At 44.8% G+C, this 287565-nt stretch overlaps 11 protein-coding genes and 1 long non-coding RNA gene across 18 annotated transcripts in view; 7 read left to right on the forward strand and 5 right to left on the reverse strand.

The window, feature by feature from the left end:
• The first annotated feature begins 996 nt into the window (after positions 1 to 996).
• Positions 997 to 13812, forward strand: LOC115532558 (NACHT, LRR and PYD domains-containing protein 3). Of its 2 annotated transcripts, XM_030342414.1 has the most exons (10): positions 998 to 1783; positions 1859 to 1903; positions 4968 to 5040; positions 5724 to 7183; positions 7779 to 7952; positions 8359 to 8532; positions 9654 to 9827; positions 9914 to 10087; positions 10271 to 10317; positions 11335 to 13812. In XM_030342414.1, the coding sequence occupies exons 1-10, from the start codon at positions 1716 to 1718 to the stop codon at positions 11862 to 11864; spliced, it is 2919 nt and encodes a 972-aa protein (XP_030198274.1). In that variant the 5' UTR covers positions 998 to 1715; the 3' UTR covers positions 11865 to 13812. The 2 variants fall into 2 exon arrangements, with proteins under 2 accessions (XP_030198275.1, XP_030198274.1); XM_030342415.1 differs by lacking the exons at positions 8359 to 8532; positions 9654 to 9827 and having other exon boundaries at positions 997 to 1783.
• A 35618-nt stretch (positions 13813 to 49430) lies between these two features.
• On the forward strand, positions 49431 to 66300 carry LOC115532556 (NACHT, LRR and PYD domains-containing protein 3). Its single transcript, XM_030342413.1, has 9 exons — positions 49431 to 49838; positions 53821 to 53893; positions 58992 to 60778; positions 61058 to 61231; positions 63441 to 63614; positions 64360 to 64533; positions 64620 to 64793; positions 64950 to 64996; positions 65504 to 66300. Exons 1-9 carry the CDS (start codon positions 49771 to 49773, stop codon positions 66043 to 66045), a joined length of 3213 nt encoding a protein of 1070 aa, XP_030198273.1. The 5' UTR covers positions 49431 to 49770; the 3' UTR covers positions 66046 to 66300.
• LOC115532560 (uncharacterized) lies at positions 51322 to 51969 on the forward strand. Its single transcript, XR_003974069.1, has 2 exons — positions 51322 to 51562; positions 51749 to 51969. It is a non-coding gene; the product is annotated as an uncharacterized LOC115532560 (long non-coding RNA).
• A 7517-nt stretch (positions 66301 to 73817) lies between the features above and the next one.
• Positions 73818 to 95272, reverse strand: LOC115532231 (NACHT, LRR and PYD domains-containing protein 3). 2 transcript variants are annotated; one of them, XM_030341865.1, is made up of 13 exons: positions 95091 to 95269; positions 90613 to 90709; positions 82193 to 82309; positions 81335 to 81451; positions 81070 to 81186; positions 80805 to 80921; positions 80573 to 80642; positions 80257 to 80485; positions 77144 to 78908; positions 76827 to 77000; positions 76049 to 76222; positions 75720 to 75766; positions 73818 to 75589 (listed from the first exon to the last, which is right to left on the reverse strand). In XM_030341865.1, exons 2-13 carry the CDS (start codon positions 90693 to 90695, stop codon positions 75042 to 75044), a joined length of 3558 nt encoding a protein of 1185 aa, XP_030197725.1. In that variant the 5' UTR covers positions 90696 to 90709; positions 95091 to 95269; the 3' UTR covers positions 73818 to 75041. The 2 variants fall into 2 exon arrangements, with proteins under 2 accessions (XP_030197725.1, XP_030197726.1); XM_030341866.1 differs by lacking the exons at positions 73818 to 75589; positions 75720 to 75766; positions 76049 to 76222 and having other exon boundaries at positions 76940 to 77000; positions 77118 to 78908; positions 95091 to 95272.
• A 658-nt stretch (positions 95273 to 95930) lies between these two features.
• Positions 95931 to 106714, forward strand: stbd1 (starch binding domain 1). The gene is made up of 3 exons (XM_030341793.1): positions 95931 to 96281; positions 96472 to 96572; positions 97363 to 106714. The coding sequence occupies exons 1-3, from the start codon at positions 96047 to 96049 to the stop codon at positions 103960 to 103962; spliced, it is 6936 nt and encodes a 2311-aa protein (XP_030197653.1). The 5' UTR covers positions 95931 to 96046; the 3' UTR covers positions 103963 to 106714.
• Positions 106715 to 108442: 1728 nt separating this feature from the next.
• On the reverse strand, positions 108443 to 132211 carry atp8b5b (ATPase phospholipid transporting 8B5b). Its single transcript, XM_030341794.1, has 28 exons — positions 131871 to 132211; positions 129535 to 129616; positions 129226 to 129284; positions 128615 to 128728; positions 128345 to 128443; positions 127966 to 128027; positions 127660 to 127732; positions 127230 to 127300; positions 126246 to 126328; positions 125907 to 126065; positions 125156 to 125244; positions 124516 to 124709; positions 121408 to 121616; positions 120873 to 120916; positions 120563 to 120728; positions 119698 to 119886; positions 116594 to 116709; positions 115720 to 115884; positions 115263 to 115374; positions 114957 to 115062; positions 113650 to 113800; positions 112896 to 113079; positions 112152 to 112375; positions 111708 to 111791; positions 111341 to 111586; positions 110219 to 110357; positions 109800 to 109930; positions 108443 to 108840 (listed from the first exon to the last, which is right to left on the reverse strand). Exons 2-28 carry the CDS (start codon positions 129587 to 129589, stop codon positions 108553 to 108555), a joined length of 3612 nt encoding a protein of 1203 aa, XP_030197654.1. The 5' UTR covers positions 129590 to 129616; positions 131871 to 132211; the 3' UTR covers positions 108443 to 108552.
• Positions 132212 to 133466: 1255 nt separating this feature from the next.
• unc13bb (unc-13 homolog Bb (C. elegans)) lies at positions 133467 to 216134 on the reverse strand. Of its 4 annotated transcripts, XM_030341796.1 has the most exons (41): positions 215883 to 216134; positions 208314 to 208343; positions 198359 to 198458; positions 192923 to 193040; positions 190028 to 190151; positions 187275 to 187348; positions 186764 to 186821; positions 183460 to 183763; positions 170946 to 171254; positions 170360 to 170450; positions 161940 to 161986; positions 161782 to 161860; positions 161551 to 161556; positions 160796 to 160870; positions 160044 to 160263; positions 159245 to 159472; positions 158379 to 158520; positions 157485 to 157654; positions 154228 to 154343; positions 153259 to 153422; positions 152442 to 152592; positions 152110 to 152178; positions 151724 to 151813; positions 151254 to 151391; positions 150590 to 150720; positions 149321 to 149406; positions 148806 to 148935; positions 148321 to 148417; positions 147589 to 147732; positions 146955 to 147032; positions 146475 to 146552; positions 142673 to 142761; positions 141769 to 141909; positions 141540 to 141663; positions 140701 to 140754; positions 139621 to 139698; positions 138978 to 139125; positions 138509 to 138565; positions 137899 to 137991; positions 137478 to 137637; positions 133467 to 136521 (listed from the first exon to the last, which is right to left on the reverse strand). In XM_030341796.1, exons 1-41 carry the CDS (start codon positions 215902 to 215904, stop codon positions 136236 to 136238), a joined length of 4899 nt encoding a protein of 1632 aa, XP_030197656.1. In that variant the 5' UTR covers positions 215905 to 216134; the 3' UTR covers positions 133467 to 136235. The 4 variants fall into 4 exon arrangements, with proteins under 4 accessions (XP_030197656.1, XP_030197657.1, XP_030197658.1 ...); XM_030341797.1 differs by lacking the exon at positions 161551 to 161556; XM_030341798.1 differs by lacking the exon at positions 138509 to 138565.
• Positions 163483 to 166149, reverse strand: LOC115532198 (uncharacterized). The gene has a single exon (XM_030341800.1). The coding sequence runs from the start codon at positions 166003 to 166005 to the stop codon at positions 163504 to 163506; it is 2502 nt and encodes an 833-aa protein (XP_030197660.1). The 5' UTR covers positions 166006 to 166149; the 3' UTR covers positions 163483 to 163503.
• Positions 171465 to 181907, reverse strand: LOC115532195 (uncharacterized). Its single transcript, XM_030341795.1, has one exon. The coding sequence runs from the start codon at positions 181662 to 181664 to the stop codon at positions 172011 to 172013; it is 9654 nt and encodes a 3217-aa protein (XP_030197655.1). The 5' UTR covers positions 181665 to 181907; the 3' UTR covers positions 171465 to 172010.
• A 1071-nt stretch (positions 216135 to 217205) lies between the features above and the next one.
• On the forward strand, positions 217206 to 224102 carry stoml2 (stomatin (EPB72)-like 2). The gene is made up of 10 exons (XM_030342056.1): positions 217206 to 217375; positions 218610 to 218762; positions 219274 to 219373; positions 219468 to 219526; positions 219680 to 219781; positions 220500 to 220634; positions 221632 to 221776; positions 222179 to 222258; positions 222616 to 222744; positions 223334 to 224102. Exons 1-10 carry the CDS (start codon positions 217334 to 217336, stop codon positions 223448 to 223450), a joined length of 1062 nt encoding a protein of 353 aa, XP_030197916.1. The 5' UTR covers positions 217206 to 217333; the 3' UTR covers positions 223451 to 224102.
• A 456-nt stretch (positions 224103 to 224558) lies between these two features.
• pigo (phosphatidylinositol glycan anchor biosynthesis, class O) lies at positions 224559 to 240344 on the forward strand. Its single transcript, XM_030342050.1, has 13 exons — positions 224559 to 224772; positions 225632 to 226110; positions 226561 to 226704; positions 227247 to 227370; positions 228697 to 228856; positions 229331 to 229510; positions 230183 to 230344; positions 230892 to 231212; positions 232313 to 233432; positions 233906 to 234109; positions 234592 to 234782; positions 235644 to 235714; positions 237978 to 240344. Exons 2-13 carry the CDS (start codon positions 225633 to 225635, stop codon positions 238108 to 238110), a joined length of 3288 nt encoding a protein of 1095 aa, XP_030197910.1. The 5' UTR covers positions 224559 to 224772; position 225632; the 3' UTR covers positions 238111 to 240344.
• A 34275-nt stretch (positions 240345 to 274619) lies between these two features.
• Positions 274620 to 287565, forward strand: part of phf24 (PHD finger protein 24) — a 34026-nt gene continuing 21080 nt past the window's right edge. For both annotated transcript variants that reach the window (XM_030342425.1, XM_030342426.1), the window contains exon 1: positions 274620 to 275239. The gene's annotated coding sequence lies outside the window, so the exon portion shown is untranslated. The remainder of the gene's footprint in view (positions 275240 to 287565) is intronic.

Raw genomic sequence — 287565 nt, forward strand, 5'->3', positions numbered from 1 at the left:
AGGCTTTGGTTCTCCGGATTCCAGAGGTTTTAGCGTTCCCCTTTCTTGTGATAATGTCCTTCTCCTCGTCATAGCTCTCCAGGAGAACCTGGAGTTCCATTTCATTGAAATAAGCGGCCCGTTTCGCCATATCGATCAGGGTTTCCATGATCTATACATCACGTCTTTTTAAGTTTGGCGTGGACGCGCACAACCCTGTGTTAACCAACCCCGAGTTGATTGAACTAATGCATAACCGCTGCTGTGGAACAGAAAACTCTGGGTTGGTCGGCACAGGGTCAATCAACCTAGAGTTCAGCGTTAACTCAGTGTTTGTTAAACCTCCGTTCGTGGATCACCCCTCTGACCTATGTATGTTGATGTGTAGCCTCTGACAACTATCTTGACTTGTCTGTGAGTTTTACAAGTATTTTAAGTAGGGATGTCCGATATTGGCTTTTTTGCCGATATCCGATATGCGATATTGTCCAACTCTAAATTTTCGATTCCGATATCAGCCGATACCGATGTCGATATTTGGGTTATTTATTTTTCCTCAAACCTAATTTAGGTAACATTACATATCTCCTGTTGTGGAATTAACACAACATGCTTAATGTTATTGTGATGCCCCACTGGATGCATTCTTGAATGCAACAAGGCTTTCCAAATGTTAACATTGTCTGTGCAAAATAAGAAAAATACTTCAACTTAATATAAGGGAAAAGTGCCATGTTTATTTTTACTTTTTTAATGGTCTCAGACAACAGTTTGGATTACATTCTCCCTGAGATAATCTTGACAATGCCCACAACAAATAGGGCAAACTTGACTTCACAAATGATAAAACATTGTACCTGAACAACTATGTGCAACATAGCAGTATGTTTCTTTAACTAAAACTCAATAACCTTAATTGAATAAATGCACAAATATGAGTCAATTACAATGTGCATTGTACTGCACAATTTTGAAAACATTTATTTGAGCTACAAAAAAAAAAGAAAATCGGTTTTAAGGCAAAAAAAAATCCGATACCGATATTGACCGATATTACATTTTATGCTAATATCGGGCCGATAATATCGGTGGGCCGATAATATCGGACATCTCTAATTTTAAGTTGTGTGTTAGGACTGGGTAAGCTGCATATGAATTACCCTTCTTGGGATCAATAAAGTAGACAGAATCTGAATCTTGGTTTCAAACAGACAATGAAAAGATACATAGTTGGTTATTATCAGATCCCACTGATACTGATGTTCAATAGTCTGTGTGTGTGTGCACATACAGGTGAGTGTGTGTGTTTGTGTGTGTGTGTGTGTGTGTGTGTGTGTGTGTGTGTGTGTGTGTGTGTGTGTGTGTGTGTGTGTGTGTGTTTGTGTGTGTACAGTATGTGTGTGATTTCTCCACGGACAACACCAGTAGTGTTCACGATGGAGTTAATGCCTTTAAGTTTTATCTATGTTACCTTTAGTCACGTTTAGTCACGTGACTAAAAGGTATATAAATTAAATTGCTTAACTTGCTAACTTGCCAATTAGATGAGCCGATTACCCAAACAGCTATAGATAATGTTATGTGGGTTAGCCCAGCGCTCGTATCCATGGTCAAAACAATCATGCTTCAAATAACTTTAATAAAGAGAATTACAAACGTCCATAAATCCTGGTTCTTGTTTTTCTAGAAGAGTCCAGCAGGAGAGAGCAGACTCCCCTGGACCAAGCTGTGTCTCCATGAAGAGTGACTCGTCTATGGCTAAACCTCTTAACTTTAAAGATGGAAATCAGTCTATTGAGAAGGGGTAAGGGTTTTACCAGATATTATAAAGATACAGCTTCTATCAAACATCCATTTATCCTGGTTCTTGTTTTTCCAGAAGTGTCCAGCAGGAGAGAGCAGACAGCCCTGGACCCAGGACTGGGTAAGCTGCAAATGAATTGCCCTTCTTGGGATCAATAATGTTTTCTGAATCTGAATCTTAGTTTCAAACAGATAATGAAAAGATACCAGCTGACTATGATCAGATCCTACTGATGCTGATGTTCAATAGTCTTGAAAAAGTGTTTGTGTGCACAGTGGCAACCCCGACCGTCGGCGGCTGAGATTCAGGAAGGAGATGCACCAAACAGGGTGTGGGTTAACGGGTTTTTATTACGTTTTCCCACTCGTGCAAAAAAGGGTAACTTAAAAGTTAAATGAGGTTCTTCCTGGTCTGGGGAAAAAAGGGAACCGCCCCGAGTCTGGTCCTCCTGCGGGGTCGGCGTCTTGCTCCCTTGGGTCTCCTTCTGCTTAGTCCTGGGGAGAGGCAAAATGTCAGTAGCGTGGGCCTCGGAAGTCTCCCCCTACCGCGTCTCTCCAGCTCGGACGCACTCCCCTGACTGGTGCGCGCTTGGTCCTTAAGAACGCTCCGCCGTGTCCTTCCGCCGGGTGCTCCACATCTCCGTGTTTGCGCAGGTGTGCTCGATGCGCGCTCCCGCGTCGCCGCGCCGAACGGCACATATCTCCCGCGGACTACCTGCCCGCGGAGAGGGCGCTGGCGGGGCTCGAACTCCTCCGTCGGATCGGGGTTGCCACACACCCCCACCCTCAGCTGCAAGTCGGGGACCCCCCGGGACAGGCCTAGGCAGGCGTCCCTCCGGGACAGTGCGTCTGCGTTGGCAGTGCGCGTCCGGGCCGGTGGACCACCTGGAAGTGGTAATCCTGCAGAGCCAGGAACCAGCGCGTCACCCGGGCGTTGGTATCCTTGGCCGTGGCCATCCACTTCAGGGGGTGTGGTCTGTGACCAGGGTGAAGGTGCGTCCGAGGAGGTAGTAGCGAAGCTTCTCCAGTGTCACTTTATCGCCAGCGCCTCCTTCTCCACGTTCGAGTAGGCTTTCTCGCTGGCCAGGAGTTTCCGGCTGATATAGGTCACCGGGTGCTCCTCGCCCGACCAGACCTGGGATAAGAACGCTCCCAGCCCCACCTTGGACGCGTCGGTGTGGACGACAAAGGGGAGGTTGAAGTCCGGGGTGATCAGGAGGGGCTCGGTGCAGAGGGCCCGTCGGAGGCACGAGAACGCCTCCTCGACTTCCTCCGTCCACTCGACCCGGTCAGGCAGAGCCCTCCGCGTCAACTCGTGGAGGGGGCTGGCCAGTGTTGCGAACGCCGGGATGAAGCGTTGGTAGTACCCCACGAGTCCAAGGAATGACTTCACCTGCTTCTTCGTCCTCGGCCGGGGCCAGGTCCGGATGGTCTTCACCTTCTCCTCTTGCGGCTTCACGCTGCCCTTCCCCACTTGGTAGCCCAGGTAAGACGCCTCTTCGAGGCCCAGGCGGCATTTCTTAGGGTTGGCCGTGAGGCCGGCGGCTCGGAGCGCACCCAGGACGGCACGGAGGTGATGTAGGTGCAGGTCCCAGGTGCTGCTGTGGACGACGATGTCGTCGATGTAGGCGGCGGCGTAATCTCTGTGGGCCCATAGGACCCGGTCCATCATCCGCTGGAAGGTCGCAGGCGCCCCGTACACCCCGAACGGGAGGACTGTGTACTGGTACAGCCCGTTGGGGGTGGCGAACGCTGTCTGCTCCCGGGCCCGCTGGGTGAAAGGGACCTGCCAGTATCCTTTTGTCAGGTCCAGGGTGGTAATGAACCGGGCCGGGCCCAGCCGCTCTATCAGTTCTTCTATGCGGGGCATGGGATAGGCGTCGAAGGCCGACACTTCATTCAATTTCCGGAAGTCGTTGTTGAAGCGGTACGTTCCATCCGGTTTGGGGACCAGGACCACCGGGCTGGACCATGCGCTGTGGGACTCATCGATGACCCCCATCTGTAGCATGCTGATGACTTCCGCTCGGATGGCGGCCCGCCGTGCCTCCGGAATGCGGTAGGGCCGGAGTCGGACTCAGACTCCCGGTTCCGTCCTGATGTCGTGGCTGCCGATCGCGGTCCTCCCGGGCCGCTCCGAGAAGACGTTGAGGTGCTGGAGGACCACTTCCTTCATGTCCTGGGTCTGGCTTGGGCTCAGCTGTTCCCCCACTGGTACCTCGGGCAGGGGTAGTCGTGCGGACAGGGACAGGAGGGCTGGTTCTCGCTGGGCTGTCGGTTGATGCCACTGCTTCAGCAGGTTGATGTGGTAGACCTGGACGTCCTTGCGTCTCCCCGGTTGCCTCACCCGGTAGTTGACGTCGCCGACCCGCTCGATGACGTCGTAGGGACCCTGCCATTTGGCCAGGAACTTACAAGAATTTGATTCTACTTGTGGTGGAAGCTGACGGTGGGGGGTTGAACGTTTTTCAATACTACAATATTGGACTTTCAATAGAGATTCACAATCTGAATTACAGCGATGTTAGGCGGGGTAATAACCACGCGATCAATGGTATCTGTCATGTGTGTCTAGCTGTGTTTACCTGCTCGGGAGGCGCTCGGGCAGCAGCACTCCTCTCTATAGAGCCATTCCTTGGTCAATATCCTTCCCTAAACAACAGCCTAACTGAAACGCAATTAACCCAGAGATGTCTCTGAGTATTTGGTATTTCTTTAGTTTTTTTCCACATCCCGAATACTGAGTCATGAAAATATCCTTAAGAAATAGTTAATGTATGGGAAATGTATGTGTGGAAAACACTGCATTATCTTTGAGACTGGCATGAGCCATTTGGCAAAGTAACACATAATTATAAGCTAGACTGATATTGAAATATCATATTAATAAATGAAGTCTCTGGTATGTTACTGTTTTTGCGTGTTTCCCCGGAAGTAAGGGGGTAAACGGCATATGAAGGCATGGGCATACTGCCAAATGTAGCGGGCCCTTACCATGATAAAAGTAGGGATTTCTCTGGCTTGGACATTGTTGCAAACAATTGGGGATAATGTAAGGAAAGTACTCAAAATATAATATAACGAACAGTGGGTCTCGTCGTTTTTTTTGCCTCCTCATCTCATAAGTGTGTATGTGCACATACGGACATGTATGTGTGATTCTCTGTGTGTTTTTTTCTCAACAGACAACACCAGAAGAGGTCAAAGGTTACCAGTGGTCAGTCTGAGCAGCATCATCAAACAGAGCAGACCTCCAAGGTGTTTAAATGTACAACAATACCTTTAACTGAGCTGTAAATAAACAAACCACTTAATTTCTGGGCCCATGAAATGAAGTGGGCGCAATTCAGAATTAGTCCTGGAATTGCGCTGACCAATAGACCAACCACGACCCTTGATGCATGACTATGTAACTTGTGTATTTCAGTGTAACAGGGATAATGTGATAATCAATTTCTGACTTTAACAGCCTAAAAATATATAATTGCTATGGGGATCTATTAAATGGATATTTCAACTGAACACCACGTTTAGTCATGTAAGGAAAGTCACTCAGATGTCAATCCAATGCAATGGTAATCGAAACATTTAGAAATAAATGCAGAACTACGGTTAACCTCTACACTTGGTTTACAGCTAGAAATATAGAATAGTTACAGGGAGTTGGCTATCGGCATTAATACTTATTCACACGTTAATCTGATGCAACTAATTCAACTGAAATCCATAATATACATATACATACCAAACAGTTTGGTAACCTTATCAGCAGTTACATTGTTGATTCTGGTTGGAACACGTGTGCCGAATCTATAGAAATCCCGTGACACTGTATTGAGGTCGTAATCAGGCAAGATGTCTGTTCTGGCTGTAGGACAGATGGATCTGATGTCCTCGGTTAGTTCAGAGTGATGTTCTCATCAATGTTTGTTCTTTTCCAGAGCGTTCTTCCTGAAGAACCTGAAAGTCCTGCTGTGGCTAGATTCAAGACTTGGTCTAGGGAAAAGACCCAGCGTGTGTTTGAGGGATTAGTTCAAGCAGGAAAGCATACACCTCTGAATGATATCTACACAGAGATCTATATCACAGGGGGAGGCAGTGGAGAGGTCAACAAGGAGCATGAGATCAGACTGATTGAAAAAATTTACAGGAAACAAGCAAAGGAGGAAATAACAATCAAATGTGAAGACCTATTTAAACTCCTACCTGGACGAAAACAACCAATCAGAACAATATTGACAATTGGAGTTGCAGGCATTGGTAAAACCATCTTGGCACAAAAGTTCACTCTGGACTGGGCTGAAGGCACATCCAACCAAGACATACACTTCACATTTCCCTTACTATTCAGAGAGCTGAATTCATTGAAAAATGAAAAATTAAGCTTGGTGGAACTTCTTCATCACTTCTTTATTAAGACCAAAGAAGCAGGAATCTGCAGATACGACCAGCACCAAGTTGTCTTCATCTTTCAGGCTCTGGATGAGTGTCGACTTCCTCTGGACTTCAAGAACAACAAGATCTTGACTGATGTCACAGAGTCCACCTCGGTGGACAGGCTGCTGACCAACCTCATCAGGGGAGACCTGCTTCCCTCTGCTCGTATCTGGATAACCACACGCCCTGCTGCAGCCAATCAGATCCCTGCTGAGTGTGTTGACATGGTGACAGAGGTGAGAGGGTTCACTGACCCACAGAAGGAGGAGTACTTCAGGAAGAGATTCAGAGACGAGAAGCAGGCCATGACAATCATCTCCCACGTCAAGAAATCACGAAGCCTCCACATCATGTGTCACATCCCACTCTTCTGTTGGATCACTGCTACAGTTGTGGAGAACTTCTTTGAAATGTCCTGGAGAGGAGAAAGGATACCCAATACCCTGACTCAAATGTACATCCACTTCCTGAGGGTTCAGTCGATCAAAGGGGACAGAAAGTATCATAGGAGAGCTGAACCATATCAGCACTGGAGTAAAGAGAGTAGAGAGATCATTGTTATTCTGGGAAAACTGGCTTTTAACCAGCTGAAGAAAGGCAACCTGATCTTCCACAAGGCAGAACTGGCCGAGTGTGACATCAATGCCAACGAAGCCTCAGTGTGCTCAGGAGTGTTCACCCAGATCTTCAAGGAGAAGATCAGTGGAGATCTTTCTCCAGAGAGAAGCATTAATCTGTTCCACTGTCTGAATGAGCTGGGCGACCATTCTCTAGTGAAGGAGATCCAGCAGTGCCTGATATCAGGAATTCTCTCCAGAGAATCTCTCTCCCCTTCTCAGTGGTCAGCTCTGGTCTTCATCCTACTGTCATCAGAAGTGGACGTGTTTGACCTGAAGAACTACTCTGCTTCAGAGGAGGGTCTTCTCAGGCTGCTGCCAGTGATCAAAGCCTCCAAAACATCTCTGTAGGTGCACTGACCACATACATATATTAACTATCATCGGTTTGACATTTCAAAGTCATAAAGACAGACTTGAGTGGTCAATACCAATGACATCATACCAGTAGGAAGCATTTTTGTGTATATTATATGTGCAGTACTTATTCAGTACAGGAAATATATTGTAGTCTACAAAGTAGTACATTTGAAGGACTCAGATGGGACTAAGATCATCGCTACTTACTGGAGCAATAACTCCTACATTCCATACAAATCTCATGTTAACTGATCCTCTCAGGAATTAGTCTGACCCATCCATTTCTGGTCGAATCATTTGTGGTACCAGGAACACAACAAATAGTGTGAGATAAAAGTTTATGTGACAGAATCGCAAGGTGATATTAATCAAGCACTTTATTTTAGAGATTTGAAAATGCACTAATTGGTAACCCTGTAGTTCCATCTTTTTTGATGACAGCACATCTTGTCTTGGATTATCCCTTACCGTTGTAGCACTGTATGCTGGACATTCAAATCAGTATTCAAGTTATAGAACCAGCATTTATTTCATATAAAAGATTGAGGGATCTAACATGTTCGTATCCATTGTTCATTAAAGGCTGAATGGCTGTCATATGTCCGAAAGATGCTGTGAAGCTCTGGCTTCAGCTCTCAGCTCAAGCTCCTCCAGTCTGAGAGAACTGGACCTGAGTTCCAATGATCTGCAGGATTCAGGAGTGAAGCTGCTCTCTGCTGAACTGGAGAGTCCACACTGTAGACTGGAAACTCTCAGGTCAGTTTTATTGTACTTGTTGTGTACAAAATATTATATCTAAAGATTCAACATAGGTATAAAACAGTAGCAATCTAAAATAAGTAAATAAATATATTAATATTTACAAGCCTAAATAATCCTACAATAATACAACGTTTAGTTGTTGCTACATAGTTTGTATAGCAACAACTCAGCACATAAAATGTATTGGTTATAGGCTTCTTTGAGACTTTTATTTTGATTCTCTGTTGTTTGATGAACAGGGAGACATGTGATTGGCAGAGAGGAGAGGTTCGGATGGAGAATGTTTTTGCAGTGTTGATGACGGAGGGATCTGTTGTGTCCTAAAAAAAAGTTTATAGTCGCTGGATTTTTTAGAGTCTGTCATCCTTTTAAATATGAAATATGCATTTATATTCACAAGACTGAAAGGCTGTCATCTGTCCGAGAGATGCTGTGAAGCTCTGGCCTCAGCTCTCAGCTCCAGCCCCTCCAGTCTGATAGAGCTGGACCTGAGTAACAATGATCTGCAGGATTCAGGAGTGAAGATGCTCTCTGCTGGACTGGGCAGTCCACACTGTAGACTGGAAACTCTAAGGTAAGTTATATTTAATGTGCGGTTAAACATGCTAGTTTGATGAAATCAGTAGCATTCAATATTTTTGATATAATAACTAATACTATAAGATGCTTATTTAGATGAGAAACATCCTTGATGTAACCTTTTCTTTAAAAAGAGCAGAATGGGGCCATGATAGTGATTTTCTATCGTATAACAGCATTGGCTCAGGTGGAAGAGAGGGTTACATCATTTGGGCCTTGCGGGTCGGTGTAGGTGGTTAACCCATCCCTGTCTTTCCATCCGTCTGTATAACTTTGTCATGTCTATAACTAAAAATAATTGTAAAAAAGTAACGTTATAGCTATAGACATATACATAGACTCCGCATTGGCCTTACCGTACATTAACGTTGCCGCCATATTGGAGAGGCAGAGACTGGCCCGTAAACAGTAAAGGTGTCTCCAGTCATTCTGGATATAGAGCACTATAACGTTTACATCTCTCAACCAAATTCAATGAGTCGTTTTATTCAAGGTTCATGTGTTTTGTAGTGAGAAAATAAATAAGCACAGCTCCCCCGTTCTCTTGTATTTTTTTACAGGCTAGTCTTGGCCTCTCCAATATGGCGGCGCCGCCAACGTTTCGATGCTGCGGGTTCAGGCAGACAATGGGGCGTCCATGTATACGTGTCCATGGATTGTGTGGACCAAGTTCTACACACATTTGCTAGTGGCGATAGATTGTGTTGTTATAGAGCATTGGGTTTTGGACAACCAAACCAAACACAATCGATCGGCAAGTCCAACCCGTCCTTCCATGGGTCCCTACAGTCCCAAATGCATTACATTCTCAAACAAATTTTTGTATCATCATGTTTTTGCTTGAAACATAGATTTGATGGATTCCAAACAGTTTGTTCCGAATGATATAATGTTCCTTTTGAAGTCAAATCTATTTCGCTTTTTTACAATGACCTGCGTGTTGAATCAGTATCTCAAAGGGACGGATGAATTTGTCCGGCAATATAGATGAGGTTGTGCTGAAAAAAAGAATACAATGCGTTGATATGGTTAATCTTTTTTTACATGGAGTATGAAGTATAGCTAAACGGCCAAAATAGCCATTAAGCGTTGATAGTACCTTCATGTTGATTTTAGGCTGGCTGGCTGTAATCTGTCAGAGAAATGCTGCGAAGCTCTAGCCTCAGTTCTCAGCTCCAAGTCCCCCAGTCTGAGAGAGCTGGACCTGAGTACCAATGATCTGAAGGATTCAGGAGTGAAGCTGCTCTCTGCTGGACTGAGGAGTCCACAGTGTAAACTGGAAACTCTCAGGTCAGTTTTACTCAACCAGGTGATTATGAAATAGTAAATCATTATTCATGAAACAGATTCATGACTGTGTGTTTGTGTGGGTGTAGGTTGTCTGGCTGCTTGGTCACACAGGGAGGCTGTGATTCTCTGGCCACAGCTCTGAGCTCTAACCCCTCCCACCTGAAAGCTCTAGACCTGAGCTACAATCATCCAGGAGACTCAGGATTCACCCTGCTCTCTGCTGGACTGGAGGATCAATCGTGGAAACTTGAAACTCTCAGGTATGGAGAGGGCAGCAAAGTGCCAATGTCTCCTCCTAGGATTAGAATGGACTGCCATGTTCTCCCTATTATGCTGTTAATAATAATGATAATATTGTGTACATTTTGCTTGCAAACCAATGAATACATCAGGTCATAGTGTCAATATTTCAGTTTGCTGCTCTCCATCTGTTTACCCCCCAGAATGATGCACTGTGAAGAGCAAGCACTGAAACCAGCCCTAAAGAAGTGTAAGAGTCGCATTAGTTTGATTATTCTCACCATACACTAACTATTCAGTCCATCCACAAAGCATTAAGTGACATTGATTCAAATACTACTGGGAATCAGGGGCGTTTCTAGGTTTCTGAAATATCCGGGGCTTAGCCCAGAGGGAACGCGCGTGCGGCAAAAAATTGTTTGCTTTATTGCGCATGCACATTTTTTCATAATGCTTTACAGAAATACACAAAATACACAGTTTATTATAGCTTCCTGACTGCTGTGCTGCTTATCCCCAGAAATCTAAAGTTCCATTCAAGTTTTTTCAGAGTCAAATGAATACAAGTGAGACAGACCTTACATATATATATGTATGTATATATTTATATATATATATATGACTGGAGATGGGATAGGTTAATTTACTTGAGGTAAACAGTCTGGTTATGTTTTTAAATCGTTTATTCTCTTGCCAGAAGGATTATCTAGATGGACTAGACTAGACTAAATGAGATTCGGGGCTAAATAAATAATGAAACAGCCTAGTGACGCCACTGATGGGGATGAAGATGATGGTTGACATCATGGATCTTCATTGAACTGTTAATAAAAAACTCTCAAGTATCTGTGGATGTTTCCAGCATCATGCAACCAAACCTGTTGCTGAAGCTAATTTGAATGTTATTAATAATATTAACAATAATATTAATACTATGCAAATTTAATAAAAATAAATATTAATCATCGATTTTTAAGTGATATAATTAATTATTTTGAGTATATTATAATTATTATTGGTAGTAGTAGTGCACAATTATTAGCATTTGGTTATTTGTATCATTATTATTATTATTATTATTATTATTATTAATAATAATATTATATTTATGTAGTGGTTTAGGTCATATTAATAATAATGTTATTCACATTATTTGAATAACTGAATAATTATTTGCTTAAAAAGTCGGACTCCTTGATATGGCTGACACTTGGGTTGGATAGTTGTCTAATTTCAGCCCCCTAATAGTGTCTTGTTCTCTTGTCAGATGCCTGTGATCTCACACTGGACCCAAACACGGCCAACAGAAGACTCTATCTGTCTGGGGACAGAGAGGTGACGCTTGTTGAAGAGTATCCTGATCACACAAAGCAACCCTTTAGAAAGGTGTTGTGTAGAGAGGTTCTGACTGGCCGCAGATACTGGGAGGTAGTTTGCAAAGGAGTGGTTTTGATAGTTGTGACCCAGAGAGTAAGAATCACCAGGAGCCAAGTGGGTTGTGACAACAGGCTTGGATCGAAGTCCTGGAGTCTTGAATGTCATGGTGATCGTTACTGTGCCTGGTACAACGGTAGAAAAACAGACATACGTCTCCCCCCCGCTGGCTCTAAGAGAGTAGGAGTGTATCTGGACCGGCCTGCTGGCACTCTGTCCTTCTACAGAGTTTCCCCAGGTGTAGTTAGGTCTAAAGACACACTGACACACATCCACACCTTCGAGTCCACATTCACCCAGGACCTCTACCCTGGGTTTGATTTATTGTGCACTGGTTCCTCAGCGACCCTATGTAAGCTGTAGTAACACACACAGATCCTCCTAGCTGCGTTGAAGTGACCCTGAGCACTGAACCCTAACTGCTAACTTTGGATAAAAGCTATTACCGTTACAGGCAGGTAGACAGGAAGGCAGGCAGCGTTACAGCTATTCTGTAGGACTTTGTCTTTCTTTCTTAGATTATATTGGCTATCGACAAGGCACAGCTAACAGAGGGTTAGATGTGCGGTTCAGCTGTTCTTTCCAAAACGCGGGGGTACCAGAAACACAGAAGCAGACCATGGGGGGAAGAGGATTAGCCAGGGGTTTATTGTAGGGGAAATGGGGAATGAGGACGGTAGGAAAGCTGAGCTGAGGGAGATGGAAAGGCAGGAAGGCAGGCAGCTTTACAGGCAGGTAGATTAGATTAGAAAAACTTTATTTATCCCAAGATGGGCAATTTCGTTCAAAGTTTCCAGTCTCACATAATAAATTACTTAATAAATACAATAAATAGCAATAGGAGGTAGACGAAAACATATATCAAAGGCAGTCCAACACACACATTTAACTCACAATTCATTTCAGCCTGTCAGTAACAACCACCCTGCCCCCGGAAACACCCAGCAACACTGGTGTGCTCTCCACCTACTCCTGACTTTTGTCATGATTTAGTAACCTGACGGTTGCAGGGATAAAAGAGTGGGAGTACCTCATTGTTCTTGTCCTGATTGAACAGTAGCGCCGCCCCGAAGGCATTAGTTTAAATTCTTTACTGAGGACATAATAGAGACAGGAACGCCGGCAGCATTGCAGGCAGTGTTGGGAAAGTTCACCTTCTACGTGAACTAGTTCAAAGTTCAAAGCTCAGTTCACAAATTTTAAAATGAACTAGTTCAGTTGAACGTTCATAATTCAACATTTTGAACTAAGTTCACAGTTCCAAAAAATTAACTAGTTCATAGTTCTTTCTTTCAATATGTTGCTGTGAGATATTATTTTTTTCCGGTATTTTGAACATTGAGCCCACTTTGTGTTTTGTCTAGGATGAAATAGAGTGGTTGAATCAAGCATCGTAGCGAAATACAGTTTCTATCGCATTTTGTAAACCCCATTGATTTCTGTTGGGAGACTCATTGTTCGTTGGCCGAAAACAGAAAAGGGGGGTCTTCAAATTTGGTTGTAGTCTTTTCGCTCGGTTCTAGCCCCACTGTTGAGTCGGAGAACCGAGCGAAATGACTACAAACAGCCCCCCTTTCCGTTTACGGCCAACAAGCAATGATTCTAGGAGGTATTTTAGTCCGCTGAGCTATGAGCTTGAGAGCTAACGTTATGGATTGTACATAATTATGATTCGAAATTCGTCTCAGCCTTTATACCACAGATAATTGGGTCTACTCTACAGCATATAACCGCGTTGTCTGATTACAGTTTAATTCCTTTTTCACAATTCAACAGCTCTCGTTTTGAAGAATAATCACTGCGTCATTCGTTTCAATGGGAATCGGGACGGTCTATACTTTCAACATAAAGTGTACATATTTATAATTTTAAATTCGTCCCAGCCTTCATACCACAGATACTATAGGTCTATAGCATATAACCCCATTTTCTGATTACAGTTTAATGTAACAGTAAGCTGACAACACCGCAACTGCAAATTAACCACACAGATAACCATGGCAACCGGTCAAACAAATGTTCTCATTCTGCGCACGCATCCGCCCTGTTGATAAACAAATAACCCCCCTATTGAACGAAGTTAAACCGAGTGAGCATTCCGTTCACAGACACCAGAATGAACGAGTTCACAGCAACGGTCATCAGGCAGTAATACAGTACGTTCAGTTCACGTTCGCCGAAAATATGAACGAGTTCATGAACTATCGTTCAATGAACGCGTTCAGGCACAACAATGGTTACAGGCAGGTAGACAGGAAGGCCGGCAGTGTTACAGGCAGGTAGACGGGAACACTGGCAGAATTACAGGCAGATAGACAGGAACCCCGGCAGCGTTACAGGCAGGTAGGCGGGAACGCCGGCAGTGTTACAGGCAGGTAGATGAGAACGCCGGCAGTGTTACAGGCAGGTTAGTCTGGCTGAACGGAAGTGGACAGCGTCTATTGCCTAGCGTCGGATTTGGCCGCGACTCCTCCCCTTCCGGTTGCTGGCGTTACCGTATTGTGCTCCCCCTCAAACTCTGAAACTAGGCAGTATGGCGAGTTTTGAAGAGGACTTTGACGGCGCTGTAAAGTTGGCATATTTGGCTCTTTCCGTCGAAAATTGCAAAGAACTGCAAAAGATTTGCTTACAGCATTTGCTGAGGAAGAAAGATGTTCTATTTTGCATGGACACCGCTGCTGCTTCCCGGGCTTAGCCCCGCCCTAGACGATTGTGATTGGTTTAAAGAAATAAAAACAGGCCCGCCCAGTTACCCCACGGATAGACGGCTCGAGGTAGCGTGGCTCCAGACCATGCTACTTGCTGTAGTTTGGTCTCGCTTTACGAGACTACAGGCAGGTAGACAGGAACGCCGGCAGCGTTACAGGCAGGTAGGCGGGAAGGCCGGCAGTGTTACAGGCAGGTAGACAGGAACGCCGGCAGCGTTACAGGCAGGTAGGCGGGAAGGCCGGCAGTGTTACAGGCAGGTAGACAGGAACGCCGGCAGCGTTACAGGCAGGTAGGCGGGAACGCCGGCAGTGTCACAGGCAGGTAGACAGGAACGCCGGCAGCGTTACAGGCAGGTAGACGGGAACGCTGGCAGTGTTACAGGCAGGTAGACAGGAACGCCGGCAGCGTTACAGGCAGGTAGACAGGAACGCCGGCAGCGTTACAGGCAGGTAGACGGGAACGCCGGCAGTGTTACAGGCAGGTAGACGGGAACGCCGGCAGCGTTACAGGCAGGTAGGCGGGAACGCCGGCAGCGTTACAGGCAGGTAGACGGGCAGATGAACCAGAAGAAGGTAGTCGGGTAGGTAAGTGGTTGGAGATCTTGGGGTGAAAGAAAACCATATTAAACTCACGAAAAATAGGTAACATGACATTATAACTTGAATACCTGATTCCCAAAAAGCCGTGACTGGTAATCTGCTAATCACCTCCATGATCATTTAGACCTCATGATCAATGTTTTCAGTGCACTGCATTACAAGTTACACTGCAGAACAATGTATTTAGTTTAAATGCTGTCTATAAAGTTCTAGACAGCATATAAAGCTATAAAAGCCTTCCCTACCTGTCCCTTCACATCGATATAAATGAGGATATAATGACCAAATAATCCAGTTTAAATGTGCAGGACAACATGTTCAATAAACATGGTTGCTTGTTGATTATTGTATTAATATTTTATGTTTATGTTTATGTTGTTTTTAAGTTCTATCAAAAGCTTGTGTTCAAATATAATGTATCTAATGAGTGTCACAGATTGTTTTCATGCATGCTTTACCTTAGCAGCCTGTTATTACAGGTATAACTTTTTTATATAGGAGGAGGAGCCTTAATAGGTCTTCTGTGAGGAAAGATGTCTTAGCGCTGGCGGTAGAAAAAAAGACCACCAAAAACATTTGACATTTTATTTGAAGTGAGTAATTCTTTTAAAATATATCACACAGATGGATGGTGACATTTGGTGCCAACAAATTAAAAAGTTAGTATAAATGTTAGTCTTGAGCCCTGCTGCCTGGGACAGCGAGTACACATCATCCCAGAGTGAATATTTCCACTGGGTTCCTAGTCCTAGATTATTATATTTAGGTTAGGGAACGCTGGCAGGGTGGTTGAAGACAATGTGAGGTAGATTGGGAAATAATTCCCTTTTCAGTATAATCAGTATAATCATCCTATTACACAGTAGTGTAATAACTACGTAATAAAGGTATTCAGAATGTCTGACGACTGAGTTGCTTACATGGTAACGATTCTCACTATATAACCAGTGTCCCCATTGCTGTTTCTCTTAACCAATATATAGGCCTATCCTCTTTTTAAATACCAATATACGTTGACAGTAAGAAAGAATGCTCCTGAAGACAGTGCAGTGTGCATGTCTCATGAGCCCCAACCCTAACACCTCCCGACGAGCTAGTGGTGGCCTTGCATTGTTGACCCCCTCGTCAGTGCGTGATGATGAATGTGTGATTGAACCACTGAAGGCCACATTGGATGAAAGCATCTTCTAAATGCGCTAAATGTATGGAAAAATGTGGAAAGACAAATTATTGTAGAAGTTCGTTGTGCAAGGTGAGGCTGCTTCAGTCATCCACACTACACCCTTTTTGATTATACTTTTTTAATGAGATGTATTTGTTTCAGTCTAATATTGGGTCTAATATCAGGACTGAATATATTACTGTTTTATCATTGTTTAGAAGCTGTTTTTTCCCGCCTGTGTACTCTGCCTTTGTTCCTCCACCATGTAATGATGCATCATGCACCTTCCTCGACCCTTTCAGGGAATAAAGGCCCTGGTTTAACATGACCAGCTTGAAAACATTTATATATCTGTCTCATATTGTGTATCAATTTTTAATCTAATAAAAGGTTGGCATGGGAAAATGTGTGTGTAGTGTTTAAACAAGCAGTCACAACTTGAAGTGTTTTTTTTCATTTTAAAAGTGTTTCCAGTTTCCTCTTTTCTTTCCGTTGTATAATGAAATGTTGAACTGTTAGATCATTCAAGTTGTATCATTCATATTGTATCCATGAACTTTAATACCAATGCTGTCCTAAGACAACCTTCTAATAACTTTATTTGATTTAATCAAACTATATATATATATATATATATATATATATATATATATATATATATATATATATATATGTAAATATATATACATGCATACATGTAGATATAGAAAGATAGATGGAAAGATAGAAATAAAAGTTGGTAAATACTTTGAATAAAGGATGGAAAAAGTTTGGCTGTCACTCCTGTGTTCATGAGTTCATGATACAAGGATTGGTGCATAGTATTCTACCTGCGGTTGAAACAACTCAATTGAATATTAGACAGAGATAAACAAAATAACTGACTTCAAAATCTAAAAAGTAAAGTGTACTAGGTTACCTTTCTGCCACTGTTTCAGAAATCTCCAGTATTGTAGCCAGTAAACAAAAAAAAGTACAATATGCAGATAATATATTGATATTTCCTAAATATAACTATATTAAATGGAATTTCTGAAAAATATCCAAAACACTTTTTTCATTTTAAGTGTTTTGGGCTTAGCGTTCTAGGAAGAAGGGGGTGAGGGGAGTGATAAGACCCACGGCATGCATCGGTGCCTGTCATAGCATTGACATTTCTGTAGTCAAAACAGCAAGTACCCGCTTCCTTTCTCCACAAAGACAACTGGGGAGCTCCACTCATTTACAGTGGGCTCAATAGCACTGATCTCCACGACACGATACTGAGGAGTCAAACTGTAAGATTGTTGTTTTATTTGGCGCAGTTGTTCCAGTGTCAACGTCGTGTTGTCATGGTATGTCTGTTTCCTTGTTTTGTTTTGGTGTGTTTCCCTGTGTTTCCTGTTTTACTTTGGTATCTCTGTCTTGTTTCTCCCCATGTCCTGTCAAGTTTCCCTGCTGTGGGATTTCTTCTCCCTCCCCTAATGTGTTTCAGCTGTTTCTCGTTGCAGGCCCTGTGTTTTGTATTTAAACCCTTGTCTTTCCTTTGTTCCTCGTCGTATCATTGTGGTGAGTTGTGTCCTATGTGTTCTCGGTGTTCCTTGCCTTTTTGCCTTTTTGGAGCTAATAAATTGTCCTTTACCTGAACTGTCTGCTATTGGGTCCTACCTGCCTGCCTGTCACCCGCTAACTCTTACACATGTACTGGGAACTGTGTCAACCCAGGGGGTGTCTTTAACAGCCCTGGGTAAGACATTAAACAGTCCTAAAACTAGACCCACGACATCCTCAATTTGAGAGGACATCAGAGGTTTGTTCAGAATCTGCGAACATTCGCAGCGACTTTAAGCAATAAAATTTTAACGATTTTTAGACAACGTTCTCAACTTTTGTTTTAAACTGTCATCAAATTAAACAAACAAATGGAGAAAAGAATGGCCATTGTATTAGCTGCAGCCTCCATGATAATTAACGAGTTTAGAGAAGAAGGTCTAGAAGTTGTTGATCTCGTAGAATGTATACTGCAGACAAGGAATTCGGACGATTCAAGAATAGAGGGCTACCTCACCGAAGTTGTGCCCACTTACTGCGCTGTCACGTTCGACCACCCACAGGTTCACGAGGAGAATAACCAGCCTTGACACAACTGTGTCTTCAACCGGCAATCAGGAAGGTAGGGCCCCCTACCACCTAAAATACCCACAGGCATTCCCGGCTTCTTCTCAGGTCTGGCGCCACCGAAAGACTGCCCGACATGTCCTTCATCATGGTACCCCACGTCCAATGCCACCATAATGGAATACCTCCCAGGTATCGGCCAGCTCTGCTGCCTCCTTTGACAGTCTTCACACGCTTGTCAATGCTCCATCAAAGAGCTCCATCAGGTCCTTCAGCGACCAACCTTACACACCGTTAACCAATATGTCAAGCCACCGCCCTGTTTGGCTCTGCCTAAATGTCCCCTGCATTAATCCTGACCTCGAACAATGCCTCGACAAGCTCTGCATTTATTCAGATGAGGACACTGTCAGCGCCATCGCCGAGCTTCAGCTACCAAGCAATCGTATCACCCTGAGAAGAATCCTGGGAATAAAGCACTGCCTAGACAGGTACTGCCCAACCGTGTCAGTGGTCTGCTCAGAAATGATGAAACATGAGCTTGAAGTGTAGTGCTACTCATCTAGCTAGCTCATCACAGAGGCACGTGTAGTAGCATAGTAGAAGCATTCAATGATGTGTGTGGAATGGGCCATCAGACTGTTAGCCCTAACCCTACTACGTAAACTATCAAAACAACTCTAAATTCCCCAAACAAACCCCCCCCTAAAAGCAACATAATGTGACGGAGCGAAGGGGCGGAGTCTGGAGCGTTGGTAACCTTACAGGAAGTGTCCGGCCCTGACCAATTTGGGGCCCTAGGCAAGATTTTTACTAGCGCCCCCTACCCCTTTGGATCGCACAGTAAATTCGACTACCAATGTTCACAAACTCAGAGAAGCTACAAAGCTTTGTCTTTGAGACTCTTTGATTTTAAATTAAACACACAAAACGTATTACAAACCAAGTAACAAGCAATGAATCATAAATACAATATGGTATGCACAAAATACTGCAGACGTTGGAACATTTAATAATCAAACACTTTGCAGTAAAAAAAAGGTCTTGCAAAACAAGTGACAATGAATCCCTCATACAATAAGGTATGCACAAAATGCTGCAAAGAAATGCATGATGTTTACTAAAGGAATTCATAAGCAAAATAATCGATAGAGTTCAGATTGAAATTATTGTAAATACAATTAAATGTAGTATGGTTTATCTAGTTTGGTTGTAACCAGAGATTAAACAAGCACTCAACTGAAGTATAAAAAATATATAATAATGTATTAGGGCTGTGCAGAGGTAGACGGGACAGCAGCACCTGATGCTTTGTCACTGGGGGTGTAACTGAAATGTTTTAAAAGTCTTTCTGAAGAGAGAAGAGAAGTATATGTGACGACTGCATGTTACATTTTAATAAAAAAACAAATGCCTGGTGTGCTATACATGAGACTAATATAGACTAATGATGAAAATGGGATGAGATTCATTAAACTTTATTGTCAATGCAATGCAATTCAATCTAACCACAGTGCAAAAACCAGTAAAGTGCACTGAAATGAATATATATGTATATATAGCCTATGAATGATATGTGAAAGCTAAGGTATGAAATATTAACAGTAATACACTTTAACTGCACTTTAACACTGATGTCAACTTTAACAAACATAAACTGTGACACATAAAACCAAATGCTTACAACCACCCTATTACAAAGGGGATGGACAACTAAAACGATTTTAACTGACATACAAGCAGGAAAGACACCTGTAAAATAACACCTGAGCAGGCCTAACGTTAAGTTTCCAAACGTCCCTGATGAATTTAAGGTGGAGTAACATTAACACACGTCGACTCAGCTATTCATTGATTATTAAACAATGTTGCTATCGTCCGAAGTAAGCTAGCAAGTTAACACTCTGCTCCAACGGTAACGGTAACTACGATGCATTAAACTATTAATTTCATGCACTTTATCACATTGAAATTACTGTGCCTCTATCTTTTTCACGTTTTTCCTCCTCTTCTTTCCTTCTTTTCCTTCCTTGGGCGCCGGATTGCTTCAGTCTTTTGGACATAATTCCGATACAGGGTCATTCATCTTTTTCTGCGTCTCGGGGTCACGGTCCGGTCAGATTCAGGCAGCTGGCCTCTAGACCCCGCCCACCTCAAAGAGGGCAGGTACAGAGCAACGAGCCAGGCAGGCACCCAGAAAAAAGGCTTCTCCATTATTTAATAGTCTTTGCTATGACTTTATGTTGCTGTGGGCTTAAATAATATTTCGAAATAATAGTAGTAACTGGTAAAAAAAAAAGTAGTATATATATTTATATATATATATATATATATATATATATATATATATATATATATATATAGATATAGATATATATATATAGATATTTATAAATCTATATATTCATATATCTATATATATATATCTATATATATATTTATATATATATATATATATTAGTTCATTTTTTTTTTTTTTCTCCCCCCGTTTTCGGCGCCCCCCGCGGATGACGGCGCCCCTAGCATCTGCCTATACTGCCTATGCCCAGGGCCGGCTCTGAGTGGTGGACACAAAGATTTCCAGAAACCTCTTTTGCCTAGACCAGTGTTTTTTTGCCATGCCAGTAGTACATGCTGCAGGATTCCCCCAGAACTGTATGGTTAAGGCGACAGCCTTAACGACAATAGTGTCCTGCCTTAACTACCAATGTATATATATATTTTTTTAAATACCGATTTTTTAATTATTATGCATTAACAAAGTTAAAACTCTCATAGGGAAAGAAAACATACTTCCATCAGGCACAAAAAATAAAGATAAATACTGCATCGGTAATACTGTTAGCAACAATAGTTTTGATTGAAACAGCGGCATCAGGTGTTTGTATATAGAATTGCGAACTGAAACCCTCACCGAAGACTGCAGGGCCACGAGACAACCGCCCCCCCCCCCCCGCCCCCCACAAACCACACACACACACGCTTAAGTTAATGAGACACTGTTGGTCTTTGCAAGATATATTTGAGACATTCGAAAAAAAGGGACAACTATTAGATGACTACGATACAGCAATAAAACTGCTCACAGACTATTTTAACGCCAGAAAAATGTAGAGTGAGACATCCTCATGTTCCGTCAGGCAAAGCAAAACCCAGGAGAGACTGTTGATGAATATCACACGAGGCTGAGAAGGCAAGCCCAGAACTGTGAATTTGAAAAATAAATAAACACTGCACATCAACACTTCGGAGGAAAAGCACTGAGAGTCTCAGGCTTGGCTCTCAAAGATCTTCTTGACACTGGCTGGAGTCTTGAGATACAAGTACAGGCATCAGGCATTTTAAATAAACAGGAAATATAGTAAGTTGCTATACCGAGCTTCATGCACTAGAACTGGACACACAAACGTTTACAGACAAAACAAACGCAACAGACAAAATCCTCATGCACAAACTGTGGGGGTACATTTCCCCATCAAGGTAGTCGGCAACATTTCCAGACGAGTTTCAGACGCGTAAAAACTGTGATAATCTCTATCGCTTTGCACGTTGCTGCCTGTCAAAACAATGAAACAAAACCCAATATATCCAACACATAGGTAAGACCACAATACAAGAGAGAAAATGAAAAGCAAGGAGTGAGAAATATTGAACTGGAGGAATATCAGGCTGCTGCAGTGTGTCAAGCGGCGATGGCTGGCTCCAGCTCAGATCATTATTATGTCTATGTCACACAAACGCCTGATGACTTGAAACCATCAGTGAAAGAGGTTCTTCATGCTGACTGACCCATAGATGTTCTCGTTGACTGAGGAGTAACAGCAAATCTTCTGGACGCAAATGCCTATGACTAGATCAAAATACTACTCTAGCCCCAACATGCTGGCAACCCGGTATCAGGCGATTTCGTGCTTGTGCTCACGAAGGTGAATTTATTGAATCATGTCCCAGATTGTCAGACTTTTTTGTGCTACAACGAACGATGTGTAAACCCATGCATTTTGAATAGGAGCGTTTTCCAGACTTTTTTGTGGTGAACAGAATGACACTTAAACCAACGCATTTCAACCGGGAGAGAATCGCGAAGTATACAGATATGTCAAAACAAGCTTCATATTTTTCAGATTTTTGCAATGTGGAGGGGTGCTCCCGCGCTCAGTGAAGGTTAAAGCCAGAGTGGATTTCCATTACCCGGGGAATCGCCGGCAGTTCATGAGAATTCCGGGGATGTGTTGGTTTTGTCTGAATTTTGTGCCGAATTCTTCTTCACTGACTAACCTTTTGCAGTAAGGGGTCAAATCAGGGGGGCTCCCCTGGGTGCACAAGGTGGCTGTGGTTCTTAACCCCCCCCTGTTATGGTTGTACTGAACGTTGGGACCCAAGTGCAGGCAGAGACGGAGACGGGGTAAAGGGAAACGGGGTTTATTGGAAGGCAGGCAGGTAGTCAGGCAGGCGGGGATCCGGCAACGGGCAGGCAATCAGGTGGACAGGGGCTCGGCGGTAGGCGGGTAGTCAGGCAGGCGGGGATCGGGCAACGGGCAGGCAATCAGGTAGACAGGGGCTCAGCGGTAGGCGGGTAGTCAGGCAGGCAGAAGCTCGGCAACAGGAGGTCAGGGTAACGAACGGAGAACTACAGACGGGGGGCAAAGGGTTACTAGAGGACAGAGGAAAAGGGCTAAGCAAGAGAGAATGCTGGTAGGTCTGATACTAACTGTGTAGTGGTAAACAACGAACTGGCGCCGGCAGACTGGAGATCCCCGGCTTAAATAGAGGAAGTAGATCGAAGATCGCGAACAGGTGTGCAGAGGAGATGAGACCCAGTGGCACCGGGCGGCCACTAGATGGGGGTGTTGGACCGTGTGAAAGGCCGTGGCGTGACAGTATCCCCCCCTCTACGGACGCCTCCTGGCGGACGCCCAACCACGGAAGGATGATCGCGATGGTAGTCCCGAATGAGCGAAGCATCCAGAATGCGATTCCGGGGAACCCAGGAGCGCTCCTCAGGACCGTACCCCTCCCAGTCGATGTCCTCGGCCGCGGCGCCGCACGTCAAGGAGGCGACGAACGGTCCACGCCGGGAAGTTGTCAATGATCCTGGGAGGAGGTGGAGGCGGGGCGGGAGGGGACAACGGGCTGGTGCAGACGGGCTTTAACTGAGAGACATGGAAAGTCGGGTGCACCCGGAGGGACGGGGGGAGTTTGAGGCGAACAGCACAGGGGTTAATCACAGTCTCGATCTCGAAAGGACCAATGAAATGGGGGGAAAGCTTGGGAGGAGCTCCCTTCAAAGGAAGGTCCTTCGCCCGAAGCCAAACCCTCTGCCCGGGAGCGTAGTGGGAGGCAGGTAGGCGACGCTTATTGGCCTGCAGCTGGGAGCGGGAGGATGCGCGGAGCAGCGCAGCGCGAGCGCGCTTCCAAATGCGCCGGCACCTGCGCAGATGGGTCTGGACTGACGGGACCGCTACTTCGCCCTCCAATTCGGGAAAAAGGGGGGGTTGGTATCCCAGAGAGGCCATGAAGGGAGAGTCCCGTGGAAGCGTTCACCAAGGTGTTGTGGGCATATTCGACCCAGGGGAGCTCAGAGTTCCAAGAGGATGGACTGGCGTGGGTGATGCAGCGGAGAGCTGCTTCCATCTCCTGGTTAGCTCGCTCGGACTGTCCATTCGACTGGGGGTGAAAACCGGGGGAGAGACTGGGCGTGGCACCGAGAGACTTACAGAAAGCCCGCCAGACTTGGGAGGAGAACTGGGGACCTCTGTCGGAGACAATGTCAGTGGGGATGCCATGCAGACGGAAGACGTGTCTGACCAGGAGATCAGCGGTCTCCCTTGAAGACGGAAGCTTCGGGAGTGCGATGAAGTGCGCAGCCTTAGAGAAACGGTCGATCACGGTTAGGATGGTGGTGTTTCCTTCGGACGTGGGCAGGCCGGTGACGAAGTCCAGGGCGATGTGTGAGCAGGGACGGCTAGGGATGGGTAGGGGCCGCAGAAGTCCAGAGCGAGGACGGGTCGAGGTTTTATTCCGGGCGCAGACGGTACACGCCGAAATAAACGAACGAACGTCCGCGTCCATGGTTGGCCACCAGAACCGCCGACGGAGGAAGTCCAGGGTCCAGGTGATGCCTGGGTGGCAGGTTAGCCGGGAGGAATGCGCCCAGGCCAATACCCTGGACCGAACCGTGTCAGGGACGAACGGGCGGTCAGGGGGGCCGGTTAAGGGATCTGGCTACTGTCCCTGCGCGAGGCGTACCGCAGACTCCACCTCCCAAGTGAGAGAGGCGATCAGGCGAGCGGGGGGAAGGATGGTCTCAAGGTCAGTACGGGGATCCTCAGGAGAGTACAGGCGGGACAGGGCATCCGGCTTAACGTTCTGGGAGCCGAGACGATAGGTGAGGGTGAAGTTAAACCTCCCAAAGTAAAGAGCCCACCTGGCCTGGCGGGAGTTCAGTCTCCTTGCTGACTGGATGTAAGCTAGGTTACGGTGGTCGGTCCAAACAATAAACGGATGCTCCGCGCCCTCCAACCAATGCCTCCACTCTTCTAGAGCGAGCTTCACGGCTAAGAGTTCACGGTTACCAACGTCATAATTCCGCTCAGGCGGAGAAAGCCTTCGCGAAAAGAAGGCACAGGGGTGAAGCTTGTGGTCGGAGGCTGAACGTTGGGAGAGCACCGCGCCCACTCCGGTGTCCGAGGCGTCGACCTCCACCACAAACTGGAGAGAGGGGTCTGGTTGAATGAGAATGGGGGCGGAAATGAAGCGCCGTTTGAGGCTCTGGAAGGCGGTCTCGGCCTCCGGCGTCCACGCGAAGGTGGTCTTGGTGGACGTCAGAGCCGTGAGGGGTGCCGCAACCTGACTGTAGCCACGAATAAAGCGACGGTAAAAATTAGCGAACCCGAGGAACTGCTGTAGTCTCTTCCGGGTTGAGGGAGAGGGCCACTCGGCCACCGCAGAGACCTTGGAGGGGTCCATCTCTACCCGGTCCTGGCTAATAATATAACCCAAAAAGGAGACGGTTGAGGCGTGAAACTCGCACTTCTCCGCCTTAACATATAATCTGTTTTCCAGCAGTCTCTGCAGAACCTGTCTGACGTGAACTCTGTGCTCCTCCACGGACTTCGGAAAAATGAGTATATCGTCAATGTAAACGAAGACGGTGTGATTCAACATGTCCCGTAGGACGTCATTCACCAGAGACTGGAAGACAGCGGGGGCGTTGGTGAGACCGAAGGGCATGACTAGGTACTCGTAGTGGCCTAGTGATGTGTTGAATGTGGTCTTCCACTCGTCTCCCTCCCGGATACGGACCAAGTGGTAGGTGTTGCGCAGACCTAATTTAGTGAAGACGGAGGCACCGTGGAGGGGGACGAAGGCAGAACTGATGAGGGGCAAGGGGTACCTGTTCTTCACCGTAATGTCATTCAGGCCACAGTAGTCGATACAGGGACGTAGGGAGCCATCCTTCTTGCCGACGAAGAATAAACCCGCCCCAACAGGAGAGGAGGATGGACGGATAATCCCAGCGGCGAGAGATTCCCCGATTTACTTCTCCATAGTCTCGTCCCGTTCGGGACGAGAGAGGTTAAACTTATTTTTATTTTACTTTATTTTATTTATATCACTATTATGTACAGCACTTTGGTCAGTGAAAGCTGTGTGAAATGTGCTTTATAAATAAATTTTACTTACTTACTTACTTACTAAACAAACGGCTGCCAGGGAAGGGAGCTCCGGGAAGAAGGTCTAAAGCGCAATCATAAGGACGGTGGGGGGGGCAAGGACAACGCGTGGAGCTTACTAAACACAGCCCCAAGATCGTGGTATTCCTCCGGGACGGAGGACAGGTCAGGTGGTGCGGCAGCGGGCTCGAGTTCTGGCGCCCGAGGGGACTGAGCGGACAGCAAGCACTGGGAAAGGCAGTGTGTACTCCACGACGTGACTCGACCCGTTCTCCAATCAACCTGAGGGTTGTGCGTTTGGAACCAGGGGCAACCCAGGACTACAGGGGAGAAGGGACTGGTAATCACCAGAAGTGATATTGACTCGTGGTGATTTCCAAAAACGAGCAGGTTAACCGGAACGGTACGGTGCTCCACCCGTGTGAGCGTCCTCCCGTCCAGCGCCTGAGTCTCAATAGGAAAGTCAAGTGGAACGGTCTCGACCCCCCATCGATGAACCAACTCCCGATCAATACAACTCTCATCCGCTCCGGAGTCCAGGAGAATAGAGAGTGGGAGGGTTTGATCCTTCCACAAGAGGACCGCCTCCAGGAGAGGACGAGAGACCGAGGGATTATGGGAGCGGCTCGCCAGGATCCCTCGGGTTACTGGCAAGCCCGTTATTTTCCCGAGAGGGAAGGACATCCAGACCGGAGATGGCCCGATAGCCCACAGTAGAGGCAGGCTCCGGAACGCATACGGCGTTCCCTCTCCTCGGGAGAGAGGTGTGTGCGACCAATCTGCATGGGCTCGGGGGAGCGTGTCCGTTCGTTGCGGAGTGGCACGGGAAACGAAAGAGAACGGGAGGCTGCAGGCGGCTCGACAGAGGAAGTAGAGGCTGAGTGTTGACCCCTCTCTCTACGGCGCTTGCGTAAGCGATTGTCCACCCGCATAGCGAGATAGAAATCCGAGGCCTCCTCCCGAGAGGTCAACTGGTCCTTAATATCTCCGCTCAGAGCGTTCAGGAAAACGCCCTGCAGAGCCTCCTCATTCCACCCGCTCTCAGCCGCGAGGGTCCGGAACTCGACCGCAAAGGAGCGACACTTCGGGAACCCTGGCGGAGATGCAGGAGACGTTGGGAGGCCTCCCTGCCCCGGACCGGGTGATCGAAGACTCTTCGCATCTCCTCGGTGAAGGCGGAGTAGTCGGAGCAGACAGCGGAACCGCATTCCCATACGGCCGCCGCCCAAGGGAGAGCCTCCCCTCGCAAAGACCCGATCAGGTAGGCGATCCGAGATTTCTCCGTTGGGTAGGTCTGGGGCTGCAAATCGAATACCAGGGAACACTGGAGCAGGAATGACCGACAGGATCCAAGATCTCCCTTGTAGCGCTCGGGGGCTGGGATGAACGGTTCCCGAGAAGCCACAGTTCCAATGGGTGGGCACGGGGGCGGCGAGGAGGCGGAGGGTCTGGAGTGGAACGCCTGGGTCAGCTCCCGGAGAGTGGAGGTCACCTCCTGAAGAGCCTGGTCATGTTGACCAAGAAGGGTCCCTTGGCGGGAGATCATTTGTCGGAAAGCCTCTGCGTCTGCTGGGTCCATGCTGGCCAGTTCGTACTGTTATGGTTGTACTGAACGTTGGGACCCAAGCGCAGGCAGAGACAGAGACGGGGTAAAAGGAAACGGGGTTTATTGGAAGGCAGGCGGGTAGTCAGGCAGGCGGGGATCACGGCAACGGGCAGGCAATCAGGTGGACAGGGGCTCGGCGGTAGGCGGGTAGTCAGGTAGGCGGGGATCCGGCAACGGGCAGGCAATCAGGTAGACAGGGGCTCAGCGGTAGGCGGGTAGTCAGGCAGGCAGAAGCTCGGCAACAGGAGGTCAGGGTAACGAACGGAGAACTACAGACGGGGGGCAAAGGGTTACTAGAGGACAGAGGAAAAGGGCAAGAGAGAATGCTGGTAGGTCTGATACTAACGGTAAACAACGAACTGGCGCCGGCAGACTGGAAATCCCCGGCTTAAATAGAGGAAGAAGATCGAAGATCGCGAACAGGTGTGCAGAGGAGATGAGACCCAGTGGCACCGGGCGGCCACTAGATGGGGGTGTTGGACCGTGTGACAGGCCGTGGCGTGACACCCCCCACCCTTATTCCTAGAATGTTCAAATGCTCATGCTGGAGTTATCTGAAACAGGGGTAGAAAGGTAACGGAGAACGCTTTACTTTTTATATTTTGCAATCATATACTGATTTTGTTTATTTCTATGTCAAATATTCAATTTAGTTGTTTCAACCGCAGGTAGAATACTATGCACCAGGGGCGAGTGTAGGTTCTGACTTTTCGGGGGGCTCAACCCCAGGAAGCCACATGGGTATATGCAGTATATAAAGTCCTGTCCAAGATTTTTTTTTTTTTCACAACCTTTATTTTCTCAGTTACTATGCTGTTGTATGTCTAGGCCGATAGCTGGCAGTGTCAGCTAAATAATGCAGTTCTGAACGACTAAAGTGATGAAAGGAAAAAGACTGTTTGGATGAAGGAATAATCAATGGTTGTGAACTCGAATAACAAATTTGAGGTATATCCTTTGTGTTATCTCTCCTGCTAATCTTTTGGAGAGAGAGGTCATGTTTCCCGAAGCTCCGCTGGGCATTGGAAAGAACTACTTAATTCATCGTTCAGATCTACTTTATCTTATTTTATTTACCTAACAGTATATAGTTTGTTTCCGTCGTCCTCAATCGCTCGATTCAACAATACATTTTGGCACTTTTTACTCCCGGATCAGACCGCAGAAAAAGCCTTGGACTTTCCTATCGCCAACATGCCTCTGTATTCGGATATCTCCAAACTGAAACAGACATTGGCTTTAATTGAAACGAGACTAGCAGCAGTAGAAAAATGCAAAGGACTATCACAGGATACAGTGCCGATGGGTGAGTTCGCTGAGCTCACTCAGATACAGCAAGATGATCAAAGCTACACTGTATCCTTCCCGAAGCTGGACATGAGAGAGACTGTTCCAGCTGCGTCTCACTGGAACAGAGTCGGCGCTAAGCCAAAGCAACATACCAAAGTAAATCAACAAGTTCACTCAACACCAAATGCTAAGCTACCCAAAGCTAAAGTTATCAGCCGGATTAGCCCGTTACTCAAATCAACCCTGCCACTGAAGAACCGGTTCCTGCCACTTCAAGAGTCCACGAACGCGCCTGCCACCGATGCACCCCTGAGCCCCGAGATGCGTCCGGACGGACAGTGCGGACAGAAACGGAACAACCAGTCGCCACGGAGGCGGGCTGCGCATGTGTCTGCCACCGTCCAACAAGGGCCCATCTCAGAGAAAGCAGATGAACCAGACACTCTGATTATAGGAGACTCAACTATCAAGGATATAACCGGTAAGAAGATCAAAACATGCATCTTCCCATATGGAATGGTTAGTAATATCAACCATAAACTAGCCAAAATCATATTGGAAAACCCCAAAATCTCACAGATTGTTGTGCATGCAGGATTTAATGATATTCAAAGAGAACAGTCAGAACTTCTGAAGAGGGATTACACTGATCTATTGGATACACTGGACAAAATACACATCAAGTCTTCCATCAGTGGACCCATACCAACTGTTGACAGGGGAATAAACAGATTCAGTCGTCTACTTGCACTGAATACATGGCTTTCCAGAGTCTGCAATGAAAGAGGAAGGGACTTTATTGACAATTTCAACTTATTCTGGGGGCGCAAATATCTTTTCAGAGCAGATGGCCTACACCCAAACAGGTTAGGCTCAAAACTGTTGAGTGACAATCTACTCTTCTCGCTTTACGCACAGGCCACAATCTTGCCATGGTCTGACGCACAGGCCACAATCAGAGCACAGGTTGAGAAGAAGCGAGACTACAGCCTCCCCCACACAACTACTCTGCCACTATCGGACACACAGATAGCAGACAGCCCACAGACCTTGAAGAGAGACAACAGCCCGCCCGACGCCATCAACACTGTGCCCTCCCCCATCGCTGATGCTGGCTTGGCGAGGAACGGCCACCCCCCTCCTCTGCATTCCCCCATCGATGATGACCTCCAGCCTCATCTCTCCCATAGCCACAACAACAACTCCAGCTCCGATGTCTCCCTTTGCGATTTTCCAGCCGAATTTAAGAAACTGGAACATGCTGGCATCAAACTTGCATCTGTGTCAATGATAGCATCGCCACGTCATGGCCGCAGGCTGCTAACACTGCTAACACCCAGGAGGACGGCGCCCCGCCCCCGCCCCGATAGTAGTCCTGAGTATTACTGAGACAAAAAAGGGTTCAGCCGTAGACACAGTATAAAGGAAGTTTCTCATAATCTGCTGAACCCAAGGTTGCCTACGTCAAAGCAGGGCAACTTTCGCATTCATGCTGTCACCACTAAGAGAGTAAACAAAGGGAAACTTAGACACACAGCTAACCTCACAAATCTCATATCTATTGCCTCCAAACAAAAAACAACCTTAAAGCCTATCAACAGCACCATCAGGATGGCTCTACTTAATGTGAGGTCTCTTAATAACAAATCATTTTTAGTTAATGATTTTATTAACACTTCCAAACTGGATTTTATGTTTTTAACTGAAACATGGCTGGAACAAAATAACAGTGCAACTGTTCTGATAGAGACAGCTCCTCCCGACTATAACTTTTTTGATGCATGTAGATCTGGAAAAAGAGGTGGAGGGGTTGCTGCTATATTTAAAAATGTATTTCAGGGGAAACAGATGTTATTTGGGGATTTTCCATCGTTCGAATACCTTAGTGCTGTATTGAAATGCTCCCCCAGAGTTCTCCTATTAATTATTTACAGGCCACCCACATATTCTGCAAATTTTTTCGATGAATTCACAGAATTATTGTCTAGCATCTCCACAGAATTTGACTGTCTAGTTATAACTGGTGACTTCAATTTTCATACTGATGATTTGAATGACAAGTGCGCAAAAAAACTTTTTACCATTTTGGACACATTTGAACTGTCTCAACATGTGAAAGAGGCTACTCATTGCAAGGGGCACACTCTAGACCTGGTTATCACAAAGGGCCTCAATGTTTCTGATCTCTCTGTGACTGATCCTTCCTTGTCTGACCACTTTTGTGTTTTCTTTAACATATCTTTTATTCCCGACATACAGACAAAATCAAACACTGTCAAAAAACGGTATATCAATGAAGATTCTAATATACTTTTTAAAAAGGCCATCTCCTTGCTACCACCTCTAAACCCATGTACTGCTGATGATCTTGTAGAAAACTTTAATTTGAAAATTTTGAAAGTCATAGATGTCATTGCACCTTATAAGGTTAAAACGATTTCTGGAAAGCAAAAGGCACCCTGGAGAAAAGCTGCTTCTGTAACAGCACAGAAAAAGGAATGCAGGAAGGTTGAACGCATCTGGCGTAAAACAAAGCTTCATATTCACCATGATATCTATAAAGAGAGCCTCCGTGCCTACAATTTAGACTTAAAAAATGCTAGAGAAACATTTTTCTCCAATATCATTAAAACCAACACTAATAATGCAAAAACCCTATTTGCAACTGTTGACAGACTGACCAACCCCCCAACAGAAATTCCACCTGATCTCCATTCCACGCAGAAATGCAATGAGTTTGCAGCTTTTTATATTGATAAAATTGAAGGTATCAGACGCGCCATCAATATCTCCACGTCAAACAAAAATGTTGGACTACCACCCTGTTCAGGCAAAAATTACGTGGCAAGGATGGCATGCTTTAATGTTATAGACTCTCAAAATCTTGTGGAAACTGTGACACAACTAAAGCCATCCACCTGTTGCCTTGATACTATACCTACCAACCTCTTTAAGAATGTTTTCGACTGCCTAGCAGTAGACATATTGCAGATAGTTAACAACTCTCTCCAGTCAGGCAAGTTCCCAAAAGCTTTGAAAACTGCAGTTATTAAACCCCTTTTAAAAAAGCGGAGCCTAGATGCCTCTATTATTAACAACTACAGACCAATATCAAATCTACCCTTCATAAGTAAAATCATTGAGAAAGTTGTCCTCCAGCAACTAAATCACTTCCTGGCATCAACTGGTTGCTATGACACCTTCCAATCAGGATTTCGACCCCTGCACAGCACTGAGACCGCCCTTATTAAAGTTGTAAACGACATCCGTCTTAACACAGACTCTGGCAAAACCTCAATACTAATGCTACTTGACCTCAGTGCTGCATTCGACACTGTAGACCATACATTACTTCTGGAAAGGTTAGAAAACTGGGTGGGGCTTTCAGGCACTGTCTTAAATTGGTTCAGGTCCTACCTACAAAATAGGAACTACTTTGTTTCCATTGGCGACTTTGTATCAGAATCAACCAACGTGACATGTGGAGTCCCACAAGGTTCGATCTTAGGACCCTCTTTATTCAACATCTACATGCTCCCACTAGGGCAAATCATGCAAAATAACAATATTGACCATCATTGCTATGCTGATGACACGCAAATCTATGTATCGCTATCACCAAATGACTATCGGCCCATAGATCTGCTGTGCCAGTGCATTGAGCAAGTGAAGGAATGGATGTGCCGAAATTTCCTTCAACTAAATGAGGACAAAACAGAGATAATTGTATTTGGTCCTAAAACGGAAAGGCTTAAAGTAACCCAACACCTTCACTCTCTGTCCCTGAAAACCTCAATCAAAGACAGAAATCTAGGGGTTATCATGGATTCAGATTTACATTTTGACAGTCACATCAAATCAGTTACAAAATCGGCATATTATCACCTTAAAAATGTAGCAAGACTTAGAGGGCTCATGTCCACCGAAGACTTACAAAAACTTGTACATGCCTTTATCACTAGTAAGCTTGATTACTGCAATGGTCTCCTCACAGGTCTTCCAAAACAAACTCTGAGGAAGCTTCAGCTTGTTCAGAATGCTGCTGCTAGAGTTCTAACAAAGACCAAAAGATTTGATCATATTACACCAATTCTGAAATCGTTACATTGGCTTCCTGTAGGTCAGAGAATTGATTTTAAAATCATGTTGCTAACCTATAAATCCCTACATGGTTTAGGCCCAAAATATTTAACTGATATGCTTCCACTACATCAGCCTTCTAGACCACTAAGATCCTCTGAGACCAATCTGTTAATTATCCCCAGAGTAAACACAAAACATGGGAAAGCAGGATTTAGTTACTATGCAACAAATAGCTGGAATAAACTCCCAGAGGATTTAAGACTTGCCCCAACTCTGAGCACCTTTAAAACAAGACTGAAGACTTTTATGTTTGCTATAGCTTTCTGCTAAAATCTTAAATACATTGCACTTTCTAAAAAGCTTTTTTAACTTTGCCTTTATTTTCTTTATTTTTTTTAATACTAAAATGCCTTTTTCTATATTAACCATTTCTTTGCATATGTTTTTCTTTTACTTATCTATTATTTTATTTTATTTTATTGTATGACAATGTTTATATGTGAAGCACTTTGAGTCTGCCTTGTGTATGAAAAGTGCTATATAAATAAAGTTGCCTTGCCTTGCCTTGCCTTGCCTAGTTACACTAAAAAATGACCATATTTTCCTGAATATGTTACTGAAAGATATTGGTACAACATGTACTAGATTAATAATATGAGAAACATACCACTATTTCGGGAGCACTAAACTATTTTGTCTCACCTTCAGGGACCCATACATTTTTATAAATCTTCTGATGCCAAAAAATCTTGTTGTTCTGATGCAAAAAAAAGGGTGCTAATTTTCAGTTTAAAAATAACCGCTGGCATTATTTTATCAGCTGAGGGCGTTTTCATTGCCATAACAACGTGAGCTAATCAACAAGTACAACATGTTCTAGACCAGTGGTTCTCAATTATTTTTCTTTCTCCCCCCCCCCTATCACGCCCTCCCTGAATTGAAAGAGCCTGCTATTGAGAACCTGCTAATATTTATTTATTTAGATTAATAAAATTACCGGAGATCACATCTGCAACAACTTAAACTATATCCAACTTCAGTTTATTAACTCAATTTGTAACATTTAAACAAGACTGCTAAGTCTGTGTGAATCTCAAAACAGAGAAACAAGAGAAAATGATTCACTGGGGTTTGCATTTAATTAAAATATTTTTAAACAGTAAACATTGGTCATTTGTCAGCTTCATCAGCTTATTCCCTTTCAAAAAAAATAATATATGTTCATCTTTCAAGCATGAATAAAGACACCAAGTCCCTTTGTCATGACTTTGTGAGATCAAAATTCTTGTAAAACTTCTGACCCTTGGTATTATGTTTATTTAAAATAAAATAAAATAAGTAACTTATTAAAATAAATAAATAAATACATGGGACACTAAAGTCCACTCTGCCGCTCACGCGCCCCCTGACACCTTTAATCAACTGAGGGCTTTACCTGAGTCTCATAGAATTAGAACATGTTGTACTTGTTGATTAGCTCACGTTGTTATCGCAATGAACACGCCCTCAGCTGATAAACTAATGCCAGCGTTTTTTTTCAACTGAAAATTAGCACCCATGTCAACTTTTTCTGCTCCTTGCACCTTATCATGCTTATCATGCTGCGCAGCATTACAAGGCTCTGCCGACTAAAACATGAAGCAATTCAAGAAGAGTTATGGATAGAATTGTCTTCTGGTCAACTGTCATTTAACAGACATCTGACAGATTATGTCAAGGTTTTAAAATTATTAGTAGTATTATCACCAGGTCATGTTATAACACAGCTGGAAATGGTGGATTTTCTGATAAAGACTAGCAAGCCTCTTTGACAGACAAAACAGCAGAAACTATGTGTGCTCGTGTTGCATTTTTGGTTTTGTCAAACAGGAGACGCCCACCCACTAATCAGAGGTTAGAGATTCCTGCAGGAAGGTTGCGCTCGATTTCTGAGTCCATTTGAGCCTGTTCATTTGTGTACAGCATCCATCCTCTCATTGCTTGTGTAAAAAAAAACGGTAGAATATTAGATTTGAGGACGAAACGATAGGGTGGGCTAAGGCAAGTTTTAGGTGGGCTTGAGCCCACCCAAAAAAGGTCTAGCTTCGCCACTGCTATGCACCACTCCTTGAATTGTGAACTCAAGTCGTATTTTCTTCCTATTTTCGCGAGTTTAATCGTGACACATGAATGTATTTTAACGTGGACAGGATGGTCAGCCCGTTTCAATGCCATGTTTGACATGTTTTCTCTGGATACATTCAGCGATATGGAAAGTCGCCTATAAGAGTGTCCATGATAGCCTGGTGGTGTCAACATCAGTTGCAATTGAAGTGTACTAAACGTTTATGCGAATATTGTCAGGCTACCATTTGAATGTGCAAGAAGCATCAGTTCAGCCACAGGAGTTTCATCACCTGCCAGGCTTTGACCTCCAATTAACCCCTTTTATTCATTCCACTCCCACTGTCGTTGTCTGAGCTTGTCTCCAGCTTTCTGATATCTGCAGATTCCGGTTTCTTTAGTCTCAAATAAAGGATTGTCAACCCAACTTTTTTCATCATTTATTAAAAGTATTTACCTACCTTTATCTCTATCTATCCTTTTATCTGAATGTCAGAGAATTTTTAAATCATGCTGCTCACCTATAAATCCCTACATGGTTTAGGGCCAAAGTATATAACTGATATGCTTCCATTACATAAGCCTTCTAGACCACTTAGATCTTCTAAGACCAATCTGTTAATTATCCCCAGAGTAAAAACAAAACATGGGAAAGCAGGATTTAGCAACAAATATAACTGGAATAAACTCCCTGAGGATTCAAGACTTGACCCAACCCTGACCACTTTTAAAACAAGACTGCATAGTTTCATTATGCTTTCTTTTTTTAAGTTGCCTTGCCTAAAAAATACTAGAAGGTTGTCTTAGGACAGCATGTGTATTAAATTTGATGGATACAATATGAACGATACAACATGATTGATCTAACAGTTTAACATTACGTCATAGAACCACCTCTAGTGGTGACTTCTGGTGTAAACACAACATACAAATTGCACCATGCCAACCTTTAATTTTGTTAAACATTGATACACAATGTGAGACAGATATAAAAATGTATTTACATGTTCAAACCATCCAATTAAGCAACCTGGTCTGGTTAAACCGGGGCCTTTATTCACTGATAGGTTCGAGGAAGGTTTGTGATGAAACATTACATGAGGAAGAGAACAAAGGCAGAGTACACAGGCGGGGAAAAAACAGCTCCTAAAGATTGATAAACTAGTAAGATAATCAGTCCTGATATTAGGCCCAATATTAGACTGAAACTAATACATTTCATAAAAAGAAAAATTAAACAGAGTGTGGTGGATTGCAGCAGCCTCGTCTGACTGAGTCTGACTGACTGGACTCTCCTGCATGGCAACATGGGTCAACATCTCATGTAATATTCTCCATCCACTTCTATTATAAATTGTCTTCCAACATTGTGCGTTTACATTTACTTTATTTAGCGCGTTTATGCTTCTATCCAAACTGGCTTAAAACGGTTCATTCTCACGTTCATCACAAACCGACGAGAGGGTCGACCATGCAAGGCGACAGCCAGCTCTTCCGGAGCTGTCTATCTATCTATTAATCTACTATATATATATATATATATATATATATATATATATATATATATATATATATATATCCATCCATCAATCCACCCATCTATCTCTTTATCTATATGTAATTAGATTGAATCAAAAAAATTAATAGAAGGTTATCTTAGGACAGCATTTGTTTTAAAGTTGATGGATATGATATGAATGATCTAACAGTTTAACATTTTATCATAGAACGGAAAGACAAGAGGAAACTGGAACCACTGACCTCTAGTGGTGACTTCTGGTTTAAACACAACTTGAAACCATCACCCTGCACGCTTCTGTCTGCAGGTAACAGTAACAAAAGCTCCTCCTATTGGTGGAGCTTAAAATATGGAGTGCAACAGTCAGTGAGTTACATGACCCTCAAAAAAATGTAATTATTGGGTTAGTCCAACTATGATTGGATTATTAAGATGCATGTATACACCTTAGTCAAACTATAATCGAATCGAATCGAGTTACCCATAATCGAATTAGCACACCTAGCTTATTCGATCATTAGTCGATTTAAGTGTGCATATATTCAGGTCGGACAGTTTTTGAAGCTGTTTGCTGGAAATAGCTTTTAGGAAAAAAAATCACGCCTACCGCTATTACCCTCTGTTTCAGTCTCTTCAGAATGCACTGTTTCAGGTGTCTGTAGCTTTAATGCAATTGAGCTGCTGCCCATTGACCAATGAGCTATCACACAAAACCACTGCATGGAGGAGAAGGGATTGTTGCCGTTTGCGGACTCCTGGAGCTCTATATCTATAACATATAATATAATAATAATATTTATGGGTATTTATATAACATTATATCTAATATCACGGCCAAAAGCTATGTGCGCCTCGGATGATATTATGAATCATAGAGACTGTGTAAAAAGTGTTAAGGCTCATAGTGGGGGAAATCTCTACCATGGTTGAGAGGAATTGGGGTATAGGAACTTTGGCCTTGTCTCTCTGAAGTCCATGAACCGCGACATGGAGGAGAAAGGGATTGTACTCCGGGAGCTGAGCTGCCAGACTTGCCGCCTTGCTCCCTGCGCTGGAGCTGCCGGACTGCGCCCAGTGTTGGTAATAACGCAGTTTAAATGAACGGCGTTAGGTAACGTCGTTATTTTTTCAGGGACCTTAACTACCGTAATCACTATTTCCGTCGTTAAAACACCATTACCGTTACTGTACGAAAAATGCAGTGCGTTACTATGAATTAATTGAATAAACCTGGCTCCAAATACAGATTTGACGAAGCAGCAGAAATGACGAGTCCGGAGCAATCCGATGAAAAATTTGCATTTTCCGTAGTATTCGGCATATGTTCCACAGCCTTTGCCACCAAGCAAATTGAAACTCAGGCCCCATCCACACTAACCCGGGTAAATGTAAAAATGCACAGCCGCAATGAAAATGATCTCCGTCCAGACTATCGTTTTCATATCGTTTTCGGAATGTTTTGCATCCATGTTCCGCACTGAAATTATTTTGATAAACAGTTGTTGTCATGGTTACGTAACTCTGCCACGCCTCTATGTTTAGATTACAGGTGCACGATCAACTGATATTTACAGTTGATCAGCTGGTTTATCATTTTCGACCCGGTCTTGTCCAGAAACGCCACTCCAAGTACGGTTTGAACTGTCGTCTTTTGGGATTTTTACCATCACTGAAGAACAACAAGTATAGCGCTCGCCTCCGGCATTGGAGCAACGAATATGTTTGAGGCAATATGTCGAGGTGTTTCTGGAGATGAATTAGTACATTGTGCAGAGAGATCATCATTTGCATTTCACCTGCCATGGTCATGGCAGTGTCATGGCAGTGTCATGGCAACCGAAAGTCATCGTTTCTGAAGGCCTCCGTCTACCCTGTCCACGCTACAACGCGAACCTAGCGTTTTCACATTTATATTTATGCGTTTGTAGATTTACCCGGGTTAGTGTGGACGGGGCCTCAGTTGGAAGCATATCAGGGCCTTGAATGGGCAGTTCAACCATTTAACACATTAAGGCCAAGTGAAAACTGCTCAGAAAAATCCAAATTCTTTGACATATAGCAAATTTCTTTTTTTTACAGTAACGCAAATAGTTACCTTCACTGGTAACTTCTTACTTTTATAATAGAGTAATTCAGTTACTTTTTGGAACAAGTATTGAGTAACTATAACTAATTACTTTTTTAAAGTAACGTTCCCAACACTGCTGCCACCGAGACCTACCCCCACCGGACCTGCCAGCTTCGGCTGCCGTTCAGCTCCCGGAGTACACCGCCGGAGCTGCCGGACTGCCGCCGGCGGACGGATGGCTTCGACGGCGGCCAGTCCGGCAGGGGTAGCTCGGCGGCAGTTCGGCAGCTCAGCTCCGGGAGTACAATCCCTTTCTCCTCCATGTCTCCTCCTCCGGACTGCCGCCAAATCTTCGGCGGCAGTCCGGCAGGGAAAGGAATTGTACTCCCGGAGCTTAGCTGCAGGGCTGCTGCCGCCGAGTTCCCCCCGCCGGAGCTGCTCGGAGCTGGTCCATAAAATCGTAGCTATGCTCTGATTGGAGGGGAGTGGGGAAGTGTGAGGTAATATTCAACTTCCCCCTTCCTACGTAGGAGGGGGTGCCGAAACTGCCTCGTTTGGTAACTGTAGGTGGGGTACTTTCAGAAATGCACAAACAGAATATATGATACAACTTGCATTTACAATATAAACAATATAATACTGACAATTAAGTCTTAGACTCATATATTGTAACTTGAATAGATTTCAAGTTGAAATATGCTACCAAACACATAAGGTATACATTTTTTTTTTTTTGATAGCACGATTCGATAGATTCTGACGAGGGAGCATACATTGGCAGGAGACAGTCTTTGAATACCACACGCACATCCTCCTCTGCAATGACCGCTGGCAGTGTCATCTGTTGAGAAGGTTCTCTCTAGTAGGTTGGTGGGGCTCAGCTCAAAGCCGATGTAGAAACTGTTCGCCTCGTCTGGTAAAGCGGGATTCTGAACAATATGTTTTCCACGCACTAATTTCGCTTCAGGGTAATAACTATGAGACTTATTAAACAAGACTTCGGATTACATTTAAATGAAACGGCCTGTTATCATAGACTAGACTAATTCCACTTCAGGGTAATATTAAACGACCCCATAGTGTGACCCAGTAAATTTAAAGACATTATGATGTATAGTTTCAAATTAAAAGCCCACCAAAACTTCACAGGTGGGATATTACTCTGAAGTTAAATCATATGATAACATGACGTTTCCTTTGAAAAGTAACCCCAAATCCTATTTAATGTCTCATATGTAAATTCTTGGTCGGCTTCACGTCGTGAAGGCACCCACGTCATGGGTCACACTATCGGGTTGTGTACTGTAACTCGGATTTGGAATTAGTGTATGATAACAGGGTGTTTCATTTTAAATTGAATCCCAAATCATATTTAATGTCTCATGTGAAGTTTTGGTGGGGTTCTAATTTGAAACTACACACCAGAATGACTTGAAACTTCCTGGGTGGCAATATGAGGCCTTGTATACAGTATTATCCTGAAGAGAAATTAGTGTTTGGAAAACAAGCCATTGTTCAAAATTCCAATAAAAAATGATTGTCTTTAGCTTACATTTATTTTATTTAAGCTTACTTTTACTTTGAAAGTACACATCACAAGTCTTTACATTTCCTTTGACATTTGCTTTCATTGACTGTCTTTTGGTATGGACGCGTCGAATGCTTTTATTTTGAAACCAGAACTGGTTTCAAAAGACACTATTACCGTAATGGATATGCTAGTAGGCCTACATACATTTACAGCAAAACATTGGGTCGGCTGACTTGACTGTTGTTCTCGAAGTGTCGGCTGGCTGGTCAACAGTCTGCCTCTGTCTGTTCTCTGTTTGTCTGATAGTTCTCTGATTGTGACGTTTGTGCCGGCTTGTGGATGATTATGAACAGCTATGAATATGATGGCAGAAAAGTCTCTCGGAAGCCAGTGTGGGCGGCAGAACAGATATTCGAGGTCCATGAGTGCATGCACAGGGCTGTACTTTATCAGTGTGATCTGTATTGGATGAGTTGTAGCACTTTTAGAGTGTGATCTGTATTGGATGAGTTGTAATTAGAGCTGTCAAGCGATTAAAATATTTAATCGTGATTAATCGCATTAATGTCATAGTTAACTCTAATTAATCGCAAATTCTTTTTCTATGCTAAATATCCCTTGATTTTTTTGTCCTATAATTCTTCTCATTTTAATTCTCTTATCAACATGGTGAAGTGCATCGGCTTGCCTTGTGCAAATGATTTTTTATTGATAACAACATTGGCATATACACTGATCAAAACAGGACGATACAAAAAAAGAGCCTATAGTGCAATTAAACGACTGCTTTGAACAAATGGAGACAGTTGTTCAAAGGCAGTTTTGCATTTGAACATGTCATTTGAACATAGCAGTCAGGCTACTGCTTCTTTGTTTTGAGCCAAAGAAAAAAAAAAAAAAAAATTATTTTTTTATTTTTTTATAAAATAATTGCGTTAATCGCGTGATATTTTTTTTAACGCCGTTAAATTTGGTTTGCGTTAACGCCGTTAATAACGCGTTTAACTGACAGCTCTAGTTGTAATACTTTTAGAATGTGATCTATATTGGATGAGTTGTAGGACCTCTGATGTGATCTTTACTTTGCAAAACTGCCATCGAAATTACCCAGCTTCGCCAAGTGGAAGCGCTTCGCTGGATGCAAAGGAGATCAGTCATGATGGCTAGAAAGTGAAACTTAAATGTGTTTTGTCTGTATATATTATGTATCCTCACATAGTATTTAAAAGTAATATGTCTCTAAAATTGGTGATTGAAGATCATCTTATCATCGTGGATATCAGGGGAGTCGCTCTGCAGGAGGGTCCAGGGCAATTCTCATGGATTTATTCATGATATAAATGCTCAATATTGTTTCTTTACGCACTGGCACCATTACAATTGACATTCAAAATACCTGTCTTTATCCTTTACAAATTTTGATTAATTAAATTTGTAATAACTGTGGTATACTTTCGAGATTATTGACGAATTTTAATGTTAGTAGTTGTTAGTTGTAGTATTGAGTTGAAGCAGAATCTTCCCAACTGCTATCGTCAAACATTTATAGAAAAATAGTTCAAAGTATTTATGTTAAAGGTCCCATGACATGAAAATCTCACTTTGTGAGGTTTTCTAACATAAATATGAGTTCCCCTAGCCTGCCTATGGTCCCCCAGTGGCTAAAACTTGCGTTTGGTGTAAAACGAGCACTAGCTGTTCTGCTCGCCTTTGAAAAAACGGAGGCTCAAGCGCGCTGATTTGGAATGTCTGTGCTCATGACGTCATGAGGAATCTCGGCTCCTCCCCTTACTCTGCCTGGCCCGCCCAGAGACGTTGGCCCGCCAATGAGACTCGACCGTGCGAGCGCCACATGTGTGTGTGTGAATACACACTGTAACGCAAGTGTTTCTTGTCGGTTCTTTGACGTGTCTTGTATTTCCACAACGAGACTGTCGTGGGGGTTATCTGAGCCATGTTTGAGAAGGAATTGGGGGAAAGGAACTTTGGTTTGACTCGCTGAAGTACATGAACTGCGACATGCCGCCGGTTGCCGCGAGGCACCATCGCCCGGCAGCGGGCAGCTGGCAGCAGGCAGCGCCCGGTTCAGTCGACTTCAGGTTGATGTGAAAGTGGAAGAACCAGAGACGTCGCAGAACCCGACAAAGTCGTTTGTGATTCATCATATCGTCTGGAGGCGCACACAATATATTATATGATATAGATATCTATGTATTATATGATATTATTTAGATATAGAGCTCCAGGACTGTAACGCAAGTGTTGTACACTTCCTTGTTATTTGGCGCATAACGCGTCGGACTCTCGTCTCTGGTATTTCTACAACGAGACTCGTATTGGGGGTTATCTCAGCCAAGGTTGAGAAGGAATTGGGGGGGAAAGAACTTTGGCTTCGACTCCCTCAAGTCAAGAACATGAACCACGACAAGGAGGAGAAACGGATCTTTGCCGGGCAGCGCTTAGGCACCTCCGCCTCCGGCGGTGGTCCCTCAGCGGGGCTCAAGCGGGAGACATTCGCCGCCAACAATCCCTTTCTCCTCCATGTCATGGTTCATGTTCTTGAGGGAGTCAAAGCCAACGTTCCTTCCCCCCAATTCATTCTCAACTTTGGCTGAGATAACCCCCAATACGAGTCTCGTTGTAGAAATACCAGAGACGAGAGTCCGACGCGTTATGCGCCATCACACCAACAGCAGAACGGTTATCCAAATAACAAGGAAGTGTACAACACTTGCGTTACAGTCCTGGAGCTCTATATCTAAATAATATCATATAATACATAGATATCTATATCATATAACATATTGTGTGCGCCTCCAGACGATATTATGTATCACAAACGACTTTGACGGGTTCTGCGACGTCTCTGGTTCTTCCACTTTCACATCAACCTGAAGTCGACTGAACCGCGCGCTGCCTGCTGCCAGCTGCCCGCTGCCGGGCGATGGTGCCTCGCGGCATGTCGCAGTTCATGTAGCCTACTTCAGCGAGTCAAACCAAAGTTCCTTTCCCCCAATTCCTTCTCAACCATGGCTCAGATAACCCCCACGACAGTCTCGTTGTGGAAATACAAGACACGTCAAAGAACCGACAAGAAACACTTGCGTTACAGTGTGTGTATTCACGTTGATGTGGACGTTGAAGAACCAGGAACGTCGGAATATCGGCTCACACAGCTTTTGGCCGTGATAATATGTATTATATGATATAGATATCTGTGTAGGCTATATGATAATATTTAGATATAGAGCTCCAGGACTCCCGTGTGTTCTAGAATATTTACAGAACACGGCTAAAGGCTGTGTGCGCCTCGCCATTGCGATACATCCACTGTAAACAGAGCGCATGGTACCGTCCCTGGCTGCAAGCTGCTCAGGGCCACACCCCCACCCTCCTCCTTGACACGCCCACCGAAACAGCGCATTTGGGGGAAGCTCAATGTGCGACTGGCTCGGAGTGGCTGTAACTCTGCACCACGGCTGAATTTCAGGAACGTCTTTGAATACTGTGTTAGTTGCCCACTAATACCTATATTAAAGAATACATAAAATAGCATGTCATGGGACCTTTAACATTAGTGTGGGAGTGTGTGGAGAATCCACCAGCCTCACATGGTGGATTCTGATTGGATGACTTTGGAACATGACTTTTTTTCTATAAAAATATATTTCCATTTATTGATTATAATCATATCTGGTGGGCAAAAGCAAACAATTAGTCAGGATGTATAGCAATGAAGGATTACGTCGGAAATGATGGCATAACATGGCATAATTTATACCATTATGGCATAAGCATAATACTGTCTTGAAATAAATGTTTAGCTTCAATCTGTAAATATTAGTACATGGATGGTCTCCGCCTCCAGTACTCTTATCAGTTAAAACATTCTGCCACCAAAAACCACAACAACATATCTACAAAAACTCTCTTTCTCGCTCATTTTACTTTCACTTTCAAATCGAGGCGTGCGCATTATTTTCTTCATATAATGCGCATTATTTTCTTCTTCCTACGAAATTAAGGTAGGTGTGCTATATTCGAGAATCTAAATGTATACACTTTGCTGTTTATTATTCTTCATACAGTATCGCTATCTTGGCACTTAGAGGCTCAGAATTATCCAAAGTACTAAAATATCGATGTGATATAGGCCCTATCTTTCTTAAACCACTAAAAGAACGAAAGAATAGGATCGAGGGACTTCCTCTTAAGCTTACGTGTCCCTTGTGGATCGCGTTAAACAATAATATTTGGCCTGCTTTTAACTATTTAACTATTCTGTTCCGGGTTCTTTTCCGCCATCCCACGTGATACTTCTCAGCGAGAAGAGGCAAGTGACGCAGGAAAAGAAGGCAGAAGGAGAAAAGAAAGATAGCGAGAGATAAAGGTACAGACGAGTGACACAGAGACGAGGATAATAAAAAGTGCTAATGTGATCCGAAATTATGTGTCAAAACATAAAGGTTTGAACAAACAAAGGAAAATAAAACTTTCTATTCGAGTTGAATACCCCCGCTATCATATTTCATTCTGAGTTTCATATGTTTCTCATCTATTTAATATGCTATTAAAATAAGCTTTGTGTATCTGCAGGCTTAAAACAGAAACAGACATGAAACTGTATTTATTTAGAATTCTTGTCCATCTTAAAAGTGGACACAAATGAAAAAGTTGTCAATGTAAATCTAGCTGGGCTTTTTTTAATTATCAAAATGTAGCTGTATGTTGTTTGACCAAAATAGGTACTGGTAAGTTGAGGTGTGTGTACGCCTACAAATGTGAAAAAGAAGAAGCAAAGAGTACTTAATGCCTCCAAAAGATATTTGGCTTCATTGTCTAACTGTCAAAAAGGACAATATTGAGTTTGCCCTGTGGGGCTGGCAGGGTACTTTTCCATCTGTAAAGAAGTAAATGTAAATGAGAATGTAACCAACCACCTTTAAAGAGGAGAATACCATAAACTCTCTCAGTTTGGACACCTTCTCATAATTAACTTGCTTGCGAACACAACAATATTTTATTTTTTCTCCTTTTTAACTCATTGCACTTATTTCCCTTTAAGTAGCATCACAGTCAGATTTCACAAAACGTTTCCACACAGAATGGATATGCTACATATTCTCTTGTATGGAAAGGTTCCATTCTCCTGCTGATTGCTCCAATATGTTCAGCAATATATAGCACATTAAGAGTTGTAGAGGCTACTCAGAAAGAGTTTACATCCACATCAAAACAGGTAATGCTGTGTTATCCTGCAAGTCATTCCGATCAGTATCGTAATGAGCATATACCTACTTTCCCTTTCATTTTTTAATGGCGGGTCTTTCCTGACACAGAGAAATGTTGCGCTACTCTCATTGCTGTTGGGCTTGTGTTCAGGTCGCCAGTCTACTATGAACGAGGAGAGAGAAGAGGGGGGACCTCCTACCTCCGAAACCACTCAGTCTGAGGATCATGACCACCAGAGAACGGCTATGAGGTGAGACGGAGATCTGTAAAACCTAATGCTCTCCTCGAGTTCTTGTGTCAATTAGCATTTTTAACATTCAAGCCCCACTATAAGAGGGCTTGTGGAGGGGCACACGTTTTAATTTAAAAAAGGTGACAATTTTCAAATGCATTAACTTTTCAAATGTAAGAAAATAAGCAATTGTGAAACTAAAGTTCTCATTGATTTTTACAGATATCTAACTCCTTAAAGAGCTACTTCACCGCTGGAATTATGAATTAAAAAATTCAATGTATTATACATTTACAAACATTTCGAAATTGGTTCATCCTAGCCTGAGGAAAGGTAGAAAGGGTGTTTTTATGGTCCCTCTGGCTCAGAAATCCTCCAACTACCACAGTGCATTGCGCTCGCCCTGCCCGCCTGTTTATTGGCCCTATTAGCGCCAGTGGTAGCAGAAGCAAACTTTGTGTAAACATATCCCCGTGATACGTTGATTAGTTTAGACTTTGTTTGTATATTACTGTACAGCATAAAAACATTTGCTAATTACAGTAGCTCAGCATATCAAGTATTTGTAGTCAACCTTTTCTCCCCAGTTGAAATAAGTGTTTATCTTATACAGTAGGCCTACTTTAGTATAACAGCATTTGTGTTAGTAAAGAAATCACAACAACCAACATGCATTCTAAGTTTTATTCATGAAAAAATATGAACTATTTACAAAAATAAAATGTGTTTGCTAGAGTCAAAATAGTCAAATCCTGTATTACCTCGCAACAGTGAAACTGAATTGTGATTGGTTATTTTTTATTCTCAAAGGCGGAAAAAGTGAGTTTTGGCCTCTTTGCCTCCGCTCCCTTCAGTGGCTAGCCATGGACACAACATGCTTAGAGTAACGTCGGGCCAGCACTTCGCAGTTTTTTTTCAACATTTTCATGTAATTATTCAGTAATAACGTTGCCTCCGTTGCCTCCTCTAAGGAACTGCCACTGTTACCAATTAAGTTTAGAAAATTCGATGAACGGTGTAGAATAAAAAAGTTTCCTGCACTGGGAATGGATATTTAAAAGGAGAACATACTGGCAGTAACGTTGTTGTCAGAGAAGCCAGTATTTTCACCTGGCAGGTTTTCCTAACCTCTGATGACATATGATGGTCTTTTTATGATTTGGACAATTTGTGTATGGTTCTTTTAATGCCATGTATGTTATGCTTTTGGTCATGTAGCTGTTTATTTTTGGTAATTTGTTGGTCCTAGTCTATAGGTTTGTTCCTTTAAATATCACTCCTAATTTATACCGTTTGCCTTATGTCAATTTTTCTTATATTGCAACTAGACCTAGGCAATCCTTTTTTAACACCTTGTGTTTACATTTGTGTGCAGAAGAATATAACATCCATAAATCCTGCTTCCTGTTTTCTAGAAGAGTCCTGCGGAAGAGAACAGACTCCCCTGGACCCAGCTGTGTCTCCCTGAAGAGTGAAGGCTGTATGGATAATCCTCCTGATAATACAGATGGACGCCCCTCCAGAAAGAAGAGGTAGGAATGATCAGCCAATCGGACCATGTTCTTTCCAGTGAATTCACTGTAATGCCCTCATGCTGGCGTTACAAGGTGCCCCTAAGCAGGGCAAACCGCTACACTAAGTCCTTCACTGCTTCCACTATCAGGCTATTACAGTTTTCCTCGATTGTATACACACAAAAAATGGAACCATGCACACAATTCTGAAAAACTTGAAGGTCATGTATCAACTACAAGACTCCAGACTGCTAAACTCTAAGCACAATTCCACTCTTTTCACCTTTTTGCTAAACTCTAAGAACAAACCTCATCATTTAGCACACTTGGTTCACCTGGATCACACTGGCCTTCAAAACGCAACAACTTATTGCCAATAAGTCTAACTCACTTCTCACCTGTTCAAACTCAACTGGCTAAACACTTCAATCATGTGTCAGAGCATTACGGTAAAGAGGACTCGGTGAGCTCTACTGTGTTGTAGATATGGTCCTTTGGCCTGATCAGGATTGGAGGTGGGATCAGACATATTTACATGTAGATCTGCTTCACCTCATTTATATTCTTATTTTTATTTTTTGGTAGCCTACGAAAAGCTTTTTATGCAGTCAGTACAGCTGAACATTTGACTGTATTACGGTAAAAAATATATATTTGCTTTGCTACCTTTTTTTACTTTACTGATTTCATCATTACATCCCCGAAAGACAGTCTAAACATTTTCTAACTAGTGATTTTCATTTTACTTATCAGTTCAATTACAGTACTGTACTGTAATTTACCAAAATAGGTAACATGGGTGTATTGTCAGAACAATGTTGCAGCATCAACTATAGGTGTACAGTATGACTCTGGGAAGCTGGGATTGTGAGTTTAGCCCATTGGAGCTTATTGGATGGACAAATATGCATTGTATCCTATTCTGATACGATTGTGTCAATGCAATATTTATATGATATATTCACAGTATTGTATTACAATATGGCAACAGTTTTTATACAATATGTACCACCTGATTGCAACTTTAAAAAAGAAAGCTATTTCTGAACAATTTTGTACATTGGAATATGTAACATGGCCTCATAAAGGCAAAAACATATGTAAATAGCATTTTGATGGAATTGTTTTGAATTGATCACACCATTGTTTAATTGATGCTCTCTAATATATATTCATTTGATAGTTGTGTTTTCTGTTTGGTGGAAAAAAACAGTTTTGAGAAGAATTTGTGTAGCTTTGACAAAATGATTAACTCTTCTCAGGTGAGTGTTTAGAGCTTTGAGAAATTGAGCTATAGTTTCAGAAAACGTGTTTAAACGATTGAGCAAAACTGTAAACACAGACAGAAGTAATTTAAAACAACTCTTACAACTCTTTAAACTTGGTTATTTATATGAACCATAACTTAGTCTCTTTGTCTCCTTGTACTGACCTATGTATGTTGATCTGTAGCCTCTGACATATAACTATCTTGACTTGTCTGTGAGTCTTACAAGTATTTTAAGTTGTGTGTTAGGACTGGGTAAGCTGCATATGAATTGCCATTCTTGGGATCAATAAAGTCGACAGAATCTGAATCTTGGTTTCAAACAGACAATGAAAAGATAACAGTTGGTTATTATCAGATCCCACTGATACTGATGTTCAATAGTCTTTGTGTGTGTACATGCGGGTGACTGTGTGTGTGTGTGTGTGTGTGTGTGTGTGTGTGTGTGTGTGTGTGTGTGTGTGTGTGTGTGTGTGTGTGTGCGTGCGTGCGTGCGTGTGTGTACAGTATGTGTGTGATTTCTCCACGGACAACACCAGTAGTGTTGTCCGTGGAGGTATATAACCGTCAAGGTATATAAATTAAATGGCTTAACTTGCTAACTTGCCATTAGATGAGCCGATTACCCAAACAGCTATAGATAATGTTATGTGGGTTAGCCCAACGCTTGTATCCATGGTCAAAACAATCATTCTTCAAATAACTTTAACAAAGAGAAAAACAAACATCCATAAATCCTGCTTCTTGTTTTTCTAGAAGAGTCCAGCAGGAGAGAGCAGACTCCCCTGGACCAAGCTGTGTCTCCATGAAGAGTGACTGGTCTATGGATCAACCTCTTCACTTTAAAGATGGAAATCGGTCTATTGAGAAGAGGTAAGGCTTTACCAGATATTATAAATATACAGCTTCTATCAAACATCCATAAATCCTGGTTCTTGTTCTTCAAGAAGTGTCCAGCAGGAGAGAGCAGACAGCCCTGAACCCAGGACTGGGTAAGCTGCAAATGAATCGCCCTTCTTGGGATCAATAAAGTTTTCTGAATCTGAATCTGAGTTTCAAACAGATAATGAAAAGATACCAGTTGGTTATTATATGATCCCACTGATACTGATGTTCAATAGTCTGTGTGTGTGCACGTGTGTGTGTGTGTGTGTGTGTGTGTGTGTGTGTGTGTGTGTGTGTGTGTGTGTGTGTGTGTGTGTGTGTGTGTGTGTGTGTGTGTGTGTGTGTGTGTGTGTGTGTTCAGTATGTGTGTGATTTCTCCACGGACCAGTAGTGTTCACGATGGAGTTAATGCCTTTAAGTTTTATCTATGTTACCGTAAGTCACGTTTAGTCACGTAACTAAAAGGTACCGTATATAAATTTAATTGCTTAACTTGCCAATTAGATGAGCCGATTACCCAAACAGCTATAAATAATGTTATGTGGGTTAGCCCAGCGCTTGTATCCATGGTGAAAACAATCATGCTTCAAAAAACTTTAACAAAGAGAATTACAAACGTCCATAAATCCTGGTTCTTGTTTTTCTAGAAGAGTCCAGCAGGAGAGAGCAGACTCCCCTGGACCAAGCTGTGTCTCCATGAAGAGTGACTGGTCTATGGCTAATCCTCTTAACTTTAAAGATGGGAATCCGTCTATTGAGAAGAGGTAAGGCTTTACCAGATATTATAAAGATACAGCTTCTATCAAACATCCATAAATCCTGGTTCTTGTTCATCCAGAAGTGTCCAGCAGGAGAGAGCAGACAGCCCTGAACCCAGGACTGGGTAAGCTGCAAATGAATCGCCCTTCTTGGGATCAATAAAGTAGACTGAATCGGAATCTTGGTTTCAAACAGACAATGAAAAGATACCAGTTGTTCATTATCAGATCCCACTGATACTGATGTTCAATAGTCTGTGTGTGTGTGCACATGCGGGTGAGTGTGTGTGTGTGTGTGTGTGTGTGTGTGTGTGTGTGTGTGTGTGTGTGTGTGTGTGTGTGTGTGTGTTTGTGTGTGTGTACAGTATGTGTGTGAGTGTTATTTCTCCACGGACAACACCACTAGTGTTCACGATGGAGTTAATGCCTTTAAGTTTTATCTATGTTACCGTAAGTCACGTTTAGTCACGTGACTAAAGGTATATAAATTAAATTGCTTAACTCGCTAACTTGCCATTAGTTTTGAAAAAGTGTTTGTGTGCACATGCGGGCGAGGCTGTGTGTTTTTGTGATTCTGTGTGTCTGGCAGTCATGGTCACGATGGAGTTAATGCATTCAGGTTGTATCTACATTACCTTTAGTCACGTTTAGTCACACTATGTAATTTCATGTGAAGGAAGTTCCTTAAATGGCCAACCTACGTGAGTGGACTACCCAAACAGCTGTAGATAATGTTATGCTAACTCATACTACAAATAATCGTTCGAACATTTTGATCGTTTTTGTAGCCTCATGACGTTGTCATGCTCTACTGTACATTAGTATTTCCCAAAGAATTAGATTCTACTTGTGGTGGAAGCTGACGGTGGGGGGTTGAACGTTTTACAATGCTACAATATTGGACTTTCAACAGAGATTCACAATCTGAATTACAGCGATGTTAGGCGGGGTAATAACCAAGTGATCAGCAGTATCTGTCCCGTGTGTCTAGCTGTGTTTACCTGCTCGGGAGGCGCTCCGGCAGCAGCACTCCTCTCTATAGAGCCATTCCTTGGTCAAGACCCTTCCCTAAACAACAGCCTAACTGAAACGCAATTAAACCAGAGATGTCTCTGAGTATTTGGTATTTCTTTTGTTTTTTTTCCACATTCCAAATACTGAGTCATGAATCGATCATTAAAGGTCCCATGACATGAAAATCTCACTTTATGAGGTTTTCTAACATAAATATGAGTTCCCCTAGCCTGCCTATGGTCCCCCGGTGGCTAAAACTTGCGTTTGGTGTAAAACAACCTCTAGCTGTTCTGCTCGCCTTTGAAAAAACTGAGGCTCAAGCGCGCTGATTTGGAATGTCTTTATTGATGTCGTCATAAAGCATCTAAGCTCCTCCCCTTACTCTGCCTGGCCCGCCCAGAGACGTTGGCCCGCCAATGGGACACGACCGTGCGAGCGCCACATGTGTGTGTGTGAATACTAGGGGTGCAACGGATCAAAAAACTCACGGTTCGGATCGTTCCTCGGATCAGAGTCACGGATCGGATCATTTTTCGGATCAGCAAAAAAAAAAAAAAAAAAATAGCGTTTGTGATTGCTTTAGCCCGGTCTGATTGTGGAAGAAGGGGCTGCTTAAATGCCGCGGTGATGAGCAGTTGTTGAGCCGCTTTCGGTTTCACTCCTGTCAGTGAAACACCGGGGTGATGTCGCTGTAAATGCGTGGCCATGCTCGATGTGTTTCCACTGTTGTATGGCTTTCTTGTGCCACAGTGCCTACACACCGTCACGGTTTTATCCACCAACCTCTTTCCTTCTGAATTCAATTTGACAGGGAAGCCAAAATGCTCCCAAACAGGGGATTTAAATGTGGGGCGTTCTAGTTCTTCTGTTCCTCCGCTCGCCATGACCACGCTGTGTTGCAGGTTTTTCTTTATGTTAGCAATCGCTAGGTCAGCTACGTGTTACGTCTGTGTGGTAACCTAGGCGACAGATTTGTGTGGCAGCGCGAGTATATGGAAACAGACGTAGCACTGGAGGCAGCAGTTATCGTTACAGTAGTCACCGAAGTCTAGCCTACTTTTATTTTCCATGCCCACTGTTCTTCATGTTGTACGCTGAGGACAATAAATCACAACGAGCCATAGGACTGTTTGCTTATTGAAGAGGGAACTGTTGCAGACTTTTACCCAGAGCGTGTTAAGTAGCTCTGTCCCTGGAACTAGCAGGAATGGTTACGGCTGTGTGTGGACTGAACATGCGCACAATTTTTTTTTTCATAAATCAATCCGCGGATCATGCGTGTGCCGAACCGAAATAGATGATCCGAACGGATCACGGATCAATGATGATCCGTTGCACCCCTAGTGAATACACACACTGTAACGCAAGTGTTTCTTGTCGGTTCTTTGACGTCTCTTGTATTTCCACAACTAGACAGTGGGGGTTATCTGAGCCATGGCTGAGAAGGAATTGGGGGAAAGGGACTTTGGCTTTGACTCGCTGAAGTTCATGAACTGCGACATGCCGCCGGTTGCCGCGAGGCAACATCGCCCGGCAGCAGGCAGCGAGCGGTGTGTGAAAGTGGAAGAACCAGAGACGTCGCAGAACCCGACAAAGTCGTTTGTGATTCATAATATCGTCTGGAGGCGCACACAGCTTTTGGCCGTGATAATATGTATTATATGATATAGATATCTATGTATTATATGAAATTATTTAGATATAGAGCTCCAGGACTGTAACGCAAGTGTTGTACGTACACTTCCTTGTTATTTGGATAACTGTTCTGCTTTTGGTGTTATGGCGCATAACACATCGGACTCTCGTCTCTGGTATTTCTACAACAAGACTCAGGGGTTATGTGGGGGTTATCTCAGCCAAGGTTGAGAATGAATTGGGGGGAAGGAACTTTGGCTTTGACTCCCTCAAGAACATGAACCACGACATGGAGGAGAAAGGGATTGTTGGCGGCGAATGTCTCCCACTTGAGCCCCGCTGAGGGACCACCGCCGGAGGCGGAGGTGCCTAAGCGCTGCCCGGCAACAATCCCTTCCTCCTCCTTGTCGCGGTTCAGTCTACTTCACATTGATGTGGACGTGGAAGAACCAGGAACGTCGGAGAACCCAACGCGGTCGTTTGAGATTCATAATATCGGCTCACACAGCTTTTGGCCGTGATAATATATCTTATATGATATAGATATCTATGTAGGCTATGTGATAATATTTAGGTATAGAGCTCCAGGACTCCCGTGTGTTCTAGAATATTTACAGAACACGGCTAAAGGCTGTGTGCGCCTCGCCATTTCAATACATCCACTGTAAACAGAGCGCATGGTACCGTGGCTGCAATCTGCTCAGGGCCACACCCCCACCCTCCTCCTTGACCCGCCTCGCTCCTCCTCATTTGCATTATAGCTACAGACACCAAAACAGCGCATTTGGGGGAAGCTCAATGTGCGACTGGCTCGGAGTGGCTGTAACTCTGCACCACGGCTGAATTTCAGGAACGTCTTTGATTAGTTGCCCACTAATACCTATATTAAAGAATACATAAAATAGCATGTCATGGGACCTTTAAGAAATACTCAATGTATGGGAATCGTTTGTGTGGAAAACACTGCGTTATCTTTTTGACGGGCATGAGCCATTTGTCCAAGTAACACATAATATTAAACTAGACTGGCTGTAACTCTGCACCACGGCTGAATTTCAGGAACGTCTTTGATTAGTTGCCCACTAATACCTATATTAAAGAATACATAAAATAGCATGTCATGGGACCTTTAAGAAATACTCAATGTATGGGAATCGTTTGTGTGGAAAACACTGCGTTATCTTTTTGACGGGCATGAGCCATTTGTCAAAGTAACACATAATATTAAACTAGACTGATATTGAAATATCATATTAATAAATGGAAACAAGTTAACAAACAGTTGGAAATGGGTATTGGGTTTGTGTGTGTGTTTCACTGTGTGTTTTTTTGTCAACAGACAATACCAGAAGAGGTCAAAGGTTACCAGTGGTCATTCTGAACAGCATGATCAAACAGAGCAAACCTCCAAGGTGTGTAAATGAACAACAAGACCTTTTAATGAGCTGTAAATTAACAAACCACTTCATTTGTGGGCCCATGAAATGAAGTCGGCGCAATTCAGAATTAGTCCTGGAATTGCGTCCAAAACCCCACTCACTACTCTTAATGCACGACTATGTAACTTGTGTACTTCTGTGTAAAGAGGATGATATGATAATCAATTTCTGATAAAAATGCTAAATTAATTGTTACAGAAAGCAACTTTAACAGCCTTAAAATATTAAATTACTATGGGGAAATATTAATTGGATATGTCAACTCAACATCACGTTGAGTCATGTAAGGAAAGTCACTCAGGTGTCTTTCCAATGCAATGGTAATCAAAACATCTTGAAATAAATGCAGAGCTACGGTTAACGTCTACAATTTGTTTACAGCTAAAAAATAAAGAATAGATACGGGGAGATGGCTATCGGCATGAACAGCTATTCACATGTTAATCTAGTGCAACTAATGCAACTGAAATCCATTATATATATATATACTGTATATATATATAAAGTTTGGTAACCTGTGTGGTTTATCCATAGATATTTTGGTAACCTGTTTCAGAAGTTTTATTCTTGATACTGGTTGGAAAGCTGAATCTATACAGTGTTTCCCCTAGATTTTTTGGTAGCAGTGGTGCTGTGAGTTGGTAACCTAGTAACGCTAGGGGGGTCCGGGGGCATGCTCCCCCGGAAGAAAATTTTGAAAAATAACCCTTTAAATGGTTACTTCTGGTGAGATTTCTGGGGAAAAATTTACAGATTGAGCGTCCATATGACATAACAACTAACAGAGTCAAGGTATCTGCTAAGACCAGGGGTCTCATTTATAAAGCTGTGCGTGGGATCGTTACTAAAAGTGTACGTACGCCCAAAAGCCAAGTTTTGCGTGCGCCAAAAAATATTCAGACTTATAAAACCCTGCGTACACACTAGGGGTGTGACCGGGTACACGTGTACACGTGTAACCGGTTAGTAAATCATAACCGTTTAGGAAAAATCAGTAAACGAAAACCGAAAAAAAGGGGGTTTGTTTACCGGCGTTGCTATGTTTCCGGTCTTGTGTGTTCCAACGGTTTATTAGGTAGGCCTATCTAATAAATCTCTGTCTATTCAATACTTCATTCACCGCCTCTTCCGTGGTCATTACAATATTATGAATATACTGCGTATATTAATATGAACATATCTCAAATTATCCCACAATACATGTCCTCATATTTTCTGCGTGGGCCGATATGAACATACTGCGGGTCCTCCGACGTCTCTCCCTCTTCCACAAAAGTGCGTTGGTGTCCTGTTCGCCCTGTCAGTGCTTATTTTTCCGATAATGACCGGCGTTCTATACATTATCCCTTAGCCTACATATATTTAGCAGAGTAGGCCTAAGTAACAAATGTGTACAAAGTTACACATGTATGAAACCGGGCTCGGGCTCATAATTACAGTTAATGTGTAGGGCCGGGCTCAGACAGAACGTGCACGGGCTCGGGGCTGGTCGGGCTTGATTTTCTGGGCCCGATCTAAACTCTACCCTCCATTGGTCGTATAGCGCGACTGCGGTCCACTTAAAAAAAAAAACGAAAAAAAAGGGCTTGTGTAACCGTTTACAATTTTTTGTGACCGTTCACACCCCTAGTACGCACACCTCTAAGCAATCTTTGATTTATAAATCACATTGTGCCTACAAGTCAGTCCATCCAGAAATACGAGCCAAAAAAAATCAGCCGAAGCCCGCATATTCATGCGGGGGCTGTATTTTTTCAAATATGCCGCACTTTCACCACATAAATTGCCGGTTTCCGCGCAAAATATGCGAGGCTTGCATGATTTCATAATCCCTGCATTTTCGTTGCAAAAAAGTCAGATATATTTTATCAGAAAGTTGAACAATTTTGCGTTTATTTCACACAAGAGCAGCCATTTCCCCCTGTTGCCATGGGTACGTTATGAAGTGACGGAATTACGCGACGTGAACGTCATCAAAAAGCTGAATTTTTTGAAGTTGTTTTGTTCGGCGGTCACGGGATTGGGATCACTAACAACAAAAAGCAGAGTGGCAACATGTTGCTGCAGCAGTGAACTCTGTCAGTGGCACGCAGCGCACAGTCCCAGAATTAAAAAAGTGGTCTGGCATAAAGGTACATATTTTTATGTACCAATAAATCGTTATGGTCCCTGAAGACCCTCTCCCTCCGAATCCTGCCATTTGCATGGTCCTCCAAAAGTGCCAGCAGTGCCATGGTGCAGCATTAAGGATGGGGCTCACCGCTGTATTTATAGGGTTACGGTAATAAGACTGACCGAGAACACCTTGGATAAACAGTTTGTAATCACCCACGTAAAATGTTCTTGAACACAACCCCTTTTTGATGCCTGATTTGTCATGAAAAGCATCAAGAGGAATGGACAATAAAATAACGATTGTGATGAGGAGTATGTGGCTTGGATTTCCACACTACACATTTAATTGACATTTGATTGTGTGTTTACAGTGTCGAATAAAAATATTATGTTATTGACACATGTTGGACAGATGCTTTATTCCATGCAGTCGCACCGTCAGTGGACAGTATGGAGTGACAGGATTAAATATAGACAATTTAGATTTTGAATTTTCATTTCTATTCTAAGGAGATGTTTCTGGAGTTATACCTGAGAAATAACGCAGTTGACTTAAATTATTCTGTTTACATAGATTTAACGCATGATACGGGTTGAAATTAAACTTATGAAGGGCGATGATAAAACATAATCGTTCTTCTCACTCTACATTTCTTCTGTCAGACTTCAGTTCACCACCACTCCGCCTGTGTTTGCCAATTTTCCTTTTCCTCCAAACTATGCGTACGCATGGGTCAGAGTTTGCTTAGGGCTGCGCACATTCTCCCGTCAAGGTAGTTTTTTTATAGATCACAACCGTGGCGTGGAAAGTCACGTACGCCACTTTCAGCCCCGTTTTGTGCGTACGCAACAGTTATAAATGAGACCCCAGATCATTGTGCAAATGTGCCTTGAACTTCAGGGCTCCAGACTAACTTTTTTCACTTTTTGCACAGCAATCTATAGCACCAGGCCAAACGCCAGATGGTGTAATCCCCCGGCGTTCCATCTAATGTGTCTAATTTTCCTTCGAGTGCAGGCCGGGCGTCGATATCAATTTATAGCGGGTGGGGTCGGGTGCGGAATGTAATTCGCGCTACTGTCGGAACACGGGTCGGATGCGGTTTTAAGTATTAGGGGCAGGGCTCTACACTAACTTTTTTTTTCAGGAGCACTCGTGCCCCTAAGTTAAAAAATTAAGGAGCACAGGAAAAAAAAATGGAAGCACAATAGGTTTTTGTTTAGAACATTTATTAGCGTGCAGAAATTGCACACACCAACAGCACCAATTTACTAAAGCAAAATTAAGACAAATAAATAGACATTGATTACATTTAGGCTACACAAAACAGCACCAATTTCGGCTTCCACCGTACCAGTTTTTTTCTGCTGGGACTGGGTGCGATTTATATAGAAATCGGGACAGCGAGAATGCCTAGTGGACTCGATGTGATTCACCACAGCATCGCGTATCAGATTAGGGTTCCCCGTCATAAACAGAGAGGAGCCTGCCATTGCCGATGCCGATGGGGCTTCCTTACAAAATGTACAGACTTCGCATCATAAACTAGCCACCCGAAATCTTTCAACCAGTCGGGGGTTGAATTTGCAAACTTTATCGACTACAGTAACAGCATTAACTTTCTCCACGCAGTCTATTCATAATATTGTAATGACCAGGGAAAGGCAGTGAATGAAGTATTGATTAGACAGCGATTTAGATACCTAATAAACCGTTGGAACACACAAGACTGGTAACCATAGCAACGTAGGTAAACAAACCCTCTAAACCCTCCCGTAGCGCTCCCCACGTTACGGCCATCCGGAGGCGCACAGAGCTTTTGGCCGTGATATTATATGTACAATACAGTTATATTATATTATATACTATTCTATATAGACCTCGGGGAGTCGCAAACGGCAGCAATCACTTTCTCCTCCATGCTCCGGTTAACCCCGGACTGCACTGCAGGGAACGGTTGGCCGGTTGAAAACTGATTGGCTGTTACGTTACGCACGTCACTCAGTGGCCATGCTGTTGAACGCTGATTGGCTGTCATCACGCGAATGTCGCGGCAAAGTTTAATATTTCAACTCGAGCAAAAGTGGCGTGCTGCAAATCCACCTGAAATCCACGTGAACGCGCTCGCCCGTGCCGGGCAAAAGTGTCGCGATGCAAATGAAATTGCTGCTTTGTATGGAATCGTTTCGCCCCTTCGCGATTGGTGTGAACGCACAGTATAGTGCGCTGTGGAGAAGTCACTCGCACGCATGCTCCTGTTTTGTTTTTCTCGTTCGCACGCCAAAATATTCACTCGCAAATGCGAGTGAAATGGGCGCACTGTAGAGCCCTGATTAGGGGTACGGGCGGGTGCGGGTTTTCAAAATAAGAACCGTGCAGGACTCTGCCACTGGTAAACTAGCTGCAGGTTGGAAGAGTCAATATTTTGCGAATTGTTCAAACACACGTAGCAGGTTGTGAACTCTTCCTCCTTCTCACAAAGACGTTTACGGATGCTCGATATTTAATCTCTAGGACCCTCCCCCTCCACACATTAGCCCCAAACAGTGGCCATTCCCTATCCCTCTCACACTCAGTGGTCTGCTACAGATTCCGGATTCGTTGACGCGCCCCTTCCCCGTTTAAAGTGTAAAAATTAATAATTCTGTCGCATACTCTCACATTTTGGTCACAAAATGTGACCATTTGGTCGCAGTCAGGAGCCCTTGGCAGAAATTATTATTTTATTTATTTTTTGGAAATTATTTAGGCAATTATTTATTTCGCTACTTTAATCTAGTAGCGGCGGTGCGCCGCTGCTCAATGCATATAGGGGAAACACTGCTATAGAAAACAAGTGACACTGTAGTAAGGTTGTAATCAGGCAGGATGTCTGTTCTAGCCATAGGACATTAGGGATCTGATGTCCTCAGTTAGTTCAGAGTGATGTTCTCATCAATGTTTGTTCTTTTCCAGAGTGTTCTTCCTGCAGAACCTGCAGAACATCCTTCTCTGGCTAGATTCAAGAATACTTTGAAGATAAAGACCCAGCGTGTGTTTGAGGGATTAGTTCAACCAGGAAATCAAACACCTCTGAACGAGATCTACACAGAGCTCTTTATCATAGAGGGAGGCAGTGGAGAGGTCAACAAGGAGCATGAGGTCAGACTGATTGAAAAAACGTACAGGAAACCAGCCAAAGAGGAAAAAACAATCAAATGTGAAGACCTCTTTAAAATCATACATGGACAAAAAAAACAGAAGATCAGAACAATATTGACAATTGGAGTTGCAGGCATTGGTAAAACCATCTTGACACAAAAGTTCACTCTGGACTGGGCTGAAGGCAAATCCAACCACGACATACACTTCACATTTCCCTTACCATTCAGAGAGCTGAATTTATTAAAAAATAGAAAGTTCAGCTTGGTGGAACTACTTCATTACTTCTTTATTGACACCAAACAAGCAGGAATCTGCCAAAACTACCAGCACCAAGTTGTCTTCATCTTGGGTGGTCTGGATGAGTGTCGACTTCCTCTGGACTTCAAGAACAACGAGATCTTGACTGATGTCACAAAGTCCACCTCGGTGGACGTGCTGCTGACAAACCTCATCAGGGGCGACCTGCTTCCCTCCGCTCGTATCTGGATAACCACACGCCCGGCGGCAGCCAATCAGATCCCTGCTAACTGTGTTGACATGGTGACAGAGGTGAGAGGGTTCACCGACCCACAGAAGGATGAGTACTTCAGGAAGAGATTCAGAGAGGAGAAGCTGGCCAGCACAATCATCTCCCACGTCAATAAATCACGAAGCCTCCACATCATGTGTCACATCCCACTCTTCTGTTGGGTCACTGCTACAGTTGTGGAGGACTTCTTCAGATCATCCAGGAGAGGAGAAAGGATACCTAATACCCTGACTCAGATGTATATCCACCTCCTGAGGGTGCAATCCATAAAAGGGGACAGGAAGTATCATTGGAGAAAAGATCTGCATTTAGAGAGTACTAGAGCGATCATTGTTATTCTGGGAAAACTGGCTTTTTCCCAGCTGAAGAAAGGCAACCTGATCTTCTACGAGGCAGACCTGGCCGAGTGCAACATTCCTGTCAAAGCAGCCTCAGTGTACTCAGGAGTGTTCACCCAGATCTTTAAAGAGGATTATGAGCTGAACCATGACAAGGTGTTCTCCTTTGTCCATCTGAGCATCCAGGAGTTTCTGGCTGCCCTTCATGTCTTTCTGTCCTTCAAAAGTGGTGTCAATCTGCTCTCAGAAAAACCACCAGCCTCTGAGGCAAATGATCTCCTGCTCCTCTGCCAGAGTGCTGTGGACCAGGCCTTACTGAGTGAGAACGGACACTTGGACTTGTTCCTCCGCTTCCTCCTGGGCCTCTCTCTGGAGACCAATCAGATTCTCGTACAAGGCCTGCTTGGACCGACAGGAAGCATCCCAGAGACCAATCAGGGAATTGTCAGTTACATCAAGGAGAAGATAAGTGGAGATCTTTCTCCAGAGAGAAGCATTAATATGTTCTTCTGTCTAAATGAGCTGGGGGACCGTTCTCTAGTGGAGGAGATCCAGCAGTACCTGACATCAGGAAGTCTCTCCAGAAAATCTCTCTCCCCTTCTCAGTGGTCAGCTCTGGCCTTCATCCTACTGTCATCAGAAGTGGACGTGTTTGACCTGAAGAACTACTCTGCTTCAGAGGAGGGTCTTCTCAGGCTGCTGCCAGTGATCAAAGCCTCCAAAACATCTCTGTAGGTGCACTGACCACATACATATATTAACTATCATCTATCATATTAACTATCATTTATTTTAGAGATTTGAAAATGCCTGTGATATTAGCAAGATAATCCACTAATTTATAACCCTGTAGTTCATTCTTTTTTGATGACAGCACACCTTGTCTTGGATTATCCCTTACCAATGTAGCACTGTTTACTGGACATTCAAATCAATATTCAGGTTACAGAACAAGCATTTATTCCATATAAAAGATTGAGGGATCTAACATGTTCTTATCTATTGTTCAGGCTGAATGGCTGTCATATGTCCGAAAGATGCTGTGAAGCTCTGGCTACAGCTCTCAGCACCAGCTCCTCCAGTCTGAGAGAACTGGACCTGAGTTCCAATGATCTGCAGGATTCAGGAGTGAAGCTGCTCTCTGCTGGACTGGGGAGTCCACACTGTAGACTGGAAACTCTCAGGTCAGTTTTATTGTACTTGTTGTGTACAATGTATTATATATGAAGATTTGACATAGGTATAAAACAGTAGCAATCTAAAATATAGTCAAAGTAAAAAAATTAGAGCTGTCAAGCGATTAAAATATTTAATCGTGATTAATCACATTAATGTCATAGTTAACTCACAATTAATCGCAAATTATTTTTCTTTGCTAAATATCTCTTGATTTTTTTGTCCCATAATTCTTCTCATTTTAATTCTCTTATCAACATGGTGAATTGCATCGGCTTGCCTTGTGCAAATGATTTTTTATTGATAACAACATTGGCATATACTGATCAAAACAGGACGATACAAAAAAAGAGCCTATAGTGCAATTAAACGACTGCTTTGAACAAATGTCATTTGAACATAGCAGTCAGGCTACTGCTTCTTTGTTTTGAGCCAAAGAAAAAAAAAAAAAAGATTTTTTTTTTAATATAAAATAATTGCGTTAATCGCGCGCTAATTTTTTTAACGCCGTTAAATTTGGTTTGCATTAACGCCGTTAATAACGCGTTTAACTGACAGCTCTAAAAAAAATATATCAATATTTACAAGCCTAAATAATCCTGCAATAATACTACAACGTTTAGTTGTTGCTACATAGTTTGTATAGCAACAACTCAACACATAAAATGTATTCGTTATAGGCTTCTTTGAGAATTTTATTTTGATTCTCTGTTGTTTGATGAACAGGGAAACATGTGATTGGCAGAGAGGAGAGGTCAGGATGGAGAACGTTTCAGCAGTGTTTATCAGACATGGGGGACTCGAGTCACATGACTTGACTCGAGTCAGACTCGAGTCGCAAATTTGAGGACTTGAGACTTGCTTGACTAACGCTGATAAAAGACTCGACTTGACTTTGACTTGGTCTTCATGACTTGAGACTTGACTTAGACTTGAGACAGATGACTCGAAATGACTTTTCTAAAGTTAGATTATAGGTTGGATATGTGATTTGCGATACGCCAGCAGATTTTGAAAAGACGCAACTCAAATGGTCGTACCCCCTCTCCTTCAACGCGGACTCTGACTCCACCCATTCCAAGTACATGGACGCGCAATCACACAAGAGCGCGAACACAGATGCGCGAGAGTGGGCCAGGGCAAGCTAGCTAGGTTGGAGTTTAGGGTTGTATTCTAGCGCTAGGTCCAAATGTGGGTTAGCTAGTAAACTAGCTCCAGTAGCTACCGCAGGATAACAACAAACAGAAGCTTGCTCTGGCACAAGCTTTGAGTACGTGCACGTGCATGAAGAGGTCACGCGCGGGGGGAGGGGGAGTGCAGTACGACCGTTTGATTGACGTACTTCTAACTCAGTGGTTTTAAGTGCATTTTTGTTCAAGGTGGAGGTACGAGTTATAGCAGTCCCTGCATCAAGTGCACCTCTTGAACGTGTGTTCAGCCATGGTGGGGTGATAATGTGACCGCATCATTCAGAACTCAGTGACAAAGTACTGTCAAATTATTTTTTTTGCAAATGCAATGCATTGTAAGTCGATGTATGTTGCGAGGCAGCAAGATTACTACCAGCTTTCAGGCTTGTGTATTACTATTTCCCCTTCCTACAGTTTGTATATGTGATATTACTTTTGAAATATTCTTTTTTTTCATGTCTGATGCCATGTGTTCCAAATAATATTCTACAACATGTAGGGAGATTGAGTGATTGACTTGAACTGTTGTCGTATACAGCTAACTAGAGGTTATATTTGATTCTGTTCATAGGTTGGAGGTAATGATCATAAAAAACATTTTCAAACTAAGCACATAATGGTTTTGGAATGTTTTGAATAGTTTGAGTTATTGTTATTGTTAAGACATTGTTATTGTTAATGTTGAAATAAAACTCAACTTATGAACCACTCTATTTACCGATTTTTAAATGTGGAAACTGGGTTAGATCATCATATTTTTGTATGACTTGACTTGTGACTTGCTTGACCTGAGCAATGACTTGACTTGTGACTTGCTTGATTCTCACCACAGTGACTTGGGACTTGCTTGAGACTTGAAGGTTATGACTTGAGACTTGCTTGTGACTTGCACATGAATGACTTACCCCCACCTCTGGTGTTTATGATGGAAGGATCTGAGTTGTGTCCTAAAAAAAAGTTAATAGTCGCTGGATTTTTCAGAGTCTGTCATTCTTTTAAATATGAAATATGTATTTATATTCACAAGACTGAAAGGCTGTCATCTGTCCGAGAGATGCTGTAAAGCTCTGGCCTCAGTTCTCAGCTCCAGCTCCTCCAGTCTGATAGAGCTGGACCTGAGTAACAATGATCTGCAGGATTCAGGAGTGAAGCTGCTCTCTGCTGGACTGGGGAGTCCACACTGTAGACTGGAAAGTCTAAGGTCAGTTATATTTAATGTGCGGTTAAACATGCTAGTTTGATGAAATCAGTAGCATTTAATATGTTCAATATAATAACTAATACTATAAGATGCTTATTTAGATGAGAAGCATCCTTGATGTAACCTTTTCTTTAAAAAGAGCAGAATGGGGCCATGATAGTGAATTTTCTATCATATAACAGCAGTGGCTCAGGTGGAAGAGAGGGTTGCATCATTTGGGCCTGGCGTGTTGGTGTAGGTGGTTAACCCATCCCTGTCTTTCCATCCGTCGGTATAACTTTGTCATGTCTATGACTAAAAATAATTGTAAAAAAGTAACGTTATGGATATACGTAGACATATATACATAGACTCTGCATTGGCCTTGCCGTACATCAACGTTGCCGCTATATTGGAGAGGCAGAGACTGGCCCTTAAACAATAAAGGTGTCTCCGGTCATTCTGGATATAAAGCACTATAACGTTTACCTCTGTCAACCCAATTCAATGAGTCGTTTTATTCAAGGTTCATGTGTTTGGGAGTAAGGGCTCATAAGGGCACAGGGCATTTAAAAAAAATGCCCTGTGCATTGAATCGGTATCTCAAAGGGACGGATGAATTGGTCCGGCAATATAGATGAGGTTGTGCTGAATAAAAGAATACATTGCATTGATATGGTTAATCTTTTTTTACGTGGAACATGAATTATGGCTAAACGGCCAAAATAGCCATTAAGGGTTGATAATACCTTCATGTTGATTTTAGGCTGACTGGCTGTAATCTGTCAGAGAAATGCTGCAGAGCTCTAGCCTCAGTTCTCAGATCCAACTCCTCCAGTCTGAGAGAGCTGGACCTGAGTACCAATGATCTAAAGGATTCAGGAGTGAAGCTGCTCTCTGCTGGACTGAGGAGCCCACAGTGTACACTGGAAACTCTCAGGTCAGTTTTACTCAAACAGGTGATTATGAAATAGTAAATCATTATTCATGAAACAGATTCATGACTGTCTGTTTGTGTGTGTGTAGGTTGTCTGGCTGCTTGGTCACACAGGGAGGCTGTGATTCTCTGGCCAGGGCTCTGAGCTCTAACCCCTCCCACCTGAAAGCGCTAGACCTGAGCTACAATTTTCCAGGAGAATCAGGATTCAAGCTGCTCTCTGCTGGCCGGGAGGATCCATCCTGGAAACTTGACATTCTCAGGTATGGAGAGGACAGCTCAGTGCCAATGTCTCCCCCTATTATGCTCTTAATAATAATTATTATAATATTGTGTACATTTTGCTTGCAAACCAATGAATACATCAGGTCATAGTGTCAATGTTTCAGTTTGCTGCTCTCCATCTGTTTACCCCCCAGAAAGATGAACTGTGAAGAGGGAGTACTGAAACCAGCCCTACAGAAGTGTAAGAGTCACATTAGTTTGATTATTCAAGATCCATGATTGAAATCATGGATCTTCATTGAACTGTTGATAAAGAACTCTCAAGTATCTGTTGATGTTTCCACAATCAATCAACCAAACAGTGAATCAAACCTGTTGCTGAATCTAATTTGAATTTTATTAATAATATTAACAATAATATTAATAGCCTACTACTCAAGTAAATTTAATAAAAATAAACATTAATCATTAATCCATTTTTAAGTGATATAATTAATTATTTTGAGCATATTATAATTATTATTGGTAGTTGTAGTAGTGCACAATTATTAGCATTTGGTTATTTGTATTATTATTATTATTATTAATAATACTATTATAATCATTATTAGTGGTTTAGGTCATATTAATAATAATGTTATTCCCATTATTTGAATAACTGAATAATTATTTTCTTAAAAAATCAGACTCCATGAAATGGCTGACAGTCAAATTTCAGCCACCTAATAGTGTCTTGTTCTCTTGTCAGATGCCTGTGATCTCACACTGGACCCAAACACGGCCAACAGCCGACTTTCTCTTTCTGGGGACAGAGAGGCGACGCTTGTTGAAGAGTATCCTGATCACCCAAAGAGATCTGATACCTTGAGACAGGTGTTGTGTAGAGAGGTTCTGACTGGCCGCAGTTACTGGGAGGTAGTTTGCAAAGGAGATGTTTCGATAGTTGTGACCCACAGAGGAAGAATCACCAGGAGCCGAGAGGGCTATGACAACAGGCTTGGATCCAACAACAAGTCCTGGAGTCTTGAATGTCATGGTGATCGTTACTGTGCCTGTTACAACGGTAGAAAAACAGACAAACGTCTCCTGCCCGCTGGCTCTAAGAAAGTAGGAGTGTATCTGAACCGGCTTGCTGGCACTCTGTCCTTCTACAGAGTGTCCCCAGGTGTTGTTGGGTCTAAAGACACACTGACACACATCCACACCTTCGAGTCCACATTCAACCAGGACCTCTACGCCGGGTTTGTTTTATTGTGCACTGGTTCCTCAGCGACCATATGTAAGCTGTAGTAACACACACAGATTCTCCTAGCTGTGTTAAAGTGTCCCTGAGCACTTAACCCTAACTGCTAACTTTGGATAAAAGCTATTACCGTTACAGGGAGGTAGACAGGAAGGCAGGCAGCGTTACAGCTATTCTGGAGGACTTAGGGCCCTATCTTGCATCCGGCGCAAGTGACTTAGTCACTGGCGCATGTGTCGTTGCTAGTTTACAACTGGCGCAGAGCGTTCTTTTCCCACCAGCGCCACTCGCCGGTAAATTAGGGATTGATCATGCGCCGCAAGGGGCGGTTCGGCAGAAGGAGGAGGCGTGTTCTGGCGCAAACGGTATTTTGCCGTCTCTGAATACCATTGCGCTACTGACCAGGAAATACCTGGTTTAAAGTCAGTGGCGCGTTGTTCAGACGCTATTTTAAGGGCGCATGCATACATGCGCATGCGATGCTTACGGATTGCTTGTGCACCTCGCGCATACACTTTGCTTCTCTCATCTACCTAGCCGCACATTCTTGGTAAATTATTTGGGAAAGAACAGCTGATGCAGCGGTAATAAGTTGTACTTTTAAATCAATGCATCTGCAAACACCGTACAGCAAACACATATTTTCTTGACACAGACATCGTGTAGGCCTACATGCCCATAACTTTTAGGATTGATGAGTAGGCCTATTTGATCGTGAAAAACATTGTTTTACCGCGAGTGAGTGTTAAAAAGAATGAATGAATGCGGGCGCGCGTGTGTGCTCTGTAAGGCGCCCAGTTTCCAACCTCGAAATTTCACTTCATTTAAATTTAATTTGCATGGTATTTCTTATCCTTACCAGATGCCCGAACCACCTCAGCTGACTCCTTTCTAAGTAAAGGAGCAGCGGCTCTAATCCGAGTTCCTCACGGATGGCTGAGCTTCTCACCCTATCCCTAAGGGAGACGCCCTTCTGAGAAAACTCATCTCGGCCGCTTGTACCCGCGATCTCGTCCTTTCGGTCATCACCCAACCCTCATGACCATAGGTGAGGATAGGAACGAAGATCGACCGGTAGATCGAGAGCTTTGCCTTGCGGCTCAGCTCTCTTTTCGTAACAACGGTGCGGTAAAGCGAACGCAATACTGCCCCCGCTGCTCCGATTCTCCGGCCAATCTCACGCTCCATAGTTCCCTCACTCGCGAACAAGACCCCGAGGTACTTGAACTCCTTCACTTGGGCAAACTAAACACGTAACGCATAATACAATCAATGGCAATGTCTATTACCGCGGGGACACATGCATATTAGGATAGCATACAATACTGATAAGAAACAATGTTTATAATGTATTGCGTATATCATTAAATAGAACCACAGTTACCGCATATCATATGTTATAGCCTATCATACGTTTTCTTTGCCGAAATTTATTTGAGGACTCTATATTCTATAGTATAGTATATAGTATACTCTATAGTATATTCCATGTGTGAATTAGGCCATATTATTTGGCAATAAACTAAGCCATTTGCAGTTTGAAATTCTCGGAGACTGCAGACGCGCTGTCAAAATATCAACTCGTCCGATTCAAATGCGCTCATGGCTCTTAAAGGGGATGGGAGCTGGCACTCTCATTGGTTTGTTGCACGTTACGCCCAAACCACACCTACGGGTAATTAGGCTGCTTCAGACCAACCCTTTTGACACTTGCGCCGCGGCGCAAGCGTCATTTATCCGCCTGTAAAATAGCGATAGCGCCGTAGAACCGCCCACAAAGCTACTTGCGCTTTGCGCTTCCCACTTGCGTTTCAGACCGTTAAAATAGGGCCCTTAGTCTTTCTTTCTTAGATTATATTGGCTATCGACAAGCCACAGCTAACAGAGGGTTAGATGTGTGGTTCAGCTGTTCTTTCCCAAACGTGGGGGGACCCAAACACAGAAGCAGACCATGGGGGGAAGAGGATTAGCCAGGGGTTTATTGTAGGGGAAATGGGGAATGAGGACGGTAGGAAAGACCGGAGGTGGGAGGACCTGAGATGGACAATCAAGGACGGATGACACAGCTGAGCTGAGTTGAGGGAGATGGAGAGGCAGGAAGGCAGGTGGCGTTACAGGCAGGTAGACAGGAACGCCGGCAGCATTACAGGCAGTGTTGGGAAAGTTCACTTTCTACGTGAACTAGTTCAAAGTTCAAAGTTCAGTTCACAAATTTTAAAATGAACTAGTTCAGTTGAACGTTCATAATTCAACATTTTGAACTAAGTCCACAGTTCCAAAAAATGAAGTAGTTCATAGTTCTTTGTTTCAATATGTTGCTGTGAGATATTATTTTTTCCGGTATTTTGATCATTGAGCACACTTTGTGGTTTGTCTAGGATGAAATAGAGTGGTTGAATCGTAGCGAAATACAGTTTCTATCGTGTTTTATTGCACATTTAGCGCATTTTGTAAACCCCATTGATTTCTGTTGGGAGACTCATTGTTTGTTGGCCGGAAACGGAAAGGGGGGGTGTTCACATTTGGTTGTAGTCTTTTCGCTCGGTTCTAGCCCTACTGTTGAGTCGGAGAACCGAGCGAAAAGACTACAACCAAACGTAAACAGCCCCCCTTTCCGTTTCTGGCCAACAAGCAATGATTCTAGGAGGCATTCTAGTCCACTGAGCTATGAGCCAGAGAGCTAACGTAATGGATTGTACATAATTATAATTCCAAATTCGTCTCAGCCTTTATACCACAGATACTCTAGGGTATATAGCATATAACCGCGTTGTCCTGTCCCTTCACATCGATATAAATGAGGATATAATGACCAAATAATCCAGTTTAAATGTGCAGGACAACATGTTCAATAAACATGGTTGCTTGTTAATTATTGTATTAATATTTTATGTTTATGTTGTTTTTAAGTTCTATCAAATGCTTGTGTTCAAATATAATGTATCTTATGAGTGTCACAGATTGTTTTCATGCATGCTTTACCTTAGCAGCCTGTTATTATAGGTAGACATTTTTGATATAGGAGGAGGAGCCTTAATAGGTCTTCTGTGAGGAAAGATGTCTTAGCGTTGGCGGTAGAAAAAAAAGACCACCTATGCGATAAAAACATTTGACATTTTGTATGAAGTGAGTGATTCTTTTAAAATGTATCACACAGATGGATGGTACGTGACATTTGGTGCCAACAAATTAAAAAGTTAGTATAAATGTTTTAAGCCCTGCTGCCTGGGACAGCGACTACACATCATCCCAGAGTGAGTATTTTCACTGGGTTCCTAGTCCTAGATTATTATATTTAGGTTAGGGAACGCTGGCAGGGTGGTTGAAGACAATGTGAGGTAGATTGGGAAATAATTCCCTTTTCAGTATAATCAGTATAATCATCCTATTACACAGTAGTGTAATAGCTACGTAATAAAGGTATTCAGAATGTCTGACGACTGAGTTGCTTACAAGATAACGATTTTCACTAGATTACCAGTGTCCCCATTGCGGTTTCTCTTAACCAATATATAGGCCTATCCTCTTTTTAAATACCAATATACGTTGACAGTAAGAAAGAATGCTCCTGAAGACACTGCAGTGTGCAGGTCTCATGACCCCCAACCCTAACACCTCCCGACGAGCTAGTGGTCGCCTTGCATTGTTGACCCCCTCGTCAGTGCGTGATGATGAATGTGTGATTGAACCACTGAAGGCCACATTGGATGAAAGCATCTTCTAAATGCACTAAATGTAAAGGAAAAATGTTGAAAGACAATTTATTGTAGAAGTTTGTTGTGCCAGGTGAGGCTGCTTCAGTCATCCACACTGAACACCCTTTTTGATTATACTTTTTTAATGAAATGTATTTGTTTCAGTCTAATATTGGGTCTAATATCAGGACTGATTATCTTACTAGTTTATCATTGTTTAGGAGCTGTTTTTTCCCACCTGTGTCCTCTGCCTTTGTCCCTCCACCATGTTATGCTGCATCATAAACCTTCCTCGACCCTTTCAGGGAATAATGGCCCTGGTTTAACAAGACCAGCTTGAAAACATTTATATATCTGTCTCATATTGTGTATCAATGTTTAATCTAATAAAAGGTTGGCATGGGAAAATGTGTGTGTAGTGTTTATACAAGAAGTCACAACTTGAAGTCAGTGTTTCTAGTTTCCTCTTTTCTTTCCGTTGTATGATGAAATGTTGAACTGTTAGATCATTCAAGTTGTATCATTCATATTGTATCCATGAACTTTAATACCAATGCTTTCCTAAGACAACCTTCTAATAACTTTATTTGATTTAATCAAATTATATATATATATATATATACATGTAGATATAGAAAGATAGATGGAAAGATAGAAATAAAAGTTGGTAAATACTTTGAATAAAGGATGGAAAAAGTTTGGCTGTTACTCCTGTGTTGAGACATAAGAATCTGCAGGCATCAGAAAGCTGGAGCCAAGCGCAGACGACAGTGGAAGTGGGATTAATTAAATGGGTTTAGTGGAGGTGAAACCCTGAAAGGTGATGAAACTCCTGCGGCTGAACTGATGCTTCTGACACGTTCAAAGAGCAGCCTGACAATATCCTCATAAACGTTTAGGACACTTGAACTGCAACTAATGTTGACACAACCAGCATACCATGGACACCCTGCATAATAGGAAAGTTTCCATATCACTGAATGTATCCAGGGAAAAAAAGCCAAACAGGGCGTTTACCGGCTGACCTTCCTGTCCATTAAAATACATCCATGTGTCATGATCAAACTACAATAATAGGAGTAACGACTTGAGTTCAGGATACAAGGATTGGTGCATAGTATTCTACCTGCGGTTGAAACAACACAATTGAATATTAGAAATAAACAAAATAACTGAATCCAAAATCTAAAAAGCAAAGTGTACTAGGTTACCTTTCTAACACTGTTTCAGAAATCTCCAGTATTGTAGCCAGTAAACAAAAAAGGTACAATATCCAGATAATATATTGATATTTCCTAAATATAAATACTATATTAAATAGAATTTCTGAAAAATATCCAAAAGACATCTATGAGATTTTTTAATTTTAAGTGTTTTGGGCTTAGCGTTCTCGGAAGAAGGGGGTGAGGGGGGTGATAAGACCCACGGCATGCATCGGTGCCTGTCATAGCATTGACATTTCTGTAGTCAAAACAGCAAGTACCCGCTTCCTTTCTCCACAAAGACAACTGGGGAGCTCCACTCATTTACAGTGGGCTCAATAGCACCGATCTCCAGCAAATGGTCCAATTATTGCTGTACGACGACACGATACTGAGGAGTCAAACTGTATGATTGTTGTTTTATTTGGGGCAGTTGTTCCAGTGTCAATGTCGTGTTGTCATGGTATGTCTGTTTCCTTGTCTTGTTTTGGTGTGTTTCCCTGTGTTTCCTGTTTTACTTTGGTATTGTTTTTCCCCATGTCCTGTCAAGTTTCCCTCCTGTGGGATGTCTGCTCCCCTAATGTGTTTCAGCTGTTCCTCGTTGAGTGCCCTGTGTTTTGTATTTAAACCCTTGTCTTTCCTTTGTTCCTCGTCGTATCATTGTGGTGAGTTGTGTCCTGTGTGTTCTTGGTGTTCCTTGCCTTTTTGGAGCTAATAAATTGTCCTTTACCTGAACTGTCTGCTATTGGGTCCTACCTGCCTGCCTGTCACCTGCTAACTCTAAAACATGTACTGGGAACTATGTCAACCCAGGGGTGTCTTTAACAGCCCTGGGTAAGACATTAAACAGTCCTAAACTAGACCCACAACATCCTCAATTTGGGAGGAAATCAGAGGTTTGTTCAGTACAAAATTTCAGCGAGCGCGTTGACTTTAAGCAATACAATTATAATGATTTTTAGACAACGTTCTAAACGTTTGTTTTAAACTGTAATCAAATTAAATAAACAAATGGACACAAGAAGGGCCATTGTATTAGCTGCAGCCTCCATGATAATTAACAAGTTTACAGAAGAAGGTCTAGAAGTTGTCGATCTCGTAGAATGTATACTGCAGACAAGGAATTCGGACGATTCAAGAATAGAGGGCTACCTCACCGAAGTTGTGCCCACTTACTGCGATGTCACCTTCGAGCACCCACAGGTTCACAAGGAGAATAATCAGCCTTGACACAACTGTGTTTTCACCCGGCAATCAGGGAGGTAGGGCCCCCTACCACCTAAAATACCCACAGGCATTCCCGGCTTCTTCTCAGGTCTGGAGCCACCGAAAGACTGCCCGACATGTCCTTCATCATGGTACCCCACGTCCAATGCCACCATAATGGATCACCTCCGAGGTATCGGCCAGCTCCACCGCCTCCTTTGACAGTCTTCACACGCTTCTCAATGCTCCATCAAAGAGCTCCATCAGGTCCTTCAGCGATCAACCTTACACGCCGTTAACCAACATGTCATGAGAATCTGTTGCCTACGGTACAGGTCGAGGTGAGACGCACCCACCTTTCGCCCATACGACCTAAACTTCCTACGATATTCGTCAGGAACCCCCCCATATGCTGCTAACACTGCCTCCTTTACAGAATCAAAGCCCAGAGCAAGGGAGATGTCTAGCAAAGCAAATGCATGCTGAGCTTTACCTACCAGTCGGCTTAGCTCAGGAGGTAGATTGTCTTGTAACTGAAAGGTTGCTAGTTCGATTCCCAGCTCCTCCTAGCTAGCGTTAATGTGTCCCTGAGCAAGATACTTAACCCTAACTGCTCCTGACGAGCTGGCTGTTGCCTTGCATGGTTGACTCTGCCGTCGCGTCGGTCTGTCAACGTGTCTATTAACCGATGTAAGACGCTTTGGATAAAAGCGTCTGCAAAATGCTCTAATTACGAGGTCACGCTGCATCATCAGTGCCAAACAGGGACATAGCCAGGATAATTCTATTGCCACCCGTTCGAACACGTCAACGTCCTCTTGATAGAACCGACAACACTTGGCAGAGTTCAGATTAAAGGAGGGTTCAGACTGCAGACTTTTCTCCCTAGCTACCATCTCTACCTCCAATCTCAGCTTCTCCAACTTGAAGTTCTGCCCTCCTCCTTCTCAAGCTCTAATTTCTCTCTTTCGTGTCGCTCCCAACGCTCTCTCTCTCTTCCTTCTCCAACCTAAACTGATCCCATAAACAGAACAGCTCTTTGACCATCATCATAGAGGAGGGCACCTCCATGTCATCCGCCCCAGTCAACCGGACTAGCTTGGGCCTCGTAAAACTGAGCAGCAGTGGGTAGCTGGATTAACTCGCACTCAGACCCCAAGCAGCCACTTTTCTCCATTACTTCATCACTTTCATCCTTAGCTTTTTACCTCAAGAACATGACACACTACAAGTAATGCTTCTACATCACCATTTACAGAGCATTTTACGGGTCTAAATATATAGCACGGGCGTAGGCTATTTCCAAAGCATCAGTGAACAATCACACTTACGTTAGACGAATGCCACAGGTTGTTTTTAGCAAAGTTATGCCTCCCTTTCATCCGCCATGGGTAACCAGGGTTGCTGAACACTATTTACACTCAAGCCTACTAGCTATCTATTCCCCAGAGATAAACGACTCTTAACTGCCGTACAGCACACCAAATTTGCACATCTCTGCTAAACTACCCCGTTGTGACTCCCACAAGCAGCAGTGGCCTTGCCACTGCAAGACGCGCTCGTTTGCATAAAGTTAACTGAAGCCACTTTGCACGCGCCGTGATCACCCGCCTACATGCGAGTCTTACAATAGCGCCCCCTGCGTTCGCAGCAGAGAGGAACGTTCACATAGTGTAGAATGGCTAAAACATTTTGACAAAATGCAGATACTCAGAGCAAGATTAACACCAAACTTTATTAACGTAACAATGTATACAACATTAACCCCATTCCAGTTCCCATGGATCTAAAACAGTGGAGCCACACATTGGCTCAGGGGGCCACATTAGCAGAAACTCAATCCTCAACCCAACACAATGTGTTGTTTTGTTTTACAGCTGTTATGTCATCATTTTGATGTTTAACCACGGTGTGACGGTTGAAGAGTTGAGTACTGGGAATTTAAACAGTTGTTCACAATTCACCTCTATAATCTTTGACTGTAAATCATTACTTGTAAATCAATTACCGATGTTGATGTGCATGCCTTCAGTCAGGGAGCATACAAACATGGTACACAAGCGCATTAACAGAAAACATGATAATGAATGCACTTTTGTTTTAAGAATTTGCAAAGTGTTTTTGATATGGAGTTTGTTCGATCCGTCCCGGCCAATGTATATGCTTACATTTCTGAATTTAACTTTTTGGTTTACAACAACCGATTTTGGGTTTTCCAAATATGTCAACAACATTTTCATGTAAAACGCACACACACACACACAAATTAGTGATTTCACTTGAACACATTTATGACTTAAAAAGTTCCCCATTTGTTAGGTGAATTTATTCTTAGTTTTATTTTATTGAAATTGACCTCCCCCTGCTGGCAGTTTTATGTTGGCTTGAGAGGCCTCCTGGAACTCAATATAGGTAACCAGGATGTGAGGCCCAAGAGGGGAACGCATTAGGAAAACGCCAGCCAGTCGGGAGCGATATAGTTTTCCGACCACGATTACGAACACGAACAACCTATACAAATTATATATAAAGATACACATTTGAATATAACCTTTTCGTTTGCATTTACACTGAAACACGCATAGACCTTCGTCGGATAATATATTTTGTTATAATTAGAAGGACAAGAGATCCTATTTTCATTGTAATCAGATTTAGTCAGATTGAACTGGATCGTGCGTCTGAAATACCCCCTCGCCTGGGCTCGAGCGGCATCTTCAAAGAAGACGCCGCAAATTGCCGAAACACCATTTTATTTTTGGCATGACAAGCTTGAACGGAGCATAGCGTCCCTCGGGAACGAGTGTCAGAGCTCGACCTAGGGCCACTCAACCTACAGCCGCGTCACACCGGGCGCTGGGACACTCCGAGAATCATGGAGATCCATGGTGTGCTTGTGAGTGAATGTGTGTCTGTATTGGTGTGAATGGGTGAGTGTGTCTAAAGCTGACATAGGGTCACTGAGGAACCCAACCAACCAAACCCAAACCCAGGGAAGAGGTCCTGGGGGAATGACGACTGGAAGGTGTGGATGTGTGTCAGTGTGTCCGAGGACCCTCCTACATCTGGGGACACTCTGTAGAAGGACAGAGTGCCGGCAGGCTGGTCAAAATACACACCCACTCTGTAAGAGCCAGAGGGGGGGAGACGTTTGACTGTATTTATACCGTTATGCTTGGCAGAGTAACGATCACCATTACAATCAAGACTCCATGCCTTTTTGTAGTTGCAAATCCTGCTGTCCTCCCTTCCTTCTGCTGTGATTCCTCTGGATGCTACTGCAATAGTAACACCTCCTTCCCTGTCCACCTCCCAGTAACAGCGGCCAGTCAGGCCCTCTCTACACAACACCTGGGGATAGGGGTCAAATCTCTCCGGGTGATCAGGAAACGACTGTTCCTCTCCAACCAGCATCACCTTTCTGTTTTCATCAGACAGAGTGAGATATCTTTGGGCTGTGTTTGGGTCCAGTGTGAATGTAGAGGCATCTGATGGGTAAAAAGAGTTGTAGTGACCGAACTGAAAATATTCTGAAATTATTCAAAAAAACAGAAATAGAAATAACAGTGTTGAAAAGTTAGTGTACGTGTTCAAGAATTATACTATACGGACACTTACACTTCTTAAGGGATGGTTTCAGCCTCCACACTCCACTGTGCTCCACACTGGTGGGTAAACAGAGTGAAGGGACAAACTGAGTATGGACATTATGACCTTGTCAGGGCTGGGGTTTCAGCCACACGTGTATTACTACTATTACTTTTAACATGCATAATGCACATAAACAATCCACCAGTTCAGGTAATGATAACAGTTTTGCACACATCAGTTATTGCATCTTTTGATAAGATTACAATATTATCTAATGATACAATAGTTAACATGGGTGTAGACTCTTATCCTAGCAGGAGACATGGGCAGTGAGTGATGAGCTGTCCTCTTCGTACCTCAGAGTGTCAAGTCTCCAGCGTGGATCCTCCAGTCCAGCAGAGAGCAGGGTGAATCCTGAGTCTCCTGGGTGATTGTAGCTCAGGTCCAGCTCTCTCAGATGAGAGGGGTTGGAGCTGAGAGCTGAGGCAAGAGAATCACAGCCTTCCTGTGTGACCAAGCAGCCAGACAACCTACACACACACACACACACACACACACACACACACACACACACACACACACACACACACACACACACACACACACACACACACACACACACACACACACACACCTTAATATGGAATTCATGTGTTAAATGTAAAACCGTGGATTGCATCGATCGCTTAATATGTTTATAAATACAAATTACAAGTATGTAAATTAAATACATTTGCTCACTTGAATTTGTAATTTATTTGAATGCATAAGTAAGTAAGTAAGGTTGTATTTTAATGTTTTTCTAAATACATCTAAATGCCAGCAAACAGACAGCTGCAGAGCCAGCATGGGGGTAGGTAGACAGACGGTGGGCCATTCGATCATTTTATTCAGTGTGAATGAAATGATTGGATGGGATGTTAAGAGTTGGGATGTAAAGATTATTATATTATTAGGTTTAACATAAATTGCTAAATGAAGGTCAAACTATTTCTGACCTTCATTTAGCATTTTATACAATATCCAATTATCTTCAGAGATAACTGACTCTATTTAAGAATGCTATTCTGTTGTATAACACCAGATTAGCATTGAGCATTGAGATGAGCATTGAAAAAAAACAGTAAAACTGACCTGAGAGTTTCCAGTGTACAGTGAGGACTTTCCAGTCCAGCAGCAAGCAGCTTCACTCCTGAATCCTGCAGATCATTGGTACTCAGGTCCAGCTCTCTCAGACTGGAGGAGTTGGAGCTCAGAATTGAGGCCAGAGCTTCACAGCATCTCTCGGACAGATTACAGCCATTCAGCCTTTAAACATTGTTGAAAACATGTTATTTTTCAAGTCAACATGAGGTTTGTTGATTGTATGTGAATGTAGATCCTTCTCTATATACTTTGCCAGAAACTTTACACATTAACATTTACATTTGTGGTATGTGTTGTGCACCTACAGTGCTGTTTTGGAGGCTTTGATCACTGGCAGCAGCCTCAGAAGACCCTCCTCTGAAGCAGAGTAGTTCTTAAGGTCAAACACGTCCACTTCTGATGACAGTAGGATGAAGACCAGAGCTGACCACTGAGAAGGCGAGAGTGATTCGGTGGAAAGACTTCCTGATGTCAGGTACTGCTGGATCTCCTCCACTAGAGAATGGTCGTCCAGCTCGTTCAGACAGTGGAACAGATTGATGCTTCTCTCTGGAGAGAGATCTCCACTTATCCTTTCCTTGATGTAACTGACGATCCCCTGATTGGTTCGTTGGATGCTTCCTGTCAGTCCAAGCAGGCCATTTACGAGAATCTGATTGGTCTCCAGAGAGAGCCCCAGGAGGAAGCGGAGGAACAAGTCCAGGTGTCCGTTCTCACTCAGTAAGGCCTTGTCCACAGCACTCTGGTAGAGGAGCTGGACACCATACCCTTTATACCGTGGCTGTTTATCAGAGAGCAGATTTACACCACTGGAGATAAAGGACAGAAATACATGAAGGGCGGCCAGAAACTCCTGGACACTCAGATGGACAAAGCAGAACACCTTTTCCTGGTATAGCACACTCTCCTCTGTAAAGATCTGGGTGAACAATCCTGAGTACACTGAGGCTGCTTGGATATCAATGTCACACTCTGCCAGGTCTGCCTCATAGAAGATCAGGTTGCCTTTCTTCAGCTGGTAAAAAGCCAGTTTTCCCAGAACATCAATGATCTCTCTACTCTCTGAACTCAAATCCAGATCAGTTTCAGCTCTCCTATGATACTTCCTGTCCCCTTTTATGGACTGAACCCTCAGGAAGTGGATGAACATCTGAGTCAGGGTATTGGGTATCTCCTCTCCTCTCTGGGAGTCCTCCACAACTGTGGCAGTGATCCAACAGAAGAGTGGGATGTGACACATGATGTGGAGGCTTCGTGATTTCTTGACGTGGGAGATGATTGTCTTGGCCTGCGTCTCGTCTCTGAATCTCTTCCTGAAGTACTCCTCCTTCTGTGGGTCGGTGAACCCTCTCACCTCTGTCACCATGTCAACACACTCAGCAGGAATCTGATTGGCTGCCGCCGGGCGCGTGGTTATCCAGATACGAGCGGAGGGAAGCAGGTCACCCCTGATGAGGTTGGTCAGCAGCACATCCACCGAGGTGGACTTTGTAACATCAGTACAGATCTGGTTGTTCTGGAAGTCCAGAGGAAGTCGACACTCATCCAGACCATCCAAGATGAAGACAACTTGGAGCTGGTCATATCTGCAGATTCCTGCGTCTTTGGTTTCAATAAAGAAGTAATGAAGAAGTTCAACCATGCTAAACTCTTTATCTTTCAGTAAATTCAGCTCTCTAAAAGTAAAGGGAAATGTGAAGTTTATTTTGTGGTTGGCTTTGCCTTCAGCCCAGTCCAGAGTAAACTTTTGTGTTAAGATGGTTTTACCAATGCCTGCCACTCCAGTTGTCATTATTCTTCTCATTGGTTGATCTTGTCCTGGTAAGGTTTTAAAGAGGTCTTCGCATTTGATTGGTGTATTCCCCTTGGCGGCTTTCCTAGAAGCTGTTTCAATCAGTCTGACCTCATGCTCTTTGTTGACTCCACTGCCTCCCTCTGTGATGTAGAGCTCTGTGTAGATCTCATTCAGAGGTGTTGACTCTCCTGCTTCAACTATTCCCTCAAACACACGCTGGGATTTCTTCTTCAAATGCGACTTCATTTTATGTTGGCACTCAACAACTAATTGTCCTGCATGAAGAAACAACAGAAGACATCAGGCAGTGGATGTTAACGTCAGTAGGTAGAGAAGGTCAATAGTTCCAGTTGAATGTGTTCCAACTACATGACATGTACTTAGTCTCATGAGGATGTTAAAGCAGTGAAATAAGAGACTTAGAGCCCTATCTTGCACCCAGCGCAATTGACTTTCTACGCATGTGTCGTTGCTAGTTTTCACCCGGCGTGAAGCTGATTTTCCCCCACAGCAAACTCGCACCACTACACTTGCACCATGAGAGGCGTGTCGGCGAATAGCAGAGGCGTGGTCCGGCGCAAATGATACACCGTGCTATTAAAGTTATCGTAAAAGCAATTGCGCCACTGACCGGCAAATACCTGGTCTAAGTGCACTAGTGGGTAGCGCAGTTGGTGTTGCTATTTAGACGTATCATGGCAAGTCGGAACTGCAACATAAGCTTATACACACATAGGCTATAAACAGCACAAAAATGCAAACGATTAGCCAAAGTGAAATATTATTATGATGATGTGGAAACATTTTTTTTCCCATGAATAAACACTTTATTAATATGCCATGCGTTAAAATAATAATGATAACAATAATAAACTCAAGCAAAGTATATCCCAGCCTTCCAAAACAAAATCTTGTTTTAGGGTTAATTATAACGTTGGTTAAATTATTTGGGAAAGAACAGCTGAAAGCAGCGGTAAATAGTTCTACTTTTAAAACAATGCATCTGCAAACACCGTACAGCAAACACATATTTTCTTGACACAGGCATTGTGAACAAGCCCATAACTTTTAGGATTGATTTGTATTTGATCGTGAGAAAACATAGTTTTACTGCGAGTGAGTGTTTAAAAGAATGAATGAATGCGGTTGATGTTTTGCGCACAGTTCAACTATATGTGTGCACCCATCTGTTTAAAAGCATGCAAAAAAAACACATAACGCATAATACAGTCCATGGCAATGTATATTAACGGGGGGACACATGCATACTATGATCACAAGCCGATAACGCTAATGTATACAATACTGGTAACATACAATGTTTGTTGATGCATTGCCGCATATCATTAAATAGACCCACAGTTGCGGCCAGAGGGACCACATATCATGTATGTGTTAAGTTCTCGTTGCCGAAATTAACATGACGAACATGACGAAGTTGTAGAACAAAACGCTATTGAACAAAACGATATGCGTCGGTCTCAAGCCTCATTTATCCGCCGTTATAATAGCTACTTCGCCAGAGATCCGCCCACAAAGCTACTTGCGTTTCGCATTTCATACTTGCGTTTCAGACTGTTACAATAGGGCCCCTAATGTGTTTTATCAAAAAGAGTCCCGTACCGTTCTGCAGAATGTTGGCCAGCTGTTCCAGCTTCAACTGCTTCAGGCAGAGCAGCGTGATGTCTAAAACGCCCTCTAGGGCATGCTTCCTCTGCTCCTCATCCTCCTCATCCACCACGTCATCCTTCTCCCTCAGACTTTCTGAGCAGTGTGGGTAATCAGGGAAGTGAACCCTCCACAGCTTCTTCAGCTCCTCGTCTAGAAACTTGTGTGCGTTCTCCTTAACCCTCTGGAACAGACCAAACATCAATGACAACTTTAGCCTGAACTGAGGACATTAGAGCCAGCGGTTCTAGATGCACGTCTATTTACACACCATGAACTGCTCTGTTGGAGGCTGCTGTGAAGGCAGATCACTGGTAACCTTTGACCTCACCTCTTGTCGACTGTGGAGAAAACACACACAGCCACACACTAATTGAATATCGCTGTAAATACGACTTAGATAATTGGATGATGTTTATATATGATGCACAGAGTTTGAAGCTCCAGAAATAGAATCACGTCATAATAAATGGTGTGATTCATTGTCTGTAGGAAGCTCCTACTTCTCCTCTCCAGTGGGGCTTCCTTCTGTAAATTGAGGAGGTTGCTCCATAGACCAGTCTCTCTTCAGGGAGGCACAGCTGGGCACAGGGCAGTCTGCTCTCTCCTGTTGGACTCTTCTAGAAATACAAGAAGCAAGATGTATGCACGTTTGACTGTTGCAGATAATTGGATGATGTTTAGATATGATGCACAGAGTTTGAAGCTCCAGAAATAGAATCACGTCATAATAAATGGTGTGATTCATTGTCTGTAGGAAGCTCCTACTTCTCCTCTCCAGTGGGGCTTCCTTCTGTAAATTGAGGAGGTTTCTCCATAGACCAGTCTCTCTTCAGGGAGGCACAGCTGGGCACAGGGCAGTCTGCTCTCTCCTGTTGGACTCTTCTAGAAATACAAGAAGCAAGATGTATGCACGTTTGACTGTTGCAGATAATTGGATGATGTTTAGATATGATGCACAGAGTTTGAAGCTCCAGAAATAGAATCACGTCATAATAAATGGTGTGATTCATTGTCTGTAGGAAGCTCCTACTTCTCCTCTCCAGTGGGGCTTCCTTCTGTAAATTGAGGAGGTTGCTCCATAGACCAGTCTCTCTTCAGGGAGGCACAGCTGGGCACAGGGCAGTCTGCTCTCTCCTGTTGGACTCTTCTAGAAATACAAGAAGCAAGATGTATGCACGTTTGACTGTTGCAGATCTGCACCGTGGTTTTGCTGCATGACCTTGCTGAATACACGCAAGCATCTTAACCTGCTACCCTTATGATGGAACCTTTACCTGACGAGATCCCTTAGCATCTTCTCCTCTTTTGGATCTCTTATGCTTAAAATTATCAATTCATCCTGGTGTGTACTTGAACCGTTCCATCTGACGATGTTATTAAGAACTTTGTTTTAACTGTTGGCCAAACTGACAGCTGTCTTCTGAAAGCCAGCTGATCGTATTTTATTTCTGTAGGCTAATCCACATTTCAGTTGCAAAATCTGCGGATGTCGTTGCAAATTTTCATGAATAAATAATAATAATAACATTTATCGTGGTAGGCCTAACAATGTACGTTTATCGCAATTATAGTGCGTTTCATTACCCTGCACAAATATATACGAAAAATAGCCGTAATATGTATCCCTTCTCTTTAATGCACACTGAATGAAGAATATACATGTTTCTTCTTTCCTAGCCAAAGTTAGCCATACGCACATTGTCTGTCCTACCATCAAGTCCTTTGTTTTACAAATACTTTAGATCATTCGTAATAACTAGAGAGAATGTAAACATGTTTCTTCTCTCATGGCCAACGTTATGGGGGACACATACTTTGACAGGTCAGATGTACAGTCTGACAAAATATGTGCCCCCCTACATCCTCATTGTCTGTAGGAAGCTCCTACTTCTGCTCTCCAGTGGGGCGTCCTTCTTTAAATTGAGGAGGATGCTCCATAGACCAGTCTCTCTTCAGGGAGGCACAGCTGGGCACAGGGCAGTCTGCTCTCTCCTGTTGGAATCTTCTAGAAATACAAGAAGCAAGATTTATGCATGCTTGACTGTTTCAAATTGGCACCGTGGTTTTGCTGCATGACCTTGCTGAGCCAAAGTAAAGCTTGACAATGTTATTAAAGGTCCCATGGCATGCTACTTTATGGATGCTTTCATATAGGTGTTAGTGGGCCCCTGATACAGTATTTGAAGATGTTCAAGAAATTCAGCCTTGGTGCAGAATTATAGCCACTACGATCCAGTCCCATAATGAGCTTTCCACGAACGTGCCGTCTTTTAGAGGCGGGTCAAGGTGGAGGTTGGGGATGTGGCCCTAAGCAGCTTGCGGCCACAGTACCATGTGCTAGTGTTTACAGTGGATGTATCGCAATGGCTCGGATTCATAATATCATCCGGAAGCACACAAAGCTTTTGGCCGTGTTATGTAAATATTCTAGAACACTCTGGGTTCTCCAGCGGGAGTCCTGGAGCTCTATATTTACTACTATAATAGCAGGCCTGTCGCCCAAGTTACTCAAGTTACTCATGTGTGCATGTGCCAAGCAGCCTGCAGCTCACACACACAGCACGCGCGAACGCATACTGTGGCATCCCGCCACGTGGGCCTCGGCCTGGACAAGGGACAGGGACAGTGAGGGACGGGGTGTACCACCCCCGCCCACCAGCCGGCGACGGAGAGCAGCCCTTTCGGCTCTCCAATCAGGGTGATTGGGGGACACCTGGCCGAAAGCCGGGGAGCCATTTTAAAGGAGGTCGGGCACAGCACAGTACGGGACGGAACGGGAGCAGGAAGGAAGTGCTCTTGGCCGCGAGAGAGCCTAGAGGCCCACGGAGGCCCTAGAGACCGCGAGTGCCCTGGTTGATTGAAGTTATATATAATAAATGCCTTTAATGGCCTATCCCTCACCCGAACGTGTCGTTTGTCCGTGGAACCCGGCCCAACCGAGCACCGGGTTACCACACTTGGTGGAGGATGCAGGCATAGGAAGAACCCACTACGGACCCCCCGGTGAAGTACCCCACCTAGTCGGTATGCCGAACCCGGTCGGGACAGACGCCGCCGCGAGAGACGCCGCCGCCGCGAGACACGCCGCCGCCGCGAGGGACGCCGCCGCCGCCGCCAGGGACGCCGCCGCCGCCGCCAGGGACGCCGCCGCCGCCGCCAGGGACGTCGCCGCCGCCGCCAGGGACGTCGCCGCCGCCGCAAGGGACGTCGCCGCCGCCGCAAGGGACGTCGCCGCCGCCGCAAGGGACGCCGCCGCCGCAGCGGGAGAGAAGGCCGCAGCGCGAGGCCGGGACGGGGCAGCGCCGCCGGCCGGCGCGGATGAGGGGACAGGTCGGCCCTGTATGCTGGCGACCTGCTGGGCGCAGGGAACATCTGGTAGTCCGACCATCCCGGCACGGGTGATGAACCGGGACACGCAGGCCCTCTTGGACACCGGCAGTGCGGTTACCCTCCTTCGCCCCGACCTGGCGGGTGGGAAGGCAGGGGAACCGATGGAGGTGGCCTGCGTCCACGGGGACACCCGGACATACCCCACGTGCCACGTGGTTGTCCGCACTACACACGGTGTGTTCACGATCCGGGCGGGGATTGTCCCCCACCTACCGGTCCCCGTGGTAATCGGGAGGGACTGCCCGATTTTCCGCCGGGGTTAGGACCCGGCACCAGATTCCCGGGGCACGAGAGCTGCGGCTGCCGTCGCGGCGAGAGGTGCGGCTGCCGTCGCGGCGAGAGATGCGGCTGCCGTCGCGGCGAGAGATGCGGCTGCCGTCGCGGCGAGGGATGCGGCCAGTGCCGCTGCGATTGGTGCCGCAGGAGACACCCGGCCCCGTCGAGATACCTGCCTGGGCGGGTCCCCCGTCTACCTGAGGCTTGGTCAAAGGGTGGAGGAGTGTGGCATCCCGCCACGTGGGCCTCGGCCTGGACGGGCCCGAGGGACAGTGAGGGACCGGGTTTACCACCCCCGCCCACCAGCCGGCGACCGAGAGCAGCCCTTTCGGCTCTCCAATCAGGGTGATTGGGGGACACCTGGCCGAAAGCCGGGGAGCCATTTTAAAGGAGGTCGGGCACAGCACAGCACGGGAGGGAACGGGAGCAGGAAGGAATGCTCTTGGCCGCGAGAGAGCCTAGAGGCCCACGGAGGCCCTAGAGACCGCGAGTGCCCTGGTTGATTGAAGTTATATATAATAAATGCCTTTAATTGCCTATCCCTCACCCGAACGTGTCGTTTGTCCGTGGAACCCGGCCCAACCGAGCACCGGGTTACCACAATACATACAAGCACACACATACACAATGCATACACACACCGCACACACACGCACATTCACACGGACATACATGGAAATGCGACCACACACAAACACACACACACACACACCGCACGTGAAGCCAAAGCCAGCTGTTAAGGAACAGGATGAGGGGACCAAAACGCGTGACACAGGGAGGCAGAGACGGAGTGGAAGGAAGTGGGATTTATTGGGACAAGGGGTAAACGACAAGCTGGGGCTAGGCAAGAGGTAGTCAGGCAGGCGAGTATTCGGTAACAGGCAGGCAGTCAGAAAGGCAAGGGCTCAGCGACAGGCGGGTAGTCAGGCAGGCAGGGTTATACAAACTCAGTTAGGGTTAGAGTTGTAAACGACGAACTGGCGCCGGCTGGATGGAGATCCCCGGCTAAAGTAGGGCGAGGAGATTGTAGATTGAAGACAGGTGTGTGTCGGGAGAATGAGGGCTAGTCACAGGAGGCGGCGTAACAGCAGCGACACATACACGGAAGAGGAAGCGCACACACAAGCACGCACCCACACACGCACGCGCACCGCACACACCGTACGTCAAGACAAAGGCAGCGAAACACTCGCCAAGCTAAAAAGACATTGGGCCGTATCTTCCATCCAGCGCAATTTACTTTCTACACAGACGATACTTATGTATCGTTGCTAGTTTGCAACTGGCGCAGAGCGTTCTTTCCCTCCACCGCCACGCGTCGGTAAATCAGGGAATGATCTGGCGCAAACGTCCCCTGGTGCTATTTTGCAGTTTCAAAAAACAATTCCGCCACAAACCAGGAAACACCTGGAATAAAGGCAGTGGCGCGTTGTTCAGATGCTATTTTAAGGGGCGCATGCATAATGTTGCTTGTGCACCTCGTGCATACACTTTGCTTCTCTCATCTACCTAGCCACACATTCTGGGTAAATGATTTAGGAAAGAACAGCTGATACAGAGGTAATAAGTTGCAGGCTACTTTTAAATCAATGCATCTGCAAACACTGTACAGAAAACACATATTTTCTTAACACAGTCATCCTGTACAAGCCCATAACTTTTGGATTGATGAGTATTTGATTGTGAGAAAACATTGTTTTACCGAGAGTGTGTTAAAAAGAATGAATGAATGCGGGCACGCGTGTGTGTATGTGTAAAATAATTAATGAATGCGGGCAAGCTTGTGTGCATCCATCTGTTTAAAGGGGAAATTATGAAAACAGCACTTTTCCTGGGATTTGGGGTGTTGTTGTGGGTATGTGGTGCTAACACACGCATCCAAACGAGCGAGTCAGTTTCGGCGCCCCCTTCCACGTAGGAAGGGGGCACATTTGAATATTACATCCCACTTCCCCACTCCCCTCCAATCAGAGCAGCGCTACGATTTTGTGGACAAGCGGACGAGCAGCTCCGGCGGGGTGAACTCGGCGCTAGCCCTGCAGCTAAGCTCTGAGAGTAAAATCCCTCTCTCTGGCGCCGAGCTCACCCCGCCGGAGCTGCCGCCGAAGGGAAGTCGGGAGGAGGAGACATGGAGTAGAAAGGGATTGTACTCCCGGAGCTGAGCTGCCGGACTGCCGCCGAGCTAGCCCAGCCAGAGCTGCTCGTCCGCCGGAGCTGCTAGTCTGCTGGAGCTACCACCTAGCTTCGGCGCCAGTTCAGCTCCCGGAGTACACCGCCGGAGCTGCCGGACTGCGGCCGGACGGCTTCGACGGCGGCCGGCAGTTCCGGAGCGGGGAGCTCGGAGGCAGTCCGGCAGCTCAGCTCCCAGAGTACAATCCTTTTCTTCTCCATGTCGCGGTTCATGGACTTCAGAAAGTCAATGGATGGATGGAAGGCTCTGGATGGAATGCCAAAGTTCCTTCCCCCCAATTCTTCTCAACCATGGCCGAGATATCCCCCACTACTAAGTCTTTACTTGTGGAAGTACCAGGGACCATTCGAAGTTTCAAATTCATGTAGTCATGCATCTGTCTCATCGGAGACCGCAAACGCGCTGTCAAAATATCAACTCGTCAGATTAAAATGCGCTCATGGCTCTTAAAGGGGATGGGAAATGGCACTCTCATTGGTTTATTGCACGTTACGCCCAAACCACTCCTACGGGTAATTGGGCTACTTCAGATCCAGCCTTTTTAGATTTGCGTCGGGTGCAAGGGTCCTCCGGTAAAATAGCAACATCGCCATAGAACCGCCCTCAAAGCTACTCGCGTTTGGCGCTTCTCACTTGCGTTTCAGACCGTTAGAATAGGGCCCGTTATGTTTTTAAACATAACGGCTCAGGCATCGACACACGCGCAGGTAAGAATACACACACGCGCGCACACACCGCAGCGACACTCACCTGGGTAAGGCGTGATGTTTTTAAACATAACTGCTCCGCCATCGACACACGCGCCCAGATAAGAACACACGCACACACCGCAGTGAGACACTCGCCCAGGTAAGACGTCATGTTTTTAAACGTAACGGCTGCGCCTTCGACAAACTCTCCCAGTTAACACGTTCTGTCTATCGACTGTAGAAATTGGGATAAAAGAAGGGAAGAGACAATTTCTCACCTCGACATGCAACGGCGGGTCGTTCATTTTGTCATTTAAAACGATTGAAACGATTCAATGTTCTAACGATTCAGTGCAATTTGATGAAACATGAATCAATCTGATAGATAGTTAATATTCATTTAACGTTAAAACATACATTTTCTATTAATCAAATAAGCCTTCTATAAAAGAGACACTGCCTACATTCCAATATATATATGGTATAGGGACCATGGAATCTTAGGTTTTTATATTTATTTCTTTATGGCATGGGGAAAAAATGGAAGACACATTTATAAATTTAGAACTACATGTCTATTTATTTGTTTGTATTGTTTGATGTGCCAAAGCCCCTCGAATATTGACGCGTTAATTGTTCAGTGGAACCCAGAAGTGGAAATGTTGTTGTCATGGTGGTTTAAAGGGCATGTGGCTGGCCCCTCACATTGCAGCTCTTAGAAGTTGAATACAGCAGTGCATTATGTGTTTAACTTTATACCATGCATTATTGTTCAGAAAACGTCTTACCTCAAGCTCTTTTCCAATTAATGAGCTAAATTGTTTTTATAGAAATTAATAAAATATTGTTTTTGTGGGGAAATATAATTTTTGTCCCACTGCCCACATTCGATTTTGTTTTAATATTGGCTGTGACAGTATGTCACATAATGAATGTATTCAAAATAAAAATACTATGTTCATAGTAAAGGCAAACCATGTCAGTTGTTCAATTATTTAAAATAAACCTTCACAGTGGTATAATGAGCACATACCGCTGACTGAAGTGATCTATTGCTTTTATACAACGGTTACTATTATGGCAAAACGAAAGTCAGACACACTACATTTAAAAAAAACAACAAGAAAGTCAAAGTAGCTGTTTTATTAAAGAATACAAAAAAGTAGTCCCTCCTGGCTGCCTTCAAAATGCGTTGTGTCAAAAATGGTCACATACGCGCAATCCGCGCATACGTCACTCGCCTAGATGAGTCCATGTCCATGCAAGTGAACGGAGCGTTCCCTCTTCGTCATAACTATCAAACCAAACATCCTTCACATTCACCGAGCGAACATTACGAAAGTAAAATGCAAATTTCTCGCTAAAAATGTTTCCATAAACGCATTTAATGGCGTAACTATGTTACTATTTCCACCCAGAATAAAGAAAGTTGTCGGCCGTGGCTGCGCTGGAGTCCGAGGTAGGAAACCCCAACGCCGCCGTGTTTGGGTGATAGAGTTTAGATCGGGTTAGATTAAATAATCTCGGATATAAATAACAATAAACGGGTTAAATAACTTCACATGGTGTGTCTGGTGTGTTTCCCAGCAGAGAAATAGTCCGCCAAGATGTTGAGGTTGCTTAGTAACCAGAGACTCTGTCCATGCAAGTGAACGGAGCGTTCCTTCTTCGTCATAACTATCAAACCAAACATCCTTCACATTCACCGAGTGAACATTATGAAAGTAAAATGCACATTTCTCGCTAGAAATGTTTCCATAAAAGCATTTAATGGCGTAACTATGTTACTATTTCCACACAGAATAAAGAAAGATGTCGGCCGTATGCTTCTGTCCAAGCTCACTTCTCTCTGCCAGTGACGTCGGGTCAAGCTCAACGCTGATTGGGCAATGCGTGTCTCGTCAGACGCGTATCTCGCGTACTTCGCGTAAAAAGTTCAATTTTTTGAACTCTTGAAATGTACGCGATATACGCGCGTATAGCGCGTATTGCGCGTAAATATACGCGCCACATACGCGCTATACGCGCGTAAAATGTTGCATAATACGCGTAATACGTGTAATACGCGCGTAAACCAATGGTTCCCTATGGAAAAAATGGCGATTTCATACACGAAGTACGCGAGATACGCGTCTGGTGTAGCCGCACCTTTACGCGCAATACGCGCTATACGCGCGTATATCGCGTCTATCGCGTACATTTCAAGAGTTCAAAAAATTTAACTTTTTACGCGAAGTACGCGAGATACGCGTCTGACGAGACAGGCATTGCCCAATCAGCGTTGAGCTTGACCCGACGTCACTGGCAGAGAGTAGTGAGCTTGGACAGAAGCATACGGCCGACATCTTTCTTTATTCTGTGTGGAAATAGTAACATAGTTACACCATTAAATGCTTTTATGGAAACATTTCTAGCGAGAAATGTGCATTTTACTTTCATAATGTTCACTCGGTGAATGTGAAGGATGTTTGGTTTGATAGTTATGACGAAGAGGGAACGCTCCGTTCACTTGCAAGGACAGAGTCTCTGGTTACTAAGCAACCTCAACGTCTTGGCGGACTATTTCTCTGCTGGGAAACACACCAGACACACCATGTGAAGTTATTTAACCCGATTATTGTTATTTATATCCGAGATTATTTAATCTAACCCGATCTAAACTCTATCACCCAAACACGGCGGCGTTGGGGTTTCCTACCTCGGACTCCAGCGCAGCCACGGCCGACAACTTTCTTTATTCTGGGTGGAAATAGTAACATATTTACGCCATTAAATGCGTTTATGGAAACATTTTTAGCGAGAAATGTGCATTTTACTTTCGTAATGTTCGCTCGGTGAATGTGAAGGATGTTTGGTTTGATAGTTATGACGAAGAGGGAACGCTCCGTTCACTTGCATGGACATGGACTCATCTAGGCGAGTGACGTATGCGCGTATGGCGCGTATTGCGCGTATGTGACCATTTTTGACACAAAATGGTCAAGCAACATTTTACGCGCGTATCTCGCGTAAAAATTACGCGAGATACGCGTCTGGTGTGGCCGCACCATTAAGTTTCATTTTCCGGATCTATATGGCAACGGAATGAAATGAGTGGACAATGCTGTCTTGATATCAGGCTCAAGCCTCATTCATTCAACCGATTCACAACGTTTAAATCGGTAGAATCTTGGTCATTTTAAATCAATTCAGGGGCCCACGTATCGATGTAGTCGCATTTGTTTTAAATCAACCGTTTCTTAGCAAGAATGAGAGCCAGCTCAATTTCTTCCAATAGGAGACCGTTTTATCGGCTTAGTCCTGCCCCTACGACCCGCCGTTACCCTGCGCCCTCTCAGTGGGCGCTAACGTCTCTCTGCTGTGCCAAATGGTTTTGACATTTAAAAGAGGGCCAAGACTTCGTCTTCTGATCTGCCACGTTGATTAAATCAGTCTTTAATGCATCTTTTGAAGTAAACGGATTGACTGAAAAATATTCTACATGAACAATATCACAGGTCTATGTAGAAATGCAGTAACTGACTGCCCAGTTTCAATAATCAACCCCTGGTCAGAAGATAGTTTGATTAGACCTGTCTGAGGGTCAAGCAGTGGTGTACAATGTTTGGCCTGTGAAGCCTTTGGAGAGTTTATCTTTGATTAAAGAACTTGAACTACAAATTGAATATAACTTTCTCAGATCTTTTACGAATACTCATGCTGATGTCATATCACTGCTGAGCTCTGAGATAGACAACAATCACAGACAGATTCTCTTCTTACCTCTTAGCTTCACTCTGGCAGCCATGTTCCTCAGACAGAGGGGTTTTAGATGCAAGACCCGCCTCGTCTCTCTCCTCGTTCATAGTAGACTGGAGACCTGGACACCAACACAAATATTGGTTCAAGAGAACTTCAGCATTTGAGTATGTTTTAATATTCTCATGCTTGTTTGTACTAATTCACCGATGATGACCACGGATCAGTTTCATTTAGCGAACCCGAGACTACTGTTCCGGTTGAACCTGTCTGAAAGCATGACCATGCAAGGATTTAAAGTGTATTTCCGGCGAAAATTGAACATAGGGTCTTTGTTTCGCGTTGCCCCTAACCAATAACATGGAAGCCAAACATTGCGCTGGGTAAACTCTATACTTGATTTTCAATGAAAATGTCATGGTTAGCGGGTGGCAGGCAGGCAGGTAGGACCCAAAAGCAGACAGTTCGGGTAAAGGATAATTTATTAATCAAAAGGCAAGGAACACCGAGAACACGAGTGACGCGGGTAACACAGTGAACACCGGTAACAAACAGGACACAACTCACCACGAACTACAATGATCCGACAAGGAACAAAGGAAAGACAAGGGCTTAAATACTAAACACAGGGCACGCAATGAGTTACAGCTGAAACACATTAGGGGAGGGAGCAGTTATCACACAGGAGGGAAACTTGACCGGACATGGGGAGAAACAAGACAGAGATAAAGTAAAACAGGAAACACACCAAAACAAGACAAGGAAACAGACGGACCATGACAGAAAAAAGTATCTGGAGGGCTTATTTGATGGGTATACATGCCCATAAAAAGACAGTGGATTCAATTTTCGAATTACACTTTAAGTATATGAATACAGTGAAGATGGTGGTTTAAAAAGGCTTTGCTTAAAGTAAGCAGGGGCGGCTGTCATCGTATGTGTGTGTGTGTGTGTGTGTGTGTGTGTGTGTGTGTGTGTGTGTGTGTGTGTGTGTGTGTGTGTGTGTGTGTGTGTGTGTGTGTGTGTGCAGGGGTGGACTGGGAGAAAAATTCAGCCCTGGCATTTTCTCTCCAGACCAGCCCACTACATTATTAGCACTAGGGGTGGGACGAAACGAACGGGAAGAACCCTGTATATCCGAATAATAGTGCAGTTTTTTGTTTTTCAAGTTTGTGTTTCTTGTGCTGCTGACAAGAAAGTTGTGAAACCCGAACAGGAAGTTAACAGACATCCTGTGGTTGCTGCATCTCCACCCGCCATATCTACTACAAAACCCTTGACAGTGTTTCCCCTACCATTGTTCAGGCCTGGCGGGCCGCCAGGCCAACGAGCGCCCCCGCCAGGCCAACAACCGGCCAAAAAAATGAAAAGAAATGAAAAAGAGAAAAAAAAAAAAAAAGATTTTTTTTTTTATTATTATTATTAGCCATAATATCATAACCATCCAAGCTCACCACCAGCTATCTCAATATGTATTGGTGCTTTATGCTCCTGTACATGAAATTAGTTTACATTAAATCAACTTCGTTTTTAGAAAAACACTGTTTATTCTCCGGCAGAAGAACTATACCATGAACCGATCGCGTAAATGCGACGTCTGATTGGTTCAGCCCGCCGTTACCATGGACATTTTTACCGCCCCCGCGAAACACTAGCCTCGTTCTTTATATGTCCATAACTTAACCAACTTGTGATGGCTAAGCAAGTGTTTTATTTGGAAATAACCAACAAATACTCTAGCATCCCGTGAAAAATGTATAACAAATCACACCATCAGCTCTTACCACCGGGCCTAAAAAAAATTCTAGGGGAAACACTGCTTGTTAAATATCACACATGATCCAACGCAAAATCCTCTCTTGCAGTTATTAGTCTGTGACTGTGAAAATCGTTTGGTGTAAGCCCAGCATTAGTTAAAACCAGACTCGGACAATAATAACAAAATCTCCTGACAAATAATCTAAATAGAAACATATTACAGACAGTAACAGCATTAGAGCTGAAACCAATTTGTTTTAACGGTGACTCAGTCATTATGAAACCATAAATAGAGAATTTAATTTTTTTTCTCATATTCTCATACACGTGTATGTGCACATGTATGTATACATGTGCACACACATGTATATGAGAATGCATATCTATTCAGACCTGTAATTCGGCCTACCTGCATGACTGTTAATTTAACTTAAAAGATATGCAAATGTTTGAAATTAAAATCAATGTGAAAATCTTCAACCAGGAAATAATCATAATCAAACCCCTCTCTCTCTCTCTCTCTCTCTCTCTCTCTCTCTCTCTCTCTCTCTCTCTCTCTCGAATAACTTCTAGCAGGTGAGGAAAACCTGTTTGACAGGAGATGATGGTAGCAGAGAATATAAAGAGACATTTATGAATAACCAATTGTCATTTTATCACACATATAGTTTCTTCACATAAACCTTTCAACATACATATTGCATTCCTCTCGAAATAGTCATCACCTCAGTAAACAATAAATGAATTGAAAGATTACAATAAATTCAATGGCAAATATTGCAAATTAAACTAATTATTTCCAATAGGTTTACTTATTTTGTGCTAAAATTCAAAGTGTCACATCTGTATTTACAATACAGCTTGATTCTGCATCTCTATTTACAGCTCATTAGTCCATGTCAATGTTTACTGTTGCTATGGCAACAAGAGACTGCTAACGTTAGCAGCTGTTAGCTAGCTTAGCCAAATCATCTGAACAATAATAACCCATAATATCACAATTCGGCCTATTTAAACAAAATCAACCACAACTACCAACAATCACAGCCCTTCAACTCTGGGCTAATATGTTGTCGCAAGTATGCAGTTAATTAGGTCACATCACATTCAATGTAAAAACGTTTTCTACTTTGTTTTGGACATGTCTCAAAATGTAGCCTAGCTAGCCCCAGGCTAACGTTACTTAGCATATATGCCTCCACTCGCTCGTCTCCTGGCGCAGCAGCACCTGCTGGGGTGTGGACCCCGGCACCAAATAGGTCCGTCAATTTAGAACATTTAACTTCCATCTCCAGAGGTTTTTCAGCACCACCCGGGCGTTTTCAGCTCCGTACCGGCTCCCGCGACTCCGGCCCATGCCATGAGGTCCCGCCCACCCTGGTTTGTGTTGTGATTGACAGCACTGTCAGGGCTCTCTGAGCCAGTCAGCCCATGATTGATTGACAATGACAAACATAGACCAATAATATGCGTCGATGCTGGCAACACACTGCTAGCTCTCTGTAGCCCATTGGCCAGCCCAATTGGAGGGAATTTAGAGAGAGAGGAAAAAAGAAAACATAGCGGACCGGACCGGCCCACATTGGGTCAACGGCCCACCGGGACGATGCCCGGTATGCCAGATGGCCAGTCCACCCCTGTGTGTGTGTGTGTGTGTGTGTGTGTGTGTGTGTGTGTGTGTGTGTGTGTGTGTGTGTGTGTGTGTGTGTGTGTGTGTGTGTGTGTGTGTGTGTGTGTGTGTGTGTGTGTGTGTGTGTGTGTGTGTGTGTGTGTGTGTGTGTGTGTGTGTGTGTGTGTGTGTGTGTGCCACTAGTTTTGCTTTGAGCTGAGTGTCCGTTTTTCTTGCATGTAAATAATCCTCAATCATCGCAAACTCGATAATTGACAAAAACGGTCAAATCAAATTACGAGGTGTTAAAAAAAAAGAAAAAAAAAAAAGAAGGTACACAGTAAGGAAATCCGGCTGTAAACATTGGCTTTTGCTTAGAGCTTAGAGCTTAGAGTAGACAAGTGTACGTGTTTCTCTGATAATTTGTTTGTTAATAATATATATTATATATATATATTTATTATGATTATAAAAATATAATATATATTATATATTATTATTGTTACAAATATATAATTTATTTTGTTCATAATTAAATTATTTAAACATAATGATTGTGTTTTGTGTCTTTATTGAAAACATTCAAAGTGCAAGAGGGAAAAGTAATTAATCCTTAAGAGTCTAATAGCCTACCATAATGTGTCTTTGCAGTCGTGCCTCAGTTACCAATGTCCAATTGTTGTTTTAGCCAATTGGTTATTCAATAGGCACATTCCTAGACTCCTGTATTTGTTTAGCACTGGCTCTCCAAGAGATCCTTTGTTTGCACTTATTCAGATGAATATAATTTTACAATGACTTTTGTGTGATTATGTTTCAGTGTTGTAGCCTAAAAACATCTCCCGTAAGTCAATATCATGGTATTGTTGTATAGCAGGCCTATATGGAAGGCACATTAGAGGGGTGTCTGGTCTATCAGGTAATCATTTGTCTGACATGGGTATACAAATCTGATCTTCACGATTTGAAAAATAGATACAATTTGACTCCAAATAAGAATGGGTATGTTTTTGATATACCCATCTAAAACAAATCAAAGATGCATTCGCAAGGAGAGCTACGTGTCTTTTCCAATTATCCATCAGCTGGCGTAACCATAAATAATCCTAGGGCGTAACTACTACAACAAACTTACTGTGGGAGAAAGACTTCAGATGGGCCAGATGTCGTCAGATCATCAGCACGCACTGTTAAGGTCACTTGTTATGTCACTTGGTCAGTTGCTGTAAGAAATAAAGTTTTAACCATAAGGAATAAAGTCTTAATTCGATGAGCCAAACAAGTAAAGAATGCGAGGAGGGTTTTCTTTTTCTTTTCTAGCTCTAACCCCTCCTCTGGTGGACAGTGTTGCCAGATTGAGCGAGCTGAAGCGCGCTGCAGCCGTCTCTCCAGCAGGTGTCACTGTGGAGCAGCAACTGGACGCCATCGAGCGTGTCTTCAAAGAGCACATCACCACTAGGAATGCTTAGAGATAAGTTTGAACCTTTTTGAAATTATTAGTAGAAACTGACAATCTGAAATTCAAATATCTTAGATCAACTACATTTTGTACGACATTTTTTTCATGTGCCAATGCAATTATTATACAGTTTATTAGATTCTTCTTCATTGGGGTCCAGATGTTATGGAAATGTGCACATGGCATAGCAAGCTGAAGATGCAATAACTTCCTATTGGTCGATGGTTGTAACTTTAGTGTGGGGGGAGGGGGGGGGCTAATCCTGCACCTGTCTCTGGCCACCGCCAAAGTCACAAATGCACAAATACAAGCACGTACACGCACACACGAGAGAGAGAGAGAGAGAGAGAGAGAGAGAGAGAGAGAGAGAGAGAGAGAGAGAGAGAGAGAGAGAGAGAGAGAGAGAGAGAGAGAGAGAGAGAGAGAGAGAGAGAGAGGAACCAACAGAGAAAGAGAGAGAGAGAGAGAGGGAACCAACAGAGAAAGAGAGAGAGAGAGAGAGGAACCAACAGAGAGAGAGAGAGAGAGAGAGAGAGAGAGAGGAACCAACAGAGAAAGAGAGAGAGTTCCTTGTCTCTTCAGACTCCTGCTTGGTGAAAGTATAGACTGTGTGTTGAAGTATAAAGGCTACCATGATGACATTGCTGCAAAATGGGGAGATTGTTGCGCACGATGGCCGATATGACCTGCCGTTTTTATTCTGCATGTTTGGGAGACATGGCCCCGCCGTGGCCCTTCTCATAGCCCTGCTTCTGTTCATGATGGGATTATTCAGCGTTTCCCAGAAGGTGCTGGCCCTCATCAGATACTTAAGGAGAAAAGCGCATCGTAAACAGGTGAAAAAGGATCCAGTCGTGGAGAAAACAGGTACAGAGTAAACGCTGTAACGTTCATTAATTCATCCTTAATGTCCCTTTCATGCACGTATTTCTAACATCCTTATGGAAGACGAGTCCCTGTGTGGTAAAGAAGCAGCAAGGACAAGCCTGTTACAATGAAGATGTTGGTTAAGAAACAAAAAAGGATTAAGTTACTAATGAAATGTCATGTTCTTTAGAATTACCCAAGAGTGACACGCAGGTCCCACGGGTGTTTTACCCTGTTTGGGACACTGGGCCGGAGAAGAGGGCTGGTTATATTCCTAAAAGCAGCATTGAAGTGAGTAGTAAACAACAATGTCTTGAGAACTATGTTCTCAAAATAAAAAGAGGGTCAAAATGTCAAACATAATATGAACCCCAGGCTTTGAGGCACACGAGATAAAGAAAGGTGCAGCAATGTCTTTTCAGAATTTTTCTGACCTTTAAACAGCCCGAAGTGGGCCTATTCAGTAATGTAACGTATCTGCACCAGTAACAATACATTAACAATACATTAACCACCCAAAGTAGGCCTATTCATCAATGCAGGATTTCTGCCTCAGTAACAATACATTAACAACACCAAGTAGGCCTATTCATCAATGCAGGATTTCTGCCACAGTAACAATACATTAACAACATATTAACAACCTCAAGTAGGCTTCATCATTGAGAGATATATTGTCTCCACATTTATCCCCCACCATGTGCTTATTATACAGTATGAGCACAAAACACAAAAAATTACATTGAATAAAGAAAATAGGAATATATTTCATAACTCCCTGCACATCCCTTGCCATGGGTGTGCAGGGAGTTATGTTGTACGCTTATTTTGTTGGCAGTTTTATTGAAACCATGTACTTCCTAACTACCACAGCATATTTTCTATTGAATATTTTATTATTTATTTATTTTCTGATGCCAGACATGTTGTATACATAAAATGTTACCAGAATATGCTATTGGCTAATTTTGCCCATTTCTAGGGTGTTGGCTGGGACATAACAAAAACACATGCAACCTTTTATTAATGTTTTTACTACTGAGTTAACCCAATAATCTCATATGTATATTTGAACCCACAGGTCTTCAGCCAAAAAACACACAATGAAGATGCTAGGGACCACAGCACTGTGGCCTCACTTGGTTTGGTCGAGTGCCAGACTGATTCCTTGCACGTTCATAGTGCTGTCGCATCTGCCAGGGAAATATATACACTCCATCAACAACCACAGGTCAATGAGATTCACATCACAGACAATAGTAGCTTGGACAGGGATCCAAATGAGGGACCAACTGTGGAACTTACAACGGGACTGTTTGTGGGGAACGTGGAAGAAGTGTGTTTGGACAATGGTGAGGCCATGAGGCCACAGATGGGGGAAGGTTGTGAAAAGAGGGAGATATATAGGGGGTTGGCTATGGAAAACTTTGAGCATAACAAATTTCTTCAATGGACAGACCTTTCTGTTCTGTCATGTTTTCAGAATCAAAGTCCCCCTGAGCAGAACCCATCTCAAGAACATGATCAAGACTGTTTAATCACATCAGATATAACCAGTCCATCTCGGGACGTACCAGAGGGTCCTGAAGATTATCTCTGCAGAAACCAGAACATTGTATCTGCAGATGTTGTCGTATGCAAAACAGATTCCTCTGATGTTTATAGTACTGTAGCTTCTGCCATGGATACAGATACATTCCATCAACCACCCAAGATAAATGAGGAGATTCACATCACAGACAATACTAAGTTTGATGAGGAACCAGATGAGGAATCAACGGTGGAACGTACAACTGGATTGCCTGAGGGGGATGTGGGAAAACAACGTTTTGGCAATGTTGAGATCCAAGCTGAAGAAATGGGAGACGGTGAGAAGAAGATGGAGCTGGATATGGCGACCATGGAAAACCTTTCTGGGCCAGTGTGTGTCGAGAGCCAAAGTCTCCCTGTGACGCTGGCCCCTACAGAACCTGATAACAAATGTTTCATCACTAAAGAGGCAGCAAATCCAGACACCAACACCCTTCCCCACCAACACCATACTGCTGAGGTAACAGTTATAAAAACGAATGAAGATGATTCCATCAATGTCCACAACACTGTAGAGCCTGCTGATGCCGTTGAGAATAAAACAGATTCCTCTGATGTCAGTAGTACTCTGGCAGTTGCCATGGATACAGATTCAACTCCCTTGTTCAGTGGTGATCTACCACAGACTGTCGGCCAAAGAGAAGAAGTTGTGTCTGCATCTGACAACAGCGGGCCAGGCCTGGGTTTAGAAGACAGCTGGGACCCATCCATAAGCAGCATTGGAGAGGGGACTGCTACTCAAAGCCTGCCTGGAAGCCCTGTGCCCCCTGGTCTATCTCAGGAGGATTCTGGTCCTGCAGAATCCAATGTGATTCCTGGTTCTGATTCGGTCCACCAACTTTTAAACACAACAGAAACTCAGAACCAGCTCGGTGACATTTCTGAAGCTATCAGATATGGAACTGGGATTTACACAAGTGATATTGCACCAGTTAAAAAGCAACCCTCAATCAGAGACGAGATTCACATCACTGACAATATTAACGTTGATTCAGAACCACATGAGGATCCAACTGTGGAACTTCAAACTGGATTGGCTGTGGGGAATGTGGAACGCGTGTGTTTGGACGACGTTGAGACCAAGGCTGAGGAGATGGGGGATGGTTTTAAGAAGAGGGAGATAGATAGGGGGGTGACTATGGAAAACATTGAGCATAACCAAGGTTCCCCTGAGCAGCACCTATCTAAAGAACATTATCAAGACAGTTCCATTGATTCAGACACAGCCAGTCCTTCTGAGGATGTACCAGAGGTTCTTGAAAATGATGCCATTATGGACCAGAATACTGTAGAGTCTGCTGATGTTGTCGTATGCAAAACAGATTCCTCTGATGGTAATAGTACTGTAGCTTCTGCAGTTGATACGGACACACTCCAGCAACAACCCAAGATAAATGAGGAGATTCCCATTGCAGAAACGACCATGTTTGATGAGGAGCCAACCGTGGAACGTAGAACTGGATTGTCTGAGGGGCATGTGGAAGAACTGTGTTTGGACAACGTTGAGACCCAAGCTGAGGAGATGCCAAAGTGTGGGATGAAGATGGAGCTGGATACGGCAGAGACCATTGAAAATCTTTCTGGGCCGGTATGTATCGAGAGCCAAAGTCCTCCTGAGACACTGGCCCCTACAGAACCTTATGAAGAATGTTTCATCACTAAAGATGAAGAACATCCAGACACCAACACTCATACTGCTGAGGTAACAAATAAAACACATAATGAAGATGATTCCATCAATGTCCACAACACTGTAGAATCTGCTGATGTCGTTGAGTATAAAACCGATTCGTCTGATGTCGGTAGTACTCTAGCAGTTGCCATGGATACAGATTCACCTCCCTTGTTCAGTGGTGATCTACCACGGACTGTCGGCCAAAGAGAAGAAGTTGTGTCTGCATCTGACAACAGCGGGCCAGGCCTGGGTTTAGAAGACAGCAGGGACCCATCCATAAGCAGCATTGGAGAGGGGTCTGCAACTCAAAGCCTGCCTGGATGCCCTGTGCCCCCTGGTCGATCTCAGGAGGATTCTGGTCCTGCAGAATCCAACGCGATTCCTGGTTCTGATTCGGTCCACCAACTTTTAAACACAACCGAAACTCAGAACCAGCTCGGTGACATTTCTAAGGCTATCGGATATCGAACTGGGATTTACGCAAGTGATATTGCACCAGTTAAACAGCAACCCTCAATCAGAGATGAGATTCAAATCACTGATAATATTAATGTTGATTCAGAACCACATAAGGATCCAACTGTGGAACTTCAAACTGGATTGGCTGTGGGGAATGTGGAAGACCTGTGTTTGGACGACGTTGAGACCAAGGCTGAGGAGATGGCGGAAGGTTTTACGAAGAGGGAGATAGATAGGGGGGTGACTATGGAAAACATTGAGCATAACCAAGGTTCCCCTGAGCAGCACCTATCTAAAGAACATTATCGAGACAGTTCCATTGATTCAGACATAGCCAGTCCTTCTGAAGACGTACCAGAGGTCCTTGAAAACGATGCCATTATGGACCAGAATACTGTAGAGTCTGCTGATGTTGTCGTATGCAAAACTGATTCCTCTGATGGTAATATTACTCTAGCTTCTGCAGTTGATACGGACACACTCCAGCAACAACCCAAGATAAATGAGGAGATTCCCATTACAGAAATGACTATGTTTGATGAGGAGCCAACCGTGGAACGTAGAACTGGATTGCCTGAGGGGCATGTGGAAGAACTGTGTTTGGACAACGTTGAGACCCAAGCTGAGGAGATGCGAAAGTGTGGGATGAAAATGGAGCTGGATACGGCAGAGACCATTGAAAATCTTTCTGGGCCGGTATGTATCGAGAGCCAAAGTCCTCCTGAGACGCTGGCCCCTACAGAACCTTATGACGAATGTTTCATCACTAAAGATGAAGAACATCCAGACACCAACACTCATACTGCTGAGGTAACAAATAAAACACATAATGAAGATGATTACATCAATGTCCACAACACTATAGAGTCTGCTGATGTCGTTGAGTATAAAACCGATTCGTCTGATGTCGGTAGTACTCTAGCAGTTGCCATGGATACAGATACACCTCCCTTGCTCAGTGGTCATTTACCACAGACTGTCGACCAGGTTGTGTCTGCATCTGACAACAGCGGGCCAGGCCGGGGTTTTGAAGACAGCTGGGACCCATCCATGAGCAGCATTGGAGAGGGGTCTGCTACTCAAAGCCTGCCTGGAAGCCCTGTGCCCCCTGGTCGATCTCAGGAGGATTCTGGTCCTGCAGAATCCAATGTGATTCCTGGTTCTGATTCGGTCCACCAACTTTCAAAAACAACAGAAACTCAGAACCAGCTCGGTGACATTTCTGAAGCTATCAGATATGGAACTGGGATTTACGCAAGTGATATTGCACCAGTTAAACAGCAACCCTCAATCAAAGACGAAATTCACATCACTGACAATATTAACGTTGATTCAGAACCACATGAGGATCCAACTGTGGAACTTCAAACTGGATTGGCTGTGGGGAATGTGGAAGACCTGTGTTTGGACGACGTTGAGACCAAGGCTGAGGAGATGGGGGAAGGTTTTAAGAAGAGGGAGATAGATAGGGGGGTGACTATGGAAAACATTGAGCATAACCAAGGTTCCCCTGAGCAGCACTTATCTAAAGAACATTATCAAGACAGTTCCATTGATTCAGACATAGCCAGTCCTTCTGAGGATGTACCAGAGGTTCTTGAAAACGATGCCATTATGGACCAGAATACTGTAGAGTCTGCTGATGTTGTCGTATGCAAAACTGATTCCTCTGATGGTAATATTACTCTAGCTTCTGCAGTTGATACGGACACACTCCAGCAACAACCCAAGATAAATGAGGAGATTCCCATTACAGAAATGACTATGTTTGATGAGGAGCCAACCGTGGAACGTAGAACTGGATTGCCTGAGGGGCATGTGGAAGAACTGTGTTTGGACAACGTTGAGACCCAAGCTGAGGAGATGCGAAAGTGTGGGATGAAAATGGAGCTGGATACGGCAGAGACCATTGAAAATCTTTCTGGGCCGGTATGTATCGAGAGCCAAAGTCCTCCTGAGATGCTGGCCCCTACAGAACCTTATGACGAATGTTTCATCACTAAAGATGAAGAACATCCAGACACCAACACTCATACTGCTGAGGTAACAAATAAAACACATAATGAAGATGATTACATCAATGTCCACAACACTATAGAGTCTGCTGATGTCGTTGAGTATAAAACCGATTCGTCTGATGTCGGTAGTACTCTAGCAGTTGCCATGGATACAGATACACCTCCCTTGCTCAGTGGTAATTTACCACAGACTGTCGACCAGGTTGTGTCTGCATCTGACAACAGCGGGCCAGGCCGGGGTTTTGAAGACAGCTGGGACCCATCCATAAGCAGCATTGGAGAGGGGTCTGCTACTCAAAGCCTGCCTGGAAGCCCTGTGCCCCCTGTTCGATCTCAGGAGGATTCTGGTCCTGTAGAATCTAACGTGATTCCTGGTTCTGATTCGGTCAACCAACTTTTAAACACAACAGAAACTCAGAAGAGCCAGCTCGGTGAAAATTCTGAAGCTAGCAGATATGGAACTGGGATTGACACAAGTGATTCTGCACCAGCTAACCAGCAACCCCCAACCAGAGAGGAGGTTCAAATCACAGACAATATTAACGTTGATGAGGAACAACATGAGAATCCAATTGTGGAACTTAAAACTGGATTGTCTGCGGGGAACATGGAAGATGTGTGTTTGGACAACATTGAGACCCAGGCTGAGGAGATGGGGGAAGGTTGTAAAAAGACGGAGATAGATAGGGGGGTGACTGTGGAAAACATTGAGCATAACCAAAGTCTTCCATTGACAGACCTTTCTGTTCTGTCAGGGTCCAAGAATCAAATTCCCCCTAAGCAGCACCCATCTAAAGAACATGATCAAGACAGTTTCAACATTGATTTGGATGTAACTAGTCCTTCTGAGGAGGTACCAGAGAGTCCTGAAGATGATGTCTGCAGGGAACAGAACACTGTAGAGTCTGCTGATGTTGTCATGTGCAAAACTGATACCTCTGATTTGTATTTTACTGTAGCTTCTGCCATGGATACAGATACACTCCACCAACAACCCAAGATAAATGAGGAGGTTCACCTTACAGACAATACTACGTTTGATGAGGAACCAGATGAGGAATCAACTGTGAAACGTACAACTGGGTTGTCTGAGGGAAATTTGGAGGAACGCGGTTTGGACAACGTTGAGATCCAAGCTGAGGAGATGGGAGAGTGTGGGAAGAAGATTGAGCTGGATATGGCGGCGACCATGAAAAATCTTTCTGGGCCGGTATGTATCAGGAGCCAAAGTCCCCCTGAGACGCTGGCCCCTACAGAACCTTATGACAAATGTTTCATCACTAAAGATGAAGAACATCCAGACACCAACACGCATACTGCTGAGGTAACAGATAAAATGCCTAATGAAGATGATTACATCAATGGCCACAAAACTGTACAGTCTGCTGATGTTGTTGAGTATACAACTGATTCCTCTGAGGTTAGTAGTGCTGTAGCTCCTGCAATAGATAAAGTCAACCAACAACCTCCGGTCAATGACGAGATTTACGTCACAGATAAAATAGACTTTGATGAGGAACCAGATGAAATACCAATCATAACTACAGACACGACCACTCCTCCTAATATAGTGACAGAAAGCAGCCAGACTTTTGAAGATGAAAACCCGGACACCACGGGTTCCGTTGTTGTGGCGACGGTCCCAGTGTCTTTTGGTGTGCGATACTTCACTCACTCCCCGGGCCAGAACTTGGCTGTCACTGGAGACCATCAGGACATGGGTAGTTGGACTGGGTTCATCCCACTTGAGGAGAAAGAGAATGGGTATTGGAGCAGGACGATGCGCCTGCCTTCCATGATGCAGGTTAAGTGGAAGTTTGTGGTGATGGATGAGGCAGGGGAGGTCCACCGGTGGGAGGAGTGTGATAATAGATGGTTTGAGACTGGAAGTGATGCCCACAGCTGCATACAGTTGCACAAATGTTGGGGTACGCAGTAGGGCTGAGGAGAGAAATTGATCAGTGATTTGCTCTTCTGCTTGCCTGGCCCCTGGTATATTGAACCCAACATGCCTGATTAAGCAATGAATCCCAATATGAAGTCACAATTCTATCAAATTGCCTTCACCTACATGCCGACCATGCCACCTAGAATCGCTTTGAACAAATTTGCAACAAAGCAGAAAACCAATCCAAACTTTTTTTGTAAGCATCATTGTTATTTGGCCTAAATCAACCAAGTGCTATAAGGAAACACATGTCCCAATGTCTGGGAGACCGCTCAAACTCCTTCTAGAAGTGAATAATGGAAGATGGAACACTCAAGTGTTCTGGTCTCCCGACAGTGTGTGTGTGAGGGGCGGGAGGAATCCAATTCCTGCCCTGCTAGCACACATCGGAAACACCACTGTCACGGGTGAGGCACGAGGTTGGGGACTTGAACCCATAACCCTGGCTGGGGTTAACACCTTTCAATTTGGACACACCATTCTACAAAAGGGTGCATTTATGCGCAGTAGAGGGCATTCTGTTCCTCTCTCTGCTCTCAAACATCAGTTAATATATTACTAAACCATTTTTTCAGTACAACTTCTCTCCAGGTTTTATGTCAGTAGATGAGTTAAAAGCACTTTTAAGTACAAAGTTCCGGTTACATCTCAGAGCTTTGCTTTGAGTGCAGGGTGCTAATGCTAACATGCTAACGTGATGTGAAGTGAGCTCACTTTGGAAGGTTAGAGGTAAGCCCTAATATAGATCCAGGGCTTACAGATGACACCACTGTCAGTCACACACACACACACACACACACACACACACACACACACACACACACACACACACACACACACACACACACACACACACACACACTCAGGCCCACATGCTTCCTGTTCATCAGGCATGGAACTCTTAGACACGCTGACTGATAATCCCAACAGGGGCTCACGTTGGATCGCTGTGAAGACACGAGCGCCAAGCAGTGATTTGACCTCTGGCGTAGCCTTCCAACAGGGAAAGCCACCACACAGTGATCTAATTGGACAATATATAGGATTGTCACTCTAAATGACCCAATCAGCTTCTAGCAGGGCAAACTTAAGTCTCATCAATAATTCATTGTTTTCATTTTTGCTCACTTGCCTGGCTTGTATATCGTGATGCATCATCCATCTGCTAATCTCAAAAGTTAGATGGATATAACAAACCACTGGGAGAAGAGAAGACACACACACACACAACCCCAGAAGCGATCATTCATGGATGTCCCAGTGTTTTAGAAATGTGTCTAACACGTTGACATGTTGCCATGGCTCTCAGCAGGTAGAGTGTATGTGACGTTTATGTTAATGTATGTGATCCGAGGTACGGCAGCCAGACCGGCCTGTAGGCAGCCAGACTATTTATAAAGCCTGCCTCTCCCCATTCTTCATGGTGTGACCTTCACTGTCAGTGCACAGGCCTGTAAGATGAGAAGCATGCACAGTTTAAAATAGAGACCTACAGGAGCCGACAGTGTTATTTATGTATTTTAGATACTGATTTTAGATACAGTATTATTTATATTGGATGACTCAGTTCAACTCAGATTCTCCAGAATCTGTAATCGCGTTTATTTTTGTATTTGGGCAACATTGTTTTGTTTGTCAACTGAATTTGTAATAAAGGATAGATGTATTCAATAATGTATATGTATTATTTATAAGAATGAATTTGATGTGTGCGCACTTATAGCTATGAGAAACCAAAGAACAGTTGAAGTTAATGATTTCCTTAACTATGTATGTTTGTATTTTTATTCTTTGACATCATGACACAGCAGAATGGCATTTCAAGTAAGAATTACAAAATAGTTGTCGAAAGATAGAAACAAGGCAAAACGTAAAAATTCAAATTAGCAAAATGCAATTAAACATCCTCAATTTACAATATCTCAAACAATACCAAGAAAATCAGCCAAATATTACTTTGTGGTAATTCTGAGGAACATTTGCCACAAACATTGGATATAAACAAGAAAATAGAAGGTAGAAGACACCGTGAACAAGGAATATTGTTTGGGCTCTCAACATCTTCTTCCACTCATGGTTGCATTTTACACACGAACCCTTGGGGCAGAGGTCAGTTCCTAATCCCGAGCGCTGCAGCCCTTAGAGTCAGCGATGATGACGTTCTTCAGGGATCCAGAGTCAGTCCAACTACGGCTCTTGCCCCCTAGTGTACCATGGAGGTCCTGGCTATAGATTCTCTTCTCCGTAGTTTGGGAGAGTGGGACTAGCTTAGCTTCCCAGTCCCACCAACCATATTAACCGATTGGGAGACAGAGGAGCTAACCGGCTAGCTAACTGGCTCGGTAACCATCTAGCTAGCGTGTGGGTTTCCCATACCAGGGATAAAAAGGATTGATTTAAATAGATTGAAAAGAGCGACCATTAATTGCTTGAGTTACGCCAAGCTCTGACCTCCGCAGGCCATCTGTAGTAGCCTGGGAACCAGAGCAAACTGCAAGCTCATGTTTCATTTGCCCTGGCGTATATGCGTCTGCCTCCCTCCCCACTCAGACATATTTCCACCAGTCAACGTCCGGGGTCGGTAGATTATGGTGCAGCCTTTATACGATAACAGTACAGAGGAGTTCCCTATGTGAGCATTTTTTATAAAAACCAAGATGGCTGCTTCTGGTGTGTGGTTGCTCTGATTGTCTATCCAATTGTGTCCAGAGGGTTTTACGTCTGCCTTGATAACACCAATGGAAAAAAAAAAGTCTCAGGGGTTCTGGACTAGGCATTTGCTAACTGATCTGGGAATGTCAGGCTGGATTGTGTGACTGCATTGAGCGAGGCAGCTTACCGCTTAACCTACACTCCCCTTGCACTCACTGTAAACTTACCACAAACACTCATTAAAAAACATATGAAATTATTCCAAAAAGACGGTACTACCATACGACACACGAATAACAGATATAAGTTGACACGGAATCAGAAACCCTAATGCTGGGCCGGACTTTTTATGGGCTGGATTGGTGACAATTGAGTGTGACATGGTTAAATTCTTGTCACTAGGATGATGGGTCAGTGGTTAGGGGTAACGGGTGCTGGTGTGGTCGGGGTTGGAACTCAATACCGTTTAGCTGGAATTAAATCAATCCAGTACCATGACACACTAGAATATCCTGTGAGGTTACTTTGAATGTGATACCTTACTGGTGCTTAGAGTAATTTTGAAATACTTTCTGTTTAACGTTGCAAAGGCACAAGAAATGTAATAATTTGGTTAACGGTCACCCCGAAACACACACATTTTCTGAGCTAAATTCTCTGTCAAATCTTTCCTCTGCCGTCAATCAGTCAATACTGCCAAGGAAATTAAAACAAGGATTTGTGGACAGGGGGGGTGTCAACAAAGAGACACGCTGGAGACATGTTCTTGCGTTCGTCATTCAAATCTATTTGGTCATAAAAGCAGAAAGTTGCTTTCAGTGAAACCCACCAACCAATTCTTTCAAGACGCCAATAAGGAGCAGGTAGCTCTACGGTGCCTACTCAGTCAGCAGACATTGGGGTTTGAACCCAGAACCTTTTCAGCTGGGAGTCAAACGTCTGAACTAATACACTATCCTACCCTTTGTGAATGTGTCTACTACACCTCTTTTCCATTGAAATGACGTAGTTTACAAACACATTAACCGCGAAGACAACCCTGACCCCATAAGGGAAGATTTCTAGTCCATTTCCTCATCCACCTCCACCTACAGATTCACCTACTTCTCATCCATACCTTAGGAGCAGACTGCTTTCTCCTTACTTCTCCTCCTCCTCTTCCTCTGTCCTCTAGGAGCACTGTGCCACCTCCTCCTCTGTCCTCTAGGAGCACTGTGCCACCTCCTCCTCTGTCCCCTAGGAGCACTGTGCCACCTCCTCCTCTGTCCCCTAGGAGCACTGTGCCACCTCCTCCTCTGTCCCCTAGGAGCACTGTGCCACCTCCTCCTCTGTCCTCTAGGAGCACTGTGCCACCTCCTCCTCTGTCCCCTAGGAGCACTGTGCCACCTCCTCCTCTGTCCCCTAGGAGCACTGTGCCACCTCCTCCTCTGTCCCCTAGGAGCACTGTGCCACCTCCTCCTCTGTCCCCTAGGAGCACTGTGCCACCTCCTCCTCTGTCCTCTAGGAGCACTGTGCCACCTCCTCCTCTGTCCCCTAGGAGCACTGTGCCACCTCCTCCTCTGTCCCCTAGGAGCACTGTGCCACCTCCTCCTCTGTCCTCTAGGAGCACTGTGCCGCCTCCTCCTCTGTCCTCTAGGAGCACTGTGCCACCTCCTCCTCTGTCCCCTAGGAGCACTGTGCCACCTCCTCCTCTGTCCCCTAGGAGCACTGTGCCACCTCCTCCTCTGTCCTCTAGGAGCACTGTGCCGCCTCCTCCTCTGTCCTCTAGGAGCACTGTGCCACCTCCTCCTCTGTCCCCTAGGAGCACTGTGCCACCTCCTCCTCTGTCCCCTAGGAGCACTGTGCCACCTCCTCCTCTGTCCTCTAGGAGCACTGTGCCACCTCCTCCTCTGTCCTCTAGGAGCACTGTGCCACCTCCTCCTCTGTCCCCTAGGATTGCTGGGCGGGCTGCTCCTCCTCCGGGACCCTGTTGAGGGCTGTGATGGGGCGGTACAGCTGGGGCTGGCCCTGGGAGAGGGGGGAGTCGGACTGGGGGAAGAGGAGGGCCGTGCGGATCTTCTGCGGGCGTCTCAGGAGGAAGCGGCCGGAGGTGACCAGCTCGCCGTAGCCCTGGGCGTGGGAGAAGGCGTAGCCGGAGCGCCGGGTGCTGATACGTCTGACTGGGGGCCGGCGAGGAGCAGGAGCCGGCAGCGCCTCCTTACGCACCTTGTGTCTCACCTGGAGGAGGAGGGAGACGGAGGGGACGAGAGAGGAGGAGGAGGGAGAGGGAGGGGAGGAGAGAGGAGGAGGAGGGAGACGGAGGGGAGGAGAGAGGAGGAGGAGGGAGAGGGAGGGGAGGAGAGAGGAGGAGGAGGGAGACGGAGGGGAGGAGAGAGGAGGAGGGAGAGGGAGGAGGGAAAGAGAGGGAGGTGGGAGAAGATGAGAAGGAAAATAATAAAAGCAGTTGGGTCTTTACACACTTTTGTTATAGTCAGCTAAAACATAAACCCAGCCACTTGTCCACCTGCCAGCATCTTATCTAGTGTATGGTCTCCTGTATTGTACATGCATTCATATCTTATATAAAGTACATTGTGCAAGTGTTTGTGGGGATGATGGCTGGTTTATGCAGCCTCACCTGACGGAGTCTGATTGGACTCTGGGGCTGGGTGAGGCTGCACACCAGTTGCACATTGAGCATCAGTGTGCATAGGTTAAACCAGACACCACACACACACACACTCGGATGGCTGCGGATCACCCTTTCCATGTTCATTATCACACCTTTGCAATACACCCATTTTTAAGACCCCCACCCTGCGTCCTTTGTCTGAAGGAGCCCAAAATAAGTCACCTAAATGGAGGGTGGCATGGACATTTGCTGCATACATAGCTAGTGTATAGACATACAGCACATATCTAAAGTATAATAAACGTAGAACATATTTAAGGTATAGAAAATAGTATTTATCTTATGTATATTGCATAGTACATATCTAGAGTATAGTACATACAGTACATATCTAGTATAGTACATACATATCTAGAGTAGTACATAGTATAAATCTAGAGCATGGTACATCACTAGTGTATAGGACATACAGTACATATATATATATATATATTATATAGTACATACAGTACATATCTAGAGTATAGTTCACATAGTGCATATCGTATGGTCCAGTAGCCTGTACCTTGTCGTTGATGGTGGGCCACAGCTGGATGAGTGTGAAGCGGTATGCGACCACGGGCAGAGCACAGAGGATGGAGGTGAGCAGGATGGTCAGCCACACGTTGGGCTGGTTCAGGGAGTTCCTCGCCGTGCCTGTCGAGGAACCGCGTCATCCCAACACGTCTCACATGCTCTGACATCATCTCCACCCCTCCCACATGCTCTGACATCATCTACACCCCTCCCACATGCTCTGACATCATCTCAACTCCTCCCACATGCTCTGACATCATCTCAACTCCTCCCACATGCTCTGACATCATCTCCATCATACACTAGCTGACATTACCACCCCTTTCCTCAGCTCATATGGTACATGATTGTATTTGCGGTTGTGAGATGCTGTTCAGGGCCGTAGCCAGCAGAGGGCACATCACTCACCAATGAAGGGAAAGGTGGAGGTGAAGATGAGAAACATGCCGTTGCTGTACATGGTGAAGGTGATGGCAAAGTAGGCAGACAGACTGCCCCACACAAAGAACTGATTCACCGCTGTCCAATAGTGGGTGTCCAGACTCAGCTTGGACAAACACAAAGATAACAGGTCACTCTCAGCTCACACCTTTCACGCATTTCTCTTTCTATTCCAGCACATCACATATATGATCTAACCGGTATGAGACCTCACCTGTACATTATCTGCCCTTTACATACCCTACCTGCTCATTAAATCACCCTGTAAATTACCTCACTGTTCCTTACCTACCCTGTATAAGACCTCACTGTACATTACCTCCCCTGTATATGACCTCACCTGCCCATTACCTCCTCTGTATAAGACCTCACTGTTCCTTTCCTCCCCTGTATATGACTTCACCTGTACATTACCTCCCCTGAATATGACCTCACCTGTACATTACCTCCTCTGGATATGACCTCACCTGTACATTACCTCCACTGAATATGACCTCACCTGTACATTACCTCCCCTGAATATGACCTCACCTGTACATTACCTCCACTGTATATTACCTCACCTGTCCATTACCTCCCCTGAATATGACCACACCTGCCGATTACCTCCCCTGTATATGACCTCACCTGTACATTACCTCCACTGTATATTACCTCACCTGCTCATTACCTCCCCTGCATTTGACCAAACCTGTTCATTACCTCCCCTGTATATATCCTCACTGTTCATTACCTCCCCTGTATATGACCTCACTGTTCATTACCTCCCCTGTATATATCCTCACTGTTCATTACCTCCCCTGTATATAACCTCACTGTTTATTACCTCCCCCAAATATGACATGACCTTGGTACGACCTCACCTATGCCTTTACCTCCCTGTGCATTCTCACCATTGTTAAGTTAAATTTGTGGTGCCTCTATTCTATTATTTACGATAGCCATTTATCTGTTTTAGAAATTTCTTTGTGTGTGGCGGGAGTTTCCCCGCGGTGGTGGTGATGCTGCAATGTTATGACGTGGAGGGCTTGAAATAAGCAGACTCAGCCAGTTGTATAGGAACAACTATTGAAATGAACCAACCCTCACCTGTATAGTGACGGCGATGAGCAGGCATGTCTGCGCCAGCAGGGCGAAGGACTGGTAGTCCACGATGTCCTTGCCGTCGTCGCGCACCGTGTCGTACATGGCGGCCCAGGGGATGAAGAAGAGGATGAGGGAGCTGTAGCAGCTGTGCATCATGCAGCGTACGAAGGCCTTCTTGCTGAAGTAGAGGTTCAGCTGCCCCGGGGAGTAGAGCTGGGGGTGCTGGGAGCTCCAGCGGTCGTTCACGTCCTGCACGCACCGTGAACCACAATCACAATCAGAATTACTTTTATTACATTATTGTACACAAGATTACAATTATTTGGCTTGGTTCCCCAACAGACACATAGCAGCAACAACACGTACGTACCTGGTCGAAGAGGCTCATTCCGAGGACTGGCAGAGCCGTGTAGACCAGGTTGTACAGAGTGATGAACCACTCGTCGTACACAGTCTGCAGGGGAGGACACACAACCACACAACCACACACACACACACACACACACACACACACACACACACACACACACACGCAAGGCTTAATTTCATTGGCTGAATGTTTGTTCAGGTTCACAAGGGCCTTCGTTGGGAATTTAACTGTTTAACGTGTCCTTCGTTTCAATAAGTCATCCTTCATCATTAGAGGCACAGGCCACAAAGTAGGCTCCTCCTCCTCCACAAGTTACTGCTAAAGCTAGCTACACAGGAAAACCGACTGCCACCTACTGGACAAAGTGTGAATGACAGCAGGTAATAAAAACGGACCACAACCAGATAACCCCTTTGAATCCACTCCGTCACGCTTCACACTCACCTGTGCCGAGAAGCCGCAGAAGAAGGCGTACCAGAAGTGGACGAAGGTGAAGGTGAAGTTCTTGTAGAAGAAGTAGCGGAGGAACTTGCACATGCGCAGGTAGGACCAGCGGCCGTGCACCAGCAGGAGGCGCTGCAGGTAGCGGAACTGGGCGAAGGAGTAGTCGCTGGACAGCACGGCCTGCATGCCCTCCTGGCCGGAGATCCCCACCCCGATGTGGGCCGCTAGAAGGGGCGGAGCATATGTATCAAATCAAATCAAACTATTTATATAGCGCCTTTCATACAAAATTGCAATCCAAGGTGCTTTACAATAGAATGCAAATAAAAAAAATTAAATAAAAGGGATTCAGAGAAAACTGTATTAAATAGGTATGTTTGAGGGTTTCCTTTAAAGGTCACAGATTGTGATGTCCTCAGCTGTCCTCAGGCAGTTGTGTAGGTAGGGGCGGGGCATTTAAAGAGAGAGGACATGGCACAGAGAGGAGGGTGGCGCGAGGAGAGAGAGAGGATGGGGAAACAAGAGGGCTTGGGGCGGAGTCAGGGAGAGTAAGGTTTGTTTAGAATTTAACATGTTTAACGTACACTTAGATATGGGATTTTCTTACTTTAAAAAAAGTCGCACAAGAAATCATCATCATGTAGTCGAGTGGCATGTAAATCAAAAGGCTCCTACATTGGGAGAATGTATCCACACCCTCTCTCATGCTATCACATAAGGCGGCGGGCTTCCCCCCAGTCTCACCCTTGATCATGCTGACGTCGTTGGCTCCGTCGCCGATGGCCAGCGTGACGGCCTGCTTGTAGTGCTTCACCAGCTCCACCACCTGGGCCTTCTGCAGCGGCGTGACCCGGCAGCAGATCACCGTCTGGCACATGCACGCCGTCCGCAGCAGCTCCAGCTCCAGGTCCTTTTCCAGGGCGTACGCCTTGGGAGAGGAATTGTGGGTAATGACGTTTGCAAAACAGGAAATGGATGTGGTGACGTCGCGCTTTGAGTGAATTTACACCCACTGAAACAGTTTACAACTAGTGCCTCACATTCACCCGTTTATGCTCCCATTCACACCGACAGTGGTGTCAGCCGTGTGAGGCAACAACCAAATGCCAGGAGCAGTTGAAGTTAGGGGACACCTCACCCCAACACACCAGGGAACGAACCAACTACAGGAACCGTTTGAGGGACTCCCGCTCCCAGAGTTTAATGGTTGATTTAGACATGCTGACTGACCACTGAGAGCATTATGTTCGCAATTGTGTTTTATTTTAAAGTTTATAGCTTTGCTTTAGGGATTTCTTTCCGCTTTAGTGCACTATGGGGTGAAATGGACCTAAGAAAATAAATGGCCTCGCCTTTGATGAGATGCATAGGCAGATGTTTAAAGATGAGTGTAAAAGAATGAGAGAAAGATGCCAAGATCAAAAGAGGATTAGCCAAAAGATTGTAGAACACAACACATGAATAGTTAATTTAGCTTCCTAGCAGTTGCCTCCCATACCAGGCTGTGTCCGTTGATGACCAGCGCGTACTCTCCGTTCACAGCCTCATCCTCCACCTTCCTGGTCTTCTGGCGCCAGAACAGGCCGGCCCGGGCCTCAACCACCACGGGCTTATCAGGAGCGTCTGGGCACATCGTCCTCCGGGCCTTCCTGCAACACAGGAGGACAGGGGAGTCAGTCAGTCAGTCATGCCGAGTAGCATAGGGAGTCCTGTTGGGTTGCCATCCTGGTTCCTCTCCTCGGTCCTACTCAGGGGCGGATCTAGCCATTTTGGGGCCCTAGGCAAAATATAGACATGGGGCCCTCATTTTTGAAACACGTACACAAAACAACTAACCATCCCAATACTCTTAGAATCGCAATAAACCCATAGTGCACTGCCACTCAACTCTCCACAGTAAAATCAGTTTCAGATTTCTCCAGCCTTTGCCAAAATTCCATGTTTATTACTCAAACGAGAGAGAGAGAGAGAGAGAGAGAGAGAGAGAGAGAGAGAGAGAGAGAGAGAGAGGTGTTTAGGTGTGCAAGTGGTTAAGTTCTCCATCTTCAAATGTCCATTTTCCCTGTTGCCTTCACCATTTCATGTGAGTAAAACAGTGTGTGTGTGTGTGTGTGTGTGTGTGTGTGTGTGTGTGTGTGTGTGTGTGTGTGTGTGTGTGTGTGTGTGTGTGTGTGTGTGTGTGTGTGTGTGTGTGTGTGTGTCTGTGTGTCTGTGTGTGAGTGAGAGAGAGAGTATGTGAGTGAGTGAGTGACTGAGTGAGTGGCAAAGCTGTGTGTGTGTGTGTGTGTGTGTGTGTGTGTGTGTGTGTGTGTGTGTGTGTGTGTGTGTGTGTGTGTGTGTGTGTGTGTGTGTGTGTGTGTGTGTGTGTGTGTGTGTGTGTGTGTGTGTGTGTGTGTGAGAGACAGAAAGCATTTGTAAACACAAAGACAGCTTTTTGTTTTCGTTTAGCACAACAACTATCATAATTCCGCCGCTTCATTTTCACCGAGTTGCATCCCTCTGCTTTGGTTTGAAGTAAGTTATTTCGCGCTGCGCGCGTTACTACGTAATCATATTCTGGACTAGTCCAATGCACAATGGAGGGGGGCATGTGTGCTGGAAAATTATTATTTAGGCCTTAGTTCGGCATTATGTTGATATTTTTGTTATTTTTTTCTACTAGAAATGTGTTTTTCTTTTTTACTTTACATAAGTAATGGCTGGGGGGGTCAGATTTGGGGGCCCCTAATAAAGACAGATTTGGTTGGGGCCCTAGGCACTTGCCTAGGTTTGCCTAATGGAAGATCCGCCACTGGTCCTACTTACTCCAGCTCTTCTCGCACACCCTCCGCCGTGTTGGCCGCGACGATGAACACCTCCGTCATGTCCTCCCGCAGCATGTTGCAGGCGTAGCCGATGTTTTCCGCCGTCTCTGTGGCAACACACACACATGCTGAGACCAGAGCCTTCCGGAACCTCCCAGAACCTCAATCCTACCAGATGGCCCGGCGCCTCCCTCTGTTTGAGGGAGTTTGCCGGGGTATGCTTGGGAACTGCGACTGTTGGCATGTTTGGCGCTTAAAACATTCCAATAATGTACATAATGAATTATCGCCATTCTCTTTTCCCCACCTTGTTTGTCCCCTGTCAGCACCCATATCTTGATGTCGGCTTTAGCCAGCTGCTCGATGGTCTGTGGGACGCCATCTTGGAGCTTGTCCTCCACCGCGGTCGCTCCCAGAAGCTGGAACCACAACACACACTGGAGTCAGAAAAAACGACTCTACCTTTAAGTGTACACTGTTAAAGCCTGTGTACCCACTTCACAGTAGAATTGCTCCCCAAAAACCAAAAAAAAAAGATATTTATATGAATACATTTTAAACTTAAAGCTGTGATCAAAACGGTTGCCGGACAAAGTAGCCGTCTTTCTTCTTCTCTGCCTGATTCAGTTTAAAAATGGTCATTCGAACCCAGGGTGTCTCGAACCCAGAACATTTCAGCTTCAAAATACATTAACCGACAGCGAGACTATCCTGCTTAATAACGATGAACTCAAACAGAAGTAAAACAAAGTGAGTGAGCGGACCATGAGGTCTTTCTCTATCTCCTCGTACAGCTCGTCCAGCCGCTCCTCCTTGCCATCCATGGCGATGTTGGCCTCATGGTGGCGCCGCCTCCAGTCCTCCATGTAGTCGTCGTCCAGGTCCTTGTAGGCCAGGGCCAGTGTGCGGAGGCCGTCCCCCGCATACTCCTGGACACACAAACAAGACAGTGTTCAGGAGACATTGAACCCAGGGAAGATGTTGTACCTCCACAGTAAATAGGCTGGTTATTCAGTATACAGGTGCATCTCAATGGATTAGGATATTGTGGGAAAGTTGATAATTTCAATAATTAAATTTAAAAAGTGAAACTCCCAAGTGAAATATTCAAATTTTACAGAATTTTGTGTGTTCATGAGCTGTAAGCCACAATAATCAAGATTGATGCAATGAAAGGCCTGAAATATTAAACTTTGGGTTTTGAGAATCTGTTCAACATATGAGTTTCACTTTTTAAATTGAAATATTGAATTAATTAACTTTCCCCAATATTCTAATTTATTGAGATGCACCTGTAAATATTCACAGTAAATATTGATTCTGATAATGTTAAAGCGTGTATAATTATTTTTTTAATTCACAGAAGGGAATAGAATATTATCTATAATATATATGTAGAGATGTATATATTGATATATAGTTCTCTATATATTGAGTATATACATAAGAATGCTTAATTTAGCGTGAACTTCTACAACATACTATACTTTAGGCCTACTTAAAATATTTGAATGATAAGCAATGACTGATGAAATAGAGAAAAAGTAGAGAACAAGTCCTCCCACATACAGTCCATCTTTGGATTCTCTCAGTACATAACGATGCCCAATTCACCGATCCTATGGTACTCATACTCACATTGAGATGGCTGGTGGTGGTGTCCTTCAGCTTCAAACACGAAGGGTGGAGCCTCTCGTACACGATGGTGTCAGCCCCCTTACAGAACAGGATGAGCTTCCCCTTGGGGCTACGCACTGGTGACCACACACACACACACATAGAGGTTAGAACAGCATTCATAATAATGCTATCAGCTGTATAGGGGGATTATTTGTTTATCAACACGGCGGATGCGCGAGCAGAATGATGGCAAAAGGCAAATTTGTTTCACCGGTTGCATGGTTATCTCTGTGTGGTTAATTGGTGTGAATGCTGCTAGCATTCACAGCTTTGAAATCCTACGTATTTATTTTTATTATTCCGCCACTTTTTTGTCGTGCAACTCCTTCGCCATACTTCAACGTAGAAACTTAATTCAAACATTAAAACGTTCAGCTCCATTAGGAATCGCGTGCTATTATTTTCTTATTGATATTCTTCATAATTCCCGAGATATTCAACTTTATTCACCGAAAATTGCCCCATTCACTCCCATTCAAAATTCAAAAAACGCTGATTCACCCTTCATCCGATTCAACACTTCCAACATTCAAACGTTCATAACTTGGTCAAATTTAAACCGTTTACCATCATTCAAAGAATTAAACAGATCTACACATTTGTATCTTCAATAATCTTCAAACAGAATTTCGATATCATTTATAGTTTTTCAGATTCACAGTTTTAGTTTTATTCCGGATTCGTTTTCAGTTGCTCTCACTCTAACCGTTTGCCATGGCAACATTTCGTTGACCAATCAGTGGTCTCCAACAGTCGATATTCAAATGAGGCTGATTCATCCTTGACTCGATTCAACCCTTCCAACATTCAAACCTTCATAACTTGGTCAAATTTCAACCGTTTACCATTATTCAAAGAATTAAACAGATTTACACATTTGTCTCTTCAATAATATTCAAACATAATTTCGATATCATTTATCGTTTTTTGAGATTCACAGTTTTAGTTTTATTCCGGATTCGTTAACCGTTTTCCACAGCTGTTGCTCGTTGACAATCAGTGGCGAGCGCACCACTCTGGAATCTGGTTAAAGCCAGTGTGGTGGAGGGTAGTGTAGTCTTTGTCATGGACTACAACAATGGACGTTAGCAGTGACGTTAGAGTTGACGTTAGCGCGGACGTTAGCGCTGACTTTAGCTCCGACGTTAGTGTTGACGTAAGCGTTGACGTTAGCGTTAGCGCAGACGTTAGCATTAGCGCTAAAGTTAGCATTGACGGTACCATTAGCGCTGACGTTAGCGTTGACGTTAGCATTAGCACTGAAGTTAGCATTAGCTCTGAAGTTAGCATTAGCGCTGAAGTTAGCATTAGCGCTGAGTTAGCATTGACGTTACCGTTAGAGTTGACGTTACCGTTAGCCCTGACGTTAGCATTAGCGCTGAATTAGCATTGACGTTAGCATTAGCGCTAACGTTTGAGTTGACGTTATCCCTGACGGTAGCATTAGCACTGGAGTTAGCGTTGACGTTAGCGTTGACGTTAGCGTTAGCATTAGCGCTGAATTAGCATTGACGTTAGCGTCAGCGCTAAAGTTAGGATTGACGTTGCCATAAGCGCTGACGTTAGCGTTGACGTTAGCGTTAGCGCTGACATTTGAGTTGACCTTACCGTTAGCGCTGAGGTTAGCATTCAAACATTAAAACATTCAGCTGCATTAGTACCATCTTGCTATTATATTTCCTAGATTCAGCGTCTTCATTCTACAGGCTTCATTCTACCTTCAAAATGTTCAGCAGATTTCCTTGATTCAGCGTCTTCATTCTACAGGCTTCATTCTACCTTCAAAATGTTCAGCAGATTTTCCTAGATTCAGCGTCTTCATTCTACAGGCTTCATTCTACCTTCAAAATGTTCAGCAGATTTCCTAGATTCAGCGTCTTCATTCTACAGGCTTCATTCTACCTTCAAAATGTTCAGCTGATTTCCTAGATTCAGGGTATTGATTCAACATTCAGCTTCAGCAGTAGAGCGGAGCATTTCAGCGTCAGCAGACTTTAGCAGTATGACTTCAAAACCATTCAACTCATTCATAGTTTATTCTACAGACTTCATTCTACCTTCAAAATGTTCATCAGATTTCCTAGATTCAGCGTCTTCATTCTACAGGCTTCATTCTACCTTCAAAATGTTCAGCAGATTTCCTAGATTCAGGGTATTGATTCAACATGCAGCTTCAGCAGTAGATCAGAGCATTTCAGCGTCAGCAGACTTTAGCAGTATGACTTCAAAACCATTCAACTCATTCATAGTTCATTCTACAGACTTCATTCTACATTCAAAATGTTCAGCAAATGTCCTAGATTCATTGTAACGATTCTTCAACGTGCAGCTTCAGCAGTAGAGCGGAGCATTTCAGCGTTAGCATTCACACCGCAATACCTTCAGGGATTGCAATTCTAGTTTGCAGTTGCGGTGTTAATTAGCGATTTTGTTAGCTTACTGTTACATTAAACTGTAATCAGAAAACGCGGTTATATGCTATAGACCCTATAGTGTCTGTGGTATAAAGGCTGGGACAAATTTCAAATTATAAATATGTACACTTTATGTTGAAAGCATAGCGTCGCGATTCCCATTGAAACGAATGGAGTGGTGATTATTCTTCAAAAGGAGAGCTCGTAAATTGGGAAAAATGAATTAAACTGTAATCAGGCAACGCGGTTATATGTTATAGACCCTAGACTCTAGGGTCTATAGACCCTCCTCGTCCTTGTCTTACATGTAGTCCTGTCTCACCTATCTCCCTGATCCTGTTTTACATGTGGTCCTGTCTCACCTATCTCCCTCCTCCTCCTGTCTTATATGTGGTCCTGTCTCACCTGTCTCCCTCCTCCTCCTGTCTAACATGTGGTTCCGTCTTACCTATCTCCCTCCTCCACCTGTCTAACATGTGGTCCTGTCTCACCTATTTCCTGTCTTACATGTGGTTCTGTCTCACCTGTCTCCCTCCTCCTCCTGTCTAACATGTGGTCCTGTCTCACCTATTGTATGTACTGTCTTACATGTGGTTCTGTCTCACCTGTCTCCCTCCTCCTCCTGTCTAACATGTGGTCCTGTCTCACCTATCACGGACATCCTCTTGCGGACGTTGTTGAAGTCCAGCACGGCCAGGAGGTCGTAGGTCACCTCCTGGCCCATCTCCATGATGCGGATGGACTCGGGGGTTCGGGATCGGAACACGAAGCCGAAGTTCCTGGCGGCCGTGACCAGGGCGCCCTCGTCTGGGGACTGGGCCTGGTAGTACAGCTCCCCTGGAACACACACGCACCGTGGGTGAGGAGGGGGGACAACAACCTCCTCCTCCTGCTGTTGGTGGTCGGGGAGAGACAGGGGCATCCTGGTATATACAGGTGCATCTCAATGAATTAGAATATTGTAGAAAAGTTAATTAATTTCAATAACTCAATTTAAAAAGTGAAACTCATACTGTATATTAATTCATGAAAACTGTTTTCATGAGCTGATTAATCATCAAGTTTAATAACGATAAAGGCTTGAAATATTTCACTTTTGGTGTAATAAATCTATATAATATATCAGTATTACTTTTTTTAAATTGAAATATTGAAATGAAGCTTTTCCACAGTATTCTAATTCATTGAGATGCACCTGTATTATGTTTTAATTGTATAGGATATCATGTCCATCATGTGAAATGTAATTATTAATTAATTGACATAGCACTTTGCACCTTTAGGAGAAAGCCCTGGCACGGTCACCTCGTGCACATATGTTGATGAGGGCATCTGATTTACTTTGGTCTCAGGACCTATCAAATCAATAAAGTTTTCTCCTTTTCATTCTTGAAACACGCTAATGATCAACACAGCAGACCAAACAGCAGCAGACTGTATATACAATGCTAATGCTAACGGCAGCCCACTCTGGAGCAATCCCGGGGGGGGGGGCACCAGAGAGGGTCCTCACCCTCGGTCTTCTCCTCGGGCATGACGGTGTGGCAGAGCGCCAGCAGACGGAAGAAGTGCTGGGCGGCGAGGTCCCCCTCCCTCACCAGCTCCACCAGGCTGGGGTCGTGGAACACAAACTTGGGGTCGGCCAGCTCGTTCCAGGTGAAGTCCACCGTCTGGGTTTTCTGTAGTCACCAGGAGACCACTCAGTTCAGTTCAGTTCAGTACTTTATTTTTCCCGCAAGTTTTAACGCTACTATACTTTAACACTAACACTGCAACTGCAGTTCACGATGTTGGAATGAATGGCGAAGAATTGTACAGCTTACGTCCGTAATTTCAACTCGTTGTCCCGTAAAGTCAACCACCTCCCCTGGGGAAAAAGAAAAAAAACGATTTAAACATGAATTCATTAAGTTTCAACCCAAAAGAATATATGTCTTTCTAATATCAAAAAAGTGCAAAAAAATGCTGTATCTTCAACAAAATAAATAAAGTTTCTACCAATACCTCCAAATGTGATTGGACAATATTTTTGGTATATTCTCCCAAAAAATTAATAAATAATGATATGATTGAATGGTTAGCTTAAATCCCAATATTGATTTGCATCTACATTTTAGGGATATTGCTGATGCTTTTATCCAAAGCATCTTACAACGATTCATTCACACATCGACGGTAGAGTCAACCACGCAGGGCGACAGCCAGCTTGTCGGGAGCAGTCAGGCTGAGGCGTCCCCTCGACACTGAGCTAGTAGGAGCTGGGGATCGAACTTGCAACCTTCCGGTTAGAAGTGAACCCGCTCTACCTCCTGCCGACCTATTCCCGCATGAGGCGGGAGACTTCCCCGATGCTCCTACCGTAGGACTTCCCGTTGATAGAGCACTTGTTGAAGGTCATGATGTTCTGGGTGAGGGTCCCGGTCTTGTCACTGAAGATGTACTTGATCTGGCCCAGCTCCTCGTTCAGTGTGGTGGTCCGGGCCTGTGCCGGAGTGTCGCTCTTGGGGTAGTACATCTTCCTGTCCCAGTCGATGTAGAAGCTGTTGCCCAGACGGATGATCTCCACACTGAGGTGGGACACCCACACACACAAATCAATCGTTATATTAAATGATTATTAATAAGGAAAATAATGAGGATGATATCTTTAGATCAGCTTTTTTATGTAGCATCTTTCATACAGATAATGCCGCTGCATTCATCAGCATAAAAGTGCTGTACAATACAGCGCAAAACCCGTAGACTCTAGACGTCTAAAGCATTAGCAAAGTACGACACACTGCAGTGCAAAATAAAGAAAAAGGAAGATCAAAATCTAAACCATAATTGATCAATACATAAATTCAGCAAAGAGTAATAGTAATTGAAAGCTATTCATTGTTCTTATAAAATGCTAATTAACAGCTTAATCAAAGAGTTTTAACTTGGGGCTACAGATGTTTACTGAGCTCCCCTGATTTCTTGAGGTAAGCTACTCGACAGTTTAGGGGAATAATTGATAAAGGCAGCAGCGCCAATATTGTTGTCCCACACCTAAGTTCTCTTTAGGGTGTACAGTTTGTCAGTTAGTCAGTTAGGGAGGCTTGATCAGTTCTTCAGCATGAGCATACAACTGAGTTAAAGCTGGCTGTACCTTGGCGATCTTACCGAAATGAAAAGAGGTTGTTTTGGTCACCTTGCTAATGTGGGACCCAAATCAAATCTGAGTCCAAGAAATCAAGGGAGTCCCTGTTGTTTTGAAGCCCAACTCAATGTTTTCAATGATTCAATGATCTCAATGATTTCAATTTTATCCTCATTAAGCTTTATGAAGTTATTGCTCATCCATTATTGACAGTAGCATTAGTATAATTTGGTTCAACAGAGATGTATGTTTGGATTAACACCCCAATAGCTATTTTAGTTTACAGTGGTGATAATGTAACCAAGAAGTAGCTTATTCACTGAGAATAGTAAAGGACTAAGACAACTTCCTTGTGCAACACCAAAACATATATGAGGCTCTCCAGACTGACTGAGAAAGTTCTCCCTGTAATATATTTAAAGGACATATATTACATTATGATTCCTTAGGACGCAGTCAGACAGACCAACTCAATGTGGAAGACGATGAGGAACTTGTGATAAATCTGTCTTATGCTGCACTTAACTCCAAGAGAACCAGACCTTATTAGTGTCAGGGTTTAGTCTGGCGTCACAAAGAGCAGTAAGTGAAGTTACATTTTTATCTGTGACCAATTACCAATGCAGTGATTTTTCTACGTCAGAAAATTCTAAATCAATTCAAAGCCATGTGAGGATTGTGGTGTTTGGCTGGTTGAGGCCGCCTCACCTGACCTAAGTCAGGCTGATTAGAATCTGGGTGAGGCTGCACACCTGTGGTGCATTGGCTAATACACACACCCACACACACGTTAGCACGGACCACCTGCTCTGCTGGTTACCTTTTGCCAACTAGCCAATAATGGCGTTACATCATCTCCCTGTTGTGCTTTGTGTCGGAAGAGCCCAGCAAAGCCAATTAGATGGCGTGTGGCAGGGTCTACTTCCACTCTCCAGACACCTCCCCAAGGTCTACTTCCACTCTCCAGACACTTCCCCAAAGTCTACTTCCACTCTCACTTCCCCAGTCTCAATGAAGCATTGGTCTGTCTGCTGCCATGCCGTCTATCGAGGCAGCCTCTTGTGGAGGCTGTATTTTTGTATGAAGTTAGCAGTAAAATAGTCTGGATTGAGACAGCCTTCAAAGGCAACATAATGAGTCACTACATCATGGTGTCGCAAAAATACAGAAAGTCCTTTCAAAATCAATTGTAGCAAAAGCAGTAGCAAGCTTCTTATTTGATATAACTTAGATTTTTACAAGAATACTGGGCTTTTTTCGGCTTTTTTTTTGAGCAGGTGCAGGGGATTGTGGGACATCTTGACAAACCAAGGATATGTTCACTCTGCCTCAAAACCTGCCTCGTTGGAGGAACCTCGGCAGGCAGTGTTTGTTGTAAACATTAGAGTGAGCCATGAGTCAACCTCTCCCCAATGCAGCCTATTCAGGCAACATTTTAATCGTTTGGGACACAGATGTGTGTTCGTTGACGGGTTGAAGCCGCCTCACCTGGCCTGAGTCAGGCTGATTAGACTCTGGGGCTGAGTGAGGCTGCACACCTGTGGTGCATTGGATAATCAAGACACAGACGCACACACACATGAGAGGAGAGTTCTCCTCTCATCTGTGTCATGTCAGCATTTAGCATGTTCCCCCTGCTCTGCGGGTTACCTTTTGCAAACTTGCAATCAACTGGTGTTACAACGTCTACCTTTGTTCTGCGTGTCAGAGGAGCCCAGCAGAGCCACTTATTGGGTGTGGCTGGCAGGGTCTAGTGCTACACTTAGGTCCAACAATATACTCTTTGAACCAAATATTTAACTAGCATAAATGGACTCCTGTGTAGTCCAGAGTGTCGTGTCATCCAAAGCATCTCTTTTAAACTCCATAGAAGAAACCTGGTTTCAAGAAGTTATCTTTTGTAAAAGTTGATAACAGATCCAGCATCTAATAGAGGCAACTTTGTGAGGAGGCATGACTTTTGCCATCGTTGTCCGTGTTGCCATCTCAGTGATCATTTTTGCCCTAAAAAATAACTAAAACCTCAGCTAAAACAATGCAATGCTGGTTGTTGCAAACCAATACTTTGTTAAGCGGATAGTAGAAATAGAGAAAAGAAAAATACAAAATTAAAAGAAAGATAGAAATGAAGTAGAGAGCGTCGAACCCCAACCTTGTTAATGAGCACAGAGTGAAATATTTGGAAATGGAAATGGAAAATTTCACGACCAGTTACTATTCTAAGAACCACACAAATGACAAGATTAACATGAAAGAACTCAAATTGGAATCCTCCTCGAAGTTAAACACTAATTAGTATAAAGTAATTATATTGTCCACCACCAGGGGGCTTCTGAACCAACCTGACGTAGAGCGAGATGGGCACCACGGTGTTCAGGATGATGACGTAGGACCAGAAGGTCAGGAAGGCGGAGAATCCGGCGTTGACGCCGTTCGGGCGCGGGAGGAAGGCGATGAACACAGAGCCCTCTCTCACCTCCCAGATAGCGTTACCCACCGCCAGGATGCTGCACATCACGGCCAGAAAGCCAAAGATCTGGAGAGGAGAGGGGCACTCCAACTTTATTGATGCATCAAAAGCCCTTAGTGCATTATTTAATAAAAGAGAATTGTCAATGGACTGCATTTATACAGCACTTTGCTAACCAGTGGCCAATCAAAGCGCCTTACAATCATTGCCTAACATTCACCCATTCATGCACAGACGGTGGAGTCCACCATGCAACAGCCAGCTCATCAGGAGCAGTCAGGGTGAGGTGTCTCGGCACTCAGCTAGGAGGAGCCGGGGATCGAACTAGCAACCTTCCAGTTACCAGCCAACCCGCTCTACCTCCTGAGCCACATGCCGGCCTGTAACAACAGCGGGTGTGTGTGTGTGTGTGTGTGTGTGTGTGTGTGTGTGTGTGTGTGTGTGTGTGTGTGTGTGTGTGTGTGTGTGTGTGTGTGTGTGTGTGTGTGTGTGTGTGTGTGTGTGTGACCTACACACAGAACCAGCACGTTCATGAGGCCGTCGATGCTGGTCCGTTTGAACACCGTCTTCCCAGAGCTCTGCATCAGCTTGGTATCCGGACCTGAGGACAGGAAACATGGACAGAAAATGAAGTCATCTCAATATTTTTATGGATTATTTATGGGTTCAAAATCCCGGAAAAGTTGGACCATTGACATCGTTAATGATCGGTCAAACTGTTTCCTATTGTTTTGCAGTAACCGATGGGATGTTGCATGCTGGGTATTTTCACAACCCACGTAAGATCAGAAGCTACTCTCTCATTTGAGAGGTGTGCCAGTGTGGGGGATCCCCTTTAAAAGTACCTAAGATGTTATAATAACATTTGATAAGAACTGTGACAGTTTGTTAAATGTATGATATGTAATTTCTCCCGCTAGCAATCTGTCAGGTTAAACTGACGTAAAATAGACTGATATTTAATTATCATATCGATAAGTTTGATCTCTACTGGCATGTTTACCAGTAGAGATCGTGTTTAGTGAGTAAGTAAGCCTTTGACATGCAACCACTTCAGACATAACAGACCGCTAACTTCAATCTACAGATTTACTGATTTCTCTGGGTTTGAACATTGTCGGAAACATTTGGAATACTATAAGTACACAACTCAACAAAATACATAACATAATCCTTTTTAGATGTTACTTATCAGTGCTACTTATCAGTAGCAGTTATTTTATACGCAGTACCACCAGCGCCCTGCAGGGTTCAGTGTTTTACCTCCGAAGACGACGAGGCCGAAGCACCATTCGGTGTTCCTAAGTGTGCAGCCTCGCAGCAGCACCTTGTCGTTGTCCAGCGCGTACGTCTGCCCGTTCACAGTCAGCGTGCCCTTGAACTTGTCCAGGCGGTTGTTGGGGGGCTCACAGCGCACCTCCCCTGTGGGGAACACACATTTCAAAATAAAAGTCCTCCAAAAAAGTAAATTTGACTGACAAATCTATTCATATTAAAGCAGGGAAATGGTACACACTTTATTACACACCACTTAGTAGCAACAACTTTATTTAAACTTTATTTAATGACCCTTTACAGTTGGTGTGTGTGTGCGTGTGTCACCTTTGAAGCTTCCAAGCCCGGGGATGCTGTCGCCGATATCTCCTGTCACCGTAAGGGCCTGTTTCACCTTCAGGTTGGTCTCCCTAGACACACACACACACACACACACACACACACACACACACACACACACACACACACACACACACACACACACACACACACACACACACACACACACACACACACGACAGAAAGTTCAGATCCCGGCATTATATTACCTGCTATAAAAGTGTAACTGAACCCACTGTTTTAGCTCCAATTCAAACACTATGAGATTTAAAAAAAAGCATTGTGATGCTTCTTTTAATTTCATTTGTATATATAAATGAAGTTTCATCCGTCAGGCATTTACCACTGGATTGACAAAAACTTGCTTTTGCAAGCTGATGTTGAGCTTAAGTGCAGGGCTCATGGATCATTTTGGAACTTACCCACAAAGGAAAAGTGTCCAACCATGAGGACAAATGCTACCTCCTTGACTGCATTATTGGCTCCACTAATTTATGCCAGTCAGCCTTTTCCCACATGAAGATTATTAAGTCTGAGAGTCAGTGTATACCATATGAAATGTGCAATACAAATAAACTTGACTTGACTTGACCAAGTGCAAATACCTTTCAACTATGACTGATGGTAATTTGAAAGCCTTCTTGAGAACAACTACCAGCAGCTACTGTCCGGACGATGCAACCCTGGCTGACTCCATTCAGTGCAAGTCATCAGAGCATGGACTCAGTTTATATTAATAAATAGATGTTGAGCATTTCTTTATGTAGGTAGATCATTTTGAAAGTAGCTTGCAAGCCCAAAAGGTGTGGGTATCCCTGCTTTAAAGGATGGTCTTATTTTAGGACCAGGGACGACATGTCTGGGGGTCATACATCCATATCAAAACGAGTAGACCTTCCACTGCACATTTAAGTCCTCCAGCATCCCAAAAACCACTAGAATAAACAAGTAGAATAAAAAGTGATGCCATACCCGTCCAGCTCAGCCGTTTCTATGTAGACCAGGTTCAGAGGCTCGCTGGAGGTCAACAGCAGCAGATCAGCCTGGGATAGACATTCAGAGAGACTGATGGTCAGACAGAACCACAGACAGACAGCCACAGACAGACAGACCCAGAACGACAGCCAGACGGACGGACCCCGAAAGACAGCCAGACAGACGGACCCAGAAAGACAGCCAGACAGCCATAAAGCGACAGACAGACAGACAGACAGACAGACAGACAGACAGACAGACATGCATCCAATGACCGACAGACGCACAAACACAGACAGACAGACGGCCAGATAGACACACAGACGGCCAGACAGATGCACAGTGACAGACAGATGAACAGACAGACTTAGAGTGACAAATACATGAACGCACGGACATACAGACAGACAGAGAGATCCGTACTCACCGTAACAAACTGGTTGTTCTCCAGTTTGATGACGTCTCCAACCTGAACATTCATCCACTTCTCACTCCGTAGTCTGGGAGGAGAAGACATGCAAGAAGCATGTTTAAAAAGGAAGAAAGACATAACACACACACACACACACACACACACACACACACACACACACACACACACACACACACACACACACGCACACACACACACACACGCATAGAGACACATGCGCAAGCAGCATGTTTTGAATATTTTCACTCCAGTGAACTTTAGACTTCCAGGGATTTGGAGACTTTGAAAGTGGGGACTCACTCTCCATCGATGAGGACGTCCACACGACGGTTGTTCACCTGCTTGTCGCTTCTGTGCCGGTTCTGATTTGTCGGGAAAATTACCAGGTGAAGTCATGAATTCATCGTTCACCCAATTCAACCATAAACCAAAGACTATTCGCTTTGATCAATAAAGCGGAAGTTTGCCTCTAAGCGATGGTGTCGATGAAATTACAAGTACCAATACAAGCAGTACTTTCTGTTATCTACCTTAATTGACAAGGATCACCATAATAATGATAATAGTAAAAGATACATTTTATACATCAACTTATGAATACATCAAGTAACATAACAAGTGTTTATTATCATCGTGATCATCATGATGGCGGTAATAAATAGTATCTGCCGTCCCTTACGATGTCATCGCTGGCGTCTTTGACGGCAGTCATGGTGAGAACCAGAAGGAGAGGAACCACCGTGGTGAACCAGGAGAGGGACGAGATCTCAGGGATTAACTGGGGACCAACACACACACACACACACACACACACACACCACACACACACACACACACACACACACACACACACACCACACACACACACACACACACACAGGTAGGTAGGTAGGCAGGCAGGTTGATGGATAGGTATCTAGGTAGGTAGCTTGGTGGTGTGGAAACATACCTGCAGTATCAACAAGACCAGGAAGTAGGCGTTGGCCAGCCTCTGGAACTGTTCAAAGAGGTTGAGCGGTAGGAAGCTGAAGACATTGTACTTAGAGGTCCTGATGGCATTGTCCTGGGAAAGAAGAACAGAGTGCATGTTTAAAGAGACATGTACATGCACTGTAGTGCACGTACAAACATACATGTACACGCGCTGTAGTTCACACACAAACATACATGTACACGCGCTGTAGTGCACGTACATGTGTGCTACATGGAACACGGGCCATTCAATTCAGCGCAGTGATTCATGTTCCTGCTTGGTATTAAGCAAACTATATACATGGGCCAGATAAACAGATGGAGAGAAAGATGTCTAAATGAACCGTATATGGTGACCCTAAGCTGAATGAGCTGAGCATACACAACACAATGTTCAATAACTGAAGACACGGTGGTGCCATGAGGGTTTGCTGATCGCGCCAACTAATAAAGAATCATTGCAATACGGAACAGGAAGTAGAGATAGTGGCCAGTGAGGGGAGGCGAGATGGGGAGGAGGCGACAGTTGGTTCATCTCAGAAAGAAAGGTTTATATTGGTTATGGTTGGTTAGAGATTGTCCACTCACAGCGTACTGATAGGGGAGGTTCAGAGGTCGGTTGTTGGCATGGATGTACCGCTCTTCCTCTTGAACAGGAAGTGACATCATGAATAAGGAAACAATGTGAGGATACAAATCAATGACTACAGCTGCTAATACTTCTAATTATAATAATAATACAGTTAATAATAGGAACACTTTACTACTAATACTTATGCCAATAATACAATAAATATATTAACAGCAATAGTATAATCACATGCTATAATTCGGCTATGCTAATAATATACACACACACACACACACACACACACACACACGGAGGGAGCTTCTTACCTTTTTCCCTTTTTTTCCCACACAGGGACTCAAAGTATGTCAACAATGAACCCATGGTCAGATCAGTGATGTCATGCTACACCTATAAAGTGAACAGTGATGTCATACTACACATAAAGAAAGAATAGTGATGTCATACTACACCTAGACAGAGAGCAGTGATGTCCTACTACACCTAGACAGAGAGTAGTGATGTCATACTACACTTAGACAGAGAGAAGTGATGTCATACTACACCTAGACAGAGAGAAGTGATGTCATACTACACCTAGACAGAGAGAAGTGATGTCATACTACACATAGACAGAGAGAAGTGATGTCATACTACACCTAGACAGAGAAAAGTGATGTCATACTACACCTAGACAGAGAAAAGTGATGTCAAACTACACATACACAGAGAACAGTGATGTCATACTACACGTAAACAGAGAACAGTGATGTCCGGGAGTTTCCGGGAGGTTCGGAGGTTCGGAGCATAAGCTCGGAGGAAAGTGCTTTGAACATTCTGTTGGGTCTGAGTTCAAAGATTTGTGTGGAAATAAAGCAACCCAAATCCTCCGAGATCACGTCACAACAATTGCTGCCCATTTCATTGATAGACTAAAGTGAACTTGCAGCAAGCACTAAGAGCGAACTTAACATCCATTCTAACGTTTGCATTACGATATAGCTTACAATTATAAACATCACCTGATACATTTTTCGCTCATGTTCAACCATCGCAAGCAGTTCTAATAACTGTTCATCTGATTCGGCAAAGAAGCGCAAAGAGGTTCCTGCGGGCATCCATACTTGTTGCTATGAAGTCTAGTCTCACTCACAAACCGGTTTTATGCCATAGCCTAAGAACTTCTGAGAGGCGTTTCCTGAACACTTTGTTTCGGAAGTGAAGGTGTACGTAAACACGCAAGAGCTTCCGAACCTCCGAGCTGTTTTGAAAGCGGCAAGAGAGCAGGGACGTCAAGATGTCACCTCACTTCAACAGATGGGTGGACCAAAATGGCGGGTAGGTAGGCATGAATAGCGAGATAGATTGACACACAGATAGATAAAGAGCTGCAGAGAGACATACAGCAAGGTAGGTAGATAGATCGATAGATATAGATGTAGCTAGGTAGGTAGATAGATCGATAGATAGATATAGAGGTAGCTAGGTAGGTAGATAGAATGATAGATAGATATAGACGTAGTGAGGTAGGTAGATCGATAGGTAGTCGGTTCAATATAGAAGTATGTGAATCGGTAGAGAGATATTTAGTGAAGAACTTCGTACTACCTATCCCAGAAAAGTTGAATCTAAACGACGTTTGAATCGTAATGAACCCATGACCTCCTCGTACATTTATAAATATATAGAGCTTATATGGCTTGGTTATCATGAGATGGCGGCCACTCCCTCTCTTCTTCGACCTTTAGTACGTTCAGAGCACCTGCCTGTAGATAAGCCAGCCGTCCAAGGTGAGGCAGAATCCGTCCAGAATCATAGAGCTGCTCCTATGGCTTCATACACTCAAAGTCACGGCTATCATCTGATCTGATCTGATCTATACTTCAGTCTACATACTCTTTACTAACTCAGAGTCACAGCTATCATCTGACCGGATCTAAACTTCAGTCTGCATACTCTTTCTCGCTGGGTTGAACACAAAAATGTATACATTTTATAATATACGTAAACATTTGATAAATGCTGCCATTCACGTCAGTTTAATCTGGATCGGTAGAATCATTCGATGGAATCACTTCATCGTTCACTGAATGTCCAAATACATGAAAGACACCCCCATGTTGGTCACATCTTATTTAAACAACCACAAGATTGAAAGCCTCCAGAACTTTATACATGAAAACAATTTAGCTTAAATGATTGAGGCTGAAGTTTCAGTGAACTATCTGTGAAAAATTGATGCTCCTAATACAACAGAGAGAAACTTATAATGTATCCAAACATCTGCAATTAAATGCTGTATTCTATATATATATATATACACACACATATACGATGCCTGGCCCAGTGATATGAATAGGTTATTTATAGTTTAATAACGATTCAGTTTCCACCACAAACCCATTCATATCCTCAAGCCACATCACATCACTGCAGTGGTCCACCATAACCACAGCCATGGCCATATTTCCTCAAGTCAAGTCACAGGTTTCCCTCTCTTCCTTATCTCATCAGATCAGCTCCAAGTTCATGTGCCCAGTAGGAGTCGACCTAGTGACCAGACCCTGGTGCTGTGATCCCACCCCTGTGCCCGGTCCCTCCAGTCAGGTGCCCCGGTGGAGGTGGAGGTGGAGGTGTGCGGTCGGGTAAATGACGAGACACGTACCTGGGGAGGAATTCTGGTTTCCCGGAGTCCTTCAGGAGCCGTGGAGGAGCGTTGGGACGGAGGCTTAGGACACAAGGGAAGGGGAATTACAAACACACACGGTCGGACGCACTCACCAACACACACACACAAACGTCATAAAAGCAGGAACCGACGGAAGTAAAGCACAACCGCTCTCTCCCTCCCTCTTGGATAAGGGGCGACCGAGGAGCGCGAAGGCACGTCTTTTTTCTCTCTCTCTTTACAACAACAGGTGCTCACACACTGAACCCGCCCCCTCGCCCAGGTAGGGGATCCACAGGTGGGTTACAGAGAGAGAGAACGAAAGGGGAGGGGGGAGTATATATAGAGAGTGAGAGACTGAATGAGAGAAAGACAGAGACAGAGACAGAGAGGTGTGTGTGTGTGTGTGTGTGTGTGTGTGTGTGTGTGTCCACCACCGTACCACCGGTGTAGCGCGGGCTATTTCTCCTCATGCATCCAATCAGCGCCTGAGCAAACAGAACAAGCGATCTTTGGACTCTCCAACTGGATGGTTGGAGAGAGAGGGGGGGGGGGGGCAGTTTAACAACAATACGATAGGGGTAGGAGGAAGGTGAAGGACTCCAGCCAACCAGAGAGCCTGGCCATGTGTGTGTGTGTGTGTGTGGGGGGGGGGGTCTCAGCCAGGTATATATACCACGCCCTTGGCATTGCATGCATGTGTCCAGCACCAGGAAATACCTGGGGCCAGGTCACCAGGTCCTCTCGACCGCAGGTTCGATCCTACACTTACTCTACTCCTTTGGTCACCTGTTTCACAAATCAATAATTCATCAATCATTTCCCAGCTCTTCTGGGTGTCGACGGGGTGGATGCTTATGTACATCCCCAACCTTTCAGTAATGGAATTTAATACGCTGTCCCGAGCACAAAGAGCCCCAGTGTGATTCAGGAGGCAGGCCTCCAGCTGACCCAGCAGGTGAATGACTTATTGTCCGCATAAACCCGTGTGTGTGTGTGTAGGTGTGTGTGTGTTACCTCCTTCAAAGCAATTAGCAATTTATTTATAAGCATGCATCATAAATATATATTTATCATATCCGTGGAAAATCTCTATACACCCGAAAGCATTCAATAAATCAAATGCTTTGAGAATAAAGAGAAAAAAAATATTTTAATTATAGGCGGCATGCCTATAATTTATTCAAATGGTTTAATTCGGCCCCCAATGAAATTATTGGTTGGCACATGTTTTTGGGGAGTGGCTTTGGAGGCAGGTCTGAAAGGAGGGTTGGAATTTGTTTCAGCTAGATTCTTTCAAAATCTAGCTTACTCTGGCTAGTGTCTCCAAATTGTCTTCCCTAGCTTTAATTCTGCCACAATCTTGCAAATAAAGTGTCATAACTGATTATCCCTTAGCAAAATAATTATGATGACCTTTAAAATCTGAGTTACAAAAACTCTTAGAACCAAATTCGCTTCACAGCCAGATGTTAAGTATTTTTCTTAGTGTTGAGGAGATCCTGGGGCTGAATAGTATTCCAACAATCCAACAAAATACATCAAAACTTTAAAAAAAAAAGACTGGATTAAAAAAAACGACAAAACAATAAAAATGCTTCCTCGACACTTTATACAAAATTCAATAATTGGAATGTTAACTTTTTAATGAACACCACCATCCTCATACCAGTGATGAAAAACAAAGTCACAATAATAACAAGAAGAAAGCTAACAATAAGAAGATACTTTGACAGATAAACTACTGAAGTAACGTACTGGAAGTGTGAGGGGCTAAAGAGGTAAGAACAACAAATCGGCTGTAAATCGACAACTTGGTACAACTTGGCACAAGGGACATGTAAGAGTGGCTTTATACCAGAAACACAACCGCTCCAAACATTCATAAACCATAAGTGTAACGTAACAAACAAAAGTCATGTGTAGTGTTTTGGCAGTTGTCATTTGGTGCAAAAACAAATTCTCAAATGTGCGGAAACAGTTGTTTTTTGTTACAGCAGTGTCAAGTTTCAGTGGTTGTCAATTTTTTTGATTGATAAGAGTTCACCAGCATTTGTATCACAGTATATCATCAGCTGTCCACAACACCAACCACTTGCACACTTCCAAACACAGTGGAGGACGTCGTGAGGTCCTCACGAGGGTCGAGGGATCAAAACATTCAGAAAATGAAACCGAAAGAAAAAGACCCGACAAGAATCAACCGACTTCAAAAAGAGAATCGAGTCAATGATAAAAATAAAAAACAAGTATGAAATAACGGCAAAGAGCATCACTTGGGGGAATGATTGATTCATAATCATGTGCGGATGTTATCGTCATAGTTTCGGGGACGGAAAAGGAATACTAGATTAAAAAGGGTTAACAAGATGCCAACATTTTCTCTATTACCAAAATAAGGCCACTGAGAGGGAGAGGACAGCAGTAGAATGCTGTGTAAACCACAATTTCAAGCCTTCTACACGCATACTAATCTCCCACACACCACTTTTACATGTGGGTGAAACAAAACAGAAATGTGACATTAAAATGTTACTTATCTTACAAAAAATATATAAAGAGGCCGATATTTTATTAATATGTTAGCACTTTCGTCATTCAGGGACATTACGGTACTTGATGTGAATTTGTGTGAAGTGTGACTGAACATTTCCCTGAATGTTTGAGTACTTTTGATTTCGATTTTCTAAATGGAGGGAAGCTTGTCTGAGGAGAGAACACTTCAGTGGAACCCGGAACTCAGCTTGTTCAAAGAACTCAGCTCAGCTCTAGAACTCTGGTTGCAGAATTCTAGAATCCTGCAGGTTCATCTTGGCCAACATATAAATACACCAATCGGAAAAGTAAACATGGCAAATCCGGCATTAAACATATTTAGACGACTGCAGAAAAAATAAATATACACATATAAAATAAATAAATAAGAATCAATGAGTGAAGTTAAGAGTACGGCTATTAATAAATCCATATAAACAATGTCTAGATTCTTGGTCTCTATAGGATTTGGTTTTACCGACATGGATAAGAGGCTAAGGTTTGTGGTCACCATGGAAACTACGACATCAGCACTGTGATTGTCCTTGCTAGTTAACATCAGGGCAACGGGAAACTGGAATGACGGTTCTCTGAGTGGAAATAGAAACCTCACACAACAAGGCACACATTATCACTCTTTGATTATTACTTTGATTCAACAGTTTGCTTTCGTACCAACCCAAATAGCTGGTGTATAACTATCTATGTCTTCTTCAGTGGCACCCCTTCGGTTGCCTAGAGACAGTGTGATTGACCGATTGTAGAACTCAATGCTACAGAAACTAGGGCCGCCTGCTCTCCATACAATTATACCGAGACAAGCGGCCGGTCCCCCTTCAGCATTCCCCTGTTTATGAAGCAGTATTCACAATTAGTTAATCTTGGAAAAAATAAATCAAAAATCAACCTCCCTCTAAACCGGTGGAGCTAAATAGAGTGGATAGAGTTTCAAACACAAGAGCGTGTCTAATTCTCTTTCACAGTTTCTAGCATGTAAGGCATCAAACACATGAGTTTGGAGTGGGAGTGGGGATGGAGGCTATGATGATTGGGGGGAGAGTCACGGTCCTGGGGTGAAGGTGACGGGAATGGTTTGTAGAGATGGAGACGATCCCGGGTATCACGGTGGAATTGAATGGGTGTGGGTGAAACTGATGGAGGCATTTATCAGGGGAAGATTAAGGTGATGGTGGCGTGCGTGGAGGTGACCAGACGATCAAGGGATTGGGTTAGAGGTGATGGAGGGTGACGAGGTCTGAGGTCAGGTAAACAGTGGGGGTGTGAGGTTGGTATGGGGAGGGGATGGTGGGGGGAGGGTGGGGGGTATTGCTGAACTTGTGATTCGGGCGTGGCAAACACCCACACACTCTGATCAGGTCACGGTTTCTGCCACTTAAACAAAAACAGGACAGGAGGCGCCCACAACCGAATCCAAAGCCAAAGAAGGGTGAGGAAGAGTCTGTGAACGACTGGAAAGGCTGAGGTCGCTCTAGGATGAGGGCTCAGGTGTTTTGTGTCTGTGAGAAGTGAGGAGAGGGATGGAGCGTGTGGAGGTGTGGCCCAACCGACGTCGAGGAAACCAAGGTTACGAGTGCGTTAGCCATGATTCAAACCAAAGCGTCTTGGAGACGGGCCACTCGTTCCTTCGCAAACCGAACACCTAGTCGACCCTCTCCTGCTCCAGAGTCGGTTTGCGTCAGCCATCTTTACCGGCGTGGAGGGGGAGCATTCGCTTTCCGTTCCGTCCTCCTCCGTCGAGTCTACCTCTCTGGCTGTCACTTCCTTTCCTTTGTCATTCCCTTCCATCCTTTCCCTTCCCCTTCCTCCTCACCGGCCCTCCTCGGCCGAGCGAGTCTCCGACTTGAGGCGCACAAACTCCTTGGCGACCTCGTCGCCGGCGCGCTGGGACAGGATGCGCATGGCGGTCTGCCCCGTGTCGTCCATGTGCACGCCCTGGCCCAGTGGCAGCCAGCAGGCGCCGCCCGTCTTCTCGCCGAGGTCCCGGAGCTGCATCACCGCCAGGCCCACCACGCGGTCCGCCCGGCCGAAGCAGTAGTCCTTCACGCACAACTGCAGCTCGTAGCTCTCCCAGCCCTCCTTGCCGCCCAGCGCGCTGCGGGGGACGACAGTGGTGGTTAGGTGGGACTGGACCCCCCGATGTCTGTGGTCTCCGACCTTTGAGGGAGCCCAGTGCGCTATGCGCCAGGCTCCCTGTTTCCCTTCCCACTTTTTGAGGGTTTGGATCCGAGTTAAATGGTAAATGGACTCAGCACTCAAAGCGCTTTACAATATCGCCTAACAATCACCCATTCATGCACACATTCACACACCGACATCAGCTTGTCGGGAGCCGTTAGGCCCTACCGGCTTCCTGAGCAACACACCTCACCCTGACTGTCATGGTGAGGTGTCTTGCTCAGGAAGACCTCGACACTCAGCTAGGAGGAGCTGGGGATCGATCTAGCAACCTTCCGGTTACCAGCCAACCCAAGCCACATGCCGCCCCGTCACTGAGTTCACTGTAAGACGCCACTAATGAAGTGGGCTAGAGCTGCTCAGCCATGGATGATACAGCGGGAACAGGCCCTCACTGTGCCTAAGGACATTTACATTTAAGGCATTTAGCAGGCGCATTTAGCAGACGCTTTTATGCAAAGCAACTTAGAATACATTTACAAAAACATTTGTCAGAAGAAGGAGAAGCAATATATCGCTGTCAGTACAGTAAGCATGTTCATAGAAACAGGGGCCAAGCACTTACAATCGCTAGGTTAACACATTCCCTGTATACAACAAAGATAGCTAGAATAAGCTAAACCCAATGTTGCATACTATTTTTAAGTGCCAGGAAGTAAAACATACAATAAGAATGTAAGGAAAGTATAAGGTAAACTAAAGAAAGAAGAACTAAGAACTTCAGTAAAGTCAGTCAGAAATAAAGTATGGAAAGCTATTCCTCATCTACAGACTATATATTAACATATATTTAAAATAGTTACATCGAAAAGAACAGAATTTGAATAACATAACGACAGTGTATATTGAATAAGACCTAGTTGTTTTACTTACAAGTTAAAGGTCTCGTTGAACTTGGGCGACCAGCAGTTGTTCTTGGACTTGGTCTGGAACTTGCGTTTCTTGTCGCTGAGATGAGGACCTATGAGAGACACCTCCACAAAGGGCCGGAACATCCCAGGAGTCTGCCACTTGAGATCATTGGCTCCCAAGACTAAAGGATCACACACACACACGCACACGCACACCCACTATATGATAAGTCATGCACTAAAGAACAAGGAGGCAGGATTGTCTCGGTCCCCCAACCTTTCTTACGCCATGGACCGGTCCTGTGAACACGGTGTTACACCGTGCTGTTACCCATCTTAAAGTTGAGACCAGGGTTCACAGTTGCATATTTTCTGCAACATCTCTCTCTGTCAAGCCACAGTACCCAGATGCTTGAATACTGAATGTTTGGACCCCTACTGACCTTTGACGGTGATCTTGCGCTCCCCGTTGCCCGGGTGGGTGTGGAGCTCGATCTGGGCCGAGACCTCCCCGATGGGCTTTTCCACGCCGGACCCTAAACCACGCACACACAAACCAAAAATACTTCGTCAGGAAGGATAAAGGTCCAGGGACTAGAATAGGTTTGTTTGATTCACCACGAAAAAGAAACAAGGGATAGGATTAGTAATATGTTTTATGCTTTGCAATATATTACTTCTAAGTATATATTGTGACGTGTACCATGGTATGTCCACCTCTGAATATGAAGCATATACAGTGTTGAGAATGGGTTGTGGGGGAGGTGGGGGAGGGCAAAGAGGGGGGAGACAAGGTAGGGTAGCTAGCAGATCACTTCAGTTTCGGGCGCAAACGCAACGGTATTTTCTGGCAAGCATATCCCATGATGCATTACTTTCCTCCACGAACCGTACACTGATCTTAACCTAAACCTAGCCGAATACCTGAAGCCCAACCTTTAATGTTGGACCTGTATAACCTCAGGTCTCACTTAGTCTATTCATTGCTAATGCATCATGGGTAACGAGTGCCAGAAAACGTCCGTCCGGGCGCCACCCTCGGTGGTAACGTACCCCTGCTCGGCTGTATTTTTTCGTTGGGAGTTAACCTAATACCCTTTCCATTGTGTACTGGCGGCCGGCACAAGAGACAACACAGAACACAGAGTCAAATCAACACAATCTGACATTGAAACACACAACATATGATTATTATCAGATTTCCTCAATGCATTAAAAAGCTCCCAAAGGGACTTCTATTGGTCAAGAGAAGAAAGACATGTTTTGAAGTGACATCACACAATTTCAGCCTATTGCAGTAACCATGTGTGAGGTAATTCTTAGGTTTGAGGTCAGTGTTAAGGTTCCTCTTTAACCTTTTATCACATCCCTACCCATCATAGGTATGCTAAGCTAGCATACCATGTTAGCTATTTCAACCACAAGCCTAGTATTCCTTGGGCATGTTGGCTATCCCAATGCTAAGCTAACCTGTCGTCGGCATATTTGCTATCTGACTGCTAAAATAGCTGACCTAGCCTACCTTGAACGCGTTGGCTTGTGACAAAGGTCTTGATGAGCGTGTCGGTGGACTGAGTGTAGAGCGACAGGGCGTGGCGGAGCGACGAGAGCTCGGCACTCTTCTCCAGGAAGGCCTTCTTCAGCCCGTTACCGCCCGCATGGAAGTATTGCTGAGGAGAAGCAAGGCTAACGTCATCTGACCATTTCTGTCGGCCCCAACTTCTCATTTGACACTTTAAGTTCAGTCTTCAACTTGTTAACGGAAAGAGTGGTGTTTGACCTTTATTTGGCCTGTGAACTCTTAATTAGGAAAACTTCTTAAAATTCCTGGCCCCTACTTCCTAATCGTGAGATGGACGGCAACATATTGATACCAATGTCTAGCAATAGTATTTGCAGCAAAAGGTGAAGTGTTTCCTACACATTACATTATGGTTTAGGCAAGTGGAAGTATTTCCGTCACATTACAAACTTGTAAACGCCATTTTGAAGCGTATGGATTATTACATATTACATTTTGGTTTGGTTCTAAAGAACAACAGTCTTCCACTGCTGCTGCTCCAATCTGTCTTGTCTGCGACACCTCGATGAATAGTGAATGAAACTGAACTTGAACCTCCCCCCCAGACTGGTCCACATGACACCGCAGCCCCACACCAACTGACCTTTATGGTGTCCAGGGCCATGTCCATGACGGCGCACTGCTTGGGAGACAGGCTCTTGGCCTCTCCGGCCATGTGGTCCTGCAGAGGCATTCACATTTACATTCAGGGAATTTTGCTGACACTTTTAACTAAAGCGACTTACAACCATTCTTTCACACATTCCCACACCGACGGCGGAGTAAACCACGCAGGGCGACAGCCAGCTCGTCAGGAGCGGTCAGGGTTAGGTGCCTTGCTCAGGGACACCTCGACACTCAGCTAGGAGAAGCCGGGGTTTGAACCAGTCGACCCGCTCTACTCATGAGCTATTGTCTCCCGGTCGGTCTCTAGGAGAGACCGACCGGGAGACAATAGCTCAGGAGTAGAGACTCAAGCAACCCAAGACTCTAGTACTCGCCGAGCATTCACTGACCCGTGAGTCCTAATGAGTTCTGGTACAAGATGGATGAGTGATGTATTGGTCAGACTAAAGCGACAAAAGTCTAACCGATGACCGAATGAAGGGGCAGTTAAGGTGAAGTCAGGATATCTCAGTACGTACAGTAGGAACAATATTTTCTAGAAATTATGTTGAGGTAATAGATTTAGGGCATTTAGCAGACGCTTTTATCCAAAGAGACTTACAATAAATACATTTGTCAGAAGAAAGAGAAACAACAATATATCGCTGTCGGTAAAGTAAATGTATTCATAGAACCAAGTGCCAAGCACTTACACAACAAAGATAGCTAAGATTAGACGCTACACAATACACAAAGTACTGTTTGCTGAATGCTAAGTGACAGGACTTACAACACACAATAAGTTCCAGGAAGTAATACAAAGTTATTTCAATTTCGTACGTTATTATTATAGTTGACTTTAAGTATTTTCTGGCCTATACAGCAAGTTATGGTTAAGTCTGTTCCAGACATTACTGTGAGTTAAGGTTAAGGCCCAATCCCATTTCTACCCCTTACCCCTTCCCCTTGTTTTGAAGGGGTAAGGGGAAGGGGTAAGGGGTATAAATGGGATTGGGCCTAAGTCTGTTCCAGACATGACAGTACACCAAGGTGTGGTCTACTCCTGACATCACGGTACCTTCAGTTTGGACAGGGTACCCAGCTCCTTGGCCGCAGACAGGATCTGTGCTCCCTGCGGACATTTAAAGATGAACGACATTTCATCAAATCGTGGACGCATAAAGAGTTAATTGAATGGTGGATATGAATATATATTCAAACTGAGAACTGCTGGTTCCAGAGTGTGTTCTCTTGGTTCTACAGTGTGTTATCCTGGTTCCACAGTGTGTTCTCCTCTGGTTCTACAGTGTGTTCTCCTGGTTCTACAGTGTGTTCTCCTGGTTCTACAGTGTGTTCTCCTGGTTCTACAGTGTGTTCTCCTGGTTCCACAGTGTGTTCTCCTGGTTCTACAGTGTGGTCTCCTGGTTCCACAGTGTGTTCTCCTGGTTCTACAGTGTGTTCTCCTCTGGTTCTACAGTGTGTTCTCCTCTGGTTCTACAGTGTGTTCTCCTCTGGTTCTACAGTGTGTTCTCCTGGTTCTACAGTCTGTTCTCCTGGTTCTACAGTGTGTTCTCCTGGTTCTACAGTGAGTTCTCCAGTGTGTTCCTGGTTCTACAGTGTGTTCTCCTGGTTCTACAGTGTGTTCTACAGTGTGTTCTACAGTGTGTTCTCCTGGTGCTACAGTGTGTTATACAGTGTGTTCTCCTCTGGTTCTATAGTGTTCTCCTGGTTCTACAGTGTGGTCTCCTGGTTCTACAGTGTGTTCTCCTGGTTCTACATTGTGTTCTCATGGTTCTACAGTGTGGTCTCCTGGTTCTACCGTGTGGTCTCCTGGTTCTACAGTGTGTTCTCATGGTTCTACAGTGTGTTCTCCTCCTGATTCTATAGTGTGTTCTCCAGTGTGTTCCTGGTTCTTACGAAGGTGTCGTGGCCCTTGGGAAGGACGATGGTCTTCTCCAGGCTGCTCATCACGATCCTCCAGAGCTCCTTTAGCACGCGCTTCAGCACCGTCTTCTCACACACCGTGGCAAACAGGGTCAGCCTGGAGACACACACACACACAAACACAAACTAGTAAGTACATATACGTATCCACAGAAGTGCCCACAAGTCCCCAGGCTGCCCCCCCCGCGGTGAGTCCACTCACTTTCCGTCCAGGAAGTCCATGAGGGGTCTGAGCATGTTGTCCAGGTCGGCCTCCGCCTGGTTCTTACTGCTGACCGGGCCCTTGATCTGGTACAGCAGGGTCGCCATCTGACGCATGCAGTCGTTGATGCGCACCTGGAAACTGTGTGGGATAGGTTGGGGTTATCTTTTTGTTTATATAGACTTATATCTCATACACATATTGTAACAAGTTCAATTCAGTATGACTCTCGATGTGTATTTTTGTGTGTGTGTGTGTGCGTGCGTGTGTGCGTGTGTCAGGTGCCTTACAATATGTGTGGGCTCATATCATCATATTTAGGTACGTGTGTGTTAAACATAATGCTGTGTTTTATATCCCAGTTCATATTGGCTCTAATTGATACAATTCAAGACGTCCCTACAGTTGTGACATCTTTTTATCTGATTCCAACGTCAGATGGATCGATCAAATTCTTCACAACCATGAATGACTCGATCATCGATCAACGGTCAACATCCCTGAATCGAACTACTGCATAAATTCACTAAATTAAATATTTATAATGTGGAGCTCTTTATTTGACTGCTTCCAATCTGGGCTACAGTTCTCAGACATCAAAGCAGTTATCCCAACAAACAAGAATTCCTTTCAGATTTTATGTTTCGTTATGGGTGGATATTACTATCAGCAGATTTTCAAGACCTTTTGAAGACTTTAACCCAAATGTCCATACGTCATTCATAATTCCATACTTTCCCTGAACTGCAAGCACCCTACTGTTTTTCTGTGTTTTTGTTCTTCCATCTTCTTAAGTGTGTGTGTGTGTGTGTGTGTGTGTGTGTGTGTGTGTGTGTGTGTGTGTGTGTGTGTGTGTGTGTGTGTGTGTGTGTGTGTGTGTGTGTGTGTTTGTGTGTGTGTGTACCTGTTTCCAAATGTAGTGCTGAGTTCATCCAGGACATTGTTGAGCTTCACCTGCAGTTCGTTTAGGAGGGCGCTGGCCTCTGAGTCCATCTGCAGGACAAACACAGCCACACACACACACACACACATCTCATGAGCTTAAACACACATACGCACGCTTCTCATGAGCTTCAACATACACCGTTTAGAATCTACTAATCCCTCATCGTTTCATTATCAACAGAGGATATATAGTGTAAGAGAACGGTCAACAGTGTTGCTGTTTCATCATAAGAAAATAGTCCAAGGAGAAATAATCAACACTACTTTTCAGGGCAAAGCGGTAAAACAAGTATGAATACTGACAAAATAAACTGCTGAGTTGTTGACAACGCAACAACACACAGTTAGTCAGACCCACCCACCTTCCTCTCAGAGACCTCCACCTTGTGAGTGGGTGGATGGTGAACAGAAACAACAGGTGTTAAATACGGACACGGGCTTGGTTTCTCAGTGTTTAGTGAGTCGTACAGGGCCAGGCGGGGGCGAGGGTCAGGACCAGAGGGAGAGAGAAGGTTTCACTGCCAGGGAAGGTTGGGATGGTTTACGGTCATTAGGTGTGGAATCCACTGGGCTGCTAACATCACAGAGGTATGGATAAAGCCCAGGAAGATTTAGGAATGACTGGGAATGGAAAGCTTCTAGGCACAGACTGGGACACAGACGGACAGAACTTGGACTCCCTCAAAATATTGCTTAGTCTGTATTTTTTTTCTGCGTTTCTGTTCATGTGTATCTGTCTGTACATCTATCTGTGTGTGTGTGTGTGTGCATGCCGGTGTGTCAGTGTGTGTGTGTGTGTGTGTTGGTTTATGTCTAATCCCCTTCACTCACCTTTTTAACCTCACAATCAACCTCAGGCTGAGTTTAGGAGAAAAGGTCACACAAGAAGTTAGAATGGCAGCATAACAAGCTGTCCTCCATTCATGTTGTGTTCTTATACAACAGATGTGTCATGAATATGGTACTCTTTGGTCAAGTGAAACTGACTACATCACCTACCGTTTCTACTGGCACTGGTGTGTCCATCTTTAGGTTTTGGTTTTTAAAGGAGGAAATATGAGATTGTACACTTGTTAATCAAGACTGAACAACCTTTACATCAACAAGATGGACAGGCCTTTATCATGAGCGAACAGAACAACGTAACTGAAATACTTCCAGAATAAACAAGAGAGCTACCTGCATTGGAAATAAGATGGAACAACCTTTATCATGAACAAAACTGAAATTCTTTAAGGGGGAAAAAAGAATAGACTAACTTCATTGCAAATTGAACTACCTTTTGCAATACCTTTATTATAAACTACATTTATCAGAAAGACAATAAGGCTAGTACGGAAGAGGATTAGGGACACACAAAAAGTCAGAATTCTGACTTTAAAGTCAGAACTACGAGTACCTGTAAGGACCAACCTCCGTGGGAGAGATACTATGCTTTATGCAGTAGGAGGAAGTAGAAGAAGCCAATTCGTTAATGGAAGACCAAAAGGTAGCGAAACTGGCATCAAAACACCACATGTTCCAGTTTCACTCAACCTTTGGTCTTCCATTAACAAAATTGCTTCTTCTTCTTCCTCCTACTGCTTAATTTGTTTTTATGAGTGGCCCTAATCCTCTTCAGTAGGTTAGGAATCTAAAATACAATAAATAAATGTTTATTTAATTCCGGATAGAAAAAGCAAATTCCAAAATATACCGTATGCAGAAAAAGCTAAACCAGCAAAATGAAAAAAAAATATGTTAGAGGCAAACAACAACTTAAGAAAAGGGAAAAAGGCACAAAGTAATAGAAATGGAGGAAATAAAAGGATTGTTGGCGCGTTATATGAGAGATAGGTATGGTTTTGAGGACAGGCAGGGCAAACCAGTAGGACTGAGACAGGGATCAACCGTTTAATCCATAAATAACCACACGGGATAGACCGGGCCAGAACCTCCACAAGGAACATGGCTGGGAGGGGTACCAAAGAACAACATCCACCAGACGTAGGGTTCTACACTGGTATACGGGGGGGCGACCCAGAGGGAAGTGGACCAGGGAAAGTTCTTGGGGGGCCGAGGGTAATAAAGAACTCTGAGATGACAAACCTCAACCTCTACTTCCTCTCCTACATTTTCATCCTCCTCTTCCTTCAATTCCTCAAGCTAAGGAGTGAGTGGGAAAACACACACACACACACACACACACACACACACACACACACACACACACACACACACACACACACACACACACACACACACACACACACACACACACACACACACACACAACACGCTTAAATATAAGACGGGAATTCCAGCTCATGCATGATTCCCTACTTCCCACGGCCGGAAGTTATTAAAACATGATATAACAGGAAAACGTTATTCATCATCTATAAATAAATGTGAGTGCTAAAATAACTTTGAGTAGTACCCAGTACCCAGTTCCTTTCCACACTTTCATTCTTTTTTATATTTAGCTGCCATTTTGATCAAATATTATAGTGATACTGTGTTTCTTTGTGAAGGTACTATATGTTCCTAAAAAATAATGAAATACAAACACTTTTTTGAATAACTTAAGGAAAGATAAAAGTGATGATACAAATGTCTCTCCATTGCTGACATGAACATCTATACCTGGTTACTTCTAGAAACCAGCTAGAAACCATCTGTACACTCCAACAACACAACACACTTTGTTATCCGACCAAAACACATGACACCCAAGCCACACAACGTGACTCGTGACAACGTGACTGCAAACCAGGACCGGGTGGCGAGATCCTGATCCAGAGCGAGCTCCTTCCGGATATGGAGCGAGCTCCGTCTGGATCTGGGAGATCGCTCCGGATCTGGGAGCTGGATCTGGAGGGAGATCTCCTTCCAGATCCAGCTCCCGAAGCGATCAATACAGTCAAACACGTCCCAACCTGTTCACCAAACACGTTGTTTGTGTGAGGCTACCAGGGTTCTAGTCTAGTCAAAGGATAGGGAAAATGACTTTTAAATCTAAAAGTCTACATCTAATTCTGGGAATAAGGGTATGACCGTGGAGAACCCACCTCCTCTTCCACCTCCTCCTCCTCCTCCACGTGGGCATTGCACTTTTGACCATAAAGTAAACACATCGATTACGCCTGGAGCAACACTCATCTCTACAACTCTAAAACTGATCTAGATGATCCATTTCTATATTTAACCAAAGTGATGTTGAAGGGACAAGCAAAGAAAACTCTAAATGCATAATGCGTATGTCAATTGTGCTAGTGTGTTTTGATTATGATTTGACTCATGTTACTATACAACAGACATTGATAGCAATGAGGTAACTATTGCTAATCAATGAGGCCCAGGAGGTTAGCCACATGCTAATGTTTAAGCATGACATCACCATGTGGTGGATGGATGGGAATAGAATAGGCCTGTTCTAACACAGGTATCATTTGAACAACCAGAGCAGCTACGTACCAGGGCTTCCGCGTTAGCATTCTGCCACAGGGAACACAACATCATCATCAACACAACAAGAACATAACATCCTCAGAGTCAACGTCTCACGTTTGAGACCAGATGAAACACACTTTCAGCAATATTGTCACGTGCACTACCTCGATGTTGAAACAATTCATGTCTGTGTTCAAGTTGATAAAAGTATCCATTCAATTACATCATGTATCCGATCACCAGGTAAAGATCCTGAGTCGGGTTCCCCTGGTAGCCTGTACTGGTAGAACTGGTAGATGTGTCTGGTAGTACCAGTAGCTTCTACACACCTGTTTGGCGCCCATGGACTCAAACATCCTCTCCAGCAGGATCCTCAGCTGTTGAACGTTGTTCAGGAGGACGCAGGGCTGCACACACAACAACATCCTCATCAGACCCTCAAAAGCAAGGCTCACATCGTCCTGAATGCAGCGGCGTTACATATGGCTCAGAGTGGCATGTGGCTCAGGAGGTAGAGCGGGTTGGCTGGTAACCAGAAGGTTGCTAGTTCGATCCCCGGCTCCTCCTAGCTGAGTGTCGAGGTGTCCCTGAGCAAGACACCTGATCCTCACTGCTCCAGTCGAGCTGGCCTTATTGGCAATGTTGTAAAGCTCCTGTCTGGCCACTGGTTAGGAAAGTGCTCTCTAAATGCAGCCCATTTACCATTTAAATACTACTGAGGTAGGAGAAAGGAAGACATTCAGAATCGGTGTAAACTAGAGTGTAAATAAATGGATGTATAAATAACATATGACATACGAACAACTTACTATCTTCTCTTGGTCTATGTATGAGGGGAAGCTCTTGGTCAGAATGGCACTGTACTGCAGGAGAACTTTGGCAATCGTCTGTGTAGGTTGGAAAAAAAACAGCAACAACCGTGTTACAAAATTCAAGCAGAATACAAAGCATTATGAAAAAGCATGAAATGTTTTCCGTGCCACGGGTTAAATCCCTAAAATATCGGGCGGGATAATGTAGGGGCTCCTAGATGAAAGGTTCTGGGGACCGCTTATTTATTGATTATTTTTCATATTCACAACAATTAAAGCAACAGCAATGAAATGATTGAGCCTCAGGCTCCCGTCAACAATGCAATACTATAAAAATTACAATTTATAAGAGAAACACAAGAAAAGTCACCCGAGACTTCAATAAAGACAGAAGCACTGCACAGTGCATTTACAGTGGTTTAGTTTCATAATGATCGATTTTATGTCTATGTGTTGGAGGAAATAACACGACTCGTATAGCCTAAGTTAAAAAATAAGCTTTTTCTGGAAACATTTCAAGGCCCGGTACTAAGGGGTCCACGGACCGGTTCTGGTCCTGGGACCAGGGGTTGTGAATGGCTGCCTTAAGATACGCGGAAGCGAGTGGCAGTTTGCGGCGGGGATGCGCTACCTTGGAGAAGCGCAGGCTGTACTGGGCCATGACGCCGGGGTCGGGACACTCCAGCTTCTTGATGATCTCGAAGCTCTGGTTGAGCTGCGTAAAGATGTCCACCACGGAGCAGGAGAAGAGCGCGTGCTCCGACGTCTGCTGGAACTGAGGAGGAGAAGGAGGAGGAGGAGGAGGTTAGGAGCAGCTCCAATGGAGCACTAGGGGTCCAGGGAGAAGGCCCCATCACGTCGCCATCGCCGTCCCGTCAATGCCGTATTGTTTGCTGCTCAGGGCCCGTTCGCAAATTAAATACCAAACAACAAAACAAGGAGGTAAGGAAACAGAAGGTGAAGAAACTGAAGGAGGAGAGGAAACAGAAGGAGAAGAAACCGAAGGAGGAGAGGAAACAGAAGGAGAAGAGGAAACTGAAGGACAGGAAACAGAAGAAGATGAGGAAACAGAAGAAGAGGAGAAGAGGAAACAGAAGGAGAAGAGGAAACAGAAGGAGGAGAGGAGGAAGAAGATGAGGAAACAGAAGAAGATGAGGAAACAGAAGAAGGAGAGGAGACAGAAGGAGAAGAGGAAACACAAGGAGAGGGAATAAAAGGAGGAAAGGAGACGGAAGGAGAAGAGGAAACACAAGAAGAGGAGGAGAGGAAACAGAAGGAGGAGAGGAAACAGGAGAGGAAACAGAAGGAGAGGAACAGGAGGAGGAGAGGAAACAGAAGGAGAGGAACAGGGAGGGGAACTCACTCCGTCCTTCTTGTCTCTCTCCAGCGCTCCGTGCATGAACTCCATGGACACGTCTTCATTCTCCTCCAGCCACTGCAACACAAACTGCAGGAACCACCTGCAAAGGGGTGACACGCACAGCTCAGGACCTTTCTTGGACAGTTTCTCAAAAAAAATCCAAAAGGAAGCTGGACACTAACTAGGTAAGGCAGAAGAAAAAGAGAAGTTGTAGGATTATTGTGTTATTTCTTATTTCTAGTTATAGTCTTATCGGAAGTAGAACGACTGATTTAGAACTATCAGAAGACTGGGTCAGAACATTAACCGACCAAACTGATACAGGAACCAATCAGAGAGCAGTGTTTCACCAGAGCTGGTGGTGTGAGCCAAGTGTGGTTTTGGTGTCACTTGGAAATTCTGAAACCTTTTGACATTGGTTGACTCATAAGGGAAGCGCGGTGGTTTCAGTGGCCGGGGGGGGGGGGGGGGGGGGGGGGGGGGCTTACGATGGGTACTCGGGCACGTCCGCCGCCACGGCGCTGGGCAGCTCCTTCACGTACTCGTTGTACAGCCACTTGACCTTGAAGTGCAGGTTCATGTAGTCTGCGCTCTTACACAGACGGTGCTTCTCATGGTCTGGGGAGGAACACATAACGAGTGGGGGGCGGGTACGGTGTGGGGACACGAGGTGTACAACAAACTAACTAAATCTTTTCTAGAAAATGATGTTACGCAATACATTTAGGGCCTTTAGTAGACGCTTTTATCCAAAGCGACTTACAATAAGTACTGAAGAAGAAGAAACAAAATATCGCTGTCGGTACGGTAAGGATGTTCATAGAAACAAGTGGCAAGCGCCAATAAGTGCTAGGTTAACCCATCCCCGTGAACAAAAAAGATAGCTAGGATAAGATGCTAAACAATTAATTACTTTATTTAAGGGGTTGGAGGGGGCGGTTCACATGCACGTTAACACACGCCCACACACTCAATAAAGAATACAAACTTAGAGTGGCCCTACCTTCCATGCCGTACTTCATGTCCTGTGCGAACAGCGTCCACATGACCTCGGCGGAGACCTTCCCCACGTTGAGCTCCTGGGGGAACCTAGAAGCCCCCAGTGATCAGAGTCAACACCCAACACCCAATTCCTGACCCCTGTTTAACCCTTACCCCTAACATCTAATCATAACCATGCTCAGATCCTGGGGAAACTGAGACTCAGAGTTAGAATAAGGGTTGGTTGGATTCTTGGATTCAAAATAGTCCAAGGACGAATTGTAAACCTCTCCATTTTTAGTAGTCTATGCTTTAACACACACATTCACTCAACCACACTTCTGTAATGTTCTACACATCTTGTTTTTAGTGTGGAGAACCAGATGACATTTCTTAGGGTCAGTCAATCAGTGAATACAATAAACATTACAAAATCAGTTCATAAGGTTTCTAAGGTAACAAAGCATCGTTACCAGCAGCTACATACTGGTTGGTTTACTGGGATTAAAGACCTACATACTGGTCGGTCATTAATGTATAAAGAGCTTCATACTGGTTTTTGTTATTGGGATAGAGAGCTACATACTGGTTGGTTTTAAGAGGATAGAGAGCCTCATACTGGTTGGTTTATACTAGGATAGAGAGCTATATACTGGTTGCTATACTGGGATAGAGAGCTACATACTGGTTGGTTTTACTGGGATAGAGCAGCTACATACTGGTTGGTTTTACTGGGATAGAGAGCCTCATACTGGTTGGTTTATACTGGGATAGAGAGCTACATACTGGTTGGTTTTACTGGGATAGAGAGCCTTATACTGGTTGGTTTATACTGGGATAGAGAGCTACATACTGGTTGGTTTTACTGGGATAGAGAGCCTCATACTGGTTGGTTTATACTGGGATAGAGAGCCTCATACTGGTTGGTTTATACTGGGATAGAGAGCTACATACTGGTCGGTTTTACAGGGATAGAGCAGCTACATACTGGTTGGTTTTACTGGGATAGAGAGCCTCATACTGGTTGGTTTATACTGGGATAGAGAGCTACATACTGGTTGGTTATACTGGGATAGAGCAGCTACATACTGGTTGGTTTTACTGGGATTGAGAGCCTCATACTGGTTGGTTTATACTGGGATAGAGAGCCTCATACTGGTTGGTTTATACTGGGATAGAGAGCTACATACTGGTTGGTTTTACAGGGATAGAGCAGCTACATACTGGTTGGTTTTACTGGGATAGAGAGCCTCATACTGGTTGGTTTATACTGGGATAGAGAGCTACATACTGGTTGAGCACGGGCGTGTAGGAGTTGCGGTCCTCCTCAATGATGGACACGATGAGGGTGATGAGTTTGGGCCAGAAGTCCAGGTTCTTGATGCTGGGGCCCGGCTCCTCTGGAGGAACATCCTCCCTGGTCTGGAGACCCCCACACACACACTCAATACAGATTGAAGGTAAGCTAACTACAGGCTAATGATAGTCGGTATAATCTGAAGATTAACCCAGCGTTTAACACATCATGTTTGTACAAAAATGATAGCAGTATAACTGCCACAAATTTATAAAGAAATTTATAAAGAAGGAAAGAAGGAAGGAAAATAGCACAATGCACTGTTCATTTGGAGTCTAGTTTGTTTTTCATATAAAGTGCCACTTTTTTGTCTACAAAGCTTCCACTCTATAATTTATGCTGTTTAAACCATTTGTTGTTTTGTTCGCCCTGTTTGTTCTGTTTGTCTTGACTTTAGCATCAATTTTTGTTTTCTTTAGCACTTTGTATTTTTTGTATTGTATCTTATCCTGTGTTTTCCACTGCTGCTGGGCTGTTGTAACAAAGGAATTGATTAATAAAGTTGTTATCTAGTCCAACTAGTAAAGCTATTTAAAGTACATGTATGACCATGTGTCATGTCCATGACAGATCCCTAGTGTGTGAGTAGTGGACCGACCGTGTCCAGCGGCTGGTACTGTCGGCTGTACAGCTCCTGGCAGTTGTTGAAGATGTAGTCATAGGTGGAGTTCAGGCAGGCCTTCACACAGTCCCGCACCACCTGGCTGGCCCGCGGCGGGGACTGCAGCTCCTGGACCTGGCCAGCAGGGGGCGACAAAGCAACGCGGACGTTACTTAGGAATCAGGAGGGTGCTCCGCCATCAATGTACGGTATATATCAACCAAAACAATGCTAAAGCTGGTGGATCTATTTGATAAAATGTATGAAGAATTTAAGACTGTAGAACACTATTAGAATAATAATATTTTGATTGTATTAACTGCATAAGGCAGTTATTTTAAATACAATAGCACATTATTTTAAGAATATTTTACCCCATTATACATAAAAAGGTAACAAACGTATCCATATGCAAACCGTCCATCCATAAGGGGGGAGGAGGAGGAAGAGGAGGAGGAGGAGCATACCTTCATCCTGAAGAAGGTGATGCTGGTGAGGAGGTCCACGGTGGACTTGAGGTCCTGGAGGCGGTCCTTACTGCTGGCCGGGAAGTGGTTCTGCACAAAACAACAACATAATCATCACTGGTTTGGCTGAGCTCTTTTATTGATTGATTAACTCTTAACTCTTGGATAACATCTTAATAAGTAACGATATTGAAAATGTTTCTTTTACATTACATACATTTCTTTTACATTACATACTTTTTTTTTAATGTAAAGTACCTTTTGGAAAAGTGGTTGCCGTTCAGTCATGATAATAAACACACAGTGGTTAAGATGACCCGATGTTGCAGTTATCCCTATCTTGTGATTGTTGTGCCTAACTAGTTCTAGTTAGAACTAGTTCTTACCCGGTACGTGGAGAGGTCTATTCTCAGAGAGTTGTGGAGCTGGTCCAGGAGTTTGACAAACCGTTCTTTCTGTGAGGCAGAAGAGAAGGATAAGAGTGAGTGAGAGAGTGAGAGAGTGAGTGAGTGAGTGAGTGAGTGAGTGAGTGAGTGAGTGAGTGAGTGAGTGAGTGAGTGAGTGAGTGAGTGAGTGAGTGAGTGAGTGAGTAAGCATGTGAGTGCATGCGTGCGTACCAACCCCAAAGTTAGAGTGAATGAGTCTGTGTATGGTGTGTGTGTGTGTGTGTCTGTGTGTCTGTGTGTCTGTGTGTGTGTGTGTGTGTGTGAGCACCGACCCCGAAGTTGGAGGCGGCAAAGCGGTCGGAGGCGGTGACGCTGGTGGAGGCGGTGGTGTGGGCGTAGAAGGCGTTGATGTTGGCCAGCAGGGTGCTCATCACCGCGGGGACGCCCGGACACATGTACTTGGATGACAGACACGCAAAGTGCCTGAAATGGACCAGCAGAGGGCGCTACACTTAAGAGTCTGAAGCCTCCAGCAGCCACAACGTTTGTCTCACAGTGTGGCCTCACAGGACATGGGAACAAGGGACTGAGCCAGCGTTGCTATCCTTGTTTAGACTAACAGATGGCGCCAGAGTAAAGGACGGACATCAGAGAACCATAAATTGGGTTAGAGAAGTTAATGAAATTATTTGTTACTACTACGTCGGAGGGGGAGAGGAGGGGGACAGAGACGCACACAGTGTGCGAGACAGAGACAGGAGAGAGAGAAAGAGAAAGAAAGAACACGAGAAAGAGAACGAGAGAGAAAGAGAACGAAAGAACAACAGATAGAAAGAGAAAGAGAACGAGAGAGAAAGAAAGAACAAGAGATAGAAAGAGAAAGCGAATGAGAGAGAAAGAGAAAGAAAGAACACTAGAAAGAGAACGAGAGAGAAAGAACGAAAGAACAACAGATAGAAAGAGAAAGAGAATGAGAGAGAAAGAAAGAACAAGAGATAGAGAGAGAAAGAGAACGAGAGAGAAAGAGAGAGCCTGAGATACACAGGGACTAGGCAGAGAGAGAACCTCGCCTCACACACTTATGAGACAGAACGACAGACCCCCACAGAACCAGGGACCCCCCCCCCCCCCCCCCCCCTCGTTACGTACGTCATGGCCTGGTAGATGGACTCGATCCCGTAGCGCATGGCAAACTCATCCACGATCTCCTGGGCCACCTCCTCAAAGTACACCCTCCAGGAGTCGTCCCCGCGGGCCTCGGGGATGCGGACCACCCCCTGGCCCAGCACGTCCGTGTAGTGGTGGAACAGGTTCTGGGGGGGAGGCGAGCCAGGGTAACTTTACATCAGGGACTGCAGATTTAAATTAGCCTTAGGCTAATTTCACATGGTCCCTTTCAAATAAAATTGAAACTACGACTGGAACCCCCCACACCCCTCACACAATAACTTAACGCGGTTAACGCGAGAACAAGGCAGAAGGCTTAAATGGTAAATGGTAAATGGACTGCATTTAAACAGCGCTTTTCTAACCAGTGGCCACTCAAAGTGTTTTACAATATTGCCTAACATCAACCAATTCAAGCACACATTCACACACCGACGGTGGTGTCAGCCACTTACGGCGACAGCCAGCTCGTCAGGAGCAGTCAGGGTGAGGCCGCCTTGCTAAGGGACAACTCGACACTCAGCTAGGAGGAGCCGGGGATCGAACTAGCAACCTTCCGGTTACCAGTCAACCCGCTCTACCTCCTGAGCTAATGCCGTACGAGACCCTCGTACTCAGAGGCGTGGGCCGTGCCCGTCATCAGAAGACGATACGCGTCTCACCTTCGCCTCCCGCACATTGTCATGAAGCCTTGGACAAGTGATCACTGCGTCGCTATAGTTAGACATGCTAGGTCAAGGTTCATTCATTGCCATTGGCAACTGGTGCATAGGAAATGTGTCTGGAACCTCATGCATGGTACATACAAAGGAAAAGGTGTCACAGCCACGACGCCCAATGAAACACGTTCATAATTAAGGCAAGGACTGCAAGAGCTCTTGCGCTAAGTCGCTATCCTAGCGGTACCATCTTAGCCCCTTATCTTACCACCGTATATATTTATTGAAGTACCTCGTGCAGACAGGTGTACTGGACGTGGTACGGAGCCACCTTCTCCTCCCCTTTGATCTCCACGCTGATCTGCAGGCGGATGGCGCCCGACACCGCCGACTTGTCCGTTCTCTTCTCTGGGAGAGGACACACGGAGACACAGGGTTAGGGAGCACACAAGCACACACACACACAATAACGCACGCATGCACACACACTGTTACATTTCTTTTGCGCCTCTATTCTATTATTTACGGCAGCCATTTACCTGTTACTAGGAAGCACACAGTAATGGTTAAGGTACTTGGTATGTGCCGTGTTTTTGCCGCTGTTATGCTCTGAAGAACTATAAGTAAATGGACTAAACAGGTTGTATAAGAACAATTATTGGAGTTTAACAGCATGCAAGTACGTGCACGTACATGCACACACACAGACGTCCATATACACACTTGGAAATGTATTTATGATTCCATCCCAGCACTTGCATGGTTAAATAATAAACGCCCGTAGTTTATATCCACAGAGCCCGACTCCTCCTCCTGCTTGCGTAAAGGCCTTGAGGCCATTCAAGAAGTTTCAGGTACATCAGAGTGTCGACGTGGAGTTCTAATTCCAGAGCATTTAGACAGCAGTTTCCCCCCCCCCCCAGTGTGAACGTTGTTAGAGGATCCGCAAATAGAACCACAGCTTTACCACCCCCTTCACCAGCACCACCCACTTACCCCCATGAAGATTGGTGCAGAGGTGCAGAGGTGTGCGTGTGCGTGTGTGTGTGTGTGTGTGTTGCTGGGAACAGCCATTTGAGCTGGTTATACGCGTGTATGTGAGTGTGTTGCACCCTCCCCTACCATTTCCCCTGACAGCCTGGTTATTAGCGGTAATTTGTACATGTTGCTGTAGCAATGCGTTTACCGCCGGAGAGCTGCCTCTAGCTAATCACAGCGGTTGGGGGGCAGGGGGGTGGTGGGAGTTTGGTTGAGCAGCCATCTTGGTTTGGACCGCGGAGGGTTGCTAGCCAAAGGACTCTTGGAAGAGAATCGTCAGCAGAGTGGAGCGTAGTTTAAGTGGTTATCTTATAGTCCGACAGACTTTTTGTTCGAAACCAATTTGATCCTTTCCGAAAAAATGTGTGATTTCAAAAACGCTTGTCACAAACAGTAAAATTGGACAAAGAAAGCCCGGATATAAACACATACAGCACAGGGGGAAAGAAATGGCAACGTCCACCATTGCCATGGTTTATACCGTCTAATCCATAACAACCACCACTTCATGTCTTTCCTTCAAACAAAAGCACCCGTTGACAAACAAGACAAACATCACTAATTTATTCTGTGTTGTAATTTTAAAGAACTTCCCAGTAGAATAACACTTCAATAATCTGAAACCTGCGATAATATTTTCATTTTTAATTCAAAGAGAAAGGTTAAACACCATCCTTAATATTTACGTGATTAAAAAAAGAAAATCTTAATTGGATTTGAAAACATTAATATTCCGCACAGTGAGGTTCTGTTAAGAGACTGCGTTGCCATGGTGGACAATCTCAGCGGCGTAATTAAAAGGCAAGCCACGATGATTGGACCCTCGACAACACACATTCAATCACACCAAAGCGGCACAGTAACCGCGCACACTGTCCACTCACACAGTCACACACTCCACACACACTCCTATATCACGAAAATATTACAATAATCCAATTATATAATAAATAATAATGCAAATTGTATTCTAGGACGTTAAGGTACAACTGCCGCAAACACGGGTTGGCCCGTAAAATAAATGTTAAAATATTTGTATTGACACACTTTAAAACCAAAAGACAAAAGAGAGAACTAAAGAGTAAAAAACAACTCCCTCCAAACTCGCTGATTGACCGTCGCTGCTTACTGAGGATTATACGTCCGTCATGTCAACCAAAAGTTTTCCAATTCACAAATAGGGCTGTTGATAAAAAAAGCTGTCCAACTTCTTTGAAGAAATCTTGTTTGTGTCACTTTAGCACCCATTACATGTACCCCTGCTCAAAGGGACAATGATATCCCGCAGCACAATTTGAGCTCCAGCTGTCTTTCACTTAACCCCTTACATTTGCATTTATATTACATTTATTATATTTATATCCCAATAACAGCTAGTTATGGGGAGCTATTTTTATTTCAGCCTACTACAGCATAGCCCACCCATTAGGGAGGAAGACAAAGAATGAAGGGATGGAACAGGGGAGGACGCAACAAAGAGACAGAGAGAGACGGGAGGTCAGTGCAACAGAAGGAGAGGGTTTGACGTGGACATGGAACGTGTCTCTGTGACGGAACGACAGACCCGCTGGAAATGGGAATTATGTACAAAATGGGAATTATGTACCCATTATTGAAATATATGCATGTGTGTATGTGGTGTGTGTGTTTCTATGCGGGTTTCTATGTGTGTGCGTGTTTATTTATTTTTTATATTTGTTTGATTTGTATGTGTGCAGATGCATATTTTTGCATTTGTATGTGTTCCTATTTTTACATGTGCATATTTGTATTTGCGCCTGTGTGTGCATATTTGTACGTGTGTGTATTTGTAGGTGTGCCTGTGTCTGCATATCTGTTAGTGGCCGTGTTATTTATTCAGCATGCTGTAGGTTTCCCCGATTTTAAAATGGGAACTCCGAGTTGGAGCTCCAAGTGATGTGCCCACGGGCAGTGGAAGGGTGTGACCGTGTTTCCTGATGTGGCGCTCCCAGGCCAGGTCTGCAGCCGGGCGGGTCGGAGAGCTAGACAGCGTCTCCTAAACCAGCCCGCCGGCGTGGTGGAGGAGACGCTGAGTGGAGCTCCGAGGGCCCGGTCTGCTACACATTACACTGATAAATAAATAAATAAATATGGCTATGAAAAATAAAATGAGGCCATAGATGTATAAATAAATATAAATATAAATAAATGAGTCAAAAGTTTGCCGCAAAATAAAATAAATATGTTAATATTTTAGAAAGGATGAATTAGAAAAATGGCTACTTTAATTTATTTCAGGGACTTCTGTTTCATAAGGCCACATTCATTCATTGATTTATTTAATCATTTTTGATGCTTTATGATAGTGAGATAGACAGGAAGGTATGGGGAGATAGGGGGGAGGACATGCAGTAAAGGACCACGGGAAGGAATCGAACCAGGGTCGAATGGTACGCGCTCTACCCAATGAACCACCGGGGCTCCCTGTATTTATCTATTGACAGCCAGATGTGAACAGTAATGGACGTATTGAAGCAGAGTGACACTGACCCAGGTTGTACCAGACGTCCATCTCTCCGCTGAGGGTCCGGACCTCGATGATGCTCTGGCCCAGGAAGTCATCAGACTCCCTCTTCAGACGCTGCTTCACACGGGACTTGATGTCATCGTCCTCGTCCCACACACGCACTTTGATCCGGTCTGAGGAGTTGTGGCACTCGCTGGATGGACACGGCAGGAGTACATCTATATTTACCATTCTGTCTTTTGTTTCAGATGCTCTTTTCCAGAGTGTAGTCTGAGCACCATCAACACACAATCAAACTCAGAGGAGCAACTGAACAAAGCCCAAGTGCTGTGGGACCTATCGGTCCCCAAAGAATGAGTGAAATGAATGATACATCACATGAGGTTAGAAGAGAAAATGTAAGAAAGGCAAAAGCCTGCAGGGTAGTCAAGACAAGGTTAGGGGGTTTGAAATTCAGCTTAAAGGGTCTGGGTTCAATCCCCCAATGCTCTCAGTCTACCTGTAGAGATCCCAGTGCAGCATTCCCTCCAACCCCTACCTGCTCCTTAATGACCACAATCATCTAATTATTCCTCCTATCATGTTCATGTATAGCTAGATTCCCCGGATATTGCATTGATAAAAACATCAGCTAACTTACTAAATGGTAAAAAGTAGCTTAATCAAGACGATATTATCTACTTTTTAATATATCTATTGATGCTGCTACTTCTTTTTTTTAACTTATTTTTACATATATATATTTTTAGTTTATTTACTTAGTATTTTTGCTTCAATGTGGCTGTTGAGGAACCAAGCCTAAGAATCTTACTCTTGTGTAAAATAAGATGTAATAAAAGTAACTGATTCTGGTTGTTTGTAAGTGAGGTTGTTTATAAGTGAGGTATGGTTATGTGTGTTGGAGTGGCTGGACTCACAAGTGGTTCTTCTCCTCCCAGACCGGGTTGAGGTTCCCGTAGATGGTCTTGGTCCTCTTCTTGGTCTTGCCCACCTGGACCGTGACGTAGGGGTCGCTGGAGCCCGTCTTATCCTTGGCCTGGAGACCCTGGGCACAAACAACTACAAACACAACATTAGAGGGTCAAATATACACAAAGGGGAGGGCTCAACTTAACACAGAATATATAGTGTCGAGAAGAAACTGCTCTTGAGTGACTGACTGACTGACTGACTTACTAACTGATTATAGGCATGAAGGGGACCTGTGAGGCTGACTCACAGCTCTTTTTGAGGGATGCCTCTGAGGGTGATCCTGAGTGTTTGAGTACAGTAATTAAGGCTCTAAAGTAGTCTTTAGGCGCATCAATCCGTAGTTCTTAAGGTTGTGTTGTGTAGTTCTTAGCAGTGATGGTGATCTTGGCTGTCTGACTCTAGTTCATCAGAGGCTAACCTGTTGTTCTTAAGAGGCTAACTGGTGGTTCTCAAGGGGGTGTTAATGTAGTTGTTTCCAAAGATTTTGATGTTGGCTGTCTGACTAGGTCCTAAAGGGATACACAATACGTTTTCAGCACTGCTGGCGCAACTATATTATCCGCAGTGACAAAATAGAGCAAACTAGAATTATGTTGTTTTGTTGCCGGCACTCATCTTGAATATGCGACTATTCAGAACACATTGAAAATCATTTGAGAGTAATTAAAGGATATTTAACTTGTAGTACTTAAGAGGGTAACTCTTAGTTCACTCTCAGGCTAACTGGTTACCAGTGATTGTGATCTTGGCTGTCTGACTAGTTCTTAGGGTGTAACCAGTACTTCTTAAGGGGAGTTGGTGCCGTGTTTACCAGTGATGGTGATCTTGGCGGACCACTTGGAGGTGCCGTCCAGGACGCTCTGTTTGATGGTCTTCATCTGCTGGCCGTGGAGGGACTTGTTGACGCCGAACACATCCCTGATGACGTCGAACACCTCGGGCTTGTTCCTCTCCCTGATCTTCATGCGGTCCTTCATGGCCATGATGATGTTCTGGGTGCGGTCGCCCGCACCGTGCTTCGAGCTCTTCTCAGCCGCGCCTGGAACACATTCACACACACGTCGTAAGCACACATAAAATATACACATGGATACCCACAGCATACACACACACACAGCATAAGACTAAACATACATTACACTAACACATCCACATACAACATACAAGACTAGTAAAGACTCAGAGACATAATATACAAAAATACACTTTAACACACTTTGACAATTACATTTAAGGCATTTAGCAGACACTTTAGTCCAAAGCGACTTAAAACCATTTATACACACATTCACACACTAAAGGTGGAGTCAACCATGCAGGGCGACATCTAGCTCGTCGGGAGCAGTCAGGGTGAGGTGTCTTGTTCACGGACACCTCGACACTCTAGGAGGTAGGAGGAGCTGGGGATCGAACTAGCAACCTTCCAGTTACAGGGTCAACCCGCTCTACCTCCTGAGCTACTGCCGTCCTACACACAATTTACGCACAAAAGATTCCGCTAGACACTGCAGTTCAAACCAAGACACCAACAAACACCGTCACCATTAGACCGCCCTGCTCAGAGGAACACCAGAGGGATCGGATTCAGCCATCATGGCGGTGTGACTCACGCTGGAGGCAGTCGGCGTTGAGCAACTCCTGGCACTTCTCGTGGCACTTGACCCCGCACTCGGAGCAGCGCATGCCCTGGCGCGCGATGCCCCACAGCAGGCCCTCGCAGTCGTAACAGTAGGTGGGCGTGGTGGCCGTCCACACCTCGAAGTTGTGCGGCGTGGTGCAGGAGATGGGGTAGATGAGGGCCTGCAGGCTCTTCTTGTACACATGGGTCTTCTGCATGGGGGGGGGGATGACGTGGAGGTGCACGCAAAGGGTCACTTTTTGTTTAAAACCTCACAATTTTCTCTCAAAATCATTTTTTCAATCAGTTTTCAATAATTAGTTGATTGAGGTCTTTTTGAATACTGCTTTTGCTTTCAAAGTTCAAAGATCAAAAGCTTTATTTGTCCAACATGTTGCCATATTAGAAAATTGTCTTTGACAAATGTCCTACTAGTTTTAATACAACTTTAACCCCAAGAGTTTTTAGCAGATACAATTATTTAATCCAGACTCTTTAAATGGGGGACGAACAACATAGCTCCATTTCCTCTGCAGAATCTCTCGCCATCTTCAAATAGGAATCTTAGTTCGCATCACATCAACCAAACTTTCGTAATTTCTTATAGAATTTAGAACAAACTGAAGAAGGCAGATGGGATGTGAACACATGCTGGCGTCATTTCATGATAAATCTCCTGAATGAATGAATCCTAAAGGTGAGCCATGCGGGACAAAGCCCTTGCTCTGAGCAGCTTGTACGTACCAACTCCTCGTCCTTGATGGAGGACCGGGCCGACATGGAGGACGCGATCCCCGCCTTCCGAGCCTGGACCAGGGACTGAACCACGGAGAGAGCCGGGGGCAGCCGCAGTACCACAAGTCAATCACCGACATCACACACGCACAACCCGAAAACAACACCCCAACGTATCCCCAGAGTCATCCACAGAGAATTAAGAATTTAAAAGAAAACTTAACGGGCAGGGTATCTTAAGGGTATTAGTGGTGGGATTTGGGGTAGCAGGGTGTTTGTTAACAGAAGAGGAAGCACCTACTAACTATCATTAGGAAGAATAAAAACTCAACATAACGGAAGGGGAGGTTATGCCGAGACCCGTTAGTGAGAAAGAACGGAGTGAGGGAAGTGCTAGCTACAGTCTGAGGGTTAGTACTCACCCGGGTTAGTTTGGCAAAACAACCCCTACAAACAGCTCACCAGGTGACCAGAGAGCAGCCCGGGGGGGGGGGGGGGGGGGGGGTGAGGGAGGGAGCTACCGTTCTAACGGTATCATCTTCATTAAGGGGAATATCAAGCAGGAACTTAATTAACCCGAGAGATTTCCTGAAATATTGGAAGCACTCTGTGTTTATGTTACGGCGTCCAAAGGGCGGAGGAGCACTTTGCTGTTTGTAGGTGTGTTCAAAGAGGAGTTGCGTTTGACCCGATTCGTCCCACTTGATATTGTTTCTGGAGCAGAAAGGGGGTTTGGGAACGGGGGGTGTGTTCTATTCACTTACCATGGCCTGACCAAGGAGTATGAACGCATTCAAGAGAGTTGTGGGGGAAATAGTATTGGGTTTAGGAGAGGAGGAAGAGAAACGTTAGCACTTGGATTTTCATATTTAGTGCCATTTTTGTTGTCGTTCTTGTAACATTCTCATCCTAGATGTACCCTCTAAGAAGGTTCAAGCTCACAACAAACACACAACACACATACACACAGACACACACACACGGGTGTTACGCACCACGTCGCTGACCAAGGGAATGGGCTTCTTCTTGCGAAGGTCTGGCATGCTGTCAATACCGTAGAGACCCGTTCCTCCACTGGGGATACACACTCCAAAAGTTTAGACATTCTGGTTCAACTTCAATACTTATTATTAATCAATAATAATAGACTTACCCTGGTTTGGCCCAAGCCTGTCTGGCAGTGGACTCTTCATGGCTGACCTACAAGATCAAAATGTTAGAATTTATATGAGAATTTAGAATGCTAGAATATAGAATGTTAGTATTTAGAATGTTAGCATTTAGGATGACTTAATGTATGTTTTTTTGAATCGCAGAAAAAAAACCTCATGTGCGTGGTATTGAAAGAGAATAGGATTTGTTTGTCGACTTTGGTTGAGTTCCACACCTTGGGTGTCAGGGTGCATGCAAGTGTAATTGTAGGCTATGAAACAAAATTACCTGTACATCATGATTATTGACAACACAAATACAACTTTATTTCAAGTAAACTCAAACAAAGCTTTAGCAACTGATGATAACAGACCATTAAAAAATGAAAGAAGACGTAGTACATATATCCTTCATGGCATTATAAGCAGGATATAAATGATCAAAGTTACAGATGAGGAAGTGATTGGTACGTACAAATGAAAAGGAAAAATAAATACATAATCATGCTTGATGCCGAGCTGGACCATATGGGAACCATAGGATGAGCCGCGATGGGATGAAGAATACATGAAGACGCATAAAAAGTGAGTATATTTATTAGTCATTAACCTGGTCATCTTCTCTGCTAAACTCTGTGAAGGAAAATACAAATATAAATCATGGATTTTATCATTGCAGAAAATGTAAACACAAAAGGAATTAATGTTAAAAAACTAAAATCAATTTGTGTCACTATCAAATATATTTTAAAGTTGCAATTTGTAAGATAAAGCCCCTCCCAGTGAGTAGGCGGGAGACTTCTGGCATAAATCCCCCACTCAATAAAATGCCTTTCACACAGATGGCCTCTTTCCGGCCCCCTAGTCTCAATTCATGACAAGCGAGTGTACGTGATGCTGACGTGTTGATGGCGTTACTATCATACGACGGGTTCGAAACCGTGAGTAAGGAGTGTGGCTGCTTCATACTTTTCTCTTCTGTCCTGTATTTAACATTCAAACGCCTTTCTCCTTTCTACTCTTACGTTGACATTGTGGATATCCCTAAATATATGCAGTATTGATATCACCGCAAAAGAGGCAGTACCAGGGAGTTGGTAGCCTCAACCAACAGCTTCGATATGCTGTCAACTGAATACTGCGTCCTCCACTGCATACTTTTGCGGCACTCCCGCTTCCTACACAATCCACCCAGGGGCCACCCAACATCAAGTTTACAAACTATCTCTGATATGTGTGAACACGTCTGATACGTCTTATCTCCGGTTGTGTGTTGCATGTTTGAAAGGGCAACTCCTGAGTTCGTGTTTGAAAGGCCTATAACAGTGTTCTGTCCAATCTGACTGGCTGTGCAACGCTGTGACATGAACTAGCCTGGCTTGGCTGGCTTAGGGGCGTGAATGAGAGGGGGTTAGGGATGTCTATAGTAAGATTCTTGTAAACAAAGAGGCACAGCCAGTTTTCTCTATTTGTAGAATATATAATTTTAGGATGTGATTATCAGCATTGACTACAGATATTTATTATTTAACAAGCTAGGTGAAATTGCGACTTTACACATTGCGACTAAGTTGAATGAACGTAACTACTGTGACGTAAGGGAAATCTCTGTAGGTTAGTACCTTGGTTAAAATCCTCCAGAGAATAGGACCCTTGGGACCCCTGTGAGCCATGTGAGCCATGCGACCCAGTATAACACCGGGACAGTCTTTGGGTCTGCCTCTTTTCCCTTAGAATACGCTGGAAGTTGGCGATGCGTTCTCTATGGCCAACATCCTCGGGCCTTTTGTGCTCCTTCTCGTCCATGGCACAGTCTTCCTCTATGGGGATCAAACCTGACCCACTCCGACCCAGCCCCTGAGATACTGCTGGTCCCACCACAAGGCTGCCATCCTTGTCGTTTGAGCTTGTGTCCAGGGTGGGATCCTTGACAGACGCCTCTCCGTCCCCGTCACAGGTCGGGACCTCTGCTGTACTCTGCGAGAGCTCGATGGAGTGACGCTGGATTAGGGGACCGGCGGGGAGAGTCGCTTCATTGGGGGATTTTTGAGGAGAACTGCTTGAATTCTCAATTGTTTGACCACAGTGCAAATAATCTGACAGCTCGCCAAATCCCCTTGCTGGAGCGTCTTGCTCAGTAGGGTTCTGGGGTGGATTACTCTTTCCCTTTGCATTCTGGGATGGGAACACATCAACCCCATGGAGTTCAGGGGATGCACTCCCTGGAGAGGGAGCTGCCTCAGGCACAAACCCAGTGACATCGATGTCAAATTCTGAGTCGGTTCCGTCCATCTTTTTGAAAGCCCCTTTGAAAGCCGACTTGAACGTGAGCACTGCCTTGCTCAAAGTCATGATGTCGAAGCTAGCAGCGGCGAGGGTCTCCGTCGCGTTCTCCAGACCGTCTAAAGAGCGCTGGCCGCCCGACTTCAGCTCAACAGGGACACCACTGTCCCTGGGCACGAAGCAGTCATAGGTCCACTCCCTGTCCAGGCTCTCGGCAGAACGAGCCAGGGTGCGGGCCGAGGAGTGGCAGGTGCCCCGGGGCGAGTCCCTCTCCAGGTAGCTCTCGTCGCAGTCCGTGAGCAGCAGGGTCGAACAGCTCAGGCTCCTGAAGGCGCCGAGGCTCCGGTCATCCGCGAACGCGCCCATGGTGTGGTACCCGGAGCTCCGCGAGAACAGGCAGTTGGCTGCACAGTCGCACTCCAGGTTGGTGTCTTCGCCCTGGGGCCTCCAGCCCAGGTAAACAGAGGAGCCGGCGGGGGAGTTGTAATGTTGGCTGAACAACAGCGAAGGATGCTCTGAGCTGCTGTGGGACGATTGACCAGCATTGCTGCTCTGGGTCTCTGTCGTCCATCTGTCCCACATCTCCGAGCAGTCCCCGCTGTTAGTGCACGAAAACATGTCCTCCTCGTTCCACGCCCCTTCGCCACGCCGCACACTTGGTTTCCTGACAACAGAGTCCCAGCCATCGTAGAGTCGATCGGCGGCTGGCTGGAATCGGTCGCTCCTTTGTTGACAGACGGAGCTGTGGCACGAGGACAGGGAGCTGGTGCTCAGGTAGTGGTGGCCACAATGATGCTCCAGGCAACACAGGTCGGCCGCCCCGGGAACAGAAGGTTGATTCCTTGGGCTGTGACCTGAGCCATTGGGCTCCGGTTGCTTTGCCCTACGAGGGCTCAGGCTTTCTCTCAACTGTTTAGGAGATCTGTGGGTGGGTACGAGTCCGGCTTCTTTGCCCCACTCACAGCGGTTCAAGAGAGGACTGATGGCGGTGCATTGGGGGGTTTCGATGGCGTTCTGTCTGCCGAGGCTGCCTCTTCTGACTCTCGCCGTCTTGGAGAGAAGGGGTTTGGGCTCCGGTTCAGCTGCGCCGCCCGAGTACAGCTCCCCTATCTCGCTGAGCACGGCGTCCACACAGCAGGACACCTCGTCCACCGACCCCCGCACCGATGTCAGATAGTCCCTCAGGTCCGAGATTTCCTCCTGGATTTTGTTGATGCCTCTCAGTTCCTTCAGGATGTGGTGTACTATGTTGTCGGAGCCTTCACCTTCTCCTTCATCATCTCCCTCCTCCTCGTCTTCTTCTTCATTCCTGGGTATGTTGTCCTCCACCACTCCGATGCCATCTTGGCAGTCAGAGCTGCTAGTTTCCCCCGACGGGGTGAGGTCCGGGGGATCGGGGGTGGAGGGGTCCACGTGAACGGTACAAGGGGCCTTCAGTGGACCGCCTCGACTCAGCTCAAGAAACCCTAATACGGGTGGGCCAAGACGCCCTTTATGACCTTGGCAGCTGGGGAACCCCTGGAGCCCTGCCGATGGGTCTCTCTTTAGAGGTCCACAGGTGAACGACGTCTGATTGGTTGGTTTGATCTCGAGCGAAGTCTGGTGGCGAGGAGGCTCGTGGCTCCCCGGTTCCGCCAGGGACTGCAGCTTCCCCCAAGTGTCCCGGTCCACCTTAGGGCTATGGGATCTCTGCTTGGGCAGCTCCTTCCTCTTGGGGGACTGGTGACGGGGGGAGGTGCCGGTGAAATGCCCATCCTGTCCACCGAGAGGCGCTCTGGAGAACATCCCTTAGAGGTCAGGAGGTCTGGGTCAACCTGTCTCTAACCATGGACCGACCGCTAAGGAAACGGCGTGAAATGTCCTGGCACATGCCGCATTCCAAAAGGGATCCAACAGGCCTGAGATCCGTCTCTCTTGGCGCACGGACAAGCCTTAGACACACACACTGTAAGCAGATGCCATCATAGTCATAAAAACATTGAATGAAAAGCAAATAAGTACAATAGCTGCTCAGTTAAAGGTAGACTAGAGTACAACATTGAACAATACGAATGTCAAATGTGATCCTCTTCTCCCCTCCCTTGCTTGATTTCACAAATTGATTTTAATTGAATTCACACTGAACTGGCTTACAGTACAATGGGCAAAGAAATATGAGCCCAACTGTTGCACAGCAGCAGCAGCAGCAGGCAGCCGCGTGCACGCGTAGGACACGCTGCAGCTGGCTGTAGCTCTGTAATTAGGGGAGAAGGGGAAGACAGCTTGGTAATTAGATGGCAGATCATTCCTCTCCTCCTAGGCCGTGTCACAGTTCTACTCCCACACCAGCTGAGCGGATCCTTCCTGCTGGCCTATCCTGTGTGTAGTGTGTGTGACTTTGACTGTGTGTTAGTGTGTCTGTGTGTTAAATTGTGAGTGTGTGTTAGATTGTGAGTATGTGTTAGATTGTGAGTGGGTGCGTGTGAGTGTGTGTTAGAGTGTGTGTGTGTGTGTGCGCGCGTCGAGCTTCTCTCAGAAGAACACCGTTTAATTTGATGTTATGCATGATGTTCCATGGCTCAACCCTCTCGGACATGAGCTGGTATATCAATTAATAATAATCTTCAGTTTTTCAACGGTGAACAATAAAGTGTCATCTTAACTGCAACCTCAATAATAATGTACTGCATTTATCCAGCCGCTCAAAGCTCTTTCCATAGTGTTCTATATCGAGACTTATTTAATTCATTATGTATTTTCTATTAATAATGTTTCAGTTTTTTCAGTTTTACCCTGCTTTGCAATGCTTTGGGTGATCATTTATCTCTAATACCTCATCTCAGCACACAATGTGGCATTAATATAACTTTGTAACTCAAGAGACATCTTCCTAGAGACGTAAAGAGATTGTATTTAATAATTTTCAAATTGTGTAAACTCATCAAATTCCTTGTTCAGAAGACCTTCATGGTGTCCTCCTTGTTGTTAAGATAAAGTCTAACAAAGTCTAAATAACAACCAGTGATCCCAATCTCTCACATGTTTAAGATCAACTATTTAGGAAAACACATCATTCATGAAGAGCAGGGTGAGAAGAAATCCTTCATAATTTAGGTTCGCATTAAAGTCCCACTGAAACACCTGTCAATTGCAGGATCACGCAATGCCTATCGTGTTACTAATCTCAAAGGTCCAAGGGGAAGAGGACAGGAGCTTGACTGCTTGTTTTTTTGGGTTGAACTTATCAGGAGGGGTTGACAACCCAGCTCAGGCTACGGCCGGCTTTACAGACGGGCTGATGGGAAAAGGGTGACATCAGAGGTTGTCATCGCTCCACCTATTGCAGGACCAGTTTCTTATGCTTCTCAAGCAACACAGCTAAACAACGGCTAAACAACAGCTCCACACAGAGCGTAGACACAGTTTGACAACCACGGCTACAAAGGCTGGTATTTTTAAATAGTTAACAACGCACTAGTTGCATGAACACACTCCGCAGCATACAAAGTGTAGGATATTCGAGCAGCTCCATAAAGACAAATGGAATATTTGGTTAAGAGCTGAAGGGCAATGTAGGCTGTGGTTATTTGAGGGGAAAGACTTCCCAAGTAACTCAGACAAGAATAGGAGCAGCTAGTGAGTGGACAAATGTTAAGCAACCTGACCCATCTCAACAACTACACTACTACTTAATGTGTCCATTTACAATTAATTTGCTTATTATTTTAGACTGGTCCAATTCATTTTTAAAATGAAAAGGTCTAGAGTAAAAGGTTATGGAGCGTAAACAACAGCATACCTTACCTTGGCATTGATAACTAAACAAAACAAATTAAACTAAGAACAAAATAATGAACTGCACGAAGGTTTGTTTAATCCGTCAGGTGGTGGAAAAAAATGATTGCAAAGAAATGTCCACAGTTGAGTTCAACGCAGTCCGTGGGTGAAGTGCAATCTCTAAGGGGGCATCTGAAACTGGGCATTTCAGTACGTGAGCTGGGAGGAGAGGAGGCTGGGGCTAGAGGACGGCGTGCCCCTCGGTAGACAGACTCACACTCTCTCTCTCCCTCTCCCCCTCCCCCTCCCCCTCTCTCCCTCTCCCGCTCTCTCTCTCCCTCTCTCTCTCTCTCTCTCCCTCCCTCTCCCTCTCCCTCTCTCTCTCCCTCCCTCTCCCTCTCCCTCTCTCTTTATCTCTCCCTCTCTCTCTCCTGCTGTGATACAACATACATTACACAGCAGGATGGATTTACGCACCTCACAAGGCTGCAGAGAGAGGCATTCTGGGAAAACAGTCTACACATCAAACTTCTAAACTGCTCAGAGACACACACACACACGTTCCAAACTGCTAAAACTGCTCATATTTCTGATCCCGCCGCTATGACACCGGCGTGGCAGATTAAGGGCGAGTCCTAATTCATTACAGTGGTCTCAACAGCCAGCTCTGCTCCTTAAGTGCTACCCTATGTTCCAATAAATAATATCCGGACTGCTTTCACCTTGCCCGCCTCCCGCCTCCCTCCTCCGCTGCCTGCGCTCAGACGCCCCTTGTGTCGCCGTATCAACCAGTCCTTGCAAACCAATCAGGGTAATGGGAACAGACTCTGAGGAATAAACTGTTGTCTGGGGAGCGCCACGGGGCCCACCAGAGAAGATTTATAAACAGCCAGGGTACGGGACGCCTCACCAGACCTCTGTGTCCTGGTGACGGCTGAGGAGCCACTACGGTTCGCACATGTTCAGACCTACCACCTCTCAGGCAGCAGTGGGAGGTTGCCAGGTTATACTGGCAATATGTTTGCATTTACGTTTTTGGCAATTAGCAGACGCTTTTATCCAAAGCGACCTACAATAAGTACATTTGTCAGGGGATTGTGAAACAATATATCGTACAGTAACGGATGTTCATAGAACCAAGTGCCAATCGCTCGGTTAACCCATTCCCCGTATGAAACAAAGATATCTAGGATAAGACACTACACAACGAAGTACTATAACGGCATACATTAAGTGCCAGGACACAGCCTGGGCAGTAGGCGTCCTCAACCCCTGCCTGCCTGCCTGAGTGTTACATTACCGCGCTTCACTTTGGATGAAATCACCTGCTGAATGACTCAATAAAGTGTAGAGTAGAAAAGGCAATATGGCGGCGTGACCTGCATTGACACGGTCCTTAATGAGCAGGTCGTGCTCAGGAAGCCCGCCCAAGGGTGTCTACAGCCAGGCAGCGGACATTTGGGATTGAACCTGGTACGTTTGGGCTGGGAGTCGAGCAGCCTAACCAATCCACTGCACTGCCCCAGCCCCTCCCCGGGCCCATGTCCAAACTCATTGAACAAAGAACAGAACGAGGGATGTTTGAAAATGGAACATAGTGTACAATAGGTCCCTTTTATGAGGACCATTCATCTCCTTATAAGATATATTGCTTCAATTGGTTCAACCTGAGTACTTAACAAATTCCCATTACAGGATCAATTGGCCAATCCAATCACAAAGTGACTTGTGTTTAATTGGAAATGTTTCACACTCTAGCTTCCCCATTACAGAGAGTACATTGACATGTAGTCAGAGGCACTTGATACTGATAAAATACACAACATAACGCTATCAGGTTCAATATGGCCGCACATCCCCCCCTGGAGAAGGAGGTAAAATATGCATATGAGAACAATTCTAAATCAGAGAGAGACCAGAGACACAGAGACAGACAAAGAGAAAGAGGAAGAGAATAAAATGAAAGACCCAGAGGTGAAACTCAACCAATACATCAGTTAGTGTTAGTGGGATCACTAATCAGTGTTTACATGTTTCAATTGAATCATTAAATCGGTTTGTGTGGTATGCTTGCCTGAAAAGTTACCCATATACTCCAGAGCTTTAAAGCACCATCTCTAAATGAATTGAAGCATCTCTGAATTAAATATATCTCAAATTACCGTATAAAATGACGATGTGTAAAATGGCTTGTTGGGAACACAGATTTACAGCTGTAAACCAAGTATACAACAACAGCATCCACTAAAGTTTGGTTCTCAAACTGATATGCGATGTGTTTTGTACCGAAGGAATGCAGCAATAAAACATTTAAAGTGTCGGGCAAATCCATTCAGATCAGCTGTGGAAATGTGAATGACTAATAGCAATAATCATAGCCTACCTCTCGGAGTTGTACTCTCACTTTATTGATGGCCTTCAACCAGCGCACCCTGGAGGGAGTGAAGGGTAATGGCGGCCCGTCGTCATGGAAACTGAGGACCAAGAAACACTTCATCAACCTATGAACTCCAGGGAACTTCCCGCACATCTAACGCTAGGAGAACAACATTGTATTTTGGATTTGATATTAACAGTATGTTGCATATATCTTTTGAATATGTACACGTTAACACTGCAGTGCCTGTTCAAAATAGGCCTTTTGCTCATATTGCTGTTTATAGCTATTTCAAGAACGGCTCGCTAAAACAACTTCACAATCAACACTGCACTTCCTTGGGTCCTCATCAAGTGGGAAGCACATTGGATGACCGGTTGGACACATAGTAAGATATCCTGTATGTTTTTTGTATTTTAATTTCTTGTATTTCTGCACCAACAAACCAAAAAGATTCCTTGTACATAAAAGCTTATTTGGAAATTAAAACAATTTCTGAGACTGAATGAATGAATGAACTTGCATCCATTTTAAGTTCACATTACAAAATATTTAAACAATGTTTGAATGCTGAGTGAAGGAGCTTCCATACCGTTGAAGTCTAGCCAAGCGTCTCTCAGCGGGAGTGTCGTTCTTCTGGACCTGAACCACTCCCTTGGCGGCGATCCTCACGGAGGCCTCCTCCCCCCTCAGGGAGGTGCCGTTCGTGGGGTGGGGAAGTTCATTGACCGGTGGCGGTCCTCCGGTGGAGGAGGAAGTGGGCCGAGGGTCGTTGCTGTGATAGGAGTGGAAGGACTCCTCCTGCTCTGATCCTCCCGTGCTCTCCTGGCCCATCTCACTGAGCTGGGAGCTCACCTGGCTCAGGTTCCCAGAGGAGCCAAAGCGACTACTTTCCACCGGACTGGAAGGTGTCGGCGGGTGAGGGAGATGGCATAGTTAGAATGTTACACAGATAAATATTCAGGTGGATTGCACATTACAAAGTGGAACTTGTAAAGTAACAGAGAAAAGAAATGTAAAGAAGCTAGATCCTTAACCTCACAAGAATTCAAATTTTGGCAAATTGTTTCACAATAAAAACAATTGCTTGGTCAATTGGACATTGCTCGTCTAAAGCTTATTATGTGAGGTTCAGGTTCTTTCGCAATGATTTCGAACATCCATACACTCAATTTAAAATATTAAGTAGAATGGAGAAGGAATTGTAAAATGAGGAGATGAGTTAAGTTAAAAAACGTACACTGTATTCATAGAATCTCGGACAGTCTTAACAACTTTCTCTATAGAACACAAGTAGAAATGTTTCAATGACCAATAAGTCTGTTTCAGAATTAGCGAAAGAGTACTTTACTAAAACCGATAGCATCTTTGAAACTCAAAGATGCTATTTTATGTTATTTACCAATAACTGGCATTAGTCAAGTGACTCTAGAAAGTGTTTTACTTATTTGTCCAAGATAAAATGACGTATACACGTGTACATTTAGTTTTGAGACATTGTTAAAGGGTGATCTATAGATGAAACATGAACACATACAATGCGACAGAACTACACACAAAACTCAAACAAACAGATGGACTGCAGAACTGGACAAGGAATGCCTTTAAAATATCACCAAGGCATCATAAATGGTAAGGAAATGGGTATTGCCATTTATTATGCTTTTACTAGCCTTTTTGCACTCAATAGCTCCGTCTTGGACAGGGTGTCCAGCTGCACTCCAGAAGTGGGGCCCGCGGAAGAAGGGGTTTCTACAAGACCTTCCTGCTCCTTTTGGGAGGGGGAAGCTGAAGGATCTACTTCAGGAGTGGAGAGGCAAATCTGGGGGTGGGCTATAACACCCTGGCTACCTACCGGTTCCTTCCTCTGGGCAGCAGGAGTAGTAGGAACAGACTGAGTGTTTGTTATGGTGACACTAGGTCTTGGCTGGGGTGTACTGACGGAGGGAGCAGGGGGTTTTGAGGGCTCCGTCTGCCAGGGGAAAGAGATCTTGGCTCCAAACAAGGAGGTGGAGGTGGCAGCCGGTTGCTCTTGCTTCTCTGCAGCCGGACTTTCCTCTTGAAATATCCCTGCCGATAAGGTTTTAAACCCTGAGAACAGACCACTGACTGCATCTGACTGGGGCGTTGAGGGGGAAGCTGCAGTCTGTGCTGGTGTGGAGGAGAAAAGAGATCCCAAAGATTTCCCTGCCTCACCTGGTGTTGACATGAAGCCAAATAGGGACTTGGCTTGAGATGGGTCTGGATTTTGGGGGACCGGATCAACGGTAGCTTTCCCAGTATCTACCTTTTGGACATCAGGTGTTGCTGACATGTCCAAGTCTTTATTTTCAGCCTCACCAATAATCAGAATAGGCTCCTCATGTATTACCTCCTCCCCTTCGATATCACTCTTTTCTTTCACAGTGGCATCAGCCAGATTACTATTAACACTTGGAGGAACCACATCACTTACTTCTTTCTGTATATTTTCCTGAGCCTCAGTACTAACTTGATCTATTTTGAGTGGCACACTTTCACTTTTATTTTCTTTCGGCGGTGCAGCTGCCGGTGTTATCTTGGTCTCTGCTGGTTTTGGTCCTTGTGGGTCTTTGGCAACGCCCCCAAATAAGGATCCACCAATTCCTCCAAGGCCTGCTCCAATCTGGGACGCTGTGGTCTGGGCGGTCGCCCCTCCGAACATTCCGCCCAGTAGAGACCCACCAGCTGCAGCTGTTGGTGTTTGTGCAGAGGAGCCCCCGAAGAGCCCACCCAGCATTGATCCTGCGGCCTGGGGAGCTGCAGGTTTGGCAGTTGGTCCTCCAAACATCCCCCCTAGTATAGAACCACCAGTCGGAGGTCCAGTAGTTTGAGGCTTAGCCTGTGGAGCCGTCCCACCAAATAAACCTCCAAGTAACGACCCAGAGTTTGTGTTCTGGTTGGTGGCTCCTCCAAAAATACCACCCAATAAAGATCCCCCCGTCTGAGAAGGTTGGGATGCTCCTCCTACACTAGAAGGTTTTGGCTGTTGTTGCTGCTGCGGAGTAACTGGTGCAGTTGCCGGTTTGAAAAGTGAGGACATAAACCCTGAAACTGCATCAGCTGAAGAATCAAGCATCGATTTATCTGGTTCTGGGGGCTTCTCTTGTTGTGCTACAACTGGAATGGTTGACTCAGCCAAAGGCGTTGCCTCGTTGGATTTTGATGGCGATTGATTCTCGCTTCTTAGGTCTACCATTGGTTCTGGTTTAGTTGGCTCATCTGGCTTGACTGGTTGTTCAGTTGCTGTACCAATATGTACATCTTTAAATTGACCATCAACGGTTAATTCAGGTGGCTTGTCAGTATCCTGAACAATAGAAATGTTACTCTCAGGTTTAGTTGAGTTTGCTGCCTGTAATGCAGTTTCAGTGTCAGGTTGTTTGAGTGCACTGTCTTTCTCTTGGCCCACAGAAGATGTATCTGGTATTTGGCTCTCAGTGGGTTTTAGATGTTCAGTCACTGTGGGAGATGGACTTGGTCCTCCAAACATTGACAGCAAGCCTTTAACAGGGGTTTCCCCTGGTGCAGAGGGAGCTCCAGGAGGAGCCGGCTGGGAAGTCAAACCCCCAAACATACTCCCAAGTAATGAACCGGCCGTTTGGGGAACTGTTGTTTGGGAGGTAGCTCCGCCAAACATTCCACCCAATATGGATCCACCAGTCTGTGGTTGTGGTGTGGCAGTGGAGGCCGCGGTGCCTCCAAACATCCCACCAAGTACAGATCCTCCAGTTTGAGCACTGGAAGCAGCTGGAGCACTTCCCCCAAACAAACCTCCAAGCAAAGACCCAGCGGTTTGTGGAGTGGCTGCCTGTGGACCGGAGCCTCCAAACATACCCCCGAATAAAGACCCCCCAGTTTGGGGAGTGGTTGCTTGAGGAGCAGGCCCTCCAAACATGGACAACAGACCTTTAGCAGGTTCGTTTGAGGCTGGTGGTCTAGGTGCCTCGCTTGCAGGCGATGGTCCTGCTTTTGGAACATCAATGCCAGATCCAGCTTGCACATGTGTGGCCTGTAGACTTGAGCTGCCGAGCATGGAATTCAATTCTGAGGAAGTTGGTGGTTTATGAGGAACCCCTTCCTGAGGTGTGGGCTCTGGGGTTGATTCCTTTTTAATTGTGGTCGCATTGGCAGATGTAATTTGCTTCCCAGTAGAGTCAATTAACGGTGTTACTTGTGGTTCCACTGATGCAAGACCAGGCTCATTTGAAGTTGAGATTTTACCCAGTGTATCACTGGTGGTTGGCACCTCTGATACTTGTGAGGAAGTTTGTTGTAAAGTAGACGTGAACATGGACATTAGGCCTGCTCCCGGAGTTGAAGTACCGGTGCTTCCAGGTGCTGGAGGTTTGGCGGGACTTGGACCACCAAACATTGAGAATAAACTTTTCGCTGGACTTTCATTGGAAGTCGACAAGCCACCAAAAAGTCCCCCGAGGACAGAATTGGCTTGCTGCCCCTGTGGTTGGCCTTGTGGTTGTGGTTGTTGTACACCTTGTGTTTCACTTTGTGATTGAGACGTGCATTGTTGCCGAGGTGGGGTATGCGATGTTTGAGGTGGCTCACTAAACATTGATAGCAATCCCTTTGCTGGTGATTGACTTGAACCAGAGGCACCTGGCAGAATCCCTCCAAGTATAGAACCAGTCTGTGTTTGGGGACCACTGAACATGGATTGAAATCCTGTACTGGCCGGCTCCTTGGGCAGAGCAGTCCCTTGGGATGGCAGTTCAGCACTAGGCTTGGTTTGAGCTTGGGCCGGGATGGGACTTTGGTTTCCAAACATTGACATTAAACTTTTACCAAAAGATTCTTGCGGAGGTACTTGGGGACTAGTGCCTGCAGCAGGTGTTGTAGCTGATGGCGCAGCCTGGGCGGAACTCGGACCACTGAACATTGATAATATACTTTTGCCGAGTGATTCTTCTTGATTTGCTTGGGGAGTAGCTTGGGGAGTAGATTTGAGAGTAGCTTGAGGAGCAGCTTGGGGCGTAGATTGGGGAGTAGCTTGAGAAGCAGCTTGGGGAGCAGGACGTGAAGCAGCCCGTGAAGCTTCATTTGGTGAAGGTGCTGGTGATGCAGGCCCAGTTTTAGAAGCAGGTTGTGCAGGACTCGGGCCAGTAAATAAGGATAAGAAGCTTTTACCAATTGATTCTTCTTGTGGAGCCTCTGGAGCTGCAACCGCTGAAGATGACGGACCAGCTTGAGCAGCTGGAGATGTTCCTGACAGCATTTCGCCAATGGAAAACCCAAACAGTCCACCAGTTGATTTGGGTACTGGTTCTTGTTTGGTCTGTCCTGTTGGTGGCATTGTTTGGGATCTGCCTGGCCCAGGACCTTGGGCAGAATTAGAAGTAAATACTTGTGAAACACTTTTGATTGGTTGCTGAATCGGAGTTGACCGAGAGGATGAACTCTGATCCATTGTCTGTTGTCGCTGTAAACCCTTCGGTCTAGATGCCGTTGTCAAAGAACTCTCCGGTACAGTGGGTTTTGGTTGGGGTTGCGATGTTGATGAGGTGTCAGAACCAAAAAGGCTGCCTAAGGATCCAAACAGATTTGATACTCCTGTCGCCTCTGTGTTAGCTGTGACAGGCAAGGTACCAGTGTAACCAATTTTATTCTGCTGATCAGGGGGCTCTGGTTTGGGTTCTTCTATTCCTACTGCAGTCTTGAACATGCTCAAAAATCCTGCTTGTGGTTGTTCCTTTGGTTTCTCTACTTTGATTACTTCAGCTGGCTTTGGTTGCATCTGTGTCAGTTGTCCAGATTTGTTTAGGGAATCCCTTGAGCCAAATGGTCCAGAGACCGGTTGTTGAACCACTGGGGACGCTTGCTGTGACATTGTGGACTGTCGTGCAAGTCTAGGTTTCTGTGCAGTAGTCTGGGAAGGTTCTTGAGTTGGACTAATTTGACTAGCTGTTGGAGATGTGGGCAACATTCTTGAGCGACGGGTAGATGTGATCTCAGATTTTTGTTCGGCACTTTGTGGTTGTGCCACAGGGGTAGTAGAATCATCTTTAACTATCTTTGACCTAAGGCTCTGCAGACCCAAAGATATAATGCTTTTAGGCTGTTCAGTGGATTTCGATCTTGCTGTTCCTTGCTGCTCTTGGGAGACAATGCTAGAGTCTGGCTGGGATGACTTTGTCACAAAGGATGATATAAGAGAGGATATGTGTCCACGGTTAGGCTGTTGTTGACCGGGGGTAACTCTCTTCCTCCATTCCTCCTCTGATGTATCTTTTATGTGCTTCACAGTCACAGCACCAGATGACCGTCGCCGTTGGCCAGGTTGATAACAGTTGTTAGGGAACTGCTGATTTGGACATGCTGTAGGGGTAGAGCTAAATGAAACAGCAACCTTTTGGGCAAGAAGACTCTTTGTTTCTTGATTGTTCCAACAAGGGCCTGAGTACTGTTTATTTTGACAGGAGAGGTCCATGACTTGTGTGTAGGGGTCCTCATTAATGTATCTCGCCTGTCTGGGATCCATCCTGACTTTGTTCAAGCTGTACGATGCCAGGTCTCCAATGAGCTCTCCCTGCGGCGCAAATGAATTTTCAAACATTTCCGAGAAACGTTCAAGGTTCAAATTCATGATCTGATTTCCCTTTCTATATGCAGCTGATAAATCTACTGGTGCATTCAGAAGCTGTGAATGATTCTGGTCTTGTCCGGGTAACCAGAGAAGCTCGTCTTCATTGTACAGGGGAACTTTAAAGCCACACACCGACACCTGTTCGTTGTCCAACCAAGCGCTAGGAAAGCCTTCCACTGGCTGCACACCTTCCAAAGGCTTTCCTTCAGGGGCGCAGGCGTAGACAAACTCCCCGGCTGCATCGGTGAGCAAGGTGTAGATGTATTCATGGTCGGTGTAAACGAAGTAGCCACAATCACCTTCCTCTGCTGGCCACCACATGCCTTGCTCCAACAATGCAAGCCATTGCTGGTACCACTCGATATCTTCAAGATACGCAGGGTCCTCAAACTCACTGGAGGAACGTGGAGGGAAACTTGATTCTGTTTTATTTGAATTATATTTGCTCTGATGAATCACTCCGTTAGCCGGGACATTGTGGAAACCATTGGTTCCATGTTGCCAATTTGCAGAGTAAGATAGGCTTGGTGGGGTCTCCTCGTAAAAACCTTCATGGTATGAAACTCCACTTAGACTGTAAGAGCTATCATTATTAAATGAGTGCCATTTCCCAAGTTTGCCATTACCCTCTCTTGTAGTTAAGTTTAATGCACTCTCCTCCCTGTTTGCATATTGTAAGTCGTCATAGCTGTTCCACGGTTTATTTTTGCCATATGGGTCATTATTGAAACCTTGGCTTCCTTGGAATTGATGAAGCTCATGCTGCTCTGGTTGGAAATTAACTCCTTGGCTTGGTTGCAGTTGAGCTGCATTAAGCTGGTTCATATTGGAGGGGTTACACTGGAGAGAGAGGTTCTGTAATGATTCCCTTTGGCTCCACTGTCCATTAACTTGGTCTGGGACATGTTGATAATTCTGGGACTCACTCTGAAACTGCTGCCAAAGAGCAGACTGCTGGATCCAATGATTTTCATCATCATAAGTGGGGCTTATTGCATACGGTGACAGCTGACCTTCATACAAAGAAGAACTGCTTCCCCTGATGCATTGCTCCATTGGTACGAGAGCGGGATTTGAGTAGCCCTGTGAAAGGCAGGGGATATTACTGGTGCTGTACGCCATTGCATGAACATAATGAAGGGATCCTGGATAGTATGAAAGCTGTGCTAAATTCCCAGTGCTGACTGAGGAGTACGTTTCTCGACCCTGGGGAGATCTAGAAAAAGTGGCTGAGGTCCTTAGGTCCAGACTCTCTCTGTCAATTGAAACAGGGGCTCTTACCAAAGCATGTCTGCTTTGGTTGGAATAAAATGCATTGCTCTGTCTGTCATCTTTTTCAGAATAAGCAGCAAGTTTATTTATTTCTGGAAGCACTCCAGAAGAGTATCTTTCAATGTTTTTCTCTGAACCATGAGCTGCTATTTCTGCTTGATTAAGTTGTGAAGATTCCCTGGATTCAATTTTGTTGAAAATCGCTGATAGAAATCCTTGCTGTTTAGCAGGCTGTGCAGGATAATTGTCTTGCTCCACCTTCTGTTGTTGAAGAGACTGATCGGTATCAAGGGAAGGTCCCTGAGTTTGAATCGGGGACTGTCTTGACAAAAGGTTCATTCTCGATCTTGGCTGCGGCACTTGCCCCGCTGATCCCTGCCCGATGACGCCAACATTTTCAGTTGGTTTATTCAACTTGATAAACATACCCGAGAGTATTCCAGGCTGACTTGTGCTCCCTTGTTGTGTCTGAACATTCTCACTATCTTGGAGGGGGTTAATCTGCTGTTCTGCCTGTCGCTGTGCAGAAAAGGTTCTACTAGGTTGACGTTGTCTTGCTGCCATGTCATCTTTTGGTTTATTTGTTGCCATCTGTTCGCCCTGGCTGGAACGACTTTGTGCCATGGACCTTTGTTGAGTGGATGTGGACTGTTCATAAACATTATCTGCAGAGGCAAACTTGAAGAGCCCAGATAACGGAACAGTCTGGTTGGATGGGGGTGTGCGTACTGGAAATGTTTGTTGTCGAGTGAAGTCCAGTTTGTTAGTTTGTTGCAGAAAGGTTTGACTTTCCCTCAAAGGAGTATGAAGATTTGAACCTTGAATTTCTTGTTGATGGTCGTTCTGTTGGTAATGTGCATCACCAGTCCGTTGGTGTTGAGACTGAGCTGGTGGACTCGGGGTCACCTTCTCAGATGATCCAAATTTTAACAAGCCTGAGAAGAGCCCACCTTGTTGTAATGGTACTTGTTGTGGGGGAGAGGGATGAGTGGCCTGTTGGTTACCAACAGGAGACAGTGGTGGTGGACCCTGAGGAGGTATGGGGTTTTGTGATACATTTTCATTTGATGAAAACTTCAGTAGACCTGAGAGAAAGCCTCCCGAGGCTGGGGGGTTTTGTTGAGGGAGAGTTTGTTGGTTGACGTGCTGGAGATTGTTAGGCGGTCGATTTCTGAGGGGGTCTTGATAGTTTGAATTGTTAGATATGTCATTTGTTGATCCAAACTTAAGAATCCCAGATAGAAGTCCCCCTTGCTGGGCCTGATTGGTTCCCGTACGAGACAGGTCATCCGTGGAGCTTCCTTTAAAAAGACCAGTTAAAAAACCTTGGGATTCAGGTGGTGGTGGTGGAGCTTGCTGTCGCATGTGGTGAGATGTGGCTGATGGTTTATGGTTCGCAGAGGGTATCGAATGCGAGCCTGCTGGAATTTGGTGTATTTGGGTCTGCTGTTGACCACTGGGAATGTTCTGGGTCGAGAGAGCAGAGTTTGTGTTAAAGATGGTTGAGAACCAACCAGTCTCTGTATTTCCCTGTGGTTGCGATGTTGGGACGGTAATAGAAGAAGTATGAGTTGAAGGATCTGACATCCCTGATGGTAAAGGAGTCGGGGGATTTGGGTTTCGGGCACTAACATCTTCACTGGATGCAAACTTAAGGAAACCTGACAGGATTCCTCCCTCTGCGTTGGGGGGTTGGGGATGGGATACATTTCCAGAAGAACCGAAAGGTCTACTACTGGAGGTGGATGGCTGTTCCACAGTCCGGACATCTTCTGCTGATCTAAACACAGGGTAGACTGCCACTGGTGGTGGACCCTGAGGAGGAATAGGTGCTGCAGGTGTTAACAATGTGCTTAGGGCCTTCAGGCCAAAGAAGGTTGAGTTGACCGGTTCGGAATGCACAGTTGACTTTCCGGGCACCGATCCTTGTGAATGTTGTTGCTTGAAAGCCATTTGGTTATGTCTCTCATTCCTCCATCTTTCTCCATCAATTTGTTTCATCGTCTCTTTGTGTTTTTCTTCCCCTCTGGTCTGTTCGCCTCCGTTCATACGTTTTTCATCCCCATGTGCATTGTTTTGAAATCCATTCTTCAGTGGCGGCTGTTTTCTATCTGGCATTGGTGCATCAGGTCCAGAAAACAGCTTCAACGGGTTCAATTTCCCCAAAACGGTCCCCCCCGTATCAGGCTGAGGTTTATCAGCAAATTCTTGAACTGTCTCAACCAATCTAATTTCACTCTGAGAATTGACTTTAGCATTGTTTCTGTCATTATTAATGTGAGGTTTTACGTCACAAGGAAGAGAACTCACAGATTTGTCTGGAGAATTTTCTACTGGGGATACCATAGCTACTGGAGCTGCACTGGTTGATTTTGGAATAAAGGAGAAAAATCTGGAGATACTAGATGGTTGTGGGGGCTGAGCAGTTTGCGGTGCTACAGAACCAGATACCTGCAGTTTTGGACCGGAACTAACTTTATCTGTGATGGAACTAAACAAAGAGCTCACAACGTTTTTAACACCTGAAATTCCTGGCTCAGAGTTTGCCTGCGTTTGAGTCTCAGCTTTGAGATCTTTCGGCGAGCCGTTTGGTTCATCTCCAAGGGAGTCGGTCCGGTTGCTTCCGACTGATGACAGTCTGGATTTGCTCGTTCTTGGGAGGGAACCGTACTTGCTAATTTCTTCCTCTTTTTCCGCGAGGTACTCTGAAACGGTTTCGACTAGACATTGCAGCTCATCCATTGGGTCCACAAATTCGTCGCCAGGCTCCTCCAACGGAGACAGCAGGGCCTCCGGAGTCCATCCTCCCAGCTTGCCTTTACCTGCCCTCTTATCCAGATGGCAATGCGGAGCATCTGCGGGATGTCCAAACGATAAAGAATACCTGTCCAGGCCATGACCTCTGTCGTTTGACAACTGGAGGTCATCTGCCAAAAAGTCAATGGCTTCCATATCCGTTTCAATTGGGTAGTGTCTGTTCGGGCCTTTAAAGTCCTCATAGCTGAACCCTGCCCCGAGTCTGGCAGCTTCTTGCTCTTTATAAGCCATGTAGTTCTCCAACGTGTGCTCCAGCTCGTTCTTTGCCCACATCCGGGTCTTGTACAGAAGCCCGTTCCCGTACGGCCGGAGACACGGGGTCATCTGCTCCTCCTCCTCCTGGATCTCTGCCACTTTCATCATGACCAGCTCGCCCCTCTTCTGCCGCAGGACATCCCGGTCTGGGCTGGTTTCTCTGAGCTTCTCTGGGTCTACGGCCAACAACCCTTCGGGGTCCCGGGACTTTTTCCTCCGCCGACGGCGGTCGATAGTGTGGTAGCCTTCCGGGTAGGGGGCCTCGACCGGGCGAGGGGGGACGCCGCTATGTTTGGGGTTGGTTTGATCGACGGCGCTGCATTGGGACTCGGCGCAGGCTCGAGCCATGCGCAGGATCACCGTGTCCTCTTCCTCGTCGTCTAGGAAGTCCCTCAGCTTAGGCTTTGTCTGCCGTCTGTATTTGTTCTGCAATTTGTCCACCCCCGTGCCCGAGTCTACCGGGATTATCCTAACCCTGCCTCTCTGGTTTAACAATCTAGTCTCAGATGGGGCAAGGGTAATAATAAGGATGAAGGCAAAGGAAAGCAAGGGAAAGGGCGGATGCAGACAAGAAAAGAGAAAATATGGAAAAGGAAATGATGAGAAAGAAAAAAGGAAAATCAAGCAAAGTAAGCAGAGTAAGTGCATGCAGAATTAAAGACACAGAACGTTTCATGCAAATTACAACATTGAATCAAAGATATCCAATTTGAATTGAAATAACTATTTAAAAGAATATATAGAAACATTAAACCACAACACATGAACTTTGGGTATTGTTGCTTAGCTAACTATGTTAGCACAATGTTAACTAAATAAACTCTCGTTGACATCAAATTCACATAAAATTCAACAAATACATTTTCAGAATACATGTGTACCAATCAATGTGTTTAAGTTCTTTGCATCAGTCTGTCAGAGCATTTGCATGCACAAGCGAGTGTGTTTACGTGTAGACAACATAAGTGCATGTTTTTATGCATGTACACTTGGCATTTTGGATATTTGATCTAATCCCTAGAGCAACAATCATGCTTTTAGACACTTTTTGCAGCAGCAGCAGCAGGTTCAGGGAAAACCAACTAAAGTCACCACCCTGAGGACAACATCCTACCATAGAGATGCTTTGTCACGGAAAATAAGATTACGTTTTCAGGGCACGAACTCCGAGAGGAGGGGTGCCCTCCATGACGTTGGAGGGCACAGAGCCAACCAAGCCAACCAGACTATGTTGGCTCTCTTTCTGATCTCCTTCAACTGTGTTTTGATGTTGTGACATTATCCGAATCAATCATCATCTGTCCACACAGGCGCAGTTAATGCGCTGGGTCCGAGCTGAGAGCCACAAACCAACACCCAGACGGTAAACGCCGTCTTGGCTTACGCCCGACAAGCGAGTGATGAAAAACAAAGCGACAACTTTAACGTGTGTAAAGTAACACACATGACTAGAATAACAAAGCTGGTTCAAAAGTTTGGGGCTCCTTCCAGCCAATTTCTCTTGAATATCAAATCCACAACCATGAATAAAATATTCTAACCGATATAACATTGAACATAACTAGACTTGAGTCATCATAGTCGCAGATATCTAGGATTCAAATTTATGGTAGCAACCATTAGGTCTACTCCTGCCACTAGAGAGTCGTCAGCAGAGTGATCCAGTCTCAGCAGATACAAGGAGAAGCCACACTAAACATCTTCAGGAAACAGCTGAAGACCCACCTCTTCTGGGAATATCTTGCCTGCTAACTTTATTTTAGCTCCTAACGGTTTTGTTGAACTGTCCTTTGTCATGGAAATCAGAAAGTACTTTGAAGTGTTATATATATATATAAACTGTACTCTGTGATCCCCAGCTGTGGCTTTTGTAATTAATTTGTATGCTTTGATACATTTCTTAAACCAAATATAATTAAGATTTATCTTTTAAATTAAATGTTGTTGCTCATGTATATTGTCATTTATAGTGTGTGTGTGCATGTGCGTGTGCGTGTGTGGGGGTCTTTACAGCTCTGCCTATGTTCGCATAGACTGAGTTTCTTTGTGTTTTATGAGAATTATACAAAAAAAAAAGAATAGACACGAGCACAAAATGCGATGGCCTGATCATGACTCATAAGAAGGCCGGGATGTGTCTGACCTGCTCCCCGTTGGCTCCCGGTACTCCATGTCGAAGCTGTGCACCGAGTCGGCACAGGGCTCCCGCGGGTTCACCCCGGGATGGAGCTGCTGCTGCTGGGGGGGCTGCTGCTGCTGCTGGATGAGGTGGTGCTGGTGGTGGTGGTGGTTCGGGGCCGCCCTCACGGTCGGCCTCACGGGGTACTGGTGCAGTGACGAGTTGGGCTGGGCCGTGGTGTGGAAGCGGGGCGGCGGCGCGCTGCTGCTGGTCTCGCTGCGGTAGTCGCTGTCATGGTCGTCCTGCGCGCTGTCGTGCTCGTCCAGCGCTGCAGTGGGGGTAAACACCCAGCGGGTCAGCTTCAGGAGGCAGGCCACCAACAGGTCCATCGCCTGGTCGCTATTGACGACGGCGGCGATGATGGCGGTGACTGGGGGTTGGTACGCTATCGGCCCCTCTGACCCTTGTGTTGGGGTACAGCATAGCTCCTCCGTGGGTCCCCTCATGAGCGACCGCTACGGCGATCGGGAAGGAGACTACGGAGGCTGCTACCCTACCGTCTCTGACAAATGTCAACAGCACCGACACCTGACCCTCAGTATCTACGCCTGTGTTTGCTTTGCTTTGCCAGCGTGTCAAAGGACCTATTGTTCTCAGCACTGTGGGGAATCCCTAAGCTACAGTGTGTGTTTGTGTGTGTGTATATGTATGTGCTCTTTGATACTTCCGTGTAGAGGTGGAATTAAGTGATTACAAGCTAAGTTAAAAGGACACCACAGTGTAGCCAAAGGGATTTACAGTGAATTTGTGACAGGTCATTTTTGAGCAGGTAGGGATTAGGGCTGGTCACTCTAGGATGCTCAGGTAGACTGAGGACAATGGGGGATCCGCCCCAGAACCTTTTGACTGGGAAACAAACCCCCTTGTCATGATACTGTCCTCTCCTTGTTTATATGAGTAGGCATTTAACAAGTCTGATTTGTTGACATTAATAAAAGGGGTTGTCTCCATGGCTTTGAGATGCACTATGGTTAATATTTGTATTTTATTTACATTTGCACTTCTACGCTCCTGAAAGACTTTGGTTAAGACAGAGGCTTAAAACCACCAGGAAGTGGGGTTTGCCAGGTGAGAGAGTACGGTTACACGGTCAAAGGATATGCCTATTAGGATCTCAACAGGCCTTACAAACAAATTCAACACCCCCTGCCAGACAGAGAGGCATCACGTTGTCATGGTTCTGCGTCATATACTGTTATATATGGTATCGATATGTATTGCATATCATTTTTTTTTGTATTGTTTGTTTGATCAGATACTTTTGTTTGTATTATAACAACATTGTTGCACACACCTTGTACAAACTCAATAACTCTATGTTGACCGTCTGTCAGTAAAGGAGAGCTCAATGAAAACATGACCACAATCAAACTGTTATAGCCTAATAAGAAAGAGGGTATATGAACAGAAAGCATAAAAAAGGGCAAATTCATTATAAACTCTTGTTACTAATCTTTGGTAAAATAATTGTTTTACGGTCTTATATTGTCAAGACATAAATATTTTATATTTACGTGACCACATTTTTAGACGTTTTGCAGTCTCAACACGCTTCCGAGGGGAGGAGGAATACACAGATCTGGATTGGGCAGGAAAGCAGTCGCTGTTTGTTTTGCAGGACGAATTAAAGCGAGGGGTGAAACCATGTTGTCCGCCATGAGGACAAACCAATAAAAGCCTTTAAGTAAAGCAATCATCTTAATGCTGCCAGTGACATCATACGAGGAGGGGGCGGGTCTTCTGCAGCAACGCACAAGGCCTGGGAGAAACTACCTCAGACATAACAAGATGTACGGTCCTCGTTATGTATGGCTGAGAGTAAAAGGAAAAATAAAAAGGAGGATATTTCCAAGGTGACACCGAGCTAGGGAGGGCGTGGCAGAGACCGGCTTGGCGGAAGAGTGGTGTTGGATTTTAATTTTGCTGGACCCTTGGCAGACAGACACAGCCACATTCTAATCCTCCACAAACATCTCCTAGATATATTGGATTGGTGAATATTTTATTTGAACGTTAGATTAGTATCTGTAATATGTTGAGTATGTTTTATTATTAAATATGTCTAGATTCTCTCAAAAGTGAATGAAGGCTAGGCATTTCAATGGTAAATTTTTAGAAAGTAACATAATTGTAGGAAATAGCAGTTGGCTGTTATATAATAAAGAGATAGTTCAAGGATTCCCATGCGAGTTTAAGCTCACACTAGACTTTGAACCGTTTTATTATATTGAGTGATTTTATTCTTGATTAATTGAATGAATTCTAAATGATGAATTAGAGAGATGTCATCAGCGATATCGATCTTCTGAGCAAACTAAAACAAAGGATGTGCAGAAACAGTGATGAACAAATCAGACACATCAAAAGACAGAAAACAAAAATAACAAAGATGGAGGAGAAGAGGGTGAGCATGAACAGCAGAGGGCCAAATGGCTAACGGTGAAGCAGGGATTTATCGATTAAACAAAACCAAACCAAAACCAGAACAACAGCCATTGGTGGGACATCTGTGGGACATCTTGGGATATAATGTATATTTATTACTGGGAGGGGTGTGTTGGAAGGGGGGCTCAAGGACATGCGCAAGGTGGCAGCAGGGAAGGTCTTTGGGAGAACATGATGGTGGTCTGTTTTACATACTCTGAGTGTCTGCCCATCCGAAATAGCTGCCTGGTGTTGTGGTAGGCATGATGCGTGAGGAGTGAGACGTTTGTTAGACCACATAACATAGAGGGAGTGAGAGAAAAGTGATGCCGACATAGCACAGCGGGAGTGAGAGAAGAGTGACCCAGACAGAACAGAGAGAGGGAGTGAGAGTACCTCGACTTTGAGGAGGAAAGTTAGTGAGCAGAGTAGACAACAAAAATCGATATTTCTTTGTTTTGTTTTAAACTAATCAAATTAACTTTTGTAGTTATTTGTTTGTTGGTATCCGTCACTGACAAAGGGGAGTTACAGTTAGATATATAAATGATGCAATCTTGGCTCAACCAAAATGTTAATGAAAGAAGAACAAACTACAATAAATTGTGTACGATTATATGAAGAACAAACCAAACAAAATACAAATAAAGATGGGTAAATGTCTAGTGCTCATACTCCAACATTTTTAGAATGTGAAAAATCTAGCTAATGTATGCTCCGATAGGTGGGGATTTTAAACCATACAGTATTGTTAGTTAATTTTTGGTTAGAGATCTGAGCAGTTGTGTAGTGGAAAAATGGCGCCCTCTAAGGGCGCAGGGGGATATTGCAGTGCCTAACTCACAGCACTGGGAGGCGGCGAGATGCAGCGGTCGACCAGACACGTCCTCCTGGAGAGGGTACTGGAGAGAAAACAAAAGAAAGGGAAACATCAGTGACAAGCTGACACAGTCAACAATCATATATTGGAGCAAAACAGTAAGTCAATATTCATACAATAAAAACAAATACATAGTCACCATATTTATATGAAGAAAAAACACACTGTCACCATTTCCTCAATATTCATATTCTATTTATTTCGACTTTGTGACCAAGCCGAAATTTTTCCTTATTTGAAAAACATTCACATTTTCTCATCATAATTGTTTGGCAATCCCCACAAGGTACTGTGGGGAATGATGAATGTAACTGATTCAGACTGTGAGATCCTGTGTGTGTGTGTGTGTGTGTGTGTGTGTGTGTGTGTGTGTGTGTGTGTGTGTGTGTGTGTGTGTGTGTGTGTGTGTGTGTGTGTGTGTGTGTGTGTGTGTGTGTGTGTGTGTGTGTGTGTGTGTGTGTGTGTGTGTGTGTACCTCCTCATGGATAGGCATGGTGTTGATGTCCTTCAGCCTCCCAGTCCAGTACTCTGCCTCCTCATCTGGGATGTCTGACATGCACACACATACACACAGTAAAATGCGGGAACTACATCCTAAATCCTACCTCATCGCATATTCATGAGGCCTGTTTAATTATATGGGCCCTATAGGAACTGGAAGGTAAACACAGTCAAGAGCGAGTGGTCCCGTGCAGTTTAAAGTCCAGAACAGCTTGCTTTGAATGTGAGCAACTATTTCCTTAGGCATTAAGGTAGGCACATAAAACACACACTGGGACTGTTTATACGTCATAAATGTTTAACAGTTTCAATTTGAGACGACAGTTAATGTGATTTATGATGAACCCCAGGAGAAAGGTGGAGAGGAACGAGGCTGCTGTGTCGGATGTTCACACTGCACATTACATTGGAGCCAGCATCACGACACAGTCAGGGCATCGCTCTGGCCTCAGTGCCCAGAGCTCTTCCTACCGGGAATCGTTTAAATAGGTAAACTAAACTCTGTTGGAAAACGGAATCATGAAAACAAACCACTTGCAGTGGCAGAAATTAGGAGGTTGATGAAACTATTTGTGTCCCAAATAGCGGACATTGATAAACATTTTATAGATACACACACACATATATAAATAAATATATACATATATACATACTGTACATACACCCACACCCACACCCACATACATCTCCATCTGTCAGATGTCTGTTACCTAACTCCCCTCCAACCTCCCATCAACCAGCCTCTAAACACTGCTGTTCTACTCCCACGACGGTCGCCGGTCACGAGGTAGTTACCGTAGAAACACACATCAAACGGCCCACACAGAACAAAGACCAGGGGGCTTCAAAGTCTGCGTGGCCCGGGGAGGGGGGGGGGGGTAGGTTGGAGGGGAGGGGAGTGGGTTAAGCATTTGAGCCGCGATGATAGAGAGCTCCGGCGCCACCTGGAAAGGCCTCACTCTCCAGCCAGATGCTATGCTATCTTGGCGGAAACCAGACAGATTCACCACTTTGATGGATCAATGGGGTTAACCCTATCGCCAGTGAGGTTAGCCTAGCATCAAAAGGGCTAGCCTAGCGCCAAAGGGCTTAGCCTAGCAGAAAAGGTGTTAGTTTTGCATTAAAGTGTTTATGGTGCATTTTAGTATTCTCTGCGAACCGACTCGGACATGACGTTATGGCCACACGTGATGGCCACACTTCAAGCCTTTTATTATGTTTCGCTCCGTCGTTGGAGAAAAACATGGACTCCATCCGGAAAGCTGTTGTCGCGGTAGCATTGGCAGAGTACCAGGCGCTCCAAAATAAGTAGGCTATAGTATAGGCCATAGGCAGAGATACGGACGCAGTGAGGTATTGCAGTAATGCAATGAATGAAATTTACATTCAAACCACTAAAGCGGTCCAAACACAATGAAAACAGTTCATACTTCAAGTCACACTGGGCGCAGCCATCTTGAATTCTGTCTCGGAATCCATGCTCGGCCTCTGAGTTCATCCGAGCAAGCAAGTTTGCCGTCCGAGGAAAAGGGGCGTGTTCATGCGTGTCGCTAGGCAACGTCCTCGGACCTCCGAGACGGATGGATAATAAAACGCACCATTAGCCTTGACTAGAAGGGGTTAGCCTAGGGTCAAAGAGGTTTTGTGTAGCGTTAAAATGTGTCAAAGGGGTAAGCGTGGCCCCAAGGGGCTAACATAGTGTCAAACGTATTAACTTAGTGTAAAAAGGGTTAGCTTAGCATCAAAGGGGTATAACTAGCATCAAAGGGGTTTGCGTGCCGAGAAAAGGGTTACCCTGGCGATAAAGGGGTTAGCCTAGCATCAAAGCTGTTAGAGCTGCATCAAAAGGGTTATTCTGGCAGACTGCGCATTGAAAGTGTATTCTCAGTGGAACAAACAGAGGCTAAGCTGCGCAGCTGCTATTACTAAATATGTATATGAAGGTATTGAATATAGTTCATTGTATTTTCATGAATCAAAGTTTGAACTGTGTCCAATAGTAGTGACATTAAAAAAACTGCTTTGTATGCGTGGAAGCTAAATAACTAAAATTTGTTGCCACATTAAAAGTGTGGCCATGTTAGGTATTGCTGACCAAGACTCCACCAATCGTAGCCTGAATGCCAAGACCAACGGATGCAGGTTACAGGCTTCCTTCCTGCTGAGATAGCGGTGGCATTTGCAAGGACAGAGGTGAAACAAACTGCTGGTATTGTGGAAATACCTGAAATGGCTGAAGGTTTAAAATATTTTTTTTATATGTTATTCCAAAGAACGCATTAAAACTCTGCACTGTACGTTCCTGTATTTTCAATCAGATGAGGCAATAAACCCTTGTTCCCGACTCCCTTCGGTCACTTAAGTGGCCTTGGCTCACAGCTAGAGCAGGGGTGCTAACCCCGGTGTCCTGGCTCTGTACTCTGCACCTACAGTACATGGCCACCTGATCAACCCCTGGTCTCTGATTGGGAAGTTTGGAAAGATCCTCTTACTACCGCGGCGCTGTTCCTCCCCACCGCCTACCTGGTTCCTGCACGACCCGGCTGACCTCCTGCATCAACCAGCCTCTGCTCACTCCCATCAAACAAAACCTTTGAACTTTACAACCGTCGTCTGTTGTCGTGCGTTTGGGCTCCCCCAACCTCGGGCCGTAGCATCTACTGGGGATGGAGCCCCAGGCCTTTTGGGCTGGCACTCAGGCGTCCTCACTGTTGAGAGGTGGTTTACCGAAGGGCAGCTCGAAGCGGGTGTCCAGCAGCAGCTGGTGGGGCGTGGCGGTCTTTGTGCCGTAGATCTCGTCCGCCTTCATCAGCACCTCCGCATCCAGGGGCATCCACTCCCCCGACCCCTCCTGACACGGGACACAGCGCCGCGATCAGAGATACAGATCTACATACCCTGGTCCAGCATAATGCATTTAGCTATCAGTAATGTAGTGGTCAGTAGACATTTAGCACAGTTCCACATCCTTCGGATGGCCAAGAAGCACTAACGAAAATGTGACACAATATTACCAAGTTATCTTACTGCGATAATAGTAGGCCTGTCGCACCAGTTACTCAAGATACTCATGTGCGCATGTGCCAAGCAGCCTGCAGGTCACACACACACACACACAACACGCGCAAACTAGAGATGTCCGATATTATCGGCCCACCGATATTATCGGCCCACCGATATTATCGGCCCGATATTAGCATAAAAATGTAATATCGGTCAATATCGGTATCGGATTTTTTTTGCCTTAAAACCGATTTTTTTTTTTTTTATTATTATTTTTTTTTTATTTATAGCTCAAATAAATGTTTTCAAAATTGTGCAGTACAGTGCACATTGTAATTGACTCATATTTGTGCATTTATTCAATTAAGGTTATTGAGTTTTAGTTAAAGAAACATACTGCTATGTTGCACATAGTTGTTCAGGTACAATGTTTTATCATTTGTGAAGTCAAGTTTGCCCTATTTGTTGTGGGCATTGTCAAGATTATCTCAGGGAGAGTGTAATCCAAACTGTTGTCTGAGACCATTAAAAAAATAAAAATAAACATGGCACTTTTCCCTTAAATTAAGTTGAAGTATTTTTCTTATTTTGCACAGACAATGTTAACATTTGGAAAGCCTTGTTGCATTCAAGAATGCATCCAGTGGGGCATCACAATAACATTAAGCATGTTGTGTTAATTCCACAACAGGAGATATGTAATGTTACCTAAATTAGGTTTGAGGAAAAATAAATAACCCAAATATCGACATCGGTATCGGCTGATATCGGAATCGAAAATTTAGAGTTGGACAATATCGCATATCGGATATCGGCAAAAAAGCCAATATCGACATCCCTAGCGCAAACGCATACATACACCGCAAGCACGCACATACACACCGCATACACACACTGCACACACACGCACATGCGCACAAACATACATGGAATTGACACACACACACACACGCGCGCACACGCACACATCGCACGTAAAGACAAAGGCAGCGACACATTCACGGAAGCGCGCACAAACCGTACGTCAAGACAAAGGCAGAGACACACTCGCTGAGCTAAGACGTTATGTTTTAAACATAACGGCTCCGCCATCGACACACGCGCAGGTTAGAATACACACGCACGCGCACACACCGCAGCGACACTCGCCCAGGTAAGACTAATGTTTTTAAACATAACGGCTCTGCCGTGGACAAACTCTCCCAGGTAACAGGTTCTGTCTATACACTGTAGAAATTGCGATAAAAGAATGGAAGAGACAATTTCTGCAGGTCGTTAATTTTGCCATATAAAAATCGTTAAATACAAACATCGCACCGACCGGCATATCAACACATAAGTCACGTGATCTTAAAGAGACAGTGTCCCTATAACACAGAACGAAAACATGTCAATAACACAGTATGGTGAATTGTCTATAAAGTCAACCACAAGACTACACTTTGTTGCTCAAATGTAATATTACGCTCCACATTGAGCCTCCCCAAATGTCTTTCGATATTGATATCCCCCCTCCCCCCTGCGGACTGTTTTAGGCGTTTTATTTTTCTTATGTTTTGTGTGTATGCTATGTGTGACTGTAGGCTGCTGCTGCCTGTCTTGGCCAGGACACTGGAAGAGATGTTTAATCTCAATGATGATTATTATTGTCATTTCATTTCATTTTTTATAGTAGTGGCCTTGCACTTTTCAGCCCTGAATAACAGTAAAAGCTATTTAATAAGTGATTTACATGCATAGTATACTACACTTTCCAACAATTACCCCTGCTACAATAAATTGACTAATTTTATAATGTAATCAAATGCTCTCACACTAGCTGCTTTCAGACACACATGTAAGTCCTGATATTCTCCTGATATGCCGTATGTGTGAATAACATATTTATACCCTGAAATTCTCCTGAATAATACTACCCCTGAGGTAGTATTTTCTCCATAGGAAATGTCAATTACTTTATAGGTGAATGAGGAGTAGAAAGTCGTTATTTCTCACACCACTTCAGTGGGCGTGTTGCATGTCATTGAGTGGCCCCCTAAATGCTAATCAGCCTGTTGCCTTTTGTTCGCTGAATGGTTAATGTTGCCACTGCTTTTAAGAGTCATTTGTGTTGAAAGAATGTTAATCATTGTTAAAATAGGTAAAATGTTAATATATTATGCGCTCAGAAATTTGATACATTATCGACCGGGGTTTCCACATTATTGCTATGGGTTTAATTACAATTAGAGGTTGAGCGTGCGCAATGCGCGCGCTAAAACTCTAGTTTATAAAATAGGTAACGTAAATAAAAAGCTATGGGGTGATACTGCTATAATTGCAGAATGCATTTAAATCGCGGGCAAATATTCCTTATGATAGGATTTCAAGATGGCCTTCAAAGTCCCATCAGGCATTTTTGCGTGGACTTTAAATGCAGACAGCAATTATAGAGCTATTATTGCATTTTTTGGCAGTTTGCCATAATAACACGATCATTAGCATTTCAGCCATTAGGCTAGAGATGTTGCGGCCGTTCACATTTGAAACAGTATATTTATTATTTTAGCATTTAGCTAAAGGCCACCCCCCTTTCGTAACAGTTTGTATAGCATGCTAGCTTGATAGCTGGCGAGGTACCTCGTCTGAGTGGCAGATGGTGTCCAGGGGGATCCAGGTGGTGCCCACCATGGTGTCCCAGATCAGACCCTTGTTCCACACCTCCACGATGAGACCCAGGTCCAGACGGTTGATCTCACTGGAGGACACACAAACAACTGGTTATATGTTGCCGGACAAGTCGAAACACCTCTTGAGGTGCTTTGGAGAACAAGTATAGCATTTATTAATTAAATTTTCTATTTGGACATTCAACTAAAATAAGCACTGTGCGAACCGTCAAATATATCAAAGCGAGAAGGAAACCCCCCCCAAAAAAAACAAGATGATGAGAGAGGTAGGTATGCTTCTTATGCATAGGCAAACACATTAGGCAAACACAGCTTGCAATGTACATGAGTACAGAATGTGAACCTTTTTTCGGTATTGGTGATCTTTCTCAGTACCATCATCAGAGGGGTTATCTTTTGGATTAATTCGTCATTGGTTGGAGGGAAAAAGAAGGAGCGCTTGTATTGATGCACCTGATGTCCCTGCTGAAAATACAGCAGAATCGATGTCATTTAGAAATGTAATTCCACAAAGTTATGAATCGAGATCACAGTTTTTAATACGATTAATCGTGCAGCCCTACCGCCAGTGCAACAAAAGCCATCGCGATAATTGGGTGATCGCGATTTGTATAATAATTAGAACTTTATAGATATTGTGGCCCCGGTTTAATTTTGAGCCAAGAAAACTCCTGTTGTACTATTACTACAGCTGCTGCTGCTGCCACTACTACTGCTATAGTAACAGGCAACAAAGGCCTACCTGGTTGGTCTCTGCTATACACACACAAGTATTTGTTCTCAGACACGTTATTCAAAAAGGCCAATGACAGAAAAAATGAAATAGGGAACCACTTGACCACAGCATTTGAATGATGTCGCTGATAATAAAAGGCAGAGGAGAGGGAGGATGAAAGCTGATGGAGAGACCGAATGAAAGGAGGACAGATAGAATGAGCAGACAGATGAGAGGAGGAGGGATGCACTGAAAAAGGGAGGGACAAAAAGAGTTCTCAGAGTAAATCAAGGAAGAATGAACGAAAGTGACAAAATGAGTCAGGAAAGACAGAATGAAAAAGGAAGGCTAATTGACAGAGGAGAAGGATTCTGGGTCGTCACCACGGCAACCTGACAGTGCAGGTGTAAAGACAGGATCTGGGATGGACGCGGGCGCGCGCGCACACGCACACGCGCACACACACACACACACACACACACACACACACACACACACACACACACACACACACACCCCTTTCCCAACAGAATGACTCAGCTGATGGAAACTCAATTGCTTAAAGGGGTAGTTCGGAATTTTGGACATAGGGCCTGATTCCCAAGTTAGCCTTGGTGTTCTTTATCATTAGAGACAGTTTTCAACACATTTCATTCAGTCGCTCGTGCTAGGCTAGCGCACGGCAACGGGCAATACTAGCCTGCTGATAAAACAGTCTTACCCACTCCACAATACATCGCATTATGAGGGACTACTTCCTCAGCAGCAGCGGAATTTAACCTAGGTATCAGTCCGCTGCTGCCGTAGCCTACTACCAGGAATATGACACTGTTGCTGAGACACAGCGAGTCCCTCAAAATGCAATGCAAGGTTGGTTTTATTTCTAACATTATTCTATCAACACAGACATTTACATCGACCGTGTAATTGACAGTGATGGGCCTGATTACTGATGGTGATGAGACAGCCTATAGGAGCGAGGTCGACTGTCTGGCTCAGTACAGCCAGGACGACAACCTCATTCTCAACAACGACAAAACAAAGGAGCTCGTGATGGACTTCAGAAGGAAGAGACAGATGCAACACCCCATCACCATCAACGGGTCTGCTGTGGAGAGGGGAGACAGCATTAAGTTCCTGGGGGTCCACATCACCAGAGACCTCACCTGGGAGGAGCACACCAACCAGGTGGTGGAAAAAGCACAGCGGCGCCTATTTCACCTTAGGCGGCCGAAAAAGTTTGGAGTGGGGCCCAAGATCCTGGGGGCCTTCTTCAGAGGCACAACGGAGAGCATATTGACTGGATGCATCACTGCCTGGTACGGGAACTGCACTGCCCAAAGCCGCAAAATGCTGCAAAGGGTAGTGCGGACAGCTGAGAGGATCAGCGGATGTGAGCTTCCCTCCATCCAGGAAACCTACAAGGCCCGGTGTGTCAGGAAGGCCCTCCGAATCATTGGGGGCCCCAGCCACCCCAACCAGAAACTGTTTGAGCTACTGCCGTCAGGGAGGCGGTACCAAAGCCTAAGGGCCAAAACCCAGAGGATGACAAACAGTTTTTTCCCCCAAGCAGTCAGACTCCTGGAGAAACACACTACCCCCCAACCATCCACACGCACACCACAACAACAGACTGGTGTTTAACCATCTATTGTATTTGCACAGCATTAATCTATTGCTCAATAACCCTACCTGTGGCTGCTATCACTACCACTTGAACACCCTACACTTCACACTTTATTGCACCTCATTACTTTATTATTATTGATGCTGCTACTTACTTGTTTATTTTTATACTTATTTTATATTTTATATTTTTTACTTTGTTTCTCTTCATATGGTTTCTTATCTTTATTTATTTTATCTTGTACTGTTGCTGCTATGTGAATGTTGAGGAACCAAGCCTAAGAATTGTACTCTTGTGTACTGTACAATAAGATATAATAATAGTGATTCTGATTCAGCAAACTCTGCAACTAGAAGGACTAAATTAAATGTGTTGAAAACTGTCTCCAATGATAAAGAACACCAAGGCTAATTTAGGAGTCAGGCCCTATGTCCAAAATTCTGAACTACCCCTTTAAGGGCATAAGAGGCAACTCTTATGACGGCTGGATTCAATTTAGTTTTAAATGTATTTACAGAGTTGGATAAAAAAAATGCATCATGAAGCAATATCTCCAGTGCTGGACAAAACTCAAATAGATATTTGCCGGAAAATACTTTGGCTGAACTAATTCAGGTCCTCATTGAATTTATTTGAGCGAAACCTTAGACTAATATGTGGCTTGCTATCGTCTGCTAATAACTAGCATACAGCGAGCGATGCCCGGGGATAAATTAAATATGGCCGGCGTAATCATTCATGACTGGAAAAACAAACACAGCCACAATACATCAACACGGACACGGAACAGCCCACCTGCTGACTTGAACCTGTTGTCATAGAGACTGATGGAAAAGTATTGGGAGGAAATTAATCTGCGATGTGTGAGGAGGGAAAAGGACGATTATGGAACAGGATTCCTTCAACATGTGGTCACTTCACCCTGAATCGGAATTCAAGACCAATATGAAGCAAATCGTACACATCCCAAACCAAGATGTCTACCCTCGCTCTCAGTCACACATTAGACTTGCACCAATAGCAACTCAGGAACGATTACTTTTAATCTAATTCATGAAATCTAATTCAGGACACACTAAGAATGGAGCTATTGGTCTCAAATGAGAAGTTGAAGGGGATCATTGAAGTCGCATTAAAGTCGTGTTTTAAATTGCATTCTTAATGGTCCTATTGTATTATTTATATGTATTGAAATGTTGTTCTTGTGGTTTGACCTACTGTTTATGCCTATTGTACATTTGTATTTCAGTTTTTATTTGTATGTGTTGTAATCAGGGCGTCATTGAAAAAAGAGAGCCTGCCCTCAATGGTTTTCCCTGAATAAATAAAGGATAAAAAAATAATAAGGAGAATAATAATAATGTATCTCATTTCGCTTCTGCTTTGGAGTGAAGCATTTTGCGTATACCTAAATAATATTATCCTTCTAGTATTACAGTATGTGAAGTAAATAGGGGAAGTAAGAAAATAGATAAACTGGCACTATGTTTTCAGGTTAACAAGTAAAACATATTTTCCAATTCAGTGGTTATTCCTTTAAACAATGACATATAAAAGGAAAGGGAAAAAAAACATGACCAGTGGGTCTGAAACCTAAATGTGTTTCGACACATTTCAACGTGACGTGCTCAGCCTCACACTAAAATGAAAACACTTCCTCAGGCGTGATCGGGAACTCTACGAGTCCCGCCCGTCGAAACTATCTCTCCGATGTTGTCTTGTACCGATCTGCATGCCAGCTGCAGCATAGTATGCATAGTATGCATAGCACTCTTCTTCCCGCTATTGGAGACCATACCTGCTCCACCAGCCCATCAGGGGACCAGTAGTCCAGTGCTTCTTGATCCCCTGCTCTAGGAAGTAAATATAACAATAAATAAATAAATAATAGATAAGCGTAGATAATATAGGAGGCTGCTTCCCTTTTTCTACTGCATAGCAAATCAGTCATGAATGATTTATAAACTGCGCACTATTCAACCTTTTGCTAATAACACTACTCAACCTTCTTGCTTTGTTTTATGCTGCTGTTATACGTCGGGCTATTTGGTACAATCGCACTGCTAACCGGGAATTAAACAAAAACCTGGACTAGTAGCAGAGCAGACGTGTACCCGTGGAATCAGAGATTTGTCCAGCAACTAACCAGACGATTACACAAATGAACAAATCCATTTTCAGACATCTTATAGATACATTTCATGTTATTTTGGCAATGTTTTGAAACGTTTTGATTTGTAATGACATAGTCCGAGACTAGTCATTACAAGTGCACAGCGCGGTTTTGGCACAAAAATAATATGTTTTACAATAAACTAACCATATTGACTTGAAAATGAAATTTTACATTCACATACATCATGTGTGTAATTTATGGCACAATTCTAATCGGTGACCGGTGATCACTAAAGAAGCAATCACCGGTTAGTGCTGTGTGTCTAGTGGAGTGTACCTGCCGGTCGGGCAACTGCACTCCTCTCTATTTAGCCAATGTTCTGGTCAATATTTCTCGACACAATAGGTTAAATTACAAAAGTAGCCTTTCCTAGAGAATAGCTTGACTAAAACGCAATTGAACCGGAGACGTTTCACATTTCAAGATGCCCCGAAGATACAGTGTTTCGATATGTGATTGGGGGATAGTATTGTGGTCACTTGTTGCGCATTAAATGGGTTTGAGTGTGTTGTTTGGTATTTCCTGAGCTACACAGGACCTCATAGAACCAAGACACCAGCATCACCAAACAAACTAGAACCCTTTTTTAACCTTTGGAGATGGCAAATGTGATAGTTACTTTCAATACAGATTCAGAAGCAAAAACTAAATACTACGACTGATGAAATGGTCGGTTGACCAAAATAATTATGCGCTCCACAATTAATATAATATCTGATCATTGTTCCCATTACAAACCTAAATGGAAAACATAGACAATTAAATTGACAAAGTAAATAGCTAAAGCTACAGATGGGTTTGAATTTGTGCTTGTGCGTGCGTGTGTGTGCGTATGCGTGTGTGTGTGTGTGTGTGACTGTGGACTTACAACATGAAGTCCTGCTCCCAGCCGGGCTGGTCCCCTCGCACCGTGATGGTCGTGCTCTTGACATTCTGAACCTTCAGCGTCACGTAGCTGTTGAACTTTTCTGGAGGAGCGAGAGAAAAGAGGGCGTTACAACGCAGTACATATTCTACTACTCACTGCTGAGAAAACCCAGAGTTACCACGAACACATTCAAATCCAGAATGATATCCTAGCACCCAGAGTGACAACACATTCCCATCCAGAATGATATCCTAGCACCCAGAGTGACAACACATTCCCATCCAGAATGATATCCTAGCACCCAGAGTGACAACACATTCCCATCCAGAATGATATCCTAGCACCCAGAGTGACAACACATTCGAGGGTGGGCGGCATGTGGCTCAGGAGGTAGGTTCACTCTAACCGGAAGGTTGCTAGTTCGATCCCCAGCTCTTCTTTGTTGAGGTGTCCCTGAGCAAGACACCTCACCCTCACTGCTCCCGACGAGCTAGCTGACGCCTTGCACGTTTGACACCGCCGTCGGTGTGTGAATGTGTGCATGAATGGGTGAATGTTAGGCAGTATTGTGACGCGCTCTAGGTGACCATTTTCTGTCTGGGATCAATAAAGTGTTTAATTTGTTGGATTTAACCTTTACTACACTGGGCGAGAAATAGACCATGAGTGAGGAAAGACAGAGGTTGCTGAAAAAAGTCACGTCAAAAAGTCCAATCCCATACCGGGTAATTTAATTATTTTATTAAATTACGAGTTTTTAGAGTGAAATTGTTTTTAGACGGATGTATAGGCTTGGGAGAAATACAAGTAACCCAATTTGAAAGTAATTTATTAAAGGCTGCTGGGCTTGTACGGTATATAGGCCGGCTGTAAGTGAATGACATCACATCTGACGCAGAAAACAGATGCATTATATACCAGTAGAACCTCATTTCCAACAAAAAAGAGAAAACCTTTCAGAGATTACAAGATAATAATCTTTCCATTATCCCTTTGCCTAGTTCTCTCGTTCTTTCATAGAGATATATATATATATATATATATATATATATATATATATATATATATATATATATATATATATATATATATATATATATATAGAGAGATAGAGATAGAGATATATATATATATATAAAATAAAAATAACCCTGTTTATTAATAGCTCCTAAATTGTTGCAAAACAACAATTTAAAGGACATGACACATGAGGAACAAGAAAGTCAAAAATAACGTAACAAAATCTGAAACTTTAGATGAGGACCGGTCTTGATTAGACAAAGGTTGAACAAAAAGTGTGTGTGTGCACATTGTGATGAAAGACATTGTGTGTGCGGTGTGTGTGTGTGCGTGTTGTGTGTGCGTGTTCTGTGTGTGTGTTGTGTGTGCGTTCTCTGAGTGCGTTCTCTGTGTGTGTGTGTGTGTGTGTGCGGTGTGTGTGTGTGCGTGTTGTGTGCAAAACAACAATTTAAAGGACATGACACATGAGGAACAAGAAAGTCAAAAATAACGTAACAAAATCTGAAACTTTAGATGAGGACCGGTCTTGATTAGACAAAGGTTGAACAAAAAGTGTGTGCGTGCACATTGTGATGAAAGACACTGACGCGGTGCGTCGCCCTCAGCCCTCTGCCTTCTCCGTAGCACGTCCTCCCTCTCCCTGAACTCCTCCCCCCCCCCCCTCTTCGGGGGCTCTAGGGATCAGGTCAGCGCTGGGAGCAGAGAGGCAGAACAACCTGTAAAAGGTTTCTGTCAAGACTGATACCATCAGGGGAGGAAGGAGAGGTGAAGGGAGGGCTGAGCGAGACGCAGAGGACTAGGGCGGCTCTGAAGCGGTGACTTTATCTCCCAGTACAATAAGATACGATTACAGGTTCTGGGAAGTCGACCATTACAGTCTGAATGAAAACCAACAGATTATTATTTAAAACAAAACGAGGGTGGGATAGTTTCGAGTCTAGGGTGCTGAGCTCCTATAACCGAAAGGTTATGGGTTTGATACCCGAGGGTCCACAGCCCGTGTAGGCATCCTAGAGGAACGTAAATGTGACTGTAGGGGGTTCAACACGACAACTCTATCAGAAATGAGAAGGAGGAGGCTGCAGGAGGTGAGCTGGAGGACGAGGAGGAAGTGGAGATAAGAGGTGTTGATACACCTCATTTGCGCTCTCAGCTATGCCAACCCCGCCAGCTGGTTATTCTGCCAAGTTTCAAGATTGAAACGTTTATCACGTGAAGCACCCTGAAGCAAGGACTTGTATGATGGTGCACGTAACAAATAAACCTTTGGTTCCTTATGTGTGTAGGTTCTTGTGTCTGTGTGTATGTGCTTCTGTGTCCAGTCTCTGTGTGTATAGATGGGTATGTCCGTGCGTGTGTGTCGGTGTGTGTGTGTGTGTGTGTGTGTGTATGTGTGTGTGTGTATGTGTGTGCGTGTGTGTGTGTATGTGTGTGCGTGTGTGTGCGTGTGTCGGTGTGTGTGTGTGTGTCGGTGTGTGCGTGTGTATGTGTGTGTGTCGGTGTGTGCGAGTGTATGTGTGTGTGTCGGTGTGTGCGTGTGTCCGTGTGTGTGTGTCGGTGTGTGTGTGTGTCCATGTGTGTGTGTGTGTGCGTGTGTCCGTGTGTGTGTCGGTGTGTGTATGGGTCCGTGTGTGTGTGCGTGTGTGCCCATGTGTGCGTGTGTCTGTGTGTGTGTGTGTCCGTGTGTTTGTGTGTGTGTGTCCGTGTGTTTGTGTGCGTGGTCCGTGTGTGTGCGTATGTGTTGGTGTCCAGTGTGTGTGTTTGTTTTGTGTGTGTTCTGTGTCTACGTATGTGTGCTGTGTGTGTGTTCCGTGTGTGAGTGTGTGTGTGTTCCGTGTGTGAGTGTGTGTGTGTGAGTGTGTGTGTGTGTTCCGTGTGTGAGTGTGTGTGTGTTCCGTGTGTGAGTGTGTGTGTGTTCCGTGTGTGAGTGTGTGTGTGTTCCGTGTGTGTGTTCCGTGTGTTCCGTGTGTGTGTTCCGTGTGTGTGTGTGCGTTCTCTGTGTGTGTGTTGTGTGTGCGTTCTCTGTGTGTGTGTTGTGTGTGCGTGTTGTGTGTGCGTTCTCTGTGTGTGTGTTGTGTGTGCGTGTTGTGTGTGCGTTCTCTGTGTGTGTGTTGTGTGTGCGTGTTGTGTGTGCGTTCTCTGTGTGTGCGTGTTGTGTGTGCGTTCTCTGTGTGTGCGTGTTGTGTGTGCGGTGTGTGTGCGTGTTCTGTGTGCGGTGTGTGTGCGTGTTGTGTGTGCGGTGTGTGCGGTGTGTGTGTGTGCGTGTTCTGTGTGCGGTGTGTGTGCGTGTTCTGTGTGTGTGCGTGTTCTGTGTGTGTGCGTGTTCTGTGTGTGTGCGTGTTCTGTGTGTGTGCGTGTTCTGTGTGCGTGTGTGTTCTGTGTGCGTGCGTGTTCTGTGTGCGTGCGTGCGCGTGTGTTCTGTGTGCGTTCTGTGTGCGTGCGTGCGCGTGTGTTCTGTGTGCGTTCTGTGTGCGTGCGTGCGTGCGTGCGTGCGTGTGTGCGTGTGTGTGTGTGTGTGTCTATTGAGCAGAGAAAATAAATGTGAAGAGCTCTGACTTTGGTGGAAACCATTCACCATTTACAACTAAGGAGCCACAAGGGGAGGGCGAACACAATGTCTGTACTGAGTCCACGCACATGGGAGGACCAGGGGGTTATAGGCCAGCTGCCGGTGGGTGTGGTGGGGAGGGGGGTGGCTCCGGGTTGGGGATTAGTACCACCATGACATAATCACTACATTTCATTCCCCGTGAGGAGTGTGCGTACATCCCATGATCCTCTCTGGCTACTCGTTCCCCTGGTCCAGGCTAGGAGAGAGATCGACCCCCCCCCCCCCCCCCCCCCTCCCATAACACCTGTGTGATTCTGACCAATTGCGTCGTGACGGCTCGAGGTGCCCAGACACCCCTAGCCCCTACATGGTCTCAGCAGGATGGTGGCTGCCTTGCATGGTGTGTGGAATTGAGGCATTGCTTGTAAAGTAATGAGATTTTACTTTATTGATCCCAGACGGGAAATTGAGACGGTGATGGCATCTCCCATATTTGCATGCGTTTGATCAAAAAGGTAATGATATCGTCACCTTAATTACAACATTTATAGAACAAAAATGCTATAAGACCCAACAGATATTAGCAGACCTGTAGAGAAATGTATAACGTGAAGCTCATATATATTGGAATTCCCTGTACGTCACATTGGATAAAGTTTCTGCTAAATTATATAACAAATCGTATATATATATAGGCTCAGTCTAAAGATATAAATGATATAAGAGGAAGCTTTGCACAAAGGGAAGGTCAGGACTGACAGAATTATCTATTGGTTCGGAGAGTCACCTGACCTTCCTGGTTCCCACGGTAACGGGCGGAAACATTCACTCCAACAGGAACACTACAGTGGTGATGGAGCAAAGGAGGCAAACACAGCTGGTCTGAGAGACGACCGAGTGACCGAGTCCCACAATTTCTTCCTCATAACAATACGTTACTCTATTGTTATTTATTAGAAATCGCTAAAATGGTAGACAGACTGATCTAGTGATCCAGAGAGATGGGGGGTTTTTTCAGACCAGTGGTCATTTGAAGCTTCTTTAGAATAATTGCCAGACATTCAACCCTACACACACACACACACACACACACACACAGTCGGCTGGTCAGGAGCAGTCATGGTTTTGTGTTTGCTCAATGGCACCTCAACACTCTAGGATCGGAGGATCTAGGGATCAAACCATCACCCTTCCGGTTGCCACACAACGCGCTCTACCACTAGACAATTTGGCCCTGTAGTTTGTTAAAACCTACCTCTCCAACGAGTCTCTGTGATACCGGAATTATTGTTATTATTAGTTTTACATTTTTCTTGTTTCTTTTACGTTTAATCACAGTTTTTCGCAAAAGCAAAATTATAAATAAAGTTGGATTTGTCTTGATTGAGAGTGGATACAACGAGCCCCTAAGGAGCGACACTTAAAGCTTGAACGACTCAAAGCCGTGGTTTCTCCTCCCGGCTCCTAAACACAGCCTGCTCCCCCACCTGTCAGAGCGCTGATAAGACACAGGCAACTAATTACTTAACGTCTTAAAGAGAAGACAAAGGCAGCGCCGCAGGGCCAATTATGACAAAAGGAGGTGGAGGGTGGGGGGGGCTACAGTCCTGGGGCTAATCAGATACACCCTCCCCCCGACCGAGGGGACCCGGAGCAGCAGGATGTAGGGATTAGATCAGGACCACTCAGGAGGTTTACGGTTCTTGTAAAGAACGCGCCCCACCTGTCATAACAACACACAGATCGCATCTACAGCTCCATTAAGGAGAGGAAACAGACCCAACTAGGGCCGGCCTCCAGTGGCACCGAGTAGTGTAGTATTGCTGGCCATCGGGATCTGTGGTGTTCGTTTGTGTGCACCCATCCACACACACACACACACACACACACACACACAGAATCGCACGCACGCTTGAGGGATATTTGTCCCCCATCCATCCTATTGGTCCCTATTGTGCATGATACATACAAGTACACACACACACACACACACACACACACACACACACACAGTGATGGGGCTGGACCTTTCTCCCACTCTCTCTGACGAGTGCCTTTGTTTGTTATTAATGGATGACGAGCTCCTCCCGTGAATAGTCAGTAACACATGGGCTGGGGAGAGGTGACATTTTAAACCAACACTCTGCTCATCAATGTTTCAGGGAATGAAAGGAAAAAAGGGAGAAAAGTGGGAGGGAAGAATAGAAAGGGCCGGCGGAATAATATTATAGAACTGAAGATGGCACCACTAGCTCTGTTGACATTAAAACCGTTTCCACAAGGTGAAATGTACGGTGATTATCAGATAAGCCACACGCATACAGACCCCAGGTGCTCACGATAACACAAACACACACTGCTATTGTCCTCTAGTTGTGGCCGTGTTTGATTTAAATAAAGTGATTTGAATGAATGTGGCCGTTGGCCAATGGGTGAAATCATAATATGTACCATATAAACCTCAGATACATGCTTTGTGTGAGTGTGCGTGTGACAAGAAGGAACAGGGAAATGCACGGTGTGCTGGCAGCCCAATACAAATAGAGACAATGCAAAGACACACAGTACAGTACAGAATGTACTGCACTGGCAGCTCAGTGTGTGTGGGTACTGCATGTGTATGTCTGTATGTTTATGCGTGCACTGTATTTGTGTTGTATGTGTATACTGTGCCTGTCTGTCTGTCTGTCTGTCTGTCTGCCTGTCTGTCTTGACTCACAGACACAGTGGTATATATTTAGGCATCTTGTCTCTGTTCTGAGAGTGAACTGTTGAATGTACTGTTTTGGAGTGAGACCGGATTTTATTAAGAAGGGATGTCTACATTGAAATCTAGGATACAACAGCAGAATCAGTATGCTATCATCCTTTGTATGCCTATAACAAGCATACCAAATTCACTTAAGTAGAATTAAAACTACTTCTTGAAAGAAAAAAGCTTTTTATATATTGGAGAGTGTGATTAGCATTCGGGTTAGGGTTAGGATTGTTTTGTCAAAATGATACAAGTGTAATGATTATCCAAATCCACGGCCCGGTTGTTAATTTTGGTGGAGAGTGTGAGAGAATTATAAAAACACAATGAATTTGTTTTCTGGGTTTTTATTGAATCAGCTACAATTTAATATAAAGACCACTGAAGATCATTATTAAGGAACTTCATGAATGAACTTCAATGCATCAAGGAAAGAGCAAGCAAAGGTCGCACAACACAAATCTACTCTTGTGGCACCGCGGTGGTGGAACGAGCTCCCTGTCGATGTCAGGAACGCAGAGTCGCTCACCAGCTTCCGCAGGAGACCCATGACTGGCTTGTTGAATTCACCTGGACTCTGCATAGACTCCCCCTTATCCTCCACCACCCCTTCTCCTTTCCAATCACTTACTCTTATTGTAAGTTATACGCCCTGTCACTTAAATTTTTTCCTGAGCATTGTGTAGCATCTTACCCTAGCTATCTTTGTTGTGTTGCAAGCACTAGAACCAGTGCTTGGCACATCCTTACTGTACAATTCTTATTGCGACATATTGTTTCTCTTCCTTTGATTAATGCACTTAAAGAAGTTGCTTTGGATAGAAGTGTCTTATAAATTCTGTAAATGTAAATTATAGCAAAATGAATAAAAAACACTTCCAAGTGAACCCGTAAGTTTCAACAGGAATTCAAACAGTATGAGAATCAAAACAATGCATTTTATGTAGAGAGTTCTAGGGAGGGGGGGTTGGGTTGTTTTATCCCCATGGTTACAACCCACAGAGAATTTGTGATCGTTTTTTAGAACCGCTGTTGTGTAGGAGTTATGGCGTTATTCTTTAACGGTCTGCAAAGCTTAAACCTCACTCGTAAAGCCAAGATCAAAATAAAACGCTGCTCAGAACAAGCTCTACAAATCCACACAAACACCATAGTGCTGTACTAAAGGTGTCCGGGAAGCCTAACCCTCTCTCGGACGCCATCATCAATATCAACGGCTGTCCAGAAGAGTCAGAGAGGCTGAACCATCTCTTGTAGGCCGCGGTCCAGAACTGTACTCTACCACATACACCTCGCCACCGGTGGCCCTTCGTCGTGACATCCAAGCGTGTACCAAAAGGCACGCGAACTTCACAAAAATGTCACTACCTGCGGTCAGACTCTGAGCTCAAACTTGCACAAACCGTTTGGCAGAGAATGACAAAAACATTGAATGCAACTTCTGTTTTCACTCCTGGATATCACGGAAGGATGGATCCGTGACTCGGGAGGGGCTGTGGAAGTTTGCGTCGCAGATTTCAGAACCAATGCATCCTTGGTTGATACCTTTCAGGGGTTGGTGGGGATAATACCCTTGGATTGTTTTTGAACCGAGCTATCGGAGGGGATAAAAGGCTGTTAACGCACTGGCCCAGCGTTTCGAGAGGGAGGAAACGAGTCGGGTTAATCATTCTGTAAACAAGACATTAACTAGTTACCCTATTAGCCTTGCGACACGGTGCAGGCCAAGCTAGGTGAGAGGGGGAGAGGTGGAGAGAGACGGGAGATAGAGAGAGAGAGAAACAGCAGAAGATGGAAAGAACCCGAGAAAGAGAGGGGGAGACAGAGAGTGAGAGACAGGAACAGAAATAAAAGGTGAGAGAGAAGGAAAGGAAGGGACCAAAAAAAGGGAGATGGCAAGACTGCAACAGATCGAGGGAGAAGACAGACAGACAGACAGACAGACAGACAGACAGACAGACAGACAGACAAAGCAATGCCAGAGCGAGAGAGAGGCAGATCCTCCCTGCTTCCTTCTCAGACCAGTGGGGGCGAAAAAATGACAAGCTGTTAAGTGTCAGCATGTGACTGATTCTCAGTTTGTGGGTCCCTGGTGGGCCTCTGTGGGGGAGTAGGGCTCTCATGTTTACAGTTGACACCATGCCAAGCTACAGACTTTAAACAGTGATTGCTCTCAGGCAGGTGTCTCCTATGGTTAGGGTTTGGGGGGTGGTGTGATGTCATGGGGGGCAGGGGTCTTTTGGGCAGGGTGTAGGGGAGGCTGGGGAAGGCCTGGGTTAGGCTGGAGGGGAGGGAGGGAGTTGGGGGAAGGCCTGGGTTAGGGTGGAGGGGAGGGAGGGAGGGAGGTGGGGGGAGGCCTGGGTTAGTGTGGAGGGGAGGCTGGGAGGTGGGGGGAGGCCTGGGTTAGGGTGGAGGGGAGGGAGGGAGGGGAAGAGAGCAGAGAACCAGAAACAGAAAAAACAAACAAACAGAGAAAATGGATGACATCCTTGGAACAATACACCCCGATACTATCTCTCTAGATCACCCAGGAAGTACATCATAACCTAGTAAGAACCCCCGCCGCAACCCATATTATATCGACCTATCGGGATGAGGATGTGGCAGTGGTGTCCAATCATTAGCTCTGTGATCCCTCTCACACCCAGGTCGGCCGAGGCCAGAGAGAGTGTGAAAGTGAAACGGCAACGCCATTAGACTCAATGTCCCAGACTGATATCGTTGTGGAAACAGAGAGCAGCTTAAAGGAGCAGAGCTGAACATGAGAAGGATTTACCAAGATGGGAGCCAGAGGGCAGTGGGTCTTACCAGCGGTGATCTCAGGTCACCTGCGTGGCTTCTCGCCCGAGGAGATGAAGGTGTTACACGATGCTAAATAAAGTCAAATAACGCAATCCCATCTTCAGGGATTTAACAATCTCCGACGGGTTGACCTCCAAATGAAGGTCCCGAAAACATTATAACTGAATGTCGAGAACTGAGATAGCCAATACCATTTCAATGAAACAATCATTTTCTTTACCTAAATTCCACTTTTGGTTGGGTAATGTTTCCGATTTCTTTTAAATTGACAAAATCATGCGTTCCAGGAGGAACTTTGTGGAACGAGTTCCCATGGCTCCTACTGATAGTCACTGCCAAATAAATAAAGAATCAACCAAATCCCAAAGGTCAATTCAGTTATGGCGGAAACTACTACTACCCCTCCCATCAGCGCACTCGGACCCAGCCACAGGTCCACGTTAAACATCTGCAACCAACGGATTCAGTTCAATGCACAGGACATGTCTGCTCATCAACAGGAAATAAGGTTGTCACAGGATCTAGAGGCCCTAGGTCATTAGCAGCTAGCAAAGCCGTTATGTAGAGCATAGTCTAGTAGTTGAAAAGAGTTTGACTCTGAGCCGGAACATTCAGGGTCTGAACCCTTATGTCTGTAGTCTACCTGTAGGCATCACTGAGAAACCCCTCACTGGCCCCTGCTCCTCAATGACATGCATCTGAATTCATTGTAAGTGGATTTGAATGAAAGGATTGAAGTCAAGGATGACTTGAGTGAATGGAAAGTGTCTGAACAAAATGGGTGTTAATGCATGAAATGTGGTCGTGATAGAGTGATTAAAACTCACCCGGAGGTCCCTGGAGCTTGGCTTTTTTAACTGTAACGAAAAAAGAGAAAAATGTGTTAAAACAGTCAACACTGAGAACCAGGTAAGCATACAATCAACACTGGAGTAACAGCAAAAAAACACACGTGCTGCATGACCTAGTTGACCTGCAAACAGTACAGCTGGAGAGAAGTCCAAAGACAGGGTTACTTTATATATTTTTTAATAATTTTAAGTGAAAAGGGAGAGTATTTTCTGAAGATAGGGTATTAATCTATCTACGGTACGGTAGGGGTTATTGTTGTGTCGTGTAGAAATAAGATCAGATATTATTTCAAGATATGTAAAATCAGAACTGTTTAACAGGATGGGAAAAACAACAAGGCATGACATCCTTCAGGGAAGCAGACCAACCGTGTTGGTGCCATTCATTCATATTCAGACCGTCCATTCAGAACCAGATACACCAGATGCAGCCAGCCATGGTCAAAACAAAGTCTGAATAACACATAAAAAAAAGCATTGTTTCGTGTCGCTTCACCCCTTCACAGGCTTACACGGAATCGTAAATGGTAAATGGACTGCATTTTATATAGTGCTTTTCTAACCAGTGTTCACTCAATGCGCTGCACAATATTGCCTAATAATCACCCATTCATATACATATTTACACACGGACGGAGTTGTCAGCCATATAGGATGACAGCCAGCCCGTCGGGAGCACCTCGACACTCAGCTAGGAGGAGACGGGGATCGAACTAGCAACCTCCTGGTTACCAGCCATCTCGCCCTACCCCATGAGCCACGTGCCGCCAATGAAAGGCTAAGCGCATCGTATCTGAATGCTTAACGTTACGGTTTCTACGTCTGAGTACGGCTCTGTCAGCGCTCCAACTCGCTGGAGGATTAATCCATATGTCACTCCCTGAACCATGGAGGGCCGTCCCTTCAAAACCACTCCCTCGGGCCAGCGTCCTGGTAATCCTCGTGTCCAGGGCTGGGTCAGCGGCGGGGCCGGGGGGACGAGCAGGTCTCCTGACAGAGTGCCGCCTGATTGAATCATCTCAATTGATGTATCGTTTTTCATTATGTGAAGTATACGTTGTGCCACACTCTGCAAAGTGTGCACTGTGCTCTTATTCTGGGCCCTTCTTGGGTCCATTTAAATACTGAATTGATACTAAATGGAGTTTGTTTATACAACGCAAGTCGCTGTGCTAGGCGACGCAAATATTTTTTTGTTTTGTCTAACATTGGTAGGTAACGGTGTGTAAGGAACGCGTGACTAGTTGGGTTGAGCACCCCGATTATCCGAGTCCCCATGGCACCCCGAGCCCCCCCCCCAGCACCCCGAGCGAGCACCCTGAGCCCCAAAAGCATCCATAGCACCCTGACCCTCCCGAGCCCCCCAGAGCACCCCAAATCTGCCTTGGTTCAGCAAAGAGTACACGCTGTCACAGAACAACAAGTGACACAAAACAGTGCGTTTTTCGGTGTGTTATTCAGACTTTGCGTTTCCCATGGCTGTCTGTAATGTATCTGGTGCATCTGATTCTGGATGGATGGTTTGCATATGAATAAATGGCACCAACGCTGTTGATCTGCTTCCCTGGTGGTTGTGCAACACCTGAATGATGTCATGCCTTGTTGTTTTTTCCCTTCCTGTTAAACAGTACTGATTACATATCCTGACATAATATCTGATCTTATTTTCTTTTATTTTGATTTCAATCAGTTTCTCAAAGTCTGTCTTTAGTCCTTGTCTTAATATACCGCAGACCACCCAGAGGTTAATAAAACATCCAGCGTCAAGATCAACGGAAGTTTCAGCCCAACAACAACGAGAACCACAGGGTAGGCAGAACAGCCGAGACAGACCGCTACAGATGTAAACACTAGGGGTGGGAATCAAAGGGTACCTCACGATACGATATGCAATACATGTCCCACCCCGATAATATCGTGATACGGCGATTCTTCGATCATCAATACGTTTCTAGCCAATCCTATAACTATACATGAAGATATTTGTCTATTGATGAATATAAAATGACCATGGAAAGGTAACGTGGATGTAACTGGATTTTGATCTTTATTCATGGTCCAAACTGAGTTTTTCAGTGACTCGTCTTTCTTTACTTAACTTCCGTTCAAGTCTCCCTCATTCATGTGTTGAGCACCTCCTCGAGCAGCAATGAAGTAGGATTGCTGGCAGCAGGGAATCTGTTTAGAGCGCCTTCTTTTATTAATTAAAAGATCAATATTTGGGTCGATATTTCCGTCGAACTCTTCAGGAATAAAGCATAACGATGCCCAAAAAACTATATTAATATCAATATTTGGCGGCAGTGTATCGATTCTCATATCGCACGAATATATATCGCCATTTTGATATTTTGTCCCACCCCTCGTAAAAACCGACTGAAACAACCAGGTCATGTGCGCGTGGTTTTCCCGCAAGCGTCGCCCACTAAGGGAGACGCGCCCCGCCCCAAGCAGCGGTTTGGGCGGGGAGAGTGCACTGCTTTGGTTTAATTTTAGATCATCTTTGCTTTACTTTCTCCCTCTGGACAATGATGGTGATGGGATTGGAAGGCGCTTTGCAGGGGGATTATTGGAGCTCGTAGCCACAGCAGCTAAGTAGCATGGGAGGGTGTGAGGCTAAACCGCTGCCCGGCCAGCGAGCCGGGCGGCTGGGGAGTGCAGATGGCTCGTCTCAGAGAGGACTCCGAGGCCCTGCCTGCATGACATGATGGCCCACATAGGATGCAGGGAAGTGCTATACATAGAGATAACAAAATGGAAAATGGAATAATAACGTAATTCAATTAAATCTCATATTTGATTGATTGTATTATTTGATTTTACAATTCATAATATCAATAAGTTAAATAAACACAATGTAGTACAACTAAATAAAAGTGAATAAACTCAAAATAACTCAATGGCAGAAACCACTTGTCGCTGTTTGTGCTCCCTTTCATGTGTTTTCATCTCAAGCAGTTGCTATGCGGTGTCAACGCACAACAGTGTGACAAACACATTCAGAGATGACACGAGCACAACTCCTATCCTCATAAGCAGCCCAAAACACAGACGGAAAGCACCACGGCTGGCCCCCTGGAAGACAGCGAGGGCAGACGTAAAGGAACCTGCAATCAGCTGACTAAATAAAACCAGTTTCCTATTCCACCAGAGAACTTCCTGCTTTGGACATTCCTCCGTGCAAAGGAAAGTGGTCCGGGTAAAAAGTGTGGAGGCGTGACTATGATGGTTCGGTGACCCGAGACCCTTAGGACGTTGCCGTAGGATACACGCAGCGCTCCAAGAATGTTGAACTACACTTTGTCTTCATGCTCCGGTTTAGGTATGATAGACTCGTGAAAGGAGGCACACATATTTGCTCATCTGTACGACACATAACACGCGTTCTAAAGTTCCCCAGATGTTACTGTTCCGTATCATTTTGAGAATCACAAGCCGAGGCACCACCACAAAAAACAGCGTTTCCACGGCAACCGTTCTACGCAGTAGTATCATTTGGGCTTAAAGGTTTGTCGTCAGTCTTTCCGAATGCAGGGTTTAATCAACCGGTGTGTCCTGGTCATCTTAATGAGGGGCCGTGAGAGTTTCCATGACGTCATAGTGTCCACAGCGAGCGTCACGCTCGGCCCCGCTGCAGATGAGTGCTCCAGAGGGTGACCAACCGAGGGCCCGATGGTGGGAAGAGATGTACTCTCAGAACCACCCCCCTTCAGTCAGGAGGGACACTTTCACATCAGGAAATGGGGTTGGTTAACCATCTACTTTGTGTTGACCTCTATTCTTGGAGAATAAAAGTGACTCATTTCAGAGTCGTCGCTATAATAAGGTCTATTTCATTGTTTTTCTGAGCAGATTACGATCTAGATACAGATCATTATAAGCAGGTTTTACGGTACCCTGCTTAACAGTGACAGAAAGATAACGGGGAGAGATTGGGGATTGAAACCAGAACATCGTAGCCTCTACATCCTTCTGCCATCCCGATCCATTTTCCACAACAAAGAGGAAGGCTTCGACCATCCGCTTAGATATTGCCAGCATAAACCGGTGATATACAATGCACAATATGCATATTAATCAGCATTCTCAACAGAAAATACGATACTGAATTACAATCAAATTCTGGATCAGTTCCACATGGTTAATACGTAGTCACGCTGTGTGAACTGTGTGTATTCTCCTCTAATGATTAAAGCAAACAGACTCTCAATCACTAAACGGCTGTCAAACATGGTGGTGTTGAATCAAAGTACAGTTCACATTACACCTGGAAATGTTAAATACACACCCAGTCACATCACAACTGATATCTAAAAGCTTCTAGTGGAAATGTACCAAATATGGCCCATTTCTTTATAGAAATAATTATGTAATCATAACGGAAGTGAGATAAGACATCCGAATGTGATGCTAGCCCTAGCGAACAGCTGGATTTATTTGCATTTAGTACTGGCTGACCTGGGGGGGAGGAGTCTGAATGACGAGAGAGAAAGAGCGACAGAGTGAGAGAAAGTAACAGATGGCCAGGGGATTACACCCACAATCTCTAAGCCCTCTCTCTCTCCCTCCATTCCTCTGTGTCTCTCTCCGCCTGATATATTTTTATGCTTCCAATGATTATTCTCAATCTATATGTACATTTTGCTCTCTCTGCTACAATGAGCAGGTTCAAAGCTAATGGACTTGATTAAATAATGCATCACACACATCCACACCCACACCAACTCACACACATACACACCAACTACCAACCATCCACACCTACTGCAAATGTGTTGATGAAAAGTGATAAAACATGGTAATACGCCAGATGCAAGTTAACATATTTTGTTTTTGAGCAACCCTTCCGAATGGATCTATGCAACACAAAGATGGCATGATTAAAAATATATATTTTTTGACCAAGATGTGACTAGCGCCATAGACACCATTATTTACCAGAATTTCGTTTGAAACGTCTCCTCAAAGTTTCTTTCTGTAGACTTCCGCCTTGTCACGAATGCGTTGTCGTACATGTTGCTATTTAAACATCACGACTGGGGAAAGCATTGTGCTATTCACAGAGTCCAGCATTGTGCTTTTCAATGAATCCCTGAGGGGTGTCAGAAATGAGTTCAACTCATAACAAACGCAGTGTTCAATAAAAAGGGTACCTTCTGACAAGATCAAGGGCTCTGCTTTCATTCCCTTATAATTCTAGATACAAATGGATAATAATAATCTGTTAAATTCCTTTCTTCTCCCTGAAACGTTGGAATTGTTATTTTAAAATTAAGATGACTAATGTCAGATTTTGTGAATGTTGAACAAAAGCCCTCTCCCACCTAATTCTCTCTCTCTCTCTCTCTCTCTCTCTCTCTCTCTCTCTCTCTCTCTCTCTCTCTCTCTCTCTCTCTCTCTCTCTCTCTCTCTCTCTCTCTCTCTCTCTCTCTCTCTCTCTCTCTCTCTCTCTCTCTCAAAGAATTGGCTGTCAGTTGTCCTGTATCAACAAACTACCCGACTGTACAGACGGAAGAGAGCCACAGAAAGGAGTGCGCTGCCAAATCCTAACAGTATTTTTTGAGGCCATGTGGCCCTTTCAGTTCAGGCCTTCTTTAGAGCGGACATCAATACCCCGGACTTCTGGATTACATCCAGACACTACGTCATAATTCCCAAGCGATTGTTTTAATATGCGACTCTTTATTTGTTTAAATGTCAAATGGTCAAAACTTTTATCCACCATCTGCTGGTGGTGATGGGTGCTCATTTCAGACAGCACATCATGCTAATAGCCATCCAAACAGCCCTAGTGTCTTCAGAGACATGGAGAGGAAGGGTGGGGTGATGGTGGAGTGGGTCGGAGGAGAGGAGGTGTTGGCGGTGCTGGGAGGAGGGAAGTTGGGGTGGTGGTAGATTGTGGTGTTTGGAAAAAGAGGAGGCAAGGTTGTGGTGGGGGAGATGGTGGTGGTGGTGGTGGTGGTGGTGGGAGAGAGGGTGGTAGGTGGTGAACTGGGAGATGGTAGTGGTGGTGGTTGTGGTGGGTGAGATGGTGGTGGTGGTGGGGGTGGTGGTGGTGGTGGTGGTGGGGGTGGTGGTGGACGGGGAGACGGTAGTGGTGGTTGAGTGGTGGGTGATATGGTGGTGGTTGGTGGGGGTGAGATGGTGGTGGTGGTGGTGGGGGAGATGGTAGTAGGTAGGGGTGTTGGGGGAGATGGTGGTGGTGGTGGTGGGGGAGATGGTAGTAGGTAGGGTTGATGGGGGGGGAGGTGGTGGTGGTGGTGGTGGTGGTGGTGGTGGTGGTGGTGGTGGTGGTGGTGGTGGCGGCTGAGCGGGCAGTGAGGGAAATAGCGGTGGTGTTGGGGAGAGAGAAGTTGGGGTGGTGGAAGCGTGATGGGGAGAGGGAGATGGTAGGGGGGGTGAACATGGTGAGGTGGTGTCATGTAGGGATCACAGGGTCCACACACGAGAAGCATTCAACCCTGCATCGATCAACAGCAAACACACAAGTTGCCATGGGGAAGAGCCCTTTTTTCCAACCAGCAAGAAATAAACAACATGGGCAGGCTGAGTATAGACTCACCTACACATCTCTTATATAGCGACTGTTTCTATTGACCAACAGTCTGTCTGTCTGTCACACCATAATCATAACAAACAAATGAAAACCTACAAAGTTCTGGGTTCACACTAGTTTGTGGAAATCGGTTTATTTGTTGAGTGATTACATTTCTAGTCTGCGCCTAGTTAGACAACAAAAACATACCTTAAATTTCAACAAAATAAGGCCTAAAATAAAGTGCATTATTAATATCAATGCAATTTTGTGGTATTGATGACAAACACAAACTGTAGGACTTGAGAGTGTACAAAATAAAGAAAAGGTTCTTATTCTACAGATGTGTATATGTATATCTACAAGTGTTGATGATTGATATAGTCTCATTACTTGAATTATAAAATAGTATGATACATCACGATTTCCTATTTTACACATATTTGTGTATTATATCATCAAAAGTTAAGTTATTGATGTGGTAAGTGGTTATTTGAGGCAATCCACAGGGGACAATATTAAGCACCTTTTGCAAAACAGTTTAAAATCTTTAAAATAAAAAATTGCTGATGGATACATTTTTACTGACCCTTCGTACTTGTTTTGATGTGTTTTCATTTAATGCTGTCAGAATTCTTAATTGGATTGACATTCACCACCCATTTCTGAAGTGACTAGATGCTCTAAAATCGCCAGATAAACAAAGAAAATGTTGAAGAAATTGTGACCAAATGTTATCTATGGTTAACAGCTGGCGGCACGGAATAAACACTACAGTGCAAACACAAATAATCACAACAAGCGCAAACACAAACAGACACTGTCCGCTCTTGACAGCAGGTCAAATCAGAGGCTCCCTGCTCCAACTCCCTGAGGGACAAACTGTCTGTAGACGCTCATTCTGTCACCAATACACCCTACAGGTAGTTTATAGTGAACTCATTAAAACCTACAATCTTAAACAGATGAATGATGCACTTTGCGTCCGAATGCAAAAAGTGGTTGCTTACCTCTGACGCACAGTAACGACATGACAGGAGATCAGGAGCGACAAATCCAGTAGTTTCACAAATCACGGAGAGGACCGAGAAAACATAAACTGTGCGCTGACATCCTAGTTCGTAAACTGTCTCTGCGGTGGTCCACTTTTGTCCTCTTCTTGGCGTCGACTTGTTTTCATTTACAGCCGCTTCTCAAGTAGTGTCTGGGCAGAGAGCAGGTGCCCCCTGCCGCGGCCCCGCCATGATCAAACTAAACGCACCTGAGGAGACGCCGGCGAAGAGGCGGCGCTTACGGTCTGATGGTAATGAGCGTCTGACTAGGCCAATGAGCGTGCGTGTTTTGGCTGAGTATAGGGCGGGCCCCTCTCAGACGCCTCGGACCAATCAGCGGTCGTTCCCCGACCTACAGGTTGATGGAACAGGTGGTGACGTCACGCAGTGTCGGAGAAAATAGTCTGAAATTGGAAGTCTGAATAAGAGAAAATTGGACGAATGAAGTGGTTGATAAGTGAAAGTGTTTTATTTTGTTCTGAATTGGGTTACATAAAAGAAATCATAGACAACCCCCCCCCTCCCACACACACACACACACACACACACACACACACACACACACACACACACACGCACGCACGCACGCACACACACACACACACACACACACACACACACACACACACACACACACACACACACACACACACACACACACACACACACACACACACACACACACACACACGCACACACGAAATGCAACTTGGAAAACTAGCAACTCCTTGTGTTTATAAGTTGTCACTGCACAGAACACCTAAGCTTATAGATATTTTTATTTGTACATTCAAACAAATATCTGTTAAATATTGGCTTATTTAAATGTGTGGGTTTCTTCTGGGGGCGAACCCCTAAACTTGGTTACCTCTTCAGCTGGTCAAATTATTTTGGGATATTGGACTTGGCCACTTGGCCTGGCCCACCCACATCCAAATGAGAAAGAATAAATTAAGATGAATAAATCAATAGCATCCACATGAGGTTAAAGGTCAATGTATGCGGTTCAAGTCACACTGGACTTGATAGATTGTTCTATTATTTCTAACCCCTAATCAACTGTTCCTGGACTTATAATAATAATACTATTTTATATAATATATAATATAAAAAAGTATTATATATAATATAGGATGATTAAGGAAATGTATAAAATACGAATTATCCACTGCTTGCTCTAAAGTTCACTGAAAGTAAAAAAAGAAAAAAAAACGAGGAGCGAATTGACGCTCCCGGATCTCCAGGCGCCTGGCTATAGTTCCTACCCGGGTTTCGCGTAAGCGGTGCACCGCTGATGTAATATTCACTTCCGGTCCCCATCACCTGCACTTCACTGTAGAATTCAACCACTGGACTTGTGTTTAGTTTCACTTCTTTGGATAACGTATACTAAAACCTATTAGTGAACCATGCTACGAACAGTGCTGCGGAGCGGCGGCGCCCTCCTGAAGGTAACGTTGACTCTGCTTTACTTTATGTGATAAAGTAGTAAACGTAGCTGGTCAAATGTCATTTTAGAGTAGCATTCACGATACCTTCTCTACCTTTTAAAAGTGGTGGACGGTGTATATACCATGACTGAACACACTTGTATAATATGTCCGTACAGTGGACACAATAGTTTCTAAAGTCATTGATGTCTCTATTTATGATCTCCTTGCTTCTGATTGTGGTAGCATGTTAATTTAACCTTTATTTATTCAGGGAAGGCCAATGATAGCAGGTTCTCTTTTTCAATGACGCCCTGATTACAACATACAAATAAAAACTAAAAAACGAATATAAAATATATGTATAAACAGTCGGTCAAACAACCAGAATATCGTTTCAATACATATAAATAATACAATGGGACAATTAAGAAAGCGATTTGCAACACGAGCAAAACTTATTAAAAGCGAGTACAATCATCCCATTCAACGTCTCAATTAGGACCAATCGCTCCAGTTTTAGTGAGTCCTGAAGTCTTTTCTATCTCAAGAGCAGTTTAAAGCAATCTTTCCTAAGATCGGTGCGTGGAATGACAAGTCTAATGTGAGTTTGATATGATGTATTGGTGAAATGAGTGTGAACCAACCATCCCAAACCTTCAGAAGGTCACATTATATAAAACCGTTCTGTTACGTTTAAAGTTTGAGTGCAAAACCATCTTTAGTGTTGATTGTCCAAGCCCAATTTCATACGACAGTAGTTAATTTCAAAAACCATCTAAAATGATCCAAAGTCTGATAGCAGACAGGCTCAAATCTGGTTTGACCTGTCGGTGCACATTTGGCTGTACAAAACTCGACCAGCTCTGATAAACACACATTAAATGTCTGATAAAGGTAGCCAATCAACACAGTGAAGACTGGCCAATGAAATCCCCTCCTGAAAGCTTCATCTCCTCATGCTGATGAGGAACAGGTGACAAGTTCTATCTCGCCCCGTTCCGTTGATGGTTTCCATCCCAGGCTCTCTGCTGTCTCGCACCAGAAGTTCTACTACAACAAAGGGCTGATGGATCTGAGATTGGACAGTAGCGGATTGCGTGTTTTATTTTTTTATTACAGAGTTTAGTCATTTTGTTAAATTTTTTTCCCGTGATGTGTTGTTTCCCTTAGCAAGCACTTTTTCATTGACGAATTGCACAAAAAGCGCTCTTAAACACGTGTATTGTAAATAATGTGATGTCCCACCCACCAGAACACCCAGCTGACCAACCAGAGGCTGCGGCTGGCTCCGGCCCAGCAGCGATGGGCTTCCAGCCTGCCCATGAACACGGTGGTGCTGTTCGTCCCCCAACAGGAGGCCTGGGTGGTCGAGAGGATGGGCCGCTTCCACCGAATACTAGAACCGGTATGATGTCATCCTTTACTGTTTGATCAGCTCAACATGCTAGTGCCCTCACCACAGTTGATACTCCTCGTAGCAAACAGGTAACCGCCGTTCTATGGCACCCGTCGGTCATTGCCCCTCTTCTTCAGTCAAATTTAGTAAGGGGGCGGCATTTGGCTAAGGAGGTAGAGCGGGTTGACTGGTAACCGGAAGGTTGCTATTTCGATCTCCGGCTCCTCCTCGCTTAGTGTCGAGGTGTCCCTAAACCTCACCCTGACTGCTCCTGATGAGCTGGCTGTGCCTTGCGTGGTTGTCACCATAGTCGGTGTGTGAATGTGTGCATTGAATTCGTGAATGTGTGTGAATGTTAGACAATATTGTATAGCACTTTGAGTTGGTTAGAAAAGCACTGTATAAATGCAGTCCATTTATTGTCTCTCTTTAGTCACTCTCTCACTCTCCATAAAATCCTTATGAACATATTCAAAGAAAGTTATGTAACACATTTTCGCCGGTCCTTCACTTCCTACAGGGTTTAAACTTCCTCATTCCCATCCTGGACCGGATCCGCTACGTACAGAGTCTCAAGGAAATCGTCATCGATGTCCCAGAGCAGTCTGCTGTGTCCCTAGGTCAGCGCACTTCACTTCGTCCTGCTCTTCGCGCGTTCATTTTTCCTTGAGTTTAGACCTGAATGGACCAAAAACCCTTCTTTCCTCCGTCCAGATAACGTCACTCTGCAGATTGATGGAGTGCTGTATCTGAGGATCCTGGACCCATTAAAGGTACGCTCAGTTTTTCATTTCGAAAATGTTTACAGAATCAAATAAATATATTCATAACTAGCATTTATTCATTATTACCATTTCATGCTTTATTGTACTGTAGGTATTTCTTGGGAAATGAAACGCGGCTTTTAAAGTGTTCTCCTTTTCCAGGCTAGTTACGGTGTAGAAGACCCGGAATACGCCGTGACCCAACTGGCACAGACCACCATGCGCTCTGAACTGGGCAAGCTCACCCTGGACAAAGTATTCAGGGTAGGACATGACCCACCCTGCTACACAGTGTCTCAATAGAAGCTAACTGAAAGGACCGCCATACCCCGAGTCCCGACTAAGATCATTAGCATGCACGTGAACATATGGATTCACCCTAGGGGGGGCAGTTGCTCTGGAGGTAGAGCGGTTGGCTAGTAACCAGAAGGGTGATAGTTTGATCCCCAGCTCAAAGTGTGTGTCGCGGTATAAGATAAGATACACTTTATTATCCTTGGAGGGAAATTTGTCTTGGACTCCAATGCTGTCACATATAGCTGCTTTACATACTATAAATAACCATACAAATGCAGACAATGCATACATATAGGACACAGGCCACATATATCATACAACATACAAGAAACAGTGCAATTCACACACACACAAACAAACGCTGTATTACACCATGGGTCATGATCAGAAGTACTATTGCACAATTTCTTTGGCCCCAGGGGCAATTAGGATCCTTATTGAGGTAGGCACAAATTAATTACTAAAGCGGTTCAGCCTGCATGGCCCTGAGCAAGACGCCTCACCCTAACTGCTCCGGACGAGCTGGCTGTCGCCTTGCATGGTTGACACCGCCATCGTTGTGCGAGTGTGTGCACGAATGGGTGAATGTTGTGTAGTAATCTAACGTGCTTTGAGTGTTCACTGGTTAGAAAAGCGCTATATAAATGCAGTCCATTCACACTCCCAACGATTGTATTATTTCCAGGAGAGGGAGAGTCTGAACCACAACATCGTGAACTCCATCAACCAGGCAGCAGAAGACTGGGGCATCAAATGCCTCCGCTACGAGATCAAGGACATCCACGTCCCCCCACGCGTCAAAGAGTCCATGCAGATGCAGGCAAGAACCTCCTCACACCGCTCTTTATGTGGCTTATACTCTGCTCGAGATAAAGAGGTAGATAGATATAGCTGTCGAGATGTATCCGTCACTGTAGCTACAGAGGGTTTCATATTTTAAAGGTGACATATTATACCACCAGGTGTGAGTATGATCAGCCGCTACAAGCTGTTTTGAAAATTGGCCTCTTCTGTCATCACAAAAGGGTTAATGTGTCACCTTTAAGAAACCTAAATGTTCTTTACTGTTCGTTAAATATATATCAAATTGGACAGGTGTGAATCTAAAAGTTTTGGGAAAATAGAGCTACAGTTGATGGAACATCAAATGATAGAGTTGAGGATATGTCATCCAAAACAGTGTGTGTGTTTTTCATGAAGCCTCATAAATAGTGCTAGTGCAATTTCAATTTCATTGAAATTTTGCGGATTGGGTAAACTGTGCAAATCATTCAATTTGATGTATCGCCATATAGCTGTGCTATAGTTTCCAGCGCTGCTCAAACCTTGGCTGTACGCACCCTCGGCTGAGGTCCGGGGTTTCATAATATTTGGTTCATGGAGACTGTAGAGTTCGACACTTGGCTGAACCCCCGGGCAGTCCTTTGAATGATCTCCGCAGCCAATGGGTTTCCAGCTCTTGTTTGTGACCCATTTGCCATAGTTTGTTCCTCCTTTTGTATGTTTATTCATACAATCCGTGAGCTTTTCCCCTCCCTACAATAGTGTCGCTAATAATCGAGTATCTCTTCCATTCCATCTACCTGTGCTGCCTCCTCCCCTGCAGTACCCCTGTACCTCACGCTTTGGGAAGCACTGCTGTGAAAAAACATCAGCTTTGGCATAGGGAGGGTCATCCAGACACAAGTTTGATCCCACGTGTCCACTGGCTCGTTAACGGGTGCTAAAAGTGGAACCCCTTCTTCACTGGGAGAAGACGTCCTCAGGACGCTGCGTGTCACCTGGGATGGTTGCTCAGTGTGGTCTGCTGGGTGCAGGTGGAGGCGGAGCGCAGGAAGAGGGCCACGGTGCTGGAGTCGGAGGGCCAGCGGGAGGCAGCCATCAACGTGGCCGAGGGCTGCAAGCAGTCCCAGATCCTGGCCTCTGAGGGAGAGAAGGCGGAGCAGATCAACCAGGCCGCCGGTAGGAACATGGTTGACTGAGGCACACAGAGCTTCAGCATATGCACGTACATGGATGGTAGTGTGTATGACTCCCCTCTGAGAGGCACTGGGTTTGAGCTCAAATGTTCTACCCATAGAGCAAGCAGTATTGACCCCTAACGGCTGCAAATTTCAATGCATGTTGCTTTTCGTAAAAGTGTCATCTTAATTATTATTTTTAAATGACTAGAGTGCAAATCTGGTACCCAAGTATGCAGTAACTAACTTCTGACCGTAACGTATTCCTGATTTTATTCAGCCTACAAATAATATCTTAATGAAAATCTTAAGTTTGATGGGAAATTGAATTAAATATGTTATGTAAGTGTTGTATAATACGCTGTGATATACTGTAATGTGTTTTGCTGTGATGGCCTTTCAGGTGAGGCTCAGGCCATCTTGGCCAAGGCTGAGGCTAAATCCAGAGCCATCAAACTGCTCTCAGAAGCCCTGGCTGAGCAGGTAATCCCCCTGCACCCACACACCGACTCCCTAACCAACAGCCCTCATCTTCACCTAAATACCATCAATAAGGATGACCTTAAAAGTCAATCCTGTTTATCTTTGCATCTATATTTCTACAAAATTAAAGAAATGAATAAAGTACTTGGTTGTGTAGCATCTTATCCTAGCTATCTTTGTTGTAAACAGGTAATGGGTTAACCTACAATTGTTACTGCTTTCTTTGAACGTCCTTACAGTACTGACAGCGATATATTGTGTTCCTTCTTCTGACAAATGTACTCAATTGTAAGTCGCTTTGGCTAGAAGCGTCCCTGCATTGAGACGTGTTGACCGTGGTGTTCTTGTTGCGGTCAGAACGGGGGCGCGGCCGCCTCTCTGAGCGTGGCGGAGCAGTACGTTGCGGCGTTCTCCAACCTTGCCAAGGAGTCCAACACCTTGCTGCTGCCCGCCAACACCAGCGACATCACCGGCATGGTCACGCAGGTACTGTGTGTGTGTGTGTGTGTGTGTGTGTGTGTGTGTGTGTGTGTGTGTGTGTGTGTGTGTGTGTGTGTGTGTGTGTGTGTGTGTGTGTGTGTGTGTGTGTGTGTGTGTGTGTGTGTGTGTGTGCTGCCACTCAAGGAAAGGTTCGCTGTGAATATACAGAGGAAATACTACTATTTTCCACCACTCTCCTTTGGTTAGGCATGCAGTCTAAACCTGCAGCTAGTGTCTTACCAGTGGCACTGAATTCCGGCTTCCACACAACACAAGTGTGTGTCGTTGAAAATGTGTACTTAAATACAGATTATTACCGCATCCAGAGGGTGGTTGGCTAATTTGTGAAGCTGACACAAACAAAGTTCCCCACTGCCGGAAATGTGTGTCATAATGCAGCGTCTCATCTGTCCAACATTGTGATGGACGCCCACCGCAGATCCATAATGACACCGACCACGCTCTGGTGAATCGGACGCTCCTGGGTCACAACTGACCTGACGGGAATGTCTGAGCTTTTGGTGGGAAAAGTGTGAAAAAAGACTTTGAATTTGGCTAACGTTTGTTTTCCTTCCTCTTTCTGCTCTGCGTCCAGGCGATGTCCATCTACAGCACCCTGGCCAAGCCCAGCGGCCGTCTGGAGGCCCTGTCCTCAGGGACCTCAGAGAAACAGAGCGAAGCACCCCCATCCCCCTCCTTGTCCTCCCAGTAGTGCCCCCTCCCCCTGGGACCCACCACAGCATCCCCGACCCAGTGACCCAGAGGGGGGAAGGGAGCCACAGCTCCAGGCCGGGGCCCAAAGAAGGCAGAAGGCTGCTCCATGAGCCGGTGGCTAAAGTTTCCAGAACATTTTCTGAAAAGGACACCTAATGTGAAGCACGCACCCGTCTGTGTGAGGAGCTCCGTCTGGTTTTCAGTTGTGTTAGTTTGTTAATTACCTGTTGTTGTCGGAGGTTGGAGAGTTCTGCCTTCCTGCTGCCCTGGGAATGAACACCTTGCTTCACAGTTATTTTGCGCATGTAAATAGCGCACATGCTGCACTATAGGGGGAAGGTGGACAATCATGAAGAATAACGTTGAAAGCCTTGTAAGGCGTTGACCCCCTCTGGTTGTTCATCAACATGGAAATATTAGTTAATGAAAAACAAGGGATCTAATCTGACAAGATCCAAGAGTCCCCAGTCGCTGTTCTGCTGTCATATTTTTCAAACCTATTATTTTACAGAATGTTTTGATACCGCTCACATTAATGGGGGGGTTTTGTTGTCAGTTTGTTGTTTTTACCTCTGTATTCATGTATTAAAAAACCAAAATGAATCCTTATAAAAACGTATACAAAATCTAATAAATTTTTGTCTTCAGAACATTATTAAGATCTACATTTTCATAGAGGCTTAAGTTACTTGAAGGATTAGGTTTTTGTAACCCTCATCAAATGTGTAATGGGCAGGGTTTATGTGAGTGACACATTTGGAATGTGAAAACTGGCTTTGCCTGTATGTGATCAGGCCATTCAAAGAGCCTTGCAATGACCCCTGTGTGTCCTAGCAACAGTGTTGCCAGATTGGGCCAGATTTTCCGACCTATCGGCTCAATCTGGCAACGCTTACTAGCAACCCAGTGGAAATAAAGACAAGTAGAATGTAGTAAAAATTATAAATCAACACCCTATCATTTATTTTATCCAAAAACTTGAGTAGATTATCAGGCCAAAGTGACCTACCATATAGATTTAATAATCATGGACTTTTTAATTAGAAACATGCTTTTGCGCATGCGTCAGGAAGCACGCCGGTGTTACCGCAAAAAGTGTCCGTGTAGAAAGTTCCTCCCGAGTTCCACAATCCATGTGTTCCGGTTCCTAGCTACTTCCAAGCTACCCAATCTCATTGTACCGGGAGTCCCAATGAAGGCAGGCGGGGGTGCGATAACGCCCTCTGTTTACCTGAGGCACCTGTACGCTCACCTGGTGTTGTGAACACACACACTCACACCCCGACCCGGCCGAGAGAGGACTTGAAGGAGCGCTACAAGGTCAGTCACCCACCAGGTAGTAAGCTAGGTGCTAACGGCGCTACTCTGTTCAAAGTCTGTGTCTTTTCAGCAGCCTAACTCAAGTTATATTGTCATATAAGCATTTTAAGTCGTATAATGTCACCGTTTGATCTTTTTAATGAATTAACCCGAATACTGACCCGACACTGGTTACAACATGCCATTATTAACCTGTCACGTTATTTGCCTTCATTCATTCATTCTATTCTTGCGGTTATACGTTTATATTACGTTACAATAAATGAATAATAATCAAAAAGGTACTTGTATCTAGAAGGCCGTATTGGATCCCCAGTGACCTTTCCCATTCAGCTCTAGTCCATATGTTGTTCAATACAAGGATGAGATTAAATTCTGAGTCTCCATATATAATATATAATTATATATATATATATATATATATATATATATATATATATGTATATATATATATATATATATATATATATATATATATATATATATATATATATATATATGTATATGTAGAACCCAGATAACAATATATACAGTAAATAGTTAAACGTATTAAAATCTATATCGGTCACAAAGGACACATAGGAGGTGAGAGGATCAGTGTCAAAAGGCAATCATTATTGTAATAGTCACAGAGAGAGTGGAGCCAGCTCTACAATGTGCTCAATTAATTATATGATGTACACCATGTTATCTTATTGTTGCTTATTATGCGTCAACTTGTACTGTTATCTCTTTCTGTCATTTTCTACCCCTGAATTCCCCTGACAGGATTGATAAGTGGTATGCGATCTTGTCTTGATGCCATATGATAACCTCTTTGACATCAGCCTAAGACGAGTATCTGTCCCCCTCGGTTCAGGATGAAGAGGCTCCCCATTCTCTGCCTGCTCCTGTGGCTGTGCGCCCTGTTCTACGTGGGCATCTACCTGTTTGTGAGCGGCTTCCTCCTGGTGAGACTGGAGGTGAACCGGACCAGCGCCTGCGACGACGTGCTCCAGCCCGGCGGGCAGCAGAGGGACTTCTGCGGGGCCAAGCCGCGCTTCAAGAGGACCCTGCTGCTCATCGTCGACGCCCTGAAGATCGACTTCGCCCGCTACGACCCCGCCAACAAGACGCCACGGCCCTACGAGAACAAGCTGCCGGTGCTGGAGGAGACGACCTCGCTGAGGCCCACCCACAGCCGGCTGTACCCCTTCCGCGCGGACCCCCCCACCACCACCATGCAGAGGATCAAGGGCTTCACCACGGGCTCCCTGCCCACCTTCATCGACGTGGGGAACAACTTCGCCTCCAGTGCCATCCTGGAGGACAACATTATCCACCAGTTTGGGCAGATAGGTGAGTTTTCTGAGGCGTGTTTAAATAAAAGGGAAATCCTTACTGTTCTTATTGAAAGGTATAGGTTTAATATGATATGTTATTTATTGCATTCTCAATAAATTATATATAATAGTAATAAAATACAAATTGAATGAAAAGGTGGAAATCACCAAAATGGAAAAACCCTTTGTTGTGTGAGTTGTGTTATAAATTATATGATTTAGGTTATTTAGTCCGTCAGACTTTTTTATTACCTTGAGCATTAATACATATTACTACATACTGCCTTGTATGTTCAAACTTCATCTATTTTGATTGTACCGTATCAATAGATTAGATGGCCACTTGCTAGGACATAAAATAAGAATTTCACGGATGAGATCAAAGTTACAATAAAGTTTTCAATGTGGTTGACATATAAATAATAGATATATAACTACATCTCCTGTGTGGTCTCCGTCCTCGTAGGGAAACGTCTGGTGTTTATGGGCGACGACACCTGGGAGAGCCTCTTCCCCAAGAAGTTCCAGCGCTCCCTGCCCTTCCCCTCCTTCAACGTGAAGGACCTCCACACCGTGGACAACGGCATCCTGCAACACCTCTACTCCACCAGTAGGTGGAGCCTCGAGTGACTGGTCACCAGTGATGGGTTACCATGACCAGTTAGACCCCTGGGAAATACCAAACCAGCTTCTAGCAATGTGTCCTAGCAGCCCAGTGGAAATGAAGCCACGCAGAAGTTAAAATTTAAAGAACATTCAATTATAAAAAAATACACTGTTTTTTTATCCAAAACCGTGTAGAGCAGATTCTCAGCCCAAAGGGACCTACCATAATGGTTTAAAATTGGAACATATAGGTTTTATGTCGTATACTATTATTAATTTGATCTGGAATTAAAGTGAATATGTTGAGTGAGTGGGTAAGAAAACAAACCTTATCTTCCTTACTCCTTGACCCCCCCCCTCACCCATCCTTTCCTCTTTATCCTCTTACCAAATCCTCCTCCCTCTTCATTCTCCCCTTCCTCTTCCTATCTCCATCCCCCCCCCCCCTCATCTTCCCCTCTCCACCTCCTCTTCCTTGCTCCACCTCCCCCTCGTCTTCCTCGCTCCTCCTCTCCTCCCCCCCTCTTCCTCCTCTTCTTCCTCCAGTGGTGGGGGACGACTGGGACGTCCTGGTGGCGCATTTCCTGGGCGTGGACCACTGTGGGCACCGCTTCGGTCCGGACCACCCAGCCATGGGCCAAAAGCTCACTCAGATGGACGGGGTGATAAGGTGAGAACCCCGGCCGTGTGTCACGTCCTCACGCCGCCGTCCTCACGAAGTCACAGTGAACCGAAGCGATTTGTTGTGATGTTTGTCATGAGGGAGAAGTTAGGGGTTACAAAGTCTTGCGGCAGTCCGGCAGAGAAAGGGATTGTACTCCCGGAGCTTAGCTGTGCAGGGCTGCCGTCGAGGTCCCCCCCCCGCCTGAGCTGCTCGTCCACTGGTCCACAAAATCTTAGCTATGCTCTGATTGGAGTGGAGTGGGGAAGTGGGAGGTAATATTCAACTGTGCCCCCTTCCTACGTAGGAGGGCGCGCCGAAACCGACTCGCTCGTTTGGTAACTGTAGGCGGGGTACTTTCAGAAATGCATATCTCACTCAAAAGATCATGTACAGACTTTTTTCAAAGTTTGTATGCGTGTAGGAGCACCTGAGTCCCAAAACAACACCCCAAATCCCAGGAGAAGTGTTGTTTTCATAATATGTCCCCTTTAAATTGAATAAAACTGTCACCCTGGAGCTCTCAAAATACATACTGTAGTGATGGACCAGCCACAGAATTCTCTCATTGAGTTATTATATGTCTTTCTGCAGCACTCTGCCCAAAGGCCGTTAGTAGAACTACATGTTAGTCGCTTCTGCTAGGGCTCCACAAACAGGCAGTCTGACTGGCTGCCCTGCACACTGTATAGTTGTACTTTTCAGAACTTTGAATCATACGTAGTTATTCCAATTTGAGTTGTATACTTTTATTGTTCTCCTGATGTACACTGTCATTTAATATCGAACCAAATATATTTGATCTCCTATATTTGGTTTGCATCGAAACATTGAAGTCCACGATGCAACCAGATTTCTAATATTGAAGCTTCAGTGCAGGTGAAGGATCAAGAGGTTCCTGAGAAAATGGGTTTTCTCAGGAGGGTGGCTGGCGTCACCCTTTGAGTTAGGCCCAGAGGCTCAGCCCTCCTTGTGGAACTCTTATTAGAGCCGCTGCTCCTCTGCTTAGAAAGGAGTCAGTTGAGGTGGTTCATCTGGTCAGGATGCCCCCTGGGCGCCTCCCTAGGGAGGTGTTCCAGGCACGCCCAGCGGGGAGAGGACCTCGGGGGAGACTCAGGACTAGGGGGAGAGATTATGTCTCCACACTGGCCTGGGAACGCCTCGGGATCCCCCCGTCAGAGCTGGTCAATGTGGCCCGGGAAAGGGGAAGTCGGGGGGCCGCCTGCTAGAGCTGCTGCCCCGCGACGGAGATCAGATGATGGCTGTAGGTACCCTCCCCTGGTGGAGATGTCCCCCTCCGCCCTCACCCCCGTCCCGCTGTGCGTCCCGTGGCAGGGCGGTGATGGAGCGACTGCAGAACGACACCCTGCTGGTGGTGATGGGCGACCACGGCATGACGGACACCGGAGACCACGGGGGGGATAGCCAGAAGGAGACGGACGCGGCCCTCTTCCTCTACAGCCCCACGCCCCTCTTCCCCGGCCCGCCCTCCCAGGTCAGGACCGGCCCGGCGCCGACGCTAAGCTAATCTGTGTCGTTTTGGGGGACGCGTTCGTCCACCGTGTTACCAGTCACGGTCTCTTTGTCGGTATAGCCCTTCATCACAGTTAGTCTCCAAGGGCTTCATAGGCCAGCCTTATACATGCAGGGGACACACCCCTTAACCCCAGCCCCCAAAAGAGCAAGCCAAAGAACCTCTGGGTTTAGGGAGCTTCAGCTTTAAGTCTTTTTTGAGGACTTCATGTATGGGGGTGTTGTTTAATGTGGGGCTTGTAAAGCCCTCTTAGATTGGAACTGTGATGAAGTACTCATGACTTTAATCATGGAAAGGATCCAAAGACACAATCTTATTTTATTTTATCATTTCAATTTAATATTACATATGCGGTTGCCTTCACAGAAAGAAATGTAAGTATTTCATTTTTGAGTTGAGGTGTTGCTAACTTCCACTGTCTCTCTCTCCCTACAGAGTGAACCAGAGGTGGTTCCTCAGACAGACCTGGTGCCCACCCTGGCCCTGTTGCTAGGGGCGCCCATCCCTTATAGCAACGTGGGTCAGGTTCTGCTGCCTCTGTTCCCTGAGGCCCAGGTGCAGGGTGCAGTGGCAGGCCTCAGCCAGCTGGAGGCGCTGTGGGTCAACGTGAAGCAGGTAGGGCAGGACGGGGGGATGGGTTGAAAAGGTCCGCTTTTTAAATACCTTCACCAAAATTCTGAAGAAGATCGTAATAAATATCATTAGGATGAATATGGATACCAGTGTTTCCCACAGAAATTTTGGAGACTATGGGGGGGGGGGGGGGTATGGAGCGATTGTTGACGGGGGGTGGTATGGAGCGATTGTTGAGGGGGGGGGGGTGGTATGGAGCGATTGTTGACGGGGGGGGGGGGGGGGGGGGGGTGTGGTATGTGGCGATTTTTTTTTACCAATGAGAGCGACACGAACTTCGTCTGAGCAAAAAAAAAAAATTTGAATAATAATAATAATTCATGTGCACGCAGAGACTATGGCGGCCGAAATTAGACTATGGCGGGGCGCCATAGTCTCGTCAATGTGTGGGAAACACTGGATACTCGAGGCAAGATGTGTTAGATTCCCAGCAGTAGAGCTTTTGGTTTTTGATTCCTAATTCAGTCAAAGACTACCTTTCACTGTGAGTCACTTCTGATAAAGCTGTCAGATAAATCCGGAATAATCAAGCATCTATATCATGAATTAGTTAAGGTGAGATGTACTTAAGCGTTCATGTTGGGAAACCTTTCATATGTGTTGTTTACGAGTTGTTAATTTGTTTGTTGTTGATGCATTGTTTGTGTGTCCCAGGTGAACCGTTTCCTGGAGACGTACTCCAGCATGGCGCGGGACATCCCCCCTGAGAGCCTTGCCGCACTCCAGGCCCACTTCTCCCGCCTCTCCAGCGCCTACCTGGCCTCTAGCCCCGCCTCCAGCCCCGCCTCCAGACAGGAGCTGGTGGAGTCAATGCAGGTAGCAACGTTGTACCGAATTCTGGGGCTTCACACCGGCACCAAACTCGTTTTTGTTGACCTCTGGCCAGTGTTAACTTTGACAGCAAGTTTTGATTTAGTTTTATTCATAATCTTCTGACAAAAATGCAATTCGATTTTAGTAATCTGTATTGTTTTAGTTGCATTCTAGTTTTAGTTGACTAAATATAAATACGATTATTTTGGTAGACGAAAATCGAACGGTTAAAGTGTAAAGCGTTATTTAAACGTTTCTCTAGAATTTCCAAACTCGTATACTCTTAGAGGAAACATCTGTTAACCTGGTATTACGGACTGGTTTTAAGCTTTGAAAGGACAAATTGGCGGTCCTCCGTTGCTTTCAAGAGCTCAAAAAATGTGAACTTGAAAAAGCATGTTGGTAACATTCAGCTCCACATCCAAAAAGAGCTTCTTTCATCAGAAGGCTTTTTTTGAAATCGTCACCACTTTTGTTACCTTCTTGAAACCGGTACGGAAACAACCACATTGCAAACCGTTGTTGACGGCCCACCTCCCCCCCCCCGCAGGCTTACCTCACCGCCGTCCGCGAGACCTGCCGCGCCACCTGGGCCCGCTTCAACCCCCACAAGATGGCGGCCGGCCTGGTGATCCTGGCGCTGGCGTGCCTGCTCTGCTTCATGGTGTCTCAGGCCTCCGGGGCGCTGGGCGCCGGGGGGCGGGGCCTGCTGACGGTCCCCGTGGCAACGGCGGCGGCGGTGGCGGCGGCGGCGGCGGCCGGCCAGGCGTTCACCCGGGGCAGCGTGGAGCTGACGTGGTGCGTGGCGCCCGCCGTCTTGGTGTCGGAGCTGGTGATGCTGAGGGGCGTCCGCCGCTGGGTGGGAGCCAAGGTAACGCCACGGAGAGACGAGGGCCGAGTTATGGGATGTCGGGCCATTTCTGTCTATCCCTTCTTTTATACCCACTGCTGTTCAAAAGTTTGGGTCAACCAGACTATTTCATGTTTTCCATGAAAACTCCCACTTCTATTCAACAGTTTGCAGCTGTGCTAAACCAGTTGATGAGCCTTTTAACACGGTTAGCTAAACAATGTACCACTCGACCACAGGAGTGATGGTTGCTGGAAATGGGCCTCTGTTCACCTATGTAGATATTCCATAAAAAATCAGCCGTTTTCCAGCTGAAGTAGTCATTTACCAGATTAACTATGTCAAGAAGAGTGTATTTCAGATTAATTATTAGTTATCTTCATTGAAAGAAAGGGTGCTTTCTTTAAAAAAATAAGGACATTTCCAAGTGTCCCCAAACTTTTGACTTGTAGTGTATATTTCAATGGCTTGATATTCTCTGGTTTATTTTCGTTACGTTTTTGAACCGTGCCTTGTCGCGAGCATTTAAATGTCCACACAGACCCTGTGTTATACTGTGCGTTTGAATACATATTTTAACGGCAAACGTCTGGGTTCTTCAGCTTTGACCCTATTTTCCGATCATTTTGGTTCTGAGGGACAAATGTAGACAATGAATGAAATGATTTAACTGAGTTCAGTGCTTAGCGAGAAGGCTATAGCCGTTATCCTTGGCAAGGGCTGAAATGTACTAACTACGCCCCTACCTCCACTGAAGGTGCTTGCATTTGCCCCTGAGATCCATTCCGTTATGATAAAATATATTCAGAGCCTGTCGGCAGCAAATACAAGGTGGGATTTACTATGGCGCGCTATCGCTCCAAAGGATTACACTCTTTTTGGCGGATTATGGCTGAAGCAGTCTCGCTCAATACTGGATAACTCAGAACAGTTGTCCACATTAGTCCCTAAAGACCCCAAATGATGGGAAATAAAAGGGTCTGCGTTGAAGAGAGTTCTCCATTGTGTGTGTGTGTGTGTGTGTGTGTGTGTGTGTGTGTGTGTGTGTGTGTGTGTGTGTGACTGTGTGTGTGTTTCTGCATGCCTGTGTTAACCCCACCTCGTTCTATCCCGTCTCCAAGGTGGAAGCCAAGCACTGGAGCGGCTCGGCCCACCTCCTGCTGCCCCCCCTGCTGGTGGCCGGCCTGCGCTGCGCCTCGCTGCTCTCCGACAGCTACGTGATCGCCGAGGGCCGCGTGGTCACCTTCCTCCTCCTCTCCCTGGGCCTCTACGTCCCCGTCCGCCTCCACTGGGACGGCCACCTGCTGCCGCCGCCCCACGACCCCCAGAAGCCCCCCGCCGGCCTGCTGCCGCCGCCGCCGCCGCCGGCCATGGTACGCCGCGAGAGCTACGTCCTCCTGGGCTGCCTGGGGCTCCTGGTGGGCGGGGCTTACCTCTCGCTGTCCTTCCACGCCTGCCGCGAGGAGCAGGGCGCCTGCACGCCCTCGCCCTTCCTCTCGCCGCTGGCCCGCATGCAGGACAGCCGCCTGAAGAACCTGCACTACGGGCTGTCCCTGGGCGCGCTCGCCCTCTGGACCCACCTGCTGCGGCGCTGGCTGCGTCACTACGGCAACCTCAACGCGTCGGGTGGCGCGGTGCTGGCGGCGCGCTGGGCGCTGCCCCTGGCGGCGGTGGGCCTGGGGCTGAACTGGGCGGTGAGCGGCACCCCCGAGGGCAGCTTCCGCAACCTGGCGGAGCTGATCGGCGCGGCGCAGGTGGCGCTGCCGCGCGCCCTCTACGCCCTGCTGGGCCTCGCCGCGGCCCTGCTCTGGGCGGACCCTCTCACCGTCTTCCTGAAGACCAGGGGCCCCGCGCCCGGCCGGGGGTCCCGCGCCTTGGCCACCGCCGCCCCCCCGCCGCTGCCCCGCTACCGGGCCAGCACGGGCATCAGCCCGCATGCCGAGCTGCAGCACCTCATCCCGCAGATCTACCAGCGCATGCGGCGCTCCCTGGAGGACTCGGAGCAGCAGCTGGCGGCGGGCCGCGAGGTGGACACGCGGCCCGCCGTGGAGGCCTACGGCCTGGGCACGGTGTACTCCGCTCCCCTGCTGCTGCTGTGCGGCCTGCTGGGCCTGGGGCTGCTGCTGCTGCACCCCGAGGGCATGGCGGTGTCCTTCCTGCTGCTGCTGCTGGAGATGGCGGCCCTGCTGCACATCCACGCCTCCGCCATCAGCCTGGCCGGCCTGCAGGGGGTGCACTCGGGTAAGGCGGCGTTCAGAGGGAAAGAACGGGGTTTAGAATGAAGTCTTTGAAAGGATTACGGTGGAGCGAGACTACAGGGTGTAATGATCGAAGAAGAAAGTCAATATACAGTATAGAGCCAAGGCTGAAGGTTAAAAATCGAATAAGGAAAAAATAACAATGTTTATTTTTTTTTCTGTGGGCTGCAAACGCGAATACATATTTTATCCTTTTTTATATTATTGGAACACTGGTGTTTACACGGACGAGTTTTATTCTAATCGATTAATAACACTCATTTCTTATTTAGATTCTAAGGAAATGCTCAAAGTAGAAGTTTACTCAGCAAAAACTCTGGGCTTCGGTATCATAGGTTTCATGTCATAGTCTGGGCTAGCTTCAGATTTAATTACTTAATGATTTGATACACAAATCTGAATGTAGAACACTTGAATCAGAGCGCCCAGTGAGAGCGGTCCTCTCTCTCCCTCCAGGAGACTTCAGCGTGCCCTGGACCCCGTTGGTGCTGTGGGCCCTGGCCTCCAGCCAGTTCTTCCACGCCACGGGTCACCTGCCCACCTTCTCCTCCATCCAGTGGGGCGCCGCCTTCGTGGGCTTCCCCGGGGGCCACAGCGGCACCCTGCTGCCCGCCACCCTGGTGGCCCTCAACACCTTCTCCTCCCACATCCTGTTCGCAGGTATCTGTCTTTCTGAGTCCGTCTCTGTAGCTCTCTATATACTCATGAATGCACTTATTGTATGTTGTACGTCCTGGCACTTAATGTACGCACTTATTGTATGTCGTAAAAACAATAATAAAAAGTACTTGGTTGTGTAGCATCTTATCCTTGCTATCTTTGTTCTGTACGGGGAATGTGTTTACCTAGTGATTGTAAGTGCTTGGCACCTGGTATTATGAATATCCTCACCGCACGACAGTAATACATTTCTGTTTCTCCTTCTTCTGACAAATGTACTTAATGTAAGGCGCTTTGGATAAAAGGGTCTGCTAAATGCCCTAAATGTGATGTATGTAGTCCTGGTTATCGGTTGCTGCTGAGATGCATATACCCAACACCAGAGGCTGCTACTTTATCCCATACTTTATATGACCTAGTATCTGATGCCCTCCACCCACCTCGAGGCTTATGTTTTTCTCTGTGTGTATCTTGTCCCCCAGTGGCTTGCCCTCTGCTCCTGTTCTGGCCTCTGGTGTGTGAGGTAAGAGGGGGGGCTGGGGGAGGAGGAGCAGCAGGCCAAGAGGAAGGGGAGGATGCAGTGATGGAGATGAGGCTGAGGGAAAACCCTCAGCAGTTCAGCTCTGCTCTCCTGCAGCTGGCCACCCGCTACCTCACCGTCCTGGGAGTTCAGGTACTACAGGGCCAAGGGCTGACACACGCTAAACACGCTACCAAGACTAAACAAGTATGCTTCTGTAAACCCTGACACGTGATATGTTGAAAATTGGCCAGTGAGTCGTATCATTTTGAATAGCTGGTGAGCTGCGTATTTGTAACCTTTTCCCTAGCTTTGGTCTGTATTCATTTAGGCTACCACTCAAGGAGATGTTAACTGTGAATATACGGAGGAAATACTACTAGCATTTTCCCACAACTCTCTTTGGTTAGACATGCAGTGTCTACCTGCATCTAGTGGCACTGAATGCCCTCTTCCATGCGACCATTTTGAATTTTACTGGAAAGAATTAGCCTGGCTATTGCCAGACCAAGCTCAATCGTAGACTGCACATTGGTCTGGGGAAGCTGCTGTCATTTTCTTCAGCACAAGAGGCGTGATCAACCCGCGTAGTTCAAATGACTCTGTCTGTAAGCAAATGGTTTGTTTGCCGTTGCTTCCCTGTCGTCATTGTGTTAAACCAGCCAATAGCGCGCCAGGGGGAGAAACCAGCTTGGTGATTGGCTCCCGCAACAGAGTATCGGTAGCAGAATGAAATGTATTGCTCCTCTCCAGACCCTGCTGCAGGGCGAACTCAAATCGCCGGCAGAACGGGGCGGGGGGCACCCAGTCTGGGACAGCATTACACCTAGGAGTCCGTCGGGCTGTCCGTAGCTCTCTGTGAAGTCTGTGTGCAACCCTTTCCATACTCACTGTGTGTGTGTGTGTGTGTGTGTGTGTGTGTGTGTGTGTGTGTGTGTGTGTGTGTGTGTGTGTGTGTGTGTGTGTGTGTGTGTGTGTGTGTGTGTGTGTGTGTGTGTGTGTGTGTATTCTCAGGTACTGGCCTCTGTGTGTGCGGCTGCGGTCCTCAGAAGACACCTCATGGTGTGGAAGGTCTTTACACCCAAGTAAGTGGCTCTATTGGATTCCCCGCCCCGCTCCCGGCAGTAAGGCCGGGCGGGCGACATGGGTATGAGTGCCGTTTGGAAGCGAAACGCCACACCACACCTAATGTACATTTAATGTGCATTAGCCGAGTGCTCACAGGCTTGTTTTTGTGAGCGATTTTATGAGTGCAGGGATTCCCTAACACCAAACCCGTCTTCGGTGGTGGATTGTTGTTGGTACAAAAAAAGCACGTGTTTTTTTTTTGTACCACCTGTTTTGTTATTTTCTAGCTATTTACATTAAATATCCACAACCATAGAAACTACAGACGTACACGAAATGATTGAGTGCAGTTAAATAATGTACGAGTACAAAGTGGTTTGGCTGACCGAGCTGTGCACAAGTAGGTTCACACTCCAATTGCCTACTTGACATGTCTTCTGTCCACTAATGCAGTGGTTCTTGCCCAGACCACCTCATGAATCTGTTATAAAATAGATTAATACACATGCAGTGGCTGAGCAAAGAGTGCTAGCGGCTCATTTGTACACAATTATTACTTTATGAAGGCTATGGCCGGTGGGACTTCTGCCACGCTACTGAACAGAAATCCTCATGAACCATCAATGACATCGAAATAGGAAACGGATGAAAGAATGCAAAAAAATTTAAATGATAACTAACTATCGATAATACTACATTTACTCAAGAATATTTCTTCTATATTTATTTTTCAATGAGCTGTATTTTTTTACATTGTGTCGATGTGTCTATCTAAAAAAAAATCCCTTGTACCACTTGCAAGACCCTGACGCCAATGGTACGCGTACCGCAGGTTGAGCAACACTGCTCGAATGTGTGTATTTATCAGAATACCTTCCTGTGATGCTCCCATGATGCCTCTGTGCTCTTCAAACTGTAAAAGACAGAATAAATGGGCTAGGGTTGTTTTTCTCGCCTTATCGCTGCTCTGAAATGTCCTTATTTAGTAACAAAATAAAATGGTGTCATCTGAAAGTTCAGCAGTCCCGGAGACGGAAACTAAATAAACTATTGATCTCTTAAAACTGAACTACACAAAGTCTGTCGCCAGCACAATCTCCCTGTCAGAGATTAGCTTTTCATCAGGGAGGGATTTATCGTCAACGACGCAATTCCCTGTCATTCTACGAGGAGGCGGCTACTGTGTGGTGTGCATCAGCTGTTGTGTACAGCCGGACGTATTTTCAGTAAACATCCATTATATCCCCCACCAGGGTCGGGGGTTCGATTCCCACTGGGGCCATCCCTGTGCCATGAATGTATGCACTCACATTATCGCCTTCTCACCAGCTATACTGATTATGTCCGAACCTCCATCATATCCAGGCACTTTGATGTGTTTTCCCCCCTCCTCTACTGATAAATATCCACACCTTAATCTCTGTGATAATAAATCACTTTGGAACAGTGCCCCCACCTGAGGGATTATGCCGTCCACATGCACAGCTGAGATCTGCTGACTAACGCGTACGCACATTGGATTTAATGATGATGGGCTCAATGTGTGCATGCCAGATAAAGTCCTGAATTAATGTCTGCACTGGCTGCAGATTCTTTATCCCCAACTTCTATTTTCAATTTTTCCCTTGTGTGCATATAGGCCACTTGGTGGATGCTTTTAGTGCCTACATTCAAATGTTGGACATTGATGTGAATGGGGTTCAAAAGGGGTGTATGTGTGTTTAGTGTATTACCAGTGGCACTGAACGCCGGCTTCCACATGAAATGAAATAAGTACAATTAAGTAAAATTTACAATAAATAAATTCTAAATAGTGCAAAATATTCTGGAATAGTGCAAGGTAGGCAAAACAAACCGGTATATATGAATAAAGTAAAAAAGGTCCAGGGATCTTGGGGGCAGATTGGATGGGGGAGAGGGGAGCGAGTTGAGCTTCCTGACAGCCTGGTGGAAAAAACTGTTTCCCAGTCTGGTGGAGCCGGCACGGAGCTCCGTGCCGGCTCCACCAGACTGGGAAACAGTTTTTTCCCACCAGATGGCAGGAGGCTGAAGAGGCTGTGTGAGGGCTGGCTGGGATCACCCACAATGCTGGTTGCTTTGCGGGTTGAGACGGGTTCCGTCGATTTCCAGGAGGGAGGGGAGTAGGACACCGATGACCCGACCAGCAGCCGTCACTGTGCGCCACAGGGTCTTGCGGTTGGAACGGAGGTCACGTTCCAAAAAGAGGTTGTGAATGGCCGCCTTACACCCCCCTTTCTCTGCTTTCCCCCCCACCGCTAGGCTGATGTTCGAGACGTGTGGCTTCCTGGTGAGCAGCGTGTTCTTGCTGGTGGGAGTGGGCCTGGTCCTCAGGACGGACCTGGCCGTGGGCCGCTGGTTCCGGAGACTCCTCCACGCCGACGCCTCCAGGTAGCGTTCAGCCCTGCACTACCCCGTCGCCGCCAGCAGGGTGGTAGTGTGCGCCCCGGCGCACAGAACACTGTGACCATCGGGACGCTTTCCACGAAGAAGAGGGGGTAGGAGTCTGCCATCGGTGTTGTCAATCCTAAACGGGGTCTATGAGAGGGGTCTCGGATGTGTTTCGGTGGCGATGCATTAAGGGCTGTGATGCTATTTTGAGGGGAGCCCCTAGGTTCCAGTCTTTCTGGCACGACACATTTCCACCCACCCCTCGACTCCGCTGGTGTAGTGTTAAGAAGGTGCGTCATAGTGATTGGCGTTTTGGACTCGTGTTACTCACGGCTGATGCTGTCGAGGTTGACTGTGTCATTCAGAGCCGTGCACGGAAGAACCACAAGGTGAATGTTCCCCTGAATGGCCCAGTTTTTGGGTTCGACTTTATTTCCTCCCAGAACTCATTAATCATTACAAACGGTTCAAGCCAGACGAGTCCAACGTCCACCGGAGCGCAGCACAAGACGAACATCGCCGGTGCGGGGCCAGGCCGAGGTTGCCGGTGCGAAGGCGGCCCCGTCTTTTCACTTTCTGTTCATCTCTGGAAGTACGGCCCGAGGCCTGTTTTCTGTCGCTGACGCTGGGGTTCCAGAATCATCCATTTATGATCCGCCCTGGAGCAGCGGCACAAAAAGCCAGCTGTGTCATCCGTTAACCGAGGTCATAGAAAAACATCATGGCTGCTCTGCTTAGGCTTTTAGCGGAGAACATGAACCATGACCTCTTCAACTTAAATGCTCTTTTTATTGTCAGCCTTTTTTTTTCAATTTTTATTTTCTAGTATCCTTTGGAATTCTTTTGGAAGTTTTTGTACCTTCAAGCGGAAAAAAGACGGTAGCCTAGATTTCCGTCCTCGGTATGATATATACGTAGCGGACGACCTAGCCGGGGACAGCGTTGACGTGACGTCGCAAGACGCCACACTCGCCCAATCGGCTTGGAGATGTCACCGTCTGAGACGTTGGCAGGCTTGGAGGAGGCAGCCTTGGACTTTATGATCACCAATACCTCTGAGCTTCTGTGCGGCCCCACCGTGTCTGCCAAACGGGGGCATGTGCTCGATCCACTCACCTGGATTCACCTGCAGAGGCTCACTACATCATCCAAGTGCATTAACACATGTCTGTCTGTCTGTCTGTCTGTCTGTCTGCTGGGGTGTTTTTTTAATGTTTTTTGTATTTTTTACGGTGTTGCTCTAATAATTGATTATTCTGATTACTGCCAACTTAATCACGAAATTAGTTTTTTTTGTTGTTTTTTTACCTTCTCTCAACTTCTCCTGATTGGTTGATTTGACGAATTGGCTTCTATTAATTCCTAAATCGTCTACGTTTTGTTCTTAATCACCGACGTTACCGCGGATGAAGAGTTGTCTTAATTAGGCCTTATCCACCTCTTCCATGGAGTAGTTGCCTAGCTTTATCCTATGCCTTTATTTCTACGATGTCCTTTACTTTGACCGGGTTAACTTCACAATCTCCAAACTCTGTTAGTTAGTTACTTAGTTCATTTCGGTTGGCAGGTGCACATTCGGTCATTGTAACTTAAGTGTATTGTCTGGGTGGGAGGGGGGGTGTACTGTAGTGGGAGTCAGAAACTGAGCCGTTTTATGTTTCGATTCATGCATGATGTTATGTGAATGACGAGCTCCGGTTTTGCTGTATTGATTGTTAAAGAGCAGCTGTACTCTAGGATGATTCTGTGAAATGCTGCCACCTAGAGGTTGAATGAGAACGTGCGAGGCTGATCATTGTCATCTGTGACGCAGTCATCTGTGGAAAAGAAGGGCATTGCGTTATCACAATAACGGATAAAAAAATATCAGCTCAAAGGGCCAGAGCTAGGGCAAGGTTATAGTTTTTAGTTTTTTATGAAATGTGATAAAAATGTAATAACTTATGTTTACTTATTTAATAAAGGGGTTTCAAAACCACTCATTTTAATCATTAAAATGCCAACAACACCATTCTGTTATTTTTTTATATATATTTGTACCATGAGCATTAGGTAATGGGTAACCTTTTATATGGTAGGTAAGGGGTGAGTGTTCAATGCGTAAGGTCTCTTTAAAAGCATGCACACTACAGTTGCCAACTATGTTAACGTCAACATTAGGTTAAAAAAAAAAATCAAACAATTAATATATAGCTGATAAATTTGTTGAGACATGTAATAAAGATTTTGTACATGATGGTTGTGTCTATGTTTTTTAAATTTGTGTCAGAGTGATGAGTGGCAAATCAACTAAGGCCTACTTGTGATGTCATAAACGGGTTAATTTTGCAATCACACCTGTGTAAAACAGATTGATGTAAAGAAACTTTCAAGTACTCCTGGATTCTTCAGAAATAACTCATCAAAGCAGGTGAGATTGGGATACATTTAGACCGCTGTCAAAAATGTTTATCATTGTTATTCCATTGCACTGAAAATAAGTGTCAAAAACAGTTGAATGGTTTTACCTGAAAGATCCGAAATATGTTTTGACAGGTCCCTCCTCCCATTCAGCCTTCTCCCTCTGCTCACACACACATTAATATTCAGTCTGGGTGCTAACGTCCTCTGCAGAGACAGGCAAACTTTATAGAGGGACTGTCTCTAAAATCTTTCGAAAGTTGAACAAATGTAATGTTAAAAGTGACCTGTTCCGAATGCTTTATCTATCGGACCAATGATAGTGATTGAGATGGATCACGGTGGTAATCAGGTGGTTCCTCTGGGGGTCCTAATGGGCAACATGACTCAGCAAGACGTTTGCAGTGCAGTTCCACTGCCTGCTGCTCTCAGGCGTAACTACTGTCTCTTATTAATCTTTCATGGATTTATGCTATGAATAATTCTACCTGCTGCTGCCCACTCTTTTAAAGGGAGAGTGCCAGACGCTGTTATTGAATATTGTTGAAATACAAGCCTTTTCTGTTCCATATCTAGACACATCCTGATATATACCTATCATGATATAAACATATACCAAAAGTTGTGTAAAAAGCATTTCTCCTATCTATTTGTGTAACTGTTTCCAAACTGTATCTGGTTGTTTTGGAACTTTTGGAACAGAACTTTGGCAAAGTGATGGTCGAAGGTAATCACTAGTGTTGATCGGTCCACCAGGTGGTGCCATACAGGGTGGTGGCGAACCCTGGCGCCAAACAAAGTGTCTCTTTATGTTTCACTCAATCACCCGCTAAAAAACGACCTATTATCAGGGGCGATTCTAGGTAGTGTGGGGGCCCTAGGCAGAGGATTGTTGACGGGGGGGGGGGGGGGGGGGCGATTTTTTTTTTTTTTTTTTTGGCTCTAGGGGCCCCCCCCATGGCCCGGGGCCCCCAAACAATTGCGGGGCCCCAGGCAGTTGCCTGGTATGCCTAATGGGATGCGGCGCCTCTGCCTATTATACCCATTATCCGTGAGCTCTCCCTCTTCTTTCTTCAAATTTAAATCAAATATATAACTTTCAGTGGAGACTGTTGCAAAATAATCAATGCTGCATATACAGCAACTGCAAAACTTGTTAAAGTGCTGCACCACCGACTTCCTAAAAGAACAACAGGACAGTTCAGAGTAGCTCAGCGGTAGGACACCAGGTATTTGATTTCATTTATATCTATTTGTGGTAAGAAGGGCACAGTTGGAGTGGATGCATCACAACAGGGCTATATATGCTAAACGCAACAATTGGCGCAAAAAATAAGTACACCAATCAGTCAATGCAGTTGAGATGTTTCCTTAGACCCTCAACTCGACCCTAACCGTACCTCTTAACCCCAAGTTAACCCTTAACCCTTACTTGAGCCTTTACCATTATCCAACTCTTTAACCGTTGTCTTACCCCTTTAGCCATCCCCTTAACCCTACCAATAACCCTACCCATAACCCCTTTACCCTTACCCAACCCTTTATCTCTTATCCTACCCATTAACCCTTATCAAACCCTTAATCTAACCCCTTGGTTAGGTAATAGGGGTAAGGTAACTCTTACCCATAACCACCTAACCCAAGACTGATTCATGTTTCTATTTCTTCAGTATTTTTGTTAGTATTTCTGTTTTCCACATTTCAGTGACATTATCCAGAACCAAGCCATGCTCACAGCCTCACATCTCCACCAGATGAGCGTTTTGAAGCAGCCCTCTGTTGTGCTGCTGTGATCAGGCTTAAAGAGATACTCCTCATCTCTCCAACTACCTACCACTCCTCACTCTAATGTCTCTATCCCTCCAGCTCACTCACTCTAGCAGCACTACAAAGCAGACAATTGAGGGAAATCGATTTTTGTTTTGGAGAGCCTTTTGCGTTTACACGGGCCCCTTCAGAATAAAACTACATGGAAGGTACTGGGGCCTACCTCGGGTTGATGTCAGAAAGGCCTACGGGCAAAACTCATCACCCTCATCCCCATCGTCAAGGCTGTTGTTCCTGTGTTATCCCACAGAGAGGTGCCGCACTTTAGGGACCTCAGAAAGCTTGCACCCGAGTGTGGACCACGTTTAGTACTGGATTTTTCAACCCCTCTGGAGAACACACACGCCGACCAAACACAAACACAATCTTGCTGTTGGGTGTTGCTGTAGATCTATGGTCCAGTTGATTCGTGTACGTCTCCGGCATAACAGAGAGAACTCTCAGGTCTGTGCTGTGCTTAACAGAGGAATGGATCACATCAAACAGACGCTCTCAAGCAGAGCTCATCCATAATAGAAAATCATTTTAAAAGGGCAATATATCTATGGTATACTTACGCTACGCTAGCTATATAAATACTTTTCAAGTTTATTGTCGTATGCGCGTTAATTGAATAATCAGCAGTCCCTGATAGATTCGAGATTTACTCAATTAGTAGATGTCTTGTATTTCTGCTGCGTTGTGGCTGTTGAGGAACTAAGCCTAAGAATTTTACTCCTGTGTACTGGTACAATAAGATGTAATAAAATCAACTCTGATTCTGATTCCTTCTGGTTATGTTGCTGCTCCAAATGAGCAGTGTGTCCAAACTCAAACACAACCTAATGACGTTGGGTGTTTTTTTCAATAATTCTTCATTTATTCATTCAAATAGCATCTCATTACCATCACAAGTGCTTCACATCAAACCTGGTTATATAACAATCTATACACAAATGGACGTGAAACCAGAAGGTCAGCCATTATCCACGTCGTTTCCAGTCCACGTGACGCGTTTCCACCAATGAGGCCACTCGGGCACCACCGTGCTTGATGTGTTATTTTGTCAGTTGGCCTCGTCCCACACCGGGTTGGTTAATGACCCTTCCACAGTGATTGAATTAGCCTGGTGATAACGATACAGACCATAATCTGTCGACAGGGGTTTCTCCCGTAGTGCGACAGCAATGAGGCATTACAATCTTATTTTCCTAGGAAGGGGGGATGCAGGGGGAGGGGGGCATGTCATTTCATTTATTTTTATGGATCGAATGTCAAAGGTTTTACATTACACCCTTAAAAATATAATCACATCTCCTCCGGGTGAAATCCAACTGTGGAGAGAGAGAGACACAGAGGGAGAGAGACTAGAGTGAGAGAGAGACACCGAGGGAGAGAGAGACACAGAGAGAGGAGAGGAGATTCGGGGGAATGGCCGCCCGTCTCTTGCAGTATTTAGCTACAGATCACAGGCTTTAATGAGGCTGGTTTATGGGTTACTCAATAGACATTGACATGATTCCTAGGTTTAAAAGATGGCGGAGAAGACACAGCCGTGGCCGTGCGGTCCTGAAAGGGAGATATTGATCGGAGGTAATGGCCAATAAGGAGAAGAGCACTTAGATCTGTATATCCTGGGTATAGCTGCTTTCAACGCGACCACTCAACGTGCGCAAATAGGGCAGTGAGGTGGAAACAATAATTTGAGATGAACAGCCTAACACTAATATTCTAACACTTACTGCACAACTTGTCGTTAAGTGTGTGTGTTTGTGTTAGAATATTGTTCTGATACTACTATGAGCCTAATGTTTTTTTAACTGTCGTTTATAAAACTGTTCAAAGCATCAGCCTACTGCGCGAGACCAGGAACGGAAACAAGGACTGGCGTAGACCTTTGGTGTTAAGAGAACCAACAGCTTGTTCTCCGCTGGACACATGGGAACTATCAAGGACCCAAACCCAACCTGAACATAATTAAGGAATCCAGCACACCTTAGGAATCCATAGAACAACAGATTGGTTTCCCTCAGTAAAAGTCAAGTCAAAGTCAAAGTCAGCTTTATTGACAATTACTACAAATGTACAAGACAAATAGAAAAAGAATTGTTGGTCTCTGACCCGCGGAGCATTAAGTATAAAGTATCAAATAAAATTTGGTAAAATTAATAAAATAAGATAAGTAATATTTACAATCAAAATAGTGCAGGTCTCCCTGAAGCTGTTAACATAACTCAAACACTCCCCAAGCAGAACCTGACCCTCTACGTCTCCGGTCTGAACAGAACCACTGACTCATGTGAATCAATGGAAGACCATTGGTGACGAATTGCTACTTCTGTTGATTGCTACTTTGTTTTATTCACCTCTAAATCTGCTGGCTAATGGATAATATACGGTTTGAGTGTCGGCCCAGTGGAACTTGAATTACAGCCGCCCCAGAACCAGTTTGTGGATTTTCTCTCTGTGTTGCATGTGAGCTTATTTTGACAGGGTTTCTTTTTTCTTTTTCTCAATTAGCTTACATTCTATACTGTTTTCTTTATAAGCATAATTAAAACCAAGGACAAGTCAAATAATGATGAAACTAAATATGATTGGTGTTTAGAGGTATTCCACTCGCAGCCAAAAGGTACCGGGTTTGTTTTCCTCGATATAACCTTTCAAGCGTACGTGTGTACGTGTGTGATATGGCAGTGGTTCTGAGTCATGATAATCAATATCCTTGATCCCCTGACATCTTCTGGATTCACAACGTTCTCTGGAGAACAGGCGATATTAAAACAGGATATAAGACATGATGTACGGAATGCATGTTATCGACGACGAGCTGTGAGATTGAACTGATTTAAACTGTCGAATTTATGATATCAAAGACTGTCTGTTTAGAACTGATCCCATATCATGCTTTATAAGGGTTAATAATTGCGTTCAGGGGTACTACTAGAATAGGGTTATATGCCTGTGTGTTAGAAATACCGCTTATTATTCTCACACTGTTCTTTTCAGAAAAAACTATTTCAGCATCTTTTAAAAAAAGGGTCTGATCAAGTCACATTAAGGCCCCCCTCTTGAGCAGGTCTCCCCGGTCTGCTGGGATTAGTCAAACGCTTTACGCATGCACGCAACGGAAAATCCAGGTGCGAATGCTGCACTTAATAATCACCCACTGCACAGTCTGAGTAGTAAAGTTTGAGCGCAAACAAGCTGTTTCAGGCACTTATTGAGGGGCGGATTTTTCAAAGAACATTTAGAACATGTATACATTCGTCGGATAACAGTCGACAGCAAAGGGAAAAGTCAAAAGAGGATGACATCACCCCTTTAAACAGTTGTTTATATGCTGCGTGCCCTAACTTCAGTACTCCTGTTTGGCTTGTCGCTCGCTGGTTAGATTCCTGTCAGCTGTGCTGAGGACTGATCCTGTTCACCCGCGGTGTTAATCAGAGGGCCCGTTTCCCGTCCCTGCTAGTCGTCACTTTCTGTTTCGTCAGCCCAAATTTAAGTGTGTAAATTCTTTCCAGGCTCCTCTGTGACCATTCATAACTTTGTCCTCGCTGCAACCTGACAGAATGGGCTCCAAAAGACGCAAGAAAGAAGGACAGGTCAGCTCCAGACGTGTGTGTGTGTGTGTGTGTGTGTGTGTGTGTGTGTGTGTGTGTGTGTGTGTGTGTGTGTGTGTGTGTGTGTGTGTGTGTGTGTGTGTGTGTGTGTGTGTGTGTGTGTGTGTGTGTGTGTGTGTGCGTGCGTGTGTGCACAACCCGGTATCAATAGATACATTTTCGTGAGCATGAGCACGGAATCGCTTGATACTGTGTGTGTGTGTGTGTGTGTGTGTGTGTGTGTGTGTGTGTGTGTGTGTGTGTGTGTGTGTTGTCGCTCCTCTGAGGATGGATTCGAGGAGTGAGGGATGATCCGTGTCGGGATCAATAATAATCCCTCTGGCCCCCCTGTTTATTATGTCCCTCCCGTTGCTAAGGCTCCCCGACTTACAGCGGACAAGGTCAGCCGGAGAAACGTACCCTGCGATGCTGATGTATGATGGTGCTTATTGTTGCGTTACTCTTGCGTGATTATTTCTACTATTTATATCGATATCAGCGGATCTGAGTGGAGATGTGTTGGCTAGATCCTAGATAGCGCTTGAAATGAGATGACTTGTGACAAAGTTAGGGTGTCCGACTCCCAGACCAAAGGTTATTGGTTCGAACCCCACTGCTGCTACCTGTAGCAGTGGAGCTCGATGCCCTAATCCCTACCTGCCCCTTAATGAGAAGGATCTAACGGATATATGTCAGTCAGTTTGGATCAATGTGTCTACTAACTGACTGAAGAGTAAAACGTTAAAGTAAAATGGTTCCTCAGATATTAAATCTTTGTTCTCAAAAATTGAAGAAAGATCTACTTCCTTGGCTGTCTTCTGGTAGTCGATATGAACAGCTTGGTGTGTTATTCAATTCTTTTTGATATGCAAAAGCATGTGCACACGTCGTTGTTACTGTGGGAACAACACTCCCATCACTACTTTCTTCCAAATGCTTTCCTATCACAATGCTTTCCATTAGCTAAAGCATGAATGCAATTTTACATCACAATCAACCCAATCTGTGGCCTGGTCATCCATCTAGCTGGCATGGATGGACACACACACACACACACACACACACACACACACACACACACACACACACACACACACACACACACACACACACACACACACACACACACATATATTCACACACACATACACCCACCCACACACACACACACACACACACACACACACACACACACACACACACACACACACACACACACACACACACACACATATTTGTAGTAGTGCTTTGCTTCTAGCAAAAGTCTTATTGTAATAAATACAACTGCAAAATCATAGCACATGCTAATACTATTATATAACTAACACAACTACCAATGCAAATATGTGCCCTCACACTATTGAAAGATACTTTGGAAATAAGATAAGTCTCCCCCAAATTCAACCGTACAAATACTGCTAGTACACATAGTATTAGTACTACTACGACTACTACTTCTACTGTAAATACTTCCACACTCAGACATGGAGATGGAGAAGCTCTGGTCGTTGCCATGGTGAACAGGTATGTAGAGGTCAAACACGCACAAACGCTTGCACGTACACACACATCCTCATATGCACATGGTCGCACACACTAACAAACACACACACTTTTCTTTCTCTCTCTCTCTCGGTCGTTGTCACTCTCTCTCTCTCTCTCTCTCTCTCTCTCTCTCTCTCTCTCTCTCTCTCTCTCTCTCTCTCTCTCTCTCTCTCTCTCTCTCTTTCTCTCCTCCCAGATGTCCCTCTACCGCCTTAGGCCCCGTATGTCTGTCTGTAATATTCTGTTCTACCCCTCCGGTTTGAACAGGCTGAAACCAAACTGAATATCCTCCTATACATGTATGTGAACTACATGCATGCATAAGATTTGCCTGCATACAGAAATAGCTACTTAATACTCTTTCAACACATGTCTGCTCAAGCTATCATAACACCAAAGTCACATTCACGCACATTTCAGATTTTCTTGTTTCATATTTTTGTCCATTTCCGCTTCAGTTTTCTTCGGTTGCTATCCTTTGTCATAGCTTTCTTTGGAGATTTCTGGAACAGAATAAGGGATATGTAAATCAACAAAACTACCATAACATTGATAATGAATAAATTATTCATTTATATAACTATATTCAATTTTACATGCACTACAATGCCTTAAAACAATTATTCAAATTTATATTCATTAATTTTCAACCCCTGGCCTTTCTCCTCTCTCCCACTCTTTCCTCTCCCTCCTCATCTTCTCTCAGCATCTCAACATCCCTCCTCCTCCTCCTCTTCCTCCTCCTCGCTCCCACTCTTTCCTTTCCCTCCTCCTCCTCTCTCAGCATTTCAACATCCCTCCTCCTCCTCCTCCTCCTCCTCCTCCTCCTCCTCCTCCTCCTCCTCCTCCTCCTCCTCCTCCTCCTCCACCTTTCTCATCATCTCAACATCCTCCCTTCTCCTCTCCCTCCTCCTCTCTCCCACTCGTTCCTCCTCCTTCTCCTCCTCTCTCACCATCTCACCATCCCTCCTCCTCCTCCCCCTCCTCCTCCTCCCCCTCCTCCTCCTCCTCCTCCTCCTCCTCCTCCTCCTCCTCCTCCTCCTCCTCCCCCTCCTCCTCCTCCTCCTCTTCTCTGGTATCAGATGTACTGGAATGAATCTCCAACTCGCTGGAATCTATCTGACCTAATATGTGATATGTTTTCATGGGCTCTCAAGACAGAAGCTGAGCGAGGAGGGAACCGGGAGGAGGACTCATCAGGGATTGGCAGTAGAAAGAAGAATGCATTAGGCTAATGGGTGCACACATGCATGCACAGACGCACACACACACACACACACACACACACACACACACATACACACACACACACACACACACACACACACACACACACACACACACACACACACACACACACACACACACACACACACACACACACACTCTCCCGACAAATCCCTGTAATGCATTTTACCCAGGGTGGAGAGAGTGGACAGATTGAGAATGGAGTGCCGCGACTGCTGTCTCAGCTGGATTAGTTCTGGTCAGAATTGCGCTTCTGAAGATTGGGTGGAGTTTTGGGTCTGAAGATATTTGGTTTGGGTCCGGTAGAGGGAGGGGGGGGAGAGAGAGAGAGAGAGAGAGAGAGAGAGAGAGAGAGAGAGAGAGAGAGAGAGAGAGAGAGAGAGAGAGAGAGAGAGAGAGAGAGAGAGAGAGAGAGAGAGAGAGAGAGAGAGAGAGAGAGAGAGAGAGAGAGAGAGAGAGAGAGAGAGAGAGAGAGAGAGAGAGAGAGAGAGAGAGAGAGAGAGAGAGAGAGAGAGAGAGAGAGAGAGAGAGAGAGAGAGAGAGAGAGAGAGAGAGAGAGAGAGAGAGAGAGAGAATAGTGTTTGGTTGTTTTTTTGGATAGACAATTGTTTTCACGTTGATTTATTTAAAAGCTTTCCTTTTAATACGATACAATAAAAACTGTATACCCTATACTTTTCCATGGCAGTTCAGCTGAGTACTCTTTACTATCAGTCAGTTATTTATGAGATGCTGATATCCAAACCGACATTTAATTCCACTGCAAGTAAGCAAAATTGTCCACATAAAGCTTAAAATCCATTCATTAAAGTTATGGAGACTGTCGTCAGGAGGTCAGTAAGATTATTACTGCCGTGTTACGGGACATTAATTATTGTTATCGTTCGGGTAATTACTGGCCAAGTCTCGAAGCGAGGCCAAGAACTAACATTCCCTAACCATTCCCTGCTCCCGCCCTGCATGCTCATGGTAAGTCACGGCGCAGGGGACGGCCTCACAAGAACACCGTCCCAGTAATGTCCAATAAGTGTACACACCAATGTACCCATATGCGGGGAATGGGTTAACCTAGCGATTATTGGTGCTTGGCACTTGGTTCTATGAACATCCTTAATGTACTGACAGCAACGTATTGTTTCACCTTCTCCTGACAAATGTCCTTGTTGTCAGTCGCTTTGGATAAAAGCGTCTGCTAAATGCCCTAAATTTAATTGTACGGCCACACAAAAACACTCCCTAGACATTCCTTAATTTCTTCCGTACTGCGTGCGCCTGGGAAGTCACATCAAAGGGACGTCCTCGACGGACCGCCGTCCCGTGAATGTCCCTGCGTCGAGGGCGTGTTGGCCCATGGAGAGGCGGTGTGGCAGTAGTGTTTGGTATGTGGACGCTCAACCCTGTGGGCTGTGGAGCTGGAGGTAATACGTGGGCACGGTGCCTTCCTGAGAGCAGACGGGTCGATACCTTCACAGGAGTGAGTTGGAGAGGTACTCAGCACAGAGACGTTGGGTTTTGTTTGCGCGGTTTCAGGGGAGCTCAGTAATGGCTCTCCTATTTCACATATAGCGTCTCCAAGTGGTTCATTATTCTTCGCTGTTTATTAAGTTAAAATATTATTTGGGCCAAATATATAAAATAATCTATACAGGTGCATCTCAATGAATTAGAATATTGTGGAAAAGTTAATTCATTTCAATAATTCGACTTAATTCAAATTTTCAGAGATACTGAATTTTGGGTTATCATGAACTGTAAGCCATAATCATCAATATTAAAACAAAAAAAGGCTGGAAATATTTCACTTTGAGTGTAATGAATCTCACTTTTTAAATAAAAAAAGCCGTACAAACTTTTTAAATTAAAAACAGCCGTACAAATACCAAAAAATTGAAGGCTTCTAACTGCATTGAGTATGACTACTAGTGACGTCCAGAAAATCCCACATAACACACAAAGTGAAAGACACATGTTCCGTCTCACCGTCTCACAACAAAGAGTCTTTGGTTGCCTCCTCGAAAATGTAGAAAGAAGATTGTTTGCGTGGGTACACTCTGCTGGGTGTCAGAGACAGGGTGTTCTGCACTACACTAAGTGTTTTTGCGTTGTGAACTAATGGTTCTGGAGGACTGGCTGGACAAAGGCTTTAAGACCGACACACTGCCGTCTGTCTCCAAGCAGGTCCTCTTTTGTACAGAGTACCCTCTGACCTCGAACACATTACCTGTGCAGCGCAAGAATGGCTCAACGCAGTAGGAATACATTAAAGAGACAATACAGCATGAAACTCTCTGGTTTATTATTAGTAATGCAATCAGTTAATAGTCATTTTAAACTTGTATTCCTGTCAGGGTTCGTCCTGATCTGCTTCAGTGTTTCTCCTCTTCCTACGTTACCCAGCATGCCTTTCACCAGTATTTTCTAGGCTGTAGGAATATTACAACAATTGGGAACTATCCTATACGCTATAGAATTGTGTATAGGATAGTGGCGGTTATAGTGGTTATAGGTTATAGTGTAGGGGTGGTTAGGGTGTTAGGCTCCCTGCCTAAGGTTCAAACCCCAATGTTCAGCCCACCTTGAGCAAGGTGCCCCCTACCCCTACCTGCTGCTTAATAACATGATGCTGAAAAGCGTCCTCTAAATTACTTCTTTGCTAATTATTGTCGTGCTAGGACACGGCCTTTGTGTGTCATGGTGGAGTTGTTCACTGGTTGCTTGGTTCCCTATTCTAATGGCCTGACGAAACCCCCCAAAAGGCCTGCTCTGCTCTGAGCTTTTCTATCTAATTTTCTCTCCACTTAATTTAAAAACCCGGCAGATAGCAGAAGATGTGGGAGAAGGCAGAGCAGCAAGAGACTGAATTAATTCCCACAAAGGAAGATGGATGACACAGGGTTCTGAGAATCGTGAACCCCGGCGCCGACATCACCATAGACCGCTCGGCAGCACGTAGGACACACACAGAGGGGGGAGACGTTTCACAATAAGAGCGCCATTCTCCTCCATGGCCCTTTGGCCATATGAGTCAGAGCCGTGACGTGTTTCGGAAAATAAAAGTTAAAATGTTATTGATCTTAATAATGTAATTTACGCCGTCGTTTTCATCATAGACGTCGTTTCAAAATCATCAAATCTGTTCTTTTCAAATAAACCTTTGAAAGGATATTAATAAAAGGAAATTAATACCCGATGCTTTTATCCAAAAGGACATTTCTTCAAGATACCTGTCCTAGAGGAACAGGTAGATCGTCTCGCTCAAGGTGCCTACAGGGTCGTACGCCAGCGTTCCCCTAAAGCCCCTTTCAGTATCCTGCTCCCCTCCCCCCTGGATGATGAGTTCTCAGATCCTCCAGGCTTTTCCTTCGTCTTCATCCTCTTCTTACACTACCTTGTCTCTGAGCGAGCGGGGAAAGAACATCACCTCCAGGGAATGGCTTGACCGCCAGATGTGACAGGAGATGACCGACTGTCACATCTGGGAAGCCACCCACCCCCAGAGCGATGGAACACATAGTGCCAGAGCCGGACCAGCTATCCTCTCCCCTCTACCGACACAGCATAGACACATAGGCTGAACCTTAAAGACACAGGCTGATTATAGACTTAATACACACAGGGTCATTATAAACTTTAAACAGACAAGCTCCTTGTATCATTTAAACACACAGGCACCTAAAAGACATTCAATAAATGGAAACAGTAAAGAGATTAAACACGTTTTGGTCAATAAACACACAAATAATAGGCATCAACACTTATCGTAGACATTATAAACACAGGCATATTACAGTTTTTGCCGATTGCTTGAACACTAGAGACACATCCTTAGACCAAAGAAGCACAACTTGAAGTTTTTGTTACTATACCTTAAACACATGTAACCATACCTTAAACAAAAGCGCTGCTTTGCACTTTAGTTGCAATTGTGCAACACACTTGCTGCTTTCTGCAAAACACTTGCTCCTGCACACTACACACTATTTCATACATAAGACACTCAATTAAAAATTGAAATCTCATTGTACCATTGGGAAAACACATCTATTAAAAATACAAAACACATTGGTTAATTGAAAATACTTTCATTTTTTTTAATAACACATTTTGCAAAATTTGGCTCATCGTGTCAAAACTCAACACACAAGCAAATAAGACACAATACTGGCAAATAATCCATTCACATATATGTCAAATTGAAACTCGGCTATCGAAACCTAACAATTCTTTGTAAAAATGGCACTCTGATGTCAAAATGATACACACTTGCATCATATGAATACACTTTCAGATCAGCAGCAACACACTGGTCTACTTTATATAAAACACTGCAGTCTTTCATGTTCGATGTTTTTATTCAGTTCCACAGAGGGCACGTTTTCACCACAACCAAAAGATCAAATACTAAATACTGTACATTGCAGTACTGTACATTACAGTGCAGTAAATACAGTTTGAGCAAAAATAAAACAAAAATAAACCCTACTATACTGTAAACACAGAAAAACATGGCAATTGTGTGTGGGTGGGCTTATGGATCCTGCCGTCTGTTGGGGTCTGCCCATAGGATCTCATCAATATCACAAGCAATGTTTTCTCCCGCTAAGCATTGGGGAAAATTTTGCCTTGTGTGCCGAATCCATCCATGGATTGACCCTGAGTCGATGTCTCTCCAGGCCTGTTCCATTGCCTGCAGAAGAGGCATGCAAGCCTGAGGTTGGCTTGCAGTCATATCCTACGTGCCATCTCCAAGCCGGAAAAAAATATTCTATTGGGTTTAGAAATGGTGTGCAAGGGGGCAAGTATAGGACTTCAAATTGATGATGGTTGGTGAACCAGTTGCGGACCAGAGCAGCCCGATGGAAACTAACATTATCCCAGACAACAACAAACCTGGGCTGCTCTGGTCTGTCCTGTATAGCTGCATTGTGAAGTGCATCCAGAAATGTTATTATATGTTCGGTATTGAAGGGACCTAGTTTTGCTTGATGGTGCAGTAGCCCTTGAAGGCTTATGGCAGCACACAATGAGATATTTCCCCCGCGCTGCCCCGGAACTTGCACAATTGCCCTTTGGCCAATTATGTTACGACCCCGTCGTCTTGCTTTGCTGAGGTTGAATCCAGCCTCATCAATGTAAATAAATTCATGAGGCTGTGCAGCTCCATCCATCTCCAAGATGCTCTGTAACAAAACAAAATACATGTAATACATATTTTGGATGGCATTACTCAATACACTCAACTACAGTACTACACATACAGAACCCCCACCCCATCAAACTGTAGCTGGTTGAGACGGATTGCATTGTTTGCTCTGACCAGGTCCACAATGGCAAGTTCCTGCTGTTGGGTGAACAGGCGTTGGCGTCCGCCCCCAGAAGGTCTTGCATTCTATAGAAAAAAGCAACCACAAAATGTTACTGTATTGGTTTGCCTCTTTTTTTACAGTACTGTATATACTGTACTTTACTGTATATACCATAGAAAGTACTGAAACATCTCAATGTAATCACAGTATGTCACAAAACTACCACTTTCGTTCAAAAAGGAGCATTAGCCACCCTGCAATACAGTACATATGATATGGTACAGTACTGCAAATACTCTAGATACAGTCTGAGTAGAGTAGAAAGTAGAGAGTTGGAGAAATACCTGTTTTCCAGTCGGAATGTCCTTATTATGAATGAAACTGTGTAACAGCTTAGATTAGGGTGGACTCTCTGCCCAGCTTCCCTCATAGTCAGACCATGGTTTATGACATGGTCCACCAAAGTTGCTCTTATGTCATCAGAAATAATGTTCTGTGCACGGCCTCTTCCACCACGTCCTCCTCTAGGTCTCTGTCCTCCTCTTCCTCCTCTACCTCTGCCTCTTGCTCTTGCTGCATCCATGCTTGCAAAGTTCTCAAAATGGCTTAACTGAGGCCTTTTTGTAGGTGGCTGATTGGTGTTCAGTTTTGGAAGTTAGTGTTTTCAGGTGTGTGTGTAAGTATTTTCAATTAAACAATGTGTTTAGGATTTTGAATAGATGTGTTTTCCCAATGGTACAATGAGACGTCATTTTTGAATTAAGTATCTTATGTAGGAAATAGTGTGTAGTGTGCAGGAGCAAGTGTGTTGCAGAAAGGGGCAAGTGTGATGCACAACTGCAACTAAAGTGCAAAGCAGCGCTTTTGTTTAAGGAATGGTTACATGTGTTTAAGGTATAGAAACAAAAACTTCAAGTTGTGTTACTTTGGTCTAAGCATGTGTCTATAGTGTTCAAGCAATTGAAAAAGACTGTAAATACACACCTGAAAACACTTCCTCACAAAACTGAACACCTATCAGCCGGCTACAAAAAGGCATAAGGGCAATTCTACCCGTCCCGGGGTAGAGCGGGGGAAATATATCATTGTGTTCCGCCATAGGCCTTTGAGGGTAACTGCACAATCATGCAAAAATAGGTCCCTACGATACCCAGCATATCATCACATTTCTAGATGCACTTCATGATGCAGCTGAACAGGACCGATCAGAGCAGCCCAGGTTTGTTGTTGTCTGGGATAATGTTCGTTTCCATCGGGCTGTTTTGGTCCAGAACTGGTACACCGACCATAAACAATTTGAAGTCGTAGGCCTATACTCGTCATTTGTAAACCCTATAAAAGCTTTTTTTTTCGGCTTGAGGATGTAGTGTATATGACTGCCAACCACATGCCCGCATGCCTCTTCTACAGGCAATGGAACAGGCCTGCGGAGACATTGAGGTAAGGTCAATCCATGGATGGATTCGGCACACAAGGCGAGGATCCATAAGCCCACCAACGCACAATTGCCGTGTTTTTCAGTGTTTACGTACAGTACAGTTCTGTATTTTTGGTTATTTTTTGTTTTATTTTTGCTTAAACTGAATTTACTGCACTGTAAAGTACCGTACTGAAATGTACAGCATTGAGTATTTGTTTTTTGGTTGTTGTGAAAACGTGCCTTCTGTGGAACTGAATAAAAACACTGAATATGGAAGACTGCAGTGTTTTCCATAAAGTAGACTAGTGTGTTGCTGCTGATCTGAAAGTGTATTCATATGATACAAGTATGTATCATTTTGGCATCAGAGTGACATTTTGACAAAGGATTGTTAGGTTTCGACAGAAGAGTTTCAATTTGACATAGATTTGAATGGTATATTTCTCAGTGTTGTGTCTCATTTGCTTGTGTGATGAGTTTTGACACAATGAGCCAAGTTTTGCTAATTGTGTGCAAGCAATTAAAAAAAACGGTAATATAGACAATAAACTTAAAGCCATGCATCTTCTACGGCGATCCCAGTCCGCTGCAAACCCAATTACCCAGCATCCCTCTCATCCCTCGCATGCAGCTCGGGTTCATAAACAATGTTCATAAAAAAAATATCCCTTTTCAATTAACCTTTGACCTGTTTGTCCTCCCTCCCCCGGGGCCGCTAGTTCTCTGTAGCGCCGCCGCTTCGGTTGGTTGTTCCCCGGACGAACACAACATCAGCACGTCGAGGCGCGCTGTAAGTGCCCCGGCTCCTCAATTTCCTCCCGGAAAAGGGCGAACAGCGCGAGGAGGAAAACAATATATTTTCTCTCTCTCGTTGAGCGCACAACAGGATCATCCATCTTTCATCTCCTCTCTGGCTGATTTATTATGCATGCGTGGCTGGGCGCGGCCAGCTCGCTGTCGGAGCTCTGCAGGCGCCCCGGTGTTGGCTTCTAATGGCTGGAGCCGGTGTCTTAATGGGCGGATTGATCAATTATGTTGCTAATCACCCGCTCAGAGCAACAGCTATTAGGGACTATGACTCATGGAGCACGGCTAGAATCATGGTTTGGTCCAAGTGTACCTCGGATCTTTTAAGTGGGTGCTTTGGTCGGGTTTTACGGTTTGGTTGCGTAAGGGCCTCGTCACGGAGCCTGACCCGAGGTTTACTGAAATAATTCGCTTAATTATTGGCGTTTGAGGCTAGTTTGGAACTAAACAACATATGAGTCAGGGAACGTTTGTCTCAAAGTACTGTTTTTATAATTGCAGTTTTGATGGGATTTACTTTAACGGTTCGGAGATGTTTAGGTTTGTCTGGTGTGTCTCAAGGTTTCGTTTACATGCCTTAATAATGGCTATTTGATTGAGTTGATCTTCTTTAGTTTATTTGGCTATGGGATTTACTAATACGGGTAATATTTCAACGAGCTATGAGCTAAAAACTCAATAATATCTGACAATAAACCGACCCTTCCCTCACATGGTAACCCAACAATATTTGGTTCCCTATGGTATGTGATATCAAATCATCACATCCTTCCTAGGCCATCACCATAACAACAGATCCCCTGTGCACTATTAACTAATCAACCGTCGCTGAAGAGCCACCCTGGCCCTTGGAGTCTGTTGGAGATATTTAGCCAATATTCACATCTTTTCTTTAATAATGCCTGTGTTTCTGGGGGCTCTGCTCTGTAATTGCCCTGAATGAGGGGAACAAGGTAATTAGATCAGAGAAACGCCGTGTTTGGCAGCAGCTGTCTCCTTTTCATCAACTTTTCAAATGAGCTGTCCTCTGTTATTCTGCTATGAACAAGACCAATTACTCGGCGCAATCTGCTGCCCGAGCGATCTGGGCCCTGGTTGGTAGAGGAGTATATTTGGCCCTGGTTTCAAGATGATCCATTTTTGTTTGATAACGTTAGGAATGTATTTGACCAGTGTGTGTACGTGTGTGTGACTTGGTGTGTGTGTGTGTGTTTGTGGGACTTGGTGTGTATGTGTGTGTGTGTGTGTGTGTGTGTGTGTGTTTGTGTGTGTAACTTGGTGTGTGTGTGTGTGTGTGACTTGGTGTCTATGTTTGTTTGTCTGTGTGTGTGTGTGTGTCTGTGAGCGTGTGACTTGGTATGAATGTGTATGTCTGCGAGCGCACACAAGCAATTGAGTGTATGTTAGATTGTGGGTGTGTGTTTATATGTGTGAATGCACGCACATGTATGTGAGTGATCTAGTGTGTATGTGTGTGTATGTGTGTCTGTCTGCCTGAGTTTATAATTGTGTGTGTATATTTGTGTCTGATGGATGTGTACAACTGTATTTCTGTGTGTGTGTGTTTTGGGGATTTGGAGGGGAGAATACGTGTGAATGTGTGTGAGCGTATGGATTTGTGTGTGTGTGCGTGTGTGCGTCCATGAGCACACACAAGCACATGAGTGTATGTTACAGTGTGTGTGTGTGTGTATGAATGTGTATGTATGTGACTATCTAATAGTGTGTATTTCTGTCTGTCTGTCTGTCTGAGTTTATTGAGTGAGTATAGATTTGTGTGGGTGAACGTGTGTCTGAATGTGTCTGAGCGTATTTGTTTGTGTGTGAGTGTGGGTGTACTAAGTTTCCCGATACTTGTTGGGGTGACCCTATGGGTGCCTCCCTGCAGTTCGTGTGAAACTATGTTCCTTCTTAAGCCTCATTCACAGCAGGAGCGTTTCCATTACAGGGCGGGACGCCATCAAATATTAAACATGACGCTAAAAGGCTGCTTGGTCTCCTGCCACAACTCAGAGCCTGTAAACAAGGCCCGCTTTTCAACCCTGTGCCTTCCTCACAAACGAATGCCTTTTCAATTTATTACCGGAAAACGCCTTACCCAGGGTGCACCCTGATGCAGGTGAGTGGACGCCATCATGGAAGGTTCTGGCGTTGTCACCTTAGATTACGGTGATGGATTCCCTAAACTAAGGGTCATGTAGCTTAGGGTGCCAATTGTTTTTTTAAATACTTTAAATAACAAAAACTTTCATGCCTGTGAAAGGGGAATGATAGTATAGTGGTTTGTAAAGATTATCCGTTTTTCAATTGCCAATGTCAATAGTCTACCTGTAAGCATCCTAGATGCTATCCCCCTAACCCCAACCTGCTCCTTTATGAAACATACTTAATAATCCCTAGGAGTCGCACTGTATGAAATTGTCCGACCTTCTGAAAGTCAAACCCAATCTGTTTGAATTGAGGACAGAGGATAATCAATGACTTTGGGTGATTGTACAGTCTGCCCTTCTTGCCCAGGACTCTGCCTCTCCATGCTAATATTTGAAGTAGCTCAAATACAACAGGGGCCACTTGGGTCCGGTCAGCGAAAGGAGATATTCTTTATATAAATATATATATATATATATATATATATATATATACAGTGGTCATCCAATGAACACCCTTTCGGTGTGATGTCTCCACAGCTGTTTTTAGAGCCTTTCAATCTCTTTCATCCATTCCTGTCTATGGTGCTGCTTCTATTTATGTTTGAATCATATATTGAGAAATAAAAAAAAATCCAATCCAATGTCTTTAAATATCATTGAGGCATGCCCTGTTTGACCGAAAGAGAGCAGACCACAAACGGGGATTCATATTCGTGACAAATACAATTTGAATCCAATCTTTTCAAAGGGTGAAGGATAATCATTCTCGCTTCTCCACACATTTAAAAAAAAAAAAGGTCAGAATCAGAAATGTTATTTGCCAAAGTACAAATGAGCAATGGCACACGTGTGTGTGCAACACACACACACACACACACACACACACACACACACACACACACACACACACACACACACACACACACACACACACACACACACACACACACACACCAAATCTCCATGGATTTACCTTACCTCAATGTCTCCGCAGGTCTGTTCATTGCCTGCAGAAGAGGTGTTTGGTTGGCGGTCATATACGCGCCTTCTCAACGCTGAAAAAATCTTTTATAAGGTTTAGAAATGGCGAGTAAGGGGGCAAGTATACAACTTCAAATTGTTTATGGTTGGTGAACCTGGGCTGCTCTGTACTGTCCTGTTCAGCTGCATCATGAAGTGCATTTAGAAATGTGATGATATGTTGGGTATTGTAGGGACCTATTTTTGCATGATGTTTCAGTAACGCTCAATGGCTTATGGTGGCACACAATGATATATTTCTCCTGCGCTGCCCTGGGACGTGCACAATTGCCCTTTGACATTTTTATAGCTGGCTGATTGGTTTTCAGCGTTGAATCTAAGTATTTTCAATTACCCAATGTGTTTTGTTTTTTCAATAGATACGTATGTTTTCCCAATGGTACGCTGAGATTTCATTTTTGAACTAAGTGTCTTATGTATGAAATAGTGTGTAGTGGGCCGGGGCAAATGTGTTGCAGAAAGGAGCAAGTGTGTTGCACAATTGCAACTAAAGAGCAAAGCAGCGCTATTGTTTAAGGTATGGTTACATGTGTTTAAGTTATAGTAACAAAAACTTCAAGTTGTGTGACATTGGTCTAAGCATGTGTCTGTATTCAAGGAAAACAAAAACTGTAACATAAAAATAATTGTAAGAGCTTGTCTTTCAGTCTCTCAGTCTGTTAGCATGCACACCGGTATATAAACATAGAATTAAAACTTATGGATTTGGTGATTTGTTAGCGCTATTGGAGAAATATACAGGCCCTTATTACGCAGTTACTTGTGTTGTAAAAAACAAAGATCCAGTTATGGGAGATGCTAAACACTTGTTCAGAATATAATAAATGTCGAGGGCTCTCTCCAACTGCCCAGTTTCAGAGCGTTTCTAGTCTACACTCGAGAAGGGGTGAGTTGAACATGGCTGATTCACATCTCGACAGAGATAGTGTCCACAATTAACCCGGGCCTAAACAAACGGCAAAACCGTGTGATGCGGAATTCAAGTGGGAGTGTGTGTCTGATCAGTGGGAAGTGAGAATCTTGTTCATCAACTTGTATTAATAACCTCAGCCCCCCCCGACGAAACATTGAGGCGTAGTGGGTCAGAACAAACCCCCCCCACCCCCCCAACACGCCAGCCGTGATTAAGCAGCGAGTCTTGGGGCTCCAACCTCTCATTGACCCCCCACTGTGAGGTCAGGTGGTCACGTTATCAAGGGGTCACCTTGGGATGTGGGGGGGGGGGGGGGGGGGCTAAACCCATCCATCTTCCAGTGTCCATTCTATCCCATGCTGTTCCCGTGGTTACGAGAACAGGCAGGCAGAACAGGTGCGCACACACACACACAGCCTCGGAAATACACACACACACATACCCCAAAACACAAACACCCTTGCAAGTAAACCCACAGGCACACACATTTGCAAGCACACACATTCCTCTGTCTCCTCTGAGGGCGTTGAATGTTTAAGTGCAAGGCCACACAAACACAGTCACACTCACACTAACACACACACCTGCCTTTGGAAGTGAACATGGCAGAGGAACTTTCCCAAGCTGTTAATATGACATCCGAAAGCCCTAATAATCAGTAACATTTTAAACACCTCTGGTCTCCTAGCGTCACGGATGAAGAGCTTGGCTCAGGCTCCTTCCCGCAGCCCGCGTTGGTATTTCATCAGCAGACGACCGCTAGCTTCTGTTAATCTGTTCCTCCTAACTCCCTCCTCTCCCTGACTATTTATTCTGTTTCCTCCTAACTCCCTCAACATCCTGACTACTCATTCTATTTCCTCCTAATGTCTTCCATTACCAGACTATTCATTCTGTTCTGACGGTGATTTTATTTAATGAGCTTGATATTGCGTATGTCGACTCGGACATGCAAACTGCTGCTTCCAGCAGACATGAATTATTCAAACTTCCTGAGGTCTGGTGAGAGCTACAGTCGGTTTCTATCAGGTTATGAAGCGGCAGGAAGTGACACGTTCTATCAGATCTGGGACGACCATGAGCCTCTGAGGCTCTGAGGGAGGCTGCGACCATCTGACAGAGACCTCCTTCCCATCTCTCCACACTATTCTCTCAGGCCAGCGACCCCGCGTCTCCTCCATGCTAATCTCCTCCACACTAGTCTCCTCCACACTAGTCTCCTCCAGACTAGTGTCCTCCACACTAGCTCCCTCTAAGCTAGCCTCCTCCATGCTACTCTCCTCCATGCTAGTCTCCTCCACCCTTGTCTCCTCCACACTAGTCTCCTCCAAGCTTGTCTTCTCCATGCTAGTCTCCTCCATGCTTGTCTTCTCCATGCTAGTCTCCTCCATGCTTGTCTCCTCCACGCTAGACTCCACGCTAACATCTCTGATTGAGAACTCGCTTCTCCTGACGCTGGTCTATCAAAACGGAGGAGAAACGTTTACTCAAAATCGACAATCCAATAACCGACGGTGATTCAACCAAACACAACACGGTGTGCCCTGGTTAGGTTTTGTGGGGATGTATGTTCATAAACATTGTGACGCGATTGGTGCTCCCTCTAGGCCAGGCATCTCCAAACGGCGGACCGCGGTCCGGGTCCGGATCAAGTGACGGACCTATCCGGACCCATGACCAATTGAAAATAATAAAATTTATATTTTTTAGGATTTCACTATACAAAGCATGATTATGTTAGTAAAATCATTTCTCACTGAAATACAAATTGAAAGGCAGAATAGTCTGTAGTGCAGCATAAAAACAGCAAAAAGCAATGATCTTCACAGAGCGAAGATCATGCACTCACCGAACTCCCCCCCTCCCTCCGTCTGTCACGGCATCTGCGTAATAGCGTCTCTCAGAAAATAGCTAATCAGATTTTTTGTTTACCGGAAGAGCGATTTGAAATGAGAAAATGGCTTGCTCGAAAATAAGGAAAGTTGACCCCGAAAACAGACATTTTAAAGATGAATGGACTGACCAATACTTGTTCATTCTCCCGCAAGGCAGTACAAAACCTTTGTTGTGTCTTTTATGTGTTGAAACCGTGGCGCTGATAAAAAGCGGGAATATTAAGCGGCATTACGATCCAGACACAGATCCTTCGAGGAAAAGTATCCCCAGAAGTCAGAAGTAAGAGCGTGGAAAATATCCGAGCTGAGAGCTCAGTATGAGAGGTCTACGCGTGTCTTCACGCACTCATTTACAGGCCAGCAACGTGCAAATGAATGCTCACTTAAGATTGCATGGATTTTGGGGCAACATAAAAAAAAAAACAGTGACACGACTGTTGTGAATGAGTGCTTGAACGCCGCTGCCGAGACGTTACTTGAAGGTAAACAAAGGGATGAATTGTGTGAAAAAATAAAGCAAATCCCAATGTGAGCTGCAACGACAACCAGAAAATCTGAATTGTTATCAGATGACGCACTGTCACAGCTTCATGCAGCTGTTCAGAGTGCCCCATCCTTAGCCATTGATGAGTCTTCAGATGTAACGGATAATGCCCAGCTTTTGGTTTATGTGCGATTTTTTCATCAAGACAAGAAAGAGATCTGTGAGGACCTGTTGGGTATAACACCACTTAAGACACTGTTATGCTTACTTGAAATGAAGGCCTAATGCTCTTTTTATGTTTACTTGAATTGCAGGCCTAATGTACCTGTTTTGTCTCATTAGTTTTTCATGGTTAAAAGTAAGCTATTTGGAAATTGAAAATACATCTGAAATTATAAGGTAATATGCCGTGTTGATTGTATTTGACAAAAGAAGGCTATTAGGACGTGGTAGGTTCGGACCTTCATTGGAAGGAATTTTTAGTAACTGGACCTTGTTCAATTTTAATTGAAGACCCCTGCTCTAGGCTAACGTTGCTGAGAACATGAGAGGGATCTTCTCTTTCACTCTTCAAATGAGATCCAAGATACGAATATCGGCAGTTAGCAAGGAAAAAAATCCAGACTCTTTACAGAGTGAAAGCAGTTTTGACTATGTGCATGGTTCACTAAGTGTGTGTGCGTGTATGGGTGCATGTGTGTGGTAATAGTGTTCAGGGTGAACAGGTAAATGCAAAGTGTTTGGCAGCAGTCTATCAGCTTTCAGTGTTAGGACCAAAATCCAATTACCGCTTCATACCTCTGTGTGTGTTTTTGCGTGCGTGTGCTTGTGTGTTACTCCAGGGAGAACGAGAGGAAGTTTTAAAGGGAAGCTGTGTACTCTGTCTGAAACCACTCTGAGATAAAAACCTCAGAGCCCTCCCAACAGTCATAATAATATTGTTGTTATTGTTATGTCCTCCGGTCTGCAGAACCATGTTGCCGATCAGCCAGCAAACACTTCATACTGCTGCATCTTGATCCCCGATGTATCGGCGGAACTTCTTCCGATGGAGTTAGTCATGAGGAGGTGGAAATATGCAGATCTAATTAAGAACAGCTAGGGGTGTTAACATGCTTTGAGATTGTTGCCTGAAAATGAATCACAGGTGTGTGTTTATTAAAAAATCAATTACATAAATAGTATTCATGTTACACATTAGTATGTAATGCATTAATTAATTATAGAATAATTTGTATCTCAGGATTTAATACAATGTATATAATTAATGCTCATTTAAATATGTACTTGATAGTGCTCTACATTTTGATGGTTTTATCCTTTTTTTTTAAAGAGTGGTACAAACAGGAACATAGAGGAGAAGACTTGCAGTAAAGGACCATGGGTAGGGATCAAACCCGGGTCGCTGCGGTGATGACTGGGCCTTGATGGTACACGCTCTACCCTGTGAACCACCGGGGCGCCCCTAGATTTGTACTTTAATCAACTGTAATGGAGTCTGGTCCCAGACAGACAGAATAACATTTTGGGGGAAGTAACGTGTTTCGCTCTGGATCCGGTGAGAACATCAACCGTGCTTAGAACTGTAAGCAGGGCAGTGAACTTAAGTTTAAGCAAAAACTGACGAGACTCAGAAAAAGCGTAATTCTATTTTGGATGTTGTGCCGTTTTGGTATAACAGGCAGAGTCTGGGGACTTCAAGTTAAAAGAAAGTTCCCTCAAAGTGTAGATCCCTCTCCCTGCGTTCCTGCCACAGAGAGAGCAGCTTGAGTGATTTATTTTGGTTTGGAGATTCTTTTCTTTTTTTTTTTTGCATTTGCCGTCATTGAGTTTTTATACTCATTATACCATGCTTTCGCTCAATGGACTGAATGAAGTGAACCTTGGAATGCCATTTAATTTAAACAAATTGGAATGCAGCTTTCTATAGAAACTGAGGATGTTGACATTGATGTTTCGCTAAATTTGAAAAACATACATTCCACATGATGTCTTTGCAAGCCTGATAAAAAACTAAATCTATAAATTGAAGTTAACCAAATGGATGTCTTCTTCGGTTGCCCGGCAACGTTCTTGAAGTTGCCTTCAAAGGTTTTTGATTGAGCCCACGCAGCGTGAATCTGCATGGAGAGACGGTTCCCATACTGGAACAGCACTGTGTTGAAAATGCTAAAATACGTTAAGTTATACCAAGCATCTCAGTTTACCCTCTCAGCCGCTAGCATGGTTTTATGGAGATACATTTAGACTGAGGGTTATTTATGTATGTATGCATGTTCATTGTTAACTCCTTTTGTTTATCAAGAAGAAATTGAAGTGAATGTTTCTGCTTTCTGCTGCCATTATATTATCTTGTCTTCCAAGCCCTCCTATTGGTCGCCTGGTGACGACTCGCTCCGCTGTGTTCCTTCTCAAGGTTTCTTCCCTCTGGGTTTGGGGAGTTTCTCCTTTAGAAGGCTGAGGGTGTTGCATAATGTGGGCTTGTGAAGCAGTCTGGAACTGTGATGAAGGGATATATAAATACAATTGTTCTGACATGGCAAACTATATTATGCCCCTTGAAAATAACAAAATTGTTTGAGTTACAAATGTTTTTAATCCAAAACCGATTTTAAATCAGGCAGGGGTTAGACATTATGCTCAAGGATGCCTACAGGTTAGAGAGCTGACATTGGGGTTCGAAATCTTTTGAGAAACACACAGCCTATACTTAACATCTGTTGTATTAGTGTCAGATAAACCATACCATACGATGAAGTTATAAAATACCTATTTCATCTCTGTTCGACAGGTGAGGCTGTCCTTCAAAATAAAATTCCCCAACTAACAAGGCTTGCCAACCTCTTACATCATCAAAGCGGATTATTGATTACATTCTCTTTCTCTTTGGTGGTTTCAGGGTCTGCCACTTGAGGTATACAAATCCTATTGATGTGTTTTGCTTGTAGTTCTATAGTTCTAGTTCAATAGTTGCATTTTTCTTAAATATCTCTTGAGCTTTCATAGAGTCTGCAACAAACATAACACTGGTGTGTTTACCACAAATCACCGCTTGTAATTGTATACCCAATATAAAACATAAAATGTGAATCATGGTCTTAACCTGTTTTGACCTTTGTGACCGTTAAACAGCTATTCTGCATCATATTTTAGAACAGCCTATTCATAGATTCAACATAGATGCCTCCATCTCTTTCATGTTTATCCTCCTTTCCTATTCACAACACTTTGTGGAGAATAGACAGCTCTGGCCTTTGAAATCAGAAAGAAGCAATGATTAGAACATCCCTCTTTGAGTGTCTGCGACCTTAAAGAGCATAGCGTATGCAGACGACACCCTTCTGTGTGCAGGAGACACGGACATAAACACGTTCCTGAGCGCATCACACAGAGGACAACAAAAGAACTCGGCGCTGGCCTCCGTCTCGCTGATGAAGGTCCCTGGGACCGCTCAGAAGTGTCAGGTGAATTTGTAAAGCGTTTCAAAGGGAAGCGAATGGACAGATCTTTACAAGGACAACAGGATTGTCAAGCCAAAAGGGTTTCTGGGCCTTTGATATGACGGGCAGATCGTGGGTAGGGTAGAGAGTGAAAGCAGATGCTTTAGGTACTGAACCACTGATTTAAGAGGAGTTCTCTGAGCACTGATTGGAGCAGCACGACCCAGCAGGAGGCTGTCAGGAAGGACTAACAGGGATGGGGAACTTGGTGGTTAGCACCTTGACTCCGACTCACTGAGGTGATAACAGGACGAGGAGAGAGGTTTCTCCAAACACTTCTCTTTTCTGCAAGGACCTGTCCCCAGAAATTACCACACCATTATCGACGAGAGGAGGGAGAGGGAGAGAAAGACAGAGTGAGACCTTGGCAAGTCACTTCCTACCCCCTGGTTCTCCCCACCAAATGGTGAAGACCTCATACTAAGTGGGGTTATTAATAACATATGAATACATTTAATTGGCTCTATGACATCTACTTCAGGTCATCTGAGGATTTGTCAACTTTCCACCTTCCAATATGTCTATAGCTGTTCATAGAATGATGGATACGATTGACTAGAGACCAGAAAAGACTGACAGACAGATGGCAGAATATTGTTCCCTGAGGGGAAATTAGGCACATAATATTGACAGATTTAGCTGGCTTCAAAACTCTCTTTTTCTAAACACAATTGCCTTGTATCAAACTTGTTTATCTGTATGCTTTATAGATATGGCCTATATGTGTTATAAAGGGGAGACACAGAAGGGGGGCAGGGTAAGGTCGATCTTATAGTTCTTTTAAATTAGTTATGAACAAATTGATAATTTCACCATCATAAATTGTGTTGAATCCTAGTACCTAGCTCCAACAGCACCTTAATAAAATGAATAAAAATCGGAATACTTATATACAAATTTTTGTTAAATCCTTCCTATAAATTGTACACCTTACTAAGTATTTGCACCAGCTATTTAATGTTTATGTTCACAAAAATAAACATGCTCAGATTAATGTCCCTTTTTGCCCAAAATGAATCGTGGTGGTAATAGTAGGCTTGGAACCAGACAAAATCTTTGAACTCTGAGGGCCCTATTTTAACAGTCTGAAACGCAAGTGGGAAGCGCAAAGCGCAAGTTGCTTTGTGGGCGGTTCTACGGCGCTATCGCTATTTTACAGGCGGATATATGACACTTGCGTCGCGGCGCAAGTGTCAAAAGGGTTGGTCTGAAGCAGCATAGTTACCCGTAGGTGTGGTTTGGGCGTAACGTGCAACAAACCAATGAGAGTGCCAGCTCCCATCCCCTTTAAGAGCCATGAGCGCATTTGAATCGGACGAGTTGATATTTTGACAGCGCGTCTGCAGTCTCCGATGAGACAAATGCACATGAATTTCAAACTGCAAATGGCTCAGTTTATTGCCAAATAATATGGCCTAATTCACACATGGAATAAGGGGTTTTCTTCCACAACTTCAGAAATACTGAGTCCTCAAATAAATTTCGGCAAAGAAAACGTATATGATATAACATGTGATATGCGGTAACTGTGGTTCTATTTAATGATATACGCAATGCATTATAACCATTGTTTCTTATCAGTATTGTATGCTATCCTAATATGCATGTGTCCCCGCGGTAATAGACATTGCCATTGATTGTATTATGCGTTACGTGTTTAGTTTGCGTGTGTTTAAACAGAGCACACACGCGCGCATTCATTCATTCTTTACACTTACTCGCGGTAAAACAATGTTTTTCACGATCAAATTCTCATCAATCCTAAAAGTTATGGGCATGTAGGCCTACACGATGTCTCTGTCAAGAAAATATGTGTTTGCTGTACGGTGTTTGCAGATGCATTGATTTAAAAGTACAATTTATTACCGCTGCATCAGCTGTTCTTTCCCAAATAATTTACCAAGAATGTGCGGCTAGGTAGATGGGAGAAGCAAAGTGTATACGCGAGGTGCACAAGCAATCCGTATGCATCGCATGCGCATGTATGCATGCGCCCTTAAAATAGCATCTGAACAACGCGCCACTGACTTTAAACCAGGTATTTCCTGGTCAGTAGCGCAATGGTATTCAGAAACGGCAAAATACCGTTTGCGCCAGAACACGCCTCCTCCTTCCGCCGAACCGCCCCTTGGGGCGCATGATCAATCCCTAATTTACCGGCGAGTGGCGGTGGTGGGAAAAGAATGCTCTGCGCCAGTTGTAAACTAGCAACGACACATGCGCCAGTGACTAAGTCACTTGCGCCGGATGCAAGATAGGGCCCTGAGTCTTTTATTCGCTCTGGTAAATGAAACATGAACCCCCCTCCTGTCCAGACACATCTCCAGCAGACGTGGCCCGGGTCGGGCCAATTACATCTGTCTATATCAAGGGGGCGGGTTTAATACGATGACTGAACAGAGGACCGCCCTATGGGAGTGCCGCTGAAGCATTTACATAAACAACCAAGATGGCTACCAATGATGTGTCACACGTTTCGATGCTTTGTTTGGTTGTAAGTGAGAGGTTCGGACTAAGGCATAGTTGTTGATTAAGGTACGGCCACACTGAACGCGTTTCGCGTGTAAGATTACGCGATACGCGCCTAACCTGACGCTTGATCATTCTGTGTCACAAAAATGGTTCAACGCGTCTAACGCACCTAGGCAGCTAGATGAGCCCGCCCAGCGGAGGTGTCTAAACTCAGCAGAGAATCGAAACTCTAGTGCATGACATCCTCCGTAGGCACTCACAGGTGGGTGAGTTTCACCACCTCCTCATCGTTTCAGCACACACTGAAACGATGACTTGGTCGTCCATGTTCTGCTTCTGTGCATCCTCCGTCTCTCTGCCAGTAACATCGGGTCAAGCTCAACGCTGATTGGCTATCGCGGCTAGGGTTAGCGTCACGCGTAGGCGCGTCAACAGTAAAAAAAAATTAACTCCATGCGTTGATGCGTTGGGCGCGTTATTTAGGAGCGTAAAACGCGCCTAACGCGCTGCTTTAGCGCGTGTAACGCATCTACGCGCCTTAACCAATGGTTCCCTATGCAAAAATGCCGATGTTCAACGCCTCTAACGCGCGTAACGTGTTCAGTTTGGCCGTACCTTTAGTCTGGCGATGTCCGGATAGTTAAATGATTTTCTGAGAATCACTTAGTAGATGAACATGTGACCAATGCAGAGTCCGTTTCAGGACTCATGGGCATGTAGAAGTCCACAATTTTTACCAGCCGGGAGCGGGCTTAAAAAAGACAGCACACATATTTACATAATAAATACCGTTCATGGACGTTCACATGTTTACATACTAACTATTATTCACGGGCCATACAGTCTTCACATATTAAATACTATTCATTAAGTTCAAATATTCAATAATATTCATGGATAATATTCATATTCCCTTTCTAACCTCTTAAGACCCAATCGCCCACCGGTGGGCGATTGGGTTTGTTGACGATATGTTTCCACTACGGAGCGACATAACCCGCTTCAACTTTCATCATTACAGACATTCTATACGTCGTTAGAAAGGGTAGAATCTCCACAATTTATTCATCCGGTTGTTTGTTTCTATAAATCATGAGCACAAAACCATAAATATTGATATTTACCAGCATGGTAAACCGGAAATGCCAAAAAACAGAGTGACTCCCTACCTTTGAAGCAATCTGAGATCCGTAATATGTGTCCATTCCTCAATTATTTATATTCCAATTGTCCGTGAGAATCCACTGATCAAAAGCATCCAAATGGTTTTTCATAAAATTATTCCAGCTTGTGAATATCGTCGTGTAAAGTCCATTTGTTTACCATCTCCAAACTTTGTTCGTCAACTAACATCCAGACGTTCGCAGCCGTATCGATATTTTCTATAGCTCCAGAATGCAGTTGTTGGATATGCTTGTTTTCATCACTTTGCTGGCTACAAAATAAAAGTGTCCCCGTCTTTTTCTGTTCAGTTTTCACCCCGGTACAGCCCGTGAAGTAGATGGAGCGCTCCCAGTTCGAAGGGCCAATGGGCTTTGTTTACTTTGTTTCGCGGCTTTAGTATAGGGACAGCGTATTGGCTATTGATATATCAATCACTTGGGCTTCTAGCCAATGAGTTTACCTTTCCAACGCTGCCAGGCGTGTCCAGGTGTGATACGTATGAGCCGAGATATAAAGCTGCGTCAACACGGCAGACAACTCACTTTGCGCATATTTTGCGCATATATTGTTCATATTTAGTTCTTGTCATATTTTCATGATATGGCCAATATCTCAATATGGCCATATCAAATGAATGTGTGAAAAAATTATGTTTTGAATCATGGAGAAAGGTTTTATAGTCACCAAAATGCTTCAGTAATGTTTCCAGTGTCACAGAAGTAGAGTAAATGCATTTGGCACAATTTGGCCATTTGGAGACATTTTGGAGAGGTTTGTGCCGCCAGTGACAACACACCATAAAAACTCCATTAACTCCCCAAGGTTTAGGCCTAGAACTCCAAAATTTCTTCCAGGTGTAGTTGGCATGATGTAGAAGGTATTTGGCATATTGCCATATGCCTTACATATAAAGCACATCCTAGTTATTGTAGTTCAATTATGACCTATTATTTTCGAAGACAAAAAAAATGCTTTAGAGCCATGTCTGAACTGATGTGTCATTTAGGTTGTGTGTATGATACATGCCAAATACATATCTACAGAAACTAGAGCTTTTCAGCTTTCAAATGAAGTATCATACATCCATCTAGGACTTAGGGTTACTGTGTTATAAGCTTTTCCATTTGGGTATGTGTATAGGCGAAAAAAACCAAAATACTGCCGGGGCAGAACAGGCTAAAAACTATTCATAAACCATGCACATATTCACATCCTAATATATCTAAATATGGGAATATGTAGGTTTTTCTCTCATATTTATATAGTTTTTGCTTTACTTCGATTTTATATAATCTTCTTATTTTATATAATCACAACATTTACAACAATCACTTTACATTTCTTCCCATAAATTATTCAAGTATTATTGTTTACAGATAATAAACCCTGCTCTATTCTCATATTGTGAATCGATCGCTTTTTCTAATAGATTGGTCGCCTGAATCTGGGTAAATCTCTGGGTTTGTTTTGCTCTTAAAGGGACTCTTACCTTTGTTGCATTTTTACACTTTTTTTGGATAAGGTTAAATTGGTATTAATAAGGTAATAACACTCTAATATGCAAGACAGACCAACCAGGAGTAAAAACAAACAATTATTTTACTCTCATAATATTTAGTGAAAACTTCAACCAATAAAATTCTTCGGACCGAATGACCTTATTGGCCGACAGACCTGTCTGTTTGCTGCATGGATATATAAGGTTTTCCGTCTGCTTCTTGTGGCGCATTCGGGCCCGCGTCATCAAGGCGCGTCCTCAACTAGAGGGTTTGTTTTGATTCCACGCCAGACAGTAGCGAGTAGCGACCGTAGCGACTGACGATGGCAGACCAAAGTGGTCCACGGCGTACTGAAACTGCACCATTCAGTCCGATTAGGGGACTCATCTCGGACTCAGACTCACAGAGTTACCCTCCTCTGGAGCCTCAGGAAGACCTCCAGACTGTTGGCCACCAACTGCACCTTTCAGTCCGACAAGGGGACCCGATTCGGCCTCAGAAGCCAAGTGGTCCCGCTCCCCTGGATGATTCTCAGGACCTCCAGACCGTTGGCAACCAACCGCACCACTCAGTCCGATTAGGGGACCCGTTTCGGACTCAGACGCGAAGTTGTCCCGCTACTCTGGAGCTCCGGGAAGACCTCCAGACCGTTGGCACCCAACCGCACCACTCAGTCCGATTACGGGACCCATTTCGGACTCAGACGCGACGTTGTCCCGCTACTCTGGAGCTACAGGAAGACCTCCAGACCGTTGGCACCCAACCGCACCACTCAGTCAGATTACGGGACCCATTTCGGACTCAGACGCGACGTTGTCCCGCTACTCTGGAGCTACAGGAAGACCTCCAGACCGTTGGCACCCAACCGCACCACTCAGTCCGATTACGGGACCCATTTCGGACTCAGACGCGACGTTGTCCCGCTACTCTGGAGCTACAGGAAGACCTCCAGACCGTTGGCACCCAACCGCACCATTCAGTCCGATTAGGGGACCCATTTCGGCCTCAGACGCTACGTTGTCCCGCTACTCTGTTTGTAATGCTCATACACCTTTCTTATACTCAGTGGGACCACTGTCCTTCAACATGGGGCCTCAAAACGGTATCACACGAAGCCCATAAAATTACAGTGAGCCACCTGCTAAATTTCTTGTTTACTAGACCCCTGGTAGATATTATGACCCCTGGGAGTCTAAACATAACCCATGGGAGTCTAAACATAACCCATGGGAGTCTAGAACTTTTGTACTGTAGCGACCCTGGGACAGTTAAATAGTTTGTGTGTTATGTGTTACATTATATTTCGTTGTCCGCTATGCCAGTTGTTCTATGTGCATGTATTGTAATGTTCTTCTTGTCAATCAGCGTGGGGGCGAATCATTAGGTCAGCTGGGGGAGGGCCTTGGAAGAACAGGAGGGTGGGGGCCTGCACGCGAGTGAGACCGTGTTGGGGGTTGCCGGGGTAACCGGGGTTTGTTTTGTGTCGGTTTTCTGCCGTTGGTTACAATGTTACAGGTTTCAGTGACCTGGTTTTGGTTCATATAAGACTACCTTCAACTACTAATGACTCGACATCATTATGTCACCGGCGAGGTCGTTACAGTACTCTAAAAAATAACGCTTAGGGGGTGGGGCATTGGAGGAAGGCGGGATGATTTGAATGTGCTGTAATTCTCAAATGCAACAAAGGTGAGAGTCCCTTTAAGGTCGCTGCAGTTTAACATAAAGCAGTGGCATAAAGGAAATAAGTATTTACCAGGAACAGTTCAACATTATATTGGTTCACTGACACATCTGCTTTCTTTTGAAATTAAAAAGTTGAGTCTAATCAAAGTTTAGCAGTAAAATACCACGATGGATGGTAGCCTGTGTATACCCATGCTGGCTTGCGCGCTATTTCATATTGCGCTTCTATGCAGCCTGGATTCCATGGATCCGATTTTCGCCTGAGATAGGGAACCAATCACAGAACGGGGAGGGACGGCAAGGAACTCTATGCGACTCGCCGAAGCTTGTAGTTTAGAACGCAAGTTTATTTTGAAAAAATAGCAACTTTTGGCGTTAAACTCTTTCATTACCAAGAAGGATGTCTTTGCCCTGCTACCAACAGGCTTTGATTGGCTATGAGCTACGTACAGACTCAAATAATAGACATTTGTGGCGCCCAATAAACGGCTCCGGGCAATCGTAAACTACGCCTCAAATACGAGAAAATTAATGTGTGGTTCCCAGACCTCATCTCAATGTAGATTGAGATGAGGTTAGCCAGGCTAGATGGTTGGGACATATGTGAATGGAATATACAGCAAGTATTTTTTTACGTGGGACAATTAATGTTTTATGTTTTGACTGATTGTTTTGTTTTCTTTAGTTATTAAAAAAAAGGGTTTAGCTCAATAAATTGTGAATAGGTCCAGTATTTATAGTGCTGCAAATATTAAAACATATTTAGTCAATGCCTTGTTTTTGTGTGTGTGTGTGTATGTGTGTGTGTGTGTGTGTAGGGGGGGGGGGGGGGGTATGTGTGTGTGTGTGTGTGTGTGTGTGTGTGTGTGTGTGTGTGTGTGTGTGTATGTATGTGTGTGTGTGCATGTGTGTGTGCGTGTGTACTTGTGCGTGTGTGTGTGCATGCGTGTATGTGCATGTGTGTGTGTGTGTATGTGTGCATATCTTTGCTTGTGTGTGTGTGTTCGGAGTGTGTGTGCATGTGTGTGTGTCCGTTTGTGTGTGCGTGTGTGTGCTTGTGCATGTGCGTCTGTGAGTGTGTGTGCATGTTTGTGACAGTGCTTTATGACCAGTGCTGAAAGCCCTTTGTAGCCCCTAAGTGCCTCACAGGCCTAATGTCCACACACATGCTGATTTCTTCCTAATTATTATTATCTTCACAAGAAGATGAAAAAAACGAGCTGGGAAATATTCCCCAAATAGGAAGAAGAATGGCTTTTTGGTTTGACTTATATTTACAATTCCCCTTTTTTTTTTGCTTATTGCCCTAAAAACGACCTCCGTTCCAGCCAATCAAGAAGCGTTTTACATGTGAATTGGTCCTCATTTGTGTGTGTGTGTGTGTGTGTGTGTGTGGGTGTGTGGGTGTGTGTGTGTGTTTGTGTGTGTGTTCGTGTTTATGTGTGCCTGTGTGTATCCTCACGCGTGTGTGTGTGCGTGTATGTGTGTGTCCTAATGTGTTTGTGCGTGTGAGTGTGTGTGTGTATGTGTGTGTGCGTGCCCTCATGCAAATCGACCCGAGGGGCGCACGGTGACGTCACCCGGAGCGCATTGGTCGTTGATCGAGTATTTCACCCCACGTCACTCTCATGAGAAGCTGGGACGGACCAATCAAGAGGCATCCGTGTGATATGGAGGAGCCCCACAACTTCTGAAGCTCAATAATCGCGATAGACTCCCGGCAGTGGTGACACCATAATGTGAGCGACCCTGTGCTCTGCAGGAACCGCAGTACGCACCGCTGTGCAGCCGCCAGCCATCAAGCAGCTTTCAGCAGCTTCCCAGAGTGTTCTGCCTGCTTCGGCTGCAAGATCTGCTGCATCCATCCGTGCACGGAGCAGAAGGAACGGACGACGGACGGAGGAAAGATTTCAGCACTGGGAACTGTCCAAAACACCTAACTGCTTACCAGCGTCTTGCTCATGCGCTGGACCAAAACCAAAACCCAGGAGATCCCTCATCGTATAAATCTTGAGATCTAAAGAGCTTTGCAGACTAAACCCCCTTCGTAGTGTGTTTGATCATCCGTGCAGTTGGACCCTGGAGTGGAAGAGGCGCACGGACTTCATTCAGGGGAAGTATTGCAATGCTGTGCACGCCGGCGTGAGAGCCGTGAAGACCCCGGGACAACTACTACTACACGACCCATCGTACAGGTGAATATACCCCGCAGCGTGTCCGTGCACACGCTGCTGCTGCACAATGTGTATTGTGCACGATGTTGCACAATGTGTGTCACAAAGCACACCGGGAACTGTGTGGAGGAGGTTTAAATATCTTAGGTTGACTTGTGTGGTGCATGCGGTGTAGTGACTAGACAGTTTTGGCACCCCCTCGATTTAACTCGGTAGATGATCGTTTGTGGATGTCAATGCATGTGTGTGTGTGTGTGTGTGTGTGTGTGTGTGTGTGTGTGTGTGTGTGTGTGTGTGTGTGTGTGTGTGTGTGTGTGTGTGTGTGTGTGCGTGTGTGTGTGTGTGCGTGCTTGTGTGCGTGCGTGCGTGCGTGTGTTAGTGTGTGTGTGTGTGTGTGTGTGTGTGTGTGTGTGTGTGTGTGTGTGATTGTGCGTGTGTGTGATGGAGGCGACGGCACTGTGATTGAGGTCAGCGCCAGATGGGCGTGGACCTGCGGCCCTTTTAGACTCAAACTACCCGCTTTAAATGACTGAGTGAATGAATTCATGTTCTGGTGAGCATCTGAAGGAGGATTTCTTGGGGCTTTGGCGATGAGAACAAAACACAGTGAAACATTGTTGTCCGTCATTGCATGGCTTGTTTTGTGGCAATTCTTGATTGATATAATACTTCTACAAAAAGAGATGAATTACCTTGATATGAAGGGCCATCTCGAAAACACAGTTTGCAGTGTCCTCGCTCTCATTGTCCCTGAAAAGATGAAAACAAAAAAAGGACCACCAGAGTTTAGGGGTCAAACCCGTTCTGGGCTGTGTTGCGTCACAGAACCCAACAAGTCCCTTATCAGGGCTCCATCTCAGTCAGATCTGAATGCAGGCTGTGCTATTGTCTCTGCCTCACGAGTCCAGAGTGGGAAAGCATTCTGACCCAAAATGACAAGTCAAAGGTGACCATGATTGGACTTTCAAGTTCTCTAACGAACAGCTGCGCTATATAACTGACACCCTCCCATTACGGGAGTTTTTCTACCTACAACATCTTAAATATGCTGGTCATGTTTGTAGACTGGACGATAGCGAATTACAGGAACTGGTTATATTTGACCTGGGGACGCCAAGAAAGGTTTGGACTGGGATAGAGAGGCTGCTTGACATGGGTGTTCAGCAGGATAATGATGATGAAGAGCACACAGTTCCTGCGACTGCTGGACCACAGGTTCAAGCAGGAGCGCCCCAAGGCCACTACTGCGTGTAGTGGGAAAATATGATGATGATGATGATGATGATGATGATGATGATGATGATGATGATGATGATGATCATCATGTCCCGCACCCAGAAGTCTCCCTGATCTGTCTCCTCCGCCCCCGACGGCTCCTGTACGGCTCGTCCATGGCCCCTCCGTTTCTCTCTTTCTCTCGTCCTGCCATTTGTCGGCTGGTTTTTGTCTATCTCTTCAAGTATGGCTGGCAGAGACCACTCCGAGCGTAGCTTGCATGCCAATGGGATGACCTCCACTTAGTTTTCCACCCCTTACCACTTTTCAGTGCGTGTGAAAATACACTTTAACCCCCTCTCTCGCTTTCTCTCTCTCTCTCTCTCTCTCTCTCTCTCGCACTCTCGCTTTCTCTCTCTCTCTCTCTCTCTCTCTCTCTCTCTCTCTCTCTCTCTCTCTCTCTCTCTCTCTCTCTCTCTCTCTCTCTCTCTCTCTCTCTCTCTCTCTCTCTGTCTCTCTCTCTCTCTCTCTATCTCTCTCTCCCTCTCTCACACTCTCGCTTTCGCTCTCTCTTTGTCTCTCTCTCTCTCTCTCTCTCTCTCTCTCTCTCTCTCTCTCTCTCTCTCTCTCTCTCTCTCTCTCTCTCTCTCTCTCCCTCTCTCTCTCCCCCTGTGTGGGTTACTTTAGAGTTGTTCCGGCGGCAGAGGGCAATTGTCTTTATGTTTATGGCGTCGTAGTCTGGCCCCGGTGGAATATTTCCCTCCGAAGTGATAAGGATGAGGCTGGCCAGAGGATATAACCCAATCATTTAATAGTCCTGCTGTTTGTTATGTCTGCTGATATGAGAGAGAGAGAGAGAGAGAGAGAGAGAGAGAGAGAGAGAGAGAGAGAGAGAGAGAGAGAGAGAGAGAGAGAGAGAGAGAGAGAGAGAGAGAGAGAGAGAGAGGGGGGGTTAAAATGTACCATGTGTACCATGTGTGTATTTCTGTGCCTGTGTTGGATTGCATGTATGCATGCATGTGTGTGTGTGTATGCGTGTGTGTGAGATTGTGTGCATGTGTGTACGTATGTCCTTGTGTTTGCACGTGTGTGAGTGTGTGCGTGAGTGTCTGTGTGCATGTGTGTTTGAGTGTGTTTGTGATTGTATGGTCGTGTATGTCATTGTGTGTGTGTGTGTGTTTGTGTGTATGTGTGTGTGTAATTGTATGGTTGTGTGTGTGATTGTATGGTTAGATGTGTTGGTGTGAGAGTGTGTGTGTGAGTGAGTGTGAGTGTGTGTATTTGGCTGATGTCCCCTAATTATGTGTTGGCCTGCTGCAGCAGAGACCTTTGTGAAGTTGTTAGTAAAATTATTTCCACTTCTCTGCCTCTTTAGTCTCTAATCTCTGTTATATTTTCTCTGGTTCTCTAGTTTTTGGTTCTCTAGTCTCTAGTCTATGGTTCTCTCATCTCTGTTCTATAGTCTCTGGTTCCCTAATCTCTGTTCTATAGTCTCTGGTTCTCTTGTCTCTAGTCTCTGGTTCTCTAGCCTCTAGTCTCTGGTTCTCTGATCTATAGTCTTTGGTTCTGTAGTCTCTAGTCTATAGTCTCTCTGGTTCTTTAGTCTCTAGTCTCTGGTTCTTTAGTCTCTAGTCTCTGGTCTCTCTGGTTCTCTAGTCTCTGGTTCTCTAGTCTCTGGTTCTATAGTCTCTGGTCTCTAGTCTCTAGTCACTGGTCTCTAGTCTCTGGTTCTTTAGTCTCTGATCTCTGGTTCTGTAGTCTCTAGTTCTCTAGTCTCTAGTCTCTGGTCTCTGGTTCTCTATTCTCTGGTTCTCTAGTCTCTGGTTCTCTAGTCTCTAGTCTCTGGTTCTCTAATCTCTAGTCTCTGGTTCTCTAGTCTCTGCTTCTCTAGTCTCTGGTTCTCTAGTCTCTGGTTCTCTAGTCTGTAGTCTCTGGTTCTCCGTTCTTTCTGGCCAAACTGGGACCAATTCCCATGAAGAGCCATCATATTGTGGTTCTCCCAAACCCACCTTCCCTCTCGCTCGCTCCCCTTCCTTTCTCTCAGTCCCCCTCTCCCCCCCCCTCTTCCCATGAAACGAGGGACAGAAAGGGTAGGCTGGTTAAGGATTCCAAACCATACCATGTGACCTCCATCGGCCCAGGGAAGAGACGCCAACTGACAACTACACAACAACTATACAACAACTACACAGAAGCTACACAACATCTACATGACAACAGGGGTTGGCAGTTGCTGAGGAGGTAGAAAATAATCGTCTGGCATCCGTAAGGTTGCTTGTTCAATTCCTGGCTCATCTTAGGGAAGTGTTGTGGGTTCCTTGAGCCAGACACCTAACCCTTACTGCTTACCAACCAGCTGGTGTAAGCCTTACATGGTTTACATGGCCGTCGGTGTGTGAATGTGTGGATTAATGTGTGCATGATTGGGTGAATGTAAGCCACAAATTATTAAAGCCCCTACAGATCGGAAAAGCACAGTGTAAATGCAGTCCATTTATAACCACACAAACACACACCTACTAACAGACTGTAGAGGACAGCCTCACCTTCACCTACCTAGACAGACCCCTATGAACACACACACCCACGCACACACTGTTTGACACAGACACACGCAAAACTGAATGTGGTAACACAAAACATGTAATGCAGACTGCAGCCTGATAATTGAAAAAATATATATAAAGAGTATATCTCTTTTGAATAATTTGCACGTAAAATAATGAGTATACATCTGAGTGTAGGCTACAAAAGCGATCAACCATTAACGTGCACAAACGCCAAAAAAATATTTATTTTGATGACTTTGTTTTTGTAAGGAAAGGAAAGTTTGTCTGCTACTTTCTCTTAGATCACACCATCTTTCCCCGTCTTCGTTAAATGGAACTGCATCAGCTTCTCTCCAATGGTGGTCAACATCTCGCGGATTTCACCTACTATTCATGTTGATATCGCTGCGTTGTCTCTGTTGTAGAGACAACGCAGCAACACCCAAGTCCCATCCTTTGAACTGGCCGCGGAGCCGTCTAATGGCATTCACATGAAAATCAAACCCCCAATATGTGTAGGGTCCGAGAAGGTAAATAGGGGTGCGAAATGAAGCCGGTATATTACCTTAGTCAGTGTAAATGCTCAGTATGACACATGGTAGATTTACCATGCCCTCTGATATAAGGGAATGATATCATGGGAATCCTGGAGATCCTCATTGAAACCTCTTCAAGCTTATTTCCTCCGACCGGTGTGACCTTATGGGGGGGGGACTTATCTCCACAGAGGAGGCCTGTCCCCCCCTGTTGGTCTCTGTCACATCCTGAGGTGACGGCGGGCCCAGGACTGAATACTAATACACCTGAAGCTGTCCACTCACAAACCCATACTGTTGAACCTCACAGTATTACTTCTGTACGTCACTATAGTTCTACACCTGATACTGTAGTTGTCCACCCAATGCTGAAGTAATACAGTACTATGGTGTGGAACTACATCCGATACAGCGTAGTAATATAGTACTTCATCCGATACAGCAATACAACACTATAGTACTACAACCGATACAGTGATACAACACCATAGTAGAATAGTACTACACCCGATACAATCAAACAACCCCATAGTACTGTAGTACTACACCTGATACTGTGGTACTGCAGTACTACGATTGAGTGCTACTTCTGATACTGTACATACTACACCATTGTACTGAAATACTACACCCAAAACTGAATTATAAACCATAATTCCGTAGGGCAACACGGTTATTTTTTACAACAAAACCTCTGTACTTATTATTCACGTATATTGAGAGTGAAGTATCACTCCTGTCTTTCCTGTCTTTATAACGTGGAGCCAGAAACATCAAAGAAGCTGCATGACATATCCATTACACTTTCCAACCCCCCGCTCTCTCTCTCTTTCTCTGTCTCCCTCTCACTTGCGTTCACTCCCTCCCCCTCCCTTCCCTCTGCATCTCTCCTCTTTAGGAATGCATGTAATTCATAAAATGATGAGAAAATAAATGTATTTGTTTGATTTCTTCAAACATAAATTGATTCCTTTGTGGGTACTCTTTTATTCAAAACGTAATTGAATAAGGTAGTGAAATCCTAGAAGTCAAAAACCTATGTCATGTTCGAGTTGTGTTAACATTATAAATGCTAGAATGTTTAATATGGCTCTGTTATTACATTTGTCTCATGGTTTATTGTAATAGATGTATGATGTTCAATGTGTAAACATGAAGAGAACTACAGGTTTTAAAAAAGCACTCAGATGAATTTCTCTATGTAATGATCGATATTTTATTAAATTCAAATACTTGGTTCATTGAGCATATAACTCAATCTCTCTGAGATGTATTATCAAACCCTTTACCATCTGAGACAAATCGATTGTTATTTCTTTGATCTTTGATTTGGTTAATGTGTTTGCCTTTGGATCACAGCGCAAACCAATGGAAATATAGATAGAGTTGAATCCCCAATGACGGTCATCTAATTGAAGAAATCATGAGCATGATTCCTATCCTGGCCTGCTCCTTAATGAGTGATATGAAATCACTGAAACTTTGGACAAAAGCATTGGGGTGAACTTTGATTCTAACTTGTTTCAAGCATCAATTCATATCAACAGCATAGCATTGCATTTCATCCGTTTTGTCAAGTTGCATTGTAGTGGGGGGAATTAAGCACATTTTCACGCAAATTCATCTGAATGCCCCAAATTGGGCACAGATGTAGCTCAGGTCATATTGAAATGATTTAGCTAGGGTGCCGGAGCCAGTGACCCTTGGGACCAAGATGGTGGCCAAATCCAATATGGCCACTGCCTGAAAAGGGTTCCGGCCATAACTTTTGAATCACATGAGTAACAAATACAAACTTTATATCGTTTTCAGCTTAATTGGTCATGGAAAACACATAGGAATGTTAATATTTATGACCTGGTGCATCTGGACCCCTTATTCCTCCAATTCCAATATGGCCACTGTCCAGAAAAGCAGCTTTGGCTGTGGTATGGGGCATTGCACCCCATTGTTCGCGCAAATTCATCTACATGCACCATATTTGGCACCGACGTAGGTGAGGGCATACTGAAATGATTTAGCCAGGGCGCCCGAGCCAAGACCAAGATGGCTTCCAAATACAATACGGCCACCGCCTGAAAGGGATTCGTCCATAGCTTTTGAACTAGATGAGATACAAATACAATTTTTTTGAACATAGGAAACCCATTGGAATACTTACAGTTATGATTGGGTATATCAGGACCACCCAAATATCCTAAATTCAATATGGCCGCTGAACGGGTTTTGGCTACACATTTTTAACCAAATGCGCTACAAATGAGGTGTCTATTTTATGTTTATTGGCCACAGGAAGTCCAAACGCATGTTTATATTTATGCTTGTGTAAGTCTGTTACCTGTATTCCTTCAAGACTGTGGTTGAATATCCTTTTTTACTACAACTTTGAAGGATATTCTCAGTGTTGATTCATTTCCTTATAAAAGTGAAAAGCTTCCAGGTCATAAATTTAACGAGGGGTCTCTAAATCATTTACACTCGTCTCCGCTAGACTGTCTGAAAGCGGTCTGAACAGAGGAGCACATGAGATGCTTAACACTCGCACTGACAAACAGAGGCACATGCAAGCACACCTATTTGACAGTAGGCAAATGTGTGATTAAGCTTACAAATCCTTGCAGGTACCAAAAACAAAAATCCATAAAATCATAGAAAAAAAACAGCTTTAGTACAATTGACAGAGAGACAAAGGCATCTATTTATTCAGAAAACCTTCGGATATACACAGGCTATACCCGTGATGCCTATGTGAAATAGTGATACATTATTCCAAAGAGGACTCACCATCCCTAGGTTTATTTATGAAACCTGTTCATAAATAGATTTCCATTGAGCAGAAGCTGCTCCCCCTCATGCTGATAGCGGATCTAGGCTAGCTAGGGAAATATAATCTCTCCATCCACTGATTGATAAATAGCATCTGTAGCTGTAGCAGCACTAGGCCAGGCTCTATATCCTCTGGTTACGAGATAGCAGGAGGAGATTTAGCCTTGTGAAGATAGGAAAATACACTTTCCTTCGTCCTCTGTTTGAAAGCTACCATTTTGAGCAAGGCTATACTTTGGAAATACACTTGTCTTCATGCTCTGGTTTAGAGCTAACAGATATAACTAGGGTAGGCTAGGCTAGGGAAATGCAGTTTCCATCCCCTGGTTGATAGCTAGCTGGAGCTAGGCTATGCTACGCTAGGCTCTGTTAGAGTAGGGAAATACATTTTCCTTCATCCTCCATGGGGGAAAACACTTTCCTTCTAGCTTCTGGTTAGTTGCAATTACAATTTACTGAGTATTCCTAAGTGGCATAAATACACACTGCCAATCATACTAAGACTATAATGAATAAGTATTCTGGATTCCCTTTGGTATATTTGCACCTGGAATTGTGAGTTCTATTGGATTGGTTGGCATCTGAAATCATGTACTGGGTAGTCTCTTATTGGTTTGTTAATGTCTGGCGTCACGTAGAATGCGTTTCTGAAGTGGGTTTTGGATTCAGATTGGTTTGGTGGTGTCTGGTGTGTGGGCCAACCCAGTGCCAGGCTTCTCCACTGTGTTATGAAGTGAGGCTTCGAAACAGCGGCACTAACCCACTTGTGTCAGATTTGATTTTCCACCATGGGGCAGGATGAAAGAACCAAACATGATGCCCTTATTAAAATTCAGAAGTGAACCTAAAAAAGACAAGGTCATCCTTCTGCGTCAAAAAGACAAGGTTCTCCCTTCTTGGAACCAGACGGCGCACTGGTGCGGGTAGCTCTCTGCCTGGATCACACGCTGGAGATATAGGGGCAGACCCTAGATCATGCCCTGTCTCCACCTGTCTCCTTCCCACCTCCACCTGTCTCCTTCCTACGTCTAGTTTAATTTGGACGAAATAGAACCCCAAATCTTAACCTTAACCCTACAATTTACAACAAAAACACCAAAATGATTTAAACAACAATGCTAATGTTATTTAGTTGTGTGTTGTATATTCATTATCAAATGTGTAGCATGGTCATACTATATAGCAACACCCTTACAAGAGAAGGGTGATCAACGTAGTGTGAAATAAAGGCTTGATGAAACAAGTGAGAGAGGGTTTGAAGCCGAAGCAGCTGCAGCCCTTCAACATAAATAACCCATGACTAAGCCATTCAGTTGGTTTCTGTTGAGGTAACCACCAGTAGTACTATTCATCACTAGTATTGGCTCCCACCTCACTATGTCTACCTTTCCATTTCCATTGTTGGCAAATCAAACTCTCAACGGTGTACACTGTTGGCGGTGAGAAGGCGCCTGCATTTACCCTAGATCCGTCCTCTCATTTATTATCATCAACGCGTCACGCTCCCAGCAGCACCCAGCTGTGGCGACAGGATTAGACTGATGAATTGCGCCAACACGTGCCAAGTCTCAGCACGCCGACTTCAAGTACTCCCTTTACGTTTCTTTCATTGATTATTTTATTCGGTACACGTTGTAGGCTCGAAACCTTTCCCTACCTGCCACCCATTTCTTTAAGCAGCCGAACAACTTTGTCGTCCTCCATTTGAATGCCTGCCAATCCCCCCCCCCCCCCCTACTGCCACTGAACCCAGAACAAGCAGAGGTCGCTACCCTGCCACTGAACCCAGAACAAGATAGGTCGCTCGGCTCAGACGGCAGACTAATTAGGTCTGCTTTAATCATCTGTCTGGCGTCGCTCGGTTCTTTTGAAGAGCATCCTCAGCGTGAACGTTGCACCGCTGGCTGGGCGAAGGATGGACGCTGACTGTTCAGAGGAAGGCGCTGATACACACAGCGCAGACACTTACATCGACTCGTGGCTTTCAGAGGCCTCGTTTGCGAGCCGGTGAAGCGGTAATGTTTGGGTTGTGTAGCATTGAGAGTCATTTTTTTCTTTTTAGTGTAACAATCGTCAATCACACCAACCAATCAACCCCAAACAAAATGATGAAACTTTTTCTTGTTGTTCAGCTATAGTGAGATAGAAGAAAAAAAGATATTAGATAACAGAATCCATTTCTAGAGCAATAAAAGATTTCATTTCAAGACAGTTTTCTGATATAGCAATAAAATAAAATAAGAAATCACTTCATAACATCCCATTGCCTATAGGAAGATTTACATTGAGCAAGGCAATCAAGACACAGGATTATCCTAAGTGCTGATTCACATGAATAGTCTATTAAGCACATCAGAGCATTAGCACATAGCAAGGCGCTCGACAAGATGGCGTAAGTTACTGGAAGTAGTCCTATTTCCGTCCAGATATACATGATTCAATTACGTGCATACACTTATGCGGTGCATGAATGGGTGCTACTGCATCTCAGAGCTAAACACATGTCCCGTGAGTAGCGTGTAATCAACTGGAGTCCACGACGCCGCTGTCCTCAGTAATTGGATTGGCTGCCTGTCTCTCACTGGGGAGGAGAGAGCGCAAGTGCCGTCGTGACGACGTCACTTTGATGTTATTTCCATTCCCATTCTTAATCCTGAAGCACGTGGGTTTTGTTCGGGAGCGGCGTGTAACATCGCCAAAACGTTCTTGCCAAGCGACGCAATGTTCTTTTCATTTTGTCCTTGATTATAGTCTGCTAGTCTCGAAGTTATAGAGATATTGACTCAATATTGATAGAGGCATGTATATGAGGGTAATTCATTAATTAGCAAGCTTCATATCTTTGGAACTTTTCGAATTAAACAAATATGATTTGCATTGGTTATATTACCATTCCTGCATCTATCATAAATGCATTGGAATCCACAAAAATAGAAAATATAGATTCTGGTCATTCTGTTCATATTTCCTCTCTCCAAGTGCCACGGAAAGCAATTCAACCAGCTGAATGTCATTGTGGTGTTGACGCTGGCCCTTCTGAACCTTAGGTTGTTATTTCAGAACATATAATGTTTCTGTTTCTTTTTGGGACTGACCTTGCAATATGTAGACAAACCACCCTTATGGTGGCAGAATATGGACAAACACACACACACACACACACACACACACACACACACACACACACACACACACACACACACACACACACACACACACACACACACACACAAACACGCATCCACACACACACACACACACACACACACACACACACACACACACACACACACACACACACACACACACACACACACACACACACACACACACACACTTGAAATTGTAGCATTCATTATTGATAGTACACACTCCTTTGGTGCCTTTGATATCCTCTCAGATTTTGCATGGCAAAGCAAAGACCGTCTGTCTCTTATTTCATTCATTCTATCTGTTCCGCCCGCCGTCATTCTGCCTTCCACTCCTTATCTCATGCCCCTCATACTACTACTACTAAACTGCCATCCAGCAAAGACAGTCTGTCTCACATATTATTCATTCTATCTGTCTGTCTGTCTGTCTGTCTGTCTGTCTGTCTGTCTGTCTGTCTGTCTGTCTGTCTGTCTGTCTGTCTGTCTGTCTGCCTTCCTCTCCCTAACTCATGTCACTCAAACTACTACTACTGCTACACTTACCTCCTTAAAAAAATGAACAGAGAAACCTTCTCAGACATGACGTAAAATGAAGCTAAACCGCCAACGTTTTTTAAATGGGAGGTGCAGTGACATGTATATAAAATACAATGCTGTACAGCGGTGGTGCAGTATGTATGAGTGGCAGTATAATGTTTTTTGAAGGGTACCAGCTTAAGGTCATTATTATGCTTTGGGAACATTGTGAGTTTGAACCTGATTTGTCGTTCGTTTTTCAGTGAGATTCGCCCTTACATTTTCTGTTTCTTCCTTCATTATCACAAAGTGGGTTAGGGTTAGGGTTTGATGTGTTTAGAATTAAAATCCCGTCGGAATATCTCCCTGGTGGAAAGCACTAGACGCAGGAGTTTGACGTCAAATGAGTAATTCATGACTCATTAAAATCACTAATTAGAAAAAATGATTGTCGTTGGTGGCGTAATTAGTAGCAATGGACAGATTGCGTGACTTTTTCCCTTCTGAATTCTGCACTGCAGAAAACAAACAGGCCTTGCTTTGGCTCGTACATCGAGGTACGAGGACCAGTCGGTCTGATGGATAATAATGTCTGTTAGAAAGATACTTGAAGTGAAGTCATACAGAGAGAGGGGGGAAGATAACCTGGCTCCTCAGAGGCACTTTGAAGAGAGAGAGAGAGAGAGAGAGAGAGAGAGAGAGAGAGAGAGTTTCAAAGGGCTCTCTAGTATGATAAGAATAGAGATGAACTGGTATCGTTGACAAACGGGCTTCAGAGAGAGAGCAGTAAACAGGAGAGGGGGGAGGGATGGAGAGAATGACTTTTGAACGACTTTTGACACATTGGAGGAAAGCAGGATGAATATTTGGTGTCATCGGTTGACCTTGATCTCCTGGCTGACTTTCAGAACCTCCTATTGATCCCCACTTCTCCCCAAGGGGGAGAGAGTTTGGAAACTGATTCTGGAGAAGGAAGAGGCTTGAGATGAATCCAGATGAGATTTGTTTGAGTCTCGGACCTCTAGGAAGAACAGGAACCAAATGGCGGTTCATTCAATCCCTGTTCCTTACTTATTGACGATTGGTGATTGGTGATACATCATTGAGAGTTCCTACACCTTAAGCTCATTGTTTGCTCCGATTGAAATACATATACTATACGAGAGAAAGACGTAATAATTAAATGAAGAATAAATCAGACATCAAATCTAGAGAAAATATCTCCATAGTAAAGACACAAAAAGATTAGTAGAAATGTATATGCAAATAGAAATGTTGACATTGTCGAAATTTGTGTTAGACATTAGTGACGTTGATGTGCTACATTATTGAAACTATTCATTAAATAGAGGCGTGAAGTTTATTTTCTAACTCTTATCACGCATAGCAGATTCAGGTGTTGAATCTGGTAACAATGTATCAGTAACCATCCATCTTGTTTTCAGGGACACATCATTAGTTCTATGATTTGCTATTCCGAGCTCGACCCAAATTAATCTATTTCATTCCAACATTGATGTTGTGCTGAAGACGTTTTCTTGTTAGCTCGTACT

The sequence above is a fragment of the Gadus morhua genome, chromosome 19, assembly GCF_902167405.1.
Source record: "Gadus morhua chromosome 19, gadMor3.0, whole genome shotgun sequence".
Taxonomy (NCBI): domain Eukaryota; kingdom Metazoa; phylum Chordata; class Actinopteri; order Gadiformes; family Gadidae; genus Gadus; species Gadus morhua.

Bases quoted from the DNA above. Each gene is read 5' to 3' on its own strand.
- LOC115532558 (XM_030342414.1), top strand. From the start codon at position 1,716: ATGAAGAGTGACTCGTCTATGGCTAAACCTCTTAACTTTAAAGATGGA. The intron at 1,904-4,967 runs GTAAGCTGCAAA...TTTTCTCAACAG, and splicing joins AGCCCTGGACCCAGGACTGG to ACAACACCAGAAGAGGTCAA. The intron at 7,184-7,778 runs GTAGGTGCACTG...TGTTCATTAAAG, and splicing joins AAAGCCTCCAAAACATCTCT to GCTGAATGGCTGTCATATGT.
- LOC115532556 (XM_030342413.1), top strand. From the start codon at position 49,771: ATGAAGAGTGACTGGTCTATGGCTAATCCTCTTAACTTTAAAGATGGG. The intron at 60,779-61,057 runs GTAGGTGCACTG...TCTATTGTTCAG, and splicing joins AAAGCCTCCAAAACATCTCT to GCTGAATGGCTGTCATATGT. The intron at 64,794-64,949 runs GTATGGAGAGGA...TTTACCCCCCAG, and splicing joins TGGAAACTTGACATTCTCAG to AAAGATGAACTGTGAAGAGG.
- LOC115532231 (XM_030341865.1), bottom strand. From the start codon at position 90,695: ATGAACGAGGAGAGAGACGAGGCGGGTCTTGCATCTAAAACCCCTCTG. The intron at 82,310-90,612 runs GTAAGAAGAGAA...TTGTATTTCTAG, and splicing joins TGCCAGAGTGAAGCTAAGAG to AAGATTCCAACAGGAGAGAG. The intron at 77,001-77,143 runs GTAGGTGCACAA...CAATGTTTAAAG, and splicing joins AAAGCCTCCAAAACAGCACT to GCTGAATGGCTGTAATCTGT.
- stbd1 (XM_030341793.1), top strand. From the start codon at position 96,047: ATGATGACATTGCTGCAAAATGGGGAGATTGTTGCGCACGATGGCCGA. The intron at 96,282-96,471 runs GTACAGAGTAAA...CATGTTCTTTAG, and splicing joins TCCAGTCGTGGAGAAAACAG to AATTACCCAAGAGTGACACG. The intron at 96,573-97,362 runs GTGAGTAGTAAA...TTGAACCCACAG, and splicing joins TTCCTAAAAGCAGCATTGAA to GTCTTCAGCCAAAAAACACA.
- atp8b5b (XM_030341794.1), bottom strand. From the start codon at position 129,589: ATGGGTTCATTGTTGACATACTTTGAGTCCCTGTGTGGGAAAAAAAGG. The intron at 124,710-125,155 runs GTAGGTCACACA...TCTCCTCTCCAG, and splicing joins TGAACGTGCTGGTTCTGTGT to ATCTTTGGCTTTCTGGCCGT. The intron at 116,710-119,697 runs GTGAGACAGGAC...TGTGGTCACCAG, and splicing joins CAAGAGGATGTCCGTGATAG to TGCGTAGCCCCAAGGGGAAG.
- LOC115532198 (XM_030341800.1), bottom strand. From the start codon at position 166,005: ATGTTCTCCAGAGCGCCTCTCGGTGGACAGGATGGGCATTTCACCGGC.
- LOC115532195 (XM_030341795.1), bottom strand. From the start codon at position 181,664: ATGGCTCGAGCCTGCGCCGAGTCCCAATGCAGCGCCGTCGATCAAACC.
- unc13bb (XM_030341796.1), bottom strand. From the start codon at position 215,904: ATGTCGTTACTGTGCGTCAGAG. The intron at 147,733-148,320 runs GTGAGTTCCCCT...TCTCCTCCTCAG, and splicing joins AGAGAGACAAGAAGGACGGA to TTCCAGCAGACGTCGGAGCA. The intron at 146,553-146,954 runs GTAAGTTGTTCG...TTGTGTGTGCAG, and splicing joins ACATAGACCAAGAGAAGATA to CCCTGCGTCCTCCTGAACAA.
- stoml2 (XM_030342056.1), top strand. From the start codon at position 217,334: ATGCTACGAACAGTGCTGCGGAGCGGCGGCGCCCTCCTGAAG. The intron at 219,527-219,679 runs GTACGCTCAGTT...CTCCTTTTCCAG, and splicing joins GGATCCTGGACCCATTAAAG to GCTAGTTACGGTGTAGAAGA. The intron at 220,635-221,631 runs GCAAGAACCTCC...TGCTGGGTGCAG, and splicing joins AAGAGTCCATGCAGATGCAG to GTGGAGGCGGAGCGCAGGAA.
- pigo (XM_030342050.1), top strand. From the start codon at position 225,633: ATGAAGAGGCTCCCCATTCTCTGCCTGCTCCTGTGGCTGTGCGCCCTG. The intron at 226,111-226,560 runs GTGAGTTTTCTG...CCGTCCTCGTAG, and splicing joins CCACCAGTTTGGGCAGATAG to GGAAACGTCTGGTGTTTATG. The intron at 228,857-229,330 runs GTCAGGACCGGC...CTCTCCCTACAG, and splicing joins TCCCCGGCCCGCCCTCCCAG to AGTGAACCAGAGGTGGTTCC.